The following is a 243,793-nucleotide window of genomic DNA, read 5'->3' as shown; positions in this document are numbered from 1 at the left end:
TGCCTGTTCAGAGGAAGTGAATCAAGGGAGTCTGGTGGCTGTGCTGGCACCTCTGAGTCAGGATGCCCAAGCTGTCCTTGCAGTGCTGCCAGGGATGGGCTTGCAGCCTTGTTCCACACGGAGGCAAGAGCAGCCCTGCTCAGTTCCCTGGAAGCTTCCAGAACTTGACTTACAGGTCCCACCTATGGCCTTGTACAGCCAGTGGGCACCCTGCCATCCAGCTTCTCCAGGAGCAGAGACCATTGGCACGCACAGGGCAGTTCTCCCACTCACTGCAGCCCAAGCAGTGCCACCAGCACCTCTCCACAAGGCAGAGCTTGGCTAAACATGGTCTGCTCAGCAGCGTGGAGAGCGCTTCGAGTGCTTTGCCCATCCCTGAGCCCATGTGTCAGGCAGGAATCGCTCTCTTCCTGAAGGCTCCCAGTCCCCTGGCTGAGTCCAAAGGCAATCCCTCCTCCCCAGCCCCTTTGTGGTGCTGCTTTACTGCAGCTCTGCCTTGTTTGAAAGATATTTCTTGGCTAATTTCCCCCTCACCCCCTGCAGGATTTATTGGCCTCATTAGCTTGAAACCCAAGGTCTGTTCCTCTGCTGCTGCTCCAGGTGAAAAACACAGCTATCCATCACTCCAAGAGAGCTCCCAGGGGCCAGGGAACTTGAACCTATGACAAAAGCCATCCAGGCAGATTCCAATTGCCTTTCAGAGGGAGATTTGTTGTTGAGAAGAAAGAAAAGTTAGGCTTTCATCACTTTTCTTGTGGAGCTTTTCCTCCAGAGCTCCACAAAGAGCAGAGCAGAGCAGAGAGCTTCCCACTCCACCCCACTTCTCCCTAGCTGCTTTTTGGGCTCTCCTGCAGCCAGAGCTTCAGCCCCAGCCTGTGCTGGTCCTGTCCGAGGCCAGGCTTTACAGAATTGTTTTGTTTATGATGCAGAAAAATCTTTGTCATCAAATCTGCCACCATCAGGCTCCTAAACCCCAACCCTCTGTGCTCTCCTCCCTGGCCTTTCTTGGAATTTCCTTCTGCTGGAAGCTTTCCACCTAGCTCTCATATGGGGAACCAAAGCAGCCTCCTCTGAGGTGCCTGCTCAGGAGCCTGGGATGCCTCTGGATTTGTGGATTTTTCCATTCTTGTTTCTCTAGCAAACCAGGGAAGTGCCTCTAAGAGCCAAACACCACCAGATGTGGTCACAGTGTTTGCACTGTGTGGTCACCGAAGTACTGGGAGAAGAGCAGGCAACCCCTAAGGGAGCCTGGGAAGTCCATGAAAGCAAAACTGCTGAGGTGAGTCTGGATGTGCTCAAGTTTCACTTGCACCTGGGATTGTGCCTTGGCTCAGAGGGAGCAGGTCCCTGGGTGGTGCTGGCTGTGCACCCACCAGACCAGGACAGAAGTCCATCCCTTGAGCTCTCCTTGGGGAGCCATGACAATTCTTGGTCAGTTCTGCCCACCCCTGCCAAGATCACAGCAGCTTCACACTGGTATAAATCCTGAGTTTACACCCACTACAGAGAGGAAAACCACCCCCAGCAGTCCAGCCATGAAACTCAACCTCTGTTTTCTTTGCTTAGCAAAGACTTTGCAGGTGAAATAACAATAAATACTGAGCAGAGAACATTAAGTGGTGCCCAGAGAGTTTGTACAAACACAGAGGTATTTCACCCAAAGAGAGGAGAGCAGATCCTGCCAGCCCCACCAGGCTTTGCAAAGCCAGCACTCATCTGGCCAAGCACTTCTTGCATCTCAAACAGCCCAGCATCAGAGGGAAGCAGGCTGCTAAGTTCTTGGGAGCCACTCGGGAAGCACATGTGCCTTTAGGGAGGCAGATAGCTGCTTTCCTGTTGATTTCTCCTTCAAACCAACTCCCAGAACGAAAGAGAGAGAAAGGGGAGATCTGTTTGGATGTAGTTGGGTAAAGGATACTCAGAGGCTCTGTGTGGTTCCCTGGCTGTGAGGGTTTCTCCAGGGGTTCATGCTGCAGCCGCACTGGGGAGGCACCGGAGGGTGGTTTCGTGATCTCCATAGAATGGTTTGAGGTGGAAGTGACCTCCAAAGGTCATCCAGTCCAAGCCCAGCTGCAGTCCAAGCCCAGCTGCAGTCCAAGCCCAGCTGCAGTCCACTAGATCAGGTTGCTCAGAGCCTTGTCAAGCCTTTGAGCAGCTCCAGAGATGGAGCCTCAACCCCCTCCCGGGGGCAGCCAGCTGCAGTGTTGTGTGGCTCAGGCCACGTTTGCTGTTGGCTGCTTGCTCCCCATCCAACCCCAGTGTGCACTGCTGCCCCATGGCTTTGGCTAGGAGGAGGAGGGGGACATTCCACAAGCAGTACCTCTTTGGGCTTTGCAGGGATAGGTTTCCATCTCCACCTCATGGAGGGGGAAGGGGGCTTTGGCTGGCATCACTGGCCGGAACATGTAGCTGTCGTTGGGCAGGGAGTGCATGCGGGACACGGAGATCTTGCGCACGGTCAGCAGGTTCTGAGGCTCCTGTGGCCTCAGGGAGGCTGCAGCGCCCTGCAAAGCAAGCAGGCAGGAGAAGGCCTTGGTGGTGAACATACAGCAATCTCTTACCTGTCTTTGGCTTGTTTCTACTTTAAACCCTTGGGTACAAATTGCTCACAGCCAGGCTGCAGCCTTGCTGACCGCGGTGGATGCCAGAGCTGCGCTGCGCTGTGCTGGCTGGGTCAAGAGCTCAGGCTGGGGCTGGGGGCAGCAGGGGCCCAGCACTAAGCCAACTATTTGCCACCACAGAGGGAAAAAATGAGGAGCTCCTGGCCCTAAAGTTCTGGTCCCAGAGCTTTGATCCCCCCCATATTTACCAGGGCTATCCAACACCCAAGTCCTTGCTCTGCTGCTCCTTCCATGCCAGCCTTCCCCTGCCTGATGCAAATCACTTTCCCAGCTGCATGTCTTGACTAGATTTTGCTTTGCTCTGCTGGGCCTCTTTCCCTCTCTCTGCTAGCAAAATCTGGGGGCTGAGATTCATCCCTTTGGAGGATTGTTCAGTGGATGGTTTGGAGGTCACCCAGGATCTGGTTAAATCTGGTTTTGGGGTTTTATTCCCCATACATTTCTGGCTGAGGAATTTATTTCCTCACAGCCCCCAAGGGATCAAATGATTTGATGATTTTATCCCATTGAGCTTGGCTGTGAAGAGGAGGGGGTTCAGCAGCAGTAATTTACTGGCAGTTGGCATCTGGTTCTGCCTGCTGCCTGGCCCAGCAGCCCTCTGGGTGCAAGCAAGGTCTCTGGGCTGATAGATTAATGCATCAGCAGTTGGCTGTGCCAATTGGCCCCTGGCCATTAGAGCTAACAAGCTCTCAGCATCCCAACACCTGAGCTGAAGGCAGGCTGCTGATTGTTAACACCTCCATGCCACACAGAGAACAAAAGGGCTTGCTCCACTTTCTCAGGAGCCTAACAGAAGGATCACAGCATCCTGCTGCTAAAGCTCAGCTCCTCTGCACAGGGACTTCTATCAGCTGTGTCTGGCTGGGCCAGAGGAGCAGAAATCCCTTCCTGACTTTGCCAGCTGCAGTGTTTAAGGTGTCAGTGACTGTGGCCCAGCTGGGTTTGGGATAGGGGCAACTTTCAAATGGCTTCAAAGCCACTCTGATAAGCACCTGCAACATGAAAGGTGGACAGGAAGCTGCTTGGCTCACAGAATCATTTTGGTTGGAAGAGACCTTTCAGATCAAGTCCAACCCCTAACCCAGCACTGCCAGGTCACCACTGAACCCTGGTCCTCAGCACCACATCTCCATGCCTTTGAAACTCCACCAGGGATGGGGACTCCACCACTGCCCTGGGCAGCCTGGGCCAGGCCCTGACAACCCTTTAAGTGAAGAAATTGGTCTGTGTGTCCAACCTTGTCCTGTCGCTACAAGACCTTATCCAAAGTCCCTCTCCAGCTTTCCTGTAGCCTCCTGCAGGTACTGGAAGGCTGTTGCAAGGTCTCTCCAGAGCCTTCTCCTGGCTGAACAGACAGCACTTGTTCTCTCCCTGCTCTCACAGGAGAGGTGCTCCAGCCCTCTGGTCATCTTTGTGGCCCTCTCTAACAGATCCATCTTCTTCCACACCCATGCCCTGCACATCCACACCCGTGCCAGACAGGTCCTCCTGAGCTGCACAGTGATTTTCTTGAGGCTCCTCTGGGAATCCCAAAGGGGGATTAGGAAGACCCTGAGCAGTGTCCATTGGTGTGTAGGGAATTTATGCCACCCCCCCCCCCCCCCCGCTGTGTGTGCCAGGGTTGGCACTGCTGGCATCCCCAGGGCTTTATCAGGTTGCTCCCTGGTGCTGCTGTCCCTGCTAAAGTGACAAGCAGCAGGACAGGGGCAGGTGGCTCTTATGGTTCTGAACTTAAAGTTCACAACCTTTGAATGGCCTGGAAATGGCAAGAGATGGACTTCCAACCCTTCCCCACAACAAGGGTCAGGACAGTGTTAGCCTTGGAGAACACATCTCAAGCAGCTTCCCACCTCAGGGAGCCCTCCTGAGGTGACTCAAGATGTGGAGGTGGCAGTGGTGATGTGCTGGGGGGGCCTGGCAAAGCTGCCTCCCTCCCTCCCACACTGCCTCTCTGGCTCTGTGTCACTCGGGATCTGACTGCCTGGTGGCCAGACAGCAGCGACTGGGAGCAGTGTGCCCTGCCCGCAGGCAGCAGATGCTGTGTGGGGACCGTTCCCAGGGCTGGGCGCTTCACCTGCGTCGCCGGCTCCGGCTTCACGGCCTCCTGGCTCCTGCAGGGGGCTCTGCGCTCCGGGGCCACAGCCCCAGCCCGGCTGCCACTGCTGCCCGAGGTGGTCGCTCCTCTGGACATCTCCAGCTCGATCTCAGCGTCCATCTCTGCGTCCTCCTTGGCCTCCTTGTTGCTCTCCTCCAAGTGCTTCATCAGCACTGCCACCACCACGTTGACCAGGACGAACTGCGCGATGAGGACGAAGGTGACGAAGTAGACAGGAGATATGACAGGCAGGTAGCTGAGGCAGTGCTTGTCCTCCCTGGTGCACTCCCGCAGGGTGTCCTGCCACAGAGGGCCAGAGGGCAGCCGTTAATGAGGGCCTGGGCACCTCTTTGGGCTCCAAACACACAAACGGCATCGACAACCTGCCGAGGACTTGAGCCTGGGCTTCCCAATGCAGCTGGGACGGACAGAAGGAAAGAGGGACCCCAGGGACAAAGCTGATGGGGAGGGACTGGAGGAGCTGGGGCTGGTCAGCTTGGCACAGAGGAGGATGAGGGGAGACCTCCTGGCTCTCTACAGCTACCTGAAAGGAGGTTATGGAGAGGTTGGTGCTGGTCTCTTCTCACAGGTAATTAGTGACAGGACCAGAGGGAATGGCCTCAAGCTGCCTCTGGGGAGGTTTAGACTGCATCCAGCAGGGGTGGTCAGGGGTTGGAATGTGCTGCCCAGGGAGGTGGTGGAGTCACCAAGCCTGGCTGTGTTTAAAGGTGGTTTGGATGTGCTGCTTGGGGATATGGTTCAAGGGTGAACCTTGCAGAGCAGGGTTCTGGGTTGGACTTGGTGATCCTGAGGGTCTGCTCCAACCTGAATGCTTCTGTGAGTCAGTGAATTACATCAGCTACCAAGAAGAGGGCAGTGTTAAGGCTCAGAGGGAGAGGGCACAGGGTTTGTAGTCCCTCCTCAGTGTTAAGGCTCAGAGGGAGAGGGCACAGGGTTTGTAGTCACTCCTCAGTGTTAAGGCTCAGAGGGAGAGGGCACAGGGTTTGTAGTCACTCCTCAGTGTTAAGGCTCAGAGGGAGAGGGCACAGGGTTTGTAGTCACTCCTCAGTGTTAAGGCTCAGAGGGAGAGGGCACAGGGTTTGTAGTCCCTCCTCAGTGTTAAGGCTCAGAGGGAGAGGGCACAGGGTTTGTAGTCACTCCTCAGTGTTAAGGCTCAGAGGGAGAGGGCACAGGGTTTGTAGTCACTCCTCAGTGTTAAGGCTCAGAGGGAGAGGGCACAGGGATTGTAGTCCCTCCTCTCATCCACAAGGACTGGTACAATCTTCCTGAGATATTCAATAGGTGTTATAAAAGAAGGAAGCTTCAGGCTGGGTGAAGCAGAGGGCAACTCAGACATCCACTTGGCTTTTAAGTGGGAAAGTGCAGCTTGATGTCTCCCCAGGAAACTCTGTTTTCACACCAGAGCTGCCTACATGTGTTTGAAACTTGCCCCTGTGTATCCCCAGAGGGCAGCAAGGGCCCTGGGAGTGCACACACCTTCATGATACCATTCCAGTTGTCCCCTGTGGACACCCTGAAGAGGGTGAGAAAGGCCATGCCGAAGTTGGTGAAGGTTGCATGCCGGCTGAGACCCTCACAAGGGTTTTCCTCACTGCAGTCTGTGGGAGAGAGAAGCAGAAGCATGCCACTGAAGTCACCTTTGCCAGTGTTCATTGACAACAGCAGCCCCCCAGGCCTGGTGCCAGGGAGGATGGCTGAGTGGTGAGCTCCTGGTGGCCTGCAGTGATCATAGAGCCCAACAGGAGAGAGTGGACAGCAACACACTTCGGTTCAGGAGGGCCAGGGTGGACACAGGGAAGGCTTTTGGGCAGGGCTGCTTGTGACAGGACAAGGGGGGATGGTCTTAAACTCCAAGAGGAGAGATTTCAGCTAGATAGAGGGAAGGAATTCTGTATGCTGAGGGTGGTGAGATACTGGCCCAGGCTGCCCAGAGAGGTGGTAGATGTCCCATCCCTGGAAGCATTCCTGGTCAGGTTGGGGCTCTGAGAAACCTGCTCTGGTTGCTGCAGCTGCAGGGCAGTTGAGTGAGATGACCTTTAGAGGTCCCTTCCAACCCAAACCATTTGATGATCCTTATGGTTGTAGGGTGCTGCTCTGAACAGGACCTTTTCCACCTGGGAGGCTGAACAAATCCCTCCCCAGATGAGCACCAAACCCCACTCCCTTTCAGCTGCACTGGATGCAGAACTGACTCCCCCCCAGATTTGCTGGAGACTGAAACCCAGTTTGTCTTGGGTTGAAGGAAACATTCTGCTTCCAGGCATCAGTGACCCAAGCAGGGGCTGCCCTCAGGCAGGGCACTCAGGACAGCTACAAAACCACTGCTCAGGAACAGCCCTTCAGGTGCTCCTGAAGCCCCAGCTGGGATGGCAGAGACTGGAAGGCAGCCACATCTCCATCCAGAGCAGCTTTAAAGGCAGTGGCTGCCTTGGCATGGGCTAGGGTGCCAAGGTGGGGCTGTGCCCTCTCTGGCTCCACCTCATTCTCTTTCCAGCAGTGGACACATGGATGATCAGCTCCACAGGATTCTCAAGCCAGGGCAATAAGTCACAGAATGACAGAATGGTTTGGTTTGGATCCTGAAAGGTCATCGAGCTCCAACCCCCCTGCCCCCATCTCCCACTGCATCAGGTTCCCCAAGGCCCCATCCAACCTGGCTCTGAACACCTCCAGCCAGGAGCTGTCTGCAGCCTCTCTGGACAACAGCTCCAGTGTCTCAGCACCCTCACTGTCAGGCATTTCTTCCTAATCTCTACTCTGAATCTCTTCTCTTCCAGCTCAAGGCCACTGCCCTTCATCCCAGCACTACTGTAGCTCTCCTCAGCTCTCCTGTAGCCCCCTTCTGGTACTGGAAGGCTGCTCTAAGGTCTCCCTGGAGCCTCCTCTTCCCTAGAGGTGATGCTGGACAGTCAGGAACCAGTGGATGCTTCTTGATTTATGTGGGAAGGGGAAGGTGATGCTGAGAAGAACAACAGCCAGGCAAGCCTTGGGCAGCTGGAAGAGCAATGTCAGCCAAGTGCAGAAAACTAATGGAGTGTGGTGGAAGCTCTGAGGAGGGACATGTTTATGGTGGCATCTCTCCAGCATGAATCTGACTGGCATCCAGCTCTGCAGACTCATGGTCTGCCTGTCCTAAGGAGCAAACTTCCATCCCTGTGAACATATCCATGCTGGACAACTCCATTTGAAAACCAAACAGTTCCTCTACAGCCAAGGGTGGTGCTGGACCAAGCTCTAACTGTGTGAGTGAGCACATGAGACAGGTTCTGTGTTACATCCCCATGTGTCAGCTGTGACCCTGGGGGCAAGAGCAGACTTTTATCTTCAGGCTGTGAGCTGTGAAGCTGAAGGAAGGCTCAAGAATGAGAGAGAGAGAGAGAAGAAAGGAAGCAGCTCAGTCCCAAATAAACACCAAGCAGAGGAAGGGAAGGCTGTCAGGCACATTACTCACCCAGCTTGCCAAACAATTCCACTCCCAGGGCAGCATAGATAAAAAACAGGAGCATAAAAAGTAGGCCAAGGTTCCCTACCTACACAAGGAGAAAGCAGAACAAGGGTCAGGCAAGTTGAGGTCATGAATTCAATTGCTCCATCACATTTCAAACACAAAGAGGGGCTGCTGGGCAGGGGCTCATCAGCATCTCCCCTGCCTTCCAGCACCCTGGGGCTGAGAAGTCTCCTCTGTGAGGGGAAGGAGAAGATGCTCTCACAGTCTCTGTGCCTGGGGCTTCCCCCTTGCCCAGCACCACACCAGGGGTGCTGCCTGCACCTGGAGCCAGGCAGCCTGGAGCCGATGCCTCAGCACAGCAGGAGTTCAGGTGAGGAGTTTAGGCTGCTGCTCTGGTTTGGGCTTTGAGGGCCTCCCCCTTCTTGTTTGCCAGGTTTGAGACTCTGAGCAGGAAGGCTGAGGGTTTCAAGACCATGACCTGAACCAACCATGTCTCCAGCCACAAGAGGAGCTGCCTGGATTCCCAAACCTTTGCTGGCCTGGAAGACTTTCCTGACAGGAGCCTCTGCTCCAGCGAGCTGTGGAGCAGCTGCCCCTGGTGTTTAAAGGCACTGCTCAGCAGCTACCTGAATTTTACCTTCCAGTGCCTCAGCAGCAAAGCCCTGTTCCATGTTCCAAGACTGAAATGCAGTCACCTTGCAGTGCAGACACTGCCTGAGGTGCTGCTATTGGACAGCAAGAGGAGCAGGCTGCCCAGGGAGGCTGTGGAGTCTCCTCTGGAGAGCTTCCAAACCCAGCTGGGCATTGTGCCCCTGGGCAAGCTGCTGTGGCTGCCCTGCTTCAGCAGTGGGCTTGGGCTGGGTGAGCTGCAGAGGTCCCTTCCAACCCTCACCGTGCTGGGGCTCTGTGAGCAGGCACTGCAGGGGGGCTGAAGGGGATGGCAACAGCGTGCAGGGATGCTGAAGGAAGGCTCTTAGTAACAGCAGCATCCCTGGAGTGAATCACTGCATGTGCTCCAAGCCTTTACAACATCTCACAGAGCAGATTTGTTGTGATTGAGGCTGAGCACAGGGAGGGCAGAGCAACCTGACCAGCTGATGGGTGCCTTTGGCCCACAACTCATTGGTGCTACCTCCTGCCCTGTGCCTATCCCCCTGGCATGGAGAGGGAGCAGCTGAGCTCTCCAGAGAGGCTAAATCAAAATGAACTGAGGTGGTGGTTCAGGCAGATAGGCTGAGGGACCCATGGTATCCTCTGGAGAACTTTTCAGTTGAGAGAGCTTTCTTCAAGAGTTCCAAGAGGGAGAGGGATCTGCTTGAGAGAGGATGCTGAAGGGGCTGAGCACTGCCTGGGGAGGAGAGGCTGAGCCCTGGGGGTGTTCAGCCTGGAGAAGGCTGAGAGGGGATTAAATAAACGTTTACAAATACCTGAGGGTTGGGAGGGAGGGGACAGGCTCTGCTCAGCTGCACCCTGGGGTAGGACAAGGGGCAGTGGATATCAACTCCAGCACAGGAGGTTCCACCTCAACATGAGGAGGAACTGCTTCACTGTGAGGGTCCCAGAGCCCTGGAGCAGGCTGCCCAGAGAGGCTGTGGAGTCTCCTGCTCTGGAGACTTTCCAGCCCCATCTGGATGTGTTCCTGTGTGACCTGTGCTGGATTCTAAGGTCCTGCTCTGGCAGGGGGGGGTTGGACTCCATGATCTCTGGAGGTCCTTTCCAACCCCTACCATCCTGTGAGCTGTGATTCTTCTCTGAGGGGGCACAGCCACAGTGCTGCTGGGTGTTTGGACCACGCTGCTCAGGAGGCTGTGATGCCTGCAAGCATAAACCTGCCACAGCTCTCCCTTAGGAGGCAGGGGGAGTTTGATTGTTCCCTTTTGTATTACAGAAACAGCCAAATCCCCCAGTGGAGAGCTGCAGCTGCTATGGAGCCTGAGCAGGCTACTCCAGATCAAGCTTTGCAATTCCACTAACATTATTACCACCCTCCAGGGACTAATAGAGAGAACACAGTGCTGGGGAGGGCTGCTCTGGGTTGTTTCAGCTGCATGTCCTGGCTTCTGGAGTGCTGCTCCCTAGCTCGTGGCTGCTGGGGCCACTGAAGGTTTGCAAGCCATGAGGAGGCAGCCTGCAAACCCACTGCACATCAGAAAGGAGCAGAGCAGAGGCAGGGGAGCAAGGGCACAAACACACACAGTGCTGGGGGGCAAACGAGCCAATAATTAAAGGGCAGGAAAAGCCAAGTGCTGAAGAGGTTCTCTGGGTTGAGTGTGGATTAAATCCTGCTGCTGTGGCACTGCAGCAGAGAGGTTTGGGTTGTGGTTTGCTTGAGTCAAGGCAAGTCTCTAAGCTGAGTGTTTGCCTGGTCTGCTTTGAATGCCTACCCGACCAGCCCCAAGCTTCTGGCATTGCTGGAGCTCTGAAGAGCTCAGGCTGTCACGGTGGCTAGCACCAGGTTATCAGTCACAGCTCTGCTCTATCCTCTCCCCCCATGCAGAGCTGACACTTGCTCCTAAACGACTTGCCTGCTCCCTCGAGTGTTTGTACCCCAGTCTGTCGTTAAACGGTGACTAATTGCCTTCCTGAGCCAAAGCTGCCTCCTAACAAGTCCTCAAAGCCCTGCTTGCACTCCTGGGTTTGTTGCATAGCCTGAAGGCACCACAGCCACAGGCACCACCATCAGCGACAGCTGCCAAGAAGGATGTGTGCTGATACGGGCTCATGTTTGCTGCTGTCTAGAGATGCATCTGCCCTTGGCTGAGAGCAGGCACCCAGGCAGTTCCACAGCTCAGCTGATGCCCAGCATCTCTTGGAAGTGATGGACAGTAGAGAATCCCAGCATCCCAGCACGGTGGGGCTGAAAGGGATCTGTGGAGCTCATCCAATCCACCCCCCCTCACCCCCCTGCTGAAGCAGGGACACCCACAGCAGCTTGCCCACAGTCGTGGGGTCCAGGAGTCTCTCCAGACAAGGAGACTGCACAGCCTCTCTGGGCAGCCTGCTGGGCTGCACAACAGCCACCTGGCCATCACCACTCCTCTGGCACTGTCACCTGTCTGAGCCTATCCAAATCCCTCCAGATCCTGCTCCCCTCCACTCTCCCTGCTCTGGGAGAGGCCTTGATGAGCCACATGTCTTCTGCTGCCCCACTCCTGCCATGCCTGGCTGAAGCACACCACAGTTCTTCTCTTCCCCCTCCGACATCAGTTATGTCTGCATCACTGCCCACACCTTGGCAGCTCAGCTGCCCATGCCAGGCACAGCACACAGCTCCCTGGGATGCCTGTCAAGAGCAATTCCTCATACAATCAAGCCCCTGCCAGGCCTTTCCAAGGACATAAGTCCTCCTCATCTTCCTTCCAGCACTCTCCAGCCAAAGCACTAATCCTGGCAGCAGGCAAACAGGCAAATCTATGCACTAGACCCCAAAGGAAATGGACACTTTAGTCTGCTTGGAAAGCAGAGCCCAGCTGTGTGAATTCCAGGACCAGTGGCATGGTCCAGACAGACAAACTTGGAGGCTGAAGTCAGCTCACTGGTGCAAGCACCAGGCAGCTGCCTGAACTGAACAGGCTCCTGTTCCTGTGCAGCCACTCAGTGCCACAGAGCCCAGCACTAGCAGCCAGCTGAAAGGTGGTTTCTTTACCTGCTGAGTTCTGCTTCCCTGCTCCAGGTTCCCAGGCAGCCCCAGAGTGCAGCACAGCACAGCACACACAAAGCTGCCTTCCCAAATGGCAAAGCTTTGCAGCTAGAGCAGGGCAGACTTAGCCTGGACACTGGAGAGAAGTTCCTTGCTGTGAGGCTGGGGAGGCACTGGGAAGGGTAGCAAAAAGCTGTGGCTGCCTCAGTCCCTGGAAGGGTTTAGTTCCAGGCTGGATGAGGCCTTGAGCAGCTTGGTCTACTGGGGGGGGTCCCTGCCCATGGCAAGGGGGCTGGAACTAGATGACATTTAAGGTCCCTTCCAGCTGCAGCCAGTCTATGATTCTCTGCCTCTGTGCTTCTAAATCTCTCTCAGCTGTGGTGCCTGCTGCTCAGACATTTCTGGTTTTGCTCTCTGACCTTCACAGTCACTGTGGGCTTGCAGCCCCTGTCAAAAGCAGACAACTGGTTCTGCCCCACGACTGCTGTGAGATGCTGCCAGAGAAAGCTCTTCAAGAGCTGAAGCTGAGACAAGCACAGGAATTCCAACCCCCAGAGGTGATGGTTTTAAATGAGGAGAGGGAGATGTAGACCAGAGAGAAGGCAGAAATGTTTTACACTGAGGATGGTGAGCCCCTGGCCCAGCTTGCCCAGAGAGGTGGTAGATGTCTCACCCCTGGAATGATTCCAGGTGAGGCTGTCTGGGGCTCTGAGCTGCCTGCTCTGGCTGCAGATGTCAGCAGCTCTCCCTGCTGCTGAACAGACACCCAGGAAGCTGATGAAAAACCACCCAGAAGAGAGAGAGAGAGACAGAAAGTGCACTGCAATGACAAAGCCTTGTCCTGGCAAGCCCACAGATGGCCATTCTGCATACACCAGGCAAAGAATTGCCCCCCAAACCCTCACTGAATAACCCCCAGCTTCATTTCCCTTGTCACAGAGCCATTCAGTGAGGCTTTTCCAGCTGTGGCTGTAGGCTGCTCAGCCAACGTGGGCAGGAGCTCTGCCCCTTGAAGGCTGCAGCTGGATGAAGAGTGACTGCTGTCAGAGAGCTCTTCCCAAAGTGCTCTTCTCATTTGCTGAGGCTCACTTGCAGACAAAATGATGCTTTTCTAGCTGCACAAGGATCTGCCTGGAATCCCCCTGGGCATTTCCCTTCAAAAGAGACTTTGGTTTGGATGGAAACTGCAAAACCACCCCAAGGAAAGCAGCAGCCTGGCTGGCAGCCACCTCATTGTTGGTGGGGGGAGGGGTAGGAGACAAGAAGAGAGAGGAAATGTCACAAAGGCTTTGCAGGGAAAGAAAATAGACACAAACCAAAGGCTTCCTCGATGTGACCAAAGAGGGCAGCTTGGTGAGTTCCATGCCCTCTTCTCAGCCCCAGTCCCTCACTGCAAAGGCAATGGGCAACCATCTCAGAAACATCCTCATGGTGGTGATGAAAAGCAAAGGGGTCTCTCCAAGGCAAGAGCAACTCCCTCTGCTTTCCAGCTGGTTTGGAACAGATCATGGACTCCCTTGTGCTCAGCAGCTAACTCAGAGGGGTAGGTCAGGGTAATTACAAGTGCTGGCTCTGTTGGTTCTCTGCTGATGCTCTCCTGATGCTCTCCTGATTCTCTCCAGGTTCTCTCCTGATTCTCTCCAGGTTCTCTCCAGGTTCTCTCCTGATTCTCTCCAGGTTCTCTCCTGGTTCTCTCTAGGTTCTCTCCTGATTATCTCCTGGTTCTCTCCAGGTTCTCATGTGGCCACTCAGATGCTGGAAGAGATGCCTACATGCTGTCTGCTTTTGGCTAAGCCACACTGCTACCATCCTGCCTTTCCTTCTGCAGATACCTGAAGCTGATTGAGGTGTGACTGCCCACCATGGTGCTCTGCTGTCTCCCTGTAACTACAGGGCTGGGCTTGGGAGAGGGGAGGCCTGAGAGGGGAGCTCTGACTCTCCCAGTCCATCCCAGCACACACTGCACAGAATGGAATGGGCCCCCTCAGGAAGCTCCTTGCAGTGGCAGAGCTGTGAGGTGTTCTGGAGGGGCTGGACATGAAGGACTTGTTGGGCCATGCTCAAAGTGCTGCTTCTCCAGCTCAGAGTTCCTCTGCCTCATTCCTGGTGGCCTGGCACCTCATCCTGGTACTCACTTCTGGCTAGACTGTGGCAGTGAATGTTGCCTGGTGGGATACCAGGACCTGGTGGATGCTGGTGAGAGATGAAATTGCAATGTGGAGGCAGCTAAGCTGACTCCAAAGGACTCAGACCATCAAACCCACAACCTAGCAGCACACAGCTTCAACAGCATGAGATTTTACAATCAAAGGAACCCTGAACTCCTTCTGATGTCCTTCAGGTCCCCCTGAGGGAGGAGAGCAAGTCAGCAAAGACCATTTCTTTCCTCCTTCTTTCAGATGACTGTGTCTGTCAGAGTGGTCCCAGGAAGTGAACGCTTGAAGGATCTTACCAAATATCATCAAGATTGGCAGCACCACTGCTCCTCTTGCAGCTTGTGAGACTGTGGTGAGCTGAGACCCCACTTCAAGCTTCTTGCACTCAGAAACTTCTCCTCCCTCTGCCTGTTAAAAGCTGCAGCTCCTCTGTCAATAGCTGCCAATGAACACCCTTGCTCCTGCCTCACAGAGCAGAAAGCTGTCTGCTTCCAACACTTTCACCAACAGCTTTCTCTGCCTGGCCCTGTGTTTGCTGAACTTGCCAGGGAAATCTGTGATTTAGGAGAGCTCTGCCTACAGCAGCTGGCTCTCACTTCACTGCTTTCCCATCCTGCTGGTTCTCCCATCTAGCACATTCCATGTGAGCAGGATGTGCCGTGCAAAAGCCTGCTACTGAGGCTCTGGTGGCAGCAGAGGAAGCTCCAGGTGGCTTCTAGTGCCCACCAGGCACGGTGACACAGAGCTGTTTCCAGGTGCAAAAGGAGCAGTCCCCCAAGGGGAACAAGCTGGGCATGGGTGAGGTCTGGGGGCTTACCTGGGGCAGTGCTTGTACCACTGTGTCCAGCAGAGCTCGCATCCCAGTGGCCATTTTAAGCAGTTTCAACACTACAATGAGAATCAAATCCTGGTCAGGAGGGCTGGGAAATATTTCAAGCAGAACCCATGAAGAAAATCTAGCTTCAGATCTTGTGGAGAGGGTTTGGATCCCTCTTGTATCTATTCATTCAGCCCTGCATCCTGGCAGGGCCCACAGAGCACCTGAGCATCCTGACTGCATCCCCTCCACCCCAGTTAACCTTAAGGGCAGCAGCAAACCAGACCAGAAAGCAGCAGAACTGCAGCAGAACTCCAGCAGGTCCCAGCAGGAGAAGGGCAGTGGTGGGGAGACACTTCATCTGTGAAGAGCAGCCCCTCAGGCCCTGAGCCTCCCTTCTCCACCACTTCCTACCTTTGTCTAGCATCAGTAGAAAAGGTCCCAGACCTCCTGTTTGAATCAGAGACCAAAGATGCCACTGGAAACACCCAGGAAAGCCCACCCAGCTTGTCAAAGGATTGGCACTGGGCAGCCTGAGCTCCTAACTGCTCTCCAACTGAACTGAAACAGCAGGATGGGGAGAATTGAAAAGAAAAAAGAAGAGAAGGAAGAAGAAGAAGAAGAAGAAGAAGAGGAAGAACTCATCCCTGGAAGTGTTTAAGGCCAGGCTGGATGAGGCTTTGAGCAACACAGCCTCACAGGAGGCATCGCTGCCCACGGCAGGGGGGTTGCAACTAGATGCCCTTTAAGGGTCCTTCCAGCCCAAGGCAGCCCATGGTTCTATGAACGGGGCAAAGCACTTCCTGGTGTGTCTGGAGGGCTGGCTGGAGGGCTGTGGGGCAGCCCATACCTCTGGCTATCCTCAGCACCCTCATGATGCGGATGATTGTGGGGTTGATGGGCAGAGCAGCGTTCATCTCAATTTCCTCCAGGGTGATCCCCACAATTGATAAGAGGACTATGGCCAAATCCAGCTGGTTCCACCTACCAGAGAAAGAGAGCAAGGACAAAAATCAATCAATCAATCAATCAATCATGCCTGGACAGAGGCCCAAGAGCAGAGAATTATCTGTTAATGACAAGCAAAGCCCAAAGCCTCTCCTGCCTTGTGCCTGGGCCCACGATCGACGTGCTGCAAGGTCAGCTCACTGCAGATGGCCTCTGAATTAGGAGCAGTGCAGACTTGGCAGCATCCCTGCCTCATTCCAGGGCCCTGTTGTCCAGGTGGAGCAACTCTCAGGGACAAGCTACTGTTCTGGATAGGCCTTTGATGTGATGCAGCCCAGCTGCTCCCCTGCTCTGTCACCTGAGCTACCCTACTGGAGTATCTCCTAAGGCTTGGAGGGGATCCTCCTCACCAGCACAGTCAGAGGTGAGGGCACTGCCTGTCTTTGCTACCCACCTTCCCTCACCAGTGCTTTGCTCAGAGTGGGTTCCAGCTGCTTAGTCAGGGCAAATGAAGCAAACAAGACAACCAGCACCAGAACAAGAGGACACAGTCTCAAGCTGTGCCAGGGGAAGTTTAGGCTGGAGGGGAGGAGAAAGTTCTTCCCAGAAAGAGAGATTGGCCACTGGGATGTGCTGCCCAGGGAGGTGGTGGAGTCCCTGTCCCTGGAGGTGTTCAAGAAAGGCTTGGATGTGGCACTTGGAGCCCTGGTTGAGTTGTCAGGAGGGGTTAGGTCATAGGTTGGACTTGAGGATCTCTGAGGTCTTTTCCAGCCTGGTTGATTCTGTGAGAAGTGGCCAGTTTTGCCCAGCTCCCCAGCAAGCTGCCAGACCATGAGCTGCTTTCATCACTGTTTGCCCCTGGCTAAATGGGAGGCAGCAGAAGAGCTGCAGGTCTCTGCAGCTGGGACCTGAAGGTAGTGGGGCTGAATACCTCTTGTGTTTGTCAAAGGCTTTCCAAAGCCAGCAGGCTACCAAGGACTGGTTTGGACTGCAAAAGAGGCTTGGTTTGAGGAACTCTGTGACCTTAGAATCATAGAATTGTCAGGGTTGGAAGGGACCTCAAGGCTCAGCCAGTCCCAACCCCCCTGCCATGGCCAGGGACACCTCACACTGCAGCAGGTTGCTCACAGCCACCTCCAGCCTGGCTGCAAACACCTCCAGGGATGAGGCTTCCACCACCTCCCTGGGCAGCCTGTGCCAGGCTCTCACCACCCTCATGGGGAACAACTTCTTCCTCACATCCAATTTGAATCTCCCTATTTCTGGTTTTGCTCCATCCCCCCAGTCCTTTCCCTCCCTGACACCCTCAAAAGTCCCTCCCCAGCGTTCCTGGAGCCCACTTCAGATACTGGAAGGCCACAGTGAGGTCTCCTCAGAGCCTTCTTTTCTCCAGACTGAACAGCCCCAACTCCCTCAGTCTGTCCTCACAGGAGAGGTGCTCCAGCCCTCAGGCTGACAGATCTGCTCTTGAGAGGACTGGATTGATGGCAGCAGCTTGTTTCTGACCTCTGAGCTGAGCTGGTCAGGCACCATGGAGTGGCAGGTCCTAGGGGAAAGAATCTGTCCAGCACTCTGTAAGATTCCTGAGTTCTCTCCACAAAGCAGTGCCAGCAGTTCCTCGAGTCTTAGTCCCTGCCCCACAAAGCTTCTGCCCTCTGGAGACACAGCTCTCTGCTCTTTCTTTCTTGCACACAGCCTGTGGTACATTGCTTTCATGCTATCTTTACCCTGCCTTCAGAACTAGGTCAGTCCAAGCCTGGCCCAGGCACCCAGCAGCTGGAAATCCTCTCACCTGTCCTTAAAGAACCTTCGAAAGCCAAAGGCCACCAGCTTCAGCACGGCCTCGAACACAAAGACGATGGTGAACACGTAGTTGCAGTACTTCAGGGCTTCATCCAGGGACTGGAAAGAGAAAAAACAGGTGGAGTAGCCCAAACTGGTCCTTTCCTGCAGCCTTTGCAGAGGGACTGACAGGCACAAGGTTGGCATAGGCAGAGAGATGACAGCAGCCCAGCAGCCCAGCATGCTGGCACTTGGTGATCTCCAAGGTCTTTTCCAGCCTGGTTAATTCTGTATTCTGAGATGGTGAGATTGGACCTCTGGAGGTCACCCAGTCCAACCCCCCCTGCTAAAGCAGGGCACCCACAGCAGCTTGCCCAGGAGCACAATGGCCAGGGGGGGTTGGAATCACCCGGTCCAACCCCCCTGCAGAGCAGGATCACACAGGAACACATCCAGATGGGGTTTGAATATCTCCAGAGAGGGAGAGTCCACAACCCCCCTGGGCAGCCTGCTCCAGTGTCCTGTCACCCCCACAGGGAAAAAGCTCTTCCTCATTGCCAGATGGAACTTCCTAAGCCTCAGCTTTCATCACTGGAGCCAGAGAGATTGCAGTGGCAGCTCTGGAGCCAGAGAGACTGCAGTGGCAACCCTGGAGCCAGCAAGACTGCAGTGGCAACCCTGGAGCCAGCGAGACTGCAGTGATAACCCTGGAGCCAGTGAGACTGCAGTGGCAGCCCTGGAGCCAGAGGGACTGCAGTGGCAGCCCTGGAGCCAGAGAGACTGCAGTGGCAACCCTGGAGCCAGAGGGACTGCAGTGGCAGCCCTGGAGCCAGAGGGACTGCAGTGGCAGCCCTGGAGCCAGAGGGACTGCAGTGGCAGCCCTGGAGCCAGAGGGACTGCAGTGATAACCCTGGAGCCAGTGAGACTGCAGTGGTAACCCTGGAGCCAGAGGGACTGCAGTGGCAGCCCTGGAGCCAGAGGGACTGCAGTGGTAACCCTGGAGCCAGAGGGACTGCAGTGGCAGCCCTGGAGCCAGAGAGACTGCAGTGGCAGCCCTGGAGCCAGAGGGACTGCAGTGGCAGCCCTGGAGCCAGCGAGACTGCAGTGGCAACCCTGGAGCCAGAGGGACTGCAGTGGTAACCCTGGAGCCAGAGGGACTGCAGTGATAACCCTGGAGCCAGTGAGACTGCAGTGGCAGCCCTGGAGCCAGCGAGACTGCAGTGGCAACCCTGGAGCCAGAGGGACTGCAGTGGCAGCCCTGGAGCCAGAGGGACTGCAGTGGCAGCCCTGGAGCCAGAGGGACTGCAGTGGCAGCCCTGGAGCCAGAGGGACTGCAGTGGCAACCCTGGAGCCAGAGGGACTGCAGTGGCAGCCCTGGAGCCAGACAGACTGCAGTGGCAGCCCTGGAGCCAGACAGACTGCAGTGGCAGCCCTGGAGCCAGAGGGACTGCAGTGGCAGCCCTGGAGCCCGCTGAGGGCTTGCAGCAGCAGGGAATGGCCCCAGGGAAGCAGGGCTGGCTTTGGACCCTGCTGGTCAGCAGGATGGTGCTGGGGTCCCCCTGCCAGCCCGGGGCGGCCGGGCGGCTCTTACCTTGGGCTGGTTGTAGTGCTCCATGGACATGGTGATGACGTTGACGCCGATGATGAAGGTGATGAAGAGGTCGAGGTAGTGGCTGGTGCAGAGGCTGTGGATGTACTTGCGCGCCGGGGAGTAGTCGGCGTAGTAAGGCCTGCGCTGGGCTTCTGCGGGAGACAGAGCGGCAGGGTGAGCGCAGCTCTGCCGCTGGGCTCCGGCCCGCGCCTCGCGCCTGCCCAGCCTCAGCCTGGGGACAGCTGGGCCGAGGGTCCAAAGCTCCTGCCTAGAACCTTCCAGAACCAGGGTGGGGCTCAGCAGCTGCAGCCAAACCTCTCGTGCCCGCAGGAGGGATCCCCACAGCTCTGACACAGCCAGGTCTGTTTCCTCCCGAGTGCTCTCTGCCCCCACTGCTCTTCCTCAGGCTAGAGGACAGCCACTTAATGGAGCTCTTGCCAGAAAGCAGGAAGGGTGAGAAGCAGGATGGAAATGAGACCCAAAGCCAAGCCCAGCAAAGCTGCAGCTCCACTTTAGAGGAAAGACTTCAGGCAAGGTCTCGTCGCTCCGGACTCTGAGATGCATCTCTCCTGCTCCTGCTGATCTCAGGCATGTTCCAAGGAAGAGAAGAGCATAACCTGAGCTCAGCTTCTGTGACCTCTGGTGCATTTCCAAGGCCTAAAGAAAAGGCAGTGATGCCTGTGGCAAAGTAGGACACATGCAGGAGGGTTAGTAGCACACAGGAGAGCATCAGCAGCAAGGGAGCAGCGTGCTCAGCGTTTGCCTCTACAGCACAAGCTCCTCTGCAAGTAGGAAACCAAGGCCATGGCTGCATCTAGAAAGCCATTCAGGCTAGGGCAATGTGGATCTGATCTCTCTGCCTCTGGCCATGACTCCTCCTTTCTGCTCTTTGAAATGAGGAACTTGCTGCCCATGGCCAAGTTCCTGGGGCTGTCCCAAGGAGAGTGCTGGGACACTGCCCTGGGAGCCAGCTGTATTTACTGTGTTGTGCCTCTCAGCTGAGCCTGTGCCCAGGAGGTGGCCATGGGCACCTGGATGGAGTCACATTCTTTCAGGCTTCAGAGATGCAACTATTCAAAGAGCATACTCCAGGCCACAGTCAGGGGGGCTGAAGATTCTGCAAGAAGCATCTTAGGTCAGCATAAGTCAGAGCAGAATTGTTCTTAGCAGAGAAGGGTTTGTGCAAACCCTTGAGCAGAACCAGCTTTAAATGCAGGAGGAGCAGAGAAAAAGGGAGTTGCTCCACCTTAAAAAATGAGGAGGGAAGTAAGTTCCAAAGCACTCAGTGGCCCCCTGAAACACAGCCCTGCAGAGGGACTGCTCCCAAAGGCCTGCAGGGACAGGACCAGAGGCAAGGGTTTGAAATGAGAGCAGAGCAGATTGAGATTGGATGTGAGGAACAAGTTCTGCCCCAGGAGGCTGCTGGAACACTGCAGCAGGTTGCCCAGGGAGGGAGTTGAGGCTCCATGCCTGGAGCTGCTCAAGATCAGGCTGGAGAGGGCTCTGAGCAGCCTGCTCTAGTGGAGGATGTCCCTGCTGCCTGCAGGGGGTTGGACTGGATGACCTTGGGAGGTCCCTTCCAAACCATTCCGTGATTGTCTGCTCCTCCACTCCTCTCATCTTGCTAATCTGTTTCAGGGGGAGTCACTCCTGAACCGTGGCTGCTGCTCTTTCAGTTTTAAGCCAGAGCCAGATTAGAATCCAAACCCCTAAAATAATTGGGTAAAGGCAAACAGAATCTCTTACTCTCTTTCAACTAATTCCACCCCCTCTCCTGGTAGTTAAAAGCAGAGAGGAGGCCTTTGATAAACGTTTCCTTCTGGCCAGGGTCACCTAGGCTTAATTATTATTCTTATTCTTGGGTGTGGAAAACCAAGAGGAAAACAAAGCACAGTTGGGCTTGTTGAATACTTGTTGGGTTGGGTTTGTTTTTTCCCCTCTGTTTCTTTCATGTCCTTTAGTCCTACCAAGTCATCTTGGCCTGGGAGGGCTGTCCCTGCTCCTGAGCTTGGCTGATTCTCCAGTTGGTCTAAGAAATCATCATCATCATCATCAAAGCATTGCAGCAGCTGATTTAAGTCTGCACAGTGTCCTTTCATGTGTGGGCAGGGTTATGGCACACTCCCTTCATTTGTTTTTCTCCTTCTTTGGGGAAATGTCTTCTTGGGAATAAAATGAGAAAGATAAACTCAGCTAGTTGGGAGGTCTAAGAATAGTCCCCAGGAGTCAAACGTTGCATGAAAGGACTGTTTATTAATGACCAATGGCCCATTAATGGGGACCTCAGAGGAGTGTTAGCAGCGGTGGCTAGCAGCACCTCAAGGCAGCAGGCTGTAGGTGACTGCAGCTGCTCTTGGGCCTGCCCAGATGCAGCCATTGATGATCTGATCAGCAGAAGATCAGCAGGGTCTGTTCCGTTTCAGAGACTGCTTAAAGAGGATTCTAAAGCACACTCACAAGAAGACATTTGCCAGGGCAAGGCTGCCCAGCAGAGAGGCTCCTAGGCTGCTCAGCAGCAGCACAGCTCTCTCTTCACAGGGTGTGGATGTACAAACAGGCAGGGGGAAGCAGCCAGCCATAAAGGAGGCTCTGGTTTAGTGTGTGCCAGTGTCTCAGGGGCACTCAGCAGTGCTCACTGCTGGCTAAACCAGGCCAGCTGGCTGGGGCAGGTTGAACTTGAGCTGGGATGAGGGAGCTCTAGGGAATGCTTTGCTCATTTGGGGTGCACTCCACCCCTGAAGCCAGATGGAAAAGAAACTCCTCTTGGGGGGACACATACAAGGACAGTCCAGGCTTAAGTTGCTGTGTTGGGGCACATGCAAACCGGAGTCATGCTCAGTGCAGCTACCATGCAGTGTCCATTAGAGGAGATGCTGCTCATGCGAGGCGCAGGGCAGGGAGCAGGGCTCTGCAGCAAGGCCAGGCCAGCTTCTGCTCTTGCAGGGCTGCTGTTGGGTGAGGACAATCCCCTGAAGGCAGAGGGGCTGCAGCAGGGTGAAAGCAGTGAGAGAACAGCCACACAGCTTCACTGCAGCTCGGACCTGCTCCAAGCAGGACGTCAGACGCACAGAGGAAGTTCTCCACGATGGGAGTGGCGAAGCACTGCAACAGGCTGCCCTGAGGTGTGTGTGGGGCTCCCTGCCTGGAGACATTCAAGGTGGGACCTGATGGAGCCCTGAGCAACCTGAGCTAGCTGGAGAGGTTCTGTTGCCCTTGCTCACTGCAGGGGGGATTGGCCAAGATGGCCTTTGAGGGTCCCTTCCAACCTAACACATTCTGTGTGACTCTGTGGTGCAGAGCCCCAGGGGCCCCCAGCTTTGCTGGGACACTACTCAGTCCCAGTCCCTTTAGGAAGACTTTTACTTCAGTCCACAGCACAGCAAGTGGCTCTGGCCTCCTCTCAGCCCAGACAGACATTCCCAGCTCTTTAGGGAGGCTGCACTGTGTCATGCTCCCCACCTTGGGTGCAGTGCTCACTGCATACACCTCCTGCCACAGCCTGCTCAAGCAGGGACGTGGGGGCTGCAGGAGAACCTGCATGGGGAGAGCAGTGCACCAGGAGACCTAATGCATCCTTAGCTACAGCAGGCAAAAAGCAGCCCTGGTTGCCTGGTTCCTCCAGGGAAATGGCTTCTGGGGTAAGACTCCAACCAACCACCCAGCAGACTTCTATCCAACACAGCCAGGAGTCCCTCCAGCTGCAGCTGATGGTTTGAATTGGGAGCAATGCAGGAGGGGAAGGAGAAACCACCAGACATAAGCAGAAGGAAAACCACAGCCCTTCCTCTCTCCCACTGCTGGATCTTGGCTAATGCTTGACTCTCACCTCTCTGCAGAGCATTTAAACCTCTTTGCTTGTAATTCTGCTGACATGAAAATTAATGAAGCACTGTCTGCTAGCTTCAAAGCATTTAGGTTGGCATTGCAATTGCCAGCTACAGCTCCTCCATTAGTCCCCTCTGCATGAAACATTAGAAAGCCCTAATGGGTTTCTATGCATGCTTGGCACAGAGGAGCTCTGTACCTGCAGCTGCCTGGAAAAATAAGCAAAGATGTTTTGATAAGTCCCTAGCTGGAGATACTGAACACTCAGATATGCAGTGCCCCAAATCTTAGTTACAGCTCAAATGTTTCTGCTGGTTGTGGCACTGAGGGATGAGCTAACTGAAGTACCACTGTGTGGTGCCCACCACTGCCCACCCCCAGGGAGAAAGGCTGACACAGAGTGCTCTGAAAGCATCTCTGCTGGGTCTTGGATCACAGTTGGTCTCTTCCCCACATGCCCAGATGCTCAGCATTGTGCTGGAAATGCCTCAGAGAGGCACAGCAGAGTCCATGCTCCTCTGGGACAAAGAGCAAATCAGGAAGAAGAGCTGAAGGAGAGGACTCTGCCCTCCCCCATTCTGCTGAGACCTCCCCTGCAGTGCTGGGGCCAGCTCTGGAGTCCTCAGCACAGACAGGGACCTGTTGGAGAGGGGCCAGAGGAGGCCACAGCAGTGATGGGAGGGCTGGAAGCCCTCTGCTGTGAGGCCAGGCTGAGACAGTTGGGGTTGTTCTGCCTGGAGAAGGCTCCAGGGAGACCTTCTGGTGGCCTCTCAGAAATTAGAGGGAGTCTACAAGAAAGATGGGGAAGGACTTCATAGCAGAGCCTGTTGTGAGAGGACAAGGGGGGATGGTTTGAACTAAAAGAGGGAGATTCAGACTAGAGAGAACCAACCCAAACCAGTCTGGGGGTCTATGATTTGCCTTTTCTGCATTCTCAGGCTTTGGGCTCTTCCCAGGGACCAGTGCCTTGGTGACACTACTGGAAGCCACTCTCTCCTCCCCAGCTGGGGCCTCCCTGGGGCTTTCTCAGGCACTTCCAGCTTTTCCTGCCCTGCTTTTGGCACACAGCATCAGCCAGCCCCTCTTGCAGGCTTTGAAGCCCTGAGCACTGCCTGCATTTGACCTGACATTGTGTTCTGCTCCCTGTGCTGCTGGCTGCACCTCAGACACAGCCAGGCTGGGGCTGGCCCCATCCCTGGAGCACAGAGGAGACTGAGCCAATCTGTGTGTTTTTAATCTAAACCTTTAATCTGGGGAGGCTGGGGTTTGGGTCTGTGTCTTCTGAAAACCTCATTAAAAGGTTAGGAGCTGCAGGGTTATTAAATCACTCTGCACTTCTCTACACAGCAGATGTAGTGGAGCTCTTTTCAACCTAAATGATTCTATTGCTCTACTCTCTCCCTCTGCCAGGCTCACAGCTCTGTACAGAGGGTTCAAACCCTGGACCCAGCCTGCAGATCCTGGGAATTGTACCTGAGCTGGGACCATCCAGGCATTGATAGGCTGAGGTTTGTCCCATCCCCAGGCCCTAGCCCAAGCCTCCTGCAGCTCAAGGGTTTGTTTCTGTGCATGCAGGCACCTACAGATCCCCAAAGACCTCAGCACACAGAAACACCCAGAGGGGACATTACAGACAGGACACAAAGCCATGGTGCCAGGCACACAGGACAAGTCTAGATGATGGGCATTGCTCAGCTGGCACACATTGGCTATGCTGGATTTTACTCTTAACAGCCCTAATTCTTCCTCCTCCTAGGATCTCTTCAGGTCAAGTGCTAGAAATGGAAACTGAAGTAAGAGCAAAGCTCTCTGCTGGGCTTCCTCCACAGAACCCCTGCTCTCCTGTGCCCACCCTGCCCATGGGGACTGGCCTCTCACCCTTTCCTCCCCCTGGGTGGGGCACACAGCTCTGGGGTCCACACAGAGCTGGCCACCCCGTTGTGCCTGGGCAGCATCCCACTCCTGCACATGCACACAGACATCCCCCCGCTGCCCCCCGGCCCCGGACGCCGCCACGCACGGCCCCAGCCCCAGCTCGCATCTTTCTGAGCCTGCCACGTTTGCTTTTCACCTTCTGACTGACCCAGGAGGAGCTGATGAAAACTTGAGACCTTTGCACAACACAGCTGCTAAAAAAGGCAACTTCCAGCAAACTTCCCAAAGGTGTCTCCAGGATCTGAGTTCTCCTCTTGAGCAACTGGCAGGTGGATGCCACACTGCCCATGCTAGGCAGGCACAGGCAGGGACACCCCAGAGCCACAGGAGCTGAGGTAACCTCCTGAATTCCCAGCACATGGCCAAGAGTTTAGCCTCCCAGATGCTGTGCTGGGCACAGGCAGGGACACCCCAGAGCCACAGGAGCTGAGGTAACCTCCTGAATTCCCAGCACATGGCCAAGAGTTTAGCCTCCCAGGTGCTGTGCTGGGCACAGGTAGGACACCCCAGAGCCACAGGATCTGAGATGACCTCCTGATATCCCAGCACATGGCCAAGAGTTTAGCCTCCCAGATGCTGTGCTGGGCAGGCACAGGTAGGACACCCCAGAGCCACAGCATCTGAGATGACCTCCTGATATCCCAGCACATGGCCAAGAGTTTAGCCTCCCAGATGCTGTGCTGGGCACAGGCAGGGACACCTCAGAGCCACAGGATCTGAGATGACCTCCTGATATCCCAGCACATGGCCAAGAGTTTAGCCTCCCAGATGCTACACTTGTCTTGATCTCCTTCCAGAAAGCTCTCCTCCTCCTCCTCCTCCCTGTGTGCTCTCAGGGAAATATTACAACCCACATCTGTGCAGTGCCTGGGGTTGTGTCTGAAATATCTCCTTGAAGATAGCTGGCCAAAGAGGGACAGTGCAGCAGTGTCCATCACTTTGACAGGGCCTGGCTCTCTTTGGTGGCTAAGCAGCCTTGTAATGAGATTTCACTGCTAATCAGGAAGCTTATTTCCCTGGAAATAAGCTTCCCCCCCACCCCCTCTTCCCATAACCATTCAGTTTATCTGAATGTCTTCTGGGGTGAGCACATTGGGGTAGAAATACTGCACAAGCAGGAGGAATTCTTGGGGACATAAAACTGGTTTCTCTCCCTGTGCTGGAAATGTTGCCTCCAGGATTTCCACTTCTAGTCCCAGCTGGAACCTCCAACTCGAAAACCAAAATGGGAGAAGGGCAATGAAATTACCTTTGAACTCTCCCAAACCTCTGAAGAGATTCACCGTGTGCTCGCCCCTGGCCAGGCTGCTCTAGCTTTCATTTCAACCCAGCTTCTTAACTCACAGCTAGCTGACATGAAATGGGCTTGGCTTGCCAGGTCACTCAGTCATCAAGGTCCTGTGGAGACCACAGTGCAGACATTTAGTGCTGAGGTCTCCCATGGCTCTAATAAAAAGGACTATAAGAGTAGAAGAGGAACTGGAGGAGATAAAGCTGTCTGCCTTGACCCAGGTGTGGAGAGATGGAGGAAATTGGCTGGAGGTTCTGCAGCACAGCCTCTGATTGCTATTGCCTTAGAGCCAGGCAAAACCCCCCATATTTGATGTCCCTGCAGCTTCCCCAGCTGAAAATGGCTCTTTGGCTTGGGGGTGGGGAGACAGCTAAGCACTGTCACAGTGAGGCATGAGGCCCTCCCAGGAGACTCTGCAGGGCAGCACAGGGCTAGGCAAGGAGCCACAGGGCTGCTGTGAAAACGGGGCCAGAAGCACTCAAGTCCTGTCTCTAAGCTCATCTTGGATCACAGTGGCCAAGCTGTGTTCCTTCACCTCTACACAATGCTTGCCAGCATCTAATGCAGGCTATCCATGCCCACTAAAACTGGCTGGGATGGTGGCAAGGCTGGTTCCCTGGGAACAGCCTCCAGATGCTATAGGCAGCTTGTCCCTGGTGGAGCCTGCCAGGGAACAGTGGAAGTGAGAATTAACACATGAGAACCTTTGGGAAGTTGGGGTCAGGAAAGGAGAAGATGCCCAGGTGTTTCTCTGCTCTGCTTTGGTTTCTGCTAGATCCACTCAGCAGCAGATTCCAGCTGAAGGCCTTCTGCTGCACCCTCGCAGCCCTGCCCCCGGCCAGGATTTCCACGTCTGCAAGGACCAGGTGAGCCCCAGCACATTGCTCAGCAGTGAAGGCTTTCCCCAGCCTCTTTTGGGCCAGCATCTCTTGTAATGGACATCTGCCAGAGAAGAATTTGCTGGGCAGCCCCATGCTGGGGCTCCATCCCTCTCCCCAGAGCTGCTGGTTTGTTCATGCCCTCATGCAGCATGTGTGGGGGCATGCGGGGGCCATGCACTAGGACTCTAAAGAGCATCACAACTACTTTGTCTAAGAAAAGGAGTAGGAAATCAAACCACCAGCAGCAGCAGCAGCAGATGCAAGCGGCACATTAAGCCACCAGAGCCACCCTTGGGACTGGCCTTCAGCCACACAGTGAAGCACTGCAGCTGCGGACTCGTCGCATCCCTCACCACACCGCGAGCTCCTGCTCGGTGCTTGGGAGCACCAAGGCCTTGAAGAGCCCCACAGAAGGCTCTGCTTGGAGGAGGGTTTTCTCCCCCAGCCAAGCAAACAGCTAATGCTTCCCATCAGGCCTGCAAGAGGGCAATTCCAAGGCGCAGACAACCCAAGGCTTAAGGTACCGCCAAAGGGGTAAGGAAGCAAAACAACCTCTCGAACCCTGGGGGTGGGGGGAGGGAAACCAAACCAAACCAAACCAAACCAAACCAAACCAAGAACGAAGGAAAAATGAAAATCTTGCTTTGGGAGCAGGCAGGGCTCAGAAAGATTGTGGTTTGTAACACAGTCTACCGACCAGACAGGTACATCTCCTTACTCCTGCGCTTTTTCTCCAGGCGCCTCAGCCGCTTCTCCTCGCGCCGCCGCGCCTCCTCCGCCTCCTGGTGCTGCCGGCACTTGTGGAAGTTCTCCACCACCACCCCCACAAACATGTTGAGCACGAAGAAGCTGACGATGAGCAGGAAGGAGATGAAGTAGAGAAGCATCCAAGGGTTATGGTTCTGGATGGGCTGGTGAGGTGGGGAGTTAAAACAATAAACCAGGAGAGGAGAGAAGCGGCACAGACAAGACGTGTGGTGAGTCAGGGGGTTTGGCACGCTGCGCCGTGGTAGAAGGGCTGTGCTCGGTAGGCTGAGGGAGGTTCTCCTCCCTCCCTGCTCTGCCCTGGTGAGGCCACATCTGGAATGTTGTGACCAGTTCTGGGCCCCTCGGTTCAAGAAGGGCCTCAGGGAACTGCTCGAAAGAGTCCAGCGCAGGGCCATGAGAAGGATTAAGGCAGTGGAACTTCTGTATGAGGAGAGACTGAGGGAGCTGAGGGCTCTTCAGCTTGGAGCAGAGGAGCCTGAGGGTGACCTCATTCATGTTGATAAAGATGTGCAGGGTGAGTGCCCAGAGGCTGGAGCCAGGCTCTGCTGGGGGATGCCCAATGCCAGCACAAGGGGCAGTGGTGGAAGCTGAGGCAGAGGAAGTGCCATGGAAACAGGAGGAAGAATTATTTCTCTGTGAGGGTGACAGAGCCCTGGAGCAAGCTGCCCAGGGGGGCTGTGGAGTCTCTCTCTCTGGAGATATTCAACACCTGCCTGGATGTGTTGCTGTGTGACCTGCTCTAGGTGACCCTGCTCTGGCAGAGGGTTGGACTGGATGATCTCTCGAGGTCCCTTCCAGCCCCTACCACTCTGTGATTCTGTAGCAGCACCACAGCACAGTCCACTTTGGGGAGGAGCAGAGGGCTGGCAGGAGTGAGGAGTTTTTTCCCAAAGCAGTTTCACAGAACCACAGGATGAGAGAAGTTGGATGAAACCTCTGGAGATCATCCAGTCCAACCCCCCTGCCAGAGCAGGTCCCTTCCAACCCTGACAAACGTGTGACTCTGTGATTTACCTGTTGGTCAATACCCACAGCATCCAGGCCATCATACATGATGTTCACCCAGCCATCCTTGGAGGAGAGGACAAACAAGGACATGAGGGCCTATAAGAAATCAAACAGAAAAGCTTGGTCTTGCATTTTAGTCCCCAGAAAAGAAACTGACAACAGACAACACTCAGCAAAACCATTCCACAGCTCAGGACACATCTTCTGGCTTGGAGCTGGTAGAGAAAAGCAGCATGGTGTGGCTAGCTTTTACCTATTACCACAGCTGGCTTAAAAGTGAGCTGACTGTGGTCATTCACACTCCATTTCCCTCACAGGTAGGCTGAACTTCAGCTCAGACACCTCAGGCTCCCTGGTCAACCAAAGCATGACTGAGAATCAGTATGTCAGGCTGGCCCTATGTCAGTAGCATTAAAGCCCAGCTCCTGCTGTGGGCTGCTTTGCTTTCCAGCCAGTATAGAGCATCAGCTAGGAGTCAAGAGACTCAAAGTGAAAGTTAAGGTCCAGACAGAACGAGAGGACACAGTCTCAAGCTGTGCCAGGGGAGGTTTGGGCTGGATGTGAGGAAGAAATTCTTCCCAGCAAGAGAGATTGGCCCTGGGGATGTGCTGGCCAGGGAGGTGGTGGAGTCACCATCCCTGGAGGTGTTTAGGAAGAGCCTGGCTGAGGCCCTTGGTGCCATGGTTTGGTTGATCAGATGGTGCTGGGTGAGAGGTTGGACTCAGTGATCCCAAAGGTCTTTTCCAACCTGGTTAATTCTATATTCTGTGCATGAGGGGCTGAAGGCAAAAGCAGTGGCTTTAAGGCAACACTCTCCACTCCACAATGACCTTCACAGCCCCAGGAAGTGTGGCTGCAAGAGACTGAGAGGTGACCTGTTCCGTTCTACCCCGCTGGGGTTGTTTCTATTCATGGACACTTCCTGTGGTGGAGGCTCCACACCCTCTGCAGGGACTGCATTTTCAGTGTTCATCCATTCAAACCTGGTACAGGAAGGGGGAAAAAAGAAGCCACAAAAAGACATGGCTGCAGGGGAGGACTTTACCTGCCCCAGGTTGTCGAAGTTGTACTTCCTGCGCACCCATCGGTAGTGAGCGTTGGTGCAGTCTGCCTTGGTGGTGATGTTCTTCACGTCAGGCCCATCACAGTAGTAGAACTTGCCTTTAAAAAGCTGCAGTGGAGAAGCAACAAAAAGACAAACCCCCCAGAGAAGGCGTAGCTTTGGATAGTCTGCCCCCAAGGACTCTTTCTTCCCCCCAGTTCAGATTCCTTTTTCTTTCCCTGCAGCTCTCTGCACACACAGGGCAGGGGAACACCTCTGGGGGTTCCTGATGACCTTCCAACGAGCACTGGCACAGCACTTGTGGGCCTGGCTCTGCCTTCCTAACACCTAACTGCAATCTTCCTCAGGAGAGACTGAGCTCATTGCTTCCACCCAAGCCCCAAGTGGTGAGCAAAACAGCTTCCCTGTTGCAGCAGTCACTTACAGATGGGATGTGCTGCCCGGGGAGGTGGTGGGGCCACCATCCCTGGAGGTGTTCAAAAAAGGCTTGGATGTGGCACTTGGGCTGTCAGGAGGTGTTAGGTACTAGGTAATAAGTTGGACTTGATGATCTCTGAGGTGTTTTCCAACCTGGTTGGTTCTATGAGTCTATGGTGAAGGAAATACTCTACCTGGACTCCCAGAATTCCAAAGATGATGAAGAAAGCACAGCAGATGAGAACAATATTCCCAATAGGCCTCAAGGATGAGATCAAGGTTTCCACCACCAGCTTCAGACCTGGGGCTCTGCTGATGACTCTGGAAAAGAACAAGGGCAAACCAAGAAAGCTTTGGATTTGTATGCATGCCCTCTCCTCACCTTTTTGTCTCTCTCCTCCCTTGGTCAGCAGTAAAGCCACCACAACCTTTCTCTACCTGCAGGCAGCGTTCAGAGACCATCAGTGACTTATTTGGACAACCAGAACATCTCACAATCACATCAGAGGGAATTAAGAGAGTGTAAGACCCCCAAGTCAGCAGCGTGTGGGGCAACTGCAAGGCTGAGGAGGAAATACTCTTTAAGGGCAGAACATCACAGAGGTTCCCCCCACAAGGCTACTTGTACCTCAGCCCAGAGAGCTGATCCCCTCTCAGAGGGGCACACACCAGGGACCTGCTTCCTAACAGCTTGTGTGAACAGCTTCAGAGTGGTAGTGGAGAGTCTGTCTTCTCCTTCTAAAGTCCCACCTGCCCCAATGGCCTTGGCCCCATGACAACTTCTCACACAAAGTCCTTTCAGTTTGCTTCTTAATTAGTTCCTGAACTGACCCTTAGCTAACAGGGACTTGTGATCAACAGCTCCACAGCCAAAAGGGCATCCCATTAAAGAGCAGGCTGCTTGCTGGGAGGCTGGGAGAGGCCAGGCACGTGCTGAGCACAGCCTGGGGCAGCTGTTGGGTGTTGCTTTGGGGCTTTGCTTTTCCTGGAGAACAGCTCTCTCGTGGGGGTCTGAAGAATGTGAAGGACAGCTAGGCCAAGCAAGATGTTTGTCTTCTGGTTGAAGAATATCAAAGCTTGTTTTAGGAGCACAGAGAGGCTAAGAATCCTGGCAGGTAGCTGGAGCCTGCACCACTACTGATGCTTTCATGCTTGCCAAAGATGGAGAAGAGAGGAGCTGTGTGCTGCAGGGACAAAGCATTTCACTGGGGTCTTGTTCAGCAGCGAATAACGTGTCGGTCTGAGCTGTACCTACAAAGTGTTAGGAAGGGCCCCTGGAGTAATCTTAGAAGAAGCTGTGATAAGTGAAGCTGTCACAAGAGGTGATGAATTCCTCTCTATTAATAGGATCTGGCCTAGTTATTCTCCAAGAACAATTCCCCCTTTTTTTTACCCCCCCTTACATTTATTTATGAGCTGCCTGCGCCCTGGTTTCTGCTCCTCCTTATGTGTGAGGTGCCCCAAGGTGCTGCCAGCTCATGCCCAGGGTGACCCAGAGTGGTTCCTGGGGAGCCCACACTGCAAGGGGACCCTGATGCCAGCAGCTAACCAGAGTGTGGGAGCAAGAAAGGAGACAGAAACACCCTCGAAGTTACTTCTCACTAAGGAAACAGAGCAGCAGACAAACAGCTGTGCTTGTGGTCACGGGGCTGAAGATTGCCTCTTCCTATCACTCTCCCAAGCAAGCAGGTTGTAATCAGAAAGCTACAGGTCTCTGGAGGGATCCTTATTTCCCCTGAAATTTCATTGAAAAGGGCTTTGTGTTTCTGGCCAAGCAGAATGGAAAGAGAACAGCAGCTGGGAGCTGATAGGAACCCCCCAGGCATTAACCCTCTTTGCTACTGCACCGCTGCAACCCACACACAGATTCTCTTGATTCCTCTTCCCCCCACACTGAGAGCATCTTCCAGAGCTAAATTGTTTTGTGGTGATGCTGAGGTATGCAGAGGTGGGTGGGCAGGTGGAGATGCTGGAGCTGCTCAGATTGCTGGCAGCATCTGTTCAGCTGCGAATTCCTCCCCGGGCCAGGGCGAGCTCTCTGCTCGGGAGCCGCTGCGAGGCTGCGCAGCCCGACGAGCAGCCAGGCTCGTTTGGGACACCGTGATGAAAATGCAGCCTGGAGGAGACATTCCCTGCACTGACTGCCTGGGGATGGCAACACCTCTGCCTCCAAACCCCAGCTACTCCTTTCTGTGCTGGCAAAGAGGAACTCTGACTAATTTCACTGTTTGCAAACAGCTTCGCTGGATAGGAGCTCCCCGCCAGAGGACGCTGCCCATGCTGTGTTCCAGCCTTGTTCTGTGGCTGAGCCAGACCTTGGTGGATCACCTGCAAGCTTGCAGGCTCCTTGACCTACCAACTCACAGCCAACTCAGCCACCCCCTCGGTGGACGTACCGGAGAGGCCTCAAGGTCCGCAGAAGCCTCAAAACACGAAGGACACCCAGGATCTTGGCTCCTCCTGCTGAGGCCATGGAGACAATGATGTCAATGATGGAAACAAAGACCAAGACTCCATCCAGGACATTCCAGCTGCTTTGCAGATAGGTGTTCTCCCCAGAGAAAAAGCCAAGAGCTACCACCTACAACCAGGAGAAGAAAGACAACCTCGTATCAGGTGACAGAATCAGAGGAAGTGGCCTGAAATTGTGACAGGGAAGCTGTAAGCTGGGGATTAGGAACAACTTTGCTGCAGGAGTGGCCAGGAGTTGGAACAGGCTGCCCAGGGAGGTGGGGGAGTCCCCATCCCTGGAGGTGTCCACAAAACCTGTGGCCATGGCACTTTGGGACATGCTCTAATGGCCATGGTGGTGTTGGGTTGACAGTTGGACTTGATGGCCTTAGAGGTCTTCTCCAGCTGGATCAATTCTATGATTCTGTGGTTCCCAGACCCCCAGCAGCAGGGAGTGATGAGTAGGATCAATGGTTGGAATCAGTGACCTTAGAGGTCTTCTCCAGCTGGATCAATTCTATGATTCTATGGTTCCCAGACCCCCAGCAGCAGGGAGTGATGACTTAGATCAATGGTTGGAATCAGTGACCTTAGAGGTCTTTTCCAACAGACTCTAAGATTCTAATTTAATCTAATTCCAAGAGTCTCTGATTTAACTCTTTACTCAAACCATAACTGTGTCACCTTCTGGTCTTCCCCAGGCCTCACTGTGGGCCATGGGATGAGGATGTGATTACCTTAACCATCATTTCAGCCACAAAGATTGCAGTGAAGATGTAATTCGAGACACTTAGGAATATCCTTTCCTGCAGGAACACAGAGCAACACAAGAGAGGTAAGTTACTAAAGATGTTAGAAACCAAACAGCTTTCATCTTGCAGGGTTTTGCCCTGGACCAGGCTAAGATCTGGATGCTGCATCAAGGAAGAGAATGAATTGTTTTGAGCAAAGGGAGAGTAGGCTTTGAGTGGATCTTAGGAAGAAGTTCCTCAGTACCAGGGTGGTGAGACTCTGGCACAGGTTGCCCAGGGAGGCTGTGGGTGCCTCCTACCTGGGGGTGTTCAAGGCCAGGTTGGATGAGGCCTTGAGCAGCTGAGCCTAGTGGAGAGGTGTCCCTGCCCATGGTCTCTACGGTCCTTTTCCAACCTAAGCCATTCTGTGACTCAAAATCCACTGTGAGCTGGTAACAGGGACCAGGGACCACAGTGATCTAGAACAAATCTGAGAGGTCAGGAAGGCCAGTAGCATTCTGAGCTGCACTTGGAGTGTGGTCAGCAAGTTGAGGGAGGTTCTCCTCCCTCTTTACTCTGCCTGGTGAGGCAGGGAGTTTGGAGTAGATGAGCTCTGGAGGCCTTTAAGAAAAGATCTCTGGAGGTCTTTAGGCTGGAGGTGAGGGGAGAAAGTTTTTCACTGAGAGAGTTGTTGGCCATTGGGATGTGCTGCCCAGGGAGGTGGTGGAGTCCCCATCCCTGGAGGTGTTCAAGAGGGGACTGGACGTGGCACTTGGTGCCACGGTCTGGTAGTCAGGAGGTGTTGGGTGACAGGTTGGACTTGATGATCTCTGAGGTCTTTTCCAACCTATGATTCTTTAAGAAAAGCTTGGATGTGGCACTTGGGGGCTTGGTTTAGCTGATGTGGTGGTGCTGGGTCCTAGGCTGGACTCGATGAGCTGAGAGGTCTTTTGCAGCTTCCATAATTCTGTGACTCTGTGACCTCTGAGGTGCCTTCCACGCTCAGCCACGCCAGGATCCTGTGCCTCAGGTACTCACCGTGCTGTGGGGGTCTATGTCTGGCCGCTCCAGGGCTATAGTGATGCAGTTGAGAAATATGAAGACCAGCACCACGTGGTCAAACATTTTGTGGGCAATGACCTTCTGGCACATCACTCGGAACCTGAGGAGAGGGTGGGGGAGGGAAAACATCCTTCAGGTGTTTGGCTCGGCAGGAGAGTCCCCACCCCAGCCAGATGCCCTCAAAAGCCTTCAGCAGCTGTGCCACCAGCATCAGCCCGGCTGGTCAGGCAGGTTCTCCACGAGCTTCAGCCATTGTTAGTGGGATAAACAAGATGCAGTCACCAGCTGCTAGTGCCAGTCAAACCACTCTTCCTCCTGGACAGGCAGGGAGTGAACCATGCAACAATTCTGCCCAGGTGTAGCAGAAACAAAACAAGTTGCCTAAAAATCAGGAGCTGGATGTCTCAAACCCTCAGTGCTGCTGCATCAGAAGGGGTTTTCTCAAGGCAAGGCCAGCTAGCAGGGTGCCACTGGCACAATAATGTGCTGGGCTGGCCCTTGGCTGGGATTTCTCACCTGTTCTGTGGGGAGAACACGTAGAGGGCCCAGTCCTCGTGAGTCTTGCACCACTGCGGCTTGTAGGGCTCCAGCGCCTTGCGGATCCGGTAGCAGTAACTCTGCAGAGAGGAGAAACAGCTTTGCTCCCTCTTTCACTGTCCTGCCTCTTCAGCTTCCCCAGCCCTTGGGTGACAGGGGCAGGATGTGGGGTTTCACAGTGCCTGCAGGGAGCCATGGGCTTTTGGGACAGAGCTGTGCCTGGCATCGTCACATTGGCATCCAGGTTCTGGGCTCCCCAGTTCAAGAGGGACAGGGATCTGCTGGAGAGAGTCCCAGGGAGAGCTACCAGGATGAGGAAGCCTCTCCTTATGAGGAGAGGCTGAGAGCCCTGGGGGTGTTTGGTCTGGAGAAGAGAAGACTGAGAGGGGTCTAATAAATGTTAATAGCTGAGGGCTGGGAGGGAGGGGACAGGCTCTGCTCAGCTGCACCCTGGGGTAGGACAAGGGGCAATGGATATAAACTCCAGCACAGGAGGTTCCACCTCACCATGAGGAGGAACTTCTTCACTGGGAGGGTCCCAGAGCCCTGGAGCAGGCTGCCCAGAGAGGTTGTGGAGTCTCCTGCTCTGGAGACTTTCCAGACCCATCTGGATGTGATCTGTGTGACCTGTGCTGGATTCTATGGTCCTGCTCTGGCAGGGGGCTTGGACTTGATGCTCTCCAGGGGTCCTTTCCACCCCCTAACGCCCTGTGATCCTGTGTGATCCTGTGATTTGTCCAGCAACACAGGGAGGACAGCAGTGGAAGAAAGGGGCTGCTGTACAGTGAGATAAGAACATCACAAAGCAAGGATTCTATACAGGTATCATTTTGAGATCCAAAGCTGTGACAAAACCACCAAGGATTCAAAAAACCCCAAAAAGTTAAGTAGAAAACATTCTTTCTAGGCTGTCATGCCCTGGAGATGCAGAACAGCTCTCGTGGGCAAAGGCATTAGTTGGCTGCTGTGCCTGCAGCTCCTTTCTGGAGGTGTCCTGGGCCAGGGGGACCACATCAGTCAGTCCCAAATGCAGGCAAATGCCTGCACAACCCCTTGCAGTTTCACCTCGTTAGGAATCACTGCAAGCCAGCAGCTCAACCCATTAATAACAAGAACCCTTTGGGGAAGTGGAGGCCCCCAGCCTCCAGCTCCAGATTCATTTTGTCTCCACCAGCCACTTCAAAGCCTGATTTTTCACCTGCCTTCTTGGAGTGGAAAAGCCACTTAACACATGGGCGACCCCATTCCCACCTGAACACCCCATTTCCCACCTGAGCACCCCATTTCCCGCCTGAGCACCCCATTTCCCACCTGAGCACCCCATTTCCCACCTGAGCACCCCATTATTTCCCATTGAAGCTCCCAATTTCCCACCTGAGCTCCCCATTTCCCATTGGAGCTCCCCATTATTTCCCACCTGAACACCCCATTATTTCCCATTGGAGCTCCCCATTATTTCCCACCTGAACCCCCCATTTCCCATTGGAGCTCCCCATTTCCCACCTGAGCACCCCATTTCCCACCTGATCTCCCCATTTCCCATTGGAGCTCCCCATTTCCCACCTGAGCACCCCATTTCCCACCTGATCTCCCCATTTCCCATTGGAGCTCCCCATTTCCCACCTGAGCACCCCATTTCCCACCTGATCTCCCCATTTCCCATTGGAGCTCCCCATTATTTCCCACCTGAACCCCCCATTTCCCATTGGAGCTCCCCATTTCCCACCTGGGCACCCCATTATTTCCCATTGGAGCTCCCCATTATTTCCCACCTGAACTCCCCATTTCCCATTGGAGCTCCCCATTACTTCCCCCCCGAGCTCCCCTCGATTCCCCTCCCCACTCACGTCCTCGCCGTCGTCCTCGTAGTCGGCGGCGTCCTCCTTGTGGCCCTCGACGCGCAGGAGGAACTCCCCGGGCACGTGGAGCATTTTGCCGTTGCAGTCCTGGTGCTCGGCGGGCAGGAGGGCGCCGGGGCCGAGCGCGGGGCGCAGGCCGGGCAGCTGGAGCAGCTCGGGCAGGTCGAGGGAGCTGCGGCAGTCCAGGGACTCCGCGCGGCGGTGCAGCGAGTGCCTGCTGACCGTGCTGGACTTGGCGTCGTCGGAGTCGTCGTCGGTGCTGCCCTTCCCCTCCCCGGAGAGCAGGGACTCCCTCTCCCCGGACTGGTTCTTCTTCTTGAGGCTGGGGGCTCTGCCCAGGCTGTTCCAGCTCGAGCGCCGGCTCCCCCAGTTGCTGCTGGTGCCCCAGTTGGCGCAAGGGGAGCTGCGGAGGCTGGACTGGGAGAGGAGAGAGGCGTCTGGGGCTTGGTGTGCGGGAGAAAGCCAAAAGGAGAGGGCATCTTGCCCAGATTGGAAGACTCTTGTGCGAGTCATGCCTTCCCCTCCAGCCTTCCTCACTGCTCATCATGCCAGTGCCCTCAGATGGGAGCCAAGCAGCCAGCTCAGCCCACACTGAAGGTACTCTGTGAACTGCCCCTGCAGCACAGCTCCCATTCCTCTGCATCCACAACAGCCTACTGCCCTGGCAGCTGGAAACTGAACCCAAAGACACTGAAGGTACTCTTTGAACTGCCCCTGCAGCACAGCTCCCATTCCTCTGCATCCACAACAGCCTACTGCCCTGGCAGCTGGAAACTGAACCCAAAGACACTGCTGCTGATGTGGTGTTTTCTTTCCCCACTTTCAAGGAGTTTCAACCCACCACCTCCCTGGCTTCCAAAGGGGTTCTGGCACCTGAGTCACCCAAGTGTCTGTAGGAGATTGTGCCCCCATTTGTCTTTTGTCCTCTTCAATTTGCTGCAGCTACATGGAATGAATCTTTCTCTCCCAGTGAATTCCTGGCACTGATGGCTGTGTCAGTGTGCTGGGGCTGGCAGGTAGTTGCCAGAGTGAGAGCACTCCAGGCCAGAGCAGAAAAGCTAGAAGGAAAACTCCATGGCTCCCCCCCAGCACAAAGCCAGGCAAGCTGCCCTCCTCCTGTTTCTCAGTGCTGGCCAGCTCTCCTCAGACTGCTTCACCTCCTTTTGGCTGCTGGCACTGCTGTGCTCTCAGAGAAGGGATTCAAAGCATGAACAACCTCTCCAGCAGCTCACAATCCCATGAAGCCCCAAGGCAAACAGCAGTCATCTCTATTTTCTTTTCAAAAGCATTACCTTGACTAAGCAGCTTACCAAAAGGGATGGTGGCTCTGGCTCTGTGTGAAGTGCCTTCACGGTCTGCTGCCTTGATTTGAACATGATATTGCAGTTACAGAGCAGGGGAATGGGATGGAGCAGCAGCAGCAGCAGCAATCCACTATGGCTATTAACTCTGCTTCGTCTCCTTTCACCCAGCTGCCCTCCCTCTTGCAGGCAAAACGCATGCCAGTGGCCAAAACACTCAGCTCCAGCCAGATCTCTGCCCCAGGAGCTGGGCCTCATGGCAATCTATCCTCTCCTTGCCCTCCAGTGGGGCTGCTGGAGCTCAGCTGCTGTGCTGGTAAGGACAAATGATTCATTTCCCTTGACACAAGGTGGATCCAGGATGCAAATCTGAAACACTGCTGGGGGGAAACAGGCCTCATCCTCACAGGGACAGCTGGCAGCTTCTCCCAGGCACCACAAAAGGGTCAGTGTGGATGGCAGAAGATGCCTGCTCCACCTCAGAGGGTTTGCTGGAGTAACCATGTGGACTTCTGATGTCTCTTGGGTTGCAGCTCTCCAGTGAGCTGACTTGGCATGGACTTCCCATCAGATGGAACCCTTGCAACCCAAACTGTTGTGATTCTATGAGAGTAGGCAGGAAACCACTGAATCCCAGTACATCCCTGTCCCTCACCACGAGACACAGTGAGGTGCTGGAAGGGCTCCAGAGAATGAAGCTGGTGAGGGGTCTAGGGCACCAGTCTTGAGAGAAGCAGCTGAGGGAACTGGGGCTGTTCAGCCTGAAGAAACAGGCTGAGAGAAGACCTTCTTGCTCTCTACAACTCCCTGACAGGAGGTTGGAGTGAGGTTGGGTGTTGGCTGCCTCTGCCTAGTGTCAACTGATAGAATGAGAAGGCCTCAGGTTGCACCAGAGGAGGTTTTGGTGGTCAGGCACGGGAATAGGCTGCCCAGGGAGGTGGTGGAGCCACTATCCCTGGAGGTGCCCACAAAACACATGGCCATGGCACTCTGGGACATGGTTTAGTGGCCATGGTGGCATGAAGTCAATGGTTGGACTTGCTGACCCTAGAGCTGTCTTTTCCAGCTGAAACATTTCTGTGTCCTTGACTGTGGCCACTGTTCCACCCCAGCAGAGCACACCCAGTCATTTCTCCCTCTGGATTCTATTCTCCTCCTGCCTTTCCACATTTCTCACCTCTATCACCTTCCTTTTTGCCTTCCAGCAGCCCCATCTGTGCACACACACACACACACACACACAGAGTGCATCCCCTGTGCAGCCAGCAGGCACTCGAGGACAAGTTGGTAGCAAGAGGAACATACCAAAGACTTCTGGTCGTGGCTCACGGGGTCCAGGGATGCATTACTCCCCCTCCTTGAGTCCACAAAGGTGTGCACTGAGTCCATGTGTGGGGAACACTTCGGTGTGGGCATCGGTGTGGCAGCGGTGCGCATGATAATGGGAGGTGGCATGCTGCCCCTGCCCTCCAGGTGGCCGTTGGGGGTGACAGCAAGGGAGTACATCTTCATCTCTGGAGAGAAGGGGAGAGAGAGGGTGTGAGGTGAATGCTCAGCTACAGAAAACACTCTTTGACATGGACATTGCCCCTTGGGTGCCCAATGGAGAAGCAGCACTGTGGGCAGCAAGACCATCCCCACCCTGGTGAAAAGCGTGAGGGAAACTGTCACAGAGAGCCTTTCAGCCCTTCCTGGACTTGAGCCTCATTGCCCTCCACAGGCAGCTGCTTTGGCTCACTGCTTCTTGGAATTTAGAGTGGGGCTACAGTTTTGGGAGACTAGGAGAGAGTTTGCAGGGAAAGGACACCGAGGACTGGCTAAATCCAGGCTGGGAAGGTAATCCCTTTGTCACACAGCTCTGCCCAGAGGTCTGTGTGCAGTTCTGATGTGCTCTGTGCCCCTGCACGGGGAAGGCACTCAGCAAATATTAGTCATTGTCTTTAGTCATCAGCTCAGGAGACAGGAAATGGGAGCTGCTTTTACACTGCCACCCTTCTAGCAGAGTAAACCTCCTGCCACAGAGAAATCTGTCTGTGGTCCTCCCAGAAGAACATCTATGTTAGCTGTGTGGCAAGTTGGGGCTGCAAAGCCTTCCTCACCCTGAAGATGAACCAGGCATCAGAACTGTGCTCTGCACCCTGTGGGGTGCAGCAGTCCTCAAAACCTGAGGCTGGACTAGCTCCTGCTTTGCTGGGCTTGCTGGGGTCTGGCTGCAGAACCAGTCTGAGGGAGGGGGGAGGAGAGGAGTCCAAGTCTGCTCCTGCACTGCAGTCTGCTGCTCTTCTGTCAGCTGCCTAGCTGCTGGCTTCTGCACAGACACCTGATTTGCACCACAGAGGGCCAGGGGAATGCTGCCATTTGCTTTGAGAGGTGGAAGATGCAGCTGAACATTTGCTAACCTGCAACACACCTTCCCCCTGCCAGGCCAGCAGCACTGGAATGGAATTGTTGGTGTCCTTAAGATGTTTAGTCCCTGGCTGACACCTCTGAGCCTCTTGGAGACACACACAATTTCTCATGGACTTTGGCTGATGGCAAGCCCAGCCCTGCTTTCTACTTCCCCTACAATTTCTTATTATTTGAAGCTGCTCAACAGATAGTTAGTGTGAAGCTGTTGCAGTGTGGGTTCCTTGCCAGCTATTTGCAAGGGGACACTCATTTGATCCCTGGGTGCTGGGAATTGGTTGTTTCATCTGCAGCCTGAGCAGCACCATCAGCTTGCTGTGACCCAGCTCTGTCTCAGCTTCCCCAGCAAATGACTTCTGCCCCTTCTTCAGCTGCATTCCATCTGCTCACCACAGTCAATATCATTTCCTTAGCTGATATGAATCCTGGTTTAGATGCTAGCAAGAGCCAGAGGCGAGAATCCAGGTACAAAGGAATCAGCCTGGCTCCTGCTCACCACCATGCTGTTCACTCTGTTACAATATCTGATCCTCTCCTGTCTCCTGGCTGCAAACCACAGGGTGAAGGCTGTCACCCACCATTCCTTGTTTGTGTTATGCCTCAAATCAGCTGCCAGCCCCTCCTGCAGCACCAATGCACAGCAGCACTTCCATCCCTCAGACCTCCCCTCCACGCCTCTTGTGCCAGAAACCGAAACAGGGCAGAGGAGAATGTGACTGACCTGAAAAGCTGCTGAGAGGCAGGGTGAGAACAGTGCTGTCAGCAAAGCATTCTGGGGTAATGACACAGGAGAAATGATGAGAGGCAGCTAAGTTTAAATTAGAAAAACCTCTGTTACAGGGAAACAGCAGCGCTGGCCTGGCCTGGTTTCCCTTTGCATAGCTGCTGCTAATGTAGCTGTCAGCCTCATTGCCAAACAAAAGGGAGTTTTCCACTCTCCCCCTCTGAGTTCCTGTGACAAGATGACTGTGGAAGCAGAGCTGTAGCTCTCAGAGTCCCAGGAGGGTGGAGAGGCAAAATCCTACCTGTTGCTCGCAGGTCCTTTAGCTTCTCAAAGTCGTCATCAAAGTTGGCAGAGGTCTTGTCCTCATCTGTGTCTGACCTGTTGGCATCACCCTGAAGAGAGGAGGATGATGATGATAGAATAGGATAGGGGAGAAGAGAGGAGAAGAGAGGAGAAGAGAGGAGAAGAGAGGAGAAGAGAGGAGAAGAGAGGAGAAGAGAGGAGAAGAGAGGAGAAGAGAGGAGAAGAGAGGAGAAGAGAGGAGAAGAGAGGAGAAGAGAGGAGAAGAGAGGAGAAGAGAGGAGAAGAGAGGAGAAGAGAGGAGAAAAGAAAAGAGAATAAACCAGGTTGGAAAAGACCTTTGAGATCATCCAGTCCAACCTATCACCCAGCACCATCTAATCAACTAAACCATGGCACCAAGTGCCTCATCCAGGCTCTTCTTAAACACCTCCAGTGATGGTGACTCCACCACCCCACCCTGAGCAGCACATTCCAGTGGCCAATCTCTCTTTCTGTGAAGAACTTCTTCCTAAATCCAGCCTGAACCTCCCCTGGCACAGCTTGAGACTGTGTCCTCTTGTTCTGTGGGTTGGTGATGAACACACCCAATTCATTCAGACTTCAGCACAAAGACCATCTGGGTAGTTTAGCAGCTTGAAGGTACCTCAGCTCCTCGTGGTGGTAGTGTGGCTCCAAGAACCAGGAGGGCAGAATGCCCAATTCCAACTGGAAGTGTCCTGGGGAATGACCTTGGGAAGGTCCTTCCTCCTTGTTTTGCTCCATGTCCATGCTTGCACAGCAAAGCTGATGTGATGTGACTACTGCCCCTGCGGTGTGGTTGTGTTTCCTACACTCAAGAGCGTGTCCCAGGGGAGCACACCAAGGTGCAGCTGCAATCAGAGGAGTGACTAAGAGAAATTGGCACTGTGGGGTTCCAGATTTGCACTCTCCATGATCCCAGCTGCAAGCACTTTGGGTTTTAGCATCCAGCCATGGCAAAGGCTTTTCCTTCTTCATCTGACAGCACTGTAAATTTGACTTAGGTCTGGAAACCCAGCCCTGGTTTGCTTGCTTCACGCTGGCTGCTAACCGAGATTGTGTTGGAAGAATCTCCTGGCAAGACTGAAGCTGAGGCAGAAGGGAAGAGGGCCAGCTCGCCTGGCAGCATAACATCACCTCAGGACAGAGAACAGCCAACCACCCTCAGGCTGGCTTTCCTCCTGGAAGCCCAGTTGTGCTTCCCTTTCATACACATCTGCCTCTGCTACCATAAATGATCAGCCTAAATAATGTACAAGCCTGGGAGAGGAGAGCTATTGTCAGGTTCTGCTCTGCAGAGAGATTCCAGCAGGCTGTTGGCATGGCTCTGGCTGGATCCATCGAGACTGCAGCGAGAGCTGTGCAAATTGGTAGCAAATGGTTGGATTAAAGCAGCTGATCCTCAACAAAAGCAGCCCAGCTCCTGAACTGGTGGCTGCAGAATCCCCATGGCTTCCTCAGGCACGGTGCTGAAGTGGCAGCAGACTGAATCCCACCGGCGATGCACTGCTAACTGGTGCAGCCACACAAAATCACTGAAGGGCTTAAGCCTCCTGATTCATCCTCTCTCTTTTGGAGCAAAAGACACAGGACAGATGAAAGCCCTGCATCATTTGGGGAAGGGTTTTTTCTGCTCTTCCACAGCAGCTCTGGGGTGGATGTCAAAATGGTGTGGGAACGATGCAAGCACAGATCTGCACTTATGCTCCTGTTGGAAGTCTGGCTGCTTGTTGTCCCCCCCCCACATGTGCTAAAAGTGGGTTTGTGGCCACTGAAGCCTCTTCTCTTTTTAGGGACCCTCCTGCCAAACTGGCTCCACAGGCAGATCAGAAGCTGAGCTCACACTGTGACTGTGCTCCCACATTCACAGCGTCGCTTTCCGTGTCTTTGCTGAAATGCTGCTGATGCTTCAGAGCTTTGAGCAGCTCCAGTGTGCACCCTTTTAGCTGCACAAGGCTCCCAGGAGTCACTCTCCACCTAGGTGAAAGGAACACCTGGGCAAAGGGAGCAGAAGTGCACTTCAGCGTCTGCTATACCTGCCCAGAGCACCACCTTGTAAGGGGGCGAAGTCAAAGAGGTCAGACCAGGAACATCTGCCCTGTTTGCAACATGGAGCCAGGGATGGCAAGGGAAAAACCCAACAGAGCAGCTCCACTGATACCTCCCCAAGATGTAAACAGTTTTGGTTTACAACCAGAGCTAAGTCATGCATTTGTAAGACTTGAATTGAGCCCTGGTAGCTGAAGCAGAGCCCTGAGAAGGGCTTTTTGTGCCACAGCTAATGGCTCACTAGGAGACAACTGACAAGCCCATAGGCTTAATGGCAGGATTTACAGGAAATGGAAGTGGAGAGCAAAATGTGCCCTGCAAATGTCATGCCTGTGGTTGTTGGCCTTTTCTGAGGCAGCACTGAGTGAATAATACAAGCTCTGAAAAGCTCTCTGCCTTACACACATTTGAATGCTGCTCTGTAACAGCTCCAAAAGGAGCCATTTAGCCTGAGCAAGGCAACAGCCATTCGGCCAGCTCTGGAAGCACAGAACTGCTTCAGTTGGAAAAGACCTCCAAGATCATTGAGTCCAACCTTCAACCCAACACCACCATAGCCATTAAACCATCTCCAGCAGTGAATCATGCACTCAGAGAGGGCTGCAGGAGGCTGTCCACTTCTGCCAGCACCTTAGCAGGTGATTCAGCCTCCCAGAGGACAGGTAAGGAAGGAGAGCTGAACTGCACAAAGATGTCTGGGCACCAGCAGCTTGCTGTGTGGAGAGACCTTTAAAAGCTTCTGCTGTCTAGCAGACAGGAGCACAAAGGATGCAAAAGTGCTGTGGAAGGCTTCTCTGTGCCTCCATGCAAGATTCCTCCAGCAGGAGGCTGTGTCACACAGCCTCTAGCATCAAGAAGAATGTGGCCAGGAGGTCAAGGGAGGTTCTTTCCCCCTTCTACTCTGCCCTGGTGAGGCCTCATCTCTGGAGTATTGTGTCCAGTTCCAGGCTCCCCAGTTCAAGGGCAGGGAACTGCTTGAGAAGGTACAGCAAAGGACTGCAAAGATGATCAGGGGACAAGAAGATCTGTCTGATGAGGAAAGGATGAGTGACTTGGGGCTTTTCAGCCTGGAGAAGAGAAGATTGAGGAGGAATTCACAGAACCACAGGATGTTAGGGGCTGGAAGGGACCTCAAGAGATCATCAAGTCCAACCCCCTGCCAGAGCAGATCACAAAGGAACACATCCAGGCAGGTCTTGAACATCTCTGGAGAGGCAGACTCCTGGGCAGCATTGTTCAATGCTTATGAATACTTAAAGGATAGCTATCAGGAGGGCAGAGTCAGTCCTTCTGCAGTGCTGCCCAGCTACAGAACAAGAGGCAATGAGCACAAACTTGAACATGAGGAGGAGTTTCTTTATGTTGAGGGTGGTGGAGCACTGGAGCAGGCTGCCCAGAGAGGTGGTGAAGTCTGCATCTCCAGAGTATTTCAAAAGCCCTCTGGACACTGTCCTGTGCAACCTGCTCTAGGTGACCCTGCTCTGGCAGGAGGCTTGGACTGGATGATCTCCAGAGGTCCCTTCCAACCCTTACCACTCTGTGGTTCTGTGCTCTCTTTGGGTTCCCCTGGCATGTCCTCTTCTTTCCACACAGATTTGTTGGTTAGCAGAAGCTGGAGCTGTGTCTGGCTGCTGAATTCTCTGAGCCAGCCATGCTGGCTGCCTCTTCATTCAGCTCAGGACAATCTTACTTTAGCACAGATCTTCATCTGCTATGGCTTGTGTCATTTCCTAATAGAGCACAACCACCCTGAATGCAGCTACAACTCTCCCAAAGGAAAAGCTCTCCTAGGTTGGAAGACAGCAGCTCCTGCAGAGCCTGTAGAAATAACTGGCAGTTCCTTTGAGGACACAGTCTCAGGCTGTGCCAGGGGAGGTTCAGGCTGGATGTTAGGAAGAAGTTCTTCCCAGAAAGGAAGATTGGCCATGGGAATGTGCTGCCCAGGGAGGTGGTGGAGTCACCATCACTGGAGGTGTTTAAAAAAGAGCCTGGCTGAGGCACTTGGTGCCGTGGTTGAGTTGATCAGATGGTGCTGGGGGATAGGTTGGACTGGATGATCTCAAAGGTCTTTTCCAACCTGGTTAATTGTACACTATTCTAAGGGGCTAAGATGTCCAACTCCATCTGCAATAGGTTGCACTAGAACTGGTGTTAGAATACCCAGAGCAAATCCAGGAGATGCTGAGACTGGTGCCAGTGAGAAAGCTACAGGAATTCAGCAATGAAGAGTGCCAGCAGGAGCTCAGTCTGCACTGCCATGGATAGATCCCTGCAGGTGAGATGTTTGCACTGCCATGGATGGATCCCTGCAGGTGAGATGTTTGCACTGCCATGGATGGATCCCTGCTGGTGAGGTGTTTGCACTGACATGGGTTCATCCCTGCTGGTGAGATGTTTGCACTGCCATGGATGGATCCCTGCAGGTGAGATGCTTGCACTGCCATGGATGGATCCCTGCTGGTGAGATGTTTGCACTGCCATGGATGGATCCCTGCTGGTGAGATGTTTGCACTGCCATGGATGGATCCCTGCAGGTGAGATGTTTGCACTGCCATGGATGGATCCCTGCTGGTGAGATGTTTGCACTGCCATGGATGGATCCCTGCAGGTGAGATGTTTGCACTGCCATGGATTCATCCCTGCAGGTGAGATGTTTGCACTGCCATGGATTCATCCCTGCAGGTGAGATGTTTGCACTGACATGGGTTCATCCCTGCAGGTGAGGTGTTTGCACTGCCATGGATGGATCCCTGCAGGTGAGATGTTTGCACTGCCATGGATTCATCCCTGCAGGTGAGGTGTTTGCACTGCCATGGATTCATCCCTGCAGGTGAGATGTTTGCACTGACATGGGTTCATCCCTGCAGGTGAGATGTTTGCACTGACATGGATTCATCCCTGCAGGTGAGATGTTTGCACTGACATGGGTTCATCCCTGCAGGAGATGTTTGCACTGCCATGGATTCATCCCTGCAGGTGAGATGTTTGCACTGCCATGGATTCATCCCTGCAGGTGAGATGTTTGCACTGACATGGGTTCATCCCTGCAGGTGAGGTGTTTGCACTGCCATGGATGGATCCCTGCAGGTGAGATGTTTGCACTGCCATGGATTCATCCCTGCAGGTGAGGTGTTTGCACTGCCATGGATGGATCCCTGCAGGTGAGATGTTTGCACTGACATGGGTTCATCCCTGCAGGTGAGATGTTTGCACTGACATGGATTCATCCCTGCAGGTGAGATGTTTGCACTGACATGGGTTCATCCCTGCACTCTTGCCTACTGTGTGCTTCTCCATTTCCTCCCTCCCTCTGCTCAGTTCTCTTACCTCTGCCTGGAAGCCTTCGACCAGAATGGCAACGAGAAGGTTGAAGAGCACATAATTGCCAAAGGTCATCAGGGCCACAAAGTAGAGTGCTGCCCATGAGGAGGTAGAGGCCATCCCATTGTACAGGACCACGTTCCAGTCCTCTTGAGTGAGGATCTGCAGATTGGGGAAGGGGAAGAGTCTAATTACTCCACTTTCCTCAGGCACAGCAGCTGCATTCAAATACTGACTCATCCATTTCTTCCTCTCCTTTTGACCTTTTCTGAGCATAAGCATTGGAAGGTCTCATGAGATGAGACAGCAAAGCATTCCTTTATTTAGATCTCTTGCATGTGAGATCTCTTTCCTGGCCAAACCTCCCCTCTCTGCTAGAGGGCTAGTTCAGGCCCTAGGTATGGTGACATGAAGGATGTGCCGGCACAAGTGCCATTATTTGGTGGCATGCTGTCTCCTTTGATAGCCATCAGAAGGTAACAGATCTGGGACCAGAGCTGCTGTCTCCATTTATAAGGCATCTGGAGCTGAAAGGGAGGCTGAGGGACACAGCATCTGAGGAGATAAATGGCACTGGGTGGCTCCAGAAACTCAGAGAATAAAGTGTGTTCCATTAGGAAAAGGCACAGACAAGCTGGGCAAAAAATGACACAGCCCTGCAAAGCCTTGCTCCAAGGGACCTTCCTCAGGGGTTCCTACTCCCCCACTTCACCTGCAGCTCAAAATTCCTGGGGGCTAAGGAAAGTGAAGGACAGATCCATGCTCCACATTAATTCAAGCTTACAAGGAAAACGCTCTCTAACCCTCACAAAGCCAAGGCAGCTGTGGGGATAGGAATGCAGCCCCTGAGCCACACCACTCACTAACCTTCTTGGGAGGCAGGGTTGAGCCTTTGTGCTCTCTGCCAACTCTTTTTCCCAGGAGTCTAGGGGCAGAAATGTGCATTTGTGTTGGCAAAAGAGGAAAGGTGAACCTGGGAGACTAATGCTGATTTGTCTTTGCTCCTTTGTAAGAGGCTGTGTTCTTCACAGTGAAGGCTCTGGACTGGTTTCTACCATGGGGAACATCTACTCTAGCTTAACATTTTGTGCATTGTGCTCCACTTGGGCCCTACAAGCTGAGCCTTTAAACAAACCAGAGCCATCTTTATATTTAGAATGTCCTGGAAACAGCAGCTGACTGCTCCACTGTGGGACACGCCAGGAATTTCAGGCACATAACAGAGCTTGCCTGCAGAGGAAACAACTCCTCCTGTAAAGACTTCCCCAGCTTGCAGAGCCAGCACCCTCCAGCTCTGATCTCTGACAGTGTTTGTCACTCCCAGTTAGAGGAAATGGTTTGCACAGTGCAAGTTTGGGGCTTGGAAGGCAAGTAAGGAGCCAGAGGTCTGCAGAATGGGAGTGGAATGGACTGTGGGGTTTGGTGGGCTGTGGGTCCTGATGGGCTGTGGGACCTGATGGGCTGTGGGATTTGATGGGCTGTGGGATTTGATGGGCTGTGGGTCCTGATGGGCTGTGGGACCTGATGGGCTGTGGGACCTGATGGGCTATGGGACCTGATGGGCTGTGGGTCCTGATGGGCTGTGGGATTTGATGGGCTGTGGGACCTGATGGGCTGTGGGTCCTGATGGGCTGTGGGATTTGATGGGCTGTGGGACCTGATGGGCTGTGGGTCCTGATGGGCTGTGGGATTTGATGGGCTGTGGGATTTGATGGGCTGTGGGATTTGATGGGCTGTGGGACCTGATCTTAGCAACCACATGGAAAGAAAATAAGGGTGGAATTTTATGAACAACAATAAAAGAGATTTTTGAGTGGGTCCCTTCTCTCCCAGAGCTTACAGAGACCAGCTGCCTCCATCCTCTGCCCTGTAGCTGTGCTAGCCAGGGAGTTCTTACTCTACAGTGCCATTTCAGTCCAAATTTGACACCTAATCATGGAATCATAGAATGGTTTGGGTTGGAAGGGACCTTACATATCATTGAGTTCCACGGGCAGGGACAACTTCCATCAGCCCCAGGGTGCTCAAGGCCTCCTCCAAGGTGGCCTTGAACAGTTTGGTTGCTTAAAAAGAATAAATGTAATAATTTGTCCAGGTGATGTACACTCAAACCTCCCCAGGGAATCCAGGACTTACCTGAAAGACTGTCACAATGGCCCAAAGTAAGGAATCAAAATTCTTTCTGTCTGGAACTGTGTCTCCTGTATCAGTTTTCAGGCTGAACTTGCATCCAAAAAGATGCATGCCAAGAATGCTGGAGTGGGGGGAAAGAAAGGAGATTGGGAAAAGCCCCACATTATTATGTGAAATGTATGGGTGCAGGGGGCATTGCAGGCCTCTTTCAAACACTGGTGCACCCCCTCAGTGCTTTCCCTGCCTGTGGCACCTCCCAGGCAGAAGGGCTCTGCTCCACCGCTGGCATTTTCACTGACCACCCCCAACCACTTGCTTCTCCTGTGGCACTTCTCATTGCAAGTGCCTGTGCTGAAGTCAAGTCAAGGAGATCCTTTGTCTAGAAAAGGATAAACCACTCCCATTGCCAGCTCCCCAATCCAACTGCTTTCCAGGAACAGAATCCTGAGGAGCATTACAGGATCAGACAGACAGAAGCCTTGGGAGACCACAGAACCCCTGCCCCAAGGGCACCTTTAACTGAGAGCTTCCTGAGACACTGCTAGAGGAGCCTCCCAGGAACTCCAGAGCAATTGCTGCCTGTTTGTGCCCATCAGTCATCTGCAGAACTAGAGCAGTGCCTGAGAAGCTGAGACTCAGGAGGGATGAGCAGGCTGTGGAGTGTCTGCTGCGAGCGCTTCCACCCCGCAGGCAGCCCGGCGAAGCCCTCCTCATTCTGATCTCCACATCCCTCTGGCATGCCAAGCAACTAACTGGGGAAGAGATGCAGCCTCTGGTACCTGAAGATGAAGATGAAGAGCATGAGCAGCATGCAGAAGGTGGCCACGTTGTCCATTGTCTTCATCAGGACCACGAGCTGGCGGCGGAGGGCAGGCATGAACCGCACCAGCTTCAGCACCCGCAGCAGCCGGAAGGTTCGCAGCACCGAGAGGCCTCCATCCGACTGCCCAATGATCTCCCACACGCTGCAGACACCAGGAGGAGGACCATCAAGAGCAGCACAGGGCTGTGGAAGCCCTGAGTGAGCTGGGTTTAAGATATCTCCTTCTCTAGAGACTTTCAAGACCCATCTGGATGCGTTCCTGTGTGACCTGCTCTGGGTTCTGTGCCCCTGCTCTGGATTCTGTGCCCCTGCTCTGGGTTCTGTGCTCCTGCTCTGGGTTCTGTGCCCCTGCTCTGGCAGGGGGGTAGGACTCAAAGATCTCCAGAGGTCCCTTCCAACCCCTATCATCCTGTGCTCTGTGATCTCACACCATTTAAGCCCTTGAGGGGTAGCTTATTTGCCTGCTAAGTTCTTGCTTCTGGAAAGCACCTTTGCTTCCCAGCTGTGCTCATGGACAACCCATCTCCCTCACAGCTGGTTTCTTCCAGATGCTTCATTCTCTTTCTCCCTGAGGCTTTCCACACCACAGGCTGTCTCCTGCTGGTCTGCACCACTACAGCCTGTCACAAGCCCAGCCCCAAAATGTGGATCACAAGGTTGCACCAAGCTAATATGCAGGGGGGTTTGCTGGGTGAGTTGCTTTGCTCAGGCCACTGCCTCTGGCCTTGCTTCTGAGCCTCTACTGCTCCTCACCTCTCTGAACCAAAGCCTTGGCTGACCACTGCCTTGGTTTACACCTCCTGTGTCTCCCTTAACTTCTCTGCCCCAAATTGCTGACCAAGGCATGAACAGCACAGCCAGAATGAATCCCAGGGCAGAGAGGTGCTGCACAAGCTGCTCACCCACAGGCTGTTGGGCTGGGACAGAGCTCCCCTGGAAGAGGGTAGCAGAGCAGTGCCCTCTCCTACCCTCCTGCTTGCCCTATTCCAGCTGGAGTTCTGTGTTGATCTGGGAGAGGAGGGCAGGCTGCTGGGGTACAGAGGCTCCCAGAACTGCTTTCCCAGGACAAGGCACTCTGCACTTCAGTGGAAAATCGACCACAGTGCCAGATGTGAGGCATAAACAGACTTTGTTCTCCATCTGCCAGGTCCATTTACTTTGGACAGCCCTTCCAGGGGCAGGAATCTAAAAGGCCAGCACAATTATAGCACACCACAGCCTGTGAGCCCTGGGTTAATGCAGGCCACATCACTCCTGCTCCCCATCCCACTCCCCAGCTGCTCTGAGCCCACAGCAGAAGAGCCCCAGAGGAGAGAGAGCTGCACAGTGACCTGATGACAACGATGATCCCGTCAAAGATGTTGTATGGGTTCTTGATGTAGCCAAAGAGGCCAAAGGCAAGGAGCTTCAGGAGCATCTCCAGGGCAAACATGCTGGTGAAGACGATGTTGCTGATCTCCAGGGCGTTGGTCAGCTCGTCTGGCTGGGAGGCAGAAGGAAAAGCAACATGGTCAGAACTGAGGCACAGAGGAAGTGGCTGAAGGCTGCCACATTCCTCCTGCTCGTGGGCTTTGTGCTGAGGAGGCACCAATGCTCCACTTGGCTTCCAGAGAGCCAGGGAGGCAGAGAAGTGTCTGAGGGGAAGAGCAGACAAACCTCATGGACAGTCCCTGTAAGTCTTGCTGGAAATACAGAGTCCCAGCCCAAAACACAGTCCCCAGACCCCTGAAGCTGTGACAGGAGAGGACTTGTTCAGGGCTGCAAGATCATAGAATCATAGAACTGTTAGGGTTGGAAGGGACCTCAAGGCTCAGCCAGTTCCAGCTCCCCTGCCACAGGCAGGGACATCTCACACCAGATCAGGTTGCTCAGAGCCACATCCAGCCTGGCTGCAAACACCTCCAGGGATGAGACTTCCATCACCTCCCTGGGCAGCCTGTGCCAGGCTCTCACCACCCTCATGGGGAAGAACTTCTTGCCAAGATCCAATTATCAGGTGAACAGCCAGTAGGGCTTTTGAGGCTTCTGCCTGGACTTGCCTTGGTCAGCCTGGTTTTGCTGCCCTCAGGCCAGCACACCTTTATGGATGCTGCTGCATCCAGAGCAGGGCCACTGGCAGCACAGCTCAGCCCCAGCCACACACAAACCAAGCAGATCTCTTGCAGACATCTCTTAGGGGGATTAGGGAAACAAATGCCAGTGAAAGTCAGTCAATAGTTTTATGTCCCTTGAGACATTTATCTCCCTTTGGAAACTGCCCCCCACCAAGATGAGTTTTTTCTTCTGAAGTCCTGGCTAGGAATGTGCAGCAGACTTGGTTAATATGACAGCAGTGTGCTCCTGAGGGTCAGGGTTCCCTCCAGGATACAGAATTAACCAGGGTGGAAAACACCTTTGAGATCATCCAGTCCAACCTATCACCCAGCACCATCTGATCAACTGAACCATGGCACCAAGGGCCTCATCCAGGCTCTTCCTAAACCCTTCCAGGGATGGTGACTCCACCACCTCCCTGGGCAGCACATCCCCAGGGCCAATCTCTCTTGCTGGGAAGAACTTTCTCCTCACTTCCAGCCTAGACCTCCCCTGGCACAGCTTGAGACTGCATCCTCTTGTTCCATCACTGCTTGCCTGGGAGAAGAGACCAACCCCCACCTGGCTACAACCTCCCTTCAGGTAGTTGTAGAGAGCAAGAAGGTCTCCCCTGAGCCTCCTCTTCTGCAGGCTAAGCAACCCCAGCTCCCTCAGCCTCTCCCCCAGGGTCAGGGTTGGTTTCCCTGAGTGCAGCTTAAATCCAAGACCTGAATTTATAACATTCCCCTCCTCTCTCACCAGCACCAAATTACCTTGGGCTGCCATCCTGCTTCCCACACCTGGCCTTGGATGTCCCTTCCCTGGGAAGCCCATGATGCCTGCCCAGCAGGCAGGCTCCAAGAGGTGGCACAGCAAGCCCGGGTGCCAAAGGCGCGAGGGGCTTCACCGGAGCTACTGCCTCCAGCAGCACCTGGCTCTGCAGTGCACACTCCTGATGCCCCAGGCCCTTTGCAAAAGCAAATGAGTCTTGCTCATTTCCTCAGTGTAATAACATTGCCTAGCAAAAGGTGTCGTGGTCACATCTGACTCATCCCCTGACGGAGAGCAGCTTCCTCTATTCCCCCTCCGTCATGGGACGCTGCGTTACCAGCTGGCAGTCCCTTGGGAGTGTTGGTGCACTGTTTGAGGCTGCTGAGGGAGAAGATCATTGTGGGGCAGCTCCAGAGCCTGCAGGCTCAGTCCTTGGCAGCTGAAGGAGAGGGTGAAAGAGTTCAGTGGAAGGCAGGAAGAGCTCACACCAGAGGCTGCTAAGGAACCATCACTCATAGGTGAAATGACTTCATGCAAGAGTCTGACTTCTGCCCAACCACTTCTGCCAGAGAAGGAGCACAAGGCAATGTCAGGAGTCATTACCAGAAGGAGTCAGTGTCCAGCCTGCAAAGTCTGAGCTGACCAAACTTAAAAGCAGCCCCAGGCAAAGAAGAATTGGTAAGATGTTATTCCCTAAGCTCCCACCTTCCCAAAGCCAGCCCCAAGCTGCTCCGTGGCCTCTCAAGCCCATGGCATTGCAGACAGTTAACCTGAGACCATTGCTTCAGTGGGTTTGCCAGGTGCCCCTGACATCTCACAGGGTGTTAGGGGTTGGAAGGCACCTTGGAAGATCATCAGGTCCAACTCCCTGCCAGAGCAGGAGCATAGAATCCAGCACAGGGCACACAGGAACACATCAATGGGTCTGGAAAGGCTCCAGAGAAGGAGACTCCACAACCTCCTTGGGCAGCCTGCTCCAGTGCTCCATGGCCCTTTCAGAGAAGTTCCTCCTCATGCTGAGGTGGAACCCCCTGTGCTGTAGGTGCTCTTCTTGCTCCCCCTTCAGCACCTCAACCAGCAGTTCAGAGAATGCAGGAGAAAAGCTGCAGCCACCTCTCAGGGGAGAGGAGGGAGAGGAGAGTACAAGGAGGCTGAGAGGAGATCACCACCAGCTGTGACCAAGAGCTGAGCCAGCAGATCAGGATGGGGGGTGGGGGGAAACGCCTGGGCAAGGCTGACGGACAGCAGGCTGACACTGCAGTGGCAGTGGTGCTTCAGACAAGAGACCTTCACTGCCCTTTAGCCATCCAGTTTGGGGTGAGGCAGAAGTCATTGGATGCCAAGGGCTGCTGTAACGTGAGAGGGTTGGAGCACAGCCCTGCAGTGCACGGAGGCAGGACCCCGTGGGCACAGGCAGGGACGGATGCTGCCTGCTGGCCCAGCTGCTGAGCTGAGCTTTGGCAATATTGGAGTGGAAGCTGAAGAGCAGATGAGCCAAGCACCCAGTGAGGCAGCCTTCAAGTGTAATTACCTTCTTTCAACACCAACTGGAGCCTAGAAAACAGCCAGCCATAGATCTCTTTATGCCTGATGAAAAGGTTTGCTGCTTAGAGTGCAATTCATTTCCCACTTCTCTCACTCCCTGATGAGCAGAGATCTAGGAGGAGGATCAAGGCAGAGACAACTTGAAAGCCAAGATGGATTTGGCCATGCCCCTGGAATCAGCCACTAGGAGACAGTGTTGGTTTGCTCACCTTTGAGCCATCCCCTGGAGCAGGAGTTTTTCCAGAAGCCTTTTTCTCTGAGAAGGAAAAACAAAGCAACCAAGCCACCCCACCAACCCCAAACTATTGATTTGCTGAAATGAAACTTCTCATGGCAGGGATTATTTTTGTCAAACTTCCTGGCTGGAGGAAAAACAAAGCTGGAGCAAGGATTCAAAACTGCTGCAATGCCTTGTTTTGACCTTCACAGCAAAGGAACTCACAGGCTTGGTGCCTGAGGCCGTGGCTGTGTCACAAAATTCAACTTCCTTTGGAGCAAGGAGTGGTTAAGAAGCAAAGGTTGGCATCAGATCAGCTCCCTGCCAGCAGGGCTGCTCTGGATTGGCTTTTATGTTTGTGTGCTTTGTGCCAAATGCTTTGCAAACCCTGAACAACTCTGACAGAAGGAAACTACTTCCCCACCACAGGGCTCCAACCTCTTGTCAGTGAACCCTTCCTTAGCATAGCCCCTCACCAGATCTGGAGACCTCCACACCTTTTGCTGCTGTGGTTCTTGACCTTTCCATGGATCCAGGCCAGGCCAAATGCAGCATGGCCAAAGAGCAGCCCAGAGGCACTGCAGGAGGCTGCAAAACACTGAGGAATCCCCACAGGGGGTGAAATGCAGGAGATCACACACACAGGATCCCAGGATGTCAGAGGTTGGAAGGGACCTCCAGAGATCATCCAGTCCAACCCCCCTACCAGAGCAGGAGCATAGAATCCAGCACAGGTCACACAGGAACACATCCAGATGGGGCTGGGAAGTCTTCAGACTCCACAACCCCTCTGGGCAGCCTGTTCCAGTGCTCTGGGACCCTCACAGTGAAGCAGTTCCTCTTCATATTGAGGTGGAACCTCCTGTGCTGGAGTTTATATCCCTTACCCCTGGTGGGCAATGGTGTGCTGTGGTAGGAGGCTCCATAGGGAGGTGATGGAGCCCTGGAGCAGGCTGCCCAGAGAGGTTGTGGAGTCTCCTCCACTGGAGAGATCCCAAACCTGCCATTGTGCTCCTGGGCAAGCTGCTGTGGGTGCCCTCCTTCAGCAGGGGGTTGGACTGGATGATCTCCAGAGGTCCCTTCCAACCCCCACCCTGCTGGGATGCTGTGAGTGGAAACTGCCTGGCTGGAGACAGTAAATCAAAACGAGCAGAGAGGGGGAGTTAACCCTCAGCTCCCAGGTGATGGCCAAACAGGGTTCAGATCTGAGCACAAATTGGATCCTCACACTTTGCCTTCAGAAGCTTCCTACTGGTGAAGAGCAAGGCAGAAACTGCCTGGGATCAATTTGTAAGAGTTCAGCTTCCTTGACTCTGAGTTTGAAGCAAGAGCCAGCCTGGACTGCAGGCAGAAACACTTCTCAGGGAAGCACAACCACCTCTGCTCACTTTGAAGCCGTATTTGTGCTGGGGACTATTGCACTGATCCAAGCCCATGTTTTTATTAGGGACAAACCTCAAACGTTTTCAGGAGTTCATTCTGAGTTCAGATAAACAGAGGGAGGCAAAAAAAAAATCCATTTCTAAATAGTTTGGGTCTGAGAGCCTCAGAAGGATGAGTCCCTGGGAAGCTGATACTGGTGGGCTGAGCGAGGCACAGCACAAGCCCAGGCCCTTCCTGCAGTCTGGAGGAATGCAATAAAAGACAATGGTGAAATTATTGATGGCTCCTGCAAGCAGAGGATGAAGAGAGGCACTGGGGCTTGGCAGCCTTAGATTCTCTTCATGCAACTGAATGCTGCAGCTCCTGAATCACAGACTCACTCTCTCCTCGTGCCTCTCTTCTCCCCCTTGCCCCTCTCCTACCCTGTCTCCACTGACTCAGGATGGACTCGATGATCTTTGAGGTCTCTTCCAACCTTGGTAATACTGTGACTGCTGCAGCCACAACCAGGTATTCAGAATACAGAATTAACCAGGCTGGAAAAGAGCTTTGGGATCATGGAGTCCAACCTATCCCCCAACACCATCTCACCAACCAAACCGTGGCACCAAGTGCCTCAGCCAGCCTGTTTAAACACTGCCAGCGATGGTGGCTCCACCACCTCCACAGCTGAGCTTCAGTCACCAGCAGGGCAGCATCATGCCCTGGCTGGGCCATGGTTTTTTTCCTTCTCATACTGACTAGAAATAGTCACAGGTACAAACTGGAACCCAGGAGGCTCCATCTGAACAGAAGGTGAGGCTGCTGGAGCCCTGGAGCAGGCTGCCCAGAGAGCTTGTGCAGTCTCCCTCTCTGGAGAGCTTCCAACCGCCCCTGGCCATTGCGCTCCTGGGCAAGCTGCTGTGGGGGCCCTGCTTCAGCAGTGGGTTTGCACTGGGTGATCTCTAGAGGTCCCTTCCAGCCCCCACCCTGCTGGGATTCTGTGAATGGGAGCTGCTATATTGGAAACATCAAGGCCTCCAGAGGTCCCTTCCAACCCTTCCCATTCTGCTACCTGCACCCCCCTGGAGAGGAGGGCTGTTGGACACCTGGTGCCTCCTCCTGAATGAACAGGGGAGGAAGTTTCCAGAGCAGGAGATGTGATTTGCTTCAGCAGTGCCCCCCCAAGCCCAAAGCAGCCATTTGACTCCTCCTGAACGGGGAGAGCTGAGGCTGGCAGAGACACAGAGGAGTGATAAACAAACCCAGGACATTCAGTCTCATAAACATCCTTTGCACTTATGTTTCCCTTTCTTTTTTTGCCTCCCCTCTAGTCCTGGGCCTAAAGCTGTCAATGGAAATTTTTTGGAGCTCTTTTTTTTGTGTTAGTTTTCTCCTTTATGTTTTTAAGCTCAGCCTGCAGAGACCAGCAAAAGGCAAAGTGAAGGATGTCAGTGCTTTGCTTCTGGACACTCCACGTTTCCCCTCTGCATCCCATTTCCCAACCACTGTCATTTTCTAGCTACCAGCCACTGAACCAGACTCCATCCCTCTGCAGCCTCTGGCATCATCCCCAGCCCATGGAATTTAAACCTGAAGGGAGCCCATGAGAGGGAGCACGGGAAGAGGTGGACAGGGAGAATGGGAGAAGGTGTTCCAGCTTTGCAATGAGGTGGAAGAGGGAGGGAAAACCCAAACCACAACTTTCTGGATCCATCCATCAAAGCATGAGAATTTATGCCCTAGTGGACAGCCCACCCAAAGCACTAAGGCTTAATTCTCCCTGAGTCACCAAGGTTGGAAGAGACCTCAAAGATCATCAAGTCCACAGGCTGCAAAGCAGCTGTGCCCAGGGATGAAAGGATGGCACTGCTCCTGGTACCTCCTAGCAAAGATCCAGTAACAGCCAAGCACAAAACAACACTGAGAAGGAACAGACCTCTCCTCAAGAGCCTATTTTCCATCCAGCACTTGTGTTCAGCCTGTTTCTCCTTCCAGACCCAAGCTCCTGCCTTTCAGAGATGAGCCAGTGTGGCTCTCCCTGATCTATGGTGTTGTGCTGGGTAAGGGTCTGCTCCAACCCCCCTGAAAGGAAACCCAGTTGTGGAGCTTTCAAGATCCATCTCACACAGTGAAGCACAGGCAGGCTCAGGATGGGGACACTGAAGGCTTTTCCAAGTGGTGTCTCTGGATGCTGCACAGACACACAGGTAATCCCAGGAAGCCTGCAGCCTTGGTCATCAGCACAGAACCATTGAGGTTGGCAAAGACCTCTGAGATCACTGAGTCCAGCTGCCAACCCCACACCCCCATGGCCATCAAACCATGCCCTGAAGTGCCATGTCTGCAGCTGTTCTCTAACCCCTTCATGGATGGTGACTCCAGCACCTCCCTGGGCAGCCTGCTCTGGTGCCTGACCAGCAAAGAAAATGTTTCCTGACATCCAACCTAAGCCTCCCCTGGTGCAACTTGAGGCCATTTACTTATGTCCTGTCTGTCACCTGGTACTAGGGAGAAGAGACCAACCCCCACCTTGCTACAACCTCCTTCCACGGGGTGTAGAGTGTCTCCTCCACACCAAACACCCCCAGATGCCTCAGCTGCTGTTCTCCAGCCCTTCAGCTTTGTTGCCCTTCTCTGGACATAGAATTGCCAGGGTTGGAAGGGACCTCAGGGATCATCCAGTTCCAACCCCCCTGCCATGGACACCTCACACTAGAGCAGGCTGCTCAGAGCCACATCCAGCCACGTGTTTAAGTGACATCTCCTGGCTTCCAGTTTGTGCTCATTGCCTCCTGCTCTACACTCTGCAGGCTGCAACCTCCTTTTTATTTACAACCATTTTGCTCCAGTGCCTGTGCCACACTGTGGGGAGAGGTCCTGTCTGAGGAAGTTTAAAGAGCCAGAAGCCTGCAGGCAAAGCAGAGCTGCCAGGGAATGCCAGTGACATCTCAGGAGGCTACAAGTAAACGGGAAGGCTACATTCTGACCTTTCCTTTTCTTCCCTTGTCAAAGACCAAGTGGAACAGTTCTGATATTTCTGAGGTGAGGAAACAACCAAACAGCAAAAAGAAAACCCCAAGCAATTTAAAGCCTGGCTTCTTTCCCCCTCTGCCTTCCCTGCCCTTAAAGAAGCATGAAGGATAATGTAAGTGAACCTTTCACTCCCTACACTGGAAAACATTTCCTTTGTGAGCTGCTTTGATGTAGTTTATTTACTCTCTCCAAGCCAACCTCCAGGCAGTGTAGTCCATCTAGATTATGGTTCAATGCATGGGAGCTGTCTTGTCTGCCTGTGCTATCACTTTCCTCCCTGTGAAAAGGGGCTGGGTTGGTGCTCTCCCATGCACAGGAGTGCAGCTGGAAGTGCTTTGTGCTCTCTGGCCTTGGAAAGGAAGCAGGGACTTGACCCAGGGTGACCCAGCTCCTACAACACTGCCCTGGTCACCAAGAGGTTTGCTGCTCTGAGGTGCCTTCTGCCCTGTGTTTGACAGCCAGCCACTGCAGCCTCTCAGAGCCAAAAGCCCTGCTCAGGCAGGGTTTGGCTGCCCCTAAGCTCCATACTTTGAGCTGTGACTTCAATGCCTTCTGCTGGGGGGGGGGAAAGAAAGAAAAGAAAAAGTTTTGCTGAGAGATTTCCAAATGGGCTGGACTGCAAAGCAGGAGAGAGATATCTCCTCCTCATGCCTGCTGATGGATGCCTACTCTCTGGCTGTGGAATTAAAAATGGAGAATTTATTCTCTCAGTCACCTCCACTCTCAGGTTTTATGCCTGCCTCTAAATGGGATCCTTCATGCAGAGTGATAAGAGTTTAATTGAAGATGGCCAATGGCAATTTTTCCTCCTTTCAATTGACCTACTTGATCTCCTAATGCTCTGTGGAATTGCTTTTACCTCTCTGCTCTGTGGGCATTGAAGTCATTGCTAATAATTACTGATGCAGCTGCACGTGGGCAGAACACACTGCTCCTTTCTGGAGCCACAAGTAGGACATCAGGGGAGGACTGGAGCAAGCTGCACACAAGCCTGATGTGCACCAGCAAGACAAAGAAGCTATCAGGGTTTGTGCTCTCCAGCAACATCAGAGTCACAGACTCTGAGGTGCTGGGGTGAATCCTTTGAGCTCGTTTGGTATCAGCTCCTGGCTGGGAGTGTTTTCTGCTGAAGGAACCTTGGCTGCCACCCTTTCATCTCTTGTAACAGGAGCTACACATCAGAGAGTTTGTTCTCTAGGATAATAATAAGAGACTGTTCCCAAAGGGCTGCAGGGACAGGAGCAGAGGCAATGCTGTGAAATGAGAGCAGAGCAGATTGAGATTGGAGGTGAGGAACAAGTTCTGCACCAGGAGGCTGCTGGAACACTGCAACAGGTTGCCCAGGGAGGGAGCTGAAGCCCCATCCCTGGAGCTATTCAAGGTGAGGCTGGACAGGGCCCTGAGAAATCCTGCTCTAGTGGAGGATGTCCCTGCTGCCTGCAGGGGGTTGGACTGGGTGAGCTTTGGAGGTCCCTTCCAACCCAAACCCTTCCACGAGTCTGTGATCGGCTGTTACCTTCCTCAGGCAGCTGCCCAGACAGAAGGCCCCAGGTGGCACAGCATATCTGCAGTACTGCTTCCCTCTTGCTCAGTTTCATTCAGCAAAACACTATTTCATTTCAAGCAGCATAAATGCCAAGCTGGATTAGATCAATTGCTGCCTCCTCCACCCTCAGGAGAAAAGGACCTGGGCAGCCTGGGATGCTACCAGCAGCAGCAGAGGGAACTAAAGCTACTCTTCTTGAACAGCAGGCCAATCAACTGGATTAGATCCTGATGGAGGATCACTTGGGCTGACAGATGGCTGAAAAAATAAGCCTTAAAATGAGACATAAATACAGCAAGCCCCAAGCCTATAAAGCAGCCTCTCAAACAAGGCCAGAAGTGCTGAGGTTTAGTCACTGTACAGGAAGCCACAGGAGGAAGGAGCCAGCCCTCCACATAACAGCCAAGGATGAATGCCTTTAGCAATACACCAAGGGCACTGGAACAGCTCACCTGGGAAGAGCTGCTTGAGTGTGGGCCCTGGGCATCCCTGTCAGCATAATACACTCATTAGTTTCACTGAACATGAAGACAAATGGAACTGTGCCTGAAAAGAGGAGGACAGTGCACACCAGTGCTGGTTGCAGGCAAGGAAGTGCCTCTTCAGGTGAAGCTTGGTGCCCAGGGGAGCTCTGGGGGTGGTGGGATGCTGGACAAGGTTGTGGATGTCCCATCCCTGGAAATATCCAAGGCCAGGCTGGATGGGGTTATGAGCAACCTGGTGTAGTGCAAGGTGTCCCTGCCCATGGCAGGGAGATGGGACTAGACCATCTTGAAGGTCTCTTCCAACCCAAACCAGTCCATGATTCTTTTACTCTCAGCAGCTGCATGAGTGGCATGCTGTGCAGGAGTAAGCAGGGCAGCACATGGCCCACAGAGAATCATAGCATGGTCCTGGCCAGAAGGCACCTACAAAGCTCATCCAGTCCAACCTCCCTGCAGTCAGCAGGGACATCCCCAACTAGATCAGGCTGCCCAGGGCCTCTTTGAGCCTCCCCTGGAATATCTCCAGGGAAGAAGCCTCAAACACCTCCCTGGGCAACCTGTTCCAGCATTCCACCACCCTCACAGGGAAGAACTTCTTCCTGGCAGGGCACAGGGCACCAGGAGGTGCCTCTGGCCACGTCCCAACGCTTCAGGAACAAACCTTGTACCCCTTGCCTCTCCTTTTGAGCAGCTGTTAAATGTGAGCAGGCTGCTCTGCAAGCAGGCTGCCAGCCCAGCCCAGCCCAGCCCAGCCCAGCCCAGCCCAGCCCAGCCCAGCCCACGCTGGCTTAGTCCCTTGAAGAGCAGCCGGCAGGAGGCCAAGGAATCAATTCCCATCCATAAGCTGGTGGAGTCCTTCAAAGAGCCAGCAGAGCTCTGGGGTGTGACATCTCTTAGCAAGGCCTTTGTTGACTCTCATCCAACATATTTGGCCTGTCCCTTGCCACCAGAATATGACACTGACAGAAGGAATTGTTTTCACTTGCTTCTTGCCCGCTGCAGACCCTTTTGCTCTTGCCCACAGTCTGTGCTGGAGCCCAAACCCCTCAGCCTAATGCCTGGAATGAGCTTTGCTGGCTAATTGCAAAACAGGCACATTAAAACTGAGTGCAGCACTCAAACTCCTTTCTAGGCTTTTCCTTTTATCTCCCCTTTTCCTTTCAGATTTATGCTGGAAACATCTTGCACTCATCTTGCACGTGAACCAGAAAGGAGAGCTAGGCTCCGACTGTTGCTTTTAGATGTAGACTGAGTCACAAGTTTCCAAGAGCTGGAGGTGTTCAAAGGTTGTAGAGATGTGGTGTTGAGGGATGTGGCTCAGGATCAGACTTGGTAGAGCTGGAGAATGGTTGCACTCAAGGATCTTAGAATCATAGAATTGTTAGGGTTGGAAGGGACCTCAGGGATCATCCAGTTCCAGCCTGGGAGCCTTCCATCCCAGGGAGCAAGTGAGCAGAGCCTGTCCCCTCCCTCCTGACCCCCAGCCCTCAGATATTGATAAACATTGATTAAATCCTCTCTCAGTCTTCTCCAGACTAAACAGCCCCAGGTCCCTCTGCCTCTCCTCAGCAGGCAGTGCTCCAGTCCCCTCATCATCCTCATAGCCCTCCCCTGGACCCTCTCCAGCAGATCCCTGTCCCTCCTGACCTGGGCAGCCCAAGGCTAATGGCACTGGAAATATTTAGTCAAAAAACTAGAGACTGTCTCTCTCTGCTCCTGCCAAGATGATTCAGAAGGGGTCACTTCAATCTGTTTTGTCAAACCATTACTCATCCCTTGCCAGGAGACCTTTGTGGAGAGTCCCTCTGAGAAATGCACGTTCGTGACTCGCTGGCTGCCTGCTGGGAGAGGAGGCACACCGAGCAAACGTGACAGGGGACTGCTGAGAGCAAGGGGCTCAGCCTGCCTCTGACAAAGGCTTTGACTTAGTCACCCTTGCATTCCAAGGAGAGGAAGCTAAAGTGGCCTGATGGAGAAACAAGCTCCAGCAGAGAATTAATTCCTCAGAGCAATCTGAGCAGTCTGCTGTGACGGAGCTCTGAGTGCAGGGTGGGAGAAGGAAAGATGGAAGAGAATTAGGAGAGCTTGTCTGAAATTCAGGAGTCTTGGGGTAGGAGAAGAACACAAAACTGTTGGGTGGACATCAGAAGGAAAATCTAGTTGAGGTGTTGAGGTACTGGAAGGTGTCCAGAGAAGGGAAACAAAGCTGGGGAGGAGTCTGGAGCACAGCCCTGTGAGGAGAGGCTGAGGGAGCTGGGGTTGCTTAGCCTGGAGGAGGCTCAGGGGAGACCTTACTGCTCTCTCCAACTCCCTGAAGGGAGGTTGTAGCCAGGGGAAGTTGGTCTCTTCTCCCAGGCAACCAGCATGAGAACAAGGGGACACAGTCTCAAGCTGCACCAGGGGAGGTTCAGTCTGGATGTCAGGAAGAAGTTCTTCATAGAAAGAGAGATTGGCCCTTGGGATGTGCTGCCCAGGGAGGTGGTGGAGTCCCCATCCCTGGAGATCTGCAAGCAAAGCCTGGGTGAGGCACTCAGTGCCATGGTCTGGTTGATTGGATAGGGCTGGGTGATAGGTTGGACTGAATGATCTTGGAGGTCTCTTCCAACCTGGCTGATTCTATGATCCCAGCAGTGCACCTCAGAGCACATCAGGATGCTGCCTACTTGAGCCTTCTCTTTGGATCACCAAGGCAAAGCTCAGTGTCTACCACGAGATGCCAAACGTCAGCACTGCCAAGCTCCTTCTCTGACTCCTAGGCTGATGTGCAGTCTCCCAAGTGCTTAAAACCATCTGGGCACAGACAGCTCTTTATGGGCTTCCCTTTGGGATGCACAGAGACTTCCATTAAGCAGAGATGTTTACCTCCTGGGCTTGTCTTGAAAGCCATGAAACTACTCGTGACACTGATACAGGATGAGCTGATCCTCCCCCAGAGCAAGAGGATGGACTGGGAGAGTTCAGCTCTACCTACTGTGATTTTTGTGACACTGGGCTTAAAAGCTCCATTGGGTTCTCTGGATCCCATCAGCTGCTGGGGTGGGTAGCTACCTCTCCTCTCTTGTTTTCCCATAAGCTGATAAAGCTCAGGGACTACCTGTGGGGATGACACAGCTGGGGGAACCTGCAGCTGTTTTTGTCTCCCAAGACAGGATTGCACTTGGTACAGACTCAGTTTTGATCCAGCTTCTCTGCAGCTTCCAGAGACACTCAGGAAGAGCTTAAGATTCAAAAGCTTCATCAGCATGGAAATGATTATCTGCAAACCCACAGCTGTGAGGCAGGCAGCGACTCCTCTCAGCTCGGCATCAAAGGCAGGCGAGGAGCCAGGAGAACAAATTCAGGGGAAAGCCACCTTTCCTCCCCTCCAGCTAACCTAAAGCAACCCAGACAATTGTTACAAGCTTCTCTTTGTCCCTGGGAAGACAATGCTGAGAAGAGAGCCCAGGGTGCTGCAGCCTGCAGCCAAAGCAGGCAGATGGGAGGTTCAGAGCCTCCGCCTGGCTCTTGCTGGTGAATTATTGATACATTCTTCCTCACCACCAGCATCAGACTAAAGCAGCAATTAAAACCATCCACAGAGATCACAAAAGGAAAAGCAAAGATGAAAAAGCACAAAAAAGTCAGAGCCTGCATTTGCCAGCAGCCAGCAAGGAAAGCTGCTGGGTCCTGATCCTTCAGGCCTGCCTCTGACAGCAAGCTACAGCCGGGCAGGCGGGCAGCGGTGTGAGGAGCACATCACCATTTGTGCTGGGGGACAAGGGGAAGAGCCACCTCCAGGAGCACACTGCCCCATTCTGGGGGCAAACCCTGGCATCCCTCTTGCTCCCTGAAACAACAGCAAAGAAGACAAAAGAGGCCAGAAAGGAACTACGAGCTGGAGCTGCCCTTCAGCACAGCCACATTGCTTGGACTTTGCACAAAGAGGAAGGCTGGAATGGCTGAGTCTGAGCACAGATCAACACAGGAAGGACAAGGACCTGATGGAAGACGTCCAGAAGAGGGCCACAAAAATGATCAGGGAGCTGGAGCACCTCTGCCATGAGGACAGGCTAAGGGAGCTGGGGTGTTCAGCCTGGAGAAGGCTCCAGGGAGACCTAACAGCAGCCTGCCAGTGCCTGAAGGGGCTACAAGAAGAGAGACTGTTTGCAAAGGCCTGCAGGGAGGCAATGGTTTGAAATGAGAGCAGAGCAGATTGGGATTGGAGGTGAGGAACAAGTTCTGCACCAGGAGGCTGCTGGAACACTGCAACAGGTTGCCCAGGGAGGTGGTTGAGGCTTCATGCCTGGAGCTATTCAAGGTGAGGCTGGACAGGGCTCTGGGCAACCTGATCCAGTGGAGGATGTCCCTGCTGAGTGCAGAGGGTTGGACTGGATGAGCTCTGGAAGGGACTGGATGTCCCTTCCAACCCAAACCATTCTAGGTAGGACTGCTCAACTCCTGAGCAGAGACTCTCTCCCCAGGCTTGGGGAAGGGATGAACTGGGGTTTGGAGGCTGATAGCTCAGCCTTGGCGTGTTGGGCAGAGGGGACTGTTCCACTAAGGCTAATCACACTGCTAATGGCAGCACTAATAACACCTCTCAAATCATCAGCACTGATGCTGTCATCACCAAAGCCATCCAATTATGTGCTGCTGTCATTTGAAGGGGAGCTGAGAGGGGGAAAAGCAGAGGTAGAAGAGGCAGCACCTTCCTCCTCCTGATTTATCATCCTGCAGATATTAACAGAAGATATTTACAGGATCAGGTGAAGGACCAGGGTAGCCCTTTCCCATCCTCCCCACACACAGAGGTCTTTCTAAGCTCTGTGCTGCCTGATCCCTCGTGATGTGCAGGAACCACATCAGGAGAAACCCTGCAGCAGGAGGTGAGCTCCGGCTCACTGCACCCCATGACAGCACCAGGGCAGCACCTGCCCTCTCTGGGGTCCTGAAGGGCTCTGCCAGCCCCCTGCCCACATCACACAACTCCTCTGGGGAAAACCTGCCAGACAGTGACAGCTCAGCCAAACAAAACAGATTTAATTTGCAACTTTCCTCCATGCCACAGTCAAGTTTGCCTCCTGGCAGCTCTTCACATCCCTGCCTCGGCTCTGAGAAGCGATGCTCCTCCTGCAGCATGAGCCACAAGGCACAGGAGGAGCTGCTCCAACCCACCCTCAGAGCGATGCCAGCCCCACCAGGGCTTTCATCCAGCTCCCTGCCCCGGGAGCAGGGCCAACCACCACCCCCTGCTGAAGAGGCAACCCCAAGCACAAGCCAACCCGCTCCATACCCTCCAGACAGCTATGTCAGCTCTCGCATGAAGCAGGCAACACGAGGTTCTATTTGCAGAGGGAGGGAGTGGAGGAGCTCTCAGATGCAATCTTCAGCCTGGTGGCTTTAATAAACCAGCAGAGCTAAATCACCCATGTGCAAAGAGGGAGCCCTTGAGAAAGCAACCGAGCTCACAGCTGTCCCTGCCCTGATGGAACCCCCTGGTGGGCTTCCCGGGCAGGCAGGTCACAGTCAGAGCTGCCAGATGATTTTATTCCTCGGCCCCCAAGCGTGTGGAGGGATGGGAATCACGGTGGATCTCGAGCAGTTGTTTGCTAAACATCGAGACCTGCTCAAATGCTCTTGCCTGAGGAGGTGGTGAGAGTTTCCATGGCAATGAGCTATTGCCTTGCTGAGCATGGACCTGGCCCGGTGCTGCTGAAGCTCTGTGACCTTTGGACACCTGAGCACAGCAAGGACTTTCCTCTTCAGCTGTCTGATGATGCTTTGTGTTGGGGTGGTTTTGTTTGATTTCTGAGCTCATCCCTATCAAAGTTGCCGTAGGTGGTTGTGCTAAGGACAGAGCAGCACAGATTGCTGCAGAGAAGCCTCTTCTGCTCGTGCCTGCCTTCCTCACCCCCAGCCCAGAGTTCACTTCTGTATCAGTCAGGCGCAAACCAACCCTCAGTCCAGTCCTGGCTGCTCCTGAGGAGTGCTGAGCCTCTGTCTATAAACTGGAAAATCAAGCACAGGACCTCATCAGCCCAGACATCAAAAGCAGATCGATCCATATGCATTTAAGCCTTTGAAGGGAGGTCAGACTGCAAGGCAGCCGTGTTAGCAAGGTGAAGAAGGGAGCCTGCTCGCATAGCAGCAGCTTTGCACATCAGCAAGTAACCTCCTAGGCAAGAAACTCACTGGGATTGCTGTGCCTCCCTCCAAACAACCTGCAGATAAACTTTGTGCTGGCACCAAAGCTTTCTCCTGGGCTCACCTAGCAGAAAATTGTCTCCTGTCTGCCTCTGAGAAGTTCCTGCTGCTTTCCTTCCCTACTTTCTCATTGGCACACACTCCTTCCCAGCCACTGGCAGGCCAAATCCTGATGGAGCTGAACCATGACACGAGTTTCTTCTTTACATTTACACAAACCCTGAGCTCTGCAACCCCAAAGAGGTTTCTATGGAGATGCTAAAGAAATGAATGGGATGGCACCTTCTGGGTGCTGAATGCTGCAGGGCAAAACCTGGGGTGAGCAGCAGAGGCTGGGTAAGAGGAGGGTAAGGAGGGAATTTGGGCCCCAGAGCACAACTGCTAGCTCCAAGCTGCAGATAATGGGGGTGAGTTACTACCTGAAGGGAGGTTGTAGCCAGGTGGGGGTTGGTCTCTTCTCCCAGGCAAGCAGCACCAGAACAAGAGGACACAGTCTCAAGCTGTGCCAGGGGATGTTTAGGCTGGAGGGGAGGAGAAAGTTCTTCCCAGGAAGAGGAACTGGCCATTGGGATGTGCTGCCCAGGGAGGTGGTGGAGTCACCATCCCTGGAGGTGTTCAAGAGGGGATTGGATGTGGCACTTGGAGCCATGGTTTAGTTAGTCAGGAGGTGTTGGGCGACAGCTTGGACTTGATGGTCTCCGAGGTCTTTTCCAACCTGGTTGATTCTATGGGTGTTAACCAAAGTGCCAGGCTGGGTTGAGTACCAGGCAGAGCTTAATTAACTGCAGGGGATGGGGCCTTAACCCAGGGGAGGACACTCTGCCTGATCCCCTTATGGTGTGAACGTGGTGGGGAGAGGGGGGGCTCTGAGCATTTGCAAGGCAGAAGCCACCCTCATGCAGGCAGAGGGCTCCCAGAAGAGCTGCCTTTGGCTGCCTCTCAGAGCAGCTCTAATCTCCATCATCTGCAAAGCTGGGCAGAGGAGGCCAAATCTTGCAAACTTCCTACACAGTCTATTTTAGAGGCTTTGAAACAAAAACACCACACAACAGGAAGGATGTGATTACTAGAAATATGTCTGAACTCTCCCACAGCCCAGCCCCATCCATCTTCATGGCTTCGCCGTTTGCATCGCTAAGGCAGAGCTGCCACGGCCCAGCCGTACGGTCCTGCTGGAGCAGAGCTCTGCTCTGCACTCGTGCCCAGCTCCCTCATCACTCATGCTAAGTCCTCCTTTGGCTCTGCCCTGCAATTCCCAGGCACTGAGTCAGCCACAGCAGGGCCCACAGGCACGCATGAGACATCACACCTTGGACTGACGCAGCCACACAGAGCCCAAACAGCAGTGGCCCTACAGAGACACAGCCATGAGCCCTACGAACCAGAGAATTGTCAGGGCTGGAAGGGACCTCAAGGCTCATCCAGTTTCAATTCCCTGCCATGGCCAGGGACACCTCACACCACAGCAGGTTGCTCACAGCCACCTCCAGCCTGGCTGCAAACACCTCCAGGCAGGAGGCTTCCACCACCTCCCTGGGCAGCCTGTGCCAGGCTGTCACCTCCCTCATGGGCAACAACTTCTTCCTCACATCCAATCTCAATCTCCCCATTTCTAGTTTTTCCCTAAGGCTTTAACAAGACCTCATCTGCTCCACATGAACCTGCTTCATCAGGAGGGCTTGGACTAGATATCTCCAGGGGTCCATTTCCACCCTCTGATGCCAGATCAAGTTCACTATTCCCAAGCACATTTGATGCTTCTCCAGACCGAAATTCTGTTTCAATCAAAACTGTTTCATCATCTTTAAGCAAATCTCCACCAAAACCAAGCAGCCAGAGCTTCAGACCATGCACACACACAGGGCTAAGGAGAAGCACAGAAACAGCATGGGGAGCATCCAAGAGCATCTCTTCCTCCGACCACAGCCATGGGGCCTGTGGCAGCTTCAGGCTGATGCCTGGGAAATTTCCCACAGATGGAGGAGAAAGTTGTGGAATGCAAATAAATTTCCACTGGATGCAAAAGGAAAACAATGCTAAGGCCTAACCAGTCCCCTTGGGCTGACAACCAACATTAAGTTACTTCTAGGAACTAACTCTTGCTCTCTCTCAGCTCTTTGCTCTGGCAGATACCAGCTGGTTGCTCCTGCTGGCTTGCTGACCTTGGCTGCATTTCTTTGGTGTGGCTAAGCACTAGCTAACTGCTCTCTGCTTTTCTCCCCTTCTTGGTTTTTTCCCTTGTCTGGGGCAGGAGGAGAGGGGAAGCTGTTGGCAAGCCTCTGGTTTTGTCCAGGGAGGTTCTTGAGTTGTTTATAGATTGCAGCTCCATGTCTGTATTGCCTGTTCTGTACATATTCCTTGCACCCCCTATTTCCAGATTGTAGGTTTGGTTCTAAACAGAGCTTCATTTGCCTCCACTGAGCCAGGCTGGTGATTTCATTCTGGGGAGGGGGGGAGGGGGCTAATTTCATAGAACCATAGGATCCACAAGGTTGGAAAAGACCTCAGAGATCAAGTCCAACCTGTTACCTAATACCTAACACCTCCTGACTACCCAAACCATGGCCCCAGTGCCATTTCAAGGTACCACAGGGACATCTGCTTTGAGGTGAGCACACAATGAATGCCATGGAGCATTGCCTCCCTCCTGGGGAGTGCTCCCCCCTGGGATTTGAACATCTGGGGTTGCCCAGGAGTGCTCCCCCCTGGGATTTGAACGTCTGGGGTTGCACCAAGCCCGGCCGGTGCCAACCTGAGCCCTCAACGATGAAACCACCCCCTCCGGCTCTGCAGCCCTGTGCTTTCTCATGCCCAGTGCACAAGGGAAAAGAATCTGATTGTGGGGGAGGCTTGGAGAATTTCAAAGGAGGCTATCCAATTAGAAAAGTATTTGCTTCAGCTGGTGCTGAAGAGCCCTGGGATGGAGAAGCTGAGCAGCTCTGCACCGGGGCGGTGACACAAAGCCTTCTGCTGTGCCGCTTTACACACGCTCCTGAGCGCCCAAACGTGTTAACCTTCAGCTCACTGCATGTTTTCAGAGGAGTGACAGCTGCTGCCAGAAATACCCCAAAAATACACCCTTCAGACTTCATGCTGCAGCTAACCTCCTCCCCCCCCCAACCCAAACACGTAGGAAACCTTCTGCTGTTACACACCGCCGAGCAGCGAGGGGACGGGAAGCAGTGGGAGGAAACCCACAGCATCAGAGCACTGCTGGAGCTCCAAAGGACTTCTGCAAGCTCAGCTGGGGAGCACCGGCTCCTACTCTTTGTCCCAGGGTCAGTGGCTGCCTGTTGGTCTCAGCCTGCTCACCCAGCACTCACCCACAGGCTGGATTTAGTCTCAGGGCTGATCTGTGCACGAGAGAGGAAGGAGCAGAGGGACAGCCTCAGCCATCAAGGACAAGGGGCAGTGGATATAAACTCCAGCACAGGAGGTTCCACCTCACCATGAGAAGGAACTTCTTCACTGGGAGGGTCCCAGAGCCCTGGAGCAGGCTGCCCAGAGAGGCTGTGGAGTCTCCTGCTCTGGAGACTTTCCAGACCCATCTGGATGCTTTCCTGTGTGACCTGTGCTGGATTCTATGGTCCTGCTCTGCCAGGGGGGTTGGACTCGATGGTCTCTGGAGGTCCCTTCCAACCCCTCACATCCTGTGAGCTGTGATCAAAGGAGCAGATGCAGCTCCTCAGCCAGCAACCCCCCAACACTGCACAGAAAGGGAGTGAGTCCTGCTGCTTTGGGGGAGTATCTGTCTGTGTTGGTTCTGCAGCAGGAGGGAAGGGATGCAAACAACATCATTCCAGCCTGACCCTTAGGAGGTCCCAGTGACACAGTACAGAAGGGACACAGCTAGAGGAAAGAGTGGAGAACAAGAGGAGGAATGGGAATGCTCTTCTGGAGAGCTCTGAGAGGTGCTTTAGAATCACAGAATGATCTGGGTTGGAAGGGATCTTTCAGCCTCATCCAGCCCAACCCCCTTGCAGTCAAGCAGGGACCTCTGCAAGTACAGCAAGTTGCTCAGAGCCCCAAACAGCCTGGCCTGGAATGGTTTCAGGGATGAGGCTTTTACCACCACTCTGGGCAGCTTGGGTCAGTGTCTCACCACTCTCAGCATCAAAGATCTCTTCCTTCTCTCTAGTCTGAATCTCCCTCTTTTAGTTTCCACCCATCAGCCCTCCTTCTGCCACGACAGGCCCCGCTCTAAAGGTTGTCCCCAGCTTTCTGACAGGCTTGGGTGGGCTGTGCTGTCCTCAGAGGATGTGGCTCCAGGGGCTTTCAGAGGCATTCCCAGCTCCTAACAGCCCTCAGCAGGAGCTGGGCTTTCTGGCATCGAATGCTCCTGCACTTCCATGCTCTGCAGCTCAGTCCTTGGTACCCTGGCACACACAGCAGCTGATACCTGCCAGCACTCCAAGGTACCATATTTATAGTTCTGCTTTAATGATGTTCAAGATGCTGATCTCTTCTTCTGGCAGCTTCAAGAGACCTTAGCACAAGCAAAAGATCTTCTGCAATATGGTGCCCATAACACAGCCATTAGCAAGGAGATAATTGCCCAGCAACCCAGGCTGCTCTCAGCCTCTATGTCTGAAACTCATTTACACAAATGACTTCAAACTGTTTGCACTCCCAGGAAGCAGTGACCAGGGACAACACCACTGACAGGCTTGATGGTTTGCCTCTGAACCCTTCACAAACAAAAGGCAGACTCTGATTCTCCCTCATGTCATAGAATCACAGAATTGTTTTGGTTGGGAAAGACCTCTAAGACCACCCAGACCAACCATCAACCCAACACCACCATGGCCACAGGTTTTGTGAGCATCTCCAGGCAAAGTGACTCCACCACCTCCCTGGGCAGCCTGCTCCAATGCCTGACCTCCTCCAGGAAAGAGAGTTTTCCTAATATCCAAGGTAAATCTCCCCTGGCACAATTTCAGGCCACCTCCTCTCACTGGGAGAAGAGCCCAAGCCCCACCTCACTGCAACCTTCTTCCAGGGAGCTGCAGAGAGCAATGAGGTCTCCCCCCAGCCTCCTCTCCCAACTAAGCAAGCCCAGTTCCCTCAGCTGCTCCTCACAAGACCTCTTCTCTAGATCCTTCACCAGCTTTGCTGCCCTTCTCTGGCTGTGCTCCAGCAACTCAATGGCTTCCCAACAGCTCCCTGCAGCTTAATGTATTTTCTCTTGTTGGTTGGATCTGGGGCAGATTAGGAGCTGCAAAGTTGCTTCCTAGGACTCTGGATAAGCTCTGAGAACATCTGGGGAACACAGAGCCAGGGATCTGGTCCCCTGGTCCCATCACCAAGTTCCAGGTAGAGCTCCTAAGAGAGGCCAGCACATAAATCCCCTCAATCCAAGCTGATTGTGGAGCATGGACAAGTCCATGTATAGTCACACTGGGAGGCAGAGAGCTGCAGAATCTGTCTGCAGCAAAGTCAATTCCCTTGGGAGCAGATGAAGTAAATAAACCACTGCTGCTGTGCTGCTTTCTCCAGGGGCACTACAGCAAAAGCGTGGGACCAGGACAGGAGGGGAAGGGAGGAGGTATTCACTTGTCCAGGCAGCAGGCAGGAGAAGAGAACTCCTGAGGAATGCCTTCAGAGGGAGGGGGAAAGAGAAGAGCCAAGGGGGTCTCCCTGCCCCAGCCTCCCCGGTGGCAGACTCCCTGCTCCAGTGCTAGCAGCGATGCTGCAAGGCCTGTGCACAGAGTGTTTTTCCCAAATTGGGAGTCAGGCTGTCTGAAAAGCAGACAGAGCAAACAAAAATAGAGCTCTGAAAGAATGCAGGCAAGGCACTGCCAAGGCTCCCTCCCTGCCTCCCTTTCAGCTGCGAGCGGAGCTCCGCTCGGATGCAGCTTTCTCCCCGCACCCCTCACAGCCATTTGTAAAGGAACATCTTGCAACAGAAAGGCCCAGAAGGAGCTTGCAAGGAGCCATTTAAAGCTCCATTCATAACTCTGCACAATCTCACTGTCCCAGCTTGAGGAAAGTTCCTGACTCAGGCTGTGGACAGCAGCACTAAAGCTACCTGCTCCTATCCTGCCAGCGCTGGCTCTTGGTGGAGGCTCGGAGCAGCAGGGTGGAGGGCAATGGCTTTAAGCTGGAGGTTTAGACTGGAAGAAGTTCCTCACAATAAGGGTGGGCAGACACTGGAACAGGTTGTCCAGGGAAGCTGTGGATGCCCCCTCCCCAGGTTGAACAGGACCTTGAGCAATCTGGTGCAGTGGAAGGTGCCCTTGCCCGTGGCAGGTGGGGTTGCAGCTAGGTGATCTTTAAGGTCCCTTCCAACCCAACCCAACCCATTCTGTGATTCTAGGATTCTTCTCTGATAGAAGGAGCCAGGATTGCTACCCAGAGCATCTCCAATCCTCTGCCTGCCTTTGGGGACAGCCAGCTCTGCCTCCCAGCTCCAAAGTACCCAGAGAAGGGAGGTGTACAGGGACACCACTGAAGCTCCCCATAGACCTTCCAGATTAAGCTGCCATCATTTCCTATGCACTGCCAAACTCTGACCCCACTGTGCTCTCAGCTGTGGCTTGAGCTGTCTTTGACCTGACAACAGTGCCTTCTCCAGCCCTATCCAATCAACCAGACCATGGCACTAGGTGCCTCACCCAGGCTTTCCTTGCAGATCTCCAGGGGTGGGGACTCCACCACCTCCCTGGGCAGCACATCCCAAGGGCCAATCTCTCTTGCTGGGAAGAATTTCTTCCTAACATCCAGCCTGAACCTCCCCTGGTGCAGCAACAAGAGGACTGTGTCCTCTTGTTCTGGTGCTGGCTGCCTGGCTGCAGCCTCACCAAGGCAGAGAGAGGGGGAGGAGAACCTCTCTTGAGCTGCTGGTCACACTTTTTTGTGTGCACTCCTGGAGGCCATTTGCCTCCCTGGCCACAAGGGCAGGCGGCTGGGCCACGGTGAGCTTGTTACCCACCAGCACTGCAGCGGACAGGCAGCACGAAGGTGACCCCAGCTCTTTGTCTGTGAAAGGCACCTCCTTCACTGCAGCCCCCCTCTCTCCAGGGTTTCCCTTCCAGAAGGTGAACAGCTCTCTGTCCAGCTGCCTCAAGCCTTCCTGCTTTGGAACACATTAGAGCCATTGTCAGCACAACGTTTGAAGCTGGCTGCCCACAGCTGTGATTTATGCAGAGCTCTGTGATGAAGTGCAGCTGGCAAGTGCCCTCTGCTTTCATTCTGGGGACTGGATTCCACTTGGTTTATTTTACCTGCCAGTTGAAATGCAAACAATCTGTCTACCTTCTATATATAACCACCCTGTTGCCACCATGCATGTTTATGAAGCATGAGGCTTTCATGGACTCAGCCCCAGCAGCCTTGCAGGGCACCCTGACCAGGGCAGCTGCCTTGCTGCATCACCCAGCTGGGAGAAACGTGGCTCCTGCACGCTGTGGGTCTGTTACTGGTGCTGGGCAGACCTCCAGACTCCACACAACAGCTTATTCCTCTCACCTGCTTCAGGAGTTTGTCATCCTGGCAGAGAGCAGCTGTGATGTATGTGGCCAATCCCCCACCACAGAGAGCAGCTAATGGCACAAGCGAGGGGAAGGAACCCAAGCACTGGTGGTGGTAAAATGTGCCCACAGCTCCCCAGGGAATGGCCCAGTACTACTCCCTGGGCTAATGAGCACATCTCTAGGAACCAGATCAGACTGCAAGCTCGCCTGGCCATGAGTAGCTCTGTTGTTCTCCTGCCTCTGCCCTGCCTGCTCGGCGTGTCAGCGCCGGGATGAGTTACGGCACTCGGCTTCTGCCCTGGAGAGGTGCTGTGCCTGCCTGGTGGGAGGCAGAGGAATGGAAGGATCCCTGGGAGGCTTTCCCTTATATAGTAAGAAACCATAAAAATCTACCAACACCACAGGATCCCAGAGAAGGACAACAGAGCAGGGAAGGAGTCAGTTCAAACACAGAAGAGAGGAAGAGAGAGGAGGCTCCATGAACACCACCCAAGGAGGGCTCCCCAAGGAAGGATGTGATTTACACCCTTGGCCAAGGCAGCTGCTAAGGCCTAGCAGAGAGTGATCTGAGCTCTTGATGGTGAATGTTTGCTGTCAGTTCATGCTGTCATAGATCAAAGAATGCTTTGGGTTGGAAGGGAGCTTCAAAGGTCATTGAGTCCACACCCCCCTAGAAAGGCCAGGGACACCTTCAACTAGATAAGATGATGTTTAGCCTGGAGAAGAGGAGGCTCAGGGGAGACCTCATTGCTCTCTACAACTACCTGAAGGGAGGTTGGAGCCAGGTGGGGGTTGGTCTCTTCTCCCAGGCAAGCAGCACCAGAACAAGAGGACACAGTCTCAAGCTGTGCCAGGGGAGGTTTAGGCTGGAGGTGAGGAGAAAGTTCTTCCCAGAAACAGGAACTGGCCACTGGAATGTGCTGCCCAGGGAGGTGGTGGAGTCCCCGTCCCTGGAGGTGTTCAAGAGGGGATTGGACGTGGCACTTGGTGCCGTGGTGTGGTAGTCATGAGGTGCTGGGTGACAGGTTGGACTTGCTGATCTCTCAGGTCTTTTCTAACCTTTCTGCTTCAAGCCCAGCTGGGGTGGAAGACCTTAAAACAGGCTCATGCAGAAAGCTGGAAGAGTGAACAAGTTTGGCCAGCTGAAAGTGAGAATCTCAGAGCAGAAAAGGATTTTACTGACTCACAACTCCAAAGGAAGTTAAGCAATTTGCTTTAGGCACTGCTGAGAGATTCTCCTCTGCTTTCTGAGTAGGTGCTGAGCTTCCCAGGCCCAACCCATTTTTCAAGCCCAAATTTGACAAACACTAGAAGGGAACTTCCCCAGAGCAGCCTGGGTGCTACCTGAAATCCCACAGAATCCCTTTTGTTCCAGCCCAGCAAAATGTGCTGCTCAAACCCAACGCTCCTCCTGCAATGAGGGACCACTGAGTGCCCATCAAGGTCAGCTCCAGCCTCCTCTGAAGACAGCTGCTCTGAAGGAAACATGCCACGGATGAGGGATCAGGAAAGCAATTAAAAGCTCTTTGAACAGCAATAGCTTGGAACAAATACTAATTTGTACTCCTCTTCTGAGAAGTGACTGTAAACCAGCCTTTCTAGTGCCATTTGGTGGAAATGGAGCCTTTTATGTGGAATCATTACAAGTACCAACAGCTACTTCTGCAGATTCCTCTGGGAAGCTGAGTGGGGGGCTCTCCTCACCACTCCGAGCAGGGGTCCTCAGGGATGAATTCAGAGCTCATCCCATGCCAGCACCTCTCTTGGGACAAAGAGCCCCTGGAGAACTGGGGGCTGGGAACCAAGACAGGCTGAAGACCACAGCAATTATTCAGAGCAGCCAGCAAAGCACAGACAGGAGCTGACACTGGCACAAGAAGGGATCAGCTTTCGGTGGCAGAGAGGCATTTGGAAACACAGCTCCTGGCACAGGACCTGCCTGTGCCAAGCATCCCTCTCCAGTGCCCTACAGGTGACACTTTGGGGGAGCTCTGCTCCTGCTCGGTTGCAGCAGTGCCGTGGCTCAGATCCTCTGGGGAACTGTCAGCCGCAACGAATGCAGAACAAAACCATCCAATGTGTTGCAATTGCCTGGGAGATTAATGCAAAGATTGCCTCCTCCTTTGGCCTTGGCTTTCCTCATCTGTGGGAGTGCTTCTCCGTGCTGGAGATAGACAAATAAATAAATGAAGCACCAGAGGAGCCAAACCCAAACAAAAAGCCACCTCAGGGACTCCAAACCAGCCAATTAACCTTTGAAACACAACTTGTGCTGCTGCTAACTAACAGCCTCCTGTAGCCTCCTAATGACCAGCCATGCAGACTGCGGTGGCTGGAGACAGAGCTGGCTGCTGACCCCACCGATGGGCTCTGCAGGAGGATCCAACTGCTGCTAATGGCTCCAGCCTCACAGAAACCACAGAATCACAGAGCTGCCTCCTTTGGGAAACACCTTGAAGATCACTGAGGCCAATCATTAGCCTGACAAATCCTTGACTGAACCACGTCCTTAAGCACTGCCTCTACACAGCTTCCAAACACCTCCATGGATGGGGACTCCACCTGGGCAACTTGCTTCCCATCACCCTGCTCCCCAGACTTCGTGTCACCAACCCACTGTGCTGCCAAGAAATCTTCAGTCTGGCTCTGAGGAGAGCAGGACTGCTGAAGGGCAGCTCTGTACAAAGCAGTTTGAGCACCTCCTCATCCTTCCCGTGAGCCAACCGGCTGCTCCAAGCAGTTGTGCTCTTAGCCTCTGGACAGGATCCTCGCCTACAAGGGTCTTGTGTGGGAGAGAGGCAGTGAAAGGGATGGTGCCAGCTGAGTTAGCCCAGAGCAGCCACAGCATCCATGTGAGCAGGCTGCTGTGAGCTCCAAATCCCCACGAATGCTCCTGCTGAAGGGGGGCTGGATAGGGGCAGGTCTGTCCACCCGCCTGCGGGCAGCACCCAGGGCTGTGGCTGCGCAGACACAGAGCAGCTTCCTGACTTCCCAGAGGGTGCTGCCGAAGTGCTGCTCCAGCACAGGTGCTCCTTTGCCCGGGAGACCCAAGTTTGGCTCCCAGCCTGCCCCCTTGCAAGCCTGGTTTCCAGACGCGGACAGTAATGCTCCGCTGCCTCAAGAGGGCTCCGTCAGACTTCTCTGCAGAACGCTGCCGTGTCCCGGGATGAAAGGCAAGGCAAGGAACTAGGCACTGGAGCTGCTCTCTCTGCCATGCCATATGGTGTTCAGTACTCTCCAGCCCTCCCACACACAGAGGACTGATGCCTGGGTAGCTCTTTGAAACAGAAATGGATGTGCTGTGCAAAGCCAATGATGACACTGGCACAGGCTGCCCAGGGAGCTGGTGGAAGCCTCTTCCCTGGAGGTTTCCAAGGCCAGGCTGGATGTGGCTCTGAGCAACCTGATCTACTGTGAGGTGTCCCTGCCCATGGCAGGGGGTTGGAACTGGCTGAGCCTTGAGGTCCCTTCCAGCCCTGACAATTCTCTGATTCTATGACTATGAGGCATGAGAGGCCAGGACAGAAAAGCCAGCAGCCATCAGGAATATTCTGGGGCCAGTGAATTTCCTTACAGACAGCAAGTTTTGGGGAGGGCTTCCCTGGGGCTGCTGCACTGACTGCAGCCCACCTTGATAAAACCAATCAATGGCTGAAAACAAGTGGCAAGAGCCAAGCCCAGGGAACCTACTTAAACAAAGGTCTCCATGGGAGGTGATGCTGAGCAGTGCTTCAGGGCCCAGGAGCCCACTGCCTGTGCTGTTGGCAGCAGGCACAGGGCACTGGAGGCCTCTCCAATGCCAGCCCTGAGGCAGTGGATACAAACTGGAACACAGGAGGTTCCCCTCCCCATGTGAGGAAAAGCTTTGCTGTGAGGGTGCTGGAGCCCTGGAGCAGGCTGCCCAGAGAGGCTGTGGAGTCTCCTGCCCTGGAGACTTTCCCAAGCCAGCTGGATGTGTTCCTGGGTGACCTGTCCTAGGTGATCCTGCTTTGGCAGAGGGCTGGACTGGATGATCTCCAGAGGTCACTTCCAACCCCCACCAGTCTGTGACTGTGTGACCTGTGCTCTCTGGCTAACAGCTGAGCAGCTCAGTGGAAGTAGAGGAGAGCTGCAGTCTCTGTATGCAGCTCCTAAACCCTTACAGCTTGGGGGACAGCCTCCAGGTTTGCCCTTTGGAGGATGAAGAAGGAAGATGATGGCAGCATCCATGCCTGGTTAAGAGGCTGGGGAAGGCTCAGATGGTCTCTGAGCAGAGGTGCAGAGTGACTGTGCAGCAGCCATCACTCAGTGACCAGGCAGCTGTGACCAAACTGTGTCACCTAGCAAGCATCACCACATACCCAAATGAACCATCCTCACCTGCCCTCCATCCCAGCACCGTGCTGTGGGTTTCTTACAGCTTCACTTGGACATCCCCTCCTCCTCCCCACACAAAGCCAGGCCCTCACCTTGTGTCTTGAAGTGAATTCTCACATGAGGGGGGCTGTGAGTTCTGAAGCCAGCCTGCTCTGCTCACAGGAGTCCCAGGCTCCCATGCCAAAACGTCTGAGAGGCTAAAGCCACGTTCTGTTGCTTTTGGAGAGAGCCTCAGCCTCTGCTGCTGCCCTGGAGGTCACTCTGCTGAGAGGAGAGAGCTTGGGCAAGGTGTTTGGAAGCTGAGCTCTGACAGCTCCACAACTCATTCCCCTGCTGTGTCCCAGAGACACTTCACAGTCAGGCACGTGGAGGAACTCTTACAGGTTTCACCTCAAAATTTCTCCCTTTTTATGGGGCTGGGCAGTGCCTGTGAGCAGAGCTGGCAGGACTCTGCTGCTCCATGGCCAAAAGCTTCACAAGCTTTATTGCCATTGGCTTTCAGATGGTTTAAAGCAAATCTTTTACGAGGCAAAAGCCAACATAAACCTGCTGGCTACAGGTTCCCTTTGCTAGCAGCAAGGATGTAATTATCACCATTTAGCTTTATATGGCTGGCTGTGGGCAGCCCCCAAGCAGCCCAAGTCACTGGGGTCAGCCCTGGGCCCCTCACTACAAGAAGGAAACTGAGGAGCTGGAGTGTGTCCAGAGGAGGATGGAGAAGCTGGGGAAGGCTCTGAAGAACAGGGCTGGTGAGGGTGGGTGAGGGAACCAGGGCTGTTTAGCCTGGAGAAGAGGAGGCTGAGGGGAGACCTTCTGGCTCTCTACAGCTCCTTGAAAGGAGGTTGGAGTGAGGTGGGGGTTGGTCTCTTCTCCCTAGTATCAGGAGATAGAATGAGAGGATGACAGACCCCAGGATGTTAGAGGTTGGAAGGGACCTCTGGACACCATCAAGTCCAACCCCCCTGCCAGGGCAGGACCATAGAATCCAGCACAGGTCACACAGGAACACATCCAGATGGGGCTGGAAAGTCTCCAGAGAAGGAAATAGCCTCAGGCTGTGCTGGGGGAGGCTTAGGTTGGATAGTAGGAAATACTTATTTGCTGCCAGAGTGGTGAGGCAGTGGCACAGGCTGCCCAGGGAGGTGGTGGAGTCCCCATCCCTGGAGGTGTTTAAAAGAGTGCTTGGCCATGGCACCTTGGGACATGTTTTAATGGCCACATCTGTGCTGGGCTGACAAGTGGGCTCGACATCAGAGATCCTTTCCAATGGAAACAGCTCTCTGATTCAGTCCCTGGGCTTCTCACCACAGCCTGCCTAAAGCTTTCCCCCAGCACCCATCAAGGCAACATCTGAAGGCTGACAAAGCCATAGCTGCCTGACAAAAGGGTATCCATGCAGGAAGGCAGCCTGTGTGAGGAATGATGCTCTGCTCAAAGGCTGCTGACAAGGTGTGCTGCCTTGTGCTGAAACTTGCTGTGGAACAGCTAAGCAGACAGCAAGCTGACAGTGACAGCTCTTTCTGTGCTGGCTTTGGAGCCTCCCTGCTCTAGGTGTGAGCTGATTTATTGTTCCTGTGTTTGAGCTGAGTGCTTGCTTCTGTGAAAGAAAATACATCTCAGAGTGCACAGGAGAGGGAGGTTTAGAACACAGAAGTGGAGAGAAAATACAGCAATGGTGCTCTGGTTTGCCACGGTCCCAAGCAGGACTCGATGCTGAGAAGTGCTAGAGGAGAAAATGCAGAGCCTGCTGTCCTGCCTCTGGATGCACTGTGCTGCTCCCTCTGCTTTTCCTCCTCACCCCTGAGGGGCAGACCCAGGCAGGAGGAGAGACCCAGGCAGGAGGAAGAGCTTTAGAAACAGCCTTGACCTGCTGCTGATCCTGCAGTGGGGATTTTTTAGGGGGGGGGGGGGGGGGGAGTGGGGCACTGGATGAAGCTTTGCCTGTCCACCTCCCAGCAGATGAGTGCAAGGATCACCTAACTCATTGCCTATTCTGCACCTGACACAGAAGCAGCACAAGAAATTCCAGAGGACATCTTGAGAACACACTTGATTGTAACCACCTTTTTCCCCTCTGTCCTTTCCCCGGGAAAGCAAAGCCCAGAGAGGCAGCACTGGCCTCCAGAGTGCCCAACTGGAGCTCCTCAGATGACTCTCAGCCCTCTCCCATCGCACAGCCCCTCAAGCTCCCACCAGCCAGCAGCAAGGACGAGCTGTCCTCAGCTGCCAGCACTGCTTTCTGCCATCACCATGTTCAGAGCGATGCTGGGAACAGCAGGAATTCTCTGCCCTCCCCCTAAACACTTAGAAGAAAGACCTACTGACACCCTGGGAGATCCATTTGAAGCTTTTGGAGCCTCCAGGGAGAAATTAACTTCTCTTTCTTTCTCACCCTTTCTCTTTCTCTCTCTCTCACCCTCTCCCTTTCTCTCCTTTTCTGTCTCCCTCTTTCTCTTTCTTCCTCTCCTTTTCTTTCTCCCTCTTTCTTTCTCCCCCTCTAAAATTGTATTGCTTGTAGCATCGTTTGATCGTTTCAGGCAGTTTTTGGTTGGTTGGTTGGTTTCCTTTTCTCAAGGGCCAGGATCAAAGAAGAAACTTCTGCCGAAATCCACGGGGCACCGCCCTGCAGCAGGGGGATCCTCACCGGAGGACAATTCACACTTCTCATGAGCAATTCACAGCCAGCAGCTGAGGCAGTTGGAGCTGTCACATCCCCCCCACACACACACACTTCAGCTCCCCACACCTCTGCGAGGCTGCTGGCCACCACCCAAGCTCTGCCCTCACAGAAGGATGCTCCCGCAGGATGTATAGGGCTGGACCGAGCTGGAGTTCCTTCTCCCCACAGCATCTTTCCGGCGCTGTGTGCTGCAGCAGCAGTTGATAGCACAGCAGAGTTTTGGCTGCTGCTGAAGGAGGATCCAGGCTGTGTCCTTGCAACATTTCCCTGCCCCAAGAGCGGGCTGAGGGGTGGGCAAGATCTTGGGAGGGGACATGGCTGAGCCAGCCTGGCCAAAGAGGGGAAGTGCTCTGGTGGCCTCCAGGCCAGGGCCAAACCACCACACAGGGTCAGGCGCTCAGCCTCGCCCGGCGGTGCCGACTCGCGTGCAGACCTCTGGCTCCTCCTCTGACGTGACCCCAACCAGAGTCACCCCCAGGCCATCCCCCCCGAGCCCACAGCCCCTTCGGGCTCTCCCTGGGGCCCCGCACTCACCTGCTCGTGGTACTCGATGCCCATGCTCAGCGTGTTGACGAGGATGGCGATCATGATGCCCCGGTTGAAGTATTTGCTCTCCACGATCCTCTTCAGCTTGCTGCCGAAGGCCTTCCACAGCTGGGCGACCTTGTTCCTCTCCCTGGCTTTCCTCTTCTTCCTCCTCCTCCTGCCCCGCTGCTGCTGCAGCTGGTCCCTGTGGTCGCCGTGCCGCAGGTCCTGCGTGAACTCGTAGACGCCGTTGCCGTCGGAGTCGCAGCTGTCGGAGTCACTGAAGGCCAGCTCGGGGTCCTCCAGGAGGCTGGCGCAGAAGGGGCAGTCCTGCAGCTCGCAGGTCAGGGTGCCAGGGGGTGGGCTGGGCAGCGGGCAGGCCACGCTCAGCCCCGACAGCCGGCTGGGCGTCCGCCGCAGCGCTGCAAGGGAGACGGAGACGCGGCGTGAGGCACCTCGCAGCCTCCACAACCGATCACCAGGGCTGGGAAAGGCCTCTGAGGTCACTGAGTCCAAACACTCCTTCAGCACACGAATTCCCCCAGCCTCACCCTCCCCTGGGGCAACTCGAGGCCATTTCCTCTTGTCCTGTCATTTCCCTGCAGGGAGAAGAGCCCAACCTGGCTCCAGCCTCCTCCTGGGGAGCTGTAGGGCACCAGAAGGCCTCCCCTCAGCCTCCTTTTTTCCCAGGCTGAACAACCTCAGGTCCTGCAGCGACTCCTCACAGGGCTGCTGCTCTGGATCCATCACCAGCCTCCTGTGCCCTCCTCTGGACCTGCTCCAGCCCCTCAATGTCTGAGCCCAAATCTGAACCCAGACCTGAGGTGTGGTCTCCCCAGTGCCCACTGCCATGGTTTAGTTGATCAGATGGTGCTGGGTGATAGGTTGGACTTGATGATCTCGAAGGTCTTTTCCAACCTGGTTAAATCTAGTCTAGCCTAGTCTATTCCATTCTACTCTAAGCAGCTGGGGCTGCAGGGCTGTGCAGGGCAGAGCAGCTTCTGCCCCATCCTCAGAGACATGCAATACTCTCATACAGCCTTCTGGCCATCCAGCTCAGCAAGCAGCTCTTGCTTTGCATCATTTGCCCCTCTCTTCTCACCTCTCTGAGCCCAAACACCCACTCCTTAGCTGCCTCTGTGGGCATGGGGCCAAGGGGCCTCTCACCACAGAGCATGGCACAGCCCTTCTGAGCCCAGTGCTGGGGCAAGGCTGACTGCCACGCCTCTGCCTTTCAATTAGTGTTGATTACATCTGACCAGGCTAACATCATTAGTGGTGATCTGAGCCCTATCAGGCTGTTATACCCAATTTAGATAGCACTTCCATTTAGTTCATAATGAGGAGGGAGAGGGTGGAATGGACCATAAAGGTGGCTACAGACCATGGATCACAGCTCAGAGAGTGACCCCGTCCCTCCAAGTCTCCTTTGTCCCTCCTTCAGCCTTTACTAAAGCTCAGGTGAACTCTTTGCTCCAGGCACGGAACTGAGTGTTCAGGATGTTTGAGGATCAAACCCATTCCCAGGTGCTTTGGGGTGTGAGGAGAAATGCTGAATGCCCTTACAGAGCCAGGGCTTGGAGATGAGATGGTCAAGTGCAGCCTTTCATAACAGCCTTGCAGAAGAGAATCATAGAATCACAGAACTGTCAGGGTTGGAAGGGACCTCAAGGCTCAGCCAGTTCCAAACCCCTGCCATGGGCAGGGACACCTCACAGTAGATCAGATTGCTCACAGCCACATCCAGCCTGGCCTTGGAAACCTCCAGACATGAGGCTTCCACCACCTCCCTGGGCAGCCTGTGCCAGGCTCTCACCACCCTCAGGGTGAAGAACTTTCCTTCTCCTGCTCATTACACCAAAGACACCAGAAGGACCAAAAATATCTGCCCCTTTCCTCAGCCTGCAAGCAGCACTGCACATGAGCATGGTGCCACTGATGAGGGCTGATCTGATGAGGAAGGAGTGCAGCTGAAGCTCAGCAGTGTGGACAGCAGAGGAATTGGGCTCCTCAGAAACCTTTTAATGCTACCAAAGTGTTAAAGATGATGTGAAAAGCCCTGGCGCCAGAGAGGTCTTCAAAATACCAGAGTCTCCTTGGCTGCCTGCTGAAATAACCTCCCAGCATTGCAGGGCACAAGAAGAGGGAGGAACAGGCTGTACTTTTATGCTGCTCAATTCCACAACAAAAGGAGGGGAGAGAATACTCTCCCACAATTGCATCTTTCCCAGAAGACACCAACCTTGCCTCCAGCTGGGGCCGTGAGTGCCCTGGCTGCTAATGCCTCCTTAATGCTCTCAGTCATCACTTGTGTCCTCTCCTTGCACAAGTCCTGCTGGGAGCAGACTGCTTCTTGACTCATAAGAGTGGAGAGAGAAGTGAAAAAGGTCTCTCTTTGCCTAAGGAAGCTGAGGAGGTTTGGGTGAGCTTGTGAGTCCAGCTCCCCTTCCCCATCAAGCACAGGGTAAGGACTTGCTCCCTGTTAAGTACTTAGCTCCTTTGCAAAGTTTAGGCTGGGCTGGAGGAACATCAGCTGGAAGCTGAGCCTGGCAGAGCTACACCCTCAGGAACCAGCTTATTTGGCACTTAAAGATCCTCTTGAGGCCTGGAGGGCACATCCATCATCCCTGCTGCGTGAAGATGGTTGCAGCGCAGAAATGAATCCAGCTCAGCCCTGGCGCTGCGGCAGGAGGGGCTGCAGCAGGGGTGGGAAGGAGGGCTTGGAAAGAACCAGAGCTGTGCAGGGCAAGAGCTGGGCACTGACACGTTGTGTGATGGGGTCTCCAGATGGACCTGGCTGACTTGCTTCCCCTCACAGCCCCTGTGCTCCTCAGGGTGCCAGATGAGCTGCTGCTCCCCAGCCAAGAGCTGTGGCAGCCACCCCTTCCCCTCGGTGTGACATCTCTGAGACAGACACATTCAGGGGAGATTTGTTTAAAGCATTCCAGCCCCCTCTGGGCTGAAACACCTCTGACAAAGAGGACCATCAATAGCAACTCAGTCTAACCTCCATCTTTCAAAGAACCACCACAGGCTGCATGACAACCTCCTAAAGCATTGCAGTGGCCCTGGGATGTCACAGCTGGGACCCAGACCTTGGGCTGTCTTCTGAAGAGGACTCCAGCAGCAGATCCTCTTGCAAGAAGGAAGAACCAAACCCCTGGCCTGAGCAGCACCTTCCACGCAAGAGCTCCTCTGCTCGTCCTTGCCCTCCCAGCCCCAGGATTCTGCAGAGCCTGGGTTTTTGTCTCAAGGTAAAGAGACATTCTCCTAACAGCCTTTGCCAGCTTGCCTCCTTACAGAGGAGCCAGCCATTCAGACAAAGCCCTTGCTTCACAGCAGAACGCTGCCACTAACCTTGCCCCCTCCTCCTGCCCTCCTGCTGAGCTCCCAAGGACGCAGAAATGTCCCCGGAAGGCAATTTCTATAAACAAGCCACTTCACCCTTTTGTGTGAGAGCACTTCAAACCAAAACAAAGCCAGCCCCAAAGACAAGGCACCCATCCTCCCCGGCAAGCAGCCCCTCCTGTGAGCCCCACCCCCAAGCCAGGCACATCCAGCACCGGGAGAAATATTTGTGTCCATGCACACGCAGGCGAACAGGATGGGAAAACACAGGCACTGAAAAAAACCCAACCAAACAAACCCCCAAACCAACAAAACCCAACCCAAGCCAAACAAACACCAACCCAAACCCAAACAAACAAAACCCAACCCAACCCAAGCCAAACAAACACCAACCCAAACCCAAACCAAACAAAACCCAAACCAAACTAAACCAAACCCAACCCAACCCAAAACAAACCCAAACCAAACAAAACCCAAACCAAACAAAACCCAAACCAAACAAAACCCAAACCAAACAAAACCCAAACCAAACAAAACCCAAACCCAACCCAACCCAAACCCAAACCAAAACCAAACCAGATGAGGAGTTTGACTTCCTGACTTTTTGCTGTGTGAGGGCTCTAAGATTTTCTGGTTTTCAGCCTTTAGCTCCAGCCACGAGGACTGGGGAAATATTTTGCAAGGCAGGAGCCCAAGTGTTGTGTGCAATCACTGCCCCAGCAGGGGGTGGCTGATAGACCAAGAGGGCCAAGGGCATCCTGGCCTGCATCAGGGACAGTGTGGCCAGCAGGAGCAGGGAGCTCATTCTGCCCTGGGCTCAGCACTGCTTAGGCCACACCTTGAGTCCTGTGTCCAGCTCTGGGCTCCTCAGGTTAGGAAAGAGGTTGAGATGCTGGAAGGTGTCCAGAGAAGGGCAACAAAGCTGGGGAGGGGTCTGGAGCACAGCCCTATGAGGAGAGGCTGAGGGAGCTGGGGTTGTTTAGCCTGGAGAAGAGGAGGCTCAGGGGAGACCTTCTTGCTCTCTCCAACTCCCTGAAGGGAGCTTGTAGCCAGGTAGGGGCTGGTCTCTTTTCCTAGGCAAGCAGCACCAGAACAAGAGGACACAGTCTCAAGCTGTGCCAGGAGAGGTTTAGGCTGGAGATGAGGAGAAAGTTCTTCCCAGCAAGAGAGATTGGCCACTGGGATGTGCTGCCCAGGGAGGTGGTGGATTCCCCATCCCTGGAGGTGGTCAAAAAAGGCTTGGATGTGGCACTTGGTGCCATAGTTTAGTTGTCAGGAGGTGTTAGGGGTTAGGTAATAGGTTGGACTTGATGATCTCTGAGGTCTTTTCCAGCCTGGTTGATTCTGTGATAGGCTGAGAGAGCTGGGGTTGTTCAGCCTGGAGAAGAGAAGCCTCCTGGGACACCTAATAGCAGCCTTCCAGTACTTGAGGGGAGCCTACAGGAAGGATGGAGGTCACCCCTCAGTCTCCTTTCCTCCAAGCTAAAGAGCCCTCAGCTCCCTCAGCCATCCATCAGCCTGTTTGCCCTTACCATGCTCTCCTACCAGCTGCTGCAGCTTGCCATAGGACTCCGCGCCCAGGCTTCCAGGGCTGTTAGCCACAGCCGCGGGCGAGCTGCCGTTCCTCTTGCCTTTGGGGCCCGGGGCAGAGCTGGCTCTGCCGGTGGGAGAGGGCAGGATGGTTGGGTAGTTCATGCTGCCGTGGTTGGCCGGCCCAGAGGTCAGTTTGAGGCCGGCGGGGGCGGCGGGAGGCCTGCAGCCGCCCTGCGGCCCCTCGACGTGGCAGTCGGCGTGGTAAACGCTGTGCACGGCCTCGGCGTCGGCGGCCGGAGCGGGGCCCCGCGGCTTGGCCGAGGGGGAGGGCAGCATCAGCTGCCCCCCGGGCTTGACCGCCTCGAGCTCCAGGTCGCAGATCTCCGGGTTGGAGCGCGGCGGCCCCCGCGGGCTGCCGTTGCTGATGTGGTAGTGGTGGTGGTGGTGGTGGTGGTGGTGGTGGATGAGGTGGTGGATGGAGGCGATCCTCTTCCTGCCCCGCTGGCCCTGCCCGCTGTTGGGGTTCACCTTTTTGCGGCGCCTGCTCTGCCAGTTGTTGTAGAGGCGCAGGGTCCTGCGCTTCACCTTGCGGGCGATGTGGCAGAGGTACTTGAGCAGCTCCTCGTAGCAGCTGCCCGGCTCGGAGAAGCTGGCGATGGTGCTGTCGTTGGAGAGGTAGCGCGCCCGCTGCTCCTGCATCAGCTGGTTCTCCCGCTGCTTCGTCTCCGAGAACTGCGTGGCGATCACCACCAGGCACAAGTTGATCATGAAGAAGGAACCCACCTGGAGCAACGCACAACACGGAAGAGTGAGGCAGGCTGGGAAAGGCCTCTGAGATCACCCAGCCCAGCTGATCACCCAGCACCACCTAACCAACTCAACCGTGGCACCGAGTGCCTCGGCCAGGCTCTTCCTAAACACCTCCAGCCATGGGGACTCCACCACCTCCCTGGGCAGCACATCCCAAGGGCCAATCTCTCTTGCTGGGAACAATTTCTTCCTCACACCCAGCCTGAACCTCCCCTGGCACAGCTTGAGACTGTGTCCTCTTGTTCTGGTGCTGGGTGCCTGGGAGAAGAGACCAACCCCCACCTGGCTACAACCTCTCCAGGGAGTTGTAGACTGCAACTGAGCCTCCTCTTCTGCAGGCTAAGCAACCCCAGCTCCCTCAGCCTCTCCTCATAGGGCTGTGCTCCAACCCCTTCAGCAGTCCAGAGGCTGAGGGGTGACCTCCATCCTTCCTGTGGGCTCCCCTCAGGTACTGGAAGGCTGCTATTAGGTGTCCCAGGAGGCTTCTCTTCTCCAGGCTGAACAACCCCAGCTGCCTCAGCCTACCACAGAATCAACCAGGGTGGAAAGGAGTTTGCAGGTTAGCAGGGGGTCATACAAAGGCAAGGTGTGGTAGCTTTAGGCTGTGCCTAGAAAATGTTCACACAGATCTTGAAGAGAAAGCAGGAGAATGTAAATAAGTCACCACTGGATGTAGAAAGGAAAATAATGAGAAGGCCTAAATGATGCCACTGGACAGAGAGCTAACATAAAAGCTAGGCTGAGAGTTGGGGCTGTTCAGTCTGGAGAAGAGAAGGCTCCAAGGAGACCTTATTGTGGCCTTCCAGTATCTTAAAGGGGGCTACAAGAAAGCTGGGGAGGGACTTCTGAGGGTGTCAGGGGGGGCATGAAACCAAACTAGCAATGGGTAGAGTCGGATTGGATGCTCTTCACCACCACACTTGTCTGTGCCTGAAGTGTGGTTCCTTAAGGCATCCTGAGACTGCCAAACATGCCCAGTCTCGGGGTCTGCTTGCCAAATGCCATGTCAGCATGTGCCTGAGCTGCTACATTTGCTCCCAAGCCCCTGCTGCATTAGTTTGGCAATGGCCAAGCCAGATGCTGACAATAGCCTTCACCACTTCCCTCCCCTCAGCACTGGTGACTCTTGCTGCTGGCACAGGGGGTATGGACCACGAGGCAGTGGCTCACCACCACAAAGCAGGTCACTGGCCTTGTGAGCTGCTTTCCAGCCAGACTGCAAGGAAAGGAGAGCTGAGTACTGAAACTGCCTCTTCTCTCCCTCTCTCTCTTCACACCATGGCACAGGGTCTCCTCCTCTTGAGGAGGACAGTCCAAGTCCCTGCATCTGTGACCTTGCATCTCTCTGATGGAGAAATGCCTCCCCAGGAGGTTCCGAGCTCCTGCCAGGGCCTGGCCTCCTCTCCGGTTGCTGTGTGTACATGGGGGACGCTGAGTTTTCAAAGTGAAGTCCCAAGGACAAGAAGGGGATCTAGGGCTACATCCTGCCTTCAGCTGGGGAAGCCACAAGCTGGGTTTTCACCACTTGGGTTCATAAATCAGCCAAAGGCAAACGTCAAAGCTTCCCCGGAGACCATCAGGCGCGGAGGGACTGACGTCAAGAAAGTGCCACTGGCTGCCTGGCCAAACCTCTGCGCTCCCCTCAGCGGGAATGTATGGATTTCATCTGCACCATTGTCTGCTGAACCCTCAGGGGACACTCTTGGGAGGTGGCTTGCAGTCCTCTTCTCCAGTTTGCAGCATCAGCCTGGGTACTGCTTAAGCAGCAGCAAGGATGCCATTCCCAGCTCAGCTCCAAGAGGCTTGGAGGCTAAGCAGCTGCTGGCTTGGCTGCAAAGATCCTTATGTAAAAGGAGGGCTCAGAGGAGTGGAGCATAACTCTCTGCTCTGCATGGCCCATTGCTGAGGGCTCAGAAATCCCTGCCTTCAGGATGCTGTTCTTTACTGGGAAGCTCTCACACTGCCCTGATCCACACCTTTCCCACTGGTGGTGGGAGCTGTGGTGGCCACAGGCTTCCCAGGGCCTTCAAGAACCACATTGATGAGGACAGGTCTATACAAATCTCTATACATCTATCTATCTGTCTGTCTATCTATCTATCTATCTCTCCCTCTATCTCTCTCCACCTCTACCTCTATCTATCTCTATGTATCTACATCTAGCTGTCTATAGATATACAAAGACTCCCCAGCCACAAAACCACTTTGAAGTGCCTCTGTCCCATGTGCTGCTTGACACATACCTGGTGCTTTCCCCTCTGCTCTCCTCCTGACTTAACTGCTGAGCTCTTCCCCAGAAGCAGAGCCCTGCAGAAGGCTGTGCCCACTGTGAAATAAGAGCCTTGCTACCATGGCATGGAGGCTTTCCCAGCCAGCCCCCAGTGGTTCCTTTGTTTGAAGGGAGGAGAGCACCATCAGCCTTCAGGAAGGTGCCTTGGTCTTGCTGCTGTTATTTGAAGGGCTCAGGTGAAGCTCAACAGTTTGAGGGCCCTCCATGAAAATAAAGGGGGGGTTCCCCTGGCACAGGGAGGAGGCCAAAGGGAGAAAAGCTACAGCCCCTCTGCTTTTTCTGCCGTTCTGATCATCAGTTGCTTGGCCAAGGCATGGCAGCTAGGACACATGAAGGTGACGAGACCAAGACTAGGAGAGCAAGAGGGAGGGGAAGACCATATGGCTTGACAAGCTGTGACTATGCATCACATGCCACACAGAAAGGGACTGGTGGAGCCAATAATCTGTCCCTGCAGCACTCATCACAACCTGCATGGTTATGCTTCGTGGCAGGAGGAAGGTCTCCCTCTCAGTCCTAGCTGGCTCTTCCCCATGGAGAGCCCAGGGAAACCACTCGAGCCCCCAAAGACAAGGAAGAGGAGCAGCTGGCAGGTCATACTTACTATGATAAGCAATATAAAGTATATAAAATTGTAAAAAGAGTGTGCATCCATCACATAATACATGATGTCAACCCATCCTTCCAGGGTTATGACCTACAGGAAGACAAAGAAAGACAGTGTAAGAGCCAAAGTCAACCACCGGCGGTGCTCAGCGTCAGTCTTCTGGGAGTGCCTGGTGCTCATCACTCCGCAGCACCTCTCAGGAGCCACCCAGACCCTGCTGCACTGCCCTTCCCAGTTGCCTTAGGATAGCAGCAGTGTGTGACCAAAGGACTTGCCTGAGGTCTCTGCAGGACTCTGGTGCAATTAGGATGACGAAGCATGACAACAAACCAAACCATCTGAAGTGCTGGCGCTGAGGCAGCGCAAAGAAATCCCAAGGCAGGATTATACACGAAGCAGAAACCTCTCTGTGCAGAGCTTTCACCTTAGGCTCCTGCCTTTGTAACACAGCCCCTACAGTTCTGAGGTCTGGAGTCAATTTTGGGTCCATAAAGCAAATTTGGGGGGTGTGTGTGATTCCTACTGGCTGCCCATGGCAGCTGCATCACTGCCCAGTGTCAGAGCAGGAAAGCCTCTGAGTGGAAGGGACTTACTTTAATTAACCATGGAATTGATTTCCTACACGTTTCCTCACTCTTCCTTCCACTAAAACAAGAGAAGCAGCTGAGGGTTTAATTAACAGCACACAGGCTGTGTGCAGGGCAAGGCAGATTCTGCCAAGTGAGTTACACTGTTTATTTGGATAAACCATCCCAGGCTTAGCCTGCTGCTGGGCCTGGAGCTGAAACCCCAGCACAATTTCCACCAGAACCAAAGCTCCTCTCTGCCTTTCCTCACACTGAGGTACCTGATTTGCTATGCCTAATGTGAGCCTTGGTGGTCCCAGCAGGGACCCAGAACTGCTGCCTGCCTCCAGCTTCGGTGGCATCACTCCTGGTCCAAAGCACGCTTGCGGGGAAGGAACTGAGTGAGCTTGGAGAAGGATTGAGCCTCAGTGGTGCTGAGAACTTCCTGCATGGTGTGCCAAGGCTGCCCCATGAAGCATTGGCTGCTGAGGGAGCAAATAGAACAATACTCTTGTCACACCTGGACTCCAACCATTAACTCAGCACTCACAAGTCCACCTCTAAAGCACACCCCCTCAGCACCACATCAACACAGCCCTTAAACATCTCCAGGGATAGGGACTCCACCACTGCCCTGGGCAACCTGCTCCAGCCCTTGACAACCCTTTTGGGGAAGAAATTGTTGCTCATGTTCAACCTAAACCACCCCTGGCACAACTTGAGGCCATTTCCTCTTGTCCTGCCACTTGTTCCTTGGGAGAAGAGTCCAACCCCCACCTGGTTCCAACCTCCTTTGAGGGAGCTGTAGAGAGCCAGAAGGTCTCCTGTCAGCCTCCTTTTTCTCCCCTAGACACAGTCTTCTCTGTGCTGTTCCAAGTCCTCTCCTTTCCTTGCTTTCCAACTGGATAGGCAAGACAGCATCACAGAACCACAGAATTGCTCCAGCTGGAAAAGACCTCCAAGCTCATCCAGTCCAAGCAGCAACCCAACAGCACCATGGCCACTAAACCCTGGCCCCAGGTGCCATGGCCATGAACACCTCCAGGGATGGGGACTCCACCACCTCCCTGGGCAGCCTGCTCCAGTGCCTGACCACTCCTGCAGGAGAGAAATTCTCCAGGCTGCCCCAGCAGGGGCTCCAGCCATTTACTCTTGGGCATGAAAAAGGAGCCCAGGAACTCCAACCACATTGGGCAGAGCTCTTCACTGGCTTTGAACTGCCTGGCAATCCTCAAATGCAAGGTATTAAAGTGATTAAACCCAGAGCCCTGGCTCCAACAGGAGCTACCTGAGGGCTGCTGTTGGGCTTCTGCAGGCTCTGCCAGCTCCCCACCTGGGAAGCAGCTGCTGGGAGAAGAGCAAGGGCCAACCAGCAGTCAGAGAGGCATTTTTCTTGCACACCAGACAGCATTGTCAGCAAGAATCAATCAAGGCACCACATTCCTCCTCTGGAGGGCTGAAAATGCTCACCTGGCTCTAGGAATATTTAAGATGTAATTAGAATTTGCATTATTTCCTCCTGACTTGTAAAGCAAGGGGACACAGGAGGGATAACCAGACTGCTGGGCTTTCCTTCTGCTGATGCCATCCTTGGGGATTCATTCTTGGACTCCTCACCCAGTAGCAGCAGTACCTAGGGGAAGGATTCCTGAGCTGCCAAGGAGTAGAGTTTGAGCAGTCCTGAGAGGCAGGCTGCTCACAGACATCTGTCCTCTTGCTCTGGAGAGATGCAGGGCAGCACACACACACAGCCTCCTCTCTGGACTTCAAACAGCATCGATGAGTTTTGCAGCTTATGGACTTCTGTCCTTTCAAGAGCTCCCAATGACTTCAGCAGCACATTTTTACCTCCTCCAAGATCTCACAGCACATTCCCAGCAGGGCCTCAGTGCAAATGGGAACCAGACCATCTGAACTGGAACCATCTGAATCAGCCATCCTCTCTCAGGAAAGGCTGAGAGCCCTGGGGCTGTTGAGCCTGGAGAGTGGCCTGAGAGGGGATCTGATCAATGCTGAGAAAGAGCTAAAGGCTGGGGGGCAAGAGGATGGGGCCAGACTCTTTTCAGTGGTACCCAATGATAGGACAAAAGGAGATGGGCACAAACTGGAACCCAGAAGGGTCCATCTGAACAGAAGGAGAAAATTCTTTGGTGTGAGGGTGCTGGAGGCCTGGAGCAGGCTGCCCAGAGAGGCTGTGGAGTCTCCTGGTCTGGAGAGACTCCTGGACACCCACCTGGCCATTGTGATCCTGAGCAAGCTGCTGTGCAAGCCCCTTCTTCAGCAAGGGGGACTGGGCTGGCTGATCTCCAGTGGTTCCCTTCCAGCCTGCACCATGCTGGGATTCTGGGAACTTGCCAACAGGTGGTGCAGACACTACAGACTGAACTCAACTCTAGTTGGAACCAAGTCAAAGGCATCTGCATGGGCACAAGGATCCCTGCTGCAATGCAGTTTGTTACCACACCTTAGTCTCAGACCAGCTGAACCCAGCAGCTCTTGGTGCTCTCCCATGAACACAGATGCATCTTTTTAGCACTGCTTTGCCTTCTGTTCCTGCTTTGGGGCACCCTGAACTCAGCACCTCCTACTTCACTAAGCAGAAACAACTTCCTTCTCCTTTCACCTTCCAGCCTGATGAATCCAGCTGACTGCAGCACCAGCATGTGGCCCTCCAAAGCCCTTTTGAGATGTCTCACAAAGGCCTGGAGCACCTTTCCTGTGCTTTCCAAGCTCAGCAATCCCTTCTCAGTAATTAAGTTCTGCTTGAGCCATGGCTGCTCCCAGGCAGGCATGTGAAATAGTGGCTCCAAATGGAGCAGCTCAAAGCCTCCAATAAATGCAAGGGGCAATTATTTATCCACAGTGATAAGGCAGGGAGAAACACAGTTCCTTAATCCTGCTGTGATGAGAGAGATGGGCCAGATAGGGGGCAGGCTAAAATGGGCAGCTGCAGGGAAAGAGCTGAAAGATTCAATCAAGATGATTGGCAGGGATGTTCCTGGAGGGTGCTGCCAACTGCAATCACGTGCTGTGGTGGGTGAGGAGAGGCTGCCCCTCGGCAAGGGGAAGTCATGGAATGGTCTGGGCCAGAGGGGACCTCCAAAGGTGCAGAATCCAGAATCAGAACAGAACGGAATAGAATAGACCAGCTTGGAAAAGACCTCAGAGATCACCAAGTCCAACCTCTCCCCCAGCACCATCCAATAAACTCAACCATGGCACCAAGTGCCTCATCCAGCCTCTTTTTAAACACCTCCAGGGATGGGGACTCCACCTGGGCAGCACATTCCAATGGCCAACCTCTCTTGCTGGGAACAATTTCTTCCTAGCATCCAGCCTGAACCTCCCCTGGCACAGCTTGGGACTGTGTCCTCTTGTTCTGGTGCTGGGTGCCTGGCGGAAGAGACCAACCCCCACCTGGCTACAACCTCCCTTCAGGTAGCTGTAGACAGCAAGAAGGTCTCCCCTGAGCCTCCTCTTCTCCAGGCTAAGCAACCCCAGCTCCCTCAGCCTCTCATCACAGGGCAGTGCTCCAAACCCCTCTGCAGTCAGCAGGGGCATTCTCAACTAGATCTGGTTGCCCAGAGCCCTGTCCAGCCTCACCTTGACTATCTCCAGGGATGGGGCTTCATCTCCCTCCCTGGGCAACCTGCCCCAGTTCCTCATGCTAAAGGATTTTGGCCTGCAAAGGACTGAGATTCCAGGCAGAGAATACAGCTGTCCTCCAAGACACAGAAGATCATAGAAGTGTTTTGGTTGGAAAAGACCTCCAAGACCAGTGAGCCCAACCTTCACCCTGTGACCACCATGGACATTAAATCATGGCTCTGTCTGCTCCTTGCCTGCTCATTTAAGTCTTTCTTTACCTCTCACACAGCACAGACAGGGGTGGGATTAGTCATTTGCCTCCCATTAACAGGTATGGACATCTGTCCCAGGGAGCTGGAGGAGTCACCCTGCCTGGAGGTGCTCAGAAATGTGTAGAGAGGGCACAATGGGACAGGGTTTGGTGAGCAGAGTAGAGCTGGGCTGATGATTGGAAGTGATGAGCTGAGAGAGGTTTTCCAACCTCACTGATTCCACAGCTCTGTGACTCTACTAAAGCCCTGAGCCTTGTGCCTCATCCTGTCTCCCAGGACTGGAAGAATTCAGCAGAGAGCTCACTCAGGTGAACTTCAATACAGACTTGGACTGCAGTGCTCTTTGGCCTGGGCACCACTCACCCAGCCCCCAGCCAGGCACTCCCTTAGCACTATACAAATGTGAGCAGGCTGTGAGAGTGGACAACCAGATATCTATCTATCTATCTATCTATCTATCTATCTATCTACCTACCTACCTATCCATCTATCTATTGTTTGTCTCCTGTCCTGCTCCTGCTGGCTTACTCATGCACAGCAGTTCCCTCAGCTGTGGGAAAGATGCTCAGCTCCTTTAGAGGCACATAATTGGTTCTGATCAGCTGGACTAGAAGACCCCAATCAAAAACTCCAGAGTGAAAGTCACAAGGGAGGGCTGGACTGAAGACACTCAGAGCCCCTCACTGTTCCCAGGGAGGCTGGAGGTTTGCATTGGTTTTTCTGGGGTCACTTCAAAGGTCTCTGTAGAACAATTTCTTTTACTGTGTCAAGAAGTTCTCACCATAAAAACCTCTTCTCTTTGAGCTCTGCCAAAGACTTTGCAAGTTCTTGGCTAGAATCCATTCACAAGTAGTTTGGTTTGGTTTTGTTTCTTTAGTGACAGGTAAGAAAAAGAAAGAAAAGAAGCAGTCAAGGGGGGAAAAAAAACCCCCACACCAACAGAACCTCAAAGCTAACAGCCAAACTCCAACCCAAACTACTCTAATTAGTCAAGTCAAGCACTGAATTGCCTTCTGTGTGTTAGAAAGCACTAATGGCAGGTGCCAGATGGACAGCTGCAGACAGAAATCAACCCTGAGGTGCCACCAATCAATCGAGGCAAGGCTGGAAAATTACTGAGGGAAGCAGAGCTGAAAAGGTTGTAGGAGCTGAGTGCAGAACTCCAGCCTAGCCCTAAGAGCTGCTACTCCTCACAGCAAGCGCTCACTTCCACCATGACTTGAGCACCAGTGTGCATGAGAGTTGGACATGCCGCTGGCAGGGGTGCTCCAAAGCCTCATGAGAGTCAAAGCTGTGCCCTGAGCACTGGAGCTAAATACAGAACTAACCAGGCTGGAAAAGGCCTCAGAGATCAGGGAGTCCAACCTCTCCCCCAGCACCATCTGACCAACTAAACCATGGCACTGAGTGCCTCAGCCAGGCTCTTCCTAAGCCCTTCCAGTGATGGTGACTCCACCACCTCCCTGGGCAGCACATCCAATCCATAGGCTCAAAAAAGGGCACAAACCTTTGCACAGCAAAAGGAAGCTTAGCTGCTGCCCCTCTGTCACACACTAAATAATGCAAGAGCCTCATCTGAGAGCAAACCCATCACCGGCTCGGGATGGCTGCTGCCTGTAACAAATCACTTCCCAGGCCACAGTCATGAGGTTTGATTTACTGTGGTAATTATCCTCTGCCTTCATTGTTTGTGGGCAAAGCATCTCCTGCCCAGGGAAGGGGTTTAACTGTTTAGCTTCAGCAATAAGGAGTCCATTAGCATGGAGAGAGCCAATAAATCAGAGCTTTGCAGCAGAGCAAGGCTGAAAGGTGAGAGTCTGCAATGAGGAGATGGGGGCTGAAGCCAAAGCCAGGGGCTGCCTGACAGAGCAGTCCTCAGACCCCACTGCCTGGAGCACAGCAGCAGTGTGGGGTGCTGGCACAAAGGGCAGGATTGCAGCCATCTCCCCTGTGACACCTTGCTTCAAATGGTATCAGAAATCAAAATCAAATGAGTTGGGGCCAGCAGCTTGAGGAAGCAGTGGGGAGGAAATTCTGGCCCCCTCCTCCACTCTGCTGGGACCCTGCTTGCAGTCCTGGGGCCAGTCTGGAGTCCTCAGCACAGCACAGACAGGAGCAGGGCCAGAGGAGGCCACAGCAATGCTGGGAGGGCTGGAAGCCCTCTGCTGTGAGGCCAGGCTGAGAGGGTTGGGGTTGTTCAGCCTGGAGAGGAGAAGGCTCCAGGGAGATCTTTTTGTTGCCTCGTTACTTAAAGAGGATGATCAGAAGGATGTGCACAGACTGGACTGAGGTAGGACAAAAGCCTTCCACAGCTGGGGTGTGCAGCAGGTTTCTGTGCCATGCTGAGTCCCAGAGGTTAGCAGGGCCAGATTTGGACTGGGGGTGGCCTCTCTGACCTGTGCTGTGTGGGGCAGTTCCTTCTAACCTTCACAACGAAGCTGACTTTTCAAAAGCCACTCACTCCTCCTCTGGGAAGCCCTCTGAGAGGCTTGAAAGGGGCTGGGTGTTTTCAGGTGGTGTATGCAGCATTCCTGGGCAGAAAAGGCTCTTTGTCTGCCTGACCAAATTATCAACAACAACAAAATAAGCACCACCCCCAAAGCCCATCATCTAGACTGAAATATCTCCAGTGACCCCAAACCCCAGACACAAGTCTAGTGATACAGCATCATCCTGAAGCTGTGGAAATGAAAAGCTCTTTCTTTTGGGTTTTTTTGGGGCCAGGTTCAGCCCAGGTAAGCACTGTTGACACCTGGCTCAAAGCTCACAACTCTTTCTTTTGGGGTTTTCCCAGGCAAGCAGCACCAGAACAAGAGGACACAGTCTCAAGCTGTGCCAGGGGAGGTTTAGGCTGGAGGCGAGGAAGAAATTCTTCCCAGCATTCTATCCCATCCTATCCTGTCCCATCCTATCCTGTCCCATCCCATTCCATCCCTTGCCCAGATCCAGCCCAGGTAAGCATTGTTGGCACCTGGCTCAAAGCTCAGAACTCTTTCTTTTGGGGTTGTTTTTGGGCAGGCTCAGCCCAGGTAAGCATTGTTGGCACCTGGCTCAAAGCCCAGAACTCTTTCTTTTGGGGTTGTTTTTGGGCAGGCTCAGCCCAGGTGAGCATTGTTGGCACCTGGCTCAAAGCTCAGAACTCTTTCTTTTGGGGTCGTTTTTGGGCAGGCTCAGCCCAGGTAAGCATTGTTGGCACCTGGCTCAAAGCCCAGAACTCTTTCTTTTGGGGTTGTTTTTGGGCAGGCTCAGCTCAGGTGAGCATTGTTGGCACCTGTCTCAAAGCTCAGAACTCTTTCTTTTGGGGTTGTTTTTGGCCAGGCTCAGCCCAGGTGAGCATTGTTGGCACCTGGCTCCAGCTTCAAGAACGAACCATTCAACAAAAAGAGTCCTTCTGGCCAAAAGAAAAGTAAATGAACAAATAAATATCTACTCAGTGACCTCTGAGGCACCAAGTGTGACAGCTGCTGCTGCTGAGAAGCACAGCCCACCAAGCTACACATTGCATGCAGCAATACAACTGCAGCTGGAAGCCTCAGGCTCTTTTGCTTCCTTCTGCTTCACTGTGCCTTTTGGCTGGTTCCCAAAACATTTAAGACAGCTGGAAGTGGAAGAACAGAGGTTGCAGCAGGCAGGCAAGCAAGTGTAGTAGTAGTACTTAATACTCTTGAGACACTGGGGTAATCCTTCCTGAGCTGTCACTTTGTGAGGAACTCGCTCGAGGTAACCTGAGGTCCCTCCAAAGCAAGAGAAAGAGGTCCCCAGAAGGTCTCTATTAATATCCATCAGTCACAGCCCAGCTAAGAGGAAGATGAGGCATGAAAATGCTCAGGGGGTTGGAGCACCTCTGCTACAAGGCCAGGCTGAGGGAGCTAGGGATGTTCAGCCTGGAGAAGAGAAGGCTCTGAGGAGACCTAACAGCAACCAGCCAGTACCTGAAGGGGCTACAGGAAGGAGGGGGAGAGACTGCTTGCAAAGGCCTGCAGGGACAGGATGAAAGGCAATGGCTTCAAACTAGAGCAGAGCAGATGGAGATTGGATGTGAGGAACAAGTTCTGCACCGTAAGGGTGGTAGAACACTGGAACAGGTTGCCCAGGGAGGTGGCAGAGGCCCCATCCCTGGAGCTATTCAAGGTGAGGCTGAGCAGGGCTCTGGGCAGCCTGCTCTAGTTGGGGATGTCCCTGCTGCCTGCAGAGGGGCTGGGCTGGATGAGCTTTGGAGGTCCCTTCCAGTCCAGACTACTCTGATTCTATGATTCTCTGTGTCAGTAGGAATCAAGAGGGATGACCCTGCCAATTCTTTCCTACCAGCAGGTTCCAGAGCAGAGGTTTTTGCCTGCTCCAAGGGAAAGCAATGTGAGAGCTTCAGGGTTTGTCTCCTCAGACAGGATCTTTTCTCAACTGACAGTCTAGACAAGGAGGGACTCCAAGCTCACTCTTGTGTTTGGCCACAGCAGAAGTGCATTGAAGTAGAGCTCATTTTCCCTTTAATTCCAGCAGAAGATGTGGTTTCCATTACAGATTAGCTGAAAGATTTCCAGGAAAGGGAGAGATCCTCAGGGAAGGATTTCAGTCATGATGACCAGAGGCTGAAAGAATGTAAAGCAGGCAGTGGCTGTGGAATAGATCAAGGCACCAAATGACAGTGAGATGAGATAAATGAGCATTCCAGCTCTGCACCCTCTCAGCTGGCCCTTCCACAGGCCCAGCCAGCAGGAGTGCAGACCCTGGCAGGAGCAGAGTCAGCACCATGGAGACAAAGGAAGCTGCTCATCAGCACATCACCCAGGGTCAAGGTGAATCAATCCTGGCCTGGGCTGAGCTGGCTTACACAAGCTCCCAAGGGCTCTCCTGACAAGCTAGAGCACGGAAGGGGGAGCTTCCCAGCCCTCCAGAAGGGCTACTTCAGCACAGGGCTGTCCCTGACGGCTGTCCCACCTGCCAGGGCAGCCTGAGGCAGCCACGGAAGGACGGACGAAGGAAGAAGTGGGTGGCAGCACTTCTCCTACTGCCCCCACCTCCAAGTTGTTCTCTCTCCTGAGCTGCTCACCCACACCTTGATGGCTGTGACGTGCTCCAGAGTGACCAGGTGCAAGGAGCAGCTCTCCCCCTAAGCATCCTACCAGGAGCACACCTGCAGCCCCTGCTGCTGCCAGGCCTCTTAACGCTGCTCTGTTTCCAGGCATCTTCCTTCAGAGGGTGATTCAGCTTCTTTTTTTTCCCCCACTTCCTTGGGCATTCTGATCATGCTGAGCACCTGCTGGGCTGTCTTCAGCTCTCCTGAACACCAGCAAGGAGTTTTTCCTTCCCTGACAGCAGCAGGGGGGCTGCTGCATGCAAAACTCTCCGCTGAGAATTCCCTCGCCTAGGGCCTTCTGGTGAAGGGCCAGGGATGTGCTGCCTCTGTGACTTGATTAACTTGTTAGCTGAGATGGCTTCTTAAACACAAGCAGCATGCACTCAGAGGCACACAAACCAGAAATGGAATCATGCACCTGAGAGCTGCATCCAAGGACAAAACCTCTGACAGACCACCACAGCTTAGGGTCATAGAATGGTCTGGCTGGAAAAGACCTCCAAAGCTCACCCAAGTCCAAGCCCCTGCAGGCAGCAGGGGCATCCTCCACTAGATCAGGCTGCTCAGAGCCCTGGCCAGCCTCACCCTTCAGTATCTCTAGGGATGGAGCCTCAGCTCCCTCCCTGGGCAACCTGTTGCAGTGTTTCACTACCCTCATAGCAAAGATTTTCCTCCTGACACCCAACCTAAATCTACTCTTCCCTAATTTTAAACCATTGCCCCTCCTATCACTCCAGGCTTTTGGAAAGATTCCCTCTGCAGCCTTCTGGTAGACCCCCTTCAGGTACTGGCAGGCTGCTATTAGGTGTCCTCAACTCTCCTCTTCTCCAGGCTGAACAGCCCCAGCTCCCTCAGCCTGGCCTCATAGCAGAGGTGCTCCAGCTTCTGAAGTACTTACGAGGAAGAGGTCATGGAACAGGTAGCTCAGGCAGCACCAGCAGTGCCACTGCCCCTCTGAGCTGCCAGGCCAATTCCTCTTGTACTGGCTGAGCATTCCCTGAAACAGCCAGGTCATTTTATTGCCCCCACAGGTTTGCTTTCAAAGCTCAGCCCTCCCAGCTGTACCCTGGAGGGAGGCACAGAGGAGCAGCTCTTTTTTTTCTTCATCTTGTCTTGGTTCTTCTGTGGCTCTTTTGGCTTTGCCTCACTCAGCTTGGCCAGCAGCACTGCCTCTGGATGCAAAGTGCTCACCCAGGTTTGACTTCTCTGCAAGCCAGACATGAAATTGCCTAAGCCATGGTTCTGTGGCTTGCAAAGTAGCCTAAATCTTCTCTTCCTCCCCAGCTGTGCATCTCAGCAGCCAGCCAGCCTGCCTGCCTGCCTCCTGTTGTTTCAGCAGGGTGTCTGCATTCCCAGAATCCCAGCACAGGCAGGGCTGGAGGAGGGCTCTGGGGATCACCCAGTCCCAACCCCCTGCTCCAGCAGGGCACCCACAGCAGCTTGCCCAGGAGCACAATGGCCAGAGGGGGGTTGGAATCTCTCCAGAGGCTGAGAGCCCACAGCCTCTCTGGGCAGCCTGCTCCAGGCCCCCAGCAGCCTCACAGATAAGTTTTCCTTTTTGTTTAGGAGGAACCTCCTGGGTTTCAGGTTCTGCTCACTGCCCCTTGCCCTGTAGCTGGGTGCCACTGACACTGACTGCCCCCAGCCTCTTGCCTCTCACCCTGCAGCCCCTGCTGAGCACTGCTCAGCTCCCCTCTGGGGCTGCTCTTCTCCAGGCTCAAGAGCCCCAGGGGTTCAGCATTTCCTCCTCACAGAGCTGCTCCAGGCCCCTCAGCATGGGGGTTTTTGACTGTCTCCAGTAGTTTGCTGTTTCTCTTGAGCTGGGGGGGTGTGGATTCAGGCCTGGCCCTGCTGGTTAGGGAGGTCCCAGTGTTCAGGTTGCTCCACAGAGAGTGTCAGGCACTGAGGTGAGGTTGGACTTTGACTGGGTGAGTAATTCATCATCTGCAGTGTGACAACAATCCCTGCAATTACTGCTCCTATTGTGGTGGCTGAAATTCATAAAGGGATCTTAATACCATGCCAAACCTCACAGTTAATTTAGGTTTCATCTCCTTTCATTTACTCTGTAATAAGCTAATTAGTCCCCATAATTTGCCATCCAGCATGCCTTTGTAACAAATACATACATGAATTAGCCTATTACCCAACAAATGGAGGGGATCAAAGCATCAATCATCTGCAGGATTACATAAGGAATTCTGATCCTTTCAGGCACCCATGGATGCAGCCATCAGCAGCAGTACCATGGGGACAAGGGCAGGGTCCTGCATCAGGGGAGGAGTCACAGCAGGCACCAGGACAGGTTAGAGGCTGCCCTGCTGGAGAACAGCTCCATGGAGAAAGCTCCTCAGCTCCTAAACCCATCACTCCTGCACCACTGACTTTGAGGCCTCCTCTGGCTGCTGCCCTGGTGCTCTCCAGCTTCAGCTGTCCAGTGCCATGAGAGCACAGCCCAAGAGCTTTTGTTTGCCAGATGTCCTCTGCTTACAGCAATTGTTTTGCTGTAGCATCCAGCCTCTGGGGGTGGATGATTTACTCTTTTCATACCTGGAGTGAATCCTTCCAAAAGGGATAAAGATGTAAGAAAAGATTTCTGGCTGGAAACACTCTTTAGTGTTTGGATGACCCAAGCAGCTCTGAAGCCAACCACAACCCCCTTGGCAGCTGCCAGGATGATCTATGGGTACAATATCCAACTTTGCCAGACACTCTCTTCTGCCCAGAGGGATCACTTGAAAGCTCTGCTGTGGCTGCTGCGGTCCTCCCGGGTTCAAACTGCACATTTCCAGGCTGAGCAAATGAAACAGCAACAAGAAATGGAAACTTGCAGCCTGCAAGGCGGCTCTGGAAGTGGAAAGGCAGCAGGACCCCTGGAGAAGCACCAGCAGGACCCCCGGAGAAGCACCAGCAGGACCCCCGGAGAAGCACCAGCAGGACCCCCGGAGAAGCACCAGCAGGACCCCCGGAGAAGCACCAGCAGGACCCCCGGGGAAGCACCTGCAGGACCCCCGGGGAAGCACCCGCAGGACCCCCGGGGAAGCACCCGCAGGACCCCCGGGGAAGCACCCGCAGGACCCCCGGGGAAGCACCCGCAGCCCCCCTGCTCATTCCCCCTGCACCAGCACAGGCACCCTGCAACGTGCTGCCCTCTGCCCTTTCTCGGGCAGGAAGGTGGGAGCCAGGTGGGACCTCCTGGGCACATCCATCAAGCTCTTGTCAGAGAACCATGCAAGAGCAGAAGGCAAGAAGAGAATGCAAGTGCAGCCAGAGACCTAGCTGCTACTCTCCTTTTGATTTCTCTCTCCTCTATGGCACACTTGCAACGGGCCAGGAATGGCCAAAGAATTGCTGTGGCAGCTCCCCTCCTGCCACAGTAACTCCAGGAAGGAGCCAAGGCATTTGGGAGAAACCCCAAACACAGCTTAGGAGAGGGACTTGGGATCTGCCTGAACCCTTCAGGGTTTGGTTTGAAGCCTCTGACACCAGCAATAGGATGATTCAAGGTGTGCTGCCGTGACAGGAGATGCTCAGAGCAAGCAGAGATTGAACACATCTAAGTGCCAGGGGCTGCACTTTGGCCACAGCAACCCCAGGCAGTGCCACAGGCTGGGGGCAGAGTGGCTGAGAGCAGCCAGGCAGAGAGGGACCTGGGGGTGCTGGTTGATAGTAGGCTGAACAGGAGCCTGCAGTGTGCCCAGGGGGGCAAGAGGGCCAAGGGCATCCTGGCCTGGAGCAGGAAGAGTGTGGCCAGCAGGAGCAGGGAGGTCATTCTGCCCTGTGCTCAGCACTGCTCAGGCCACACCTGGAGTCCTGTGTCCAGTTCTGGGCTCCTCAGGTCAGGAAAGAGGTTGAGCTGCTGGAAGGTGTCCAGAGAAGGGCAACAAAGCTGGGGAGGGGTCTGGGGCACAGCCCTGGGAGGAGAGGCTGAGGGAGCTGGGGTTGCTTAGCCTGCAGAAGAGGAGGCTCAGGGGAGACCTTCTTGCTCTCTCCAACTCCCTGCAGGGAGGTTGTAGCCAGGTGGGGGTTGGTCTCTTCTCCCAGGCACCCAGCACCAGAACAAGAGGACACAGTCTCAAGCTGTGCCAGGGGAGGTTCAGGCTGGATGCTAGGAAGAAATTCTTCCCAGCAAGAGAGATTGGCCATGGGAATGTGCTGCCCAGGGAGGTGATGGAGTCCCCATCCCTGGAGGTGTTTAGGAAGGGCCTGGCTGAGGCACTTGGTGCCATGGTTTAGTTGATTGGATAGTGCTGGGTGAGAGGTTGGACTGGATGATCTCTGAGGTCTTTTCCAACCTGGTTAATTCTATTCTATTCAGTTGCCCCTTTACAGCTTCCAGGTGAAAATGGAAAGTTATGAAGTTCACATCACAATAGGAAAGCAGCAGGAAAGCCATACATGAAATGCTCTGAAGGAGCACACCCTGCTCAGCACTGCATCCCTGTACCCCTAGAACCAAGCCCCCCAGCACACCCTGCTCAGCACTGCATCCCTGTACCCCTAGAACCAAGCCCTCCAGCACACCCTGCTCACCACTGCATCCCTGTACCCCTAGAACCAAGCCCCCCAGCACACCCTGCTCACCACTGCATCCCTGTACCCCTAGAACCAAGCCCCCCAGCACACCCTGCTCAGCACTGCATCCCTGTACCCCTAGAACCAAGCCCCCCAGCACACCCTGCTCAGCACTGCATCCCTGTACCCCTAGAACCAAGCCCCCCAGCACACCCTGCTCAGCACTGCATCCCTGTACCCCTAGAACTAAACCCCCCAGCACACCCTGCTCAGCACTGCATCCCTGTACCCCTAGAACCAAGCCCCCCAGCACACCCTGCTCACCACTGCATCCCTGTACCCCTAGAACCAAGCCCCCCAGCACACCCTGCTCAGCACTGCATCCCTGTACCCCTAGAACCAAGCCCCCCAGCACACCCTGCTCAGCACTGCAACCCTGTACCCCCAGAACCAAACCCAAACCATGTCATTGAGCTAGTTCCCACCTTTTAGTCTTGCTTAAAGACTCTGACAAGACTCTTCACTACTTGCTACTGCAGCAATGGATCAAACCTTTCACTCTCAGACCCCCCCTGGGACTTGCCCAGGTCTGATTTGCAGCGCTGGAAGTTGCCACTCTTTCGTCTGTCTCAAGAGGTACTCCCTCCCCTCTCCTAGAAGGGCACTGAACACTGTGTTGGTTGGGGGGGGTTTGGGGTTGTTTTTTCCTCTCCACATGCTCTCCTGCCACATTTGTGCAGGTTCCTGCCCAAGTCCTTCCCTGGATGTGTCTCTGTTTGCACTTTCAGGCAGCCGCGAGCAGATTTCTTTCTCCTCCGGTGCCTCGAGCGAAAGCTTTCCAAACAAAAGGTGACCAACCCCACCCCCACCCACCCCCAACCCCACCCCAACCCCGCCCCCACCCACCAAAAATGATAAAAAAGAAGCAGGGAAATGCTCAGGAGAGCCCTACCTGGAAAATTGCTATCCAGGCATATCCAATGTTGTCGAAGTTGATGGCTCCGTTGTGGGGGTTGAGGTCCCCAGCCACGCAGACGTTGTAGTACTGGTTCCAGTTGATGCAGGCATTCCTGCTGCTGAAGTCAGGGCTGTACAAGCTCGGGGTGTAGGAGTCTATGCTCAGGGTGCACTCCACCTTGTACTCCTTCCTGCTGGGGATGTTGGAGCACTTCTGCATGCCGTTCTCCCGGTGCGAGGAGCAGATGAAGGGGTTCTCCTCCGCCTCGTCCGTGCGGTAGTAGGGCTGCAGGAAGGTGAGGTTGTACGTCCTGGGGGGCCAAGAGAGAGGCACTCACTGCAGTGCTGTGCTTGGAAAAGGCCTCTCAGAGCAGAAGGAGCTGTTGGCCACTGGGATGTGCTGCCCAGGGAGGTGGTGGAATCTCCCATCCCTGGAGGTGTTGAAGAGGGGATTGGACGTGGCCCTTGGAGCCATGGTTTAGTTGTCAGGAGGTGCTGGGTGACAGCTTGGACTGGATGGTCTCTGAGGTCTCTTCCAACCCTATTGATTCTATGATTCTATTTTGTTGACCCAGCACTGCCAGGTCACCACTCAGCCATGGCCCTCAGCACTGCTCCTGTGGGGCTGTTCAGTCCAGCCAGGGATGGGGACTCAATCACCTCCCTGAGCAGCCTGGGCCAGGGCTTGAGAACTCTTTGGGGGAAGAAATTGTTCTTACTGTCCAGTTTAACCCCCCTGGTGTGCAGCTTAAGGCTATTTCCTCATGCCTCACTGCTTGCTCCTTGAGAGGAGCCCACCTCCCACCTGGCTGCAGGCTCCTCTCAGGCAGCTGTAGCCAGCAATGAGGTCTCTCCTCAGCCTCCTTTCCTCCAGACTAAGCAACCCTCAGCTGCTCCTCCCCAGCCCTGCTCTCCAGACCCTTCCCCAGCTTTGCTGCCCTTCTCTGGACCTGCTCCAGCACCTCAATGTCCCTCTTGGGTTGAGGGGCCCAAAACTGTATCCAGTAGTTGAGGTTTCAGCAGCCTGGTTGCTGACCCTGGTTTCTGTGCCTCTTTTTGTCCTTTAGCCTTCAGCCCCACTAGGCTGAGGATGGGAAGCCACAGCTGAGGTACCAGCCCCTACCTTTGCCTGCAAAGCTTTTGTTTTGCATCCTGCAAGGCTTCCCCAAGCAGAGAGCAGTGGGGAGCTGAAATAAGAGGGCAGAGAGAGGAAAGATCCCAGCGGGCCAGGTGCTTCCCCAGAATCCAGGGAACAGCTTCTCTCTACCTGAGGCTTCTAGAGAAGCTCTTCTGGTGCTCAGATCAGGCTTCAGAAGAGCTGTGATGCCAAAGCAGCTTTGCAATCCATTTGCTCCTCAGCATGTCTCTGGGATGAGTGAGCTCAACTTTAATGAGGAGAGAGCCAGCCACAAGCCAGCTCAAATTCCTCCTGTCCTCACATCAGGACAGAAAGAGCCCACATTAATAGGAGCTGTGTGCTTACTGCAGAGCTGATTTAATTGGCCTGGATCAGGTTTATGGCTCTGCTACAGCTCAGATAAGCAAGAGCTGCAAGTGCAGCACGGGCAGGGCTTGCCCTGGGGCAGAGCAGGCAGGCAGCAGAGCCCAGGCCCCTTCCTGACGCTTGCTTAGCAGGAGTGAGCCCCCAGCAGCACCTGCCCTGCCTGCCATGGGGAAGTGCAGAGTCCTAGAGGAGACTTCATCTGCTGCCTTCAGAGCTGCAGGCATCTAAGCTGCTGCATAATCAGCCAGGAGATAAGGGGAAAGGCAGCACACAAGTTACACAACCAAGCAAGATGTGGGGAGAAGATAAGCAGGGTGTCCTGCAGGACAGGACAGGACAGCCCTGGGCTTATCTGTCTCTGCAGGTACCTAACCATGGAACAAATGTGGCTGTAAGGAGTGCCAGACTGGGGTCATTGCATGCAGCTGCCTGCAGCTGCTCCCCAGACCCCTGGAGTCAAACGGGAGTCACTCAGCAGCCGCGCTGGAAGGCAAAAGCAATTGCTGCAGGGCAGAGCCGAGGGGAAATCAACCCTGAGTGTCTCTCCTGGGCAATTCGGTTCTCCTCCATCAGCGAGATCAACTCGAGATGGGTGTTGAGGGCTCATCCAGCTTCAGCAAGAGGCAGGAGCAGCCAGTCAAGGGGACTGGGCATTGTTCACTGGTAATTAAAGGCATTCACCAGCTGTTCCCCTCCCACTGCAGCAGTCCCACACCTCTAGGCTCGACTCTAGCAGCTTCTTCCCTCTCTCTGTGCCTTAGATTCAAGAGACCAAAAGGATGTTATTCCCTCCAAGACTGACTAAAAGCCTTCCCATAAGTTGGTGTCACCTGGGAGGAAATTCCCGTCTAAAACAAGCTGAGAGCCAGGCCAGGATGGCATTTGCTAGCAGATCAGACACTGCAGTCAGCAGTTTGTCACACAGAGGGGGGTATTGTAGGGGCTTGCAGAGGATGAAGACACACCAAGGAGCAGGGATGTGCCTGGCAGTGCAGCCCAGCAGCAGCTGCAGCCCAGCAGCAGCTGCAGCCCAGCAGCAGCTGCAGCCCAGCAGCAGCTGCAGCCCAGCAGCAGCTGCAGCCCAGCAGCAGCTGCAGCCCAGCAGCAGCAGCAGCCCAGCAGCAGCAGCCTGATCACAGGCACCCTCGGGCAGCAGGCAGGCCAGGCAGGCTCAGCAGGTTGTGGGCCAGCATAATTAGGATTGTCCCCAGAGCCAAGCCAGGCTTGCAGGGCAGAAGGACCATCTGGAGGGTGCAATTAGCAGCTGTGGCTGCAGAAGCTCCTGGCCTGGCAGCAGTTGGTGGTTAGCGGCAGACACTCACACGGCCGTGCCAGGAACGCTGGCCGGGGAGGAGGCGCTGGGGCAGAAGCTCCTCTCCAGCCTCACATCCCAGCTCCCCCTTCCACCACACTGCTACACACCACCCAGCCAGCACCACCCCTGACTTGCAGTCCTCTGCCCTCTCAGCTGCAGGGCTCTGACACATGGTCATGGGCACAGAGTCCTTTAACATCATCCAGTCCAAGCCTCACCCCAGCGCTGCCGTGTGCTACGCCACGTCCCTCAGCACCTCGTGCCCGGGGCTTTGAAACCCCTCCAGGCATGGGGAGTCCACCACTGCCCTGAGCATCTTGGGCCAGGGCTTGACAACCCTGAAGGGGAAGAAATTATTCCTCAGGTCCAACCCCAACCTCCCCTGGTGCAGCTTGAGGCTGCTTCCTCCTCTCCTGTTCCTTGTTCCCTGGGAGAAGAGACCAACCCCCACCTGGCACCAACCTTCTTCAGGGAACTGTAGAGATCCAGAAGGTCTTCCCTCAGCCTCCTTTTCTCCAGGCTGAAGAACCTAAGTTCCCTCAGCTGCTCCTCACCAGATCTGTTCTCCAGTCCTGAACTGAACTTAGTACTCAAGGCACAGCCTCCCCAGTGCTGAGCACAGGAGCATGAGCCCTGTCCTACTCCTGCTGGCCACACTGCTGCTGGGAGAAGCCAGGCTGCAGCTGGCCTTCTTATCCCACTTTGTTTTATCCCCCACAGCTGATCTCCAATCTCCTGTTACACCCAGCCCAGCTGGGCAGGCTGGAGGGGGACAGAGAGCAGTCTCCCAGCCAGCTCTGCTGGATCCTAGGCAAACAGTTTCACTGGAGGGGAGGAACACAAGCAGGCTGGGGACCTACAGGACCAATCCCTGCCCTGTGCAGCACTTCCCTATTCACTACACATAATTGCAAGGCTCCTTGATGAGCCACACACAGAGCTGAGAGGCTGCCTGCTTCCCATGAGTCACCATTTAGGAAGCCTTGGGCTGTAGGAGAAACACTGCCTGCAGATACAGCATCCTGGGCTATGATCTGATGAGCTGTAGAGAGAAGATCTGGGCACAAACCCTCTGGAGAGCCACAAGAACAACTCTTTGGTGGCTGTGGGAGGAAAAAGGGAAGCAGGAAAACAAAGCACAGCTTGCCTGCAAAGGGTGGATGGAGCTTGATTTGGTGCTGCTGACTGCTTTTATCCTCCCCTTTCCTCTGCCTTGCTCATCTTGTGATTGCCCCCAGAGCAATGTACCAGCCAGAGGTGCTTCCCACCACAGGCCTCTGTGTGCCCTGCTCAGCCCTCCTCAAGCCCTTCCTCATGTGCCAGGGACAGCAGGAGCCTCCACCCAGCCAGGAGGGACCTGCACCTGTGGCGTGCTCTGCCACCACCAAGCACCGTGGGGAAGGGACACAGCAGCAAACCCTCATGGAATCACAGCAGCAAACCCTCATGGAATCACAGCATCCCAGACTGGCTTGGGTTGGAAGGGACCTTTAAAGGTCATCCAGTCCCATCCCCCTCCACTCAGCAGGGACATCTTCAGGGACAGCAGGTTGCTCAGAGGCATAAAGACCCTGACCTGGAGAGGATGCTCCAGGGATGGAGCTTTGAACACCTCTCAGAGCAGCCTGGGCAAATGCTTTGCCACCCTCACAGTTCCTCTGCCTGATGAGCCTGCTGAAGAAAACCCAACCAACCACCACCAAACAACAAAGAAAAGCAGGGGGGAGAAGGAAGGAGAGCAAGAATGAGAAGCAGGAGTGCTGCAGAACAAGGGAATCCCCAGGATCCACCAAATGAATGAGTTAGCCCTGCCAAGAGCATCTACCTCTGCGTGCAGGAGAGGTCAGTCTGACTTCCTTATGGTTTGCCAACAGCCATGGTCCAAGTAAGTTATTAATGGTAATGAATCCACTCAGCAGCAGACCCTTGTGCTCCAGGGAAAAGCCAGGAGCAGCTAAGCCCCAGCAAGGATCTCGTTAGCACATTAGGAAGGATTAGCACCCCCTGCTCGGCCAGCTGCCCGGGGAGCATCCTTCTCTGGGCTTGCAGCAGCTCTGCAATGTGCTTCTCTGCCCCTGGGCACCTTCAGAGGCAGCAAGGACAGCAATGGGGCAGGAAAATCCTTCCTTCCTTCCTTCCCCGTGTCACAGGAGCCTGAAGGATGTTGTGCTCTGTCTTCCCCCCTTGCCTCAATCCTCCCAGCACATCCATTCCGCACAGGACATCATCCACAACCACTGGAGTACAGTGTGGGCACAGCCCTGCTTCAGCTTTCTGAGGAGCACAGGAGGGCAGAGAAGAGGTGGAGGAAACTCAGCACCAGGCAGGATCTGTGCCCTCCATGAAGGAAATCCTGTTGACAACCCAATGTTGCAGTGCAGAGGAGCCAGGAGGAGCAATTAGGCAGAAGGCAGAAGCACCTTTCAGCCAAACTCAGAGCTGTCTGTCCTGGCTGGCTGTGCCTTCTTGCTGCTCTGCAAGAGCCAAGGAGCCAAAGGCAGCACAGGGCTGAGCAGGTACTGAGTTAATCAAGACTGAAGTGCTCACATTATAACTGTCCTGCAGCATTAGATAGATACAAAGTGCTTCACAGCTCTCTCCCTTCTGCTGCCACCCCACTGAGTTCCTTGAAAGGCTCCAGGAGGGGGAAGCTGCTCCTCTGCACAGCACCCCAGCCAGGAGCAGCCCCAGCAGCAACACCCCAGAGAAGCTGGGGGTGCCCCAGTTGTTTTCTGTACAGGCCAGCAGCTCATGCTGGCAGCAGGGAGCCAGAGGGGCTGTGTGGGGGACACACATCCAGGAGATGCTGCAGAGAAGCTGCTGGCTTCACTTGCCCTTCCCACACAGTGCTGAGCCTCCTTCTCTCAGACCAGACCCACCAAAAAGACCTTCCTGAGATGCCCCCTCCAGCTCCCTCTGCCAGGGATCTCCTCACTCACTCAGGTGGCACTGGAGACCACCCTGGCACTGCTGTTCAGGGCCCCCAAAGCCCTCCTGAGCTACCACCCTGACCTCCAGAGCTGTCTGGGAAGTGCCAGCTTCTCCTGTGTCCCGAGCAGCAGTGCCCCACTTGGGTTTACTTCTTGGCAGCCCAGCAGCTGCCACAGCCCAGCAGCTGCCTGTGATTCCTCCCCAGTCACTACTTAAAGACAGTCCTTAAAGCAAGCTCCTTCCAGCAGGACACTGCAGTGCTGCAGGGCAATTTCCAAAGAGGGAAGGGAGATATTTCCAGCACATCCTCAGAGCAGTCCCCAAGACTCTAGCAGAACAGACTCCCTGCAAAAATAGTTGCATGACTTGAAGCAGTCAGCTTCCGAGGGGGGTTGAAAAGAAAAGGTTTCCACAGGGAGAAGAATGATGGCAAGGAAAAAACCATAGCTACTCAAAGTCACTTCTTCCATCTGATGCCTGCTGCAAAGCTGAGTGTCCCAGAAAGCTGCTGGCAGCAAGAGTGCAAAGAAGAATGGGGCAGAGGAGAAACTCTGCTTGAGGCATTGCTCTCTGAGCTCACCTGCACTCAGCTGACTCCAGCAAAGCTCTGGGGCTGTGACCCTTCCTCGTGCTGCAGCCTGCATTGTGTTCAGGTCCTCACCTCCAGTTTCAAGCAGTTCTGGTTTCATCTGGGAGTGTTTGACACCACCAGCAGGGTGAGCCCCACCAGTGCCTCAGACCTCCCTCGTTATGGGCTCATAAGGAAGGAGCCAGAACCACCACAGAATCAAGCAGCTTGGAAAAGGCCTCAGAGATCATCAAGTCCAACCCCTGACCTAACCCCTAACACCTCCTGACAGCTCAACCAGGGCTCCCAGTGCCACATCCAAGCCTCTGTTGAACACCTCCAGGGATGGGGACTCCCTGGGCAGCACATCCCAAGGGCCAATCTCTCTTGCTGGGAAGAACTTTCTCCTCACCTCCAGCCTAAACCTCCCCTGGCACAGCTTGAGACTGTGTCCTCTTGTTCTGGTGCTGGGTGCCTGGCAGAAGAGACCAACCCCCACCTGGCTACAACCTCCCTGCAGGGAGCTGGAGAGAGCAAGAAGGTCTCCCCTGAGCCTCCTCTTCTGCAGGCTAAGCAACCCCAGCTCCCTCAGCCTCTCCTCCCAGGGCTGTGCTCCAGACCCCTCCCCAGCCTGGCTGCTCTTCTGGACACCTTCCAGCATCTCAATGTCCTTCTCATCTGCTCAGCCCCAACCTAGGGGCATGGCATGCCTGTCCATCTTCTAGCCCCTCACAGGCTCCTGGAGGGCTGCTAAACCTCACTTTAGGCAGAGGACAATAGCTCTGGGATTTAGTTGGACTTGGCAGGCAAAAACAAATGACCAGAATCTCACTCCCCATTCCCTGCAGAGCTCTATTCTGTTTACCTCTAACCAAAACAAGAGCTTAACTCTAATCCTGCATCCCCTGGGTGAAGGTTTTGTTCTCCTTGGCAGCTCTCCCTGCAAGGGGGTGGGTGGTCAAGGCTCTCCAGCACCAGCAGCTTGGTACAAGGATGGAGCACGAGGACACAGCCATGGACTCTTTCCAACCCAGCCCTGTGCTTGACTTTTCATCCAGTGCAGATGGCATCCTGCTGCTGTCAGCAGGACCTTGCTTGTCTGGGCCCGGTGCTGGATGTTGTGGTCCATCTGCACAGCAGCAGGAAGATCTAACCCTGAAGTGCTTTCCCTGTTCCTGCCACTCCACTGGGTTCCCTCCACACAGTTTGCTGTGGAGTGTTAAAGACCACTGCAGGAGTGAGACATGGCCCAGAGCCTGGAGCTGTGCATCCATGAGAATGAACCCAGGAGTGGCTCCCTATGGCTTCCTCAGAACATCCACCCTGAGCTCCAATCACTCTGGGGTGGCTCCTAGCTGGAACTGGAAGGGCTGCTCCTAGCAGCCAGGCTTCTCAGGTCTAAAGTTAACCAAGTAAACCCAAGACAGGATCTTCAGTTTGGGTGATGATGCCACAGCATCATCCTGCACCACAGGCGTGCCAGAAGCCTCCTTTCTCCGGGTGGAATGCTCACATCATCCTGGAGCACCAAGCAACCAGGCTTGGGCACAGGCACCAGACTCTGCACAGCCACCCAAATTCACCACTAGCTGCTGCTGGAGGAGATCCAGGAACCACAGAGCCACAGAACTGAGCCCCAGCTCTCTCAGCCTGTCCTTGCAGGAGAGGTGCTCCAGGCCCCTGACCATCTTCATGCTCGACCCAGCCCTGCACCCCAGCTGGTTGCTGACCCTGCCTGAGGGCTTCTCCAATAGAGGAGAGGCAGAAAGGAAGCAAACACGGAGATTTGGGGGTTTGGGGGCTCCTGGGGGGCTGTACTTACATTACAAAGTTCCTGTCTATGAAACACCTGTTCCTGAGCAGCCCTGCCCAGAGCTGCACGCCGACAATCCCGAAGATGAAGAAGACAAAGAAGCACAGGAGGAGGACGTTGCCTAACATAGGCAGAGTGTCCAGGAGCAGGGTGACGAGTATCCTCATACCTGTGGGGAGAAGGAGAAGAGAGGTTAGCAGAGCTCCTTGCTGGGAGCTGCCACACCAGCCCCAGCCTGCCTGGGTGGCCAGAGCCTCCTGGGCAGAGCTGCTGGGACCTTTGTGTTTCCCTCTCAGCCTGATCGCTGCACAGGGAGTGTGGGGTTAGTATCACAGCATCAGGCAGGGTTGGAAGGGACCCCCAGGATCACCCAGTTCAAACCCCCCTGCCATGGGCAGGGACACCCCACACTAGATCAGCCTGGCCAGAGCCTCAGCCAGCCTGGGCTTAAACACCTCCAGGGATGGGGCCCCAACCACCTCCCTGGACAACCCATTCCAGGGCTTCACCACTCTCATGGGGAAGAACTTCCTCCTGACCTCCAGCCTGAATCTCCCCACCTCCAGCTTCATTCCATTCCCCCTAGTCCTATCACTGCCTGAGATCCTGAGCAGTCCCTCCCCAGCCTTCTTGGAGCCCCCTTCAGATACTGGAAGGTCACAATTAGGTCTCCTCAGAGCCTTCTCTTCTCCAGACTGAACAGCCCCAACTCCCTCAGTCTGTCCCCATAGCAGAGCAGCTCCAGCCCTCTGCTCATCCTCCTGGCCCTGCTCTGGACACCTTCCAGCCCCTCCAGATCCCTCTTGCAATAGGGGCTCCAGAGCTGGAGGCAGTACTGCAGGTGGGGTCTCAGCAGAGCTGAGCAGAGGGGGAGAATCCCCTCCCTGGCCCTGCTGGCCACACTTCTCTTGCTGCAGCCCAGGCTCTGCTTGGCTTCCTGGGCTGCAAGTGCACACTGAGAGCTCCTGGTGAGCTTCTCCTCCACCAGCACCCCCAAGTCTCCTTCCCCCACACCCCACCCCAAGATTAGCTTTGCCAGCCCAGCCCAGCTGGAAGCAAATGGGAGCTGGGTTTACAGTCTGCAATGGAATGCAATGGATATGTTCAAACCATCCAGGATTTACCATCCTGACAGGGATTTACAGTGGACAGACTGCACAAGAAGCCCACCCTGGGTCAAGGACCAGGGGAAGCTACCAGCTTCTCCTTTTTCAGCCCCCCCAACCCCCTTCTCCAAAAGGGAGAAGAGAAAGGAGCAGAGAAAGTTGCTGTTAGAATCATAGAAGAGACCTCAGAGATCATCAAGGCCAGCCTCTCATCCAGCCCTGAGGATAATGATAGGGTCTAAGGGATCCCCTGGGGCTGCTCACTAACTTGAAGTTTGTTCTGTAACTTTCTCTCTCCTCTGTGACTTCTTCACTCCAGCAGAATCCACCTGCTGCCTTTTGCTTGGCTGCTGCTGAGCTTGGCTGCTGGGGCTAAGGCCAAGCTACTCTCTGCTCTTTCTCTTGTCCCCTGTACAAGGGAGAAAGGGGGGGGAGAGGAGGAAGCTGTTGGGACCCCCCTGGTGCTGTCCAGGGGCAGAGAGGTTTCTTGTGCCAGTTGCAAACTGCCAGTCTGGGTCAGGGTTGCCTATTTTGTGCCTTTTCATTGCACTTCCTCTTCCCAGGCGGCAGCTTTGCCTGCAAGCACAGCTCCACTTGCTCTCCAGCTCAGCTGGGCTGCCAGGTTTTACCTGGGGGGGATTCTCTCCAGGTTAGCTGGGGGGCTGGGGGGTGGGGGGTGGGTAACTTTCGAGCCACCACAGTGGGGGCTGCAGATGTTTCCAGCGTCACAGCACTTCACGACACCCAAAGGAGGGCAAAGCTCTGCAAGGCAGCCTTCCCTGGAGGGGTGCCCCCATCAGCCTGCCCAGAAACTGCCAGCATGTGTTTGTGAAGACACTGAACACCTCTCCTTGACTCACAGCAATCATTCAGCTGAACTATCCAGAGGCTCATGCAGGCTCCTAGCTGAAGCTGCTTTAAGAGCCTCATCCCTGCACAACTCCACGGAGCTGTCCACAGCTTTCTGACCTGCAACCCTTCAAGCACTCAAAGGTCTCCCTGGAGCTTTCTCTTCTCCAGAACAACCCCAACTCTCTCAGCCTGGCTTCCCAGCATTGCTGTGGCCTCCTCTGGCCCTGCTCCTGTCTGTGCTGTGGACTCCCAAGCTGGCCCCAGCACTGCAGGGGAGGTCTCAGCAGAGCAGAGTAAGTCACTGCCTGGCACTCTCTCTAACAATGCTGAGGTGCAGCCTGGCATCTGTAGACTCCAGAGATGGGTGCTGGGAGGAGCAGGATGTCCAGGGCAGCACAACCTGTCCAGCCTGGCATCCCCCAGGCCATGGCAGGCAGCAGCAGCAGGAGCTGGAGCCCTGTCACACCACCTCACCCTCCTCCTCGTCTCCCTCTGCCAGCGGAAGCGCAGCGCAGCCAAGCAGGGCTGGAGCTGCCGGTCCCCTGTCAGCACAGCACCAGTGGCTGCATCACCCTGGCCAAGAAAGCTGCACTAATAAATAATTAGGTGTGAGTAATAACCTCTGCAGCCCAGAGAAGAGCCTTTCAAGGTCTCCATGCCCAGCGGAGCCTTGGCTGCCTTGCGGCTCCCCACCGCTGGCACCGGCAGTGGATTCCTCCCTGCAGGAGCCATGATTCTGCCACCCATGCCCTGTGCCAGCCCTCCCCACGCCCTCAGCTGCCCTCCAGGCCCTGTCCCCACGCCACCCCGTGGAGGAGGGACCCCGTGCTGGCAGCCAGGCCATGGTGGCGAGCACAGGACGCCGGCCAGCAGCCTTGCTACCACCCCTCATAGGCACAACGGCAGCGCCAGCAGCAGGGATGGCAGCAGCCTCTGCTCCAGGAGGGAGGCAAAGCCCAGGGCTGGAGGTGAAAGGGGGCTTTGAGTTCTGTAAAGCCATCAGCAGGCCCCCAGCAGCACATCCACAGCGCTGCCCTGCAGGTGTGCCTTGCAAACCTCTCCTGGGAAACAAGGGCTACAAAGATGCTGAGGGGATTGGAACAGCTCCCTTAGGAGAGACAGAGAACTGGGGGGGGGGTAGTCTGGAGAAGGCTGAGGGGGGAGCTCATCAGTGCTGATCAACACTTAAAGGCTGGGTGTCAGGAGGAAGGGAGCAGTCTGTTTTCAGCAGTGCCCAGTGACAGGACAAGGGGTCAGGGGCTGGAACATAAGAAGCTCCTTCTAAAGGTGAGGAGGAACTTCTTTCAGGGTGCTGGAGCCCTGGAGCAGGCTGCCCTGGGAGGTGCTGGGGTCTCCACCTCTGCAGGCACTCAAAAGCTGCCTGGGTGTGCTCCTGTGTGACTTCCAGGAGGTGACCCTGCCCTGGCAGGGGGGTGGCCTTGGTGATTTCCAGTGGCCCCTTCCCACCCCCTACCCCTGTGCGACTGTGACCAGCAGGCAAGACTCAGTGCCCACTGGGGAGGCGATGCTGGAACTGCCTCTTCCCCCTCTCCTTTCTCCCCCCTCACCACTATCCTCACTCTTCCTTGTTTTCTGTTACCCCAAAGATGGTTAAATTTTCTCTCCCCCTGCCAGACAACTTCTTTCCACTCAGCTGCTTTGGGTCTTTGGGGCTGCTCAGGGGCACCATGCTGGAGGTTGGAGCCACCTCTCTGTTAGCCTTTAAGGGTGCTCTGGGCTCCCAGCAGGATGGCAAATGTGCCCTGGGGAAAAGAGCAGGGGGGAGGCATTGGGTAGGCTGCACCAAGGGCCCAGGATGGCTTTTCCTTCCCTTTCCAGGGGATGCCTGCTTTAAACCACACAGCAGGGGGGGGAAAAACCAAACAGAAAATAAAGCAGTGAAAGGGATTTGGGGAAGGAAAAAACCAACCCCACCACAAACACCAAACCAGTGACCACTGCTGAAATAAACCCCCCTCCAACCCTGACTGCAGCCCCTGCCAAGCACAGGGCTTGCAGGAATTCTCTTTTCCAGTCATTTGGAAGGAACAATTTCTGATGGAGATGATGTTTTCCTTGGCCAGGGCTCTCCTTTCTTAGCTTAACAAGTAAAACCAAACTGAAATGATCTCTTGGGTGAATTTATTGTGTCTGGAAGTGAAGAGCTAATAGAACTGGCTGGGGCCCAGGCTCAGGCACTGCAGGGATGGCTCAGCAGCTGTTTCTCATGGATCCCTGCTCCTCCTGTGCTGTCAGCTGAACACCAGGGTCACCTCTTCTCATCCAGCCAGAGAACTGTGGAATGGTTTGGAGTGGAAGGGACCTTCCAGATCATTTAGTTCTACCCCACCATGGGCAAGGAACAGGTTGCTCAGGGCTCATTTCAGTCTGGATTTCAACACTTCCAGGCTTGGAGCCTCCACAGCATCTCTGGGCAACTTTTGCCCCCCAGTGCCTGACCACTCTCTCCTGGGGAAGAAATTCTTCCTCAGCTCTCACCTAAACTGAGTATTCTCCTCATTCACATCTGCTCAATGTCCCTTTGGTGGCTCCTACTGAGCCAAAACCCTCTTGCCAGCAGGGGCTGAGGTACAAAGGCTGTCACAAGAGACCCTGTGCAAAAGTCTGCCCCCAGCTTTCTGGTCAGGCACAGCATGGATGGGGCTGAGTGGGACCCACTGCTGGCTGGGTTGTGGTAATCCAAGCTAAGCCTTAGCCTCCAGAGGAGGCCACAAAAGTGCTCAGAGGGCAGGAATCCCTCTGCTGAGAGAGCTGGGGTCGTTCAGCCTGGAGAAGAGAAGGCTCCAGGGAGTCCTTCTGGTGACCTTTCAGTACTTAATGGAGCAGATCAGAAAGCTGGGGGCAGACTTTTTCACAGGGTCTCTTGTGACAGGAGCAAGGGCTGATGGTTTCAAACTACAAGAGGGAGATTCAGGTTAGATAGATGGAAGAAAGCTTTTACACTGGGGAGAGGTCAGAGAGGAGGGGGTTACCCAGAGAGGTGGGAGATGCTCCATCCCTGGAACTACCCCAAGTCAGGCTGTTTGGGGCTCTGAGCAGCCTGCTCTGGTTGGGGCTGTCCCTGCTGGCTGCAGGGGGGGGTGGGCTGGATGACACCAAACCATTCCATGATCCTGTCCCCATGGATGAAAGAGCAGAATTGCATCTCTGGCATTAGCAGAAGCTACAAAGAGATACCCAAAGAGAGGGTTGCCACTGCCCATTCTCCACCAGCCCTGGATTATATCAGCCTGAAATAGTCTGAAGCAGTGATGGGGAAAGTGGATGCAGTTGTTGTCTCCTGAACAAGTCAAGCCTGTGAGGATCTGCCCTCCAGCAACTGAGGTGCTTCAAGGAATCCTAACCCTGGCACTTCACAGAATCAATAAGGTTGGAAAAGACCTCAGAGATCATCAAGTCCAACCTGTCACCCAGCACCTCCTGACTGCTAAACCATGGCTCCAAGTGCCACTTGTTCAAGCCCCTGGTGTAAGGTCAGCCTGAGTGCCCCTCAAGCCCAGCAGCTCAACTCTAAACAGGGATGGAGCTCTTCACATTCAGTCTCCTGCACTGTCAACAGCAGCAGACAAACAAACAAAGGAATCTTTTCCACTGTCTGTCTTTGGAAAGAGTGGAAAAAAATACTCCAAGTGGCCAATGCAGCACAGGAGAGCCCAGAGGGCTTGCTTCAAAGCTTCAGACACGAGCTGGACTCAGATCAGAATTTCCCCTCACCCTGGGGGCATTGCATCCCTGGGCCTTGGTTTAAGAGGGATTAAAATCCCAGTTTCCCCTGGCTTCTGCTCTCAGCCAGGCTGAGTCCCAGCCTGGGATGTCCACTGCTTCGTGGGAGGGCTACAAAGGGCTTTGTGGATTTAGAATCATTTCAGTTGGAAAAGACCTGGAAGGTCATCAAGCCCAGCACCAGCATGGCCATTGAAGCCTGCCCTCCAGGGCCATGTCCACACTGCTCTTGAACACTCCCACCACTCCCCTGGGCATTTCAGTCTCCTCAGAGCAAGCCTGACCCCCACCACAGCTTGGCATGGCTCGAGCTGACCTCATGCCAGAGTCCCCCTGATGCCACAAAGCCACCAGGCTCAAACCCCACAGTGACAACCTTGTGTTGTGCTTTGGAGCGGCTCTGAAACCCTGGCAACAAAACCTCCTTAGGAAAAAACAAAGCTCCAGAGGCTCTCAGGGTCCCTTTTAAGTCTCTCATTTCTTGCTTTAAACTCCTCCTGCTGTCCCTGCTGAAGTTACTGATTTGTTTTCTTTTACAAAGGAAAATCCTGAACAATTGGAGCCCAGAGAGAAACTTCAAAGGCTCCTGTGTGTGAACACCCATCTGTTCCCTTGCATGTTCATCTGAGGGGCTGGGACTGAAACCCTTCCAGGGGGCTTTGTTTTGCTGTCCCCAGCTGTGCTGACCTGATGGACAAGTAGCCAAGGCAGGAGGTTCAGCAAGGATTTGCTGAAGGCCTTGGAGTGCTGGTGGGCAGCAAGTCCTCCATGGGCAGCAATGTGCCCTGGGGGCCAAGAGAGCCAAGGGGATCCTGGGGGGCAGCAAGCAAAGTGTGGCCAGCAGGGCTGGGGAGGTTCTGCTCCCCCTCTGCTCTGCCCTGCTCAGACCACAGCTCCAATCCTGTGGCCAGTTCTGGGCTCCCCAGGTCAAGAGAGACAGAGAGCTGCTGGGGAGAGTCCAAGGGAGAGCCAGGAGGATGCTTAGGGGACTTGAGCATCTCCCCTGGGAAGAGAGACTGAGAGCCCTGGGGCTGTTGAGGCTGGAGAGGAGAAGGCTGAGAGGGATCTGATCAATGTCTATCAATAGCTGAGGGGTGGGGGGCAAGGGGAGGGGGCCAAGCTCTTTTGGGTGGGGTGCAGGGATAAGCCAAGGAACAATGGAGACAAACTTGAGCAGAGAAGGTTTCAGCCCAACATGAGGAGAAACTTCTTTGCAGGGAGGCTGCCAGGGCCTTGGGGCAGGCTGCCCTGAGAGGTTGTGGAGTCTCCTGCTCTGGACACATCCAAACCCCTCCTGGATACCCTGGGTGCTCCTGATCTGGCAGGGGGGTTGGACTGGATGATCTCTGGAGGTCCCTTCCAACCTCTAAGGTACTGTGAGCCTGTGACTGGTGGAGCTGTGCCATTCAAACCTGCTTGTGGAAGGAGGGAACAGAGAGGAGCTGAAGGAACCTCCATGATCCCCACCCAGTGCTGCTGTGTTTGGAACTGAGCAGGTTTGGGTTAAAGCACTCTGAGAGTGCTCCCTCACAAAGCATCACTCAGCAGAGGCTTGATGCCAGTAGGAAATGATTTCAACTTGTTGGTTTGTCTTTCAAATTGGATTTAGAAGACAGGCAGCTGAAGCCACTTGAAAATGGATTTAGGAGCCACTTGAACTCTCCATCATGGCTGAACCCAATTTTGTTCTCCATGACAGCAGAGCCTTTGTGGTGGTTCACCAGCAGCACAGGCTGCTGTGCTTCTAATCCTGAACACAAAGAAATGAAAGACCTCAAACAGCTGAGAGGGGGAAGATGAACACATCCTGGGCAGGAAGAGCCTTCTTAGAACTGACCTCTCCCCTTTCTGTAGGGGAACTTTGTTATTCACTCTGCAGCAGGAGCAGAGGGTTGCTTGCCTCAAAGGGCTCACCAAAACCCTTGGAAGACAGCCCTGAGGATTCAGCATCCCCAGGACAGAACCTGCTCCTTTGCCCCTTACCAGCACTGAAAATTATACCAAATAATCTCTAACCTGCCTTTAAAAATGCAAGTGAAGGAGTCCCTCACTGCCAGGGCACGCAGGTGGTGGAGTTATGGTGGTTTAACCCACCCACATCGAACAAAAAGCTGTCACAAGTGTGCCCAGAGCAGGACAGCAAAGCTGGGGAAGGGTCTGCAGGACAGGCTTGGGGAGGAGCAGCTGAGGGACCTGGGCAGAAGAGGAGGCTGAGGGGAGACCTCCTGGCTCTCTGCAGCTCCCTGGAAGGAGGCTGGAGTGAGGTGGGAGTCTCTCCCCTTCCCAGCAACAAGTGGAAGTGCTCTCAGCTTGCCCAAGGGGAGGTTCAGGGTGGGCTTTAGGAACAGTTCCTTCCCCAAAACAGTTGTCAAGCCCTGGAACTGGCTACCCAGGGGAATGGCAGAGTGCCCTCCAGGGATTCAGTTCCAGGGATGTGGTGCTGAGGGCCATGGCGTAGTGCTGGCCTGGCAGTGCTGGGTTAACAACTGGACTTGATCATCTGAAAGGTCTCTTCCAACCACAACAATTCCACGATTCTATGGCTGTGCTCTCGGCAGTGTGGGCAGCAGACTGCCTGCTGCAGGACCCAGCCAGGCTGGGGGGGATTTAACCCCTCAGTTTTCCCAGGGGATGAGGCAGGCAGAGCCTGAGCTGCAGCAGGCAGCCCAGCAGCAGCGGGGCCGAGCCTGAGCTGCAGCAGGCAGCCCAGCAGCAGCGGGGCAGAGCCGGAGCTGCAGCAGGCAGCCCAGCAGCAGCGGGGCAGAGCCTGAGCTGCAGCAGGGTGCCAGAGCCTGAGCTGCAGCAGGGGGGCAGAGCCTGAGCTGCAGCAGGGGGGCAGAGCCTGAGCTGCAGCAGGGGGGCAGAGCCTGAGCTGCAGCAGGGGGGCAGAGCCTGAGCTGCAGCAGGGGGGCAGAGCCTGAGCTGCAGCAGGGGGGCAGAGCCTGAGCTGCAGCAGGGGGGCAGAGCTGTTACTTACTTGGGACCCTGTTGATGGCTCGCAGCGGCCGCAGGACCCGGACGGTGCGGATGGCGGAGAGGCTCACGTTGTGTCCGTCCAGGGAATACTCCATCATGCTGGGGGGAAAGAAGGAAGGGGTCAGGATGTGGGGTGCTCAGCCTCTGGGCACGAGGGTGCTGGGGCTGCCTGGGGTTGGGGCTGTCAGTGTCTGTACACCCAAGCATGCAAAGCCACCCAGCTCGATGTTTGCAGCTCATCGTTGCTGCTCTCTGCAGCTGCCCGCAAGGAGGCTGGAGCCGGGGGGGAGGTGGTCTCTTCCCCCAAGCAACAGGGCAAGAAGAAATGGCCTCATGGTTCATAGAATGGCTTCAGTTGGAAGGGACCTTAAAGATCACCCAGTTCAAACCCCTCTGCCACAAGCAAGGGCACCTCCCACTAGCCCAGGCTGCTCAAAGCCTGCCTGGTCTTAAACGCTTCCAGGGATGGGACAGCCACAGCTCTCCTGGGCAACCTGTTCCAGTGTCTCACCACACACAGAGGTTTGCACCACCCAAGCTGTACCTGGGGAGGTTTAGGTTGGATATTAGGAGAAATATCTTCCCAGAAAGGGTTCTCAGGCACTGGAAGAGGCTGCCCAGGAGCTGGTGCCCCAGAGGTGTTTAAAAGCTCTGTGGATGTGGTGCTGAGGGCTGTGGTTTAGTGGTGGTGCCTTAGCAGTAGTGGTGAGATTGTGAGCTGTGGGTGAGCAGCTGGACTTGATCACACACAATCAGCCAGGCTGGAAGAGACCTCCAAGATCATCAAGTCCAACCTCTCACCCAGCACCATCTAATCAACTAAGCTATGGCACCAAGTGCCTCAGCCAGGCCCTTCCTAAACACCTCCAGGGATGGGGACTCCACCACCTCCCTGGGCAGCACATCCCCAGGGCCAATCTCTCTTGCTGGGAAGAATTTCTTCCTCACCTCCAGCCTAAACCTCCCCTGGGACAGCTTGAGGCTGTGTCCTCTTGTTCTGGTGCTGGGTGCCTAGGAGAAGAGCCCAACCCCCACCTGGCTCCAACCTCCCTTCAGGGAGTTGGAGAGAGCAAGAAGGTCTCCCCTGAGCCTCCTCTTCTGCAGGCTAAGCAACCCCAGCTCCCTCAGCCTCTCCTCCCAGGGCTGTGCTCCAGACCCCTCAGGTCTCTTCCTCTCTCCACAGTTCTGTGATGCCACAGCCCCTCCTAGCACCCCAACACAGCACAGCAGCTCACCTCTCCCTCCTCGAGGGAAAACCACCCTGACAAACGACTTTGGGGCAGTTTGGTTTCCATTTTATGATGACCCTGAAGAAGAGGGGAAAGATTTTCCCTTCTCATGCCCACTCTCCATGTCACATCAACGTTTCTCTCCCAGGCTGGGCAGGACACTCAGCTGAGTCACTTTTCTTGCTCTTGTATAGCAGTGAGTGGCAAAATGCTCCAGGGGTTGTGTTTTTAATGGGGTTATGGCTAGTTAGCATGGCTGTAATTACAATTTATGAGCCTGACTCCAGGGAAGCACTTGTAAACATGTCACAGAGCTCTCCCCACGCCTGCTCAAATGGCAGAGCAGCATCAAAAGCAGCCCAGTGAGCTGCTGGATGCCATGGAGAAAGAGCTTTGGGTTGGGGGGGTGGTATTATATATATCTATATACTTAATTTAAATGATGATTTATTTTATTATTTCTTGTTAAAGAAACAAACAGAGAGGGGAGGAGGAAGGCTGAAGTGCCAGACACTGCAGAAGCTGCAGTGCAAAGAGAGGCTTTGAGCTGAAGCATCCTGCAGCCAGGATGGACCAGAATCGTCCTGCGGCGTCAAGCAGCAGCAGCCCAATGGATTTCAGCGACAGCAAAGGGGGGCTGGGGGTGGGGGCTGCCTTGCTCAGGCCCCAGGGCTGTTTGTGCTCTGCTCTCCTGGAGCCTTGCACTTTGTATTTGATGCCTTGCCCTGCTCTGCAAGGTTTAGTGGGGAGGCTCTCAATGTTCCGATGGAAGTCCTGAAGCTGTTTGGTGTAACCCCCTGGGACCACTGGTGCTGCACTGAAGCTCTGGGGAGACCTTAGAACAGCCTTGCAGTACCTGAAGGGCAGCTACAGGAAAGCTGGGGAGGGGCTTTTGACAAGGGCTTGTAGTGAGAGGATGAAGGGGAATGGATTTCCACTGGGTGGGGGGAGATTTAGGCTGGATATTAGGAAGAGAGTCTGTAGAGAGAGGGTGGGGAGACACTGGAGCAGGTTGCCCAGGAGGCTGTGGATATCTCCTCCCTGGAGGAGTTCAAGGCCAGGCTGGATGTGGCCTTGAACAGTCTGGACTAGTGAAAGGTGTCCATGCCCATGGCAGGGGCATTGGGACTGGATGATCTTTAAGCTCCCATCTAACACAAACCATTTCATGAATCTAAGACCTGTCAGCCTTCACTTGCCCTGCCATGGTCATCTGGAGCTGGGTTTAGTGACAGCCTTCCAGAGAGGGAGAGAGAAAGGTTATCACTGAAACCACCTCCAAATAACCTGAAGCACTTAGTGAGTCTCTAACTCAAAACCATCTCCAGTCTGGGTATGGAGGAACTGAGCTGACCCTGAGGAAGAGCTTTAAACCTCAGCACAGCACAACCCCCAGGTTTTAAGTCCAATGTGTCCTCATTAAGCAGCCAGAGCAGAGGGAAGCAGCCTGGAGCTGCATGGAGGACCACACAGTGGGAAAGCCACTGGAAATGTCCCTTCACACCTACGTGGAGGAGCCTGGAGCCAGCACCAGGTGTCTGCTCCAAGCAGACCTTGCAGGGATAGACAAAGCATTGCTTGAGGTCCCTGAGGTGAGCAGCACTGAGGGCTGACTCTGCTGGCTGGCATGGCCCCAGCACAGCACACTCACAGGCTCAGGTGGCTCAGCAAGAGAGGTCTGCTGCAACTGAGGCAGGTTTTGAACTACTAATAGGATGTAGAAGGAGTAGGAAATGCTGCAGTGGGAGCTGGTTGTTTACTCCAGGGAGCACAAGCAGATGTGCTTGGACTTGGCCCTTGGAGTTCCAGCAAGGCTGATTAAAATCAGAGAGTCATCAGAGAATCACAGAGCTGCCAGGGCTGGAAGGGACCTCAGGGCTCAGCCAGTTCCAACCCCCTGCCATGGGCAGGGACACCTCACACCACAGCAGGTTGCTCACAGCCACCTCCAGCCTGGCTGCAAACACCTCCAGGCAGGAGGCTTCCACCACCTCCCTGGGCAGCCTGTGCCAGGCTCTCACTGCCCTCATGGGGAATCATTAAGCTTGGAAAAGACCTCTAAGACCATGGAGCTCAACCTTCCACCCAACCCCACCATGACCCCAAAACCACCTCCCCAGGTGCCATGTCCCCATGTTCTGTGAGCACCTCCAGGGACAGTGGCTCCACCACCTCCCTGGGCAGCCTGTTCCTCACACCTGAGCACTCCTGCAGCAAAGAAGTTCTTCCTAATCTCCAATCCAAACTTCCCCTAGACAGGCCAGGATGAAGAACCCAGGACTTGGCCTAGGAGATAAGACTTTCGGGTCCTGGCACTACAGCCTTCCATGATGCTCCACTTGTTGGAAGCAAGGCTCAAAATGATCCACACTGCCCACTGCAGCAAACCTCAAACACTCCTCCCAGCACTGAAAACATTTGAAACCTTCATGACAAAGTCAAAGGTCTCTGTGCCAAGGCCAAGCTTGGGGATTCCATCCTCACACCACCCTTGGAAACCAAGGAAGCCCTGGAAGTGCCCCTCAGAAAGCTGCTGGGGCTGGAGGTGTTGGCTGTGCAGGGACTGGCACTTGGCAGGTGATTCCCTACAGCCTCTGGGGAGTGAACAAAAGGAGGCAGAAGCCTTTGTGATGTCTTCTCCCATAAAGAGTTTCCAGCCCTTCAGCTGTCAAGTTAAACATCTCCAAAGCACAGCCCACGAGGCTGCAGCCTCCCCAGGGACTGGATGCAGGAGAAACCTCCCTGGTCTCAGCTCTTGAGGACAGCACTTCTGGTGCTTGGGAAATGCTTTCAGCTTGGCTGCTGGACAGCCCTGAAAGGTTGTGAGCTCCATTCTGCTCTGAAACGTTCCAGGGTACATTTCTCAGGCAAGCACAACATGAAAGGGCTTTCAGTGCTGGAACAGACTTCAGACACAATCTGCTGCTAGAGGCAGAGGGTTTGTTTATCTTGTAGTTTCCCTGCTTAGCCTCCGCTCTCTTTGGTGTGCTTGCTGGTAAGCCAGATCAGCCTATTTGAGGAGACCAAGTGGGACAAACAAAGCAGGCAGCACTGCCTGTCACTGCTTCCCCTTCTTATCACACAAAGCCTCATAATAACTTCATCACATCCCTCTGCTTGCTAGCAAAACCAGCTCTGGCTGTTCCAGTAGCTTGCTCCCTGCTGAAACCACCTCCAGTTCCAGGAGCAGACACTAGACCCTGCAGTGCTGTGGGGAGTGGAGGGAGAGGTGAAGATCCCCAGGCCCTTTGCACAGCTTCTCCTTGACATTCACCACCCTTACTTGCCAGCCCAGGTGCCAGCCCAGGTGCCAGCCCAGCCTCTCTTCTTGGTACAGGCATGGCTCAGACTCATGCCCAGCACTGCCCTGGCCAGCCAAGGCTCCGGCCCCAGCCTGAGTACCAGCACACTGGCAGCAGAGCTTCCCAGTGGGGTCTGCTGCTGCTTGTGCTGCTTTCACTCTTCTCAAACACATGCCAGCCACAGGGTGGGGTGGAAAATGCCCTGGCAAGCTACCAGGCTGACTCACCAGCCCCCTTCCCCCTCCTCTCAGGTGAGCAGAGATCCTGGTGCCAGCCCTGACCTGAAGGCGTGAGCAGGGCTCAGCCTTTCTGCCTGCATGTGCTGCAGGCACATGGAATCCTCCTGCTTCACTGGGGTGATCTGTTTGATGAGGTGAGGAGCTTCTGCTCACCCACCAGGACAGCACATCCCACAGGTTGAGGGCAGAGAAACCCTGTGGGCATGTTGGATGGGGATGGCAGGTTTCTGATCTCAACCTCCTACTGCAGCCACAGCCTTGCTCTCCCTCTGCTACTGCTGCTTGGAACACTGGAGCAGCAGCAAAGAGATAATGAAGCTCTTCTCTTGCTGTCCCTGCTGCTCCTTCCTGGGCTGTGCCCATCCATGGGTTCAGAGAGAGCTGATGTTTTATTCAAGGCACTGAGGCCATTCCTAGTTGTACTGCAGGCAAACAACACGAAGCAAACCAAAGCTCCATCAGTGCAGGCAAGATTGTGCATCACTAATGGAAGGCTCCAAATGCCCCAGCCCTTCACAGCAGTGTTCTCATCAACCCCAGGCTGGTCACCACAAAGCCAGGACCTCAGGAATCAGGCAGGGCTCTGCCATTAAAGCAGTCCCTCCCTTCCCAGGGTGTCCTGAGCAGGAAAGAGAGCCTGGACTCTCTGAAAGTCTGGTTAGTTATAGGAAGAGAAACAAAAGGCTGGGGCTTGCCAAGCTTCAGTCCACTCAGTTACCCTCTATGGGTGTGGGGGGATTGGTGGCAAGGGCACCCACACCTTCCTGTGATCTGTTGCATTCACTTCTGCTCATAGGTGGGCTCCTGACCTGCATTAGCAGAGGGGTTGGACTGTGCACCAGGGCTGATTAGAGGCTGACCTGCTGGGAAGCAGCTCCATGGAGACCTGGTGGGCAGTAAATTGCCCTGGTGGCCAAGAAAGCCAAAGGTCTCCTGGGGTGCATTAGGAGGAGTGTGGCCAGCAGGGCAAGGGAGGTTCTCCTCTCCCCCTGCTCTGCCCTGCTGAGGCCACAGCTGAGCACTGGGCCTGTTTCTTGTCTCCCCAGCTGGAGAGAGACAGAGAACCAGCAGACAAGGTCCAGTGGAGGCTATGAGGACAGAGAAGGGGTTGGAACATCTCCCTGAGGCTGAGGGAACCTGGGGCTGCTCAGCCTGGATACAAAGAAGACTGAGAGGAGAGCTTATGAATGTTGACAAAGATCTGAAGGGTAGGTGGCAAGAAGGAGGAACCAGGCTCTGCTCAGTGGTGTCCTGGGACAGGACAAAGGGCAATGGACACAAACTGGAACCCAGAAGTTCCACCTCAACATGAGGAGGAACTTCTTTCCAGGAAGGCTGACAGAGCCCTGGAGCAGGCTGCCCAGAGGGGTTGTGGAGTCTCCTGCCCTGGAGACTTTCCAGACTCACCTGGATGTGATCCTCTGTGCCCTGCCCTGGGTGATGCTGCTTTAGCAGAGGGCTTGGACTCAGGCTCCAGAGGTCCTTTTCAACCCCCACCAACCACTCTGTGACTCAATGATCAACATGCCCTGCACAGGTGAGATGCTGTTGGGGACAGCATGAAGATAGAAACTACAAGGAACTCACAGGAGGCAATTGCTTGCAGTGGCAATTTGGGTCAGCCTCTGGCCAGCCTTCTCCCACTGGGATTTCAACCTCCTGAAGCAGATTTTTGGGCTAGATTGTCCTTGTTTGGCCAATGTCTGTCCCAGAGCAGGAGCAGGGATGAGCTGCTTTTCACAGAACCATTTTTGGTTGGAAAAGCCATTTAAGGGCATCCAGTCCAACCAGTCTCCAATTCTCCCAAGGCTGGTGCCAAACCACATCCCTCAGCACCACCTCTCTGCCACTTTTAGAGTGGATCTGGTTTAGAATTTAGGATCACCCAGGGCAGGCTGCTCAGGAATGCACCCAGGAGGGGTTTGGATGTGTCCAGAGCAGGAGACTCCACAACCTCTCTGGGCAGCCTGCCCCAGGGCTCTGGCAGCCTCCCTGCAAAGAAGTTTCTCCTCATGCTGAGCTGAAACCTTCTCTGCTCAAGTTTGTCTCCATTGCTCCTTGGTTTATCCCTGCACACCACCCAAAAGAGCTTGGCCCCCTCCCCTTGCCCCCCACCCCTCAGCTATTGATAGGCATTGATCAGATCTCTCTCCAGCCTCAACAGCCCCAGGGCTCTCAGTCTCTCTTCCCAGGGGAGATGCTCAAGTCCCCTAAGCATCCTCCTGGCTCTCCCTTGGACTCTCCCCAGCAGCTCTCTGTCTCTCTTGACCTGGGGAGCCCAGAACTGGCCACAGGATTGGAGCTGTGGTCTGAGCAGGGCAGGGCAGAGGGGGAGCAGAACCTCCCCAGCCCTGCTGGCCACACTTTGCTTGCTGCCCCCCCCAGGATCCCCTTGGCTCTGTGGCACAGTCACCAGAGGTGAAGCCAAAGGAGGTGTAGGAGACTTTGCCCTGGCTTAAGCCTGGCAGCTTTCACAAGGCACCATGGAAAGCAGGCAGGAGCAAGCTGCAGGGGGGGCTCCCTCTGGGCTTTTCCTGCTTTCAGCAGCCAGCCAGCTGCTGAGGGCTGGTACTGACCCTGCCATGACGATGAAGAAGTCCAGGCGGTTCCAGGTGTCGCCCAGGTAACACTTCTGCCCGAAGATGCCCAGGGCTACCATCTTGATCACCATCTCCACCGCAAAGAAAGCGAAGATGAAGTCGTCAAAAGCCTGGAGAGCAGCAAAAGGTTATCACAGTCAGCCCTGCCCAGCAGGGGAAGCAGAGGCACACACCACACAGGCTGCCTCAGCACCCCAGCAGATGCAGGCAGGCAGCACTCAGAGCTGAGCCCTGCGGGGTCAGAGGGGTGCTGGCAGCCCCTGGGGCAGAGCAGCCCCTGGGGCAGAGCAGCCCCTGGGATGCATCAGCAGCTTCTGTGACTCTCCTGACAGAGGCACAAGGACCTCTCTGTCTCAGAGCCTGGATCTTAGTCTTGGCACTTAGAGCCCAAGCATTCAGCAGCAGCTTGTGGCCGGGGCTCTGAGCTCTCAGCAGCTTGCAGTGGAAGCTGAGTTTCCAGTCTGGGCAGCTTGTATTTCCTGGGAAGAGTTTGTCCCTTCTACCAGGGGCAGTTGTGCTTCAGCTCTGATGCCTTCAGGAAATCCCAAAGGGTCCAGAGCCCTGCCCACGGCCCCCAGAGCCCTGCCCACGGCCCCCAGAGCCCTGCCCACGGCCCCCAGACGTGCTGGGAGTGAAGGTGAGCCTCGAGCAGAGGCTGGAGCAGTGCTTGTGAGGACAGCTCTGCTGCACAGGAGGGATGGCTGAGCAGTTCCTCGTGGTGCAGAAGCACTTTGCTGTGGGCTCAGCACAGCAGCCTCTGGGTGAAGGTCAAAATGCTGGGGTTTAGGTGGCCAAGAGAAAGCAAATGTGCCCCAGAAGATCCATCCCTGCCCCACAGAGCAGCATGCCTCAGCCTTTCCCTAGCTGCTTGTCTTCTCCAGGGCAGTGGAGACCAGGCCAGCTGAGCCTTGCCCACTCTTCCTGGGGACCACAGGCACCTGTGTGAGCTGTGGATGCCCCTGCAGAGCCCATGGGATGGAGTCTCTTGCAAAGACTCTTCCACACACTGCCTGCAAGCTTGGACACCAGGACACAGCTTGCTCCCACGCCTCGTGCAGAGGCTCTGCTCTTTTGAGGGACAGACCTGCCCAGCACAGGGACTCCTGCCCCTGCAGACAGGACTGCTGCTGCCCAGACCACTCTCTCAAAGACCCTGCTGCTTGGCATTGTGTCTCTGGCACTTCCACCTGGGTGCCTGAGAGGACTAATGGTAAAATGAACAGAGCATCCACCCCGCAGCCAGGCTCCCACTGCACCCCTGTGTGGCTCAGCACCACCTCCTCTGCCTGTTGGCTTCTCCACCCAACCTTTCCCTCCACAAATGACACTGAGGTTTTGCTCCATTATTCCAGTTCATTTAATCCCTGGCACCTGAATGGCTCCATAAAGGAGTTCAGGGGTTTCTACCTGATGTTCTGGCTTCCAGCCCCTCCTGGAAGCTGTGACAGGCTTTGCTTGCAGCCCTTCCCTGCCTGCAAGGCCTCCAGGGCAGTGCTCTGGGTTTGGCAGAGCCACTCAGTGTGCTGTGAGCATTCAGCTGGCATGGGAAGCCCAGTGTGGTGCTTGGGCCCCTTGCAGACCCTGTGTCCTCTGGGGAGGACAGACTGTGTGAGGGCAAGCAGCTCGACTGGTGCTGCAAAAGCAGCAATTGAGGAGCAGACAAGAGCCCCTCCTGGCCAGGAGGAGCACCTCCCAGAGGAGATCCCACATGGGAGCATGCCTGTGGGAAACCAGGGATGGGGAGGGCAACCTTCCAGGAGAGGTCAGGCACTGCCTGATGGGCAGCCTGAGAGCAGCTTAGCCCACAGCTGCCTGCAGGGTGGCAGTTTGTGGTGGAGGAGATGGACAAGCCACCTCTGCTTGCCTCTGAGCCTGACCCTGAGGCAACAGTTCCTCCAGAACCAACCTCATTCTGTAACCAACCTCTGGTGGCTTTTCAGCTCACACAGAGGAGCTCAGGCTGGAAGGGACCTGAGAGATCTGCTCTAACCTCCTCTCCAGGGGCAGGGACATCTCTCTACTGGCACCTCCTCACCAGGGGCAGGGACACCTCTCTACCAGACTTGGCTGCCCAAGGCCTCATCCAGCCCTGCCCCTCAGGTCTGGGACACAGCAGAGGATGAACCCAACACCTAGGAGATGTTTGGGTGCCCACCCCTCTGGTTGACTTGGCTCTGCATTTAACAGGTGTTCTTTGAGGGCTGAGGGATGGCTTGATGAGAAACTCTGCTGTCTGCAGATGGTTCTGGACCTCCCTTTGAAAGAGGCAGGAGAGGTTGGCTGGAAGGATCCTGTAGGGTTGGGCTACTCAAAGGGAAGTAAAGCAGCAGGATTCAAACCAACCAAGCTCCTTGCCCTGCCACATCTTGGTGGGCCCTGCCTAGGTTGAGGCAATGCATTAGACACAAGGGAAGCTGGTCCCAAGGCTGAGAACTGAGCTGCTGCAGTGCCAAGGTGCAGCCCACACAGCAGCTGCTGCTGGGATGTGCTTCCAGAACGAATCCTGCAGGCATATGGCAGGGAGGGCACTGCCAGGACACAGCCAGGGATGCAGTGACAAGAGAGATGCTCCAAGTTTGGGGTGGCCAACAAGGGGAGGGTGAGCTTTGCATGGGCATGCCTGGCCCAAAGGTCAGCCATCCTGGCCCTGGGCAGCACTGCATGGCACTGCAAGGCAGCAGGGGGGGTCCTCTGTGGAGGAGAGCAGGCAAAGCTTTGGCCTGGGCTTGGCTCGAAGAAAGGAAGGAAATGGCAAAGCCACCAGCACTGCTCTGCATGGACCAAGCTGCAGCAGCCCAGGAGATGCTGGCAGTGAGCTGGCCAGGGTGGAATTGAGTGACTGGGAGCAAGAGGCTGCCTCTGGCACTGGCCATCCTGTGGCTGAAGTGGGCAGCACCTCCACTTCAACCTGAATGCCCAGTTACAAACACTGGGACTGGTTGTGGTTGAGGCCCCATCCCTGGAGACATTCAAGATCAGACTCAGTGTGGCCCCTGGCAGCCTGATCTAGTTGGAAGTGTCCCTGATGACTGCAGGGGGGTGGACAAGATGACTTTGGAGCATCCCTTCCAGCCCAGTGCAATCTGTGGGTCTGTTATGGGCCACTCAGCCCTCACTAAATGTGTAGGGAAAGAACCTTGCTGGGCTAAGCCCAAACCAGTCAGCCTCTGGGGCTCCCCTCCAGCCCTCTGGGGCTCCCCTCCAGCCCTCTGGGTGTTCTTGGAGGACAGGCTTTGTGTGCTGAAGTGTGGCTGGCTGGAAGTGCCATCCCCATGGGGAGGGCTGTGGAGGCTGGCTGCTGGAGCCCAGGCACCAGCTGGGGACAGTTTCAGGCTGTGCCCAGGCAGATTTTCCACAGACCGAGTGAGAAAGGGGCAGGATGGAACCAAATGACCACTGGATGCCAAAGAAAAGTAATGATAAGGTCTAAACAATGCCACTGGGCTGACTGCTGACATAAAGTCAGCTGTGGAAAGTCTCTCTCTTGCTGATTGCTTCCCTCTGGCAGGTAGCAGCTGGCTGCTCCTGCTGGCTGCTGACCTTGGCTGCGCTGCTCTGTTGGGGCTGAGCACTAACAAACTGCTCTCTGCTCTTCTCTCTCTCTTTTACCTTGTATAAGGTGGGGGAAGGGAGCAGAGGGGAGGAAGCTGTTGGCAAGCCCCTGGTTTTGCCCGGGGGGGGCTCTTGTGTTGCTTATGAGTTGCACACCCACCCAAATTCCGCCTCCCTGGGACACATTCCTTGCTCTGCACGGGTCCAGGCTGCAGCTCTGCCTCCCCTGAGCTACTCTGGCAGTTTTATTTTGGGGCTGGGGGGGGATTAATTTCAACCCACCTCAGGGTCCCAGCTCCCAGGGATCTCTCCCAGGGTGGCCACCCCCTCCCCCTGCACCCCCCAGGCGAGCGGGGCAGGGCGGGCTCCTTACCTCCAGGATGGTGCAGCGCTCCGACTGGCACTCCACGTCCTCGCAGGGCTGGAACATGCCCAGGGTGACACAGTTGAGCAGGATCACCAGCATGCTGATGTGCTCAAACCAGGTGGGAGGGAGGTGTTAAGGAGAGCACAGCTCCAGGAGCCACTGGGAGGGGAGAAGCTTGAGGCGCTGTGCTGCTTGCGCCTCCGGGAGCCTTCCCTCCTCGCCGCGGCGAAGGTGGAAGCGCCACCGAGCATCCCACACGCCAGGAGGTTTGAAGTGTTTGGCAGCTGAGGAAAAAGCCTGGGGAAGGGCAGCCCTGCTGAGGTGAAGGGACAAAGGAGGGCCCTCATTCTCCACACAGCAGCCAAGCCAGAGAAGCACCACCAGGCACAGGGCTCCGCTTTGGAGCTCAAGCTCCCCCCACTCCATCCTTTTCTGCTCCTCAGGCACGACCAGGGGCAGCTGAGAGCACAGCTGCCTCTTCTCTCCTCCCCCAGCAACCTTCACCTTTGGCTCTTAAAGGGGTGTAGCAGGAGGGAGGAGGAAGCCCCTGCTCAGGGCTCAGATGTTCCCCAGGGATGCTCCCATCCTCTCTCGTCCCCAAACCCTTCCCAAGGGCTTGTGGCTGGAGGGGTCTGAGCTGAAGAGTCCTGCCCCTGCTCAGCCTCACCAGCCCACCTTCTCCTCCTGTGCCTCCCTCCAAGGCATTCAGCTCCTGCCCTCATTATTGTCACATCAGATTAATGGCAGTGAAATCCCCAGTCCAAAAGGGGGATTACCCCTGAGTGCTCTGCTCTGCCCTGCCTGGACTAATCCTTCCTCCCCTGGTGCAGAGAGATTCAAGGGAATTCCAGTTCACTTCCCCCTTCCTTCCTCCTGGCCCTGGAGGAGCCCCCACATCTCTGATTTAACCCCTAGCCAACTGCTCTTCCAGACCACCCTCCAAAGCCATCCAGCCTTCAGCAGCCACGGGGAGATGTCCCAGGGCAAACTCTGGGGCAGTGGGAGGTGGTGGTGCTGTGCAGGGCAGGATTACAGAGGGCATCTCTGCACAGCATCCTTCCCAGGGGGCCTGGGCCAGAGGGAAATGTCCATCAGGAAAGAAAGTTCTCATTCCTGGAACACATCTCCTATGAGAACAGGCTGAGAGAGCTGGGGTTGTACAGCCTGGAGAAGAGAAGGTTCCAGGGAGACCTTCTGGTGGCCTTGCAGGGGCTCAGCAGAAAGCTGGGGACAGACTTCTTTGCAGGGCCTGTTGTGACAGGACAAGGGCTGATGGTTTGGGACTAAAAGAGGGAGATGCAGACTAGAGAGAAGGAAGAGATGTTGTACACTGAGGGTGGCTGGACACTGGCCCAGGTGGCCCAGAGAGGTGGCAGAGGTCCTATCCCTGGAACCAGTCCAGGTCGGGTTGTTTGGAGTTCAGAGCAGCCCTGCTCTGGCTGCAGCTGTCCCTGCTGGCTGCAGGGGTTTGGACTGGATGAGCCTTAATGGCTCCTTCCAACCCAACCCACTCCCTGATTGCAGTTGTGGTGGGAAAAGGCATCCAGAAGAGAGAAAGAGAGAGGCAAAAAGGGAACCTTCCAAAAGGTCCCAGGCAGCCCAAGAGCAGCATTGTGACAGCAAACACAGGCAAGATGTGGCTGGAGAGAAGCCCCAAGGCACAGAGCAGCCTAGAGGGTGACCCTGCAGCACTGCCACACGTCCTGCCAGGGGTAGTGACACCAAGCTCAACCATCCAGAGCTCCTGCTCACACTCCATGTGGCACTGAGAGGGGACTGGCTTAGGATCCTCTTGGTCCCCTGGCAGCAGAGGTGGCTCTGACCCACTAGAACCATGACTGTGCAGAAGCTGGCACCGAGTTACCACGGCAACTGCTGCTCTGGAGGCCACCAAAGCACCACCACAGTCTGGGAGCTCCTGACTAGGAGCTTTGAAAAGGGAAAGATGGAAGGGAAAGAAAGGAGAGAGGAGAGAGGAGAAAGAGAGGAGAGAGGAGAGAGGAGAAAGAAAGGAGAGAGGAGAGAGGAGAAAGAAAGGAGAGAGGAGAGAGGAGAAAGAAAGGAGAGAGGAGAGAGGAGAAAGAAAGGAGAGAGGAGAGAGGAGAAAGAAAGGAGAGAGGAGAGAGGAGAAAGAAAGGAGAGAGGAGAAAGAGAGGAGAAAGAAAGGAGAGAGGAGAAAGAGAGGAGAAAGAAAGGAGAGGAGAAAGAAAGGAGAAAGACAGGAGAGAGGAGAAAGACAGGAGAGAGGAGAAAGACAGGAGAAAGAGAAGGAGAAAGGAGAAAGAAAGGAGAAAGAGAAGGAACAAAGAGAAAGAGAAGGAAAAAGAAAGAGAAAGAGAGAACACAACTGAGAAGGAAAATGAGTCAGAACCAAACTCTCAAGAGGCAGAGCTGGCTGGGGCTGGCATCATTTGAAGGAACATTCCTATTTTTTCCCTGAAGTTGATTGATTAAAGCTATTTTTAGTGTCCCCACTGAACTGGATCATTTGGGTTGGGCTTTGCTTGCTGAGGGACTGCAGACTCAAGTGAGGCAGCTGCACTTCAGAGACAGACCCCCCAAAAGCACCGCAAGCACGCAGAGCAGAAGAGATATTTCAGCCCCAAAGGCACCCAGTTGGCACATGCCTCTGGAAGTGGGGCTGGGCTGCAGAGAGCTGGTGCTTCAGGAAGGATTAGCCCTCAGTTCCTGGAACAATTCTGCACCCCTCAAGTTTGCTATGAAATAACCATCACAGGACTCCAACCCTGGACCGGCCCCAGGCAGACCTGGAGCGAGAGGCTGGGCTGCTGCAGGGGGTTGGCTTCACCGAGGCCTCAGAGATCATCAAGTCCAACCTATGACCTAACCTCTGACACCTCCTGACAGCTCAACCAGGGCTCCAAGTGCCACATCCAAGCCTGTTTTGAACACCTCCAGGGATGGGGACTCCACCACCTCCCTGGGCAGCACATCCCCAGGGCCAATCTCTCTTGCTGGGAAGAATTTCTTCCTAACATCCAGCCTAAACCTCCCCTGGCACAGCTTGAGACTGTGTCCTCTTGTTCTGGTGCTGGGTGCCTGGGAGAAGAGACCAACCCCCACCTGGCTACAACCTCCCTTCAGGGAGTTGGAGAGAGCAAGAAGGTCTCCCCTGAGCCTCCTCTTCTGCAGGCTAACCAACCCCAGCTCCCTCAGCCTCTCCTCCCAGGGCTGTGCTCCAGACCCCTCCCCAGCTTTGCTGCCCTGCTCTGGACACCTTCCAGCATCTCAACATCTCTCTTGAATTCAGGAGCCCAGGACTGGACACAGGACTCAAGGTGCTGCCTGAGCAGTGCTGAGCACAGGGCACAATGACCTCCCTGCTCCTGCTACTCCCCAAAACCTGAGCAGTTCTCCTTGTCTTGCACAGAGATCAGGGAGTTGATCTGGGGGCAGAGCTCCTGGGTTACAGCCTCACTGGGGAGCTTTTGGCTGAAGCATGGCAGGTAGCAGCCCTGAGCATTCCAGGAGTGCCATGCTTGATGCAGTCCAAAGCATTCCACAGCTGGAAGACCTCCCTCTTGCCTTGTCCATCATCACCTTCCTGTTGTCCATCATCACCTTCCTGTTGTCCATCATCACCTCCCTGCCCTCTCCTGAGACCCTTGCACAAGCCACAGACCTGCTGCACAGTGGCCAGGTTGAATCCTCAGCTTGCCCTCTGGATGCCTCCTCCTTGGCTGTGGCACTCCTGGCAGCAGGCTTTGCACTGAAAGGTTGTGCTCAGAGAGCACTGAGGAGCTGGCATTTGTCCCACCAGGGGAAAGTCTCTCATGTGGAACCAAATCACCACTGCAAAGAGCCAGCAGTCCTCAAATCACCTCCTGACTGACAAATCTTGGTCATGACTCTAATGAAGAGATCAAAGCTTGTTCACTGCTCAGCCACCATCAGGAAAAGGAGGCTAAATCCATCTTATTATGCATCTTAAATCACTCAGGACTATTTTTCTGTGGAGCCATAATGAGTTTAAAAGCAGTTAGCTCCCAAGTCCTTGTCAGGTGTCGTTTGTCAGGCAGCTTCCTTCTCCCTGCCAGCTGTCCCAGCTTTGTATGGCTGTTACAAGAGAGGTGAGCTGGCCTGGGGGCATCACTTGTGGGGATGTGGCTCTTACTCCAGAGACTACTGCTCTGAGTGACACTCTCACAGGTCCAGGACTCTTGGACCTGCTGCAGATCCCCATCAAATGGGGGTCACAAACTTCCTTGCAGCCCCATGGACGGATGCTGGGGGGAGGGGAGAGGGTGGGCACCTTGCTCTGACCTCATCCAAACCCAGATGCTCCTCTGTGTTTCTAAGGGCCAACAAAAGGCCAAAAGATAAAAGGTGCTGGAAGAGAAAGAGCTGTGCTTGTCCTTCCCTCTGCACACAGAGATGAAGGACAAGCAAAGGACAAGAGGTGAGGACAGGAAAAGCCTCTCAAGGCATCGGTGACCCCAGTGCCACCGTGCCTGCCCTGGGAAGGAGCCCAGAGTGGGCTCCCTGCAGTCTCTCTGTGTCCCAGTGCTCCACATTGCAATAGTCTCAGGGAGAGCTCTGAGCTTCCTTTTCAAGAGAGAGAAAAGTGTTGGTGGTTTGCTCCCCTCCCTCAGATGCTTCAGGTGCTTGACACTGCTGGTATCCCACCACAGCTTGCAAGGTTGGGGTTTCAAGGGCAAGAGCAGCCCCCGAGGTGTTTGTCCTCTTCCTATCACAACTCAGCTGCCTTGAGTCCAGCTCTATTTGATACACTTTCCTGTTGATTTAAAGCCCAGCTGAGCAGCTCTGCCTCTCTGAACAACCCCCAGCCACAACCAGTTTTGCCACCAGGGGCTTGGCTGAGACGCCAGCGGAGGGACACCCTCCCTGCAGCAGCCCTCAGCCAGGACCAATCTCACTGCAGCATCAGAGCAGCCTGGGGGTGGCTTCAAAGCCTTAAATATTCCATTTATTACCAGCATTAATCCTTCTTTTAATGAGCCAAACTGCACCCAGAGAGAGAGAGAGAGATGTTTCCATCAGCCTGATCTTATCTCCCTCCTCTTGAGTTGTTTCATGTTCAAATCAGGTCACTTGCATTAAAATGTTGTTGGCTTTTAAAGCCCAGTGTGCCTCAGAGCATCTGTCTGGGACGTCTAAATATTTGCAGTCAGAAGAGCTCAGCCCTGAGGAGCAGACAGCAGCTCCCTGGGGGATGTCTTGGCACGGATTTGCCTCATTTCTGCCCGTTCCAAGCCACAGCCCCCTGCATGGTGGGTGTCTGACAGGCAGGAGGAGCAGCCAGCACCCAAAGGAGTGGTTGTTCCGACAGGAAAGGAGGCAGGAGGCTGGGGCATGGATTACACAAGCACTGGGGGTCTCCCTGCAGCCAGGTGGGAACAGCTCAGGAGGGGTGACAACACCACCCCCCCTCAACAGGCAGGTTAATACTGCTTAAGCAAATGGTCTGTGGGATGCAGAACACAGAATTAACCAGGCTGGAAAAGACCTCAGAGATCATCCGGTCCAACCTCTCACCCAGCACCACCTGATCAACTCAACCGTGGCTCCAAGTGCCTCAGCCAGGCTCTTCCTTAACACCTCCAGGGATGGGGACTCCACCACCTCCCTGGGCAGCACATCCCTTGGCCAATCTCTCTTGCAGGGAAGAACTTCTTCCTCAGATCCAGCCTGAACCTCCCCTGGCACAGCTTGAGACAGGATCACAGAGGGGTTGGAAGGGACCCTCAAAGATCATCTTGTCCTACTCCCCCTGACGAGCAAGGGACAAGGGTGGTGTTGGGGGAGAAACTATGACCCAGCCCAGAGACTGGGCAAAGGAAAGGATAAGCAAAACCTTTGGTGTGAGGCTGCTGGAGCCTGGAGCAGGCTGCCCAGGGAGGTTGTGGAGTCTCCTGCTCTGGAGAGCTTCCAACCCCCCCTGGCCATTGTGCTCCTGGGCAAGCTGCTGTGGGTGCCCTGCTTCAGCAGGGGGTTGGACTGGGTGATCTCCAGAGGTCCCTTCCTATCCTCACCATGATGTGGTTCTGAGACTGCTGACCCCTGCAGCAGAGTCCTGCTGCCCCTGAGCTGGGGAAGAACAGGAGGAGTCACTGAGCAAGCACCACAGGCAAGCAGCAAACAGCTTTGAGCACACCAGAGCAAACTTGGTCCTACTGCACCAGGGAGACCAAGTCTGTCAACCTTATGGCAGAAGGAGAGGAACAGGAACAGAGACACCAAGCACCACTGGGCTGGCTCCCTCCCCCTTGCAGCCAGGACTGTCACCCTGCAGCTGCCCAAGCCCTGAGCACTCATGGCCTGGCAAGGGGTCTGCCAGAAATTTGGTGAAGTAAAGTCAAGACCTTTTTCTTTGCTTCCTTCTTTCTTCCTCTGCTGAGGAGAGCAGCATCAGCCCCAGAGGCTGCCCTTCTTGCCTCACACAGGTAGTGCTGTGTCACAACCCTGGCTCCCGCTATCGACACCGACTCGACTTCAGCATCCCTGCAAATGTCACTTGGTAGCAATCATGTCAACCCCAGGGCCCCCAGGGGCAGGAAAGAGCAATGCCAAATGTCACCCAGCCAGAAAGCACTCAGCAGCTGGGAAATGCTAACACAAAGGTGAAAAGTCAGGGGTGCAGGAGGTGAGGCACCGAGTGTGTTTCAGAGGGAGAAACTCACCCCAGCAGGCTCTGACAGTGCCCAGGTGTGGTGCTCAAGGATGTGGTGTTGCAGTGGCCCTGGTGGAGTTAGGTAATGGTTGGGCTTGGTGATCTTAAAGGCCTTTTCCCACTGAGACAGTCCTGTGCTTCCCTGCTTTAGCACCAGGCTCAGCAGAGTTGGACAATGGTTGGACTCAGTGATGAAGGTCTGGGTGGAGAGGGCCCTGAGCAGCTCGGTCCAGTGGAAGCTGCTCACAGTAGGGGTGTTGGAACTAGATGATCTTTAAGGTCCATTCCAACCCCAACCATTCTGTGATTCTGTGACCTTAAAGGTCTTTTCCAACTGCAATGATCCAATGACTTTGGTGCCTTCATTGCCTGCTCATCCTCAGCACACAGCTGTTTGCTACAACACTGAGGCTGCCGACGCTGGAAGCCCCCAGACAGCCTCCACTCTCCTCAGTCAGGGCAGCTTCATGTTCCCATTCAGCTGTGGGAAGCTGAAGCCCTGTCCCCAAAGAGCTGAGAGCTGCTTGTGCAGCCAGGGGCTGGGGAGGAGACTTGCACAAGCATCCTCACCCATCACAGGCAGCCCAAGCTCACCTGGCCCAGCGCTGCCAGGGGACAGAGGGAGCTGCTCAGCTGGGAGAGTGCATTGCTGGCAGAGCAAAGAGGGCTGGCTGTTGGTGGTTGGGTTTTCCTCTGACTGCATTAAAAGAGGGAGGGGGGTGGGGGAGTGTGGAACTCACACAACCCCCAATCAAACACTGCATGTCAGCCTTGGATCCATGGCACGTTCTCCTGATGAATAGAGGCAATTATTTTTCAGAAGGATTTAAGCAGCTTTGATTTGAGGGGCAGTTTGGATTGGCACTTAAATGAGCTCAGATTTAAACCGAGCTGCACTGTCAGCTCCTGATTTGCTGCCGAGTGCCTGCAAGAGCTCCGGGCCTCACCTTTGCCGTGCGGTCTCTCGCCCCAGCCACAGCGAGCGCGGGAGGCACAGGACCTCAGTGACAGAGTGCCCCTCTGGGGTCACCCTGATGGGGTGACCCAGGTGATGGGGGTGCCATTGCACTGCCCAGGGAGACAAGTGGCAGCATCCCAGGGCAGGATGCTGCTGGTCATGGCAGTGGCAAGGTGCGGTTCAAGGAGACTTGGGAGTCAACCTTCCTCTTCCACCCTTCTCACCCACCCCCAAACCTCCATACCGCTACAGGGGAGTTCATGTTGTGTGGTGTGGTTCCCCCTGACAAATCTGAGTTGACCTGGATGCCTCTCTGCTCTCTCTCTCTGCTTAGCTGTCCTGGATTGCCTGGTGAATGATGAAGGATAGGACACATCCTGCTGGCATCTAACCAAGCTTGAAGGAACCTCAGAGAAATAACAGAGCAGCTGAGACCTGGACCTTTGCCCCATCTGGGAGATGAAGCTGAGCTGCTGCTTCCTGGGGAGGCCAAGCAGCTCAAATGGCTTTTGACAGGTCCCCTCTGCACAGCACCCTGAGAACCTTCAGCCAGAGACACCACAATGCTGCTGAGAAAAAGACTGCTTGGGAGCTGCTGGTCTGGAGCAAAGCCAGCTGGAAATCCAGGCTGAGGGCTTGTTCCCAAGCCACAGTTGTCCCTGCTGCAGGTTTGGATGCCTGGGCAAACATCTTCTGGTGGCTCCAGAGGGCTGCATCAGTCCTTACCGCTCTCCCCTTGGGCTGGCACAGGGGGACTCATGGTTTGGGATGGCTGAATCCCCCTGAGAGCTGTGACACATCATCTGCTTTCCCTGTGGTTTAACAGTTCTAATGCAGAAGATAAATGCATTGCCCTCCCCACTCTCACAAAGATGTTCTTTGTGGCTTTTCTCCCCTGGGCTTTACCAGCCTGGCTGCTGTGGTATTCGAGAGCCTCATGATCCTTAATGGCTTCTTTACATGAGTAATGCATTTACATGCACCTCACCCAGAATGCTCCTCCAGCCTCCCCACGTGCTTTCCCTCCCTGGCACCGCTCTCCAGCTTTTATTCCCCTTTTAGCTGAGTCCTGCTCTGAGCTGGGGTGACAAATGCAGCCCTGAATGCCACAGGAAATGAGGCACACTTCAGCTGCAGCACTTGGGAGAGAACAACTCATCCTAGATGCACCTAACCCAAAAGAGAGGGAAATGAGCCCAGCTCTCCTCCTGGGATCCTAGGAGCTGGGATCCATGGGGACCAGCTACAGAATCCAGAGGGACAAATTCCCACACTGCAGGAGCAGCAGCATGGTCCTGGCTGGATTGTCCACTGCAGGTCTCCAGGGGTGGTCACTCCACCACCTCCCTGGGCAGCCTCTTCCCATTCATCTCCAGCCTCAGTGGGAGGCTTTTCAGTGCCTCTCTCCTGACCACCAACCACAAAGGAGGTGGAAGAAGGGGGCAGGAAGAAGTCACAGAGTCAAAGAAGATGTAATTGTTCTGGTCCCTGGTGCTGGGCACATTGCATCACCCCTGACCAAACCAACATGCAAGCCAGGGTTACCTTTATCCTCATGGTGGGACCCAGATCCCTCTGTATGGGACCCACATCAAGGGCCCAGGGCTGGCTCTAATCGGGGTCAGACCTATTTCCTGCCTTGTGGGAGGTGCCTAAAACCAGTGGGTGCTGCAGGAACAAGTGGCTGCCCTCCCCTGGCTTGGATCATGCTGCTGCTCTGACTGATGCCAGAGCTGGGGAGCCACAGCAGCCGGGTTGGAAACACCAAGGCCTTTTTCCCTGCCCATGTATGAGAATCTATAAGGTAGGAGATGACTTCCAGGCACCCCTACAAAAGTTTTCTCTGCTCCAAAGGTGACCCAGACCACAGCATAATGAAGGCCACACAGTGTCTAAACCCAACCTTTGCTAGGGATCACTACTGGGTGCTGCACCAGAGTCCAGCTGAGACCAGGACTTACTGCTCCACGTCTGGCAAATGGACCAAGCCAGAAGAGCTGTGGGAGATGGCAACTGTGCCCAAGTCCAACGAGCCACATCCTGGGAGCCTCAACCCAGCTCCTTGTGCACAGCCCTCCAGGGGCTCACTGCCACCCAGCCAGGGACTGAAACCCCACAGCAGCCACCGCAGGAGGATGGTCAGGGTCTGTCCAGTGGCTCTGGGATGAGGGTGCTGCAATGGGAAGGAGCAAAGGTCCTTGGAAGTAACTTTTGCAGCCACCTGCAAACAGCTGCGGTCCTAACAGCTGTCCCAGCTGACCATGCCAGCAAGCTCAGGCTCTTGCAAGCCAGGAAAAGCCCCCAGCAGCCTTCATTTTTCTCTCTGTGTGCCTCTGCTCTGGCTTCTGCCTCCAACTGGAACATTATCAAGATAAATAAACAGTGGATCTCAAGATGCAACTGTGAGAAGAGAGCTGAAGTGCTGACCAGCCCTTTCCAACTGCAGTGACCCTGAGCCAAGGCTCAGCAGATTTCCAGGCCACACAAGTTTCACACAGAGTCTCTAACCCAGACCTCCACCACCCATTTGCCTGCTTGAGCTTTGAGGGCAAGCAAGATTTTTCTGCAGCCTCTAGTTCAGTGCAAAACACTTTCTGCTTTGTTGGAGCTGTTTTCCAGCTTCCTTCCTTTTTTAAACCCCTGGCTGATGAGCAGAGCCTGGGACTGCATTTGCTAATGATGCTGCAGGGAGGAGAATGCTGTGCCCAGTTTGGAGACCATGAGGCCTTTGCATCCCAACCCTGGCAACCCTGCTGAGCATACTCCTAATGCAGGTTCCTCATTACTGTTAATTCATTAGCAGTGCAGGCCTGTACTGCTAATGAAGCAACAGAATCAGGAGGGACAGAGGTAAAGGGAAGGTGAAAAAGAAGCAGGCCCTGAAGGAATGGTTCAGGATGGGGTGAGAGAAACCTGGAGCATGCCCAGGGAAGGAAAACGAAGCTGGGGAAGGATCTAGAGGACAGCTGTTGTGAGGAGCAGCTCAGGGCACTGGGGCTGTTCTGCCTGGAGAAAAGGAGGTGGAGGGGAGACCCTCTGGCTCTACACAGCTCCCTGAAAGGAGGCAGCTGGTTGGGTGATAGCAGATGCTGAATAAGCCAAGTCTATCTCCCACCTATTTCAGAGCTACAGGTGGGGAGGAAGCCCCAAGAGCCAGGGCTGTGATGGCACCATGGAGGTGTTCACAGTACTGAGGATCAAGGTCTGTGTCTGAGAAGCAGCTCCCCAAAAGCTCAGCTGAAAGCAGGGGGCAAAAAGCGATGCTTGCATTCGCCCCTTGGGTGCACATCCCTCTGAGGGCTTGATTCTCCATTCCCATTGTCCCAGTCCAGCCAGCCTCCAGCAGGGCAGGCTCTGCAGCCCTCAGGAGCAATGCTGCTGGAGCTGGGCTTTCCTTTCCAGCTTGATTCAGCCCTACACTGCAATCCCCAGCTATCAGTGCTGGCTGGAGAGAGCCCTATGGACAATCAAGGGCAGTGTGGCACGTTGGGCTTGGGTCAGCACATCAATCACCTCCACCAAGACCCTTCTCCCTCCATTATTCTTTCCATTTTAAACCCATCAGCCCAGCCAGATCCTCCCCACTAAACACCACCAAGCACCAAGAGAAGGGAGCAAAGGCAACCAGCAGCACAGCTCCTTCTGAGCTCTGCTCTGCTCCCCCTCCCCAGATGGGAAGCGGTCAGGGAATGGTCCCATCCATCTCCTGCTCAGTGCTGACAACTCAGATTGCTTCATATCCTCCCCAAAATGCATGGAATGAATCCCTGATCTATTTTAACACATTCAATGGGACCCTGGCAAGCAGTTTAGAGCCAAACCCAGAGATGCTGTAAACAAACCAAGCAAGCAAAAGCCCTTACAAAGCTGAGTATTAATAGCAAAGTTACTGAGCTGCATTTTGGCCTTTAGGGCTGGGGGTTGGGGTTTGGTTTGGCTTTTTTTGCTCACAAAGCAATAATAATAATAAAAGCTGCTTAAACCTTCCCCCTGCAGTGTCTGGAACCCAGACCAAGCAGCATCATTCTGACACACAGGGAATGAGCCCAAGGAGAAGGAGCTGCAAGGAAGGCACATGGAGGGCAGCTCTGGGAGAGGTGAAGAAAAGCCTCAAGTCCTCCTCGTTTCACCCCTGGCCCCAAGCTCTCCTACCTCAGCTCTCACAGCATGGAGACCCCCCCAGCATGACTGGGGCCCCCCAGGAGGACACTCACTTCCCCAGGCAAGGGATGAGCACAGAGCCCTCCTGTCCTCTGTAAGAACTCCCTGTGCAGCCTGCCACAGATGTGGGCCTCTGAATTTCAGGGTCTTTACTGGTCCAGCTCTGCCCCAAAGTGCTGCCACCACCACCACAGCCACATTTCACAGAGTCATAGAATCCCAGAACTGTTTAGGTTGGAAGAGACCTTTGAGACCATCAAGTTCAACCATTATCTAAGCACTGCCAGGGCACCACTAAACCAAGCCCCTCAGCACCACACCTCCATGGCTTTGAAGCCCCTCCAGTGATGATGACTCCACCACTGCCCCTGGGCAGCCTGTTCCAGGGCTTGACAACCCTTTTGGAGAAGAAATTGCTCCTCATGGCCTCCCCTGGTGCAACTTGAGGCCATTTGCCTCTCGTCCACTCGTTTGTTCCTTGGGAGAAGAGATCAACCCCCACCTAGCTCCAACCTTGGGATCTGTAGGGAGTGAGAAGGTCTCCATTTCCTCCAGGCTAACCCACCCTTGCCATCCTCATCCTGCAACAGCATGCCATGAAACTATGATCACCCACGTTTTCTCCTGACCCAGGGAAGCCTCTCTCCCTTTCACCTGCCAGCAGCTCCAGCTCTCTACTGTGGTACAGGCACAGGAGAAGCTCAGAGAAGCCACAAGCAAGGCTCTGCCTGGGTGGGTCCCACGCTGGAAAATGGCAAAGGAGATGCAATTTACACTTCAAATGAGTTAATGCTCCTGAAGGGCTCTTGTGTCGGGGGCAGGCGGCTGCAAGAGCCACCGCGGTGAGATGCTAATTCAGCTGTGCAATCAGTGGGGCCCCTCTGAGACACAGCTCCATGATTATTGTCTGAACAGAAATGAGGTCTTCAGAGAGGCAAACAGCTGAAATCCAGCACTTCCCTTCCCAGTCACCTGGAGCAAACTGCTGGCATCGACAAACCCAGGAGGGTTCTGAGGGCTGCTTAGAGGCACCAGGCTGGGCTCTGCATCAGGGATGTTCCTGCTCCACTGCATGTGTCCTTGCTGCATAGAAATCAGAGAACCAGAGAATCCCAGACTGGTTTGGGTGGGAAGAGACCTTCCAAGCTCATCCAGCCCAACCCCCTGCAGCCAGCAGGGACATCTTCAACTACAGCAGGTTGCTCAGAGCCCCAAACAACCTGACCCGGAACGCTTCCCGGAGTGGGGCATCTCCCACCTCTCTGGGCAACCTGGGCCAGGGTCTCACCATCCTCACTGCAGGAAACCTTTTGTGTACAATCTCCATCTCCCCCTTTTAGTGCAAACCACCACCCCTTGTCCTGTCACAGCAGGCCCTGCTCAGAAGCCTGTCCACAGCTTTCTGCTCAGCCACTTTCAAGGACTGAAGTGCCACCAAAAAGGTCTCTCTGGAGCCTTCTCTTCTCCAGCCTCACCACTTCCAGACAGAGCTTTGAATTTGGATAGAAATCCTCTGAATTTAACCCAGTTCCTTCTTGTGTTTGCCTCCTGAGAGTGCTGCAGGAAGGGGCTTTTTGCTCAGAGCACTGCTGGACCTTTTGACGCCGAGCTGCAGCGGCGAGCGGCAGCGTTCAGGGTTCAGCTGCAGCACACTGTGGTACTTCTAGGCTGTGCCTAGGAAACTTCCCACAGATCTTGAGCAGGAAGTGATAGGAAGCAAATAAATCACCACTGGATGTGAAAAGGAGCACTCATGATAAGGTCTAAACAATCCCCTTGGGCTGATGCTTAACATCAGCTCCCTTGGGTTGGCTTTGCTGACCTTGGCTGTGTTGTGGTTGAGCACCAACAGCCTGCTCCCTGGTTTTCTCCTTTCTTCTCTTGCCCTATGTACTGGGGGGGAAGCTGTTGGTAACCCCCTGGTCCTGCCCAGGGGGCTTCTTGTGCTGCTTATAAACTGTAAATATGTGCAAACCTTGCCTGGTTTGTACATTTTCCTTGCATTTCATCTTTCAGGTCGTGGTTTGGCTTGCAAATGCAGCTGAGCTGCTCTGGCCATGTGGTGGTGGGAATTTCAACCCACCACACACATCTGTGAAGTCAACCAGCAAGTCAACCAGCCTGACTGCTTCCCTCCAGCTAAGAAACTCTTCCTGTGAATACTCTGCACAACAGACACCACAGCAGCCCTCGGTCCCCACCGTGACCTGCTGTACCCTGTCTGATGGAGACAATCCCTGTCCCCAGGGGCAGGCCAGCAGGGCTGGCTGCTGAGAGCTCTCATTCTGGGCATTGTTCCTCTCCCCATCCCCTCTCTGCGCTGCGCTGCAGCGAGAGGGAAGTTTGCCCTCCGTGCTGAGCGGCCGAACGGCCTCACCAGAAAGAAAAGAATCTTTTGCGGTCTCCAGATCCTGCACGGAGCAAAAATAACTCTCAGTTCCCCTCTCAATTAGCGGAACGTCACAAAGAGCTGAAATGTGCATCTCATTGCCTCAAATTATCTCGGAGGAAGCAGCTCAGTCTCCGCCGGTCCCTCGCCGGGCACTGCGAGGGGGCTGGTCCCTGCCGGGGGGCGAGGCAAGCTGGGGCCAAGGGGGCAGCCAGGTCTGAGGGGTCTGCAGGGGAAGGGGAAAAAAAGGTTTGGTGACAAAAGAAAAGAGAGATCAAGAGCTTGTGAAGGCAGGGGAAGGGTAAGATTTGCTTTGGGTGAGAGGGACTGGAGCAGCAGTGGGGTGCAGCTGGGCACAGCTCGCTTCAGGGAGGGTGAGGATGACATTCAGGAGGTGATCACAGAATGATCTCACTCTAAGGCATGGGGAGAAATGTATTTAACCCTAAATCACCAAGAAGAAAAAGGAGTTTACTTGTGCACGAGGATTCATGACAGACTCCTAGCATGCTGGGGGCTGACAGGCGCCTCTGGGGACCATCCAGTCCAAGCCCCCTGCTGAAGTAGAGGCACCCAGAGCAGCTTGCCCAGGAGCACAATGCCCAGGTGAGGTTGGAATCTCCGCAGAGAAGGAGACTCCACAACCTCTCTGGGCAGCCTGCTCCAGGGCTCCAGCAGCCTCACAGCAAAGAAGTTTCTCCTCCTGTTCAGGTGGAACCTGGTGGCTTCCCGTTTGTGCCCACTGCCCCTGGTCCTTTTGCTGGGCACCACTGAGCAGAGCCCAGCCTCATCCTCCTGCCCCCCAGCCTTTAGCTAGCGATCAGCACTGAGGAAAATCCTCTCGCAACAGACTGAACTCTGGGAACTCTGCTTTCCAAACAAACTGTTGGGAATTATTTAACCACAGGACTGCTGGGGAAAGTCTCTACCAATGCCCATCAGAGGCAGCTCAGCACCAGGCAGCCCCCACAAGTCCTCCTCGGCGGCACTGAGCCAGGCGGAGGAGGCGACTCCCACGCCGGCTCCTGGGCAGCCCTACAGCAGCCCTTGCTCTTATTCTCTCTGGCTGTCATCTCTTCTTTTTTTCCTCTCAGGGTGATGAATAATGAGAATAAAAACGAGAAAGAAAGCAGTATGACAGTCAATTAGTGCCTGTGTGATTAACCACCCAAGAGCAGCCCCTGCTCGGAGCGGCACTCGATGCTCCTTTTAAGCAAAGCCCTTCTGCTGGATCCCGCCGTGGCTGTTTAAGCAGGAAGACAAAGTATCTGCTGATTTATTTTCTTGTTTTCTTATATAATCACAGCTTCCTAAATGTTAATGACTCCACACCACACAACTGCCAGCAGTGTTTGCAGACAAGCTCTGCTCCTGGGTGTGGGAACGCCCAGCGATCTGGCTTGCGGAGGTGTGGGTGTGCTGGGGGAAGGAGCCAATTGCTCTGCACGGGGATCTCCCCTCGAGGCAAGGAGCCCACGGTGCTTTGCAGATGAAGGCAAGAAGCTCAGCAGCTCAGCACTAGAGAGTTTCAGCGTAGGGTGACAAAGAGGACACAGTCTCAGGCTGCGCCAGGGGAGGTTTAGGCTGGAGGTTAGGAGGAAGTTCTACACAGAGAGAGTGATTGCCCACTGGGATGGGCTGCCCGGGGAGGTGGTGGAGTCACCATCCCTGGAGGTGTTCAGGAGGAGACCTGATGGGGTGCTTGGTGCCATGGGTTAGTTGTTTAGGTGGGTTGGATGTGATGATCTTGAAGGTCTCTTCCAACCTGGTCTATTCTATTCTAAAGCTGAGACAAAAGGCAGCCCCTCAGGATCCAAGCTGGAGCTGGGATCGGGAGCTGGGGGCCGAGTCCCTGCGCCAGCACTGGAAGGTCCTTCCAGGGCAGAGCCACAAAGATGCTGAAGGGAGTGGAGCACCTCCCTGGGGAGGGAAGGCTGAGGGAGCTGGGGCTCTTTAGCTTGGAGAAGAGGAGCCTGAGGGTTGACCTCATTCCTGTTGATCAAGATGTTCAGGGCAGTGTTGGGAAGGTGGAGCCAGGCTCTGCTCAGGGATGCCCAATGCCAGGAGCAGGGGCAATGGGGACAAGCTGGAGCAGGGGAGGTTCCACAGGAACATTAGGGGAAACTTTGTCACTGGCCTGCTGGCCACACTACTGTTGATGCAGGTCCTGTTTGTTGGTGCCCAACCCCATGGGACCCAAGGTCATGCAGGAGCAAGAGAACCCCACAGATAGTAAAATGTGGGCAAGGGGAATCTGCAGCATGCCAAGTGCTGGGAGAGCAAAGATTCTGCAGGGAAGGCCAAGCTCCAGGCTGAGCCAGAAGATGTTTTCTTTCAGACAGATTTTGACCTGGGGCAGCTCCACAGGTTCTGAGTTTTGGTTCTGCCTGAGGTGCTTGGGACATCAGAGCCCTGCAGCTTGGGCAGTGACCACTGACAGTCAGGTGCTGGGCAAAGGGAAAGAGTCAGGAACTGTTCCTGCATCCCCCAAGCATAAGCAGACAAAGGCAACTCCCACGCTGGATGCAGACAGCCCTGCTCCTTTCAGTCATTTTACCTGCCCTGGGAGTGAACCCTGCAGCCACAGACTGTCTGCTTCCCAAATGAAGATCTGGGATGTGTTAGGGTGCAGACAGGGTCCCTGCTCACCCCTCTGCCAAGCCCCCCAAAGCCAAACTCTCAGGAGCCACCCAGCTGTCACCATGCACTGCTCTCCCATTCAGCCTCTCCTGGCTTGCCTGGTGACAGGCAACCCTTCCACTGGCTTCAGCCTCTCCTGGCTTGCCTGGTGACAGGCAACCCTTCCACTGGCTTCAGCCTCTCCTGGCTTGCCTGGTGACAGGCAACCCTTCCACTGGCTTCAGTCTCTCCTGGCTTGCTTGGTGACAGGCAACCCTTCCACTGGCTTCAGCCTCTCCTGGCTTGCCTGGTGACAGGCAACCCTTCCACTGGCTTCAGCCTCTCCTGGCTTGCCTGGTGACAGGCAACCCTTCCACTGGCTTCAGCCTCTCCTGGCTTGCCTGGTGACAATCAATCCCTCTGCTGGGCCATTTCATTATTTATTAGTTTTAGCTCAGGCTGAGGAGAGAAATCACTTCATTTAACTTAAAAAAAGATAGATAAGTGCTGTGCTTATCTCTGAGGCATCCCAAACGCTGCTGCTGCATCACATCTGCCTGCTGGGCATGGGAGAACCTGCTCCTACCTCCAGGTATTTATCTCCTGGGAAATGACAATTGGGTTTGTGCTCCTGTAATTAATGGCTGCTGCGTGGCTCAGCCTTTGTTTGCTGTGAGCAATCTGCAAGTGCAGGGAGAAAGAGCAGTGCTGACATTTCCCTGCTTGAACTTGTCCTCCTTTATCCTGGCTTCTCACTGGGCAAAAAGAAGCTTCCACAGAAATGGCTCTTTTGGAAGCAGTGACAGGGTCTGGGTTGCAGAAAAGATGGAACTCTGGAGTTCCCTCAGGTGGTGACTGGGAATCAGGAGATAGACTTTAGAGAATTTGCAGAATGAACCAGGCTGGAAAAGACCTCAGAGATCATTGAGTCCAACCTATCTCCCAGCACCAGCTGATCAACTCCACCATGGCACCAAGTGCCTCAGCCAGGCTCTTCCTAAACACCTCCAGGGATGGGGACTCCACCACCTCCCTGGGCAGCACATCCCCAGGGCCAATCTCTCTTGCTGGGAAGAATTTCTTCCTAACATCCAGCCTGAACCTCCCCTGGCACAGCTTGATACTGTGTCCTCTTGTTCTGGTGCTGGGTGCCTGGGAGAAGAGCCCAACCCCCACCTGGCTCCAACCTCCCTCCAGGTAGCTGTAGAGAGCAAGAAGGTCTCCCCTGAGCCTCCTCTTCTTCAGGCAACTTCCTCCTTCCAACTGGAAGCATTTCTCCTGGGTTTCATTCTGCTCTTTCCACCCTCTCTGCAAAATCTGTCTACAAAGTCACTTGTAGAGAAGGGACAAACCCTGTGGCCACCAACATCCTGTGCTGTGCTGGTTCCTGTTTATTCCAATCACTGCTTGGAGCAAACTTCTGACCTTTTAAACTGCAGAGCACTGCAAGATACCAGTAACAGCTGAGAGCTTCTAAAAAGCCTCTTGGTGCTTGTCTCCAAGGACCCTCCAATCTCCAGGCTGCCTCTGTAACTGCTGAGTGCTTCAAGAGGACACCACCAATCCTTGCAGCTCCTCCAAGGAGACAGGGTCAGAGCAAAGGGAGGGGGAGGCAGATCACAAGCAGCATCTCCCTGCTGGGGTCACCCAGGGAAGCCCCAGCACTGGGGTCACTTCCAATTGAATTATCTGGAGGAGTGCAGCATCTTTCTTTGGCTGGGGTGAGGGAGCAGCCAGCCAAATTTTGAGCTGTTTTGTGACCCTGCTTTTTATGACCCTTCCTTGCAAGCTCCTCAGCTAAACAAGCAAACAATCTGCAAGAGCAGGAGCTGGCCGAAGGCTGCCGGCTGCCTGCGACACACAGAGACAAGAGATACCTGCAGGCTGCGGCCGCTGCCTCCAAAGGACTTTGGCTGGGAGGTGGAGAGAAGGCTCAGCAGAGCCAAGGGAAACACAAGGGGAGGAGGCTCACCAGAGAAGCTCTCAGTGCACAGCTGCTTCCCTCCATCCTTGCTCTGAAGAGGGAACTGTGCCTTGCGGGGAGGAGCGGACGGCGTCGGAGCCCGGCTGCCAGGTTTGACCTTTGATGGCTGCAGCCTTCCCTTCCCCAAAGGGGTAATTGGCCCTGACTGCTCAGGCACCTCCAGCACCCAAGGGAGATGCAGCCCCATCACTTCTGGATCAGACCTGCCATTCCTGGAGAGCCCCAGTGAGCCACCTCTGGAGAGCCTCAACAACCCACCCTGGGGAGCACCACCATTCCTGCTGCTGTTTGCTTTTCTGCAGAGGAAGGGTTTTGAGATGTGGAAATCAACCCAGGGGAGGAAGAGGCACCAGAATCGTGTGAACAGCTCTCACAGCTGGGAAGAGCAGATCTGGAGCCATGCTGTCATTTGCTGCTGAGAAGTACTAAGCCACTTCTCTGTGGGCATGGAGAACCAGAAGCTGCCCAGGGTAGCCAGCTGGGACTTGCAGACAAGGAAAGGTCATAAGGGGGCCAGATGTTAATGGTGAAATCATTAAGCAGCAATCAGCTGCACTGCAGCACAGGACCTGCACAGCCCTGAAGCTTCATATGGTGCCTCTGGGACTTAAAAAATTCTCTGTCAAGCATCACAGCACAGAACTCACCCTGCTTAGAATCCTAAAGTCATTGCTGTTGGAAGAGAGCCTTAAGATCGTTGAGGCCAGCCATGAACACAGCACTGCCAGGTCACCACTGAACCGTGGCCCTCAACACCACATCTACAGGGCTTTGAAATTCCTCCAGGAACAGAGGCTCCAGCACTGCCCTGGGCAGCCTGTTCCAGGTCATGACATCCCTTTGGGGGGAAGAAATTGTTCCTCGTGTCCAGCCTAAACCTCCCCTGGTGCAGCTTGAGGCTGTCGCCTCTTGTCCTGTCACTTGTTCCTTACAAGTGACCAACCCCCACCTGGCTCCAGCCTCCTTTCAGGAAGCTAAAGAGGCTCTCCCTTGAGCCTCCTCCAGGCTAAACACTGCCAGTTCCCTCAGACCCTTTGAAACACTCCCACCTGGGGGTTCCACCCAGGCACACGACCCGGCCCTGCCGACCAGGGGCCAGGTGTTTGCCTCGAGCGGTGCCAGCATCTGGCATAGGCAAGGCTCAGCTCTCCCAGCTCTCTGGAAAGCAAGACAGCAGGGAGCTGGCAGCACTGCCTGGGGAGGCTGAGGGAGGAGCATCCATCCCCCCCCGTGCAGGGCACTGCTCATCGGTCCTGCGGAGCGGCAGGCGCGGAGCCGCCTCCAAAGCTGTCTCAGCCCAGGCTGATGTGGCAGCCCTGGACAGCAGCACAGAGCAGCTCCATGGAGGTGTCAGGATATGAATGAAGTGAGGAGTTGATGACATTGCCTTTGCAGCAGGGCAGTGCCAGCCAGGGCATGTGCCTGTGCAGCCCCTCCTCATCTCCCGTGCCTCGCTACAGCGGTGCCAGACAAACGTCCTGCAGGCTCCAGGGGCTGAGCACTAATTCTGCATCCTGCTTTTGTGAGGACACACTGAGGGCACTCTCAGAGTTACTTAGGAGATACTCACCCTCAGTTCATCCTGAATATCTACCCATGCTTCTGGGAACCTTGGAGACTAAAAAGGGAAGAGGACAGCAGAAGGGCAAACTGCTCAACCCCTGGATCCCACAAGAGCTGTGGCCCTGACCCTGCAGGTCCTGCTGACCCTCCCCAGGATGATGCTGGTTCCCACCAGCAGAGTCATCAACCAAATAGAAAGCTCTGATCAGGGGCTGCTAAGAAGCTGTGGCTGCACCACGTTCCAACCCCCCCCCAGCCATGGGCAGAGCCCTTGGAGCTGGAAGATCCTCACCCTCCCACCAGCCCAGGCTGCTGCAGACACTCCCAGAATGGTTTGGGTTGGAAAGGACCCTGAAGATCATCCAGTTCCACCCCCCCAGCCATGGGCAATGCTCCTGGAACAAATCCTGGCTTGCAAGGTGTTACCAAGGCATCCACTGCCCTGTGTCCTTGTGTCTGACACCTCAGTGGCCAGGCCAAGTTCTCCTTTGCTCTCACTGACAGCCTCAAGTTCAATTTACCAACAGAGAATCACAGAATCGCTTTCAGATCATCGAATCCAACTGCTAATCCAGGTCACCACTGAACATTCTTCCTCAGCACCTCATCTCCACAAGCCCAGGTTGCTCAAGGCTCCTTCCAACCTGCCTTTGAACCATGCCTGGAGCCTCCACAGCTTCTCTGGGCAACCTAACCCAGTGCCTCATCACCCTCCTGGGCAATTTGAAGTCTACCTCTTCCTTGGCTCCAAAGCCTTGGGACTGCACACTCTGACCTCTTTGGGCACCAAATTATTGGTTCAGTTAGGCAGCACAGACCCTTCCTCCCAAACCAGCCAGGAGCCTGCTCCCCACTGTGGATCTGGCAGAGCCTCAGGGAGCAGCAGTTGTGACAGCAGCAGCAGCACACACAGTGGCTGCAGCTCACTGAGGCTGACCCCACCAAGCCATCACTTGGTCCTACTTGAGATGTTTTATCAGCACCATCATCAGAAGGGAATGGCTTTGGTCTCCCCCCCTGGCCAAAGCTCTTTCATCTGCCCTTTGCATTGCTCTCCTCTGTTTGCTTTTCTGTTGGCTCTGTCTCCCCAGCTGGAGACAGAGGTTGAACTGAAAAATATTTGCATTCCAGTCCAGAGTCACTGCAAAGGCCTCCAGAAGGCTTCCTCCTCAGACAGGAGGAATCTTTGTGTTTGAGAGCTGATTGACTGCAGAAAACCTGCCGGAGCCCCTGGCAGCCACTTGCCTGCAGTCACAGATGGGCTGTGAAGGAACAAGAGCAGGCACCCTGCAGGTCCATGCCACCCCTTCTGCTGCCCTGGGGGTATTTCCACCACAGAAGCCCAGCAGGGTGGGGGTTGGAAGGGGCCTCTGGAGATCACCCAGTCCAAGCCCCTGCTAAAGCAGGGCACCCACAGCAGCTTGCCCAGGAGCACAATGGCCAGGGGGGGTTGGACTCTCTCCAAAGAAGAAGGACACTCCACCACCTCTCTGGGCAGCCTGCTCCAGGGCTGCAGCAGCCTCACACCAAAGAAGTTTCTCCTCCTGTTCAGGTGGAACCTCCTGGGTTCCAGTCTGTGCCTGTTGCCCCTTGTCCTGCTGCTGGGCACCACTGACAACAGTCTGGCCCCATCCCCTTGCTCCCAGCCTTTGGCTGTTGCTGAGCATTGCTCAGCTCCCCTCTGGGGCCGCTCTCCTCCAGGCTCTCAGCAGAGACATGCCCCAGGCCCCTCAGCATCTCTGTAGCCTCCTCTGGACTCTCTCCAGAGGTTCCCCATCTCTCTTGAGCTGGGGAGCTCACAGCTGGGCACATGGCTCCGGCTGTGGCCTCGCCCTTGGCATTGCTCTGATCAAAGCGGGATCGTGGCATCACGGAGAGGGGGAAGGCAGAGCCTGGTCCCCTGTCAAGGAATCCCTCCCCAGAACATTCCCAGGGGAGCTCTGTTTTGCCTTGCTTTGCAGGAAGCTGGTGCCTCCCCCTGAGCAATGTTACTATAAATACTGGGAGTGTTTTGACAGGGGAGAGTGCCAGAACCGGAGCCCCGGCGTGGCGGAAGGAGGGAAGCAGCTGCTCCGCTCTGCTTGAAGGGCTTCTCCCAGCTCGGGGCTGGGGGGTGGAGAATGTGCTTCAGAACAGCTCTTTGCAAACTTCTGGGGAGGCTGCTGGCAATGGAACATGTAATTCTGGCAGTGTCTCAGCAGTTAAGTGACTAACTGCCAGAGGAGGATTTCCCCTCTCACCTCCTTGGGTTTTGCCCACCTGGTGTCTTCTGCCTGCTCTGTGCCCCCATGCACAGCACACCACCTCCCCAGGCCAGCAATCTGCTGCTTAATTGCTTCTGACAAGCTACCAATCACTGCCTAATCTCAGCACTGTTGTGGCTGGAAGAGCCCTTTCAGATCATCCAGTCCAACCCTTACCCCAGCACTGCCAGGGCACCACCAAACCATGGCCTCAGCACCACATCTCCACAGCTCTGAAACCCCTCCAGGGATGGGGACTGCACCACTGCGCTGGGCAGCCTGGGCCAGGACTTGAAAAGCCTTTTGGGGAAGAAATTCTTCTTCATGTCCAGCCTAAAGCTCCCCTGGTACAACCTGAGGCCATTTGCTTCTTGCCCTATCACTTGTTCCTTGGCAGAAGAGACCAACTCCCATCTGCCTCCAAGCTCCTCTGAGGGAGCTGTAGGGAGCCAGAAGGTCTCCCCTCAGCCTCCTTTCCTCCAGGCTGAACAACCCCAGGCCCCTCAGCTGCTCCTCAGCTGACTTGTCCTCTAGACCCTTCACCAGCTTAATGTCCTTCTGCTGCAAGGGGCAGCTGAGGTCCTGGGAGCAGGAGGGGCTGCACTGTGCCCTGACCCCACAGAGGGGCATCTCAGCTCCAGAGTTACGAATATCACTGCAGCCTGGCCTCTGCAATGCCCTTGTCCTTGGGAGGGGAGGGTCTCAAGGCAGCACACCAGAGAGGACATAGGGCTGAGGAGACCTGGGAGGCTGCAGTGCTAAGACTGGGGAAGGAGAAAGCAAGAGCAGAAGTTGTGCTTCTCTTGGGGACCCAAGTGGGAAGAAGGGGAGGAGGAGACACGGGGAAGGGGACTTTGATTTCTCTCCACTGCTTTTTGTTGTGGTTTGGTGGTGTTGTTTTTTTTTTCCCTCCAGTGTTTTATCTAACTTGAAGGTTGCAGACTGACAGCTCCAAATGAGGAGCTGCCAAATGTTGGCCTCCTCCTTGTCAGAGCCTAGGGAAGTGTGACAGCAGTGGTGGGTGTGCAGGGTAATGGTTTGTTTTGCCTGATCTGGGGAACGCTTCCCTCCTTTGCATTTGGAGCTCCTCAGCAGATGATTCTGCCTCCACTCCGCTATTTGTTTATTCCCCCCTCAGAGAGCAACATCTGGAGCAGTTACAGCACTTGCTCTGATTTTTAGGTACCTCTGAAGGACAGGGAGGGGGAAGGAAGAGCCTCCTGACCACGCTGAACACCGACAGCCCTCCTGGTGTCCTGAGAGCTGCTTCCACAGATCCACCTCTCTGCACCCCACCGTTAGACCCTGGCCCTAAGCACCTCATCCAGATGTGCTTTGAACACCTCCAGGGGTGGTGGCTGCTCCACTGCACTGGGCAGCCTGTTCCAGTGTCCAATGTCCCTTCCAGTGAAGAAAGGTTTCCTAATAGCCAACCTAAACCTCCCCTGGTGCCGCTCAAGTCCATTTCCTCTTGCTCTATCACTTAGTGCTAGGGAGAGGAGACTGACTCCCATCTAGCTCCCACCTCCTTCAGGGGGTTGTAGAGATCAGTGAGGTCTCTCTCCAGCCTCATGTTCAGGCTGAACAACCTCAGTTCCCTCAGATGCTCCTCGCAGGACTTAGCAGCTGCCTCCTCCCTGCCCAGCTTTGGAGCAGGGCAGGGATGTGCCCTCGAGGGGCCAGAGAGCCCCTTCCAATGTCCTCAGGGTTTTGTTTTCTGGGGTGAGATTCAATGCCACCCACCTCAGACACACACAGAGAGCAGCAGGCAGGTCTGGCTCATTGAGGCAACTCATTTCCACAGCTCTCACTGTGCACTCTGCTCCAGCTGAACAATGAATAAGCTTAAAGGAACAATACTCCCTCTTAATTAAATGGTGCTGCAAAATCTATGCATTGGTGTTGGGCCCTGGCCATGCTGCTGGGGATTTATTAAATTTGACAGTTTAATATGCTCTGAATATCCCTGCTCCTTCCTAAGTAGTGCTCAGAAAACAGTTTAAATATGCTTTCAATTTAATTACACTTCATGCCTGCTTCCCTCCTTGTCAGCAGAGCCCTCTGCCATGAGCCGACCTCCCCGGCCAAGCCCCTGCTAGGGAGGGAGGCAGGGCAGGAAAAGCCACATGGGCTGGTGGGGCCTGGCCCAGAGGTGGGCAAGGCAGTGCTGGCAGGAGCCAGCAGCCCCCTGGGGCGTGGGAAGGTTGGAGTGCACGGTGGCCACCTCCAGGCAGCCTCGGCCGAAGGTTAGGTCTCGGCAGCCCATTGTGCAGCTCTGGTGCCAGCAGAGCCTTCTGCAGCCATGGCAGCCACCAGGCTCTGACAGGAGCTGCTGGACAGGGCTGGCAGCCTCCCCCCACTGGCAGCCTCCCACCCCTGGCAGCCACTGGCATTTCTTGGTTCAGAAATGCCAGGAGCTGAAGAGGCAGAGGGAGCTGTCCTGCTCTTTGCCCGTGGGGAAGAGCTGCTTTTCAGGTCTGCCTGCAGCACTTAGAATCACAGAATCAGTAAGGTTGGAAAAGACCTCAGAGATCATCAAGTCCAACCTAACTAACACCTCCTGACCAACTAAACCTCCTCCTGCTAAAAAGCTGGAAGCCACTATCCAGACCTAGCAACCACAAGACCTGATCTTGAGTCAACAAGAGACAAGCCAGTGCTGGAGAGTGTGGGCAGGGGGACCAGGGCAGTGGTCATCCCCCTGAGCTAGGCACTGCTGAGGACACACCTCAAATGCTGGCTTCAGTTTTGTGTCCCTCACTCCATGAAGGACATAGAATAGAATAGACCAGGTTGGAAAAGACCTTGGAGATCATCAAGTCCAACCTCTCACCCAACACCATCTGATCAACTCAACCATGGCACCGAGTGCCTCAGCCAGGCTCTTCCCAAGCACCTCCAGGGATGGTGACTCCACCACCTCCCTGGGCAGCACACCCCAGTGGCCAATCTCTCTTACTGGGAGGAACTTCCTAACATCTGGACCTACTCCAGAGCCCCAGAGTAGGGCAATGGAGCTGGTGAAGGGTCTGGAGAACAGGGCTGGTGAGGAGCAGCTGAGTGACCTGGGGTTGTTCAGCCTGGGGAAAGAGAGGCTGAGGGGAGACCTTCTGGCTCTCTGCAACTCCCTGAAGGATGTTGGAGCCAAATGGGGACTGGTCTCTTCTCCCAGGGAAGAAGTGGTAGGACAAGAGGAAACAGCCTCAAATTGCAGCAGGGGAGGTTTAGGTTGGACATGAGGAACAATTTCTTCCCCTGGCCCAGGCTGCCCAGGGCAGTGGTGGAATCTCTGTCCCTGGAGGGGTTTCAAAGCTATGTGGATGTGGTGCTGAGGGCCAGGGTTTGGTGGTGCCCTGGCAGTGCTGGGGTAAGGGTTGGGGCTTGGTGGTCTTAAAGGGCCTCTTCCAACCAACACTTCTATGATCCATGCTGTGTGCCACTCCCTTGCCTCCACACTGAGCCAAGGCTTCACAAGTCAAACACAGGTTTGAGACAAAGGGCCCCAAGAGGTAGCCTCAGAAGTCACAGGGATGGGAGCTTGAATGCAGCTTCTCCCTTCCCCAGCCGCTTCAAGATGCCTTTGAAAGCTGACAGCAAGGTGACAAAGTTGCCAGCACTCAAGCCACTGATAGATTAATTATTCCAGCTTTTGGCAGAGGGATATCTGAGCTAATCAAACACACTCCAGAAAGCACTAATTGCAGTGGAAGTGACTAACATTTACCTAAAGGGCAACTATGCTCAGGGGAGCAGGAGTGGCTTTGCTTTCATCCCACCACCACCACCTTCCACTACCTCTGACAGCTTCTAACGATGCTGGGGACATGGAGGAACCACCTCACCCCTCCAAGCCACCTCCCAGGGAGCCAGGAAAGTGAGCTGGTGGCAGGCAAGGCAATGAGACACCAGGGGATGGGATTCATGAATCCCTTCCCAAGCTGGCAGGCAGCAGGTGGAAAGTCCTGGTCCCAGACCTGGAAGACAAACTTACCCTCACCCTCACCCCTCACAGCTGAGCATGAGCTGGGTTTAGGGATAGGCAGGACTGAGGGGGAAAAAGACCTGGGGAGATGCAGATTAACAGCTGCAGGAGGGATTGGGAAAGCTCTAAGATTCTGTCAAGAGGAAGGGAGGAGTTCATCCCAGCAGCCAAGGCCAACCTTTGGATGGCTCTCCATCACTGGGAGATTTGGGCTTCTGCCTTTCCCTTGTCTGTGAACTGTGACTAACTTCTCCAGCTCTGCTATCAGGAGGAGCAGAAATACCACTCATGAGGCACTTCATTTTCCCAAGCAGCTTCTCCTCCCTGCTGCACTTCTGCCCTGCTCCATCAGCCAGCCATGGCATGGGCTCAGCCTCTGGCACACCACAGAATCACCAAGGTTGGAAGAGACCTCAAAGATCATCAAGTCCAACCTGGCACCACAGACCTCATGGCTAAACCCTTGCAGCCCAGCACCCTGGAGAGCCTCAGAGCTGCCAGTGGGTTCATCCTACAGCACCCTAGGGAGAGCTGCCTTGCCAGAGACCATCCACTGGTGAAGCACAAAGGAAGCAGGGCAGCAGGGGCTTGAGTGACTGGCACAAGATCACAGGGAATTGATCACTCTTGGGTGTTCTGCATCTCCCCTCAGTGATGGAGGGGCAATGGGGATAAGATGGTGCTGGATGCTCCATCCCCACAGCTGTGCTGAGCACTCAGAATCACAGAGTCATGAAGGTTGGAAAAGACCTCTAAGATCATCAAGTGCCAACCATCAACCCAACCTTACCATGCCCACTGAACCATGTCCCAAAGTGCTCTGCCTACACCTCCAGGGATGGGGACTGCACCACCTCCCTATGCAGCCTGCTCCAGGGCCTGGCAACCCTCTCTGGGAAGAAAGTCTTCCTCATGTCCAACCTAAACCTCCCCTGCTGCAATTTGAGGCTGTTTCCTCTTGTCCTCTCACTTGTTCCTTGGCAGAAGAGACTGACTCCCAGCTGGCTCCAATCCCCTGTCAAGGAGCTGTAGAGAGCCAGAAGGTCTCCCCTCAGCCTCCCTTCCTCCAGGCTGAACATCCCCAGTTCCCTCAGCTGCTCCTCACTAGCCCTGCTCTCCAAACCCTTCATCAGCTTTGCTGCCCTTCTCTGGACACACTCCAGGACCTCAGTGTCCTTCTTGTACTGGGGGACACAAACCTGACCCCACTATTGGAGGTGGCCTCACCAGTCCTGAGTGCAGGGTCATGATCTCTGCCCTGGTCCTGTTGGCTGCACTATTCCTGATGCAGGCCAGGATGCTGTTGGCTTTCTTGGCCACCTGGGCACGCTGCTGGCTCATCTTCAGCCAGCTGTCAACCATTTAATGGCAGAGAAACCCATGGCAGAGGTTACTCCACTCCTCCTTCCACCACTGATCACCACCAAGCTTTGCAGCAAGGAAGTGCCAGGACTTTAAGAGCTCCTTGGTGGGTTGGACATGATGACCTTGAAGGTCTCTTCCAACCTGGTCTGGTCTATTCTATTGTATTCTATTCTGTTCCTGCATCACAGGCAGGGAACATAGCATCATAGAATTATCAGGGTTGGAAGGGACCTCAGGGCTCAGCCAGCTCCAACCCTCTGCCATGGGCAGGGACACCTCACACTACAGCAGGTTGCTCACAGCCACATCCAGCCTGGCTGCAAACACCTCCAGGCATGAGGCTTCCACCACCTCCCTGGGCAGCCTGTGCCAGAGACAGGGCTGACACTGGCTGAGGAAGTCTCTCCTTTCCCCCTTGCACTACAGTGACCTTCAGGGAGCACATGGGGAGGTTGAGTTGAGGACTGCCCAAGCCAGCCCAGCCCAGCCCACCACAATTCTTCCTTTTATGGCCCAGCAGCCTCCCTGGGTGCTAAATCCAATATCCTTTGGGGAAACTAAATTGCTGGTGTCGTCACAGGCTGCCCTTGTTTAATCATGTTAAAAGCCATGGAGCTGGTATTATTCTGGATTAGAGATGAATGAGGCTTTGACAACAAAACCCCAAACTCAAGGCAAAGCAATCTGCTTACAAAAAGGAAGAGAAAAAAGGCACAAAAAAGAGGGGGAAAAAACCCCCAACATTACAGTAAGGAAAAGTCAAATTGTTTCCATCCAATGCACTCTGAAAGCCCCAACAGATCCTGCAGCTGCAGAGCTACTGGGGAGGAAGAGGATCTGCCCCCAGTCAGGACACAGAAGCATTGACCCAAATCACCTTGCTAGGACATGAAAGCAGCCCTGCAAGCCTGTGGATGTAACAGGCTCTGGGACTCAGTGGCCAAGGGGGAAATCAGCAGAAGTTTAGATACTCCCAGGGACATCCTATATGATGCTGCAGCCTGGGACAGGACCAGGGGCAAGAAACTCCAGCACAGGAGGTTCCACCTCAGCATGAGCAGGAACTTCTTCACTGGGAGGGTCCCAGAGCCCTGGAGCAGGCTGCCCAGAGAGGTTGTGGAGTCTCCTGCTCTGGAGCCTTCCCAGCCCCATCTGGATGTGTTCTGTGTGCCCTGTGCTGGATTCTCTGCTCCTGCTCTGGCAGGGGGCTTGGACTGGATGACTTCTGAGGTCCCTTCCGACCCCTGACATCCTGTGAGCTGTGATCCTGTAACAGAAGTCTCCATCCCTATTTTGGGGCCATTCCCTGGCAAAATGAGACTTGATGAATAAGGTGAAGCTGAATGGGGACATTGCCAAACTGCCAGTGGGTTTCACAGAATGGCCTGGGCTGGAAAAGACTTTTGAGGCCATCAAGTCCAATCATTAGCCTAAGACTGGCAAGTCCTCCACTAGATCATATCCCTAAGCTCTACAACTACATGACCTCCAGGGATGGGGACTCGATCACCTCCCTGGGCAGCCTGTTCCAGTGAAGAACCTCTCCAGGAGAAGGGAGAAGGGAACCAGAGCAAAACAAACCAACCAAATTCAGGAAGGACGAAGTGTTTGTGTCACAAACCTCCTTCAGGATATTTTCTAATTGACATGTTTTGGAAAAGGATAGAAATGAGCTGGGAGCAGGCAAAGCAATCTCAGTCCAGAGAGCTCCTGCAGTCCCCCCCCAGCCTGCCTTTTCCCTCCAGATCTTGGCTCAGCCTCCGCCTGCAGTACCGCAGCACAGCAGCGGTTTGGAGTTCACAGCCACCTCTTGCTCTGGAGCTCAGATCATCAATTTAAAAGCCCTTCTCAGATGCCAGCTCGAGAGCTGTTTTCAATCCAAGGAAACACAGAAGCCCAGCAAAGAGCCAGGAGCTCTGGCCAGCAGAGGTGAGAGTGTGTGTGTGCTCCTGCACAGAGCATCGCTGCCACCACCAAGCTTGGGGCTGTTGGTCTGAAAAGGGCTTCCCGGGGCAGTGCCACATCTCCACCTCTTTTGCTGCCTGACAGAGCATGTGTGGTCACTACCCCCTTCTCCAGTCCTTCCAGGGGACCTCCAGCCACACACTGGCACAGACTCAGCCTTTTGACTCCCACCAATATCCAGCAGCAGAGAGGATTTGGACAGCAGCTCAGCTGTGGGTTCCCCTCTGGCCAAGCACTCCAGCACGTGCACAACGCTAAGCTTTGGAGGCTCCAGCTCTGTCAGGCTGGGGAGATGATAACCAAGTGCTTTCTGAAACCCTAATCCTGCCATACTATGGCAACAGAGCCACACAGCAGCTCCTCAGTTAGGTAAATACTGGTGGTGCCCAGCTACCTCCCCCTCTGCTCTGTCAAGAAGCCATGCAGATGGAGCTGCCAAGGTGGGAGACTGCATTTGTGAGCCATAAAGTTCACCATCTCTGGGAAGCAGCAGCACCCCTTCAGCACCCACCCACCAGCACCCATCATGAGACAGATGTGTTTGGGCAGGGCCAGCAAAAGGGGGAACCCAACCAGGACAGCTTTGGCTCTGATGTGGTCAGCAGATAGGTGCTGGAGCAAAGCTTGGTGCAGCATTCAGCAGCAGACTTGGCAGAGTCAGACAATGCTCTAGGAGGTTGTGGCAGCGTTTCAGTAGCTGAAGGGGACCTACAGGAAAGCTGGGGAGGGACTGGTTAGAGGGGCTTGGGGTGACAGGATGAGGAGCAAAGGTTTGTAACTAGAGCAGAGGAGGTTTAGGTCAGACATGAGGAGGAAGTTCTTCACAAGGAGGTTTCCCAGAGAGGTAGAAGATGTCCCACCCCTGGAACCATTCCAGGTCAGGCTGTTTGGGGCTCTGGTGGCAGATGTCCCTGCTCCCTGCAGAGGGTTGGAGAGGATGACCTCCAAGGGTCCCTTCCAGCCCAATGCACTCTGTGACACTAAACAGGGTTGGACATGATTGGTAGCTGGTATTGAGCTGCCCTGGTGCACGTGGGACAGGCACTGCTCTCATGGAAGGGTCCTTTGGGTGCCTTATGGACGGGTCCTTAGGGTGCCTTATGGAAGGAAGAGATCCTTATGGGTCCCTTCCAACTGGAGGCATTCCATGATTTAAGGAGACTGAATTCAACAACTCCTCTTATGCTGAAGGATTAAGACATCACCTCTGGTCCTCTGTACCCCACCCTCTGGTCTGACTCCCACCTCTGCCAAGCCATGGTACAGAGGGCAGCACCACCCCAGCCCTGTGCATCCCACCCCCAGACCCCATTCTCCCCACGGAGGAGCCAGCAGCAGCCCCAGGCAATGTGCTCTGAACAAAGAGGCTGTCTGTGCTCACCGAAGTGCACTTCTGTTGCTGTGGCTGCTGCTCAGCAGCCCCTCTGGAGAAGCAGGGAAACAAGAGCAGCACAGAAACCAGGCAACAGCCACCACGAATGTCAGTGCTAATGGTCAGGGACCTTGCTGCAGCAGCACAGAGCAGCTTCTGCTTCCTCGCTGGAGAAAACATTTCTGGCTCTTTAATGTCTGCTTTTTACAACTGCTTTAATGCCTGCTCGGGCACCTGGCTCCCGGCCCCCAGGAGAGGGAGGCGCTGGCCCTGCCGCATGTGCTCCAGGGGATGCTAGGGGACAAATAATGCCGGCTCTCCGGGGTGGCCGTGGGGACAGGCTGCTCTCGGCCACCTGCCCCCAGTATGTCCTCCTGCGTTATAAAGCACCCCCTGCAGCACCACAGCCGAGATCAAAGCTGACTTTAAAGACATCGATTTGCTGTGCCGAACAAACACCAAGCAGCCCACCGGCGGAGCAGCAGCGAGTGCCACCTTGTGAGACCTTGCAGGGATGACAGACAGGCTGGGGGGAGACAAAGACCCAGGTGATGGGTTTGGAGGAAGGTTCGGACAGGAGAGGGTGAAGGAGAGGCACAGAGCAAGGTGCAGAGCACGAGGGACCCGTGCCTCCTTCCCCTGGGAAGATGGGAGCTGGCATCCATCCCTGGCTGCAGGGCACACCTCTGAGCAGCCTGCCATGGGGGAAGGCAGCTGGGAAGTTGTGGGCTAATGCCATGACTCAAATGGACTGGCAAGAGGCAGCGAGTGCTGGGCTGAGGGACTGCAGAAAAGGAGTTTGCACCCAAAGGGGGGAAAAAAGGGGGTGAAAAAGGACAACCCCCTCCCCCAGCCAAAGCTCTTGGATGCCTAACTTGCTGCCCAAGAGCTCCCATCAGTGCTCTGGGCTTTCACCTCCCCTCTGCACCTGCTTGTTCCAGATGACTTAAATCAAATCAAAAGCACAATCAAAAGAGTGAGCCTGAGAAAAGAAATGGCCACTGCCAACGAGGCCCAGATGAGACACAATGGGATGGCCTAGATTTCCCAGCTGGTTTTGTTAGGCTTTTCCCCCCACCCCCTTCCTTCTTCCTCCCCTCCCCCCTCCTCCATTTTCCTGGATTGAAAAAGCAAAGAGGAACCTCCCCCCTGGACCACTTCACCCACCTTCCCCTCCAAGCAGATGGACAAATTAATCAAGCAAGCTGCTGGTAGAAGGGGAGCAGAGCTGGCAGGGGAACTCTAATCAACCCAGGCTGCTGGGGACTGAACAGGAAGTTCATTATTTTTTTCCCCCCTTTTGCTTTCAAATCCTCAGCATGAGTAACTTTGGCACATCACAAGGGAGCCCCCAGCACAAGGAGGATGTGGATCTGTTGGAGAGGGCCCAGAGCAGGACCACCAAGAGGAGCAGAGGGCTGGAGCACCCCTCCTATGAGGACAGGCTGGGCAAGTGGTGCCTGGGGAAGAGAAGGCTCTGGGGAGCCCCTAGAGCAGCTCAGGGGAGCTAGAGGAAAGCTGTGGAGGGATGTTTGTAAGGGCCTGTGGTGACAGCACAAGGGATAAAGGTTTTAAACTGCAGCAGGGTAGAGTTAGATGAGACAGGGGAAGAAGTTCTTTACTGTGAAGGTGGTGAAGGGCTGCCCAGAGAAGCTGTGGATGCCTCACCCCTGGAAGTGTTCAAGCCCAGGCTGGATGAGCAGCCTGTGCTGGTGGAAGGTGTCCCTGCACATGGCAGGGGAGTTGGAACTAGATGGTCTTTAAGGTCCCTTCCAACTAAAGCCATTCTGTAATACCTTGGGATGGGGAACGCTGCCCAGAGCAGGGGGAGAGGAGCCTTGCTGCACCCACAAGCACCCACTGGAGGTGGCACCAAGTTCACAGCAAGTGATGCTGGATGGAACCCCTCAGACACCAGGCAGAGCTGCAGCAGACACTGGGACCTGTCCAGGTGAACACTGGAGCAAAGCCAACCCCCTGGGCACGCAGCAGCAGCCAGCTGGGAGGGCTGGGGGAAGCCCAGCCCCATCCTTGGCAGCTGGGGCCAGTCTTAACTTACCAAGCAAATCCCAAGGGTTCCCCCATGCAGATTCCCCAGCCCAGCTGGTGACTTGATCCCTGCAACGTGCCAGGGCTAAGAATAGCATCTGCATGGTGGGAGAGAGGAGCAGCCCTTCCTTCGGGGCGCTGCCGGGCCGGGGCTCACCCTGCCAGCCAGGGGCCGGAGGGAGAGCGCAGGATGTCTCCCACGCAGCGCTCGGCAGCTGAAACTTGTTACCAAGGGAACACTGCTGAAGCATTCAGGAAGCTACCTGGCAGCTGCCAAATTGCAAAGGGCAACCTGCAGGCGTGGGCAGAGGAGGAGGCTGCTGCCACTGTTGTGGGGCTCCTCTGAAGGTGCGTGGACGAGAGCCACCACCCGCCGCCTGAGCCTCCGCTGGGTGAGCTTTGTGTGGAGGCTCCCTGGGTGGCTCTTTGCACCATCAAACCACCCCACCAACTGCTGGGGGAGGGGGCTGTCAGCCTTGGAAAGCAGCCAGCTCTGGTAGCTCCCTCTGGGCTGCTGGGTGTCAAACTGAACACATGGCTGCCTGGCTCCACACTCAACATGGTGAGGAAGGAGCTGAAGAGGCCAGACCTCCAAGCACCAGCCCAGCCAACAGAGTCCAGACCTCCAAGCACCAAGAACAAGCCCAGCCAACAGAGTCCAGACCTCCAAGCACCAAGCACCAGCCCAGCCAGCCAGGGACCATCCTTCTTCCATTCAGAGGCAGCCCTTAAATGTCAACCCAACTCATCCACTGTCTCCCACTCCTCAGATTCCCTTCTCCTCCTTGGCCCTGCTGCTGAGTCCTCTCAGAAGCAGCCAAACCCTCAGGTCTTAGTCAAAGTCATTTTGGTTGGAAGAGACCTTTCATATGACCAAGCCCAACCATTAACCCACCATGAACCATGTCCCTCAGCACCACAACCCCACAGCTTCTCAATCCCCCCAGGGATGCTGATTCCACCTCTTCCCCATGCAGCCTGTTCCAGACAGCAGGGCTGGATGCTCCCAGAGACAAGGAGCTCGAGGGAGCGAGCCCAAGAGCACAGAGGTCTTTACCCTACTCCATCACCAGCCCTTTCTGTATCCAAGTCCTCCAGACACACAGGACCACAGCAGGATGTTAGGAGCTGGAAGGGGCCTCCAGAGATCATTGAGCCCACCCCCCTGCCAGAGCAGGGCCCTAGCATCTAGGAAGAACTCAACATCTTCACTGGGGAGGAGTTCCACTACGGAGGGCTCCACAGCTGGACTCAAAACAGAGCAGCTGGGCTGTGACCTCAGCAGGGTGGCCTGGGGTGTGAGCAGGGAGCACAGGGGGGCAGCAGGGTGCCAGCAGCAGCCCTGCAGGACCCAGCCTTGTCCCCCAGGAGAGCAGCTGCAGGGGCTGCAGCCCTCACTTCTCTCCATCGTCGCATTGCTGGGATAACAGAGCTGCAGGGCAAGGCTCTCCCGCTGGGTGAGACGGTTTGCAGGGAGCTGCCCTCCCCAGCATGTGCCACTCTTGAGGACTTGGCCACACAACTGTTAGCAGTGTTCAAGTGACTCATGGACAGAAGCCTCCCTGGGCACAAAGATAGGAATTATCTCCTTGCCTAAGCATCTCCTTCCAGCCCGGGCTGTCAGGCCTTGTCTCTTCTCATTGCTTTACCTTTCCTCCTCACTGGCACATTCTTATTGTATTATCTTCCTCTCCCCAGCAGAGATTCCAAAAGGGGCCCCAGTATCTGAGCAGATAAAAGCAGCTCCTGCCAGGCTCTGGGAATTCTTTCCACCCCCTGGAATGGCAGTGGGACCCAGCAGACAGAAAAGCAGAGGCACTGGGATTGAAGTCATCCTCCCTCCAGGGCCTGGGTTTCACACCCTGTGGGAAGCCACCCTGGGGGTCCCGGTGCTGGAGATGTGGGGATGGGGTCCCACCAGCTGACAATCAACTGCCCCTCTGCACCTTTCTGGGGTCTGATGGCAACACCTGGCCCCAGGTGACAAATGTTTGCAGATATCTGAAGGGCTGGTGCCAGGAAGGGGTCAACACCTTTCCAGGGATGCCCTGTGATAGGACAAGGGACAACAGACAAAACCTGGAGCCCAGAGAACTCCACCTCAACATGAGGGGAAAGAAATCTTTGCTGTGAGTGTGCTGGAGCCCTGGAGCAGGCTGCACAGAGGGGTTGTGGAGTCTGCTTCTCTGGAGACTTTCCAGACTCATCTGCAGGTGTTCCTCTGTGCCCTGCCCTGGGTGGTGCTGCTTTAGCAGAGGGGTTGGACTCAGGCTCCAGAGGTCCCTTCCAGCTCCACCATTCTATGATGCTAAGGTCAAAGTGATGAGCTTCTATTTGTCTCTGGGCAGGCACACTCCTACTGTTATCAAGCAGGGAAGAGAGGGAAGCCAAGAGCCTGATATCCCAGCCTTATCTGAGCACCAAGGGTCAGCAGGGCTTCATCCCTGAGTGCTGCCATGATTTCCCCTCAAAGGCTGAGCGAGATACAACTGCATTTTGCTAAGCCAGCCCAGAACAGCTCTTCAGTTATCTCCCTGTGTGCCACTGGGAAGGGGAATGTGCTCGGTGGCAGACAAGCAGCAGCAGGGGATGGAGAAATTCTTTCTCCCTTTGAAATGTCAGCCCAGGAGGAGCTGGCACAGGGGCAGGGCAGGGACTCCTCAGCCTCTTGGTCCCTTCCTGGAGGTCAGCACTGGTGAGGCTGCATCTTGAATTCTGGGTTCAGTTTTGGGCCACTCTCTCCAAGAGGGACATGGAGGGGCTGGAGCAGGTCAATGAAGCTGGGGAAGGGTCTGGAGAGGAGCAGCTGAGGTTGTTTAATCTGGGGAAAAGGAGGCTGAGGGAAGACCTCATTGCTCTCTACAGCTCCCTGAAAGGAGGTTGGAGGAGGTGAGGTTTGGTCTCCTCATCCAAGAAGTCAGTGAGAGGCCAAGAGGAAATGGCCTCACTCACTTTTGATGCAAACACAACCAGAGCAGCTCAGAAAAGCTGACCACCACCTAACAATGCTGTGTGCTGGAAGAGCCCTGAGCAAGCACAGCTCCTGCAGCAGCTGCAGGCGTGGGAAGGAAAGTGGAGTTGAGGGGACAGTGTGGATTACACAGGCTGCCCCTCTAACTGACAGCAGCTAGCTGGAGCCACAGGCAGGTGCCACTTCCCTGACCTCCACCAGCCTGCTCCCTGGGGAGCTCACATGCTTCAGCTCCCCCCCACCACTGTGGCTGGAGCATAGTAGGGATGATCAGACAAGGAGGAACCTCTTGAGTCATGAAGATATCCCATCAAATGCAAGCTCCCAGGGCAGTCCCTAGCAAAACCCTGACCATGCCCTCCAGAGGAGAGCCCAGCCCTAACCCCTCCTGGCAACTCAACCAGGGCTCCAAGTGCCACATCCAAGCCTTTCTTGAACACCTCCAGGGATGGGGACTCCACCACCTCCCTGGGCAGCACATCCCAAGGGCCAATCTCTCTTGCTGGGAAGAACTTTCTCCTGACCTCCAGCCTAAACCTCCCCTGGCACAGCTTGAGACTCTGTCCTCTTGTTCTGGGTGCCTGGGAGAAGAGACCAACCCCCACCTGGCTACAACCTTCCTTCAGGGAGTTGTAGAGAGCAAGAAGGTCTCCCCTGAGCCTCCTCCTCTGCAGGCTAACACAAAGAATCCTCTCGGAGGAAGCCAGCTGTGTGTCTCCATCAGGAAAAGCATCGACTCGGGGAGCCTCAGGGGCATGCTCTGATAAGCAGCAGCAATAATAACAACAGCAACAAGAGGCTGTTAGTGTAGGGGGGGTGAGAGCAGGAAAATAAAAAGGCAAAGCAGGTTAAAACCAAATCTATCAGGAAGTGCAAATAGGCTTCCTGGGAGATTAGAGAGGGGAGGAAGGGAAGCAGGTCCTCATTCATCAGCCCGGGGCTGAACGCAGCACAGAGCCAGCCCAGGGAGCGCGAGGGTTTGCCAGGACTTGAGCCTGAGGAGATGGGGTTTCTTTCACTGCCCTTCCCTGGTTATGCATCTCCAGAGAGCTTCATCTTGCAAAGGCCAGGAATCAGTCTCCTCCACCCAAGAGCAGTGCCAGGCTGATGAAACAGAAATAACCACCCTGAGACGCTCAGCGCCCCGCTCCCTCCGGAGCCAGGCACTGCTGCGCCTGGCACTCAGCTGTCCCCGGCCCTCAGCTGCTCCTGCAGCTTGGGAGCAGCTTAGCCAGCCAGAGGAGAAGAGGAGAAAAACCAGAGAGGGAGAAAAGAAAATAGAAGCAATCCCTCTGCCTATGGAGCAGCGGTGCTGCCTTCTCATCTTCTCCTCCTGACAGCAGCACGCTGCAAGGAACAGCTGAGAAACAGCTGAGTAATCGCCCTGGAGGAGGGGGGAGGACAAGGGAAAGCCCTGAAAGATAATACAGGAGTGGGAATCCAGCCTGGTATGAGAGCTGCTCCCCAGGACAGCAGGGTGTACATCCTCTCACCCCAAATTGTAAGCTTGCAGAAGCCAGCCTGTGAATGCTGCTGGCCTGAGCCGTGCCCTGTTATCCTCTAATAACAGACTGCTGCTCTCCAGGTGCTGCTCTCCTGGAGTGCTCCTGGAGGAATCAAGTGCTGGGCAGCAGGGTGCTGCAAAGCCACTGGCAAGCTAACCACAGAATCACTAAGGTTGGAAAAGACCTCAAAGATGATCAAGTCCAACCATCAACCCAATGTGCCCATGCCCACTAACACACATCCCAAAGCCTACACCTCCAGGGGTGGGGACTCCACCACCTCCCTCTGCAGCCTGCTCCAGGGCCTGGCAGCCACAACCAGCTCAACTCACTGCCATGGTGGTGGTCTTCATAGACTCACAGAAGTGTTGAGGCTGGAAGAGACCTTGGAGATCTCCAAAGCTCAGCTGCCCTCCCGTCCTCAGCAAGCTTCCCCCTCACGATGTTCCTGCTCTGGGATACAGCTGAGGCCAGCTCGGGGCAGCTGCTCTGCTTGACTCCAAACTGCTCACAGCCTGCAGCCCCTGGCTGGCCTGGGATTCTGTTCCAGCAAAACCAGGACTGGCAACACTTTGGTGGTCCCAGGAGCAGCCCAGCAAGCTGAGAAGCAGCCAGGAGCACATCAGGCTTTACCTGACCTCCAGGCAAGCCAGACTCACGTGTCGTCAGGGAGCGCAGGAGCAGCCCATTTGTGTACAGCCTCCAGCAACCACCTTCTGTGATAATTACAGCCTTCAGCCAGGCAGCCTCAGCCATGTTTAATGCCAATTACTTCATGAACACTCTTTAATTAATGCTCCTTCCACGCTGCTCCTGTCACTCACCTTCTGCAGGGCTGCAAGGACCACTGCCTTTGACAGCCTTGCACAAGGGATCACTTGAAGCAAGCTCAGACACCAGCACCTGAAGGCAGCAGCGAGGTCCTGCTATTTTCTCAGGTGCTTTCTTGGGGCTGGTACTTCTCAACACAACCACTGCCTTCCTGCATGCTCAATTACAAGCTCTGGTTTCTATTCCAGGTACCATAAACATCATCTATCTTCATTACAGGACCTCATAAACAAGTTCCCAAGTGAAGACCTTGCTCCCACTGAGCCAAATGAGGTTTCTCATCATTTGATCAATTGTCTAACAGCTTCTGAGGAGGGGGGAAAAAAGCCCCAACCCACCACAACCCAACCCCCACCACAACCAAAGGTGAGAGTGTTTGCTGCCTTTTGGCTCAATCAAGGGATGATTAAACTTCGTTTCCTGAGCTCAGCACCTGCATGGGAATCAAAAAGCTTGCAGGAGAAGCACAAAGAGATTCAAAATGGGGGCTGGGGGTGGTGTTTCAGTCTGCAGTGGGGGTTCAGTCCTGCCCAAGGAGGTGAAGGTGGGTGGGAAATGACAGCAGAGGGTCTGGCTGGTGAGGTCAGTGGAAAATGCACTGGACAGGGACCTGGTCAACAAAGAGAGCAAGGTGGAATGCAAACAGCAGGGGAAATGCCAGGGCTGTCAAATAGAAGGAAGATCATAGGCTGTGGAGGAGCTAAAAGAGGAGTGGGTCCAAAGCAGGGCAGTGAGGCTGGGAAAGGGTCTGCAGAACAAGTCTCAGGAGGAGCAGCTGAGGGGGCTGATGTTGCTCAGCCTGGAGGCAAGGAGGCTGAGGCTGTTCAAGCAGAGTATGGAGCTGGCACTTAGGGACATGGTTTAGTGTCAGCTCTCCAGTGCTGGGTTGAAGGTTGGACTGGGTGATCTTTGAGGCCTTTTCCAGCCAGATATACTCTGTGGTTCTGGCTCTCTGCAACCCCCTGAAAGGAGGTGGGGATCAGTCTCTTCTTCCATGGAACTAGCAATGGGGCAAGGTTGGACATGAGGAATAATTTCTTCCCCACAGGGGTTGTCAAGGCCTGGAACAGGCTGCCCAGGACAGCAGTCCCCATCCCTGGAGGGGCTGAGGAGGGTGATGCAGTGGTGTGCTAATGGTGATCTCAAAGTCTAAACAATTCTGTAACACATTCTCCCCTTGGTCTGCCAGCCTGGGAGGCAGCAGCTCCTGCCAGCAGCTGTGGTGGGCTGGGAGAGCCCAGCAGCTGGGGCTGGATCACTGCAGGTTAGTCAGTGGGTGGCTGCTGTGAACTTCAGCAGCCTCCCAATTCCAAGCAGGAATGAGAGGCTTGCTCAGAAACTCAGCCAAACTCTTTGTGGGTACTGAGTGGATTTGCAGCCATCTACACCAGAGGGAGGGGGGAAGGAAAAAACCCCCTGGTCCTTCAAGTGCTATGCTGTTGTTTAAACTCATTTTGACATTTACTCTCTCTAATGTCAGATCTTTCAATCTAAACACTTCAACAAGATCATTTCCCATCCTTCCATTTGCCTTCCTTGATTAAGGTTAACTGGTCCCACTGGTGGGGCCCAAACAAACACACAGGAGGGGTGTCAGAGAGCAGAGCAATTCAAAGGGACCACAAGCTCCTGGAATGGCAGCCAGCTACAGAGGGAGCAGCCTTTCCTCCAAGGAGACCTGGACTGGGGGCACACAGATGCAGGAGTGGCAGATGCCTCATCCCTGGAATTCTTCCAGCTCAGGTCAGGTGGTGATGTGAGCAACCTGATCTAGTTGAAGCTGTCCCTGCTGCTTGCTGGACCAGATGATCTTTAAAGGTCCCTTCCAACCCAACCCAGCCTGCTGAGCAATGGCTGGACAAAGCACCTTGGAAAAGAGGTTTGGAAATGGGGATGACAGCCACCAGTGCTTGAGCTGGAGACCCCAGCAAGAGGAGCTGCACTTCCACTCCCCTGACAGTCCAGGGGGAGCAGCTGGCCTGCCCACTGATAACCTTTAGGTTTGAGCCTGAAAGAGGGAGATTCAGACTAGAGAGAAGGAAGAAGTGTTCTACAGTGAGGGTGGTGAGGCCCTTGGGCAGGTTGCCCAGAGAGGTGGGAGATGCCCCATCCCTGTTCCCATCCCAGGTCAGGTTGTTTGGGGCTGCTCTGGTTGGGGATGTCCCTGCTGGCTGCAGGGGGTTGGTCTGGGTGACCTTTAAAGGGCCTTTCCAACCCAAACCACTCTGTGATTCTCTTGTATGTTCATGACAGGGCTAAGTGGACATTTTCTAAGCCCTTTGAGACCCTCATCCCACCATAAAGGGCTGGATGCAGCTTCCCAGCTGCCTTGTGACATGAAAGTTCCTGCAAAGAAAGCCCCAAAGGAAGCACTTAGGAGCAAATCCTTTGTGCCTCTCCTGGCACAGGCAGAGCTCTGGGAACACAGCTCTCCTGAAACTGCTTTTAGGATCACCATGGAGCTTCCCAAGTGGGGGTGGGGAAAAACCCCAAACCCACAGAGCACCACAGACAAACCCAACCCAAACAACCTGTGCTGCATCTCTCCTCCCTGCCCCTGGGACTCTGGAAGGATGCAAAGCAGCCCAGCCCAGAGGACAGACTCAGTTTGGTTAGGAAGAGCTGGAAGTGAAGCAGCAGGGGTTGAAGGCAATGAAAGTGGAGTGACCCCAAGTGACCTGCCAGGGGTTACAAACCTACCCCCAGCCTAGCCCAGCCTTGGCCTGCAGCAGATTTTGTGTCTGGGGAGGGGGGCATGGAGCAGAGGCTGTGTTGGGTCCTTGCCTGATCTATTGATTTAATCACATTTCTGGTTCATCATCTTTGTGTTGTTACCATAGCTGCAAGCTGCTGACAAGGTATAAAAGTAAGGGGGGGGGAAGGGAAAGACAAATATGCAGAACCACCTCTGAAGTTCCCATTTCATTGTTTAGAGCCCAATTAAATATGTTCCCAAAAGGTTTTTTGAGGGAATCTGCTTTCTATTCACTCTGGAAGGAGGAGGAGGGGTGGGGGGTGGGGGGAAATGTGCTCTCAGCCTGGCAGCACAGGGAGGTGAAGATCAATCACTGGAGCATTAGGAAAATGAAATTGAGTGCCCAGCTTCCAAACAGCAGCCCTGCTGTCCCCTGGATGCCCCAGGCCTGCTGAGCCTCTGTGTTGGAGCCTGCTCTGTGGCAATGGTCTACCAGCAACGCTCAAAGCCCAGAGGCACAGCATCACTAAGGCTGGAAGAGACCTCAAAGATCCTCAAGTCCAACCTGTCACCACTGACCCCATGACCACCAAATGCCAGGTCCAGTCCCCTCTTGAACACCTCCAGGGATGGAGTCAGAGCCCTGGCTTTGCTTTTGGTGGTATTTGTGGCTCCCTGCTGGCTCCAAGGGAACGTCAAATCCGCTGGGAAAAACGGGCTTGGTGTCCTGAACCCTGGCACACAACACTCTGCTCTGCTGAGAGCCCACCTGCAGCTCTGGGTCCAGCTCTGGAGCCTCTCCTCCAGGAAGGCTCTGGAGGGGCTGGAAGATGTCCAGAGAAGGGCCATGAGGAGGAGCAGAGAGCTGGAGCTGCTCTGCTATGGAGACAGGCTGAGGGAGTTGGGGCTGTTCAGTATGGAAGGAAGGCTCCCAGGAGACCTCATTGTGGCCTTCCAGGATCTGAAGGGGGCTACAAGAGGGCTGGGGAGGGACTCTTGAGGGTGCCAGGGAGGGATAGGACTGGGGGGGATGGAGCAAAGCTAGAAATGGGGAGATTGAGATTGGCTGTGAGGAAGAAGTTGTTCCCCATGAGGGTGGTGAGAGCCTGGCACAGGCTGCCCAGGGAGGTGGTGGAAGCTTCATCCCTGGAGGTGTTTGCTGGAGGTGGCTGTGAGCAACCTGCTGCAGTGTGAGGTGTCCCTGCCCATGGCAGGGGGGTTGGAACTGGCTGAGCCTTGAGGTCCCTCCCTCCTATTGATGGGTGTAAAGGCAAACATGAATCACTCTGAACAGGATGGGCAGCGCTGGGACAGGCTCAGATCAGACCAAACTGGGAATTCCCTTTGTGTGCCACCACAACTCCCTCTGGGAAACACAAATCCACTGATGATTGTTATGAATTTTTAAATTCAGTGTATCTTTCTAAATTGTGAGGAGAGCCTGGCTGTGGGCAGAGAAAAGAGCCTGTCCTTTGGCTGGGGGTGAGGGCAGGGTGAAGGCAGGGACACAGGAGGCTCAGGGCTGAGCCAGGAGCTCCCAAGGCTCCCTCCTTCCCTCCCCACCTGACACAAATTCTTGTCTCCCTTCCAACCAGCCTGGCTCACAGCAGCCCAGGGAAATTTAGGAAGAGGCTCAAGCAATGAACACTTCCCCAGCAAGTTAGTTTCTGACAGAAAAGGCATCCTTAAAATCATTGTATGGAGCCAGAGAAGCAATTAGGGAAGACACAGGGACAGGGTGACAGCCAAAAATCATCCCCCCCAAACTGAAAGCAACCCAGAGGCAAGCAGCACTCGGAGGCCCTGAGCTCACCTATTTTTAGGTGGCTGGTGGCAACATGAAGCTCCCTGCCAGCACTCTGCAAGTGCTTCTGCACCAGCCCTGCAGCTCTCCACAGCTGGCAAAGCCCAGGGGAACAAAAGCAGGCATGGAAAATCCCCTCCCACGGCAGCAGCACCTTTGGCAGCTGCTGTTCTGGCAGCACTGTGATCAAAGCAGGATCTGCCCCAGGCTGGCACTTGGACAATCATAGATCACTTCAGCTGGAAAAGACCTTTCAGGCCATCGAGTCCAACCCCACACCACACTGACCATTAAACCACCTCCTGAAGCGCCATGGCCACACACTGCCAGGGGTGGGTGGGAGCACCTCCAGGCATGGGGACTCCACCACCCCCCTGGGCAGCCTGTGCCAGTGCCTGGCCACTCTGGCAGCAAAGACCTTTCCCCTGCTGTCCAACCTAAACCTCCCCTGGTGGGACCTGAGGCCATTGTCTCTCATTGTATCACTACTAGGGAGAGGAGACCAACCCCCACCTGACTCCAGCCTTGCTCCAGGGAGCTGTAGGGAGCCCTCACCTCCAGGCTGTGCAGCCTCACTTCTCTCAGACCTCTTCTCCAGCCTCTTCCTCAGCTTTGTTGCCCTTCTCTGGGCCTGCTCCAGCCCTAAATAAAGGATCAGTGACTTCTCCCAGCTGCCCTCAAAGTGCCTGCAGGTGTGGGGGGTTGAAGCTGTCCCACCCCCCACCCCCAGCCTTGACTTTGCCAGACCAACTCAGCTGGAAGCAACAGAAGCTGTCCCAATCATCCTCTTTAGAATCCTCTTTTGTTTTCCTTTTCACACCCAACAGTGATTTATTTATATTTTCCCCCCCCTCCTTTTCTGCTCAAAATCTGTAGCTAAGTGTTAAAGGCACAGCCTGAAACCACCTCAGCAGGGCAGGAGGGTTTTGAACCCAGCCCAGGAACCCAATGATATTTTTAGGGGCCCCTTTTCAGCCCCAGCTCTGGGCCCATTCCCAGGCTCCCTGCTCTTATTCAGCACTTTGCAGGCTTTCTGGGAACCTTTTTTTTTCCCCCCCTCTCTCTCTCTTGAAGATAAATTTAACCTCAGAAGCCTAAATAGAAACCTGAATTGTGCTGAAGGACTGCTGCTATTGTGCATGGCAGTGGAGGGTGCCCCATGCAGGTCTTGCCAAGGCATTTATTTCATGTATATCTCCACAATTGCCTATATTTGAAGCTATGATTTTCCAGGCAGTGCTGGAATTCTCCACCCAGAGAGCTCAGGGTTACCACTGAGCAGAGAATTACCCACAGAAGGGAAGGAAGAATGCAAAACTCTTTCATGCAAAGGCCTTTCCCTAAATGCTTGCAGGCAGCGTTCAGCCCTACATACAAACACACCTTGAGCCTCAGCCTCTCTCTACTGAATCAAGGGATCTGGAGCTTCAGTTTTAGGGCAAAGTGCTGAATTTGAACAGAAAGGGTTTATGAGGCCACCAAAGAGAACACTTTGGCAGCTGGGACTTCTGCATATTGGACTTTGGGACTTACTGTCTTTTTGCTTCTTCTTCCTTTCCTTTTCCTTTCTCCTCTCCTTTCTCCTCTCCTTTCTCCTCTCCTTTCTCCTCTCCTTTCTCCTCTCCTTTCTCCTCTCCTTTCTCCTCTCCTTTCTCCTCTCCTTTCTCCTCTCCTTTCTCCTCTCCTTTCTCCTCTCCTTTCTCCTCTCCTTTCTCCTCTCCTTTCTCCTCTCCTTTCTCCTTCCCCTTCCTCCTTCCCCTTCCCTTCCCTTTTTTCCCCCCCATATTTTTTCTACTGCCAGCACAAGAGTACTAAAGCCACTCTCTGGACCAAGACTCCCAAGTACTCCTCTCCTAAGCAGGAGATATTCCATTTGCTAACACCCCCAGTCCGTGGGAATCAACAGGAAGAGGCCAACTGAGCTGGAGAGCAAGGCACAGCCCAGGGCAGGTTGTGGTTATGGCTTTGAATCCCTGCTGCTGGCTGCTGCTCTGCAGAGCCTGCAAAGAGAGGGTTTGAGCTTGACATTGGCCATTGTCTGTTGTAACCACCTCAGAAGATGAACCAGGGATGGTGAGAGGGGAGAGAAATGAACTCCAATACATGTGAGTGTGTGCTGCCTGTGGAGCAATTGGATGCTCTCATTCTGGGCTCTGGGAGAACGTTTGGTGCCTTTCAGTGGCTTTGGCCTCCTTGCCACCTGGGCTCTGCCAGGAGAGGTTTCACCCCAGAGCACTGCTGTGGAGCTTTGACTCTAAAGCAGCAGCACTGCCTGGCAAAGCTCCCTGCAGGCCTCAGCACTGGATGCTTCTGAACACCTAACATGTGAGCAACTTCATGGAGAAGTCCACTGCTGAAGGGCACACAGCAGCCCTGCTGCCTCACCAGCACCCCATGGCCTGGGCTTTTGTCATCTGAGGAAACAAATCAGGACTTGAGGATGGTTTGGATTGGTGTGGTCCCCTTTGCTGCACCAGAGGTGATGGATTTGTGCCTCTCAGTTGCCTGGGAGCCAGCTTTTTGTTGGCTGTAAATTGGTAATACATCCCTCCCCCAGGGCCCAGCTAATTGTTGCTCCATTATAATTATACCTTTAAAGTTAAGCCCTCATTAAAGTGCAATTTGGCAGGGCATTAATTAAAGAGCCTGGGCAGAGCCTGGGCAGAGCCTGGGCAGAGCCTGGGCAGCCAGCAGCACTCATTGAATATTTTTTTTCATGCTCATCCTCCTCTCAAACCTACTGCCCAGGAGGATCCAAGCCAGGAGTTAATATTTACATTTACATCCACTGCACAGAGGAGAAAGGGCAAGGGGGGGGGGATGGGGGGGGGATAAATACATCCTGGTCGTGCCTGGGGCTGTGCTTAATGAGCTCCCAGGGGAAGGATGCCCTCTCCCTGGCAAGCACCTGGGAGCGATGGCATCAGCCTGGCACAGCCCCCCCTGGCCATCACTGCTGCTGCTTGGGAAGGAGCTCAGACTGCACAGCAAGATCAGGAACAGAAAGGGGGGGAGGGGGATTGGGAAAAAGGGGGCAAAAAGTAGAGAGGGGGAAAAATGGGGGGAAGGGGCAAAAAGGGGTAAAGGGTGAACCTGGAAAAGGGGGAAATAGAGGGAAAGGGGGGAAGGGGAAAAAGGGGGGGGACGGGGAAAAAGGGGGGGAAGGGGAAAAAGGGGGGGAAGGGGAAAAGGGGGGAAGGGGAAAAAGGGGGGAAGGGGAAAAAGGGGGGAAGGGGAAAAAGGGGGGAAGGGGAAAAAGGGGGGGAAGGGGAAAAAGGGGGGGAAGGGGAAAAAGGGGGGGAAGGGGAAAAAGGGGAGAAACCTGGGAGAAAGTAGGGAAAGAGAAGGGAAAACAGTGGGAAAAGACAGGAAAAGGGAAGAAGAGGAAGGGGGGGAAGCGGGAGAGGGAATAGGGAAAATGGGGGGGAAGGGGAGAAAATGTGAGGAAAAGGGGAAAATATGGGAGAAAAATGGGAAAATGTAGGGAAAAGGGGGAAAAATGGGGGGGAAGGTGGAAAATAGGGGAAAGGGGGGAAATGGGAGAAAATGAGGGGTGAAAGGGGCAGAAATGGGGAGAAAGTAGAGAAAAAGAAGGGAAAAGAATAGGGAAAGGGAGGAAAGGGAAGGGGGAAATGGGAAAATGGGGGAAAGGGGGAAAATGGGGGGAAAAGGGGAAAAATGGGGGGAAAAGGGGAAAAATGGGGGGAAAAGGGGGAAAATGGGGGGAAAGGAGGAAAATGGGAGGAGGGAAAAGGGAAGAGATGAGGGAAATCCATCTGGCAGCCAAGGGCGTGTGAGTGCTTTGCCTCTGGCTGTACCAAGGCCTGAGCTCAGAGCCTCCAAATCCCAGCAGGCAGCTCAGGCTGGGATTCCTGCTGTCAGGATTCCTGCTGTCAGGATTCCTGCTGTCAGGAAAGGGATTATGATGAGTCACCCTTTAGCAAAAGTTCATGCAGAGTGGCTGGAGGGAGGGAGGGAGGGAGGGGAGGGAAGAGCCAGGGAGATTGCCAAACATGGCAATGTTTATTGGAAATTCAGGCTGAAGGAGAGATTCTGAAAGGTCTATAGGCAATGTTTGCCTGTGCTGAAGCTTGCTGGCTACTGGATGCCAGGGCTGGGCCAAGGAAACATTGCTGGGAGGGCTGCAAAGCTCAGCAGCAACACCCAGGCTCAAAAAGAGTCCATTTGTTTAGCTAGCCATAAAGACCTTTCCCTTCCCTTCCCCTCCCCCCCGAAGGAGGTGTTTGCAGGTTGGCCAATCACAAGGTGATTATTTGCTTTGGTTAAGCAGCCAGATGTTGGGAATCACTTCAACAGCTGGCTCCTGAGCAGCAGCCACACTGCTTTTCCTGCACCAGGACTCATGCTCTGAGCTCAGGTCACTCATAGCCCTCCAGTGCAGGGCTCACAAGGAGCCAAGCTCAGCAGCAAACCTGCCCCCAGGTCATGGGAAGCTCAGGTTGGATGATTATGGCAGGTGGCAAACAGCAGCCACAGAGTCAGCATCACTCCTGCTGGGAAACACATCCTGGCTGGGGGTGGAGAGCAGGTCAGGGGGTGGGGGGAAGGATGGAGCAACCCACAGCAAAGCATCAACTCCCTGAAGGAATCAGGGCTGCAATTTCTTCTCAGCCCTAAAATGCTCCTCCAGTGGATCACCTGCTGAGCACTGATGCAAGGAGAGGATGTGGCAGCATGCAAACATCGAGGAGAGATTTGGGGCTGAGGTTAAAGCAAGGTCTGTGCTGCCCCTGCCTCGGTTCCCTGCTGTTTCATGGGTGGGCAGAGGTGGAGATGCTTGTGGGGGCAAGGAAGTGGAAGCAAACCAGTCCCTGGGAATGAAAACCAAACTCAAGCCCAAAGGGAGGCAGAAGAAATGAGAGGAAGAGATGGGGAGACCTTAGAGCAGCCTTCCAGGACCTGAAGGGGGCTACAAGAAAGCTGGAGAGGGACTTTTTACAAGGGCTTGTAGTGATAGAACGAGGGGCAAAGGCCTTGGGCTGGAAGAGGGGAGACTGAGGCTGGAGATTAGGAAGAAATTCCTTAGAGTGAGGGTGGGGGCATGCTGGCACAGGTTGCCCAGGGAGGCTGTGGCTGTCCCCTCCCTGGAGGTGTTGAAGACCAGGCTGGATGAGGCCTTGAGCAAGCTGGGCTGGTGGGAGGTGGAGGTAGATACCTTTAAGGTCCCTTTCCAGTCCAAACCACTCTATGAGGCATGAAGCTCTTGGGAGAATTCTGTATTTCCCCCAGGAGGAGCTGGGACACATTGGGACATCAGGAAGAGCTTCTTTGCTGTGAGGGTGATGGAGCTCTGGCACAGTTGCTCAGGGAGGTGGTGGAGGTCCCATCCCTGGAGACATTCAAGGTCATCCTCGATGGGGCTCTGAGGCATCTGCTCCAGTCCCTGCTGACTGCAGGGCAGCTGGACTAGAGGAGCTTTAAAGGTCCCTTCCCACCCAAACCAGCCTGGGATTCTGGGATTCTCTGCTTCCCAGCCCTGGAAGAGCTGAACCACCCAGTCTGGAAGGGCAAGAGATGAAGCTGAGCACCAGCTCCTCGACCCTGATGCCTGAGCACACAGAGCAGAGCTGCTTCCCAGGATCCAGCACTTAGTCATGCTGCAAGCAGCAGCCACGTGGCAATTGCCCTGCAATGCCTCTAATTACTCTTAATTAATTTAGCCAGGAAGTTCACTACCTGCTGGAGAATGATTCTGTGTCAGAGCAGTGGTTAAGGTACCTGGACCATGGGGGGAAGGCAAATGAGCTGCTCCTGTGATGGATGCTCCTGCAGCTGCTGGTGAAGGCAGGATGGAAAGCACAGCTTCAGAGGGGATTGTGAGACAGTGCTCAGCCAGCAGAGACTCACAGAAGAGTAGAGGTTGGAAGGGACCCCCAGAGATCATCCAGTCCAAATCCTCCTGCCAGAGCAGGGTCATCCAGGGCAGGTCACACAGGAACACATCCAGGTGGGGTTGGAAGCTCTCCAGAGAAGGAGACTCCACAGCATCTCTGGGCAGCCTGCTCCAGGCCTCCAGCACCCTCACAGCAAAGAAGTTTCTCCTCCTGTTCAGGTGGAACTTCAGGGTGGTCTCCTGGCTGCTGGTGCAGCACCTAATGGCCCTGGGGAACTGTGCAGGGGCCCTCAGGTGCTGAGCTTACAGAGGGTGTGGGAGCTTGGGGGATGGTGAGCCTAGAACAGGCATTTCCCATCCAAGCTGCCTCTGGTTTCAGAGCTGTGTGGATGTGGTGCTGAGGGCCAGGGCTCAGTGGTGCATGGTTGGGCTTGGTGGTCTGAAAGGCTGCTGCTGCTCAAACCATTCTGTGCTTCTCTGCTCTCCATTGCAAACCTGAGCCTTGCGTCCCAGCCTGCTGCCCTTCAGCCTGCTGCCATGCACCCTGCTGCCATGCACCCTGCTGCCATGCAGCCTGCTGCCCTGCAGCCTGCTGCCATGCACACTGCTGCCAGGCTGCAGCTGATTCATTGCCTTGCAAGCTTGGTGACCAAGTTTGCTAAACAGAATCTCCCCCAGACTGCAGCCAGGAGATTCCTCTCCACTGCCTCCCCAAGCACCACAAACTTGCAAACAGAGCTGGCTCCTTCAGTGGGCAGAAGTGCCAGCTGCTGCCATGCCAAGGAGGGGGTGAGAGCAGAGCTGAGTGTCCCATCCCCCCACACCCAGGCACTCCTGGATGGTTGCAAACCGCACCAGCAGCCACCGGGCAGCCTGTGCCGCTGGCTGCCTCAGGAAAGGAGATGCTTTTGTGCATTCAAGCCCCTGGCTAAAAGGGGTGAAACGCTCCCCAGGCCAGACCTCCCCCAGCTCCTCACCTCCCCCAGCTCCTCCTCCCTGACTACGACCCGAGGGTGAAACCACCGCCCCGTGCGAAAGCTTCGCTGTCAGCCTCGGCTCCGGCGCCGGCAGCCGAGCAGGCAGCCAGGGTGGCTGCGGAGCCGGCTGTGGGCTTCCCTCACAAGCCATATAAGGGCCTTGGGGAAGCCCCAGAGGGGTTTGGCAGGACCTCAGTGACTTCAAATCCGCCCCCACAGGCTGCCAAGGGCAAACCCTCTGTGCTGCAGGGCTCATCCTGCTGCATTTGCTCTTTCCCATGGAGAACTTCCCCTCCCCCCCCCGGCAGCACTTTGGGATCCCTCCCCCTGCCTGACGAGTGGGGGCTGCCTGTGCTGCCACCAGCCCCACCTGCCCCTGCTCCCCCGCTCAGGGTGGGGAGGATGGGGGGGTCCCAGCATTCCAAGGAGGACGCATTCCTGCTCTGGGGACTGGCAGGGACGTGCCAAGCCCCCAGCACGGTGCAGCTGTCCCTGCATGAGGTTCCCTCCCCCCTGCACAGCCGCCGCTTAAAGCATGCACACGGCGAAGGGCAGGGTGGCTTCCAGCGCTCCTTGGGAGAGCAGGGCTGCAGCACAGCCCTCCAACACCACCAAGCCTTCCCTCCCTGGCAAGGGCTCTGCAGACACTTTGGGACTGCTCCATTGTTTCTGTGATGGGATGCAGATGGAGATCCCCCCCCGTGCTCCAGCCTCTCCTCAGCCTCTGCAAGACTTTCTTGGCCATACAGGGTGGGAGAGGGCTGCTGCAGCTCCCCTCCACAAACACAGACTGCAGGGAGTGGCAGTGGCCAGGCATGGGAAGAGGCTGCCCAGGGAGGTGGTGGAGTCACCATCCCTGGGGCTGTTCCGAAACGTGTGACCATGGCCCTTCAGGACACTGCTGCTGCACTCCAGGTCAGGGCTGGTGGTGCACTGATGATCTTAGAGGCCTTTCCCAGCCTTAGTGATGCCATGATTTGATGATTCTACCCTGGTCTGTGGTGCCTGGGGGTGGGGGGAGGAAGGCAGCCTCGATGCCACCCAACCGTCACACGTGCCACGAGGACAGAAACTTCAGCTGAGCCCTGCCAGCTGGAGAGGAGTCCCACTGAGATGTGTGTAGAAGGAAAGGTTAGAGGAGTGTGGGGTAAAAGCCAAACCTTCATGACAGTGCACATCTGACCTTGATCTTTTCCCTGCTGCAGCCAAGGATTAAACTCTCCTATCAAGTTCCTCTGCCTGGGAGAGCTCCAGAGCCTTGAGCCTGAGCCATGCAAGGGTGTAGGATGTCTGCAGATGTCAGCAGCCACGAGGGTCTCTGGACCAGGATCCCAGCAAAGCCTTGCTGCTGCTCCCAGTTTGAAGTGTGCTGCCTCCTGGCCAGCCCAGCCCCCTGCCAAGAGAGCATTATGGGTTGTCAGCCCCGTGATGGCTTCTGGGGGGTGACAGTTAGGCGAGCTCAGCCCCACGCGGGCAGCAACCATCTCCCTGTCGTGCTGCGTGGGCTGCCCGAGGCACAGTGCCTTGCAGGGCTGCCAAGAGCCTTTCCCTGTGGAGAGCAGGATAGGGCAGGAGAGATCCTTCCCTGGGACAAGGCTGCAGGAGTGCAAAGCACTGCCTCTGAAACCCAGGAGTTACATCCAAGGAGCTCCCTCCCAGCGCAGCCTTCGGTGCATCATCGTCTGCTGCCCCCTCCCCACGGCCACACCTGATGTGCCATGCAAAAGGGAGCAAACTGGGGCTGCTCTGCCTCCAAAGGCAGCTCAGGCTCAGCTTTGAGGGAGGTCTGGAGTTGGAGGTGACAGTGCCATCACCCCAGATTCCACAGCAGCCCAAACAGCAGCTGGACACGCAGGGTTCCCTTCCCGGAACGCTCCTGCCTCGGTGACTGGGGCCGGCTCAAACTGAGCCCCAGTCAGGGTGAGGAAGGAGCCCTTCCAGCTCAGACTTTCCATGAGCTGCCTCAAAGAGCCTGGCCCTGCTCCACTGACCCATCTCAGTGCACAGCTTTTGCTGCTGACTGCTCAAGAATGCCAATTGATAACCACGGGGGACTCCTGCATGTGGGGCTCAAGCCTGGACTTCAGCACAGGCTTCAGTTTCCTCTCAGCCGACTCAGGAAACTAACACAAGCTCACCAAGAAAATCCACAAGCAGCCCTGAGACCTCCACAAGTGAAGGAATGAGACACCAAGGAATGTCTCTCCTGCTCCTCAATCCCCTCCAGACCCCCCCTTCAAAGCCACGTTTGACATTTACAACTGCCAGCAACTGTTAAGAGCCAGGGCAAAGGTGGCAGCTGCAGCAGGAGCAGGCACTGCTGGTGCCCAGGTTCCCAGACCCCAGCATGGGGAGGGTCACCCAGTCCAACCCCCTGCTCCAGCAGGGCACCCACAGCAGCTTGCCCAGGAGCACAATTTCCAGGCAGGAGACTCCACAACCTCCCTGGGCAGCCTGCTCCAGGGCTCCAGCAGCCTCACACCAAAGAAGTTTCTCCTCCTGGGTTCCAGTTTGTGCCCTCTGCCCCTTGTCCTGTCCCTGGGCACCACTGAGCAGAGCCTGGCCCCAGCCTCATGATCTCCACCCTTTATCTCTTGCTGAGCATTGCTCAGCTCCCCTCTGGGGCTGCTGTGCTCCAGGCTCTCAGCCCCAGGGCTCTCAGCCCCAGGGCTCTCAGCCTTTGCTCCTCGAAGAGATGCTCCAGGCCCCTCAGCTGCTTTGTGGCCTCCCCTGGCCTCTCCACTGTCTCTCTTGAACTGAGGATCCCAGAACTGAGCCCAGCCCTCCAGCTGTGGCCACCCTAGAGGTGTCAGAGCCTTGTCCCAGGCCGGATGCCCACCCACAGGACCCGTGGCATTGCTCATTTCATGCCTGTCACTTCCTTCCCAGCCCTTTCTTTGACTGGGAGAGGTGGGGAAGGAAAGGGAAGGGAAGGGAAGGGAACTTCCACTGCCTGGCTGCTGGGCTGCTGAAGTGAGGATGCTCCATTTAAGACAATCAAGTTGAGAACCCTTTCCTTTCTGCTCCATTTCCCAGAGCAGACATTAGCTCCCCTTGCAGATGTATTTAACAACAGGCCTGCTACCCATTAATGCAGCCAGGCTCAAAGTGAGGCTCTTTCAAGCCTTGCCCTTATAAGTCCATATTTTCAAGAGGTTCATGGCTCAGCAGTCACCACACACCCAGACACACACCAGTGGATTTTTCTCCCTTTCCCCTTCCCCCAGCTCCCTCCAGTCAGCACTTTGAAGCCGTGAAGGAGGAATGAGGAGGGACCTGCTGCTTCCCCCAAACTCCCCCAGCCCTGCCCCAGCACACCCCCAGCAGCCATGGTGCACAGCAAGGGCACACAGACCCCTTAGAGGAAAGCCCAAACTCAACTTCTCATCAGTTATGCTCTTGAAAGGTCTCCAGGGGGCTGGGAGGAGAAGGATTTTCTGGGGCACCTTTCCAGCACTTCCCAGCTTTCCAAGGTACCTCTCACCCCTTTCCATTTGGAAATGAAACACAGAAGCCATCCAAATGACAGCTCTGGAAAGCAAAGCTCTTCTGTCACACAGCAGCTTTGGCTTCAGGGCCTTTTTCTGTCACATAAATGCTGGATCAGACATTTTCTGTCCTCTGCAGTCTGCAAAATGCCAACAGGAGCATAAAGCTGACAGCAGCTCTGTATTTACAGCTCTGTATTTACAGCCCTGGTCACTTGGATCGAAATTCCCCCTTGTGTGCACAGCAGACCCAGGCCCAGAGACAGAGCAAGGGACAGTGCACACAAACTGGAGCCCAGCAGGCTCCACTTGAGCAGGAGGAGAAACTTCTTTGGTGTGAGGCTGCTGGAGGCCTGGAGCAGGCTGCCCAGAGAGGCTGTGGAGTCTCCTGCTCTGGAGAGCTTCCAACCCCCCCTGGGCATCGTGCTCCTGGGCAAGCTGCTGTGGGTGCCCTGCTGGAGCAGGGGGGTTCGGACTGGGCGAGCTCCAGAGGTCCCTTCCAACCCCTTGCAGTCTGTGACTCCTGATGCCATGATTTCCCAGTGCTAGATGACACCAAATGCAATGAGCAAAGGCAGTGACAGGTCCCAGCCCAGCTTAAGGCAGGTGACTTTCCCTTTGCTGCCACAGGAAACAGGAACACCAAGCTCATGGAAGCAGCAGAGCTTACTCACGGCAGAGTCACCTCCTAAGATGCCAAATTGCTTTCTCCTGCTGGATTTCTAATTCTCAGGCACCATGGCAAGTCAATAGTTCAAGGCTGTGAAGTAAGTTGCTTCAAGTCCAATATTCAATTCTTATTAGATACCTTTGCCTCTGCTCAGCAGCTGTGTGTGGGTGGTTGCCAGGCTGGGCATGGAGTGTGCCACCTGAAGCTGCATTTCACAGGGTGGAGAAAACTCTCCACCACAGAGAGCCAGGGGCTACACTGAGGGGCTTGGGGAGGATATTATCAACCTGTGAAGGCAGAGAGAGGAAGATAATCAAAGCACTGAAAAGGGTTTTGGGTTGGAAGGGAGCTCCAAAGCTCACCCAGCCCAACCCCCTGCAGGCAGCAGGGACATCCTTCCCTGGATCAGGCTGCTCAGAGCCCTCTCCAGCCTCACCCTGAATAGCTCCAGGGATGAGGTCTCAGCTACTTCAGACTTCCAACAGCCTCCTGGGGCAGAACTTGTTCCTCACATCCAATCACAATCTGCTCTGCTCTCATTTCAAACCATTGCCTCTGCTCCTGTCCCTGCAGCCCTTTGGGAACAGTCCCTCTGCAGCCTTCCTGCAGCCCTTCAGGTCCTGGCAGGCTGCTGTGAGGTCTCCTTGGAGCCTTCCCTTCAGGCTGCACACCCCCAGCTGCCTCAGCCTGTCCTCATAACAGAGCTGCTCCAACCCTCTGATCATTTTTGTGGCCCTCATCTGGACCCTCTCCCTCAGCTCCAGGTCCTTCCTGTGCTGAGGGCTCCAGAGCTGGGCACAGCCCTGCAGGTGAGGGCTGGATCCCCTCTCTCCATCTCTGGCCATGCTGCTTTGGGTGCAGCCCAGGCTGCTCTTTGCCTTCTGGGCTGCAAGTGCCCATTGCTGGCTCCTGTCCAGCTTCTCAGCCACCAGCACCCCCAGGTCCTTCTCTGCAGAGCTGCTCTCAATTTCCTCATCCCCCAGCCTGTTCTGAAAGTTCTCCTCCAGCTTTTCACCCCCTTCCTTTGGGTACCAACAGTTGGTGTTAGGAGCTGCAAGCATCACCCCACCCAGTACCATACCCTGACCTAACTGTCATGAAGCAGCTCGTTCCAGCAGCCCTACACAGCCCAAGAGATGCTCTCATTTGAACTGGGAAGCTTCACATAAGTACCACTGATCTCTCTGGATGCCTGGAACCCCCTCCTCCTCCTCCTGCTCCCACTCAGCAGCACCCCACAGCATGGAAGCTCTGCAAACAAAGTGGGGAACCAAGAGGCTGAGTCTCAGAAACCTTAAAGGTCATTTAAAATTGCTGTCCTTTGCTCAGCACTGAAAAGCATCACCTGAGGGGGGGGAGTGCAGCAGCTCACAGCTCCACAGCAGCTGCTGCTGGCTCCCCCACAGCCCTTCCTTGTGTGTGCAAGAAGGGAGGAAATGTCTTAGCACACGGAAGGCAAATGGTGAGAGAAATGGGGATGGAGCCACCTTGGGGAGGGGGGGCTGAGCTCCTCAGGGAGGGGGGGCTGAGCTCCTCAGGGAGGGAGGCAGCTGGATGCCAAGTGATGTGGGAGAAGGGGCACATTTCCAGCAGCTCTGCTCTGAGCTGGTACAGCAGTGCCAATGCTCAGCTCTCCTTCGCTCCCAGGAGCATCATTTCGTTGAAATTAGGGAGAATCCAAGCCTTACACAATCTTGCTGCTGACTCCAGTCCCTCCTGAGCTGAGCTCAGATCACACACACACACTCACAGCATCTCAGCATGGGGAGGGGTAAAAAGGGACCTCTGGAGCTCACCCAGTCCAAGCCCCCTGCTCCAGCAGGGCACCCCCAGCAGCACAATGGCCAGGGGGGGGTTGGAAGCTCTCCAGAGCAGGAGACTCCACAACCTCTCTGGGCAGCCTGCTCCAGGCCTCCAGCAGCCTCACACCAAAGGAGTTTCTCCTCCTGCTCAGATGGAGCCTCCTGGGCTCCAGTTTCTCCTGTTTCTTTTTACAGAACACAGAATTAACCAGGTTGGAAAAGACCTCAGAGATCACCAAGTCCAACCTCTCATCCAGCACCATCTGAGCAACTCAACCATGGCACCAAGCACCCCATCAAGTCTCCTCCTGAACACCTTCCAGGGATGGGGACTCCACCACCTCCCTGGGCAGCACATCCCAATGGCCAGTCTCTCTTGCTGGGAAGAATTTCTTCCTCACCTCCAGCCTAAACCTCCCCTGGTACAGCTTGAGACTGTGTCCTCTTGTTCTGGTGCTGGGTGCCTGGGAGAAGAGCCCAACCCCCACCTGGCTCCAACCTCCCTGCAGGGAGCTGGAGAGAGCAAGAAGGTCTCCCCTGAGCCTCCTCCTCTCCAGGCTAAGCAACCCCAGCTCCCTCAGCCTCTCCTCCCAGGGCTGTGCTCCAGACCCCTCCCCAGCTCTGTTGCCCTTCTCTGGACACCTTCCAGCAGCTCAACCTCCTTCCTGACCTGAGGGGCCCAGAGCTGGACACTGTCAGTCACTCTCACTTGAAAGGCCACCAGATGGTCTCCCCGGAGCCTTCTCTTCTCCAGGCTGAGCAAGCCCAACTCTCCCAGCCTGGCCTCACAGGAGAGGGCTTCCAGCCCTGCCAGCATTGCTGTGGCCTCCTCTGGCTCTGCTCCCCCAGGTCCCTGCCTGTGCTGAGGATTGCAGAGCTGGCCCCAGCGCTGCAGGTGAGGTCTCTGCAGAGCTGCCCCCAGCGCTGCAGGTGAGGTCTCTGCAGAGCTGCCCGCGCCGCCGGGGCTGCAGCCCAGGAGATGTTTGGCTTCTGGGCCAAGGCTCACGAGGAGACTGAAAAGAATTCCTTTTCCTCCTACAGCTTGGCAGCAGACCACACTGCTTCAAAACAGCCTGATCTTCTAAGAGTGATAACACAGGAGAAGACATGAGCTCATCTGGAGCACAGTGACCCAGAGGTAAAGATGCCAGGGAGCAGCTCAGCAGCGCCGGCCCCAGCCCCACGTCGCAGCCAGATGGAAAGCTGCAGCACTGCATGGAGGGGAGAGGGGAGCAGCAGTTTGTGTTGAACATTTGAGGCAGCCCAGAGGAAGAAATGCTGAGGAGATATTTTGAAAGGCCATCTTATGAATGGGAGCTTGGAAGCTGAGTGGCTGCAAGGGGGAAGGGAAGCCAAGGCGAGGGTGGGATTGGTTTTGTCACGAGCCCTTATTAGGGAAAGGGACTATTAATAGCTGTCTGTGTGTGCCTCCCTGCTCCTCCCCACCCAGAGCCCCTGGCTCCACACCAAGAACCTCCTCTGCTGTCAGGACACGAACTCTGATGTCACAGACTCAAGGTTATGGCATCACTGGCCAAGTTTAAGTCAATGCAGAGGCCACAATCAATCTCCAGGGTTCCCAGTCGCCCTTATCTGCTACATTCATTAACAGCCAGCAGCAGAGGCATGGGAACAGAACCAGCACTGCTCTTCCCTCACTTCATTATTTTCCCTACTTTGTTGCACATTGTGGCCTGAAGATCTTCCTCCCTGCACTCAGCACTGTGCTCTCCCTCTCCCTGCACTCAGCACTGGTGGGACCACAATTCAAAGCCTGGGTTCAGCTTTGGGCCCCTCCAAGGACACTGAGGAGCTGGAGCAGGTCCAGAGAAGGGCAGCAAAGCTGGGGAAGGGTCTGGAGAGCAGGGCTGGGGAGGAGCAGCTGAGGGAGCTGGGGGTGTTCAGCCTGGAGAAGAGGAGGCTGAGGGGAGACCTTCTGGCTCTCTACAGCTCCCTGAGAGGTGAACCACAGCATCCCCAAGGACATCCCTGGTACACCAAGAGCCAACAACAGTGCTGCCTACCCCTTGCTTCTCTGTGAGAGTCCAAGATCCTGTCCCAGTGCCCTGCCAGGCTGATGCCAGTTAGAGACACCCTGGCAGCTCCAGAGCCACTTTAATTGCTGCCATCCAGCTGCTCCCAGGCAGATGAATTCATTCATGCTGCAAACACTCTGTGAACACAGAAAATGCCCCAGAGTTCTCACAGCCAGGCACAACCCCAGCACTGGCTCCAGAGAGGGTGGAGGGTGCTGCTGGTTTCCAAATGACAACATCTTAGGGCTGCTCCCAGCCTTCCCATCCAGCATTCAGATGGTGGGGGGTGCTACATGAAAGGCTTCATGCCAAAGGCTTGCTTTCCTCCACAGCTTGCTGCTTCAGCCTCCAAGCACAGCCCCCAGACCAAAACAAAAGGATTCCAAGCTGAATTTGGATGAAGTCAGAAGATTTTTTCTTTGCAGTAACCAGAATCTGTTTGTACATTGCCTTTGATGGGTAGGAACTGGAGCTCTGAATTCAGCCCACTCCAACATCCACCTCCAAAGAGAGGTTTGCTGCTCATTTCCCTCGTGGGACCATCAGACTATGGGGGAAGCTCTTCCCTGACTTTCCTCCCAGCCAGCTGCAGAGGGAGGTCTGTAAAATGTGATTCCCCAGCTACCACTGAGCTGAGGTTCAGCAGGCAGAGTCCCAGGCTGCTTGGGTTGGAAGGGACCATTAAAGGTCATTTAGTGCAAGCCCCCTGCCCTGAACAGGTTGCTCAGAGCCTCATCCACCCTGACCTGGGATGGTTCCATGGATGGGGTAACTGCCACCTCTCTGGGCCAGGGTCTCACCACCCTCAGCATCTCTTCTGTCCAGTCTAAATCTCCCTCTTTCACTTCAAACCATCCCCCCTTGTCCTCTCACAGCAGGCTCTGCTCAAAAGTCTGTCCCCAGCTTTCTGCTCAGCCCTTGAAGCACTTGAAAGGCCACCACAAGGTCTCCCTGGAGCCTTCTCTTCTCCAGGCTGAGCAAACCCAACTCTCTGAGCCTGGCCTCACAGCAGAGGGCTTCCAGCACTGCTGTGGCCTCCTCTGGCCCTGCTCCACCAGGTCCCTGCCTGTGCTGAGGACTCCAGAGCAGGTCCCAGCAGCGCAGGAGGGGTCTCAGCAGAGCAATGTGGGTGCAGGACGCTGGCTGCACTCCATGCAACCAGGCACAGGGGGCTGGCTCCACCTCCCAGAGGTGGGAGCAGAGCTTTGCACAGCAAAGGAAAGAAACGAAACCACAAGAAACCGACCCCAAACTACAGAGCAAAACCCTTCCAGAGGAGCCTGCAAGGGCTGTGCTCAGACCCCACCACCCCTCTCAGAGCTCTCTCCCTTTCAGGGTGCTAACCACGCCGCAGCTACTGAAAAGCCAACTTCCAGGTGGGGTTCCCAGCTGCCACAAACCCTTCTCAGTATCCCTAAGAATCTTTTAATTTGCCTTCCAGTCTGCTCCCTGCTGCTGCAGGCAGGAGGTTGTAGCTGCATGTTTATGCAGGAGGAGACTGGGATGCTGCCACTGTTTAGATTAGAGCCCTACTGGGAGGCTCTCCTGGCAGCACCCCATATAAGGATTTCACAAGGAGAACAAAAGGCAAGGAGGGAGCAGTGGTTTGGACTCAGCAGCCACAAGCACTGCTCTCCGCTGCTGCCCTGGGTGGGCTCCTTGAGCTGGGAGCAGAAAGGAGCTGTCGAGGTCCAGCTTGCTGGGAGGGGGCACTGGGGACAACTGCCATGGAAGAAGCAGGAGGGAAATGAGGGCAATCCTGGGCTGGCCTCTAGGAAGTAATTCCTGTGGTGTCTCAGGGTCCTGACCAGCCTCCCACTGAGAAGTGAGATCTGGCTGCTGCTGTCAGCAGAGGAAGATGGGGCTGAGAGCAACCTTAGAGCTACTGGGAAGAGCTAGAGGGCTCAAGGGTGGTTGATCACAGCTCACAGGATGTCAGGGGTTGGAAGGGAGCTCAGGAGATCATCCAGTCCAACCCCCTGCCAGAGCAGGAGCACAGAATCCAGCACAGGTTGCACAGAAATGCATCCAGATGGGGCTGGGAAGTCTCCAGAGAAGGAGATGTCCTTCCTCTCTTCCCACCTAGTGCTTAGATGACTCCAGAGTTCAGCACAACGAAGTGGAGACTGTGTCCCAAGTTGGGTACCTGCTAGATCTCCTTTTCTTGCCACTTGTGCTGTGCCCACTGGAAGCCAACACAGTTCCCTCAGGCAGAACCACTCAGCCCACACCCAAGCACTGAGTGGCTGCCTCCTCCCTGGAGGTGCTCAAGGCCAGGCTGGATGAGGCCTTGAGCAAGCTGGGCTGGTGGGAGGTGTCCCTGCCCGTGCTTGGGGACTTGGTCCAGGACTTCAATGTCCCTTCCAAGGCAAAGTGTTCCATGCTTTTCACCAGGTAAGACCTTGCTGTGGGAGCAGAGTAGGAGAAAGAAGGATCTGCTCATCCTAAACTACACCAGAGCCAAGTCACCCAAACCCACCCCAGAGTCACAGAAGGAGAGGAAAAGGTCTGAGGCTGTGACAGAGGAGGTTCAGGTTGGAGATGAGGAACCCCCCTGAGTGGTCAGGGGTTGGAAGAGGCTGCCCAGGGCGGTGGTGGAGTCCCCATCCATGGAGGTGTTCAGGAAACCTGTGGCCATGGCTCTTGGGGCTGCTGGTTGGGCTGGATGATCTCAGAGGTCTTTGCCAGCCCAAAGCCACTCAGTGATGCTATTCTTGAGCTCAGCCTGAGTGGGAAGAGCGTGTGGGCAGGAGGTCCTGCACAGGCAACTCTTGCTGATGCCTCCTTTAGTTTCCTGGCTTCCTTGGCAAAGGATGTGGAGTGCCAGCCAGGAGGCTCTGCTCCACCACCTCCTCCGAAGCAGAGGGCTTACACAACACCTCCCCTCCAGCCGAGTCACGGCGCGCTCTGCGTCAGCACCGGCGGCTCCTGCCTCCTCCTGAGCGGCCTCCTGACACCAAGCTGGGGAAGCATCCAAGTCTTGCAGCCCTTCCCTTCAGCCCTGCTCTCCCTTGGCACTATAAATAGCCCTGGCACCCGTGGTGGTACAGCCTGCCTCCTGGAAATGGGGTTTAAGAGGGAAATTGGCCGGGCTGCTCCAGAAGGGATGGTTTGTTATTCATCCTTGCAGATGTCCTCCCCTCCAAACGCTGTCTGAGCTGCAAGTGAGGGGCAGAGAGAAGTCATGAGGAAAGATTCCCTGACAAACCTCAGGCACAGGGAAGGCTTTGGTGCATCCTTCACCTTCCACAGCAGGAAGCTCCTGCACACAGCCTCACAGAACCAACCTGGCTGGAAGAGACCTCAGAGATCATCAAGGTCAACCTATGGCCTAAGCCCTAACACCTCCTGGCAACTCAACCAGGGCTCCAAGTGCCACATCCAAGCCTTTCTTGAACACCTCCAGGGATGGGGACTCCACCGCCTCCCTGGGCAGCACATCCCAAGGGTCAATCTCTCTTGCTGGGAAGAACTTTCTCCTGACCTCCAGCCTAAACCTCCCCTGGCACAGCTTGGGACTGTGTCCTCTTGTTCTGGTGCTGGGTGCCTGGGAGAAGAGACCAAACCCCTCCTGGCTACAACCTCCCTTCAGGGAGGTGCAGAGAGCAAGAAGGTCTCCCCTGAGCCTCCTCTTCTGCAGGCTAAGCAACCCCAGCTCCCTCAGCCTCTCCTCCCAGGGCTGTGCTCCAGACCCCTCGCCAGCTCTGTTGCCCTTCTCTGGACACCTTCCAGCAGCTCAGCATCTTTCCCAAGCTGAGGAGCCCAGAGCTGGACACAGGACTCCAGGTGTGGCCTAACCAGTGCAGTGTACAGGGACAGGATAAGCTCCCTGCTCCTGCTGGCCACACTCTCCCTGATGCAGACCAGGATGCCCTTGGCCTTCATCTCATCTTGGCTTCTGTGATTGTGTGAGCTGAAGCACTGCTGGCAGGGCAGGGCAGGGCAGGGCAGGGCAGGGCAGGGCAGGGCAGGGCAGGGCAGGATGCCTCTCCCCATGCTGCACCTCCCTGGCAGGAAGAGGACTCTCAGGCTTGCTCTGTGCTCCAGCTCCACTTACAAGCAAACTGCAATCTGGAGCTGTGACTTGCAGTGAGCAGGCACCAAACACACCAAGTATCTCCCCTATGTAGATAGCTGCAGCTCATCAACAACACAGAACCTCCTCAGGCCCCCCTGGATGGATGCAGGGCACCTGTGCACCTCCTCCCCCACTGCCTCCCTCCTTCCTGTTACCTCACACAGAAGTCCAAACAGAGCTACCCTGGCAAGGAGAGAGAGGAAAGCTGCAAGCAGGAGTGACAGAAGAAGAAACAGGAGAGGGAAAGAGCTGCTCCTGCCACTACTCTCTCTTCCTGAGAGCAAGCCAATGGATTCCTGCAGAGCTGATCCCTGTTTTGCACCCAAAGCTGTTTCATTTTCAGTCTCTGCAGTCAGGATCTAGGCTAAAGTTTCCCCCCTCAAACTCGAACACCTTTGCCAAAGCCCTTTCTTTTTGCTCAGCTCCTGCAGCTCGCTGCCTGGTAGCAGAGGGAAGGGCCAGGGTTTGTGTGCAGGCCTGTGGCTTGGCTGGGGATTTGTCAGGCTCTGGAGGCATTTTACTGATGGGGAGAAAAAGAAAAGAAGAGGAAGAAACTTTCATTGAGCTCTTTGTGCTCTGAAAGCTTTCTGCCTCCTGCTGCTGGCACTAATAGGCAGCTTTAGGCAGAGGTGTTTGGGCATCTAACAGAAGCTTTCCCGGCACAGGGCTCACTATCAAACCCTTTTCAGTCCCCACAAGCCATTAAAAGCTGTCCCTTTGCTCCCAGCACTCCCTACCCTTGCAGCTGGGCAGTGCACTGAGGCTCTGGAGCTAGGACTGGCTTGCAGAAGCTATTGAACAGCAAGCACGAAGCGGCCAAGCCCTGTCGGGGCAGGAGGTGATGAGACTCAGCTCTGCAGTGGCTTCTGCAGTGTCCCCAGCGCTCAGAGCCAGGCTGGCACCAGGCCAGCCCCACCTGAGGCTTGGGTTGCCTGTAGGAACTCAGAACCACCCAGTTACAGAAGGGATTGGAAGGGACCTGTAGAGGTCACCTAGTCCAAGTCCCCTGCAGGGAGCAGGGACAGCTTCAGCTGGATCAGGCTGCTCAGAGTCCCATCCAGCCTGACCTTTCAGCCCTCCTCTGGCCCTGCTCCAGCAGGTCCCTGCCTGTGCTGAGGGCTCCAGAGCTGGCCCCAGCACCGCAGGAGAGTGGAGCAGAGGGACAGAGTTCCCTCCCTCCACCTGCTGCCCACGCTGCTGGGGATCAGCCCAGGACGTGGTTGGCTCTGGGCTGGGAGTGCAGGGTATGGTGCTGCCTCTTGTCTAGCTTTTCACCCACCAACACCCCAAAACCTTCTCCAGAGGGCTGCTCTCCAGCCCTTCCCCCCCCCAGCCTGTGTTACCACCAAGGACTGCCCTGCTCCACGTGCAAGGGCTTGAACCTGCCCTTGGTGAACCTCGGGAGGTCCACGCTGGCCTCTTCTCCAGCCTGCCCAGGTGCCTGTGGATGGTCACCTTCTCCCACAGGCATGTCAGCACACTCAGCTTGGTGCACACTCAGCTTGCTGAGGGTGCAGTCAGTCCCCCTGTGCCTGCATTCAGCCCCAAGGCCCCTGCCCACGGCAGGGGGGTTGGAACTGGCTGACCCTTGAGGTCCCTTCCAACCCTGACAATTCTGTGATGCTGTGTCATTGAAGAAGATATTAAACAGCACTGCTCCCAGTCCTGATCCTGTTTCCTCTCCAGGTCCTGCTGCAGCCTCCCCCTCTGTGTCCAGCAGGAACAATCTCACCCATTCATGCAAACAGGGGGGAGGGGGAGGGGGAACCCCCCCAGATTTCTGGCAGAGTTTATTAGCAGCAGAGTTTATTATTGCTCCTGCTGCTGTGACACCTTGAAGCTCTCCAGACTCCATCTCTCTGTTGGGTAACCTCCTCTGGCAGAGGGATAAGCAGGGGCTGGTGATGAATGCCTGCAGAGCTCCGCTCCCTGCACCACTCCATTCAGCCTCTCCCCAGCCTCCAACCTGCCAAGAGAGGACAGCAGGACTCCCCCTCCCCAGGGTGCTGGGAAGATAAATACATTCAAGCTGGAGAGATAGGGTGTCAGTGGGGATTAGATAAATAGCTCCGGGGCTCTCTGCTGCTCCCAACTTGACCTCAGCCACGGAGGAGCTGGAGCTGCTGTGTGCTGTTACTGACACAGCAGGAGCTGAATGTATTTAGTTTGAAGGACTTTCTGGGCTTGAAATTGGAGCCTCAGATCCTCACACACGTCAAAGGCACTTCTCTTGCCTGGAGGGGAGACGTGGCATCACTGCAAGCACTCTCACACCCCCTCCCCATGCCTCCACCCCAGCACTCCCTGGACCTCTCTCTGCACACAGGCAGCAGCACAGGTTCCAGTCTGCACTCAGACCCTGGGGAGACCTTAGGGCAGCCTTCCAGCACCTGAAGTGGGATCCAAGAGAGCTGGGAGGGGACTGTGCACAAGGGCTTGTAAGGACAGGATGTGACCCAAGCCTTTAAGCTTGAGGAGGGTAGATTTAGACTGGAGATTAGGAAGAAATTCTTCACAGTGAACAACCTGGCACAGGTTGCCCAGGGAGGCTGTGGATGCCTCATCCCTGGAGGTGCTCAAGGCCAGGCTGGATGAGGCCTTGAGCAACCTGGGCTAATGGCAGGTGTCCCTGCCCATGGCAGGGGGGTGGAACTGGATGAGCTTTAAGGTCCCTTCCAACCCAAACCATTCTATGAATCATCAATCACAGAACTGTTTCTAAGGTCACTGAGTCCAGCACTGCCCTGACACCACCATGGCCAACAATCTCTGTCCCAGAACCTGCAGGGTGATAGCCCAGTGGCTTTCCAAGGAGGAAAGGTTACAGACCTCAACATTCTTACTCCAGCAGCCTCCAGAATCCAGACCCCAGACATCTCAACCCTGCAGCCCAGGCTGGGATTCAATTTGTTTCTTAACTACTGTGGTACAACAAACTGATGGAGCAGGTCCATGATCAGAGGGCTGGAGCACCTCTGCTGCTGAGGCAGCTGGGGCTGGTCAGCCTGGAGAAGAGAAGGCTCCAGGGAGACCTAATAGCAGCCTGCCAGTACCCAGCAGGTTCCATCTGAACCTGAGGAGCAACTTGTTCGGTGTGAGGCTGCTGGAGCCCTGGAGCAGGCTGCCCAGAGAGGCTGTGGAGTCTCCTGCTCTGGAGAGATCCCACCCTGGCCTGGGGACTCTCAACCCGGGCCAGCTGCTCTGGGTGACCCTGCTTTAGCAGGGCAGCTGGGCCAGGTTGTCTCCACAGCTCCCTTCCACCCCTACCACCCTGGAATTCCGCGGCAGCACTCCGCAATTCCCAAGCCAGAGCCAGGCCCTTGCAGGACCTTCCCTGGGAGCCGCAGCCCAAAGCCAGCCCTGAAGGACAGCTCTGCCCTGGGGCCCTCCTCGGCGCCGAGCATCCCCCTGCCAGCACCCAGAGGAAGGAGAGGAGAAGGAGAGGATCAGATGAGCAGTGGTTTGGTTTCCAGCAGCCCCTTCACGTTTGGATCAGGTGCTAATTGCTGCTCTAAGTGCCTGGCACAGGCGGTGCCAGCGCAGACACCGCAGATGGCACTTCGGCTCTGCTTAGAGGGGAAAACGTGCTCCACTCCCGTGGAGGAGCCCAGCAGAGCTGCTCTGTCACCAGACCTGCTCAGAGTTAAACTCAGCTAAGACAAAGTACTGGTATCTTTAGAAACCATCAGGTGCAGGGGACTGGGCCGACGTGCTGGGCAGCCAGCCACAGAACTGCAAGGGAGATGCTCAGGGAAGAGGGGCAAGAAGTTCAGCTCTGCTTCTAAAGCAGCAGGAAGAGGGGGCAAAAGCAGCCTCTGCCATGGCACAGCCTGCCCCCTCCCAGCCTGCCTGCCTCACTGGCTCCCAGAGTAGCAGGAGAGGGAAATCTGAACCCTTTGCAGTCACAGAATCACCAAGGTTGGAAGAGACCTCAAAGATCACCAAGTCCAACCTGGCACCACAGACCTCATGACTAAACCATGGCACCAAGGGCCACATCCAATCCCCTCTTGAGCCCCTCCAGGGATGGGGACTCCACCACCTCCCTGGGCAGCACATTCCAGTGGCCAACAACTCTCCCAGGGAAGAACTTTCTCCTCCATTAAGTTCAGGGAAGAGTTTATAAAGGATGTGATGCACTTGGTGGGAGAGAATTGCTGTGGGTGGTGAACCAAGGAGCTGAGCTGGGCCTTCTGCTTTTGCAAGGCTTTGTCACTTCTGGATCCTTGGGTAAAGGGGATGAGGTTGGGAGGGGGCAAGTGTCATTCTGAACCCAGCAACCTGAAAAGGAAACTAAGGAGGAAAGAAACAAACTGAGAAAGAAACAAATGAGGAGAGAAACAAACCAGGGAAGAAACAAACCAGAAAGAAACAAAGGAGAAGAGAAACAAACCAGGAAAGAAACAAACCAAAAAGGAAACAAACCAAGAAAGAAACAAAGGGAGAGAAATAAACCAAGAAAGAAAGGAACCAAGAAAAAACAAACTGGGAAAGAAACAAACCAAAAAGGAAACAAACCAAGAAAGAAACAAACCAAAAAGGAAACAAACCAAGAAAGAAACAAACCAAAAAGGAAACAAACCAAAAAGGAAACAAACCAAGAAAGAAACAAACCAAGAAAGAAACAAACCAAGAAAGAAACAAACCAAGAAAGAAACAAACCAAAAAGGAAACAAACCAAGAAAGAAACAAACCAAAAAGGAAACAAACCAAAAAGGAAACAAACCAAGAAAGAAACAAACCAAGAAGGAAACAAACCAAAAAGGAAACAAACCAAAAAGGAAACAAACCAAAAAGGAAACAAAGTGGGAAAGAAACAAAGTGGGAAAGAAACAAAGTGGGAAAGAAACAAAGTGGGAAAGCAACCAACCAAGAAAGCAAGCAAGCAACCAACCAACAATGCTGAAGTCCTGGGGAGAGGATCACTCTATCAGAAATATTCAGCATCTGCTTTCCCAGCCTCACTCCCCACACTGATCGCCCAGGGGGGAAAAGAGGAGGGCTCAGAGCCCAGAGGTACAGGGATATGGAGTCTTGCAGGCCTTTACAAATGGACAGTGAATCATCCTATTAGCTTAGAGCCAGATCGCTGCAAGGAGGCTCCCAAATGCCCGGCAGGGCTGGCAGCGGCGGTCGCAGGGGGGAGGAGGGGGCAGAGGTGCTGAGCTCCGGTCCCTGTGCAGCTCCCTCCTGCAAGCTCAGCAGCAGCCCTGGGCTGGGATGCAGCAGCTCTCCACTGCACCCCAGGGGAAGCCTGGCCTGCTGAACAGTCACACAGCTGTTTGGGTTGGAAAACAGCTCCGAGATCAGCAAGGCCAACCCTTGGCCCAGCACTCTGACACCACCAAACCATGGCCCTCAGCACCACATCTCCACAGCTTTTCAATCCCTCCAGGGATGGGGACTCTACCACTGCCCTGGGCAGCCTGGGCCAGGGTTTTACAACCCTTTTGGGGGAAAAAATTGTTCCTCATATCCAACATAAACCTCCCCTGGTGCAAACTGAGGCCCTTTCCCCTTGCCCTTGATACTAGGGAGAGGAGATCAACCTCCACGGTGGAGAGCACCTCAGCCTCCTTTCCTCCTGAACAGCCCCAGGTCCCTCAGCTGCTCCTCGCCAGACCTGTTCTCCAGACCCTTCCTCAGCTTTGTTGTCCTGTTTTAGACACCCTCCAGCACCTCAATGTCCTTCTTCTAGTAAGCTTCCCAAAAGGGAGCTCAGTACTCAAGGTGTGGCCCCAGAAGAGGACACAGTCTCAAGCTGTGCCAGGGGAGGTTCAGCCTGGAGGTGAGGAAGAAATTCTTCCCAGCAAGAGAGATTGGCCATTGGGATGTGCTGCCCAGGGAGGTGGTGGAGTCCCCATCCCTGGAGGGGTTTAAGAGGGGACTGGATGAGGCTCTTGGTGCCATGGTTGAGTTGATCAGATGGTGCTGGGTGAGAGGTTGGACTGGATGATCTCTGAGGTCTTTTCCAACCTGGTTAATTGAATTCCTATTCTATTCTATTCTATTCTATTCTATTCTATTCTATTCTATTCTATTCTATTCTATTCTATTCTATTCTATTCTATTCTATTCTATTCTATTCTATTCCATTCCATTCCATTCTATCCTATCCTATGCTATCCTGTTCTGTTCTATTCTATCCTATCCTGTTCTGTTCTATCCTATTCCATTCTCCATTCCATTCCATTCCTTTCCATTCCATCCTATCCTATCCAATCCACTGGGGCACAATCACTGCCCTGGTCCTGCTGGCCACACAATTCCTGCTCCAAGCCAGGATGCTCTTGGCCTGCTTGGCCACACGCTGCTTTCATATCCTGCCAGCTGCTGCCAGACACCTCCAGGTCCTTTTCTCAAGGCAGCTTCCCAGCTACCCTGCCCCAAGCCTGGAGCATTGCATGGGGTCCTGGTGACCCAAATGCAGGCCCCAGCACCTGACCTGCTTGAGCCTGGCCCACTGTGCCAGCACACAGCTGTAACACCAGCTCTGCTTGTTTGTGTTTGCTTGAGGAAAAATAAAACATCTTTGAGGGGGGAAAAAATGGGGAAAAAAAACAATGAAGAGGTTTATTTTCCTAATTAAATGTAAAGCTCCAGCAATGGGTAATTAGTATGTGGAACAGCAAAGCTGCAATTTAGATGTCTCACAGGGGAGAGCTCCACAAGTGCAGTTCCACCCCAGCACCATGTGCCTCAGCACATATTTATTTTCCCTCTTGCTTTGATCTTGCTGGCTGGGAGGAGATCAGCTACAAGTCAGGAACAACTGAGGGCAGCACAAAAAACCCCAAACACAACAACCCTCAACCCCCTGATGCAGAGAGCAGCTGCTCAGTTTGGTGTCTCCCCCTCCCAGCCTGCCCTCAAGCGCTCCTGTCCCTGCCTCTTGGGAGCCAGTGGCACAGGCAAACCCCAAGTGGGGATCCAAAGGTCTGCCTGGTTGTGGCAGTTGGTGCTGTGCTGCTGCTGAGGACATCACAGCTCACAGGATGTGAGGGGTTGGAAGGGACCTCAGGAGAGCATCCAGTCCAACCCCCCTGCCAGAGCAGGGGCATAGAATCCAGCACAGGTCACACAGGAACACATCCAGATGGGGCTGGAAAGGCTCCAGAGCAGGAGACTCCACAGCCTCTCTGGGCAGCCTGCTCCAGGGCTCTGGGAGCCTCCCAAGTGAAGAAGTTCCTGCTCATGGTGAGGTGGAGCCTCCTGTGCTGGAGTTTCCATCCATTGCCCCTTCTCCTAAAGTTTAAAAGGCTGAAGAAGTGTGGACACACCTAGAACACATATCTGTCTCCTGGTGTCCTCCAAGCCCTCCAGACCCTGTGGCTGCCCTCAGAGGCAGGAGAAGCCAGAGAGCAATCCCTGCAAGCCAGATGAAGACTTGCTGTGGGGTTTATTGGCAATGCTGCCCAGGTAAAAGCCTGCTGAGAAACCACAGTCAGCCTCTGCTTGCCACCAGGAAAGAGCTGCATGAGCTTGGCACCAAAGGGCACAGGAAGCCACAGAGGAACTACCAACTGCCCTGAAGTTGTGACACACCCTGCACACATTCTTGGTGAGGCTGCTGATGCAGTGGGGGCACAGGAAATGAACCTCAAATTCTCCTCCCAGTCCCCTTCCAGGAGCAGCTGGAGCTTGGCTGCACCAAGCTCATCCTCTCTTCTATAAGCATCAAGGCATGGTGAAGTTCTTCCCCAGGAGGGTGGTGAGAGCCTGGCACAGGCTGCCCAGGGAGGTGGTGGAAGCCTCCTGCCTGGAGGTGTTTGCAGCCAGGCTGGAGGTGGCTGTGAGCAACCTGCTGTGGTGTGAGGTGTCCCTGGCCATGGGGGTCTGAGCTCCAGCTGTGGTCTCAGCAGAGCAGAGCAGAGGGGCAGAATCCCCTCCCTGGCCCTGCTGGCTCTGCTTGTCCTGCTGCAGCCCAGGCTCTGCTTGGCTCTCTGGGCTGCAAGTGCTGACTGCTGGCTCCTGCTGAGCTTCTCCTCCACCAGCACCCCCAGGGCCTTTTCTTCACCCTCCATTCCAACCATCAACCACCACGGCCACCAAACCATGCCCTGAATTGCCATGGCCACAGGGTTCTGGAGCACCTCCAGGCAGGGGGACTCCACCACCTCCCTGGGCAGCCTGTTCCAAGCCCTGCCCACTCCTGCAAGAAAGAGCTTTTCCCCAATGTCCAACCACCAAATTAATGCCTCAGGAAGAATATTCCTATTAACATTTGGTCTGCTGGGGCTTTTCCTCATCAGCCAGCAGCTGCTGGTGCTGTCCCACACCAGGACTTGCTGCTGACTCCAACACTTGGGCACACAGAAATGTGTTCAAGGATTATTTTTTCCCTAGTTGGCTTTGTTTGATTAGAGAAAGCAAGACACCAAAATCAATTGAGGAAGTCCATTAACAGCTTTGCCCTCATCAAGGAACACACAAAGAGAACCCAGCTCCACATCCTTCATCTCACCCCTTTGGCACCATTAAGTGTGAAATGAAAGGCTGCAAACACCCCCTGCATGCAAATGTTCCCTGAGATCCAGGCAAGGTTCCCCTCTCATGCTGATTTCTGCAGTTTGGAGGCAGCCTTCTGCATTCCAACTCTTCTGTGTTTTGACAGAAGGCAGAGTGGAAAACTGGTGAGATCTGGGTGGTGCTAATCAAAAGCATCCCCAATGCCTCTGAGCTGAGCCTGTCTGCAGGAGGTTCCTCCCTCCAGGATCAGAACCCCTCTCTGATCAGAGACCAGAACCCCACAGGAGTTGAGATCCCTGGGGAGGATCTCAGCCCTCCTGAAGTCCAGCTGTGGTTTGTTCCATGCAACCCCATGGTGAGGGCCTCTGCAAGCCCACTGCCTCTCCAGCAGCAGCCCTGGAGGTGCCCCTGCCTCTCCAGCAGCACAGGCTGGGTTGCCCTTCAGCTTTCCCAGCCTTGCCTAGCAGCACTTTGGCTCACCCCTGCCAGCTCTCAGTGTCACTTGTTTTCTCTTGTTCTTACTTTTGCCTTCCAGAGAAAGACTTCTCCAAGAATCATAGAATCAAGCAGGTTGGAAAGGACCTCAGAGAGCCTCAAGTTCAACCTCTGACCTAACCCCTAACACCCCCTGACAACTCAACCAGGGCTCCAAGTGCCACATCCAAGCCTTTGTGGAACACCTCCAGGGATGGGGACTCCACTCCCTGGGCAGCACATTCCCAGGGCCAATCTCTCTTGCTGGGAAGAATTTCTTCCTCACATCCAGCCCAAACCTCCCCTGGCACAGCTTTCTTCCCAGGAAGAGCAATTGGCCACTGGGATGAGCTGCCCAGGGGGGTGGTGGAGTCCCCATCCCTGGAGGTGTTCCACAAAGGCTTGGATGTGGCACTTGGAGCCCTGGTTGAGTTGTCAGGAGGGGTTAGGGGTTAGGTCAGAGGTTGAACTTGAGGATCTCTGAGGTCTTTTCCAACCTGCTTGAGTCTCTGATTCTGTGATTCCAGTTAGTAAATGGCTTCTCCAAGACCACACAACCACTTTGCACAGAGGTAGGAGTCAAAAATCTAAGTCTCTTAACACTTCCTGCTCCATTATTTCCAGCACTGAGCCCCAGGAGCTTTCATTTTTGTGTGTGTAATCCATCTCCTTTTATCCTACTTCAGATTTTTGCAGGGCAGAGCAAACTGTTATCAGCTCAGGGCTTCATTCCAATTTGAATTTTTCTTTTGAAGAGGGGAGGGAAAGGAAAAAAAACCACAAAGCCCTGCTGTAAAACAGGGTTGAGGGAGGCTTAACATCTCAAAGCAGAGGCAAAGAACAGGAACCACAGTTCTGAGGTGTCTGAATGGGAAACCTGATTAGCTTCTGCTTTCCCCCCTGCAAAGCTGAGTCCCACTCTGGAGAGGAGGCTGAGGGGAGACCTTGTTGCTCCCAAAACTCCCTGAAAGGAGGTTGGAATCAGGTGGGGATCAGACTCCTCTTCCTATTGTCAAGTGACAGGGCCAGAGGAAATGGCCTCAAGTTGTGCCAGGGAAGGTTTAGGTTGGACGTTAGGAGTGGTGAGGCAATAGAGTAGAATAGAGTAGAATAGACTAGACTAGACTAGACTAGAATAGAATAGAATAGAATAGAATCAACCAGGTTGGAAAAGACCTCAGAGATCATCAAGTCCAACCTATCACCCAGCACCATCTGATCAACTCAACCATGGCACCAAGGGCCTCAGCCAGGCTCTTCCTAAACACCTCCAGGGATGGGGACTCCACCACCTCCCTGGGCAGCACATCCCCAGGGCCAATCTCTCTTGCTGGGAAGAATTTCTTCCTAACATCCAGCCTGAACCTCCCCTGGCACAGCCTCAGACTGTGTCCTCTTGTTCTGGTGCTGCTTGCCTGGGAGAAGAGACCAACCCCCACCTGGCTACAGCCTCCCTTCAGGTAGTTGGAGAGAGCAAGAAGGTCTCCCCTGAGCCTCCTCTTCTGCAGGCTAAGCAACCCCAGCTCCCTCAGCCTCTCCTCCCAGGGCTGTGCTCCAGACCCCTCCCCAGCTTTGTTGCCCTTCTCTGGACACCTTCCAGCAGCTCAACCTCTTTCCTAACCTGAGGAGCCCAGAGCTGGACACAGGACTCAAGGTGTGGCCTAACCAGTGCTGAGCACAGGGCAGGATGAGCTCCCTGCTCCTGCTGGCCACACTGTCCCTGATGCAGGCCAGGATGCCCTTGGCCCTCTTGTCCCCCTGGGCACACTGCAGGCTCCTGTTCAGCTGCTGCCCACCACGTCTAAACAATACACTTGGCAATGTTTCTTGCCAAAACCCTTCTGCATGCAGTTCACATTCCAAATAGTCATCATAAAAACGCTTAAAGCCCCCAAATCAGCCCTGCCTCCACTCCCCTGAATGCTAATGGAGCATCTCCCACCAGCTGCAGCCAGCCAGGACTCTTCCTGACGCTGCTCCTTTCACAAGCTCAGCAGCCAAGCAGTGACAGCCTGAGCAGCAGCTCCCTGAGGACAGCCAGGACCTGACCTTGATGGGGGCAGGGAGGGAAGGAGGGGAGGAGGGAGGGAAGGTTAAATCACAGTTGCTGCTGGAAGGCTGCAGGCTGCACCCTGAAGTCAGGAGGCATTTGGAAGGTAGAAGAGCCCTGGCATCATTCTAGAGGCTGAGGCATTCCAGCTTCTCATTGCTGCAAAGTGAAATGCACATCACCACGGATTTAATATCTGGGGACTGTTCCCCCCCCCACTGAAGGTGTTTCCATCTGTGCTGTGCTTGAACCCCTCTATACCTCAACCCTGAACCCATGGAGCAGAGACATCATTCTTCCTCTGCTGCCTGAAATCAATCTGTCAACTTGTCCTCTGCAAAGCACTCTGAGCTTCACCCCAGTGACAGCTGCCTGCCCTGGGCAGGGTGATGGATCACCTCCTTCTGTAAGGCATGGAGGAGGTCTGTGGCATCAGTCCAAGGCTTGGCCTAGCCAGCACCAAATGCAGCTTTCCAGGCTTCCACCTGCTGCAGGATGGCTGAACCAAAGGCTTGATGTTTTTTGCTGCTGTGCCAGGGATCCTCTCCCCAGTGACTGACCTGCTCCCATGGCACCTGCATGGACCTGCCACAGAAGGAGAGACCTCTTCCAAGGGGCCCCAGCAAGAGCTGCAGGTGGCAGCCAGTTGCTGCAAGAGAGCTGACTGGGCTTGAACAGTGTTGGTCAAGAGCAAAGCTTTGAGTGCAAGAGTTCATTTGGGATCATTTGCTTCTCAAGCTACTGAAAATCGACCCCAAGCTGAAATGCAAACCAGTTCAGCTGGGATGGGAGGGTGGGAGGGACAAAAGAGGTTTGCACAGAATCCCAGCAGGGTGGGGGTTGGAAGGGGCCTCTGGAGATCACCCAGTCCAACCTCCCTGCTAAAGCAGGGCACCCACAGCAGCTTACCCAGGAGCACGATGGCCAGGCAGGTCTGGGATGGCTCCAAAGGAGAAGACTCCACCACCTCTCTGTGCAGCTTGCTCTGCCAGCACCAGGAGCTCACCCCAAACCAGACAGACTCCCTGAGCCACCTCCCTTTTGCCCCAGGACTTCTGCTGTGGGCAGGCACTGCTGCACTGCACCCCAGCTCCCATATCACAAAGCTGCCTTGGGCAGACAGCTCAAGGACTGCTGCAGCTGAGGAGAAAAGGCCTCAGGGGGAAGGGGGCAGGCATGCCACTGCCTGGCTTCTGCTCTGCATTGCCCCTGTCACTCCTGCTGCTTTGGGCACCTCTCTGTGACTTTCTGCATGAATGCAGAGGAACTCTGCAAGAAGAGCTCCACAAAGGACACCACAGCTCTACAATAAATCAGTGAATCAAATCCTGGGTGCCTCTGCCTTTCACTCAAGGCAGCCTGAATGCCTAAAGAACCACATCCCCTTTCAGGATGGTGTGATCCAAAGTGACCTAAGAGAAATAGAGAGAGGAGGAAGGGAAAATGAAGTTGTACAGAAACAAACAAACAAACCAAAGGCAGGAAGGGGTTGTCCTGGCAACTGGCATTGCCTACCCAGCACACCCACAGCACTGCCTGAAAGGAGGCAGACAATCATGGAATGGTTGGGGTGGAAAGGCACCTCCAGAGCTCATCCAGTCCACCCCCTGCAGGCAGCAGGCATCCTCCCCTGGATCAGGTTGCTCAGAGCCCTCTCCAGCCTCACCTGGAATGGAATGGACCAGGTTGGAAAAGACCTTCAAGACCATCAACTCCAACAGCTCCAAGCTCCTCAGCTCCCTCCCTGGGCAACCTGCTGCAGTGTTCCAGCAGCCTCCTGGGGCAGAACTTGTTCCTCACATCCAATCTCAATCTGCTCTGCTCTCATTTCAAACCATTGCCTCTGCTCCTGTCCCTGCAGCCCTTTGGGAGCAGTCCCTCTGCAGCCTTCCTGCAGCCCTTCAGGTCCTGGCAGGCTGCTGTGAGGTCTGCCTGGAGCCTTCTCTCCTGCAGGCTGCACAGCCCCAGCTCCCTCAGCCTGTCCCCATAGCAGAGCTCCTCCAACCTCCTGAGCAGCTTCATTGCCCTCCTCTGGACCTCTCCATCAGGTCCTTGTCCTTGCTGTACTGAGGGCTTCAGGGCTGGATGCAGCTCTCCAGGTGAGCTCTCAGCAGAGCTAAGTGGCAGAGTGTTTCCCAATGAACTTCCTCCAAGGTGGCTTTTGTCAGAGGCTGACCACTTCCAGTTCTGTGGTGGGAAATGGTTATTTTCTTGCAGCTGATGGGTTTAGCTGTGGCCTGGCTTTGATCTAGATTCAATGCTTCCATCCTTCCATCCTCTTTTAATTGAGGACATTTTTTTCCTGTCAGCTTTTTGAGCTTTAAGCAACAATCACAGAAATTGTGAATAAAGCCTAAGCCAGGCTCAGATCGAGGCAGGATCTGTGAACAGCCTTTCACACACCCTGAGATCACCCCACTGCAATTTCCCTGCCTTTGTAACACTTTGGGGTGAGATGAAGTCACAGCCTCCAAACTGAAATCTGAACCTCTCTGCAAACATCAACATTCCCACCCAGCGTGGCAGGCTGGGGACAGCTTCATGCCCACAGAGCCAACTCACTCACACCCTGCAGGCCTGCCCAGCAGCCTCTCAGCCAAGCTCAAGGATGGCAGAGCTGGGATGAGAGCCTCGGGGAAAGGCTGCCAGGCTTCATAAATCTTCTTCCAGGCTGCTCTCTCTCCTCTGGGCACTGCTGGGGAGTCAGCAATGGGAGCTGCAGCCACAGGGAGAATGGCAATGGTGGGTGGGGTGTGTTTCCAAGCCAATTTTGGGGGGCCCAGGGCAAAAGAAAGAAGGGCAGGAAGCATCTGGGTGGCTGAGCAAAGTGCAAAGCAGCAGCAGTTGTACTGCAGAAGGGTTAACTGAGCCACCCTGCACGGGCAGCCCCAGCTGGTTCAGCCGGTGGCACTGAGGGGTGCTGGGGAAAGGCAGCTGCTTGGGAGAGAGAGGGAGAGAACAGCTCCAGCACATCTCTTAGGCTTTGAACTCCAGGACCTCTTGAGATAAACAGTCTAAATTAAGCAGCAAAACATTCCAGGCTCCCTAGCAAAGCCATCCATTTCGGAGAGAGCCCTTGGAGAGCCGGGCGGCTACCAGAGATGGCCACGGGGGCAGCAGGAACATTCCAGGGTGACTCCAAGTGGCTTTCCGTGGATTTGAAAACAAAGTGACCTCTTTCCTCCAAAACTTAACCTTTTGGGCTGCTTTTGTTTTGCTGGGGAAGCAGACAGCTCTTTCTTGAGGGCTTCTCATCTGAAGGAATGTTTAGCTCGCTGGAAATGCCGAACCGGAGAAGAGTCTTCAGGCTGGAGAGGAGAAGGCTCCCAGGAGACCTCCTTGTGGCCTTCCAGGATCTGAAGGGGGCTCCAAGAAAGCTAGGGAGGGACTTCTGAGGGTGTCAGGGAGGGATAGGACTGGGAGGGATGGAGCAAAACTAGAAGTGGGGAGACTGAGATTAGATGTGAGGAAGAAGTTGTTCCCCATGAGGGTGGTGAGAGCCTGGCACAGGCTGCCCAGGGAGGTGGTGGAAGCCTCCTGCCTGGAGGTGTTTGCAGCCAGGCTGGAGGTGGCTGTGAGCAACCTGCTGTGGTGTGAGGTGTCCCTGGCCATGGCAGGGGGTTGGGACTGGCTGAGCCTTGAGCTCCCTTCCAAGCCTGCCAGCTCTGTGATTGCAGGTGGAAGGCAGTGAAGAGCTGGGACACAGGGACCTGAGGACATATTTACTGTTCAGAATCCAGTGAAGCAAAAACAACAGCAAGGAAGTGGGGGCTTGCAAATGCTCCTTTGCAATCTGCAGTTGGGTTGAGAACAGCAACAAAAATGATCCCATCTGTGAGGTGCAACAAGCAGCAGGAGCAGACAGGGAGGCAGATGAAGAGCTGGCCTGCAGGGATCAGTCCCTTTCCGCTCTGGCTGTGCTGCTGTCATGTCCAATGGCAACAGGCTTGGACCAGGTGACCTTCAGAGCTCCCTTCCAACCACTCTATGATTCTTTAAGCAGCTCTGAGTTGACCTCTGAAGTGACTGAGCACAAAGAGAGAATTCCTACCTGAAAGGAGCCTGTGAGAAAGCTGAGGAGGGGCTTCTGACAAGGGCTTGTAGTGCCAGGATGAGGGCAATGGATTTAAGCTGGAAGAGAGGAGACTTGGACTGGAGATCAGGAAGAAATTCTTTCTAGTGAGGGTGCTGAGAGACTGGAAGAGGTTGCCCAGGGAGGCTGAGGGTGCCCCCTCCCTGGAGGCATTCCAGCCAGGTTGGATGAGGCAACCTGGTGTAGTGGAAGGTGTCCATGCCCATGGCAGGGGGGGTGGAACTGGAAGGTCTTGAAGGTGAAGCCCAACCCAAACCATTCTATGATTCACCATGAGAACTGACATCCAGCTGTGGTACAGCTGCTGGAAATGTGGAAGGACAGAAGCACAGACAAGCTCTCTCCAGCAAGAGCCTCTCCACCTGCCAGTCTCTCAAAGGGTTTCATTTGCTTCCTTCCCCTTTCCATGCACCAGGGTAATTTCATGCTGCCAAGAGAGAGCCTCCCTTCTCCTCCAGTCCAACAATGCTCCCCCAGCATCCTGTATCACAACACACTCCATTTATTTATGATCTCTCAAAGACTCAATTAGCTTCAGTTTACTCATCTGTGAGATGAGTACAGGATCTCACATCTCCTCCAGAGCTGCCATCAATCACCAGCTGAATTATTCATTGTTTTACAAGGTATCATTAGCCATGCTCCCTCATACCCAGGGCTGTGCCTGCCCATGGAAAGCTGGAGAGGATCACTGCTCCTGCTCAGCAGCTTTCAGCTCAGAGACACTGACCCTGGGAGAACTGCCCTCTGCTATCCTGCATGAGATATGGAATAGGGATTTGGGATTTCTCAGCACTGTGAGTCAGCACTGTGCCCAAAAATTTCTCCTGGGATTCATGAAGACTGTGGCCAGCAGGTTGAGAGAGGATCTTCTCCCCCTCTGCTCTGCCCTGGTGAGGCCACAGCTGCAGCACTGGGTCCATTTCTGGGCTCCACACTTGAAGAGAGGCAGGGAACTGCTGGAGAGAGCCCAGCAGAGGCTAGGAAGATGCTGAGGGGCCTGGAGCAGCTCTGTGAGGAGCAAAGGCTGAGAGCCCTGGGGCTGAGAGCCTGCAGAAGAGCAGCCCCACAGGACAGCTGAGCAATGTTCAGCAAGAGATAAAGGGCTAGAGGCTGGGGCCAGACTCTTGTCAGTGCTGCCCAGCAACAGGACAAGGGGCAAGGGACACAAACTGGAACCCAGGAGGTTCCACCTGAGCAGGAGGAGAAACTTCTCTGTTGTGAGGCTGCTGAAGCCAACTGCCCAGAGAGGCTGTGAAGCCTCCTTCTCCGGGGACTCCAACCCCCCCTGGCCATTGTGCCCCTGGGCAAGCTGCTGTGGCTGCCCTGCTGGAACAGGGGGGTTGGACTGGATGCTCTCCAGAGATCCCTTCCCAACTCCATCACTCTGGGATTCTATGAATCCTAGTCCTGCCCTTGCTTTCCTGGAGCACTCTAAGCCCTCTTCTCTCTCAGCTCTTCCATCTCCCTTCCCTGAGGTTTGATTCATTTACAGCTACAAGGCACTGGCACAAACCAAACAATAAAGCAGATGGATAGATAGATTCCTGCATGAAATGTGCTGTGAGAGAGGGGAAGGGGGGGGGAGAGGAAAAGGAAAGAAATATCATCAGGCCCAAAGCCTCTGATGAGAGGTGACTTGGCTGTAACAGATTAGTCAATACTGCTTGGTGAAAAATAGACCTTCTGATGGCTTTCACTGTCTGCTCTGCCTGGAATAGCAAAGCACTTAAGTGCTTACGCAGGCTGCTGCTCCCTTCAGCGGCGATTTACAGCCTGGGCAAGTGCCTGGAAGAGAACTGCCAGGAGGAGATAAACTGCCACCCCCCTCAGACCCTAATAATCTGTTACACCACCCCCCATGCCCTGCTGATGGGACCTGGCTGATGCAGAGGTGAGCTGGGGCCTGTTGCATCCAGCCCACAAATTAAAGACAAAACTCTTGGGTTTTGTTCCTCACATTTGGATCTTCTCAACTGCTCCCTTGGTGTTCAGGCATCCAAGTTCCCTGATGAACCCCAGCTGGAGCACCAGAGCCCCATAGGTGACTTGGAGGCAGCTCTCCATCAAGGATTTGCCATTAGAGGCGTGGTGCCCACTGATTCCCTGGTGTTGGACAAGGAGTTGTGTGCACCAGGCTTTGCTGCCTGCCCTGGGAGCACAGCAGCTACCAGGCAGTGGCAGAGAGACATCCTCCATCAGTGAAGTGAACCTCATTTAGCATCAGCACCAAAAAGAAGGATGAAGATGTGGATTCTTCTTGCTTTCATCTGCCCCTCTCTCTCACACACAGCCCTGGTGTGGGCAACCAAGATCAACCAGACAAACAGCTCAGGGTGAGCCCAGCCTGACCACCACCCATTGGGATCTGCCTTGTCCCCCCTGCCAGCAAAGCCAGCTCCTTGCACCAGTGCTTCCCAGCAGCACACTGAGCCCAGCAGCTAAAACAGCAGCACCAGGCCCAGCTGCTTGGCAGAGCTCAAAATCTCCCTTAGGAGACCATTCAACAAAGGTTTGGGAGTGCCCAGGGTGATGAACACAGCATGAGAGGGGGGCCTTGTCCCCATCCCACAGCACCTCCATCCTGCCTGCTGCCATTCACAGAGCAATCCTGGCTCAAATCTCAGCCAATCCACTTCACACCATCAGACAAGTCAGGATCTGAAGCTGAGCAACTTCTGTGGGGCAGGTGATGAGGAGCTGAGCCTGGGCCTTGCCCCAGAGTGCCTCTGAACCCTCCTGGTTCCAGCCAGAGTCCAAGTCCAGCACTGCATGGTTTGGGGCAGCATTCCAACATATTTCTGCTCTGGGCCACGGGGAGGGGGGAAACCCAACACCTAAAATCTTGTTCTAAGGAGAAAGAAAAAGTTCCCCAAGCCCCCAGCCGCAGGCAACTCCCTGGTGCAACTTCTCCAGCTCATGCTGCCCCCATGCCAGGCACTGATCTTTTCCCCCTGCCCTGGAGCTCCAGCCCCATTTGCAAGGGAGGAGCAGGCAAAGCTCATTGCAGCCTTGCACTTTCCATCATGTAAGAGTTCAAAGCCCTACAGAGAGCCCAAACCATCCACTGAAGCACACAGCCAGCTCCAAGGGACCGCCTCTGAAAGAGCACAGACCTGCAAGCTGAGGAGCCCACACTCTGCCCCCCAGCCCACCACAGAGCTGGGAAGAAATGCTCTCATTGCCCAGGCTTTCCACCCAAAATGCTCAGCAGCAGCTCAGCCCAGGGCAGGGCCAGACAGTGAGCCAGGGGAGGGGAGATGGAGAGGAAGAGGAGGTGGGAGGCAAAGCCTGCAGCAGGGTTGGGCTTCAGGTGGGAACGGGTGAGAGCAGGGCTGGAATCCTGGGGGAATGTTAGATGTGGTTTGGAAACAAAGTCTCCAGACCTGGGGGAGGTAAAGGAGGAGGAACTGAGGTCTGCCTGCCTGCTCAGAGCTGACATGAGAAGGAGCTTTATCTGCCCAGGCAAGGCAGTGGCCCAGGAGCCAGCCAGGGTATCAGTGACACTCGTTGCCATGGGAACACGAGCACCAGGAAATGTGGCTCAAGGTGGAGAGGAAACCCCAGAGATTCATTAGCAACAGGTTCCCATGGCAACGGCTCCAAACTCATTAATAATTCTCCCCTCCCAGCTCCCCCCTCCAGAAGGCAAGGGAGGAAAAAAAACCTAGCCCAACAAAACCCCAGCCCAACAAAACCCCAGCCCAACAAAACCCCAGCCCAACAAAACCCCAACACAACACAAAACCCCAGCCCAACAAAACCCCAGCCCAACAAAACCCCAGCCCAACAAAACCCCAGCCCAACAAAACCCCAGCCCAACAAAACCCCAGCCCAACACAAAACCCCAGCCCAACAAAACCCCAGCCCAACAAAACCCCAGCCCAACAAAACCCCAACCCAACAAAACCCCAACCCAACACAAAACCCAGCCCAACAAAACCCCAGCCCAACAAAACCCCAGCCCAACAAAACCCCAGCCCAACAAAACCCCAACCCAACAAAACCCCAGCCCAACAAAACCCCAGCCCAACAAAACCCCAGCCCAACAAAACCCCAGCCCAACAAAACCCCAACACAACACAAAACCCCAGCCCAACAAAACCCCAGCCCAACAAAACCCCAGCCCAACAAAACCCCAGCCCAACAAAACCCCAGCCCAACAAAACCCCAGCCCAACAAAACCCCAGCCCAACAAAACCCCAGCCCAACAAAACCCCAGCCCAACAAAACCCCAGCCCAACAAAACCCCAGCCCAACAAAACCCCAGCCCAACAAAACCCCAGCCCAACAAAACCCCAGCCCAACAAAACCCCAGCCCAACAAAACCCCAACACAACACAAAACCCAGCCCAACAAAACCCCAGCCCAACAAAACCCAACCCAACAAAACCCCAGCCCAACAAAACCCCAGCCCAACAAAACCCCAGCCCAACAAAACCCCAGCCCAACAAAACCCCAGCCCAACAAAACCCCAGCCCAACAAAACCCCAGCCCAACAAAACCCCAGCCCAACAAAACCCCAGCCCAACAAAACCCCAGCCCAACAAAAACCCAGCCCAACAAAACCCAACCCAACAAAACCCCAGCCCAACAAAACCCCAGCCCAACAAAACCCCAGCCCAACAAAACCCCAGCCCAACAAAAACCCAGCCCAACAAAACCCAACCCAACAAAACCCCAGCCCAACAAAACCCCAGCCCAACAAAACCCCAGCCCAACAAAACCCCAGCCCAACAAAACCCCAGCCCAACACAAACCCCAACACAACCCAACACAAACCCAACCCAACACAACCCCCAGCCCAACAAAAACCCCAACACAACACAACCCCAGCCCAACACAACCCCCAGCCCAACACAACCCCCAGCCCAACACAACCCCCAGCCCACAACTTGTTGCAGAGTGAAAATCCCCTGGGAAGGCTGAGCAAAGGGAGGGGAACAGCTCCACAGCTGTGCCTCCACCTCCCCACCAGCCACCTCTAGAAACTTCCTTTTTCTACCCACCATCTAAAACAAGTGGTGAGGGTGGACCCCTTTAGAATCATAGACTCATTAAGGTTGGAAAAAGACTTCTGAGGTCACCCAGTCCAACCCTCAGCCCAGCACCACCATGGCCACACAGCCATGTCTCCAGGTGGCATGGCTAAGGGTGCTTTGGACCCTTCCAGGGATGGGGACTCCACCACCTCCCTGGGCAGGGAGCAGCATTTGCAGGAGAACACCATGCTGAGGGCTCTGCTGTGCCCTGGGACGTGCTGCTAGGAGTGAAAAGCAGAGTCAGAGAATCACAGAGTTGTCAGGGCTGGGAGGGACCTCAAGGCTCAGCCAGTTCCAAGCCCCCTGCCATGGGCAGGGACACCTCACACCACAGCAGGTTGCTCACAGCCACATCCAGCCTGGCTGCAAACACCTCCAGGCAGGAGGCTTCCACCACCTCCCTGGGCAGCCTGTGCCAGGCTCTCACCACCCTCATGGGGAACAGCTTCTTCCTCACATCCAATCTACATCTCCTCATTCCTAGTTTTGCTCCATCCCTCCCAGTCCTATCCCTCCCTGACACCCTCCAAAGTCCCTCCCCAGCTTTCTTGGAGCCCCCTTCAGATCCTGGAAGGCCACAATGAGGTCTCCTGGGAGCCCTCTCCTCTCCAGGCTGAACAGAAGATATCTCCATTAACACTCAGCAAGAGCAAAAGCCAGGTGTGATGTGGCTCCACTCCCTCCTGCCCACCCCCAGTGGCTGCTGCCACATCCCTTCAGGTCCACTCTCTCCCTCTCCTGCCACCTGTGGCTGTTCAGGCTGGGTGCCCTCCAAAGAGCAGAAGCCCCAGAGCTGAGACCTGCAGTGTTGCTGTTTGCTGATCTGTTCACCCAGGGTTGGAGGCCTGAATTCTCTCCCTGCCCTAAAAACTCAGCTGGCTGCCAGAAGTGCTACTGCGACTGGGAGAGGAGCAGGAGGTGGGAAGAGCAAGGGGAAGGAGAGTCAGACTCCAACACTGCTCCTTGCCTGCTGGCTTTCCCAGGAAACCTGACAAATCACCTGTCTGGGCAGGGAATCCCCCAGCTGTGAGCTCTTGGAGCAGCTGGAGGAAACCTTCTTGCATTACACAGATCCCAGTTCAGGTGTCAGGGAGATGAGTCAGTGTGAGCCTGGCTGGGAAGAGGGCAGGGCAGGAGATGCAAACGTGCAGAAAATCCCTGAGTTCCCTGTTCTAACAGCAAATACACTGCAAGCAAGGAAGCAGCTGCACTGGGCTGCTGCTGGGAGCTGCAAAAGGGAACTGGTGAATTATCTGGAGCAGAAAGAGCATCCTCTGAGCACCTGCAGAGTGCACACCCTGGGGTTGGGCAGCATGGAAGAGCTACTGCTCCTTCTACTAAACACTGCCCCAGCTAAGCTGAGGATTCACAGGATCCCAGCATGAGAGGGGTTGGAAGGGACCTCTGGAGATCATCCAGCCCAAGCCCTTGCCAAAGCAGGGCACCCACAGCAGCTTGCCCAGGGGCACAGTGCCCAGGGGGGGTTGGAAGCTCTCCAGAGCAGGAGACTCCACAGCCTCTCTGGGCAGCCTGCTCCAGGCCTCCAGCAGCCTCACACCAAAGAAGTTTCTCCTCCTGCTCAGGTGGAACCTCCTGGGTTCCAGTTTGTGCCCCCTGCCCCTTGTGCTGTCCCTGGAGAGCACTGAGCAGAGCCTGGCCCCAGCCTCTTGCCCTTTATCTCTTGCTGAGCATTGCTCAGCTGCCCTCTGGGGCTGCTCTTCTCCAGGCTCTCAGCCTTTGCTGCTCACAGAGCTGCTCCAGGCCCTTAATCATCTTTGTGGCCCTCCACTGGACTCTCTCCAGCAGTTCTCCCTCTCTCTGGAACTGGGGAGCCCAGAACTGGACACAATATTCCAGATGTGGTCCCAGCAGGGCAGAGTTTCCTTCATCTCCATTGCTGTTCTCCTCTGTGGAGCAACAGAAGTTGGAAGGACCACGACACTTAGTGCCTCAAGCATCCTCCTGGGAGGAGAAGCTCCCTTTTATTCCTCAGTGCCTTTTTGGGTCCCCAGCTCCCCAGGCAGCCTCCAGCACACAAGCTTGTGCTGAGCTCAGAACCCAGCTGAGAGAATCAAAGCTCCAGAGGAAGCTGGAAAGCCTTTGCCTGCCTTTGTCTGGCTGCTGGGCTGCAGATGTTCTCTCCCAGCCCAGGCTCCAGCATTTCCAAACCTGTCCTGGATGCCTCCCTCCAAAGCAGAGCCCAGCATCAGGCCTGTTCCTGTGATTATTTTGCTTCCTGTGGATTTCAAGGAGACTGCTGACAGGACAATTAGCTGCTGCTTGCAGCATGAAGCATGCTGGAGCACTTCCATAACAACAGCAATCCCTCTCAAAGCCAAAGAATATTGAATTAACTGTAATAATGGTGTAATAACTGAACAAGCCTGGGGGAAAGGGTGGATGGCTTCTATTCCCCCCCCCCATGTTTGCTTGCTTTACACAAATGAGATCTAATCTCTCAGCATAAAGCCAATATGAATATCAAACAAATCAAACCATCTCCATGGTTTTTATCCTTCTGTGCTTCCAATAAAAAGGGCCCAGGCAATATTAACCAAATCCATTGCACAGGCAAATATCAGAGGCCAGGCCACAGCTGTCAAACTTCCAGGACAGGGCTTGTTTCCCACTCCCCTCCCTGCACTCAGCTGACTCTCCCAGCAAGATGCCACGCAGTAAAACTGGCACTGGGGCTGTGAGAGCCTGCCACGTGAGAGGAGCTGCCAGGCAGTGCAGATGAACACATCTGGGGGGTGTATGTGGTGTTAGACACACACACATGGCACAGAAACACACAGCAGCCCAGCATGGTGGGGTTGGAAGGGACCTCTGGGGATCAGCCAGTCCGACCCCACCTGCTCCAGCAGGGCTCCCCCAGCAGCTTGCCCAGGGCACAATGGCCAGGGGGGGATGGAAGCTCTCCAGAGGAGACTCCACAGCCTCTCTGGGCAGCCTGCTCCAAGCCTCAGCACCCTCACACCAAAGGAGTTTCTCTTCCTGCTCAGGTGGCACCTCCTGGGTTCCACTTTGTGTCCCCTGCCCCTTGTCCCATTGCTGGGCAGCACTGAGCAGAGTCTGCCCCCAGCCTCTTGCCCCCCAGCCTTTAGCTCTTGCTGAGCATTGCTCAGCTGCCCTCTGGGGCTGCTCTTCTCCCCAGGGCTCTCAGCTTTGCTCCTCAGAGCTGCTCCAGTCTCATAACCATCTGTGGCCTCCACTGGACTCCCTCCAGCGGTTCTCTGTCTCTCTTGACCTGGGAGCCCAGGAAGGGACCCAGGTGGAGTCTCAGCAGGGCAGGGAAGAACTCTTTTGTTTAGGCATGAGGCAAAATGAGCTGGCTACAGGAGACTGCTGCTGACAGGCAGAAATCTGATCAACCCAACAAGAGGGGATTGGATGTGGCACTTGGAGCCATGGTTGAGCTGTCAGGAGGTGTTGGGTGATAGGTTGGACTTGATGATCTCTGAGGTCTTTTCCAATCTGGTTGATTCTATGATTCTGTGACCTCTAAACAAATCAAGTGAACAATGAGAGCTCCAGAAGTGTCCCCAAGCCCATGGCAGAATGGGGTCCCCAACACACTGAGTGTTCCACTGGACTGGAAAGATGCCCCAGCAGAGCTCCCAGCCTGAAACCAGCAGTGACTGCAGTGCCAAGAAAGGCAGCCCCAGGTACCACAAAGCCTGCCCTGAACAGCTGGGTTCACTTGGAGCAACCAAACAACAAAGGCAAGAAGCTGCTTCAGAGCCTCCCTTTCCTTGCAACTGCTGGAGGTGCTGTTAGAGTCCAACCCTAGCAGAGGGGCTTGGAAAAGAGAGGCAGCAGCCAGCACATTCCCAAGCTGCCACCAGGAAAGCCTCCAGCATCTGAGCATGTCCTTAAATCTGACTTTCTTCCATCCTGTCTGGGGAGGACTGAGTCTTTTTCCCATCATGTGCTGGGTCAAAAATACATGGACTTGTTAGCATGCAATCTGGCTGGAAGGAGCAAAGGTCAGGGAATATGCTTTCATTAGTCACCATAATAAGACTCTGAGACTTGCAGAAGAAAGATATTAATAGTGCTCAAGAGAGAGCTGCCTGCCTGGCCAGCCCAGCTCTGCTGTACCAAGGCAGCACTGGGGCAAGAGGTGTGGGCTGTGAGTCCCCACTGGGGAAGGGTCTAGGGCACAAGCCTCCTGAAGAGCAGCTGAGGGACCTGAGAGTGTTCACCCTGGGGGGAAAAAGGGCTCAGGAAAGCCTCTCTGCAAGTCCCTGAAGGAGGATGGAGCCAGGTTGGGGTCAGCCTCTTTTCTCTGGTATCAAGTGAAGGGAGAAGAGGAAAAGAGCACCAAGATGTAGCAGGGGAGGTTTAGGTTGGACACGAGGAACAATCTCTACCCCAAAAAGTTTGTCAAGGTCTGGCCCGGGCTGCACAGGGCTGCTCCAGGGTCCCCATCTTTGGAGGGATTTAAAAGCCACACAGATAGAGTAGAATAGAATAGAGTAGAATGGAATAGAATAGAATAGAATGGAATAGGATAGAATAGAATAGGATAGACTAGACTAGACTAGACTAGACTAGACTAGAATAGACTAGAATAGACCAGACCAGGTTGGAAGAGCCCTTCGAGATCATCACATCCAACCTATCACCCATCACCACCTAATCAACTAACCCATGGCACCAAGCACCCCATCCAGTCTCCTCCTGTACACCTCCAGGGATGGTGGCTCCACCACCTCCCCAGGCAGCCCATCCCAGTGGGCAATCACTCTCTCTGTGTAGAACCCTCCAGCCTAAAGGTGCCACACAGATGTGCCACTGAGAGCCATGCTTCAGCGGTGAGCTGGCAGTGCTGGGCTAACAGCTGGGTCCTGATGCTCTCCAAGGTCTCTTCCAACAGAAACAATTCTGTGGCTCAACAAGGAGACCTCCTCAAGGGAAAAGTGAGGTGCAGGGCTTGAAGATGGTTTCAGGAACACCTCTGTCTTTCACCTACAGCATGAGTGCCACACTGGTGGTTACCTTGCATGGCTAAGTGGAATTAAACCCAAACTTATCCTAGGTGAAGCCTGACTAACAACTTTTAAATGCTCTTTGTTCTGCCCTCTCAGATGCTGCTCTTGGGTCCATGCAGGTCTGTAGAGGCTGTGGCACTGTGGTGCTCCTGAAGCCTTGCAGAGCTCAGCTCTCCAGGATCCCTCTGCTGCAACTACCTCCACAGGCACAGCCTTTGACTTGTGAAGGTGCTGTCCCCTTCAGCTGCTCCCTCAAGGGCAGACCTGGAGACACTTCAGCAAAATGCTAACACATCCTGTGGCATTTCTGCCCAAGCAGTACTTTCTCCTTCTAAGATAAAGACTTGCAGTTCAAGGCCATCCTTCTGATGCCTACCACCACTGCCAAAATGCACTTTAAACAAGCAGGCTTCTGGAGAAAGAAAGACAAAATCAAGGTATTTTAAGCCTTTGCATAAAACAGTAACTCATTTCCTCAAGGAGAGGATTTTATCTGCTGCATAATGAGATGGAGAAATCCCATCAGACCAAAGCACGAGTTAAAAGCACTGCAAGAGCAGCTCCAGGCTCCCAGAGATCACTCTGAGTCTCTGCAGTGTGGCTTCAGGAGAGGGTTTCAGCTTTCAGCATCTCAATAAAAGCTCTGCAGGTCTCTTTCAGTACACGAATGGCCTAAAAACACAGGGGGAAGCCAGCCCCCCCCGGGCTCTCTGAGCTGACTTCACCAGTGAGCTGTGGGTTCATGGAATGGGTTGGGTTAGAAAGGACCTTCATAGAATCCCAGAACCAATAAGGCTGGAAAAGACCTCAGAGATCATCAAGTCCAAGCTGTCACCCAACACCTCCTGACCACTAAACCATGGCTCCAAGTGCCACATCCAAGCCCCTCTTGAACCCCTCCAGGGATGGGGTCTCCCACCACCTCCCTGGGCAGCACATTCTAGCTCCAGCCCCACTCCCATGGGCAGGGACACCTTCCACTAGACCAAGTTACTCAAAGCCTCTTCTAACCTGGCCATGAGCACCTCCAGGGAGGGGGCATCCTCCCTGGGTGGCCTGTTCCAGGGCCATGATGTCCCTCTCTTCCCATGGGCTTTATAAGATCAAGAATCAGAAGGAGTCACAGAACCACACACTGCAGCAGCTTGGGAGGGACCCTCACAAAGGTCATCTTGCCTAACCCTGCAGTCAGCAGGGGCACCTCCAACCTCTGGGGCTGCTCAGAGCTCCATCAGATTTGACCTTGAATGCCTTCAGGGCTGGGGCCTCCATCACCTCTCTTGGCCAGCTAAAACTGAGCAGTGAATCTTTCTCTGACCTCCAGCAGCACTGCAAGGATCAGTTTGTAGCTGCTTTTAGCTGCTGGAGGAGGAGGATATTCCAGCTCACCCAAACCACAGGGGCAGGATCACTGAATGGGAAGGGCTGGAGGTCATCTAATCCATCTCCAGGGTCCTGCCTCCTCCCCAGGGCAAGCAGTGACAATTCCTTCTCTGTGTGCAAAGTCTGCTCCATGGCTCACCAAGCCTCCAAGATTGCTTCAGCTGTGAAGAAGTCCAAATGCTTCTGCTTAAACCAAGCCGTGAGAGCATGCCATGGCCTCAGGTCAGCAGCTGGCTGGCATGAGGATGCAAACCCAACCTGGAGACCCTGCAGGGGTGGGTGATGGATCTTTCTGAAGCAAGTTTTCTACCAAGAACAGTGATATGAGCCAAAAAAAAACCCAAACCAATACCTCAAAGGTATTGATCTCAAGCTCCTCTGTACCCAGATCTCAGCAGCCCTGAACTTCTGTAGGCCAACAGCTTCTGCAGACAGGAAGGTGCTCAGTGGTCCTCAGTTAAACCAGAGGCCAATGCCAGCCCTGGCTGGCTCAGCTAGCACCTGAAAACCATCCCCTCCTATCAAAACTTCTGGGTTGAGCCTTCAACATTTGCTTAAGCCTGCAACACTGGCAGCAGCCCAGCCTCCTGCAAGGTCACCACCACGTCCTCCCTGCAGCAGCTTGTCACTTCTCATCCTGAGTCAGGCACAAACCCAGGACAAAACCTGCTCCTTCCTTCCTGACAAAAACACCCCCCCACCTTCCTGCTCAGGCTTACTGCTTCAACACCAAGAGCTGAGACACTGAGGTCCCTTGCCCAGGGGAGGGCAGAGCCACGCAGAAGCTTCCTCCTGTGGCAAGCTCTGGTGCAGCCCAGAGGCAGAAAAATTCAGCTTGGGAGCTGCCTGGGGAGTTTGAGTGCAGGAGCTGACATCTCCCATGCACTGGGGCAAAAGCCCTCAGCTTTCAAGTCAGATGTTGCAGGTTTTGCTCAAGAGATGACTCTCAGCTCAAAAGCTGGATGTAGTTTCCTTCCCCCCTCCATTGATACAGCACTTGATACCCCAAGGGTATTCCCAGTGCTCCATCACTGCAAGCCAGAGAGGTGGTAGAAGCCCCATCCCTGGGACCACTCCAAGCCAGGTTGTTTGGGGCTCTGAGCAACCTGCTCTAGCTGCAGATGTCCCTGCTGGCTGCAGGGGGGTTGGTTTAGGTGACCTTTAAAGGTCCCTTCCACCCCAAACCAGTCTGGCATTCCACAATTCCCTTGGGCTAACAAAAGAGATCATTTCCTCCAGCTTTGCCCTGCCTCTGTACCCTTGCACACCAGCTCCTGCATCCACATCTCCACTCACTAAAACATCTTGGCTCTGCCACAGCAAACCACCATGCAGAAGGAGGGAAGGAGGAGAGGGGAGGGAAGGAGGAGAGGGGAGGGAAGGAGGAGAGGGGAGGGAAGGAGGAGAGGGGAGGGAAGGAGGAGAGGGGAGGGAAGGAGGAGAGGGGAGGGAAGGAGGAGAGGGGAGGGAAGGAGGAGAGGGGAGGGAAGGAGGAGAGGGGAGGGAAGGAGGAGAGGGGAGGGAAGGAGGAGAGGGGAGGGAAGGAGGAGAGGGGAGGGAAGGAGGAGAGGGGAGGGAAGGAGGAGAGGGGAGGGAAGGAGGAGAGGGGAGGGAAGGAGGAGAAGGGAGGGAAGGAGGAGAGGGGAGGGAAGGAGGAGAGGGGAGGGAAGGAGGAGAGGGGAGGGAAGAGACAAAAAAGAGAAAAGCCAAGTGAGGATCAGGAAAGCAGCAGCAATTTTGTGACAAATAAATACACAGAACTGCACAGCCCACAACAGGCTTGGAGATGTAGTGAAGGTCCTGTGGGTTGGCTGACATCCACTCCTGAAAGCACCTAACTCCAAGGAAAATCGATGGTGTGCTGTGGTGCTCCTGCAGACACCACCCCAGAGGCTTGTGATGGGCTCTCGGTGTGCAGGCTCCCACCAGCTGCGGTGGCAGCCAGAGGTGGGACAGACTAAGCCCTGTGAGGACAGGGGAGGAAGGAGACTCTCATCAATACAGCAAGGACATGGACCTGATGGATTGGGTCCAGAGGAGGCTCAGGGGATTGGAGCAGCTCTGCTGTGAGGCCAGGCTGAGGGAGCTGGGGGTGTGCAGCCTGGAGGAGAGAAGGCTCCAGGGAGAACTAATAGCAACCTGCCAGTACCTGAAGGGGCTACAGGAAGGATGGAGAGAGACTGCTCCCAAAGGCCTGCAGGGACAGGGCCAGGGGCAATGGCTTCAAACCAGAGCAGAGCAGATTGAGATTGGATATCAGGAAGAGATTCTGCACTATGAGGCTGCTGGAACACTGCAGCAGGTTGCCCAGGGAGGTGGCTGAGGCCCCATCCATGGAGATATTCAGTGTGAGGCTGGAGAGGGCTCTGAGCAGCCTGAGCTAGATGGGGATGTCCCTGCTGCCTGCAGAGAGGGTTGGACTGGATGAGCTCTGGAGCTCCCTTCTGGGCTGGACCATTCTATGATCATGAGAACACCCTGAAGGTGCTGGGGTCTGGGTAGCTCTCCCCTGCCCATGGCACAAGGGTGCTCTAAGCTCTGGTGCTCATTCTTGGGCTAGACTCTTATCTTCCCCCTCCCCCAGGTTACCTCTTTCTCCTTGTGATGCAAGAGAGCTTGACTCAAATCTACATTGTGTTCTAGCAGGGCAAGGCACAGACCCCCCAGAGCCCCAGTGCTCACTGGGCTGGAGGTGAAGCAGAGGTCAGGCAGGTCCAAGCGGGTGCCAGAGGAGCAGCTCAGCCTCTGGGGCTGGGGAGAGGAGCCCTGGCACAACAGCCCTTGGGCTGATGGCCCCCACCCCGCTGGGACTCCTTGGTAGCCACAGGGAAGAGCAACCCCAGCCCTTCCCAAGCTCAGCCTCCCCTGCTCTCCAGCAGTCCCCAGCCTTTCAGGCTCTCACCTTGCTCTCCCAGCGTGCTCGTTATTTAAGCTCTGCCTTACTCAGCTCTCCCCTGTGCTTGGAGACAGAGCTCCCAGGAGAAAAGGCACCATGCAAGAGAAACTTGTCTCTTGCCAGATGGTCACTGGGCACTGAAGAGGTTCCCTGTTCCACCCTGGGTTGGGTTTCTCTTGCTTGCAGTGTCAAAAGTTGGGCTTTCCCCATACGGAACCAAGCAGGTTGGAAAAGACCTTGGAGATCATGGAGTCCAACCTATCCCCCAGCACCAGCTGACCAACTACACCACGGCACCAAGCCCCCACCAAGTCTAGTGTGGTCCTTCAGAAGAGCAAAGCTCCTCCCTAGAATCAGAAACACTCAGGCTGGGAGAGACCTTTAAGGTCATCCAGTCCAACCCTTACCCCAGCACTGCCAGGGCACCACCCTGAGAGAGAGGATCCAAAGGAGGGCAACAAAAGTGATCAGGGAGCTGGAACACCTCTGCCATGAGGACAGGCTGAGGGAGCTGGGAGTGTGCAGTCTGCAGAAGAGAAGGGGGCAGGGGGATTGGGCTAGATGACCTCCAGAGGTCCCTTCCAACCCCTATCACCCTGTAATTCACCAAGCAAACCTCTTCCTCCCCACAGAGCCTTCTGCTCCTGGGTGGCTGTGGCTCATAAACTTCCATCAGACTGGAGACAACAAAGCCCTTCCTGTAGAGGCAGCAGGAAAGCCTTCTGGAGCCAGGCTGATGGCATCTTGGCAAGCAGAGCCTCAGGGAAGAATCACATCCCCCTGGCAGCCTGCCCTGCCATGCCATCCCAGCCTATCCCATCCCTTCCCTCCTGTTAGCACATCTGCACTTTGCTATTAGGGAAGCAAGAGGCCAGGGCTCTGTGTTTCCAACCCAGCCTTAGCTCTTCACAGCAGAGCAGGAGGTAACAACCTAGGGGGGTGAAACCCCCAGTTTGTATCCCCCCCTCCCTGAGCAGGGCAATGCCAGGGACCAGGCACCCTCCAAGGCACTCAGATGCAGGTGGGACCTCAGAGCAGCGAGGAGGGCATCACTTTGAGTGAGGCACAGAGCCTAAAGTGGGGAGCCAGCACTGACAGATGTGTCAGTGGATGGAGTGCCAGGTGAGGGGTGGTGGAAGCACCAAGCCCCTGCTCTGACTCTGGCTGCAGGTGCCCCCAGCTGCACCCCTCAAGGACTGCCAAAGCACATCCAGAGACACGGTCTGGGGGGGTGTGCCTCCTCCCCACACAGCTCTTGCTCTGCAGCCAGGCTGTCCTGCATCTCATCATCCCCTCTGAGGGGCCCAGCCCCATGACAGCTGAGCCAGTGCAGCCCAGACAAACTCCATATTCCTGGGAGGATTTATTGCCAGCCCCACGAGGCTGAGCTCTCTCCTTAATCCCAGTTTAATTCCCATGATGGACGAAGCACAACTCCCTGCCTCCTGCCTTTGCCAACCTGAGCAGCACTGAGGGGGGAGCATGGGGGATGAAGCTGGGGTCTGGGGGACTGCTGCAGTAGGAAAAGGGAGATATGTTTCCAGCCTCCCCACCCCCTTGTCTGCCACTGGGACCTTTCAGACCACTCATGATTTTCTACAGAGCTCCTCTCTGCCCCTGCCCAAGTGCCCAGCAGCAAAAGCATCAGCACTGCACAGAGACCTCCTGGCTCTCTCTAACTCCCTAACAGGAGGCTGGAGCCAGGGGGAGGTTGGTCTCTGCTCCCAAGGGACAAGAGGAAACAGCCTCAAGTTGCTCCAGGGGAGGTTTAGGTTGGGCATGAGGAACAATTTCTTCCCCTGGGCTTGTCGGGGCCCAGGGGTGCAGTGTGCTGCAGTGTGCTGCAGTGCCCATCCCTGGAGGATGAGAAAGCTGGAGGGAGGTGGTGCTGAGGGCCATGGGTGAGTGGTGACCTGGCAGTGCTGGGGCAATGCTTAGACTCCACCTTAAAGGTCTCTGCCTGGAGCCTTGTGACAGGACCTGTGTCACTTCTCGTCTGCAGCCCAGTGCAGGAGCAATTTCCTCCCAAGTGTGGCAGAGGCATTCCAGTGCCCTGTGTGCATGGAGCTGGCACCTGCAGAGTCAGTGCAGGGGCCCTGCTGGGAGCAGTAGCTGCAGGCAGCAGGCTCTGGGGGCAGCTGAGGCTGCACTCTGCTGCACCATGCCCTGGAAACACAGACAGCCCAGCACCTCCAGCCAGCCCCCCCCAGAGTGCTCTTCCCAGTCCTCATGGCCAAGATGTTCCCCCACACCTCTGGCCTTGCAGAAAACTCCTTCCTGCAGAGGCTGCATTTTAGCTCAAGATAAAAGCAGGAGCCCTCTAAGAAGCTCCTAAGCTGCCATGCAGTTAGTGGCTTGAGGTTTCACTCTCTAGACCTGCTCTCCAAGGACCAGAGAGGTGTTCCATGCCCTGTTAGCAACAGACTGATGGAGTCCCACAGCTTTATTTCCACTCACAGGACAGCCCTTCCATCCTGCTGCCTGCACTGGTGCCCATCAGGGTTGCTCTGCCCCTCCAGCCCCCTCCCCAGAGCTGCAAGGTTCCACTGCCCATTCAGGCAGATATCCTCACCACTGCACAGTCATTGTCTTGCTCATCACCTCACATGGGCTCCTTCAAACAGCAGGCCAAGCCAGCCATGGGCACAGAGATGGAGTTCCACGATCTCACAGCACATTCTGGGGCTCCACCAGGAGCCCAGGAGCTCAAACCCAGGTTTCAGAGCCTGGCTGCTCTCTGAATCCCAGAATTGCTTCAGCTGGAAAAGGCCTCTCAGGTCACCCAGTCCAACCATCAAACCCAGACCACCATGGCCATTAAGCCATGTCCCAAAGTGCCCTCTCTGCACACGCTCTGAACACCCCTGGGCACAGAGGCTCCACCACCTCCCTGGGCAGTGCCTGACCACTCCTGCAGCTAAGAATTTCCCCCTCTCCTATCCAATCTAAACCTTCCCTGGCACGCTTCCAGGCTGTTGTGACCTGGAAAAGCCAGAGTCACACCAATGCCACCCTCAGCTCATGCCTTTTGGGCCAAGAAGCCTCCACCTGGGCAGTGGGAAGGAGGCTCCCAGCGGCTTGGCTCTCGTTGAGTGCCCTGGCCCTCTGAAGCCATCCATCCTCGGCAGCCTCAGCTGAAGGAAGCCCAGCCTGGTGTTTAGAGTAACAACTTTCATAATCAAATAGAGGCTGGTGAGTGACAAACTGTTTATTTTCCCCTCACATGAGGAATTCCTATAAAACTGCTGAAACCTTCCATTTAGAAGTCATTTACATGGCATTGTGCTGGGGACTGTCATCCATCAAGGCAAGCAGCCTCAGGAATCATTGCAGAGACTGCAAATATAATCCCAGCCAGGAATCCTCTCATCATGCCTGAGCTGAGCAACATACAGCTAGAGGTCTATACTTGGGGGGTTGGGGTTTTTTTCCCCCCCTCCCCCTTTGCTTAAGGCCAAAGGAGACCTCCAAAAGATGGGAATGAGGAGATACACATTGAGCAGCACACAGCAAGGGCTAGTTCTGGGCTCCCCAATTCAAGGAGGACATTGAGGTGCTGGAAGGTGTCCAGAGAAGGGCAACAAAGCTGGGGAGGGGTCTGGGGCACAGCCCTGGGAGGAGAGGCTGAGGGAGCTGGGGTTGCTTAGCCTGCAGAAGAGGAGGCTCAGGGGAGACCTTCTTGCTCTCTGCAACTCCCTGCAGGGAGGTTGTAGCCAGGTGGGGGTTGGGCTCTTCTCCCAGGCACCCAGCACCAGAACAAGAGGACACAGTCTCAAGCTGTGCCAGGGGAGGTCTAGGTTGGGTATGAGAAGAAACTTCTTCACTGAAAGGGTTCTGAAACAGTGGCACAGGCTGCCCAGGGAGGTGGTTGAATCCTCATCCCTGGAGGTGTTTAAGAGAGGCAGAGATGTGGCCATGGTTCAGCACCAGACTCAGACAATGCTTGGACTCAGTGATCTTAAAGGTCTTTTCCAACCAAAAGGACTCACCAGGTCTGTGATTGGTTCCACTGAGGGAATGCAACTGGCTCAGCTCAAAGGTCCATCCCCCTCCTGTCCTTAGCAGTGCAAGCAAGCAGAGAAAAGGAGCAGGAACCCCGGGAAAGTGAAGTGATGATCTCCCCTGCACTGAGTACCTGCTGAGACCTCTTGATCCAACAGAGCAAACAAAGCAGAATGAACCCTCCTGACCTCACAGAAACACCACCAGGTTCCTGCTCCAAGGTGCTAAACACCATTGCACCAAGCAAGGACAGCAGAGGCATCCAATCTGTCCAAGAACACAGGTCCTGACCACACTTGAACCCCACTGGTGTCCAGCAACACTCTGGAGGGGGAGGCTGTGCTCACAGTGGTCAGCAGCTGGTGCTGCAGGGGCAGGTGGCTCCCACCTGGGAAAGGAAGAGCAGAGCTGCATCACTGTGAGCTTCCCTTTAAAGCTGGAAGTGCCTTTGGAAGCAAGGCTGAAGCCAGCAGCTGGAGGACAACTGACTCCTCACAACATCTTGCTTCAAACAACCCATACACTTCCAGGAGAAATAAAAACAAGGGTGGGGGGGAGGAAGCAAACCACATTCCTTTCCCCTCCTGCTTCAATGGGAGTTACATCAGCAGGGCAAGGCAGCTGAACCCCCCCTCCCCCTCCCCAGATGGGCAGTGAGGTAATCAGTGGACGTCTGCCCATGCCAGGCTTCAAATCCCACTCTGCTTCCTGCACATCATCTGTGGTTGCAACCTTCCCTGCAAGCTGGAGCACCCCTTTTGCAGCAGAGGTTTGACATCTAGTGGACAGATGGCTCCTGAGAAGCTGCCACTGCACAGCCAGGGGACATGGGTGCACAGCCACCCCCCCAGCCAAGGACCACCCACGGGGCAGGGGCTCACCAAGGCACCCATGGGGACACAGGGGACAGCCAAGGTCTTTCTCTGGCCAGAAGCAGCCAAGCAGCACCACAACTAGAAAGAGCAAGCCAGGCTGGTGGGAGAGGTTACCCAGGCTCACAGAGTCACAGGGCATGAGGTTGGAAGGGACCTGCAGAGATCACTGGGTCCAACGCGCCTGCCAAGCAGGATCACCACCCAGGAACACATCCAGGCAGGGTTTGAGTGTGTCCATGGAAGGAGACTCCACAGCCTCCCTGGGCAGCCTGCTCCAGCTCAGCAGGAAAGGCAAGCTCAAGGTGGGTGATGCCTGGACACCAAGTGAGCACAAGAGCCACACACCTCTGCTTTTGAAGCGCTGTGAGCGAGCTGCCATCTCCCCAGCGGCCAAGCAGCATGGCTGGAGACCTGCAGCACCCAAAGGGCTCTGCAGGGCGTCAGAGCCAAAGGGTTTGGGGCCAGGGGTTGCTGAGGAGACTCTCCAGGCAGCAGCACTCCCAAAGGCTGCCAGGAGCTGCTGAGTCTGTCCTGCAGGCTGCAGTAGGTGAAGCAGCCCCTGCCCACAGCCAGGAGACTGCAGCACCTCAGTCAGTCAGCAGTGCTCCGGCACAGCATCGCCCTCCTGAGCTCCCCACGGCCACACCTTGAAGCACAACAGGGGCAGAGGATACAAACCCAAGCATTAAGGTCTAGCCCAGACACCCAAAGAGCTTTCTTCAGGCCTAAGTGTGATTGATCCCAGAAGAGGCCGAGCTCTGCACATCTCCCTCGAGAGTCAGCATGCCCAACCCCCACTGAAATCGATGGGCTGGAGAGGGCAACAACTTCCATGGTGAAAGCAAATGTTTTGCTCAAGCTTTCTTTCCACTTTACAGACTAAAGCAGCTTAGGTTAGAAGCTCAGACAAGCCCTGAATGAGAAATGGAAGCTTTTGGAAGGCTGCTGGCTCCCCAGGCTGCCAGCAAGGGCAGCACGTCTCCGAGAGCAGCGCCGCGGGACGCAGCGGCAGCGCAGAGCCCCACAGGGCTCCTTCCTCCTGGCAGCCCTGCCCCACACAGGAGGAGGCTCTGTGCCTTTTTAAGGATGCTGGTCCAGGCACCAGCAGGCAGAGAGCACCCAGTGGACGTCTGGTCCCCTCACTACAGCAGGCAGAGGAAGGGCTTGTTTGGCAGTGGACTGCACCAAGAGCCATCTGAAGTTGCAGGAAAGCTGGACAGCATCCAGCAGGAGATTGGATCAGGACACACTGCCGGAGCCAGATGCATTCCTTGAGGCTCTGACATCTCTGGGGGAGGACAATCTCCCCTGTTTGTGGTCTGCTGAGCAGGAGCCCAGCCTGGGCCCTGCCTCCAGTGAGCACACATGATGCACATAAGGAGCCAGCGCTCTGGAACGAGACCTCCACCAGCTCTACAGCAGGGAAAGATTCCAACCTTGCTTCTCAGGACTTGTCCCCCAGCTGCCTGCTCCCAAACATCTTGCTCTGCTCTGCTGATCCCTTCTCCTGCTTTGCATGATGTGCTCTTCTGCATGGTGACTTTGCTGTGCCTGCCAAGGACAGGCAGCGGCCGAGGGAGGGCTCAGCGATAAGGAACTTCCAAAGGGCTCTTGGAAGGAGCTTGGAGGAGCAGAGCAAGTGCTGCAGGCCAGGCAGGGGAGGTGCACAGCTCTGCATGCAGAAGAGACTTGGTTAAGTCTACAGACATCATAAGACAACCTTCTCTGGGGAGTTTCCAGCCCCATCTGGATGTGTTCCTGTGGGACCTGGGTTGGATGCTATGCTTCTGGCTCCTGCTCTGGCAGGGGAGTTGGGCTTGACCTTCCCAAGTCCCTAACATCCTGTGAGCTGAGATCTAAGGTGTCTGGGGGAAAGGTCAGAGGAAGCCCAGCACCCAAGTGCAGAGCCCCCTCTGTCTTGCCAAGAGCCTGCTGAAGGTCCACCTTGCATAAACACCACTCACACTCTGGGTAGGCAGGGGCTGGAAATGTGCTTTTGAAATAGCTCAGTTGCCTTGAGGCCAATTCATGCTCTGCAACTGCCAAGGGAAACAAAACCCAAAGGGGAAAAAACCAAACCCCACACACCACCAAACTGAAAGCAGAAGAGAAAGGGAGCCCAGGAGACTTCAGCTTTGTTATCTGGAGCTGTTTACAATAAACTCTGCCTGAGGTGAGCAGGAGAGGCCAAAGGAGCAGAGGAAGCAGCGGTGAAGGGTGGTGAAGCTCACCCTGCAATCCATCACCCCTGCTGCAGAGCCTCTGCTCAAACAAGGCAAAGGCTCTGGCTTCCATCAGGCAAAGCCAGGAAATGCAGGGTTAAGGCCAGCCTGAACTTGGTCCTTAAGTGACCCTGGGATCCAGCAGCAGCACTGTCTGGGGGAGATGACTTGTGCCTCGTCTGCCCTTGGCTCTGCCCCAGCAGAGGCTGCAGGAGGACTTGGGGATCCCCTTCACAGCCCCCTCCCCCTTCCAACACTCCACTGAAGGTTTGTTTTGGTTAGGGCAGAGTTAATTCTCCTCACAGTAGCTCCTATGGGGCTGTGTTTTGGATTTGTGCTGGAGACACTGTTGATGATACCAGGATGTTTTAGTTACTGCTGAGCAGAGCTTACAGAGAGTCAAAGCCTTCCCTGCTCCTCGCCCAGCGCCACCAGCAAGTGGGTCAGGGCTGCACAAGGGGATGGGAAGAGGCACAGCTGACCCCAGCTGACCAAAGAGGTATCCCAGAGCATGTGATGCCAGGATCAGCCTATCCAGCAGGAGGAAGGAGGACACAGGAGGGGACATTCAGAGTGCAGGGCTGTGATGGAGCCCTGCTTCCCTGGAGATGACCCTGCCTGCCAATGGAGGAGGGAAATGAATTGTGCCCAGCAAGTCAGGAAGGGGATTCTGCCCCTCTGCTCTGCTGAAACCCCCACTTGCAGCTCTGGAGTCCTCAGCAGAGACATGGACCTGGTAGAGCAGGGCCAGAGGAGGCTACAGCAATGCTGGGAGGGCTGGAAGCTCTCTGCTGTGAGGCCAGGCTGGGAGAGTTGGGGTTGTTCAGCCTGGAGAAGAGAAGGCTCCAGGAAGACCTTCTGGTGGCCTTTCAGCACTTCAAGAGGCTGAGCAGAAAGCTGTGAACAGACTTCTGAGCAGGGTCTGTTGTGAGAAGAGAAGAGGTGAAGCTGTGAAACTAAACCAGGGAGATTCAGACTAGACAGGAGGAGGAAATTCTTTTACACTGAGGGTGGTGAGACCCTGACCCAGATTGCCCAGAGGTTGTTTAGGGCTCTAAGCAACCTGCTGCAGTTGCTGACATCCCTGCTCAGTGCAGGGGGCTTGGACTCAATGACCTTTAAAGGCCCCTTGCCACCCAAGCCAGCCTGGGATTCTGTGACAGCTCCCTGCTTTGCTTTGCCCATTTAAGAGTCCTTATCTCAGCTTTCTCACTTTCACCTTGCCAGCTCCCTCCTCAACCCCACAGCAGGGCCTGGGCTCTGCAGGGCTGAGCCTCTGGCTGGGGCTGAAGCACAACAGCTCAGACCACACCTGGTGAGCAAACAGCTCCATCCCACCCAGCCACATCTCCATCTCCTCACTGCTACAGCCCAGTACTAGGGCTGACATGCAGCTGCAGAGCTGACTCAGAGCTACCCAAGGATATTTCATCCTACCCAGCTTCTCTCCAACCTATGAAGGATCACAGGCTGCCAAGAAATGCTGCCTCAGATGCAGCTCCCCTTTGGTGTGAGGAGCTGGGGGCTTAAATCCATCCCTCAGCTAACACTGCTGCTGCCATTGACCCATCCCGGGGAGCAGAGCTGTGCCTTCAGACACTGCATTTAAAGCTAAACTGACAGCTTAGCAGCACAAAGGGAGACAGAGGAGGCAGGGCATTGATTTGGCCTAACTGCTCTCTCTTGTCTTGCTTAAGGGCAGACTCCACAGCCCTCACCACAAAGAGCAGTCCCCCAGGAATGCACAGGGGGAACCAACCAGCTTCTCGAGGTGGCCACTGACAGAACCCACCCAAAAGGGCTGCAGAAAGCCAGCCTCAGATGAGCAGCGCCAGGAAACTGCCAGAGAAGCTCGCTGCAAGGTCACCCAGAATGGTAGGGGGTGGAAGGGACCTCAAACACCACCCCCAAAGCCTCACACTGTTTAGCTCAGGCTATTCCCTTCCCCTCATGCTGTGCTTCCTCAGGCCAACAGAGGTTCTTCTGCAGAGCACTGACCACATACACTGCATGGCTGCCTTTCAGCAGTCCTGCTCTCTGCTACCCACTTGTCAGAGGCAGCTCTGCTCTGCTTGCTTGGATTGGAGCTGCTTTGAAGATGCTTCACAGGTGCCCATGTCACAGCCTTCCCCTGACCTCCACCCTTCATTGTCTTCATGACCCTTCCTAAACCACCTCAGTGCTCCTTGACTTTGTGCAAGCAGCCAGCTTGCTCTCCTTGAAGCCAAAATGTTAATGCTGAGGTAGTGAGACACTGGCCAAAGCTGCCCAGGTGGAAGCCCCATGCCTAGAACCATTCCCAGGTCAGGCTGGATGGGGCTCTGAGCAGCCTCTCTGGTTGGAGATGTCCCTGCTGAGTGGAGGGGGTTGGGCTAGGTGCTCTGGGCTCAGTGCTGACCTGATGCAAACCCTAACCATGCAGATGAGCTCCACTGTGGATTCTCCATGCACAGGAGAAGCATCTCTGCAAGCTCCATTCCTGGATAAACTCATTCATAACTTCATGGAATGGGTTGGGTTGGAAGGGACCTTAAAGATCATCCAGTGCCAACCCCTCTGCCATAGGGATGGACCCCAAGGCCTCATCCAGCCTGGCCTTGACCACCTCCAGGGCAGGAGGCAGCCACAGCCTCCCTGAGCAGCCTGTGCCAGAGTCTCCCCACCCTGAGAAGAATTTCTTCCTAATGCACAGTTTCATCCTCCCCTTTCCAGCTCAGAACCACTGCTCCCTTGTCCTATCACTACAAGCTCTTGTCAGAAGTCCCTCCCCAGCTTTCTTCAGGTCCTGGAAGGAAGGGATGCTACCAAAAGGTCTACCAGAATATTAGACACCGAGGTAAATCCTCTCCCTGCTTGGAAGTAGGAAGAGGTAAATCCCCTTCCTCCCACTGAGGTAAATCCTCCTCCTACATGGATGGAGTAGAGGGGTGAGGAGCAGCCCTGCAGCTTGGATTCACCCTTTGAAGGAACTGTGTTGAATATCTACCTAGCAGGAGAAAGCAGGTGATAGTTGCTTGTTTCGGTCATCCCTTCCTCGAGAGTTTCTCTGCACACTTCAATCCTCCAGGCTAGGAAATTCAATAAGCTGTAATGTTCTGCTCACTACAAGCTGCCTGGTCCCCACCATGCCAAAGCAGCTCAGATTTAACAACAAAATTACAGTGTGCATTATGCCATTACAGGCTCCACACAAACACCCTTACAAAGGGACCTGGTAATAAGAGGTTGGGGATATTCAAAGTGGTGAGGGCTAAATCCTGCTCCTGGACCCCTTGGATTTGCTGGCAGCCTGCAGCCTGGCTAGAGGATGGTTTGGGTTTCTTTTCCAAACCCAAAGTGATGCTTCCCCTGCATGGGTGGGAACACAAAGTCAAGGCCACAAAAGCTCAGGGGTTCATTGTTTCACCCCAACACTTACAGCCAGCTCCTCCAGGCCTGACAGCATCCTCCTAGACAAAGCCAAGCAAGGACTAAACTTGCTTGCCACCAACCTCCCCAGCAAGGCTTTCCATTCCTTTGCACACAAGGAGAGGCTCATTCTGCCAGAAACAACAGCAGGGGCACACACAAACACACACCAGCCACACAGGGAGGAAGTCTGCTCACACAAGTGCTGCATTTCTGTCTTGCTCTGCTCTCCCATCCAGCTCTGCCCAAACCCTAAGCCTAAAGGAATTCTTCCTGTGGTCCCAACCCCCAGGGCTGGCTTTGCTTCTCCTCTTCTTTGCTTCTCCTCTCCTTTGCCCTCTCCACTCTGTCAGCCCCAGAGCAGGAGGTGTCAGGTAATGAGTTCTCTCCACAACCACACCAAGCAGCAGTCTGGGCTGCAGCTCCTCTGAGACAGGAGCAGATCCCTGCCCAGACACCAGTGTACCCAGCACAAATCTCAGAGGGGTTGGGTGAGCAACAGGAACATCAAAACAAACATGCAGGGAAGGAGTGATGAGGAGGGAATCATTTGGCTACACCAGGCTTCATGAGGGTCCCAGGGGATCACACAGCTGTCAGGGTTGGAAGGGACCTCAAGGATCATCCAGTTCCAACCCTGCTGCAGGGACACTTTCCACTACATCAGGTTGCCCAGAGCTGTATCTAGCCTGGGGCAGTGCTCCCCCCAAAGCATCTCTCTCTGAAACATTCACCCAACATGCCAATTCTCCAGCCTCAGAGTCACAGAATGAGGGTTGGAAGGGACCTCTGGAGATCATCCAGTCCAACCCCCCTGCTAACATCAATTCACCTCAATCAGCTCTCACAGGGACAGCCCAGGAGGGTTTTTAGAGTCTCCAGAGGAGGAGGCTCCACAACCTCCCTGGGCAGCCTGCTCCAGAGCTCCACCACCCTGAAAAAGAAAGCATTTTCTCCTTGAGTTGAAGTGAAACCTCCTGGGGTTTGCTTTGCACCTGTGGCCTTGTCCTGTCGCTGGCCAGGTGTCCCAAAAACCAGGTGTCACAGTGTCACCAAGGCTGGAAGAGACCTCAAAGATCATCGAGTCCAACCTGGCACCACAGACCTCATGGCTAGACCATGGCACCAAGTGCCACATTCAATCCCCTCTTGAACACCTCCAGGGATGGGGACTCCACCACCTCCCTGGGCAGCACATTCCAGTGGCTAACAACTCTCTCAGTGGAGAACTTTCTCCTCACCTCCAGCCTAAACCTCCCCTGGTGCAGCTTGAGACTGTGTCCTCTTGTTCTGGGGCTGGGTGCTAGAGAGAAGAGAGCAATCCCTTCCTGGCTACAACCTCCCTTCAGGTAGTTGTAGAGGGCAATGAGGTCTCCCCTGAGCCTCCTCCTCTCCAGGCTAAGCAACCCCAGCTCCCTCAGCCTCTCCTCCCAGGGCTGTGCTCCAGACCCCTCCCCAGCCTCGTTGCCCTTCTCTGGACACCTTCAAGTGTCTCAATGTCCTTCTTAAACTGAGTCACACAGAGTGCCAGGTTGGAAGGGACCCCAAGGATCATCTGGTGCTCTAAACACCCCATCCCATAACTCATGGTTCAGCTTCTGCAGCAAGGTCTACCAGAAGATTAGATGCTGAGGTGAAAATCCTCCTCCTCCTCCTCTGCAGCACAGGATGGAGGAGAGGAGCCAAGAGCAGTCCCACAGCTTGAGTCCCCCCACTTGAAGGGGACCACAGTCACAAATAGATGGGGACACAGGGACACAAAGTCAGCTTCTTCCTCTGGCTGGTTTGGGGAGGCAGAGCTGCAGCAGCACTGGGAGAGCATTGTGAGAGCACACAATTTCCATCTGTCAGTTGAAACAGGCAAAATTAGATCTGGGAGCTGTGCATTTAATCCATTGCCAAACTGCTCTTGCCTGCTACAGTGCTCAGAACAGATTTTTATTAAGGGAAAGAAAAGAAAGAGGAAAATTGTCTTTTACAGCTGCATCTTGTCAGAGCTCTGCCCCTCCACCCCCAGCCCAGCCCGCTCCGGACTGACCGCTCCGACATTGCCCTGCGGCAGGAGGCTGGGAAGAGCCCTGGAAGTCCTGTGCAGAGCTCATCAGCCTTTAATTCACTTCCAATTTGTCTCTCTGCAGTCTGATGACTCCTAATTGCTGGTTCAGGATGGCAGTGCATACCCTGATGATTTTAAGTTGGTCCAAGTGGAATTAACTATTAGGGGAGGATCACGTAAGGACCTTCCTCCCCTCCCAGGCAGCTCAACATCCACTTCCGAACCCACCAGGCTGGATTAAGGGATTGAACACAAACACCAGATGCTACCTTAAGAATTAAGGGCAAAATCTGAGCTCCCCTTCTCTTCAGACATCTGTGTAAATAAAGGTAGCATATTTCTGGCCCGAGTTGCTGTCGGTGGTAAAAAGGTTGTTGCTGCGCAGGTCACTGCCCAACCAGGCTTGAATTCCCAGCGTGATGGGGGGGAAAGGAAAACACACCTGTGTGGCTCCAGGTGTGGGGTCCAGGGAGCCAGAGTCCCCAGGACTCCTCCAGCCTAAGGAAATGGTTGACCATGAGCTATGTGCTTAATCTGCTGGAAAACTAATCCGAGCTCTGTAAGGAGGCAGCTCAGTGCTGCCGGCCTGCAGCAGCAATTGGAAACCAAACCCAAACCAACCCAACCCAACAACATGCAGAGAAAAAAACAACCCAAGCAATCCCCAAACCAAGCCATGATTCAGAGTTAATTCACTGTAAACTAATGTGATCCTGCCTGCTCTAATGGAGTTACTCCAAACATGTCATTTAGACAGAGCATGGCAGATCAAGCTGAGGCTTTCCTCCCGAGTGAAGCTGGCTGGATGCTGCTGGCCGGCCCCGTGGCAGCCAGCCTGAGCCCCAAGACACCAAGGAACAAACTGGAAACATAGAATTGTCAGGGCTGGAAGGGACCTCAAGGCTCAGCCAGCTCCAACCCCCCTGCCATGGCCAGGGACACCTCACACCACAGCAGGTTGCTCACAGCCACCTCCAGCCTGGCTGCAAACACCTCCAGGGATGAAGCTTCCACCACCTCCCTGGGCAACCTGTGCCAGGCTCTCACCACCCTCGTGGGCAACAACTTCTTCCTCACATCCAATCTCAATCTCCCCATTTCTAGTTTTGCTCCATTCCCCCAGTCCTATCCCTCCCTGACACCCTCAAGAGTCCCTCCCCAGCCCTCTTGTAGCCCCCTTCAGATCCTGGAAGGCCACAATGAGGTCTCCTGGGAGCCTTCTCCTCTCCAGCCTGCACAACCCCAACTCCCTCAGTCTGTCCTCACAGCAGAGCAGCTCCAGCCCTCTGCTCCTCCTCGTGGCCCTGCTCTGGACACCTTCCAGCCCCTCCAGATCCTTCCTGGCACAGAGGCTCCAGAGCTGGTCCCAGAGCTGCAGCTGTGGTCTCAGCAGAGTGGAGCAGAGGGGCAGAATCCCCTCCCTGGCCCTGCTGGCTGTGCTCCTCTTGAAGAGAAGGTCTCTTGAAAATAAGCTTAACCTCAATGAGAGCCAATCCAGAGCTACTTTTATACTTGAAAAGAAACTCACTGAATGCAACAAAGGCTCTCAGAGCCAGCTGCAGGCTAATGCAGAGGATAGCTGCACCCAGCACTGGGCTGCACTGTGTAGAATTCATCCCTGGCACAGAATGATCAACTCTGGGCTCTGATCTTCTGCTCCCATTATTCACCTCCTGTGATGTGTTGGTTTATGTTTCTGAGGGATTTGTCATCTGAACATGATGGGGGGGGAAGAAAAAACACCAACCCCCAAATCAAATACATATGGACTCCATGCATAAAGCCAAACTTGTAAGCAAACTGCAAAGTGAAGCTGCAGCTACTTGGTTCCCACCAGAGGTGAGAAAACTGCAGGCAGCTGGGGGGGGAGGGGAGAGAATAAAAGCACCAAACCCACTTTCCAAAGTGGAAGCTGGGATGCATCTTCCTGAAAAGCAGCAAAATGGATTGCTCTGAAGGGTTATGAATCAGAGGCTGCAAATCACAAGGAGATTGTAGATATTTCACAGAGATGATGAGGGATCTTCAGCAGCAATTGGTGCAATAAGTTCCTGTCTCTCAGTTCCACACTGGAGGGGAACAACCAGGGTGGAACTAGCAAAATAAGAAAAGGGACAGCAGAAGCAGCAAAGCACCCAGGCCACAGCCTAAAAGCATTTGGGTTGCTCTCTCCAGTGACACTGTGCATGGCAAACTGGGAGATGTGGGTGTAGAAAGAACTAACTTTTAAATCCATTTCCTAGAATCAGTAAGGTTGGGAAAGACCTTTAAGATCACCAAGTCCAACCATCAACCCAACAGAGAAGCACAGCCAGCAGGGCCAGGGAGGGGATTCTGCCCCTCTGCTCCACTCTGCTGAGACCACAGCTGGGGCTCTGGGTCCAGTTCTGGAGCCTCTGTGCCAGGAAGGATCTGGAGGTGCTGGAAGGTGTCCAGAGAAGGGCCAGGAGGAGGAGCAGAGGGCTGGAGCTGCTCTGCTGTGAGCACAGCCTGAGGGAGTTGGGGTTGTGCAGGCTGGAGAGGAGAAGGCTCCCAGGAGACCTCATTGTGGCCTTCCAGGATCTGAAGGGGGCTCCAGGAAAGCTGGGGAGGGACTTTTGAGGGTGTCAGGGAGGGATAGGACTGGGGGGGATGGAGCAAAACTAGAAGTAGGGAGACTGAGATTGGATGTAAGGAAGAAGTTGTTGCCCATGAGGGTGGTGAGAGCCTGGCACAGGTTTCCCAGGGAGGTGGTGGAAGCTTCATCCCTGGAGGTGTTTGCAGCCAGGCTGGAGGTGGCTGTGAGCAACCTGCTGCAGTGTGAGGTGTCCCTGGCCATGGCAGGGGGGTTGGAACTGGCTGAGCCCTGAGGTCCCTTCCAGCCCTGACAATTCCATGACTCTATGATTCAACACCTCCCTGACCACTGGAACATGACCTCAGTGTCACATCTCTTCTTTCTGGACACCAAAGTTTCCTAGCAATAAAAGCACTGGAGTGGATAAAAGGGTGAGGAAGAATGAGGCAGAGCAGCACTGCTCCAAGTGCCTTGGTGACTCAAACTTGCTCAGAGATCCCTGCAGCAGTCCTGACCTGGGACAGCACTGTGATGAATCCCTGAAACACTGATGAGCTGCACCCTCAGAGCTGCATTAGGCACCAGGGTCTCCCACCACAGCCAGGGTACGTGGCTGTGGGACCACAGGAAGGATCAGAACAAGGGGTGAGGAGGAGTTCCAGATGATTCCAGGAGGAGTTCCAGATGATTCTATTTGCTGCCTGTTAGATTTCATTAAAGTCAAAGATCTCATTTTGTTTTCATTACCTGCAATTCTGATTTACTTGATGCACTTTGCTCCAACAGACTTTGAGTTCTGTTCCATTATGAGTCAACACCATGGCATGGAATTGTTTTGCTTGGAAAGGACCTTTAAGATCATTGAGATCATTTCACTGAACAATTTCACATTTTCCTTCTTGGGCACCAGCATCACTTCCCCACAATTTCCCCACACTCTCCCTTCTGAACACAGTCAGATATTAGCCTAGAGAATCCTCTGATGGAGAGCTGGAAGGGACCTCTGGAGATCATTCAGTCCAATCCCCCCCACCAAAGCAGGGCACCCACAGCAGCTTGCCCAGGGCCACAATGCCCAAGGGGGGGTTGGAATCTCTCCAGAGGAGACTCCACAGCCTCTCTGGGCAGCCTGCTCCAGGGCTCCAGCAGCCTCACACCAAAGAAGTTCAGATGGAGCCTCCTGGGTGCCAGTTTGTGCCCATTTCCCCTTGTCCTGTCACTGGGAACCACTGAAAGCAATCTGACCTCATCCCCTTGCCCCCCAGCTTTTAGCTCTTGCTGAGCATTGCTCAGCTCCCCTCTGGGGCTGCTCTCCTCCAGGCTCAGCACCCCCAGAGCTCTCAGCTTTGCCACCTCAGAGAGATGCCCCAGGCCCCTCAGCATCTCTGTAGCCTCCCCTGGCCTCTGCCCAGCACTTCCCTGAACTTTTGTAAGTAGCTTTCTAACCTTTTGTTGTTGTTGCTGCAAAAGTGGTTCTGCAGAGAGGAGCCAAGCAGCAGCTAATGCCTGCTTGGGTCTGCAGAGAGCTGAACACCTTGCTTGGAGGCAGCAGGCAGCCCCTGCCTGCCCTGCCCTCGCTGACATTTCTCCTCCATATCACAGGCTCCAGCAGCTGCCCCCAGGGCAGGGATTTCCCACACTCCTGCCTCGGGCTGAAGGACAGGGGGGAGGAAAAGAGACATTCCAGAGAATGGCTTCAGGCAGAAGGGACCTCAGGGATCATTTACTCCAACCTCCCCACCACGGCCAGCGATGCCTCTCCGCTAGGCTCAGCTGCTCAAGGCCTCACCCAGCCTGGCCTTGAACCCACAAAGCACCCTGGGCAGCCTATCCCAGCACCATCAGCTGAACAGCTGCTTCCCAAGAGCCAGTCTAAACCTACACTCCCTCGGCTTAACACCATCCTCCCTTGTCCTGTTGCTAGACAGCCTCATGGAAAGTCTCTCTGCAGCCTTCCTGCAGCATCCCTTCAGGTACTGGGAGCAAGCTCTAAGGTCTCCCTGGAGCTTTCTCTTCTCCAGGCTGAACACCCCCAGCTCCCTCAGCCTAGTCTCACAGCAGAGCTGCTCCAGCCCTTGGATCATCTTTGTGGCCTCCTCTGGCCCTGCTCCAACAGCTCTGTGTCCTTCTCGTGCTGGGGACAGCAGAACTGGACACAGTATTCCAGCTGGGGTCTCCAAGAACGGAGTAAAGGAGAAGAATCACACAGAGGTACAACTTGCAAGAGGTGCTTGAGGATGTGAGGGTACAGTGCAGAGGCCAAGAGATGATGGAGCTGGGATGCCAACAAAGAGAGCTGCTGTGGTGATGAAAGACAAAGCTGAGGATGAAACTGAAAGGCATTTCACAGAGACACAGCCTGTGAGCAGCAAGTAAGGAACTGAGGCTGTGGTAGAAAAGAATTAACCAGGTTGGAAAAGACCTCAGAGATCATCAAGCCCAACCTGTCACCCAGCACCATCTGATCAACTCAACCATGGCTCCAAGCCTCATCCAGTCCCTTCTTAAACACCTCCAGGGATGGGGACTCCACCACCTCCCTGGGCAGCACATCCCAATGGCCAGTCTCTCTTGCTGGGAAGAATTTCTTCCTCACATCCAGCCTGAACCTCCCCTGGTGCAGCTTGAGACTGTGTCCTCTTGTTCTGGTGCTGCTTGCCTGGGAGAAGAGACCAACCCCCTCCTGGCTACAACCTCCCTTCAGGGAGTTGGAGAGAGCAAGAAGGTCTCCCCTGAGCCTCCTCTTCTGCAGGCTAAGCAACCCCAGCTCCCTGCAGAGGTCAGAGATGCTGAAGTTTGGTGGTGCCAGGGATGCAGGGACCACTGCAAGCCAACACAGGGCGCTGCTGTTGGGGGGTCAAAGGCAAAAGCCAAGATTAAACCAAAAGGCATTTGACAGAGATTTGACCTATGAGCAGCAGTGAAGAATTCAGAGGTGCAAGCTTGAGCTCAGAGCTGGCAGGGTTCGGATGCAGCAGCCACACCAAGCCAACAGAGATTGCTGCTGCTGCCATCAGCGAGGGAACTCAGGACTAAAGCATCAATTAGCTGCACTGAGTCAACCCACCAGTGAAATCAAAGCAGCTACACCACACATGGGCCACACACTTGCAGACAAGCCACCTTTTTCTTCCTCTTTGGCCCAATCCCTTGTCATTCAGCACCTGTGCCTGGCACCAGCCTCGGGGGCTGTTGGGGACGTTCAGCAGCTTCCCAGGATCAGAGCAGAAATAGGTTGAGTCACTAATGGGTTGGGTTTGTTGCCTCCCCCCCCTTCCCCCACCCACAGCACACTAAATATTTTTGCTCCAATGTTTATATT

General features: G+C 54.9%; 1 protein-coding gene across 1 annotated transcript; it reads right to left on the bottom strand.

The window, feature by feature from the left end:
• Positions 1-2,285: 2,285 nt before the first annotated feature.
• On the bottom strand, positions 2,286-134,033 carry CACNA1H (calcium voltage-gated channel subunit alpha1 H). The gene is made up of 32 exons (XM_054180227.1): positions 133,941-134,033; positions 129,992-130,125; positions 122,647-122,744; positions 121,249-121,419; positions 113,977-114,136; positions 105,832-106,147; positions 90,862-90,954; positions 87,157-87,940; positions 82,286-82,698; positions 51,357-51,508; positions 49,982-50,167; positions 49,206-49,323; positions 47,076-47,231; positions 41,680-41,770; positions 39,554-39,762; positions 36,936-37,364; positions 35,068-35,168; positions 34,528-34,651; positions 33,496-33,564; positions 32,704-32,888; positions 30,502-30,628; positions 29,873-29,998; positions 28,834-28,923; positions 27,770-27,962; positions 19,120-19,271; positions 17,539-17,648; positions 15,649-15,782; positions 14,799-14,869; positions 8,189-8,267; positions 6,214-6,335; positions 4,696-5,016; positions 2,286-2,504 (listed from the first exon to the last, which is right to left on the bottom strand). Exons 1-32 carry the CDS (start codon positions 134,031-134,033, stop codon positions 2,286-2,288), a joined length of 5,826 nt encoding a protein of 1,941 aa, XP_054036202.1.
• Positions 134,034-243,793: the final 109,760 nt, after the last annotated feature.

The sequence above is a fragment of the Dryobates pubescens genome, chromosome 4 (assembly GCF_014839835.1).
Source record: "Dryobates pubescens isolate bDryPub1 chromosome 4, bDryPub1.pri, whole genome shotgun sequence".
NCBI classification, from domain to species: domain Eukaryota; kingdom Metazoa; phylum Chordata; class Aves; order Piciformes; family Picidae; genus Dryobates; species Dryobates pubescens.
This window is presented reverse-complemented; position numbering and strand designations above follow the sequence as displayed.

What these genes read in the sequence shown, in the direction of transcription:
- CACNA1H (XM_054180227.1), bottom strand. Translation starts at nt 134,033, where the DNA reads ATGCTGGTGATCCTGCTCAACTGTGTCACCCTGGGCATGTTCCAGCCC. An exon ending in AGCGCTGCACCATCCTGGAG is followed by an intron (nt 130,126 to 133,940) that starts GTAAGGAGCCCG and finishes GCTGCTCTCCAG; the next exon opens with GCTTTTGACGACTTCATCTT. An exon ending in GTGTTCTCCCCACAGAACAG is followed by an intron (nt 34,652 to 35,067) that starts GTGAGAAATCCC and finishes CCCTCTCCTCAG; the next exon opens with GTTCCGAGTGATGTGCCAGA.